Raw genomic sequence first — 288358 nt, 5'->3', positions numbered from 1 at the left:
GAATTGTTGACTTGCATGAAGCTGGAAAGGGTTACAAAAGTATCTCCAAAAGCCTTGATGTTCATGTGTCCACGGTAAGACAGACTGTCTACAAATGGAGAAAGTTTAGCACTGTTGCTACTCTCCCTAGGCGTGGTCGTCCTGTAAAAATGACTGCAAGAGCACAGCGCAGAATGCTGCATGAGGTAAAGAAGAATCCCAGAGTGTCAGCTAAAGACCTACAGAAATCTCTGACACATCTACAATAAGGAAAACATTAAACAAGAATGGAGTACATGGGAGGATACCACGGAGGAAGCCATTGCTGTCCAAAAAGAATATTGCAGCATGCTTGAAGTTTGCAAAAGAGCACCTGGATGTTCCACAGCACTACTGGCAAAATATACTGTTGACAGATGAAACCAAGATTGAGTTGTTTGGGAAGAACACACAACACTATGTGTGGAGAAAAAAAGGCACAGCACACCAACATCAAAACCTCATCCCCACTGTAAAACATGGCGGAGGGAGCATCATGGTTTGGGGCTGCTTTGCTGCCTCAGGGCCTGGACGGATTGTTGTCATTGATGGGAAAATGAGTTCCAGAGTTTATCAAGACATTTTGCAGGAAAACGTACGACCATCTGTCCCCCAACTGAAGCTCCGCAGAGGATGGGTGATGCAACAGGACAATGGCCCAAAGCATACAAGTAATTCAACAAAACAATGGCTGCAACAGCACAGAATACGCCTTCTGGAGTGGCCCAGTCAGAGTCCTGACCTCAACCTGATTGAAATGCTGTGGCATGACCTTAAGAGAGCGATTCACACCAGACATCCCAAGAATATTGCTACACTGAAACAGTTTTGTGAAGAGGAGTGGTCCACAATTACTCCAGATCGTTGTGCAGGTCTGATCTGCAACTACAGGAAACGTTTGGTTGAGGTTATTGCTGCCAAAGGAGGGTCAACCAGTTATTAAGTCCAAATGTTCACATACTTTTTCCTCCCTGCACTGTGAATGTTTACATGTTATGTGCAATTAAAACATGGCAACATCTAATGTTTGTGTAGTATTAAGTTCAGAAGACTGTGTTCTTCTATTGTTGTGACTTAGATGACGTTCAGAGCACATTTTATGCCCAATTCATGCAAAACTCCACGTAATCCCAAGGGGTTCACATACTTTTTCTTGCAACTGTATATGTGGGCAATTTTTATTCAAGCGTGCCACTATTTAGACATTTGTACAATCTTGGACCTGGCGCACGTGACACTGTATGACTTAATGTTTGCCCACCATTAGAAGTGGGTGGATGCAGGGCGAAATATTCTAATGGTGGGCATACCACACACTTTTCCTGGCAGAGATTTCTTCTCTTTTTTTCATTCAGTCCACAGGCTGCATACAAAAAAAAAAAAGAACATAGCATATATACACAACAAGGATCAGTGACGTTGTCATGTTTCACATGACTGTCATATGCCTTTAAGTATTTTCTATATTTTGTTTCTGCTCCTCCCTTTCCTTTGGTTTAGTTAATGTTGTATAGATAGCCCTCCCCCTTTCCCAGTAAGGCATTGCAGCAAGCCTCATGGCATGGAGCAGGAAACATTATGATCTTTTGACCTATCGAATGTTCATTGTTGTAAGATTCTCTCAGTTTATGGAATAAACTTCACAAGATCTACAAGATGTCTTATCGATTGAGTCACTGACTGTGGCATCCAACTGAGGTTGAAGTTATCGCTATCTCATCACAACTGTAAGTTATGGAGATCACACTAGCAATGCTTAGATTGGAGAGACAGAACAGTCAAAAAATCAGTGGAATGCTTCATAGGAACCTGGCTAGTCAAAGGCTCAGTGAACTGTCTTCATAAGAATCCTTGCTAGCTAGAATACACAGTGAGATGTTACATGGATACTGGATATAACAGCTATAGAGAGTGCAGCCACCTCTACACAAGTCTGTACATGCCTCCTAGTATATCCCAGCATAACACTCATCAGTGTCAGGACAAATTATTGATGTGAATGTTTTACAACTGCAAGTTTACACACTGCATCTGTATGCATTACCACATAGCTTGCCTGTGAACTTATAAGTAAGAAAAAGAAAACCTTTCTGCAGCCATTGAGCTCACCCACAAGAAAAGTGATACATTTCTCTGTAAACTTTCTATCAACCCCTCTCTTTGCTAACATGTTTCAGGAAAGTAATATATAGTGTGGGGAAACTAATACACAACCACAATCAGAGCTTCATCCAGAGCAGGACTTAGATAAAAGAAAAACGCTTAAGAAATCCAACCTGAAAAGTGCAAGAAAATCTTAATGCTGACAAGTAAGAATTGCTGTCTAATATTAATGACTTATTTTCTAATACTGTTAAATGCATGTCTGCTCTCTCCCAACAATCTCATGAGCAAATACAACTAGAGGGCACTATCCAGAAATTGAATATTGCTTATGAGAATTATCAAAGAATGTGTGTTAAATATATTGCTCTGTTAAATTGGTACCACACTCAAGGGTCATTAGAAGAATTAAGGAGTTTTGAGGAGCTCAATCTTGAAAGAGAAAATTTAGTGGTGCGGACAAAGACAGAAGTGAGAATAACACAGCTTCATGAATCCAGATCTTATCGCTCTGCATCTACTAGACGCTCCTCAAGATCTTCCAAATCCATACAATCAAGGTCTTCTACACTCAGTCAACAATTAATAAAAGCCCGTGCTGATGCTGAAGCTTCAAAAATTCAGGCAGCTTTCGCCAAAAGAAAGTAGAAATAGAAGCTCAGGCAGCATATAAGAACGCAGAAATAGAGGCTCAGGCCGTACATCAGGAAGCAGAAATGGAGGCTCAGGCCGCACATCAGAAAGCAGAAAGAGAGGCTCAGACTGCAGAAATAGAGGCTCAAGCCGCTTATAAGAAAGCAGAAATGGAGGCTCAGGCCGCACATCAGAAAGCAGAGAAAGAACCTGAAGCCCCATGCCAAAAGGCAGAAATTTAAGTTTTGGAAAACAATGTGAGCATGCCACAGCCATGGCAAGGTTAAGGGTCTTAGAACAAGCCGCTAGTGAAAACGAAAGAGACAACAGTTCCAGACACTCAGTTGTATCTTATGTCTCAGATTCTTCACACACCTCTTCAGAACGTCAACTCCCTGTCACAGCAGCCAAACTACTCCATCAAAGTCTCTTCTCTGCACCTACTGTACCTCAAGACCATTTGCCCTTATATCCTCCAATACATCAGACTGCAGCATCTCAGCTAGCCGCAGACACTGGTGTGTATTTAATAGACCGTGCATAATTTGGCACCAACAGAGTACCTTCTAGAAAACACACTACTCTATAAAACAACATGCCAATGGACATTAAGCCAGCTCCGGCATTGAATGCATTAGCAGCAACATACTGTATGTTCCCAAGTCACGCCATGTAAGTCCACCAAACGTCACAACCAACTCTGTTCCTCCTGCAGTCATGCACCCAAAATATGAAAACATGGACATGTCACAGTTTGCTAAATACATGCTCTCCAGAGAGCTTAAGACAGGCCTCACCAAGTTTGATGGCAATCCTGAAATTACAGAGGCTTGAAATCCATCTTTAAGGCCACAATGAGTGACCTAGACATCAATGCCAAAGAGGAATTAGATCTACTCATCAGATGGCTAAGTCCCCAGTCTGCTGAACGCATCAAGAGGCTTACAGCAGTTCATATTGACAACCCTGATGCAGGCCTTAATGCTGCTTGGGGCAGACTTGAACATACCTTTGGCAGCCCAGAGGCCATTGAAGATGCTTTATTCAAAAGGTTGCAAAGCTTCCAAAGGATTTCTGCTAGCGACAATCTAAAGTTTCAAGAACTCAGAAATGTTCTATTAGAGCTTCAACTTGCTAAGGCTGACATCAACTTACCTGGTCTCAGTTACCTTGACACCTCTCATGGCATCAAATCTATTGTTCTCAAGCTACCATATGGAATTCAAGAAAGATGGGCAGCGCTTGGATCAAAGTATAAGGAAGAACATAGAATTGCCTTTCCTCCTTTTTCCTACTTCTGCGAGTTCATCAAAAGAATTGCAGATACTAAGAATGACCCAAGTTTCTCATATGGGGACTGTTACTCTCTTAGCACACTCTCTCCAAGACCTAGGAACACACGTATGTCGCACAGAGACCATAGAGGTCCAGCGTTAGTGAAAAGGAATAATTTTCTACCTGCACCTGCTACAGTTCTTGAAAAGACTGATCAAAACAAGAGAATTGAGGACCCACATCGTCAGTGTCCACTACATAACAAACCACGTCCACTTAAATGTATCTGCTTCAGAAAGAAAACCCTCCAAGCACGTAAGGAACTTTTGAAGAAATTTGGGGTTTGCTGGAGTTGGACAGTGATGACCATGTGCAAGCTCTTCATCAATATTCGCACAACTCGTCTACGCTCACAAACAATTTTCCTGAGGCAAAGCAAGGCGGGCAGCGCCCAGATCAAGCAGCACCTACCACCCCAGTGTTCTCTACATGTACAGAGGTCTGTGGAGAAGGATTCTGCGAGAAATCCTGTGCAAAGATATGCTTGGCCTGTGTATACCCCAAAGGTCAACCTGAAAAGGATGATCAGAGTAACAGATCTCTTGCAAGAACAGTTTTTTGAACTGTTGAACATAACTGGAGATGCTCTGCCTTATACGCTAAGCACTTGTTCCGGCACTACAGAAGTCTTAGGTAGGGGAGCCAGTGGTCTTGTAGTTGCACCTCTGAATGACAATGTGGAAATTTCTTTGCCCACTATCACTGAGTGCAACCAGATTCCAAGCATCGAAGAGGAGATCCCCCACTCCTGAAGCTGCTTTTCACCATTCTCAATTAAAGCACATAGCCAACCAAATACCAGCCTTCGATGAAAGTGCCAATATCCTGCTGTTACTTGGTCGAGACATCCTAAGGGTGCACAAAGTTCGTCATCAAATCAACGGTCCACACAATGCAAAAATGGAAGGAGAAGAATGTTGGTATCTACCATGGTTTGGTGTCTACCATCCTCGCAAGCCTGATCAAATTAGGGTGGTCTTTGACTCAAGTGCTTGTCATGAAGGTGTCTCCCTCAATGCCAATCTTATCACTGGGCCTAATCTGAACAACAATCTCATAGGAGTTTTACTTCGCTTTAGACAAGAGCCAATTGCTGTTATGGCTGACATTCAGCAAATGTTCCACTGTTTCATCGTCCGTGAAGACAACAGAAACTTCCTCAGGTTCCCATGGTACTGCAATAATGATGTCAACGATGAAGTCATAGACTATCGAATGAAGGTACATGTTTTCGGTAACAGTCCTTCTGCAGTAGCAATTTCTGGACTGAGGAAAACAACTCAAGAGGGTGAGAAAGAACTAGGATCTGACCTTTCTGTTACACAACGCAGTCTTGGATTGCTTTGGAATGTTAAACAAGACACATTCACATTTCAAGCATCAGCCTGTGACAAGCCCTTCATTTGTCTACAGTAAAGAGCATTTATGATCCATTAGGATTCTAGGATGCTAATCCTAGTGGCTAATTAGCTGCAGAATTGCTTTTACAAGCAGCAGGATGATGCCCCCCCTCCCCTGCTGCCTTCCATGGCCTTCTCGAGCAGTCCCGTGCCATCGGGGGAACCTGAGAATGCAGCCGGTGTTTCTGCCAGCTGACCATAGAGCTGATTGGAGACCAGAATGGTGGCAATCATCTCTATAGTCTAAGAAATCAAAAGCTACGAGCAGTTCATCAGTTCAGTTTCGCAGGATATAAACAGCTCCATTTGTAAACTGGGAAAGCATCTGGTCACACCGATCTTGGTTTGATTAGATAATGTAAGGGCAGAGGAGATATCTACAGTCTGATAGTCCCCAGATTTCTCAAAAAAGAATATATGACAATGCCCATTGAAGTTATAGGAGATATTTGCATTTCCTGTGATAGCATTAAAAGTGATCAAATAAAAAAAATTAAAGGGACAGTGTAAAAATAATTTAAAAAATCAAAATAACTTAAAAAAAAACACTGCCCCCCCCCCCGTGTGCAGAAGCATTGACCCTGTGTCGGTAGGTAAACACCGGTTGCACCATGCATGTGAGGTATAGCCGTGAACGTCAGATCAAGGGCAATTCTAACACTAGACCTCCTCTGTAAACCTAAAATGGTAGTTTGTAAAGGCTTTTAAAACATTGCCTATGGATATTAAAAACGTATGCAGTTTGTCGCCATTGCACGGGGCATGCACAGTTTTAAATAATTTCATGTTTGGTATCTATTTATTCATAATTAATAATTGGCCAATATATTATGTTTTTGTGCATTAAAAGTAAAAAATTTTTTTTTAAATTTGCGTTTGAAAAAAAGCTGCGCGAGTGCTATGTGACATAAAAATTGTAGCACCCACCATTTTATTCACTAGGATGTCTGCTTTAAAAAAAAAAATATTGTTTGGGGGTTTAATGAATTTCCTAGCAAAAAATACAGATTTTTTTCATGTGAACAAAAAGTGTCAGAAAAGGCTTGCTCTTCAGGTGGTTAGAAGAGTGAGGGATGTGTGGCATAAACTTCTAATGCTGGGCATAAAATGCCCCCACCTCCCAAAATGACCATTTTTGGAAAGTAGATACCCCAAACTTTTTGCTGAGAGGCATGTTGAAATAATAGAAGAGTTAATTTTTTGACCACAAGTTTTTGAAAAATGACAAAAATGTTTTTTTTTTTTTTTTACTCATAATTGTCACTTAAATGATTTACGACTCACACATGCCATGGGTATATGTGGAATTACTCCCCAAAATACATTCTGCTACTTCTCCCGAGTATGGGGGTACCACATGTGAGAGACGTTTTGGCAGTCCAGCCAAGTACAGGAGCCCAAAATCCAATAAGCACGTTCAGGCTTTAAAGGGCTTTATTCCTCATTACACTTCCTGACTACCTATCACAGTTTCAGTGGCCCTGAAATGCCAGCATAGCACCAAACCACCCCAAATAGCCCATTTTTGGAAAGTAGACACCCCAAGGAATTTGATAAGAAGCACGGTGAGTATTTTGCAGATCTCGTTTGTTGCCACAAGTTTTTGGAAAATGAAGAAAAAAAACAAAAACATATTTTTTTCTTTTCTTTTTTTTTATTTCAAAACCTTGTGAGAAAAAATGAGATCTGCAAAATACTCACTATGCCTCTTTTTAAATTTCTTGGGGTGTCTATTTTCCAAAAAAGGGATCATTTTTTTGGGGGGGGGGGGGGTTGGTGCTATCCTGGCATTTCAGGGCCTTTGAAACTGTGATAGGTAGTGAGGAAGTGAAATGAGGAAGTTACGTACCTTCAGGCTTTCAAAGTGGTCATTGGATTTCAGGCTCCTGTATGTGGCCAGGCTCCCAAAAAGTCTCACACATGTGGTATCCCCATACTCGGTAGAAGTAGCAGAATGTATTTTGGGGTGTAATTCCACATATACCCATGGCTTGTGTGAGAAATATATCATTTAAATTAAACTTTGTGTAAAAAAAAAATGTTTTTGTCATTTTCCAGAAACTTGTGGAAAAATATAAATCTTCCATGGACTCAATATGCCTCTCAGCAGATAGCTTAGGGTGTCTATTTTCCAAAAAGGGGTCATTTGGGGGTGTTTGAACTATCCTGGTGTTTTAGCACCTCAAGAAATGTGATGGACAGTCAGAAAGTAAAAGCTGTGTGAATTCCATTATCTATACCATAGCTTGTAGACACTATCACTTTCAAGCAATCAATATACACTTATTGGGATTTTTTTAACCAAAAACATGTAGCAGAATACATTTTGGTATAAATTTATGACAAAATTTTAGTTTTTTTGGATATTTTTTATGACCGAAATGAGAAAATATTTTTTTTTTTTTTTTTTTAAATTTTCTTCAAAATTTTTCTGCTTATAGCACCAAAAATAAAAAGTGCACAGGGGATCAAATACCACCAAAAGAAAGCTCTATTTGTGTGAAAAAAAGAACATAAATTTCATTTATGTACCATATTTCATGACAGCGCAATTGTCCGTTAAACTAGCGCAGCACTGTATAGCAAAAAAAGTGAACGCTATAACTTTCACACAAAGCAATCAATATACACTTATTGGGATTTTTTTTTACCAAAAACATGTAGCAGAATACATTTTGGCCTAAATTTATAACTAACTTTGAATTCACTATATATTTTTTATAGCCGATAGTAAAAAATATCGCACAGGTGATCAAATACCACTGAAAGAAAGGTCTATTTGTGAGAAAAAAAGGACATACATTTTGTTTGGGTACAGCATTGCATGACCGCGCAATTGTCAGTTTAATTAGTGTAGCGTAGCAAAAAGTTGCCTGGTCATTAAGGGGGGTAAATCCTCTGGAGGGCAAGTGGTTAACAATTGTTCCAAAATAAAATAATAAACATGTAAGACTTACCTGCTCTGCGTAGTAGTTTGCCACAGAGCAGCCCAGATCCTTAGTTTCGTTGCTCCCCCGCCAGCATTCCTTGGCTCCTCTCTCCTGTCAAGTGCCCCCAGAACAAGCACCTTGTTCTTGTGTGAGCCCAAAAAGACCCACTCATGAGCCAATGATCCTATAGATCAGAGCTTTTCAAGCCCATCAGGGAGTAAGGATGGGGCTCAAGTAAGCATTAGTGTGCCTGGGGGAGGGGGGACCTTGTGTTCTCATTATTCTTTGCTCTCATTATACAGGAGTGGTCCTGCTTGTGGTTCAGGCTGGAAGAAAGCCACATTCAAAGTGGATATTTTGGTCACCAGGCAAAAACTGTCATCAAGGACCTACATAAACACCCTGGCATGCCAGAGGTGGTTTGGAAGTAGCACAGCAACTTTTCCATCCCATTCCTTTATGCTGCTTTGGGGGGTGCATAATTGCTTCTCGTTCCTGAATGAACTTGCAAGGGATATTGGAGTCTCCATATTTTCCAGATGTGGTTGAGCCGTGTGCTGGTGAAGAACGGAGCATTGTTTTGGTTTTACAACCAACTGGGAGCTTGCAGACTCCCTCCAAGTCATGTGTTCAAATCAGGCCTTGTATTTGCCTGTGATTTTTCAAAAAGACTGTTTTTTTCCTGAAAAAGTGTCATGTCCTCTTGATTCTATTTCCTAGACTTAAGCTGGCCAGATACTATGCAATCTGATTAATGAAAACTTGGTGCAGTTTCCTCAACCTGTAGCTAAAGTCTATAATAGGAGGACCTACTGGAACAATGCAATCATTTAGAATGGGCCAGGCCCATACAGTACATAATCGAGGTTTGCTATGAAGGAAAATTCACCTTTGGATACCTGAGCTCATGTGGTTTGTGTAAAAATAATTCTGGCAATTGCAACGTATTGGCTAATGCAACTCAACATAGCTCAGGCATAAATAAAAGTGTACCTTGTCCATAGAATAGCCACTGGGAGGTCCTATCTGGGCACACAGATCTGGTCCATGCATAATTGGGTATATTCTGGCAAATGAGAATTCGGGATGCTTTATAATACCAAAGGGTTACTTCATGCTTGCTTCAGGGGAAACTAATAATTGTTGTATTTTCAGGAAAAAATGTGTCCGATTCCTAGACACATTGAGGTACATGGCAGAGGTTCAAGATATCCCATAGAAGAAGTTATTGTTCTTCCTAACTATACAGGTGGCACAGACACAAGCATGCACCAGTCAGCTCTTCTACTCTCTCCACTTTCTAGTCAGTAGCCAAAATTTTAATTGATTGATCAATATTCCTGGCACTGACAGAGCCCTGGAAATTGACCCTAGGCCCAATTAAACTAACACCATATCTTTGGAGTGTTGGCAGAAACACACCCGAACAGAGAAAGCCAAGAGTGCTAACCACTATAAGAGATAGAGTTTGAGCTAGAATGCACAATAGTAACATGATTAACCACCTCCCGCCCGCCATATAGTACAATGACGGGCGCAAGGTGGTTCTCTCGTTCTGGGAGGACGTCATATGACGTCGTCCCATTCTAACCACGCTGTCAGGGATGCGGGTATGACCAGAAGTGTGTGGACTGACACAGGGAAAAGCAGGTTTCAGATATAGTAAATAATATAATTTATTGAGACTAACAATACAAACGCAGTGCAAAACTAAACAGAACACAGTGCAAACAAACTGAACCAAACCTCCAACAGATAACAAATATACGATACAAGAGTAGTCAGGCAGGCCGGGTCATAGCAAACGGGCAAACGGAGTACCAGGAGCAGGCGGGAGAGTGGTCAGGACTAGCCGAGGTCAGTACAGGCAGAGTTCAGGCAGCGTCAGGACAGGCAGAAACAGGATCAGGAAACCAGGGCCAAGCAAACAGTACAACAAGGCACTGACTGCAGGTCTGGCCATCCCTTAAATACACCACCTGCAATCAGCCCCAGGTGATGGCTAATTGCCGAAGTGAGCCTCTGGTTGTTGAGAGCACCCGCTGGCCAGCCCTGGTACTGCAGCCCACAAGGCAGGTGAGTCCCACCACTATTGGCAAGTCCATTCCTGACACACGCATGTGTGGTGATCGGCGGTGAGCTGTGTCCCTCGGACACAGCAGATCACCGATCAACGGAAAGATGCCGAAGATGTCGGCTTGGTCATGTGATCAGCTGTGTCCAATCACAGCTGATCACATGTAAATAGGGAAATGCCAGTTATCGGCATTTCTCTCCTCACGAGCTGTCACTCTGACAGCTCGAGAGGAGAGGAGAGCCGGTAATCGGTATCCCTCATAGGGGACATCTACACTGATCATCAGGGCACTGATGATCAGTGTGCCCTGATGATCAGTGTAGCCCCAGCAGTGCCACCTGTCAGTGTCCATCAGTGCCAGCTGTCAGTGCTCATCCATGCCACCAGCCAGTGCCCACCCGTGCTACATCAATGCCACATATCAGTGCCTACCAGTGCACATCAATCCCACATATCAGTGCCCATCTGAGCTGCCTTTCAGTGTCACCCATCAATGCCAGTCAGTGCCACCTATCAATGCCAGTCAGTGCCACCTATCAGTGCCGCCTATCAGTGCCAGTCAGTGCCGCTTATCAGTGTGAATCAGTGCCGCCTATCAGTGCCCGTCAGTGCTGCCTATCAGTGCCGCCTAACAGTGCCAGTCAGTGCCAGTTAGTGCTGCCTATCAGTGCCATATATGAGTGCTGCCTTTCAGTGCCCATCAGTGATGCCTCTCAATGCCCATCAGTGTAATCTACTAGTGCCTCCTCATCAGTGCCCATCAGTGCCACCTATCAGTTTCCATTAGTGCAGCCTATCAGTGCCCATCACTGCAGCCTCATTAGCGCACATCAGTGAAGGAGAAAAATCACTTATTTACAAAATTTTATAACAAAACTAAGAAAAAACTTTTTTATTTCAAAATTTTCAGTGGTTTTTGGTTTGTTTAAGAAAAAATAAAAAACCAAGAGATGATTAAATACCACCAAAACAAATCTCTATCTGTCTCAAAAAAATGATAGAAATTTCATATGGGTACAGTGTTGCATGACCGCGCAATTGTCATTCAAAGTGTGACAGAGCTGAAAGCTGAAAATTGGCCTGGGCAGGAAGGGGGTATAAGTGCCCTGTAGGCTAGTGGTTAAAGAGAATGAAGATTTATCATTAGATTGGTAAATTAGAACTAGACATTAAAATTATTTTGGATATAAGTTTGAAAATGTTTGACATTCAAAAATAGGATGTATGACTTTGTATTCATTAGGAAATGCATTAGTTGGGTGATCAATTTTCGAGAAAAAAAAAGCAAGAAAATTACTAGAGGCCACAATAATAGCAGTGCATACATATGAAATATAAAAAGCCATTATTTTCTCATCTAGCATACAAATAAACATGAACAGGACAAAGCCCACGCTTGTGCACCACCTAGGCACCATATCTGGCATTGCTTCTACAATTGTGTCTACTCTGGTCAGGGATTTACAAAGAGAATTCAGTGTACCCAAAGATGTTTTTCCATTGACAACTGCTCTTGATTGATTTAATTGGGTCCGGCTGAATGTTTAGCGTCTGCTGTTGGACGTTATTCTTAGTAAATCAGGGCCCCGGAGTCACCGGGTAAAGTGAACAACAATAGAAGTTACATCAATATCAGACCATGTACCTGTCACAATGAAGTTATTATGGGGAAGAGAGTAAAATAAGATAAACATGTGGAAATTAAATGAGATGCTCCTCCAGGATCACGAGACTGAACTGAGAATAAAAAAAGAAATAGAACAATACTTTGAAATAAATGAGACTGAGGGAGTCATAACTGCTATGGTGTGGGAAGCACATAAGGCATATATAAGGGGAATTTTGATAGCTATTGGAGTAGAAAAAAAGAAAGAATGGCAAAAGAAAATGAATACGTTAATACGGGAACTATGTGGATTAAAACAATCACATAAAAAGAGAACAGTAAAAGATACACAACAGAAAATAATAAAAAAAAGAGATGAATTAAGTAACTTAATGGAGCAAGAAACGAGAAGAATGATGGCATGATGGCAAGAGAAAGATATCAATGGGGGAATAGACCTAGTAAATATTAAATGAGAGCACTGAGAAATAAGAAATCAAGGAATTTTATAGTGAAAATTAAAGATGATGGTGAAATGGTGTACTCAACCATTGATATCGCTAATGCATTTAAAAAATATTATAGGAAGTTATATGAAGTAAACCTGAAAAATCTAAACGGGGGGAAGAAGAAAGAACTAGAAAAAGACGGATGTATCTAAAAGAGGCGGGATTACCGAGATTGGGAGAGGAACATTTAGCACTTTTAGAAAAACCAATAGCACAGGAGGAAATCCAGTAGGTACTGAAGGGTACAGTTGCAGGGAGGAGACCTGGGCCAGAGAGGTATACTGTGAGATATTACAAGAAATTCAAAGAACAATTAGTCCCTAAACTGAGTATATATAGGAGTCATTGCAAGCACATATTACAATCATAAGAAAGTGGAAAAATAGGACCAAATGTGCTAGCTACATGCCTATATCATTGTTAAATATTGATACGAAAGTATATGCAAAAGTTCTGGCAACTAGGCTGAAAGACAATGGAATATCAGAATAGATTCATTTAGATCAAGTGGGATTTGTCTCTGGGAGGGAGGGAGGGAAGAGATAATGGGCTAAGATCATTATTCCTCATACAAAAAAGTAAGAGAGAAAACCCCCCCGTATTGATCTTATCGATAGATGCTGAGAAGGCCTTCAATAGGGTAGATTGGGGCTTTATGATGTAAACATTCTAGGTTTTGGGAATTGGCCCCAAAATGAGAGCGTGGATAGCTTTATAGCCAACCTTCAGCAGCAGTAAAGGTCAATGGCTCCTTATCAGAGTATTTTTAAATGTCTAATGGGACAAGACAGGGGTGTTTGCTTTCACCCCTGCTGTTTGTCTTATCTTTAGAGCCTCTCTTTGCAACAGTACGAAACAGTCTGGATGTAAAAGGGATACAGATAGGAGAGCTACAGTAGAACATAAAGTTGCAACATATGCTGATGATATGCTATTTTATGTGGTAAACCCTAGGCTGACACTTTCCAATCTAATGAGAATAATTAAATATTATGGAGAGTTACCAAATTTAAAAATCAACCTGTCAAAATTAGAGATTTTACATGTTAATGTTCTGATAATTGAAAAAAAAAAGGTTTTACAGAGATAACTAAAATACCTGGGAATAAAATTAACCTCTAAGAATCTATATAAAAGAAACTACATCCCACTAATAAATGAGATAAAGGATGAATTGAGGAGAATCTCGGTAGGACCACTCTCCTGGATAGGATGGATAAATTTGGTAAAAATTATAATTGTCCTGAAAAGCCTATATAAATTATGAAATCAGTGAAGGAGAAAAATTACTCATTTAAAAAATGCTACCCAGCTTCCGGGAACCTATTTTAAAGTAATTAAAAAAATTATATTGAGGTATATTTGGGGAAATAAAAAATAGAGAATAAGTTATGAAGTGTTGTGCAGAGATAAAGAAAATGGGGGTTTAAATGCACTGGACTTTAATCACTTGTCTACCAGGCACTTTCACCCCCTTCCTGCCCAGGCCAATTTTCAGCTTTCAGAGCTGTCGCACTTTGAATGACAATTCCATGGTCATGCAACACTGTACCGATATGAAATTTTTATCATTTTTTTTAGACAAATAGAGCTTTCTTTTGGTGGTATTTAATCACCACTGGATTTTTTGCCAAAAACAACTGAAAACTTTGAAAAAGTGTTTTTCTTAGTTTCTGTTAAAAAATTTGTAAATGAGTACTTTTTCTCCTTCACTGATGTGCGGTATTGAGACTGCAGTGATGAGCACTGATAGGTGGCACTGATGGGCACTGATGAGGAGGCACTGGTAGGTGGCACTGATGGGCATTGACAGACATCACTGGTGTGCATTGACAGACATCACTGATGGGCACTGAAAGGCAGTGCTCATATATGGCACTGATAAGCAGCACTGATAGGCAGCACTGACTGGCACTGTTAGGCGGCACTGCCTGGCACTGTTAGGCGGCACTGACTGACACTGATAGGCGGCACTGATTGGCAGTGCTGATAGGTGGCACTGACTGGCACTGATAGGTGGCGCTAATATTTGGCACTGAAAGGCAGGTCAGATGGGCACTGATATGTGGCATTGATGTGCATTGGTAGGCACTGATATGTGGCATTGGTGTGGCTCTGATGGGCACTGACAGGTGGCATTGATGGGCACTGACAGGTGGCATTGATGGACACTGACAGGTGGCACTGATGAGGCTACAATGATCATCAGGGCACTGATCATCAGTGCCCTGATAATCAGTGTAGATGTCCCCTTTGAGGAATGCCGATTACTGGCTCTTCTCTCCTCGCGAGCTGTCAACGTGACAGCTCGTGAGGAGAGAGATGCTGATAACCCGCATTTCCTTATTTACATGCGATCAGCTGTGATTGGACACAGCTGATCACATGACAGAGCCAAAGTAATCAGCTCTTTCTGCTGATCGGTGATCCGCTGTGTCCCAGGGACACAGCACACCACCGATCGCTGCGCCCCCGGGAGCGTGCACATGTGGTTAGAGTGGTTGGACGTCATATGACGTCCTCCCAGAACGAGAGAACCACCACCAGTCCATCATTTCCTTATATGGTGGGCGGGAGGCGGTTAAGAGATATTACTACTCTGTATTATTGTCACATATTTTTCATTGGACATATAATGCTCAGGGGAAAAGTTGGGTTAATATAGAAAACACAACACACATGAGACACAACTTGACAGGATTGTTTGGTTGCCTCATCAGTATCGTAAGTTGGCTGAAAGCACAAACATTTATACACGAAATGTAATTAGGGTTTGGGAGATAATTCACAAACAAATGGGATGGGAGTTTAATTCAATGTTAATACCGCTGGTGGGAACATATTTCTTCTGTCCAGGGAATTTCTGGTAAATGGATAAGAAAAGGGAATACATAGTTAAAAGATATACTTATTATTATACAGTATTTATATAGCACTAAAAGGTTTGCTCAGCGCTGTACATTATAGTGGGGGACAGAACATGAGACAATACAGTAACAAAACAAAACACGAGGGATTCAAGGGCCCTGCTCTTTCCAGCTTATAATGAAAAAAGGAGAAATATGCTCCTTTTCAGGAGTTAAAAAAACAAGAAGGAGGTGTTTTTTCATGTTAGATGAGAGGCGATATTTTCAATTAAGACACTTTTGTTGCAATACTCCCAAAGCCGCTAAAGACAATGGAGGATTTAAATCCTTTTGAACAACTGTTTAGTACAAGTAAGATATGAAAACATGGTACTTCACATATTTTTAAAATCCTTACTGCAATAGCAGGATCTACTTCCCCGCCGCACATGGAAAAATGGGAAAGAGAACTTGAAATATCATTTAACGAGCAGCAAAAAAAGAAAATATTTAGATTAACGCATGGGGCTATAGACATGGAGGTGGTGGAAATGAACTATAAATGTTTAACTAGGTGGCACACATGCAAGAAGCAGAGAAATCACCTGTTTGGAGGGGATGTGGGATTAAGGGTACAATGGCACATATATGATGGGAATGCCCTAAAATACAGGAGATTTTAGGGACTAATATCTTGAAAGATCCAGGCATATGCTTATTTCATAAAACTGAGATTACAGTAGAAAAATATAAGAATTTGATGATATTCCATATAATAATTGCAGCAAAGGGAATGATATCCAAATTTTGGCAGGTACTGGAGGCAACAAAAATAAAAGATTGGATAAGTAGGGTAGACTATATTTATAGGGTGTAGGAACTCTACCACATTGAAGAAGATAAAATGGAGAGATTTAAAAAAATGGGAAAAATGAAAAGATCAAATAAATATGTTGAATTGGTAGGAATAGAGAATGACGAGAAGAGATCACATGTATAAAATAGCTGGGAAATGACAGACAGGAGGAAAGGAAGGAGGAGAAGGAAGTCCTGAGAGTAATAAGGGGAGAGGAGGAACTGGGAGATAAAGGGAAAATAAATGGGAGCTGATAGAGGCAGGGGTAGATGGGGGGGGGGGGTAGGGATTGGGGGGGGAGGGTTTTGAGGGAAATATGAAAAGGAAAATGTTTTTTTCTGTAGAGTTGAGTATTGTGATCATTTATTTTTGTAATGTTGAAACGCTGAAATTAATAAAATACTTTGGCATGAATTAGTGCGGAGACTGCAAGCCAGGCCTTCTATATCTAGCAGTACATCTGTGAATTCATGATACCATCAATGAAATGCAGCTCCCTGACACCAGAAGCACTCATGCACAGAAGGACATTGCCACCACCATGTTTCACTGTAGGCACCATGCATTTTTCTTTGTACTCCACACCTTTGCAAACACCATACAGTTTTTAAGCCATCGGTTCCAAAAACATGTATCTTGGTCTCATCACTCCAAAGTACAGGGTGCCAGTATTTGTCTTTTTCAGCATGGGCCCTGGCAAATTCTAGGCAGGGTTTTTAGTGCATGGGCTTTAGGAGAGGCTTCCTTCGTGGACGACACCCATGCATGTCATTCCTCTGCACTGTACGCCACATTGTGTCATGGTAAACAATCATCCCAGTTTAGCTTTCTACTTCTTTAGCCAGCTGCAGTTCACTTTAGCTAACTTGCATGGTGATTTTCTTCAACCCTTCTCCTCAGAAGACGCTTCTTTCGAGGTATTAACTTCCATCGATGGCCTGCATTTCTCTCTGAGATGGTTGCAGTTTCATCTTTGTTACATTTTTGTATCTCCTTGTAGCCTTCACCTTTGTTGTGTAAAGAAATGACTTTCTTTCTCAGGCATTTCTCTTCAATGTGGTGCCATTGCTGACAGCATGAAATGGGAAGGGGTTTTCTGTAACACCCTTATATTTATTTATTTATTGTTTATTAATATTTTATTGAGTTTTACATTTTATCTCTTCCATCAATTAAAATTCCAACGTAACTTATTCCATTATTTTCACCCAACATACAAAAAAAATTACAAACTCCCCTTTCCCCCCTCCCTATTCCCCCCTTTACCTTCTCCTCCCACCTCCCTTCCCCCACCTTTCAGTATCTTTTCTCTCTCTTTTTGGAGTCCTAGGGTATACATGTATTTTTTCTTCTAAACAATTTCATTTAATTTACCTTCTTAAATTCCACCCACTTTTTCCATTTCTTACAAAAACACTCCACTTTATCCTTGTCTATATAGTATAGTTCTTCCATCCTGTATATCTGGTCTACCTTTTTAATCCAATCCGATATTTTTGGTGCTTCTTGTTTTCTCCAGAATTTAGTAATCAAACCCTTTGCTGCATTAATATAGTGCAATAATCCAGAATTTTTATACCTTTCAACCATTAACTCTGTTCCATGTAAGAGACATACCCCAGGTTTAAAATTTTATCCCAGTTATTTCTTGTGTCAACTGAAGAACTTCTTCCCAATATTTTTTAATTTTGTGACATTCCCACCAAATGTGACCTACTGTGCCCTGTTCCCTACAACCCCTCCAACATAAAGGTGATTTATCCCTATTTTGTTTGTGTACTACATTTGGTGTCATGTACCACCTCGCCAAACATTTATAATTCATCTCTACCTCTTTCATACTCACATTACCGTGTGTTAACTTGTAAAACTTTTTTTGTTTATCCTCCTCTATTTTTATTCCTAATTCCCTCTCCCATCTCTCTATATATGCCGGTACCATTTTTGTTGTTAACTTAGTAAGAATTTTGTATATTTTTGAAGTTCCATGTTTCCCATCTCCCCGTGTACTAAACAAATTTTCAAATGGGTTCCACTGTTCTTTCTTCCTTAAGGGCCTAGGAAGTTTTCCTATAAAATGTTTTATTTGTAAATATCGCCACTCATCTACTTTAATAAACAACTCCCTCTTCCTGTTTAATTCTACTAAGGGGCATATTTCCTCGCCATTCATTAGGTCTCTTAATTGGGCATCTCCTTTCCTTATCCATCTCCCTGCAATCTTTTCATTCCCTGGTGGAAAACAATCCGTGTTCACAACAGGCATCAACATAGAGTTAACCTCTTGCCACCCAGCCACTGCATATAAACGGTTGCAGGGTGGCACAGCTGTGCAAAAGCACGTTTTAAAACGTGCTCCGTGCTCCCGAGGTTTTCGCGGGCAGGGGGCGCACGCGCACGCTCCAGCCGACCCGCGGGTGTCACGATTTGATCCCGGAGGGATCAATCATTCGATTTCAGCCTGTGATGTCCAGCTGAAATCGGATGATCGGTCCCTGTCCTATTCTGTCCTGTGTTGACAGTTACACAGGACAGGATATGATGTCATTCTTCTCTGCCTGGGCACATTCCATTCCAGACAGAGAAGAAGACAGAAGAAATGTGAGTAAAACAGCACATACCCACTGTTAGAACACACCTAGGACACATTTAACCCCCTGATCGCCCCCCCCCCCAGTTAACCCCTTCACTGCCCTGTCACCAGTGTCATTGATCAGTGAACAGATTTTTACTGATCACTGTATCAGTGTCCCTGGCGACTTCAAATAGTGTTAGCGCCCCTCCCAGATAGCGCCAGATTGCCCGCTAGTACACCAGTAATCCTGTTTAACCCCTTGATAGCCCCCCCCCTGTTAACCCCTTCACTGCCCTGTCACCTGGGTCATTGATCAGTGAACAGATTTTTACTGATCACTGTATCAGTGTCCCTGGCAACTTCCAATAGTGTTAGTGCCCCTCCCAGATAGCGCCAGTTTGCCTGCTAGTACACCAGTAATCCCATTTAACCCCTTGATCGCCCCGCCCCCAGTTAACGCCTTCACTGCCCTGTCACCAGTGTCATTGATTACAGTGAACAGATTTTTACTGATCACTGTATTAGTGTCACTGGTGACTTCTGATAGTGTTAGCGTGAGTTAGCGCCCCTCCCAGATAGCGTCAGATTGCCCACTAGTACACAAGTAATCACATTTGACCCCTTGATTGCCAGGAACACGCTCACTTGCACGCTAAACCTCCATTACTAGTATAGTGTCTGATTGGATCAATATCTTTGATCAGATCAGCGCTATACCAGCGTTCACATTGCTATAGTATCCCCAAAAACGCAGTGTTAGCTGGATCAGCCCCGACACCTGTCAGCACCTGCGTTTAGCCCCTACGCCCCCCCCTTCTCCCCCAGCAAGTGCAGTGTCAGTAGATAACTGTCACTTGATACATTACACACAAAACGCAGTGTTCACAGAATCAGGCCTGATCTCTGTTAGCACTTGTCGGTAAATTTTTTTGTAGCGGTTCAAGCAGTCCCTGACAGCCAGGCCCTCCTTTTCCCGTGAGTCGCACTAGGTACATGTAAATTTAGTGGCCAAAATGTCCAACCAAAGGTACTCTAGTGAAGAGGCCTATAGGATTCTGGGCATGTCAAGTGAGAGCGAAGGGGAAGACTCACTGGCAGAATCGGGCTCAGAATACGAACCTATAGACAGCAGCGGCACCCTGACAGATAGCTCAGACGACGAGGAAGAGGTCCCTGCTAAGATCAGGTGTACCCGACCCCATTCCCAGGTTGCTGAGGTGGTACAAATGCATGATGACTCTCATATGCAGCAGAGTGTAAGTACTAGTGCCGCACTACCTTTTGGTGAACTGGCGAGCACCAGAGGCCTAGTACATCCTGGTCTTATACATACCAGCACTGCAGTATCACTTGGTGACGTGGTGAGTCCCATAAGTGCAGTACAAGCTGGTGCGGTGGCAAGCACAAGTAGTGTCCCGCGGCCACCAAGAATTCGCAGACAGGCCCGTAGAGCCCCTAGTATCCTTCCGGATGTGCTTGCAAATCCCGATTGGCAGCCCACAAATTCTGCAGCACCCGTACTTCCCCCCCTTCACTGCCCAACCCGGAATTCAGGTGGAAACAGCAAATTTAAATACTCCCCTTGATTTTTTTGAGCTGTTTTTCACAGATGATCTTTATGCATTGATTGTGGATCAAAGCAATTTATATGCACGACAATTTATCGCCGCCAACCCAAATTCAAACCTTACCAGACCATTCGCATGGAAACCGAATTTAAAGTTTTTTTGGGCCTAACCCTCAACATGGGCATTAATAAAAAAAATCAATTGCGATTGTATTGGTCCACAGATCTGCTTGTTCATATGTCCGTGTTCTCTACTGCCAGGCATAGATATGAGACGATAATGTGTTTTATGCACTTCTACGACAACACACTCAGTCGTCCTCGGGGTGACCCTGAATTTGACCGGCTCCACAAAATTCGTAAATCACTTTAACCAAAAATTTGCAGATATGTATACTCCCCATAAAAACATCTACATCGATGAGTCCCTCATTCAATTTTCTGGCCGCCTTGTAATCAAACAATTTCTCCCCAGCAAGCGTGCCAGATATGGGGTCAAGATGTATAAGACCTGTGAGAGGGCAACAGGCTATACATGAAAGTTTTGGATTTATGAGGGAAAAGATAGTCACGTGGAGCCCCCCGGATGCCCAGACTACATGGGGAGCAGTGGCAAGATAGTTTGGGACTTGGTGACATCCTTTTTCCATATGGGGTATCACTTATACGTGGACAATTTTTATTCAAGCGTGCCACTATTTAGACATTTGTTCAATCTGGGAATTTGCGCATGTGGCACTGTGCAACCTAATTGCCGGGGCTTCCCCCAACGGTTGTAAATACCCGTCTTAGAAAGGGGGACAAAGCCTGCTTGAGAAACGAAGAATTGCTCGCAGTGAAGTGGAAGGACAAACGGGATGTTTACCTCCTGTCTTCCATTCACGCAGATACGACCGTCCAAATTGCCACGGCAGCTGGTGTTGTTGGGAAGCCCCTCTGTGTCCACGATTATAACCTTAACATGGGAGGGGTGGACTTCAACGACCAGATGATGAAGCCGTACTTAGTTTCCCGAAAAGCCAGACGCTGGTACAAAAAAGTGTCTGTTTATTTATTTCAATTGGCTGTATATAACGCTTTTTTTTTTTTTTTTTTTAACATTCTAATTTATTTTCTCTTTCCAAAGTTATTTTTCAATCCCTCCCACCACCTCCCCCCACCCTATCCCCATCTCCCTTCCCTGCCTTTTCTCTGCATCTTCTTATAATAGCAAGTAGATTAAAATTCTCTTTATTCTTTCCTGTACTTCATGTATAATCTGGCTTTTTCCCAATTCTCCCATTTCCCATAGTAGACCTCCATCTTATCTTTTTGAATATGGAAGAGTTTTTCCATCTTTCTGATCTGCTCCACTCTTTCTATCCAGTCCTCCTCCCTCGGCACCTCCACTTTCCGCCAGAACTTGGGTATTAGACCTTTTGCAGCATTTAGATAGTACCATATCCCTGATTTTTTATATTTATTCACTTTTATATCCATATTGTGCAAGATACATACTTCTGGATCCAGCCCTATGTCTATTTCAGTTATCTTTCCTATCAAATGGGTTATTGTCTTTAAAAATACCTGGATTTTTGGGCATCCCCACCATATATGGTATACCGTACCTATTTCTCCACATCCCCTCTAACACAGCGGGGAATTCTCTCCACACATCCTATTTTCTACATTTGGTGTAATGTGCCATCTTGTCAAACACTTATAGTTCATTTCTACTTCTCTCATAGAAACGTTTTCGTGAATTAATCTATATATTCTACTCTGTTTTTCCTCATCTATCAGAACTCCCATATCAGTTTCCCATTTTACTATGTATGTTGGCTTTGTGTTTGTGTCCAGTTCAGTGAGTATCCTATAAACTTTAGCAATCCCGTGTTTCCCTTCACCTTGTGTCCCCAATACCTTTTCAAACAAGTTCCAATTATTTCTTGTCCTTAAAGGTTTTGAGAGACTTCCTACAAAACATCTCAATTGAAAATACCGCCACTCATCTAATTTAGTGAAAATCTCACCCTTTTTTTTTTCTAATTCCTTAAATGAGCCTAATTTACCCTCCACCAAAATATCTCTTAATTGAACCTCATCTTTTTTAAACCACCTACCCCCTATTTCTTCTCTGCCTGGGGGAAAAAACTCTGTGTTACTCAGTGGCATTAATGTTCAATTAAAAGCCCATTTCATACTTTTGTGTAAGTTATCTCAAATCCTTAAAACATTCAAAGTGTATGTATTTACATTATCATTTAAACTCCTGTACTGTGTTGGCACCCATATCACTCTACCTAAGTTTGTTCCGCTGAGTTTGTTTTCAATTCTCACCCAACTTTTCTTATAGTTATACACCCAATCTATAGTTCTTGCCAGTATTACTGCTTTATAATATCTTTTGAGGTCTGGGAGCCCTAATCCACCTCTCTCTTTCCTCCTACTCAGCAACTCATATGATACTCTTGGCTTTTTATTCCTCCATATGTATCTTGTTATCAGTTTCTTAATTACTTTGAAAAAGGTTTCTGGGAGTTTAATTGGTATCATTTGATATCTATATAGAACCTTTGGTACTATTACCATTTTTACCAGATTTATATGCCCTATCCATGTCGGGCCTCCTCCTTCCAATATTTTTAATTCCTCTCTAATCTCGTTTATCAATGAGATATAGTTTAGTTTATATAAGTGTTTATATGAAGCTGTGAGTTTTACTCCTAAGTATGTTATATCTCTATCTTTCCATTTAAAGGGAAATTCCTTTTGTATCTTCTCTTTTTCATTTTTTAAAATATTTATATTTAAAATCTCCGTTTTTGTTGGATTAATCTTTAAATTTGACAATTCCCCATATTCCTTTAAAAAAATCCGATCAATCCCGCAGAATCCCGGAACCATCTGGAGTGAAGATTAAGGCAGCTACGGTTGCTTTTTCTAAAAACGTACAAAAGAATTCTTCCCCTAGAAAGAACAGAGATGAGAATCCAACTTCCAACTACGGGGTGCCCACATACAATAGATTTGGACCCCTAATGGGATCCCCATATAAACATCATAATGAGGGAAAGGTTTTTCCAAGAGGAGGGTTTGTGGGACCGCCATGGAGAGGGGGGAACCAAAGGGGAGCCTACAATTGGAGAGGGAGAGGGGGTCAGTATTACCCAAACAGAGGGGGGAGGGGTGGATGGAATCCACCTCCAAACTATCAGAATTATCAAAACTACCAGGACCCAAATTATCAGGATCCCTATTGGGAAGGAAGAAATACAGGGGATGTAGAGGAGGTAAAAGGAAAAAGGAAAAGGTCAATGTAAACAAAGGTATTTTTAATTTAAGTGATTATATTTTAAAAGAGGAAGAATTGAGGGTCTTAGCATTGGGTTTGAAGTATGCACCCGATAAAAAATTAAATAAATTGGAGACATATATAGATCTTCATAGATTTATTAGGAAATTAAATTTAAAAAAATATTGGAGTAAAAATTCCAAATCAAATGTTATTGATCCTCATAAGGGTGGAATAATGAGCAATGATGGGAATGAAGGGGTTTATAAGCACACCAATTTGAGGAACAAGTCTGTGTTCAACCCTAAAGTAGGAAACAATTGTTGTATTGATACATTCAAAAAGATGGTGGAATATGATTTGGAGGTATTATCCGTTCCAAATAAGAGGATGAAGCATGATTTAATTAGAGGAATCCAACAATTAGAAAAAAATAATAATATTGTAATAAGATCAGCAGACAAAGGGGGAGGGGTAGTGGTGTTGAATAGGAAGGATTATTATGAAGAATTGAATAGATTGGTAGGTGATGAAAATACCTATGAGAAATTGAGGGGTAATCCTATAAAAAGCTATAAGAATAAATTAATGAAATTAGTGAAAAGAGGTGAAAAAGAAGGTTTTTTAAATAAAAAAGAAGCGAGATATTTGGTACCAAAAGCACCTGTTACACCTGTTATATATCAACTACCCAAGATCCATAAAAGTTTATCAAAACCACCTGGAAGACCCATTGTCAATGGGATTGACTCATTGTTTTCGAGACTAGGGGAATACGTGGACGAATTCCTACAACCCCTGGTATCAGGGTTTCCATCTTATTTGAAGGATAGTGGGGATTTGATCTCAGTTTTGAAAAAAATAAGGATTAAAGAGAACTGTGTTTTGGCCAGTGTTGATGTTAATGCATTATATACCAACATTAGACATGAGGACGCTTTAAGAGCAGTGAGGTGGGCATTGAAGAAAAAATCGGGTTTAAAAGGTAATCAAATTGAGTTTTTACTAGATTGTCTTGACCTAGCAATGTCAAATAACTATTTTTGGCATTCCAACAGTTATTATAGGCAGTGTACTGGAGTCGCGATGGGAGCGAAGTATGCTCCATCAGTAGCCAACCTTTTTATGAGTATGTGGGAAGATAAGGCTATATTTGAAAAGATGAATGAGAAATTATTACTTTTCAGAAGGTTTATAGATGACATCGTGATAATCTGGAAGGGAACGAGGAATGGTTTAGAGGAATACATCCGTGGAATGGAGTGTAATCCTTATAATATCACTTTCACTAACCATATCGGTATGGAATCTATAGATTTTCTGGATTTAGTCATCTATAGACAGGGGGACTATCTTCACACAAAAACATATTTTAAACAAGTGGACAGGAATGCGTACATCCCAATCCACAGCTGTCACCATAGAAACTGGCTGAGGTCCATTCCTAAAAGTCAATTGATTAGACTTAAACGGAATTGTGATGACAATAAGATATTTCAAGAGCAAGCAAACATGTTGTTGGAAAGGTTTAGAGAAAAAGGCTATGAAGAAAATATTCTAACAGGTGCAATGGATCAAGTGAGGAGGATGAATAGAGATGAATTACTAACAAATAGCAGGAAAAAGAAGAAAATAGGTGAACTGGCTTTTATTACGGGTTACTCTAATCAACATAAGGTTATTGAAAACATCATAAGGAAACACTGGTCGATTCTGAAGAGGGATGAGGTTCTCCATGATTTATTACCTGGGAAGCCTTCATTCATTTATAGAAAACCACCCACATTGAGGATGAAGCTAGCAAAAAATATTCCAGATATTCCTAAGAAAAAGGCAACTTTTTTGGACACTGTGGGGTTCTACAAATGTAATAGGTGTATGGCATGTAGAAATATGAAAGGAGATACCAAGAGGAGATATGATTCGTTTCATTCTTGCTCTACAGGTTCCTCTTATAAAATAAACAATTTTATATCTTGTGACAGTTCCTTTGTTACATATTTGTTGGAATGCTCTTGTCACCTTCAATACGTAGGTAGAACTTCCAGGAAACTGTCGGTGAGATTAGGTGAACACATTAGAAATATTAAAAAAGGATATAAATACCACAGTTTGTCCTATCATTTTAGAATGTGTCATAATAGGGATCCATCGTGTTTGAAATTCTGCGGGATTGATCGGATTTTTTCCCATTGGAGGGGAGGAGATATGGAAAGGAGTATCTCGCAGAATGAAACAAAATGGATATTTCAATTGGGATCTTTGCACCCTAAGGGGTTGAATTCGGACATAGACATTAATTGTTTTTTGTCTAATTGGTAAGAGCATAGTTTATTTTCAATACATATCCTCAGGTGTGTCTTATTATTAGTAAAAGATTTTTGATTTTATTTTATATGTATTTGTATTTAATAAAAATTATAAAACTATTTATATTTTAATATTTTTTAGTATTTTCATTTTCATTTTTATTTTTATTTTTATTTTATTTTATTTTTATTTTTATTTTAATTTTATTTTTATTTTCATTTTTATATTATTTTTATTTTTATTTTTATTTTAATTTTAATTTTATTTTTAGTTTTATATTTATTTTTATTTTAATTTAATTTACAATTATATTGCCATCTATTAATGGTGATATTCATTGCTCATTTATTAAAGAATGTTTGTTATAATAGGTATTGTTTAAGATTGTATTGTTTTTTTCCCACTGGTGACATGTACCACTATGCATGTCGCTTCTGGGAGATAAGTAAACAGTGTTAAAAAGGATTGTATATTGTGTAAACAGATGCCTCAGTTGTAAAGGACTCTCACGTCACATAAACAGGAGGAGTAGTCTTTTGATAATCTCGGGGAGGAGTTTTTGACCAATCGGAATGGAGGGGAGGGTCCCTGTTGGGTATGTAAGGGAGCTTGAGACAGGAAATGAACGTCTTGAGAACGCCCGATGGGAGGGGCGAAACGCGTTGACGCATTTCCGGTCACTACCCCGTACGTCTGACGTCACTTCCGGTGAGTGGAGCGCACGCTGAGCGGTGCGTTCCAGCGGCCATCTTTTGGGATCTGTATATGTGTGGTCTCTGTGGAGCTTCTGCTGTAACCTGGAGCTGTGATGTGAGATTCTGTGAGAGGTTGCCTTACATCTACTGTTCATCTGGAAAGAAGCTGGTCTTAATAAATATGCCTTTTTAAGTGATTATAATGTGAGTGGCCTTAATCCTTGATTTCACTTATGAATGGTGTTTTGCAATATTACACTATCTGAGTTTTTTTCTCCCTGGTTGGATGGTGGAGTTGATGGTGGAGTCTATGCTGGAGGTGAGGATTCCTATAGAGTGGATACCAAAGAGGGTTTAGGATCCCATAAATTCCTAAAAGGCGTTTCATTCACCTTAATCTGGTGAGTGCATTTGATGTTGGTTTTCACGGGTGGAAGGTGGAAGTTTCTTTATAATAGAAGAAAAATTTGAAAATTTCTGTTTGCACAAACTATTTTTGAATTTTATGTTTATTAATTTTGATGGACTTCACTATTTATTTAATTTTTTATATATGTTTGCACTTTGTATATTGATTTGATGTAGAGGTCTATGTTTGCGCTGTTCACTTATATATATTTTTTACAATTTGTGTTGATCACATTGCACAGCAGCAGGATAGAACCTATAGTAGGGTGTTTCACTAGGCGCAGGAAGAATTTTTTAGTTTTTTGTTTTCAGAGGTTATAATATTTATATTTCGTCTGTTTACCTGATCCTGCAGCCATGGATTTATTCAGTTTTGTGTCTTTAAAAAGGGTGGATGTAGAAGACATTTTTTCACAGAATATAGAGAACACTGATTTGTCTAAGGATTTTAGAACATTAAAAAATTCTTTGGACAAACAGGTGAGAGCGTGGTGGGATGTAGTGACACTTGAAAAATATATTAAAGAAGGAATTACCCCAAGGAGGCTCAGATGGGAAGTTGCTCCCAGTGATGGTCTTGTGGGTAAAGAGTTGGATGATGAGTGGTTTTCATTTTTCAACCATGTTGAGAAAAAACTTATGGAATTAATTGTGCAAAGAAGAAAAAGGAAACTAAAAATTTTGGAAGATATAATTTACAATTTAAAGGAGAAAATGGCCCCTTTCAGTGAATCAATGGATTTTAAAGAAAAGGCGAAACAAACTCAAGAATATATTAACAAAGTAGATGAGGATACTAAAAAGAAGAAAATTAAGAAATATGGCAGAGATATACAGGATTATAAATCCCATAATGTTTACAAATGGCAGGATGTTAATAGTAAGGGAACTGATGACTCTAGAAATTCTTCAGTTGAGGGGGATAGCAGAGATTCAGGTTCTAATTTGGAACCATCTGGAGTGAAGATTAAGGCAGCTACGGTTGCTTTTTCTAAAAACGTACAAAAGAATTCTTCCCCTAGAAAGAACAGAGATGAGAATCCAACTTCCAACTACGGGGTGCCCACATACAATAGATTTGGACCCCTAATGGGATCCCCATATAAACATCATAATGAGGGAAAGGTTTTTCCAAGAGGAGGGTTTGTGGGACCGCCATGGAGAGGGGGGAACCAAAGGGGAGCCTACAATTGGAGAGGGAGAGGGGGTCAGTATTACCCAAACAGAGGGGGGAGGGGTGGATGGAATCCACCTCCAAACTATCAGAATTATCAAAACTACCAGGACCCAAATTATCAGGATCCCTATTGGGAAGGAAGAAATACAGGGGATGTAGAGGAGGTAAAAGGAAAAAGGAAAAGGTCAATGTAAACAAAGGTATTTTTAATTTAAGTGATTATATTTTAAAAGAGGAAGAATTGAGGGTCTTAGCATTGGGTTTGAAGTATGCACCCGATAAAAAATTAAATAAATTGGAGACATATATAGATCTTCATAGATTTATTAGGAAATTAAATTTAAAAAAATATTGGAGTAAAAATTCCAAATCAAATGTTATTGATCCTCATAAGGGTGGAATAATGAGCAATGATGGGAATGAAGGGGTTTATAAGCACACCAATTTGAGGAACAAGTCTGTGTTCAACCCTAAAGTAGGAAACAATTGTTGTATTGATACATTCAAAAAGATGGTGGAATATGATTTGGAGGTATTATCCGTTCCAAATAAGAGGATGAAGCATGATTTAATTAGAGGAATCCAACAATTAGAAAAAAATAATAATATTGTAATAAGATCAGCAGACAAAGGGGGAGGGGTAGTGGTGTTGAATAGGAAGGATTATTATGAAGAATTGAATAGATTGGTAGGTGATGAAAATACCTATGAGAAATTGAGGGGTAATCCTATAAAAAGCTATAAGAATAAATTAATGAAATTAGTGAAAAGAGGTGAAAAAGAAGGTTTTTTAAATAAAAAAGAAGCGAGATATTTGGTACCAAAAGCACCTGTTACACCTGTTATATATCAACTACCCAAGATCCATAAAAGTTTATCAAAACCACCTGGAAGACCCATTGTCAATGGGATTGACTCATTGTTTTCGAGACTAGGGGAATACGTGGACGAATTCCTACAACCCCTGGTATCAGGGTTTCCATCTTATTTGAAGGATAGTGGGGATTTGATCTCAGTTTTGAAAAAAATAAGGATTAAAGAGAACTGTGTTTTGGCCAGTGTTGATGTTAATGCATTATATACCAACATTAGACATGAGGACGCTTTAAGAGCAGTGAGGTGGGCATTGAAGAAAAAATCGGGTTTAAAAGGTAATCAAATTGAGTTTTTACTAGATTGTCTTGACCTAGCAATGTCAAATAACTATTTTTGGCATTCCAACAGTTATTATAGGCAGTGTACTGGAGTCGCGATGGGAGCGAAGTATGCTCCATCAGTAGCCAACCTTTTTATGAGTATGTGGGAAGATAAGGCTATATTTGAAAAGATGAATGAGAAATTATTACTTTTCAGAAGGTTTATAGATGACATCGTGATAATCTGGAAGGGAACGAGGAATGGTTTAGAGGAATACATCCGTGGAATGGAGTGTAATCCTTATAATATCACTTTCACTAACCATATCGGTATGGAATCTATAGATTTTCTGGATTTAGTCATCTATAGACAGGGGGACTATCTTCACACAAAAACATATTTTAAACAAGTGGACAGGAATGCGTACATCCCAATCCACAGCTGTCACCATAGAAACTGGCTGAGGTCCATTCCTAAAAGTCAATTGATTAGACTTAAACGGAATTGTGATGACAATAAGATATTTCAAGAGCAAGCAAACATGTTGGAAAGGTTTAGAGAAAAAGGCTATGAAGAAAATATTCTAACAGGTGCAATGGATCAAGTGAGGAGGATGAATAGAGATGAATTACTAACAAATAGCAGGAAAAAGAAGAAAATAGGTGAACTGGCTTTTATTACGGGTTACTCTAATCAACATAAGGTTATTGAAAACATCATAAGGAAACACTGGTCGATTCTGAAGAGGGATGAGGTTCTCCATGATTTATTACCTGGGAAGCCTTCATTCATTTATAGAAAACCACCCACATTGAGGATGAAGCTAGCAAAAAATATTCCAGATATTCCTAAGAAAAAGGCAACTTTTTTGGACACTGTGGGGTTCTACAAATGTAATAGGTGTATGGCATGTAGAAATATGAAAGGAGATACCAAGAGGAGATATGATTCGTTTCATTCTTGCTCTACGGGTTCCTCTTATAAAATAAACAATTTTATATCTTGTGACAGTTCCTTTGTTACATATTTGTTGGAATGCTCTTGTCACCTTCAATACGTAGGTAGAACTTCCAGGAAACTGTCGGTGAGATTAGGTGAACACATTAGAAATATTAAAAAAGGATATAAATACCACAGTTTGTCCTATCATTTTAGAATGTGTCATAATAGGGATCCATCGTGTTTGAAATTCTGCGGGATTGATCGGATTTTTTCCCATTGGAGGGGAGGAGATATGGTAAGGAGTATCTCGCAGAATGAAACAAAATGGATATTTCAATTGGGATCTTTGCACCCTAAGGGGTTGAATTCGGACATAGACATTAATTGTTTTTTGTCTAATTGGTAAGAGCATAGTTTATTTTCAATACATATCCTCAGGTGTGTCTTATTATTAGTAAAAGATTTTTGATTTTATTTTATATGTATTTGTATTTAATAAAAATTATAAAACTATTTATATTTTAATATTTTTTAGTATTTTCATTTTCATTTTTATTTTTATTTTTATTTTATTTTATTTTTATTTTTATTTTTATTTTCATTTTTATATTATTTTTATTTTTATTTTTATTTTAATTTTAATTTTATTTTTAGTTTTATATTTATTTTTATTTTAATTTAATTTACAATTATATTGCCATCTATTAATGGTGATATTCATTGCTCATTTATTAAAGAATGTTTGTTATAATAGGTATTGTTTAAGATTGTATTGTTTTTTTTCCCACTGGTGACATGTACCACTATGCATGTCGCTTCTGGGAGATAAGTAAACAGTGTTAAAAAGGATTGTATATTGTGTAAACAGATGCCTCAGTTGTAAAGGACTCTCACGTCACATAAACAGGAGGAGTAGTCTTTTGATAATCTCGGGGAGGAGTTTTTGACCAATCGGAATGGAGGGGAGGGTCCCTGTTGGGTATGTAAGGGAGCTTGAGACAGGAAATGAACGTCTTGAGAACGCCCGATGGGAGGGGCGAAACGCGTTGACGCATTTCCGGTCACTACCCCGTACGTCTGACGTCACTTCCGGTGAGTGGAGCGCACGCTGAGCGGTGCGTTCCAGCGGCCATCTTTTGGGATCTGTATATGTGTGGTCTCTGTGGAGCTTCTGCTGTAACCTGGAGCTGTGATGTGAGATTCTGTGAGAGGTTGCCTTACATCTACTGTTCATCTGGAAAGAAGCTGGTCTTAATAAATATGCCTTTTTAAGTGATTATAATGTGAGTGGCCTTAATCCTTGATTTCACTTATGAATGGTCTTATGCTCCATGTCATCTATCTGGATTCCTTTTACATCTCTATTCAGCCTTATCGTTGACAACAGTGGTTCTAATGATATAACATACAGCAATGGGGACAATGGGCATCCCTGTCTTGTTCCATTTGACATCTCAATGGGTATCGACCTCTCCCCATTTACCACAATGACCGCAGAGGGGTATCTATACAACTTTCCTATCCACTCTCTCATTCTAGGCCCAATTCCCAGAGCTTCAAGGGTGTCCATCATGAATCTCCAGTCTACTCTGTCGAACGCTTTCTCCGCATCGATCGAGAGTAGCACTACCGGTTCTTTTCCCTTTTTACTTTTTTGGACAAGCATCAGTGATCGTAACCCATTATCTTTGCCCTCCCTCCCTTGGACAAAGCCCACTTGGTCCTCATGTATCCAATCAGGCATTAGTTCCTTCAATCTGTTTGCTAAGACCTTTGCGTATAACTTTGTGTCAGTATTCAATAATGAAATAGGTCTATAGCTCGAACACTGAGAGGCGTCTTTTCCTTCTTTTTGAATGAGCACCACATGAGCTTGTAGCGATTCTCTTCTTATTTCCATCTCTCCACCTAGAGCATTCATATAGTTTCTAAGTTTTGGTACTAATATTTCACTATATTTTTTATAATATCTCACCGTATAACCGTCTGGTCCTGGGCTTTTCCCTGATGCTGTATTTTTTAAAGCTATTTTTATTTCTTCCTGTGAAATTTCTGCATCTAGGGAGTTCAGTTGTTCTTCCCTTAATTTTAGTAACCCAGCCATCTCCAAGTATTTCTTTCTTTTTTGATCCTTCTCACTTTCTATATTTTTTAATCCTTCCGGGGGGGCTTATATTGTTATTCTGTTCTTATGTATTTGCTCTAATTTACTTATTTCTTCTAAAAGCCCACTCATTTTTTCTCTTCTTTCTTTTTTCTTTTTTGCCCCAATCGCTATCAATACTCCTCTTATATATGCTTTATGAGATTCCCAATCTGTGGCCATTGATACCTCACCTGTCTCGTTCTCCTTAAAAAAACGTTCGATCTCCTCACCTATTTTCTGAGTAATATCCTTTTCTAATAAGAGTGTCTCATTCAATTTCCATCCCAGCCCTCCTATTGTCCTCCTACCCCATTCCATTTTCATAATAACTGGGGCATGGTCTGATAGAGACATTGTCTCTATCTCTACTTGAGTCAGATGTTCGATTAATTGATGTTCTATAAGTATATGATCTAAACTTGAGTACCTCTTATGCATGTTTGAGAAAAAGGTGTAGTCCCTATCTTGCATATGTGTGATTCTCCAGGCATCTACCAGTTGACATGCGTGTAATTCTTTTTTCAGTAATTTCAGGGCCCTACATCCCTCCCTCTGTGTATGGGAAGTAGCATCTTTTTGTGGGTCCATGCAAAAGTTAAAATCTCCTGCCAGAATCAGATGACCTTTTTTAAAATCCATCAGCTTCCTGAACACTTTTTTCAAATACGCCTCCGGTCTTATATTAGGACAATAGATATTAGCCAGTGTACACTCAATCTCCTGTAACTTGCCCTTTAAAAACAAAAATCTTCCCTCTGGGTCTGTTTTTCTATCTTCCAACTTGAACCTAATATTCTTTGCCAACCCTATTGCTACACCTTTTGCTCTTTTAACCGGTGAATCTGCATAATACCATGTTGGATGGTATCTAGATTTTAACTTAACATTTGATTCTATCTCAAAATGTGTCTCCTGTAAAAATATCACTGAAGCTGCCCTATAATGTAGTTCTTTAAATAATCTAAATCTTTTCCCAGGGCAGTCCAGCCCATTTACATTATATGTTATAAACTGTATCTCTTCCATCTTCCTTGGATCTCCCCTTTTTTCCTCCATCTATATATATTTTTTTCTCTCTTTTCTCCCTTCTTTTCTTTTTACCTTCCTTCCTCTCTCTCGCTTTTATATCTTCTTTTATCCTGCAGAGAATTATCCTCCCATCCCCCTCCCCCCTCCCTCCTATTTTTCCACCCCCCCCCCTCTTTTTAGGCCTACTATTTGCCTACCAATCATTTGTGGAAATATAATCCACTTTTAATCCTTAGGGCTAAAACTCCGACCATGGACAACTTTCCCCTTCCCCAACATCCTACCAAAATATCTCAAAAACAATGGTTTGAGGACGGTAAGGAGAAGGCAGAGAGAGAAAGAAGAGGAGAGAGAGAAAAAAAATCTATTTGTCTCCCTCCTCCCCTCCCCCCGCCTCTTCCCCCCAACAAATTGCCAGTCCTTTTTTCTTTTCGTTCTAATTTCCCAGTGTTCTTCTTCCCAACCAGGAATCTCCATTCTTTGTAGTTTAAGTCTATCACAAAAGTTTTTCAAATCTTCTGGGAACCTGAGATATGCTGTAACTCCATTTTTCCAACCTATTAGGCACTCAGGAATCCCCCATCTATATTGCACATTCTGTTCTTTCAATCTTTCCAATAAAGGTCTCAGGGTTCTCCTTCTCCACAGAGTCTCTGGTGACAAATCCGCATATATCTGTATATCTTTTCCTTCATACTTAATTACTGATTTTCCCTTAATCCTCTTCCAAATTTTTTCTTTATCTAGAAACTCACAAAATTTAACAAGTATATCTCTTGGCCTTTCCTTTCCCGGATTTCCTTGGAGTTTTCCTTGCCTAAAAATTCCTTCTATTTTAGTCTTTTCCATATCAGTGCTGTCCATTATAGAGTTTAATATTTTACAGACCACCTCTTGCAAATTTTCTCCTTTTGAGTTCTCTGGGACCCCTCGTATCCTAATATTTCTCCTCCTGTCCCTATTTTCTTGTATCTCAGCCTTATAGAGCAATTGTTCTTGGACTTTCCCTATATTGATTATTTCTTTTTCTAATTCAGAAATAGTCTGGGACTGATTTTTAACTTTTTCCTCCGTTTCTTCCACTCTCACCAAAAGGTGTCCCAGGTCATTTCGAATATTTACAATTTCTTGTTTTATTGTTTTCTCCAGTTCTTTGAACATTTCTGCCATTTCTTTTTTGTTTGGTATTTGTAGGTCTTTCTCCATCTCTATATTACCTGATGTTTGTTGGCTACTAGTGTCGAGGCCTAGTGATAGTCTAGGGCTACTTTCCAGGCTAAGGTCTGCTTCACCTTTTTCAATTTTACCCTGAGGTCTTTCTGGGGTTACATTTCCCTGGGAGGTATATTTTTTGATAGTACCGGTCTGAGTCCCTTTAAGCCCACTTCCTTTTGCATTTTTATTTTTCATTCTTCTATGGCTCTTATTCTTCTTTATAGGTTCAGGGTTAGGGAGAGACAGCTATTAATATACAAGTCACAACCCTATCCACTTGCTTGGTTTTCAAACTTTTCTTTCAGCTTTCCTCTTCTCCTTTTCACTCCTTTACATTCCCCAATCGGGGAGTCCCCTCTTTTCTCTCATACCCTGCTTCTCCTAGCAGCTCAAAACAGAGTACAATATATATCAAGTTTCGGCCAGAGTCACTCACCCTCCTCGTATCTCTCTTCCTCTCGTGACCCGGCTAGAAGCTCTCTTCATCTGTCTTTCAGCTGGGCAGTGTATTCATCTAGGGAACTCCCCAGGGTATCCTCTACCTTTCTCTCTCCAATCCTCGGCGCCTCTCCTCTCTCTCAAGCAGGGCTCCGAGTAGTGGACCGGCAAGCAGGGCTCCGGGTAGTGGACCGGTAAGTAGGGCTCCAGGTAGTGGACCGGCAATCAGGGCCCCGGGTAATGGACCGGCAAACAGAGCTCCGGGTAGCAGACCGGCAAGCAGGGCTCCGGGCAGTGGACCGGCAAGCAGGGCTCCGGGCAGTGAACCGGCAAGTAGGGCTCCGGGTAGCAAACCGGCAAGCAGGGCTCCGGGTATTGGACCGGCAAGCAGGGCTCCGGGTAAAGAACCGGTAAGCAGGGCAGCTCCTCTCTCCCACCACAGGACGCCGGCCGGCTTCCTGGTTTCCCAGCAGTGCTTAGCGGCTGACCACATGGTCACGCTGCTCCTCCTTGTCTCCCAGCAGCCGAACACGCCGTCACCGCTGGGCACCACAGCCAAACCCCGTCTCCCAGATCACCTCTCCCGCAGGACCCCTCCGTCTATCCAAGGGGAACCATCAGGATGCAGTAGGTTTTTTCTTCGCGGGGCTTCCGCATTACATACAGGGGTTTGGGGAGGTCGGATCGCGGAGCTTCGTCCGGGAGCTCCTACATCGGGCTCTCCTCAGCCGCCATGGTTAGACTCCACCCTCTCCAATTTTGCAAGTCTTCAATAATGCCTGCCATGCAGCCTGTTGGCAACAGTACCTGAAAGACTCACATTATAAAAAAGTGCAGACTTCTCCCTGCTCGCTATATTTTTTTTTTACATAACTCGGACAACCCCTTTAAGTTTTTTTTGGCATTTTATATCTTAAATGCACTTATGTGAACTAATTAATAGTAATTTGGACTTTAAATTTGGTTAAAAACCCATAATATAAAAAAAATACCAAAAATTAAAAAAAATTTGATAAATTTGAAGACAATTTAGCATTTTGTGGAAAAACATGACGTCTAGGAGTTTTTTCAATATTTTATTTGTTTTCAGCACACCAAAATACATGGAAATTAGATGAAAATAATCAAACAGCTTTTTAGTCGCAGACCTGTGTAATCATTGCCAAATGGGTGAGAAAATAGAAATTAATAAACTGCTGAAGTCTATAAAATATATTAAAATATACTATTGTCCATAGGTGCAGCAATCCTAAGTGCAGTTTAAACTGAAGGTACAAGACAAGTGAAGGGGTCCACCTCCTCTGCCAGATGAAAACTCACCAGAAAGCTACTGGTTAATAGCATGTATGCATATCACATCTGTAGATCCTGAGGCAGCCAGGGATTCTAATGCGAACTGCTCCGCTCCAGAAAGAAGGATAGGGCCCTTCCCTAGGGAAAATAGCTCACCACAGGAGCCCAGAAATTGGTACATAGTGTAGTATTTTATTTGAGCAAGATAAAACATCCACGTGGAATCAAACATGTAAAAAGGTATAAAGGAAATACCAAGATGGCCACCGCTCCATCCTTCGACCCTATCCTTCTTTCTGGAACAGAGCAGTTTCCATTAGAATCCCTGGCTGCTTTTTTTTTTAAATGCTGTGCGGGATTCTACCAGATACTTGGATGTGGTAAGATACCGCTTAGTGAATTGTGCCGTTGTGTGACTTAGCCCAAAGGGCACTCCTCCCTCACACACTCTCTTACTCTCTTTTTCTTTGCAATCACAGCTCTTGGCCCCCAAAAGGGGCATAGTGCAAACCAGCAATATCTAATAAATCATTAGTCCAGGACCTTATCTTGTACCATCGTTTGACATTCAAATAAGACCCAGCCTTGAAGAAGCATGAACATTGCCAAGGCCACATTCTAATTCACATACTAGGGATCATTTAGACAGAAGCCAAAGGTGAGGCCAGCATGTCTGTGTGAGGGCAGCTGCCCAGAGATAACATGCAACTTCATTGCCATGGCTGGGATTCAATCCGACGACCCTAATGCTCTGAGGCAGCAGTGCTAACCACTTAACCACTGTGCTGTCACACACATCCGGTCTGCATTTCTGTAGTGTGAATCAACCCTAAGTCCCTGGGCAAGGTCAGTGTGGAACAAATGTTGTGCTACAGTATGTTGCCAATGCAGATGTGTGTTGGTAATATGTATCCCAATACAAAGGATTGCAATACTAATATTGTCCTATTATCCTCCAAAATGTGCTATGTGTACCAAAATCATAGTGAAAAAAGGTGTAAAAAAAGAGAGGTTGACACCACTATTCCAAAGTGAAACAAACAAACATTGACAGGGGCGAACACATTTTGGGGGATAATATTGCAAATATTTGGGAATGCGATACATATACCCAACAAGTCTCATTTAGTAACACAGCATAACATTTGTATTCCTTTTCATTTTAAGTTTGAGTTTTCCAACAGCGCTGGTTTGGTGTGTAGTGCATGTGGACAACTGAGGGAGTTTTGCTTTTTTAGATGTTGTTAAAAAAGTGCCGTGGGACCACCATTTTGGTAATATCTCTCAAAATTCAAAGTCCATGAGCATGCTAAGTTAAGCAAGGCACAAGCTCAGAAATGGCAAATTCCGTGGGCATGCTCAGTGTAACAAGAAATGTGTCTGAAATGGCTAAGTCGCTGGACATGCTCAGTGTAAAAAGATATATGCCAGATAGGTTGAGATCCCTGTGCATGATCAATGCAAAGGACAGTACAGACAGAAGTATATATACTGGTGAAAATATATGCTTCCAAAAATGTACTAGCATTAATTAAATGTGTCACAAAGAAAATTAATGTATTAGTAACCCCAAAACACTGCTAACAAATGATTAATAATGGGAACTACAAGTTATGAGATTATCATTGTGGAGATTTATCTTTGTCGCCAAATTTCAACAGTTACAATCAGGGAGGTATACAAGGATATATATTTAAGGCACATATAATAAATATTATTTAGATCTTCGAAATATGATATATCAAATGCACAAAATTTTGAGCAAAATATACAGAAATATGAATAAATGTCATGTAAAACCGTCACAGAAAATCATTATAAAGGATAAGAAACAAAAATAGAATCAATAGAACTAAAAAAAACAAATTTAGAATACATAAAGATATGCCTAGCTAAAAATAGTGCTGTTTCTGAAACTCAGTTGACAGTCGTGATTGCCATCTTCCAGAGGACTCCACACAGAGATTTACTTTAAGACACAGTCTAAAAGAAAAGTGCGAGCGCTAGACGGCAAAATTGTGTTCTGCGCATTTCTATCAGTGCATAGACGTTTCTTGACTATCACTAATTCCCTAAAAAAAACAATTTTTTACCCACTGAAAAATTTTTTGGAAAAGGAATATATTCTTTAAAGTGAAGTCCAGATATTTTAGAAATCAAATTTCAATCTGAACATGTTTCTACAGCAATTTTTCGTTCCTTTAGACATGCTTCTAGGACGTCTGCTTTTTTAGATGGATTATTTTATTATGTCCGTTAGTAAATTTGCCTTCGCTTCTATTTAATAGACGTTTTCTTTAGTAAATGTCTATGTGGTCTAAAAGTAGACAGATTTAATTGAAAAGTAGACTTTCATCTACGGGCGTGCACCTAGACGCCGTCTATTCACTTTAATAAGTCAGGGCCATAATATCTCTAAAGAGCCCAAACAAGTTGTATTAACCCCCAAAATGAAACAAAAATGCAATAAAAACTTTTATATATATATATATATTATATAATATGAAATTACAGTAAATACATTCTATATTTATAATAAAATATAAGGGAATAGAGGAGCGCATGCACGCAGTGGAAGATGGCGGCCACTTGACTCTGCTGCTCCGCCGCACACTGGCCGACAGCCACTGATATCTTCAGTGGGGGGGGGGGGGGACCCAGCCTCCTGAGACCACCTTCCGCTAGCTCCTGGAGCCTGTGGCCTTACCACTATGGTGCCGGTGCATCTCCAGGAGGTCCGATCCTCAGGTCGGGCCAAATCCAATATGGCCACCACGCATCTCAGCAGTCAGCCTCAGACACATGGCATGCTGTGGCCCAGAATGCTGCTTCTTTGAACTTCTCTTCTTCCAGCCAGGGTGAGCGTGATCCTCCACTTTCCCCTTCTGTGGATGAATGTCCGGGTGAAGGGTCTCTATGTTCCACTAGCTCTTTGCTGGATAGGGCCATGGGTGAAATTGTCACCAGCCAGGGTCATAATATCGCTAGCCCTGAGTTACAGGCCCTCTCCTCTCAACTTTCTCAGCAACCTCAGCCGGAATATTCAGGTGATCCCATTATCTTGGCAAGGTTTTAATTGTTGCTGGATCAAGGCCTAGAGAAGGCGGGTAGACTTATTACCACTGAGCTTAAGCAAGAATTCAAAGACCTTGGTGATCGTATCAATACCATTGAAACTAAGCTGGACTCCACGGTATCCAGAACTAATCAGAATACTGATCAGATTTCCCAATTACACATACAATTAGAGGAAGCTCTAGCAAACATCGACGACTTGGAGAACAGGTCTCGCAGATATAACTTTCGACTTCGCAGTCTTCCGGAGTCATGTACTAACACTCATGAGGCGGTCCTGGAGCTCATTCATTTCTTGCTTCGTGATGTGCAGGACTCTCAGCTTGAGCTGGATATGGCCCACTGAGCTCTGATGGCCCCCCGTCCCACTGGGCCTCCTAGGGACATCATTTTAAAACCTCAATATTTTGGGATTAATGAATGAGTCATGCTTAAAGCCTGAGAAGATCCCAATATTCAAATTGGTGGACATGAGGTCAAGATTTTTGCTGACATTTCACAGGCCACAGTACAGAAACGACATGCCTATAAACCATTGTTCACAGGCCACAGTACAGAAACGACATGCCTATAAACCATTGTTGAAACCACTCCAAGATCAGAACATTAAGTATCGTTGGATTCTAATAATATAAATCTAGTGGTGTAGCGCTACTACATAAATAAGAATAACAACCACATATAATAATGCAATAATAATATTAATATGTATATATTAAATATTAATAATACTAATGCATGAACTGTGACAAATCCAAAGTGATCTGATCCTCTCTGGGATCTAAAAGTGAATACCTTCAAGTGACAAAAAAAAACGTGAAACCAAGTGGTCCGAATTGGACCCAATATAGTGAAAAACAAAACAAATTGCAAACAGACAACCCAAATCCATAATTGGGATCAGTGGCTTAAAATTAGCCAAATGAAAGACTAACCAGGTGACACATAAAAGTGAATCCCTTAAAAGGGATATACCTCCTATATAAAGTGACATGTGCTCAGTGATATCATCAAAAAAAAACCCAAGTACAGATATAAAACAAATGTAGGAAAAAACACAATCCTCACCCTATTAATTACCACATAAAAACAGACCAAAATGACTAAAAATAATTGTATAGTGAAATATACATAAATGAATATAAAAATTATTTTAGACCAAAAGTGCAAATATGCCAGGTGATCCAATATTTTTCAAAACCATGCAGGTGATATGGTGGATGTGCGTTATAGCCACTGGTAATAAAATCCTAAATGGCTGGATTGCCTCCTCACCTCCGTACTGCGACTTAATGGGCCTATACGCCTGTGGGATCACAAAAGGATCCTCCACGGTCAGATTCCCCTCTGTGGATGGTATGCTTCCAAACAGTAGAAACCCCTTCAGTGGTATGCGTTATACATCTCAGGTCCCCTCCAGATATGCATAACTGTAATACAGCCAGCTCACATATGGATCATAATAATGACATAAAAGAGAGATCCTCCATAGTGTAATACCATTTATTGCATAAAGACATAGCAACGCCAATTGCCCACTCACTTGATATCAGAAAGAAACAAGCAGTCAAACCACATGCTATGGGTGTAATTTGCATGGGTTTCAGCTGTAGCAAGATGGCGTCCACGCCGGAAATATGTCATCACGTTCCTATGCGTTGCGTCCCGATTATCACGGGACTTCCTCAGGGTATCTTGAAGTCACGTGATAATTGGGATTCAACGCCTAGGAATGTGGTGACGTATTTCCGGCGTGGACGCCATCTTGGGTACCCTGAGGAGGTCACGTGATAATCGGGACGCAACACGTAGGAACGTGGTGACAAATTTCCGGCGTGGACACTGTTTCTCTGTCAGTGGCACTGTTTGAAAGAGATTTGGCGTAGGCCGAGTGCGTGAGTACTGCACCCCATTCTGTCTCCACTTCTGTCTCTTTAATTGTGGCTGACGTGGACCCAGACCTTTCCACGATTTGTGGACTGTATTTAGCTTTAGTTTGGTGGTCTTTGCGGCCTGTCCGTATTTGTCCTCCAAATATCATGTATCATGATGTTTTGGAATTCGTTTTTGTCTTGTTTGTCTCTATCCTTGGTTGTTCATTTCTTTGTGTCTTTTCGCCTTACTGTTCTAATATGCTTTTCTTCTAGTGTTTCTCTTTTCCTTGCCACCCACGCGGCCTTTTCTTGGATGGGCTCCTGGATTGGTGTCGGGTGATTGGGTTTCCGGGGTAAGTCAGCTCTTTTGGGACTTTTCTCATGACCACCGATAATGCACCGAAACCCCTTGTGGTTCTTTCTCATAATGTTCGGGGTCTGAACTCGCCAGTGAAATGTATAAAAGCTTTTCAATATTATTGCTTGTTGAGCGCGGATATAGTTACAGTGTGTTACAGGAGACCCATTTTCCCATCGCATTCCAGCCCCCATTTTGCATGGCCAATACCCCCTGTTCTTTCTAGCTAATGTGCCGGACAAGACGCGGGGTGTTGCAATTTTAATTTCTAAAGGACTCTCTTTCTCGGCCCTGAATGTAATTCGTGATCCTCACAGTAGATGCCTTCTGGTGACGGGTGAGATTGAATGGGAACAGGTAACTTTTCTTATGTATTATGCACCCAATACTGACCAGTTGGCTTTTTCTGGTCCCTTCTCCAGATGCTGTCTCAGCGTTTTGTGGGGACTGTGGTCTTGGGGGGTGATTCAAATGTGGCTTTGGATTCAGTCCTGGATAAGATGAGAGCCCCAGGGGCCCACCTTTTACATTTATCTAAAATGGGGACCAAATTGGGGAAGTTGCTTCATCAGTTTGATCTGGTTAATGTTTGGTGGGAACTCCATGCCTCTAGTCGTGATTTTACCTATTATTCTAGTGTTCATTTGACCTATTCTAGGATAGATCACATATGTTTTCCTGTCAAAGTGTGCCGTTGTTTAATTCCTCCAAAATTTTGGAAGTGGCGTGGTCTGATCACTTGCCGGTTATGTCTATTCGCAAAGTTGCTTCGGTTTATTCTTGGCGCCTTAATGAATTGCTCCTCAGTAATCCCTCTGTTTGCCTTGTTGTTGAGATGCACTTTAAAGAGTACTTCACCATTAACGATGCGGTACATACCTCTTCTCAAATTAATTGGGCCGCCCATAAAGCTTCTACGTGGGGTATATTCATTCAGCTAGCTGCCAGATTTAAGAAGGCCTCAGATGCTCTGATACGCCAAAAGGAATCTGAACTAACTGCTCTTCTTAACCTCCCTAGCGGTATTCCTGAGTGTAGCTCGGGGTAAAGTTTCAGTACCAAAAGCGGTAACCCCGAGCTACACTCGGGCTTACCATGCGGCGCTGCTCAGTGATTCCTGGATCACTTACCTTGTCCTGCACTCCCGCGATGTCCCTCCTGCAGTGTTGCCCGGCAATGTAATCCGGCGGATGCCGGCATCTGTCATCTGGGTTCCGTCCCTTGCAAGCGTCGGGACGTAGGGGGGACGGAACGGCGGGAAATTTGAAAATGACAAAATGTGACATTCACGAAAATCAATAAAATAACATAGTAAAACATTACTGTATCAAACCATTTCATACATTTTGTCCCTAGTGCTTTGTCCTGTGCCCTGCCTGCATTTTTACTGTTCTTTCTGCCTGGAAACTGAGAAATGTCCATTAAGTCCAAAAAGCATCCCTTTAGGTCAAAAGCGGTTTTAGATCAGCTAGAGAACAGCGATAGTAAATCAGAACCACTTGCAGAATTGAGTGATAATGATTCGTGGGGGAATTCCTCATCAGACACTGAAAACGATTTTGAGACTTTGCTCAGTGATGTGCGAAGTTAGCGCTATATTTCAAATTTCAGTGTTTTTGGTTTGATTATATTATTGAATTAAATTTATTATTAATATATTATTATTTTTATGATTATTAAATTATAATTTATTATTTTGTGTTTCAAGTTTTATCCTACCCGGGATGTTTACTAGACTCTTGTTCGGACAGATTTCAGTGAGTTATTCCTAAAAATTACAGGCCTACAATAAAAAAAATACATATTTCCATGCAAAAAAATGTACCGCTTTGAGCACAGAAATATGGACATAATCAGACCGCTAGGAAGGTTAAAGAATATAAGCAAAATCTTCATTTAGACCTCCTGGATAAAATAGCAGCCATGCGTCTTAAATTGAACATATGCCTTACCACTAGAGCGGAGAAGCAACTTAGGTGGTCTCAAGCAAAATTTTATCAATATTCTGACCATCCTAGGAAGCTTCTGGCGCAGAATCTGACTCCTAGACCGCAATTTATGTCTATCTCTAAGATTAGTATGGCAGATGGTTCCCTGACTCAGAATCCAGTAACAGTGCCTAGGGAATTCCACGCATATTATCAGAATTTATATACCCAATCACATACCGCGTTGACGGCTGAGTTTGAAGATTTTGTGGATCGTCTCCCCTTACCTACTCTTTTGGAGTCTCATAGGGAGGCTTTGAAGGGGGACATTACATCGGCTGAAGTTCTTAGGGCCATTAAGGAAGTGAAATCGGTCATGTAAAGCCCCGGGGCTGGATGGCTTTACAGCCTTATATTACAAAAAATGTGCTCATCTTCTGGTCCCACATTTAGTGACTTATTTAAATTCTCTATGGCAGGGGGAGCCGATGGACAAGGATTCCAATATAGCTTTTATGTCTTATTTCCAAACCTAATAAGGACCACAGTGATGTCACTAATTATAAGCCAATTTCCCTAATTAATACGGACCTGAAACTTTTAGCAAAAATCTATGCTACGAGACTGAACGGCTTTATAGCTCATTACAGTTGTGCTCAAACGTTTACATAACCTGGCAGAAATTATGAAATATTGGCATTGATATTAAAAATATGACTGATCATGCCAAAAAATGCACTTTTATTGAAGGATGATGATCATATTAAGCCATTTCTTATCAAATGGTTGTTTGGCTCTTTTTTAAATCATAATAATTTACAGAAATCACCCAAATGGCCATGATCCAAAGTTTACATACCCTGGAATGTTTGGCTTTGGTATAGACACACAAGGTGACACACGGGTTAAAATGCCAATTAGAGGTTAATGTCCCACATCGGTGGTTTTTTAAATTGCAATTAGTGTCAGTGTATAAATAGCCAATGAGTTTGTTAGCTCTTATGTGGAAGCACTGACTAGGCTAGATACTGAGCCATGGGGATCAGAAAAAAACTGTCAAAAGTCCTGCCTAACAAGGTAATGGAACTTTATAAAGATGGAAAAGGACATAAAAAAGATGCGGGCCTGTATCCACATATCAGCAGCATAGTACCACATGGACTTTGTACCGCCAGGTGCCAAGCAGTGCGAACTCCGTGTGTAGGCTCATGTATATCTTACAAGCCATTACCGACCTGAACTGTATCTGGATGGATGTGTTTTAATAAAGATCGTATCGGGCCCATTCAGATACAGACTGACACTGTTTAATCTAGGGGATGCTTGTACAGAGAATGGACATACTAGTAGGAGCTGATAGGATGGGAAGCCTGCTCTCCACAGAGAGCTCACCATGGGAAAGGGGGAGGGGAGAACTGGTTTCCAGTATTGATAAAAGGAAAGGCTATGCTCCAATCAGGATGTACATTCTGTGTATAGACACTCCCCATTGCATTGTTCTGTGGGAGGGGATTGACCTGACCCCCCCCCCTGCGTGGGGGGGCGTGTGTGTATTTGTAATAAAACCAGAGGCTGAGAATGAAAACACGCTCTATGTGAATTCCAACAGCAACCTGAGAGTGTCGTGTGATCATTCCTAGGTAACTGGAGCTCCATTTTCCCCACATCTCGAGATAGCTAAACCAGTTGGAGGCGCAGGAATCGTGGAGTTTAGCTGCAGTCGTGGTAAGCGAGATTCGCACAGCTTTATGGGGGATTGCTGCGCATCCAACTGCGAGTACTCACGGTAAGGAGAAATTCGTTAAAAGCGAATTTCCAAGACACCTGGCACCTCTCCGCTTTGTTTTGGGGGTGTGGGCAAGTTGGCACGACATTCCATATCTGGTGGGCGTGTCCTAAGGTCAAAAGATGTTGGATTCATGTTCACTCCCTGATCTTTACAGTGACAATGATTAATGTTGCTAGGAACCTTAGAGTTGCTCTGCTTTATGAACCTATTTTAGGTGTCTCCAGGTCTGTTCAGAGCTTACTATATTTTATGTTTTTAGCAGCTAAAATTGTGATTGCTACAGCATGGAAGTTTCCGGTGGTTGATTTGGCATTGATGAAACGTAAACTTTCTTGGATTATGGACAATGAGAAATTGGTCAGCATCCTGTGGGATACTTCTGCTAGATTTGAATGGGTTTGGAGCTCGTGGATTGATTACCTGCAAACTGGGTTTTAATGTTGACAGATGCTCTGTTCTGTGGGGCTGGTCATGTGGGTGGCTTCTGTTCTGTTCTGATCTTTTCTATTCTCTTCTATTTCTCTTTCTGCCCTTCCCCCTTTTTTTTCTCCTCTTTTCCTTTACCTAGTTGTTTTTCCCCCTTTTTTTATTTCTTTAATTGATGATTGATCATTTGGCCCTCTGCTGGATTACTGCTGTGTTGCAGGCTATAACCATTTTATGTGGTGTGATGTTTTTTTTTCTATATGGGCTATAAGGAAATTGTAGTTTGTTTGTTTTGACACCTGGGCTTGCCTGGCAACCCCATTCTTTTGACCCCTTTAGTCTGATGGTTTCCCGCTATGCAGACATCTATTGGTCTGATAGATTGAAATGCTATACTGTGTTTCCATCTGTATTTTCTATGCAATGATATAAGATGTGTTTGTAGCTATACACTTTGCCTGCGTTGTGAGTTATATTGTGCCTTGGAAGGGCCTACAAGGATTGTTGTATAACTGTTTCTTTGTTCTGTTTTTTATAACAATAAAAATATTGAAACAGAAAATATAAGAGTGTCTGCTCATATTCTTACTTCAAGAGGTACTAATATGGAGAATAAAAGCTTTATTCTCCTTACATTAGTACCCCAATTATGGAGTAACACAGAAGCAGATCAGCTCTGATTTGTGGGGCACGGTTGCCATGGTAATCCCGCAGCAAAATCCTAGGCTTGGCTAAATTTTACTGCGCATGCGCAAGTTTACAGACTGGGAGAAGAAGAAAGGGAGGAAGTCCAGCGCTCATCTGACACAGAAGACAATAGTTAGCACTAGAGATGAGCGAATCGAACCAGGCGAAGTGGAATTCGTTTCGAATTTCAGGAAAAATTCAATTCGTGCCGAATCCGAATATTAGCCAACTTCGGGTGCACGAATCGGATTTTTCCCGATCAGCCGGCAAAAGTGTCCCTGCAGAGAGCTCCGCTATTTCTGACAGTTCCTTCACATGTACAGCGGTTGAAACATTGTATCTTTTTGCTGTACTGGAATCCTCCTCCTCCTCCTCCTCCTCCTCCTCCTCCTCCTCCTCCTCCTCCTCCTCCTCCTCCTCCTCCTCCTCCTCCTCCTCCTCCTCCTCCTCCTCCTCCTCCTCCTCCTCCTCCTCCTCCTCCTCCTCCTCCTCCTCCTCCTCCTCCTCCTCCTCCTCCTCCTCCTCCTCCTCCTCCTCCTCCTCCTCCTCCTCCTCCTCCTCCTCCTCCTCCTCCTCCTCCTCCTCCTCCTCCTCCTCCTCCTCCTCCTCCTCCTCCTCCTCCTCCTCCTCCTCCTCCTCCTCCTCCTCCCTCCTCCTCCTCCTCCTCCTCCTCCTCCTCCTCCTCCTCCTCCTCCTCCTCCTCCTCCTCCTCCTCCTCCTCCTCCTCCTCCTCCTCCTCCTCCTCCTCCTCCTCCTCCTCCTCCTCCTCCTCCTCCTCCTCCTCCTCCTCCTCCTCCTCCTCCTCCTCCTCCTCCTCCTCCTCCTCCTCCTCCTCCTCCTCCTCCTCCTCCTCCTCCTCCTCCTCCTCCTCCTCCTCCTCCTCCTCCTCCTCCTCCTCCTCCTCCTCCTCCTCCTCCTCCTCCTCCTCCTCCTCCTCCTCCTCCTCCTCGCAGCAGGTGTACATACAGACCCAGGAATTCAACACAGGGACGGTGGGAACCCCTAATGGGCAGAGCAGGTGTACAGACCCGGGAACTCAGCACAGGGACGGTGGGAACTCCTAATGGGCAGAGCAGGTGTACAGACCCGGGAACTCAGCACAGGGACGGTGGGAACTTCTCATAATGGGCGCAGCAGGTGTGCAGACCCGGGAACCTCAGCACAGGGACGGTGGGAACTTCTCATAATGGGCGCAGCAGGTGTGCAGACCCGGGAACCTCAGCACAGGGACGGTGGGAACTTCTCATAATGGGCGCAGCAGGTGTTAGGGGGTTTAACTCTCCAGCATCCATTAGAGACTGATATAGTAATATAGTTCATTCTTCTTTTCATTCTTCTTCTTTTCATTCTTCTTCTTTTCATTCTTCTTCTTTTCATTCTTCTTCTTCTTCTTCTTTTCATTCTTCTTCTTTTCATTCTTCTTCTTCTTCTTCTTTTCATTCTTCTTCTTTTCATTCTTCTTCTTCTTCTTCTTTTCATTCTTCTTCTTTTCATTCTTCTTCTTCTTCTTCTTTTCATTCTTCTTCTTTTCATTCTTCTTCTTCTTCTTCTTTTCATTCTCTTCTTTTCATTCTTCTTCTTCTTCTTCTTTTCATTCTTCTTCTTTTCATTCTTCTTCTTCTTCTTCTTTTCATTCTTCTTCTTTTCATTCTTCTTCTTCTTCTTCTTTTCATTCTTCTTCTTTTCATTCTTCTTCTTTTCATTCTTCTTCTTTTCATTCTTCTTCTTTTCATTCTTCTTCTTCTTCTTCTTTTCATTCTTCTTCTTTTCATTCTTCGTCGTGCCCCGTGACTGCCCAAATGAGTGAAGTGTGCGGTGATTCTAAGATCGACGGCACTCATCTGCATGTCATACTGACTGACAGTATTATTTCTCTTCCCCAGCAGACTCCAAGGGCATTTAAATTAAAGGTACAGTGTTCTGCACTAATATAAAGGCTCTCTGAAGCCTAGAAACCCTTTAAATAAGTTAAATTCGCGGCAGATAAATTCGCATCGAATCGAATTTCTCCCGCAAATTCGGCGAATCAGCCGAATCGAATTTTTGAATAATTCGCTCATCTCTAGTTAGCACGGCAGCATCTGCACCTGGAAAGGAGAGTATGAATAAACACAGAAACTAAAGTAAGAAACATGCTATGGGGCTTGAATTTGCTGCACACTTGTTTTACAATGATTTACTGTAACGCCTTAGAAATTCAGCTGAGGAAGGTTGGAGTTTACTACCACTTTAAAGTTGTGGCTAGGCAGTTTCTTTGCTCTTCTTTTGTCTTCTCTTGTCAGATACTCCCTCTGCTGTTTCCAGGTAGAGTTTCAGTTATCAGCTCTTACTGGGCAGATCAACTAGTCTCCAGTCAACTTTGATTGTCCCAGGATATTTCTTATATTAAAGTATTAAAAAAAAAAATATTTTAGTTATGTAGGAAATTTCTAAGACAATTTGACTTTTGTTTTTAACCTTTTCTATTTCAGGTGGTTTGGAAATTATTTCTGGTTAGGGATGCTTATGGGGTCTGCAATTCCATGTTTTAACTTTAAACATCTAATTACGTGCGTAAAACATGTTTTAACTTTAAACATCTAATTACGTGCGTAAAACAAATGCAACTTTGTCACATGAACGTATGTTTGAATTGAACACTGGTACATGTCACCTCAATTCACATTTTGGTAAATCAGACAGGTTCTTTCATACAGCACACAGCACAGTTCTATTGCAAGTGGGGATGGACATTCTTTACAAATGAAATAAATATGCTCAGCTTGCATTACTTAGTGGATGCTTCCATTTGTGCTGTTGTTCTGTTAGACATTGTTTAGAAATGGATAAATGCCCAGAAGACCATTAATGTAAATATTTTATAACATGATAGCACTTCGTAAATATTTTACTGAAATCAGAAAGCACCATCACTAATCACCAGATCTTTCCTGTGTTCCCTGCCACTATCAGTACATAAAATTACATGCATTAAATATGAAAATGGAACTTTTAAATTTTAAGAGCCACTCGATCTTTCAGAAGAACGTGCATTCACTACATGACAGGGTCAAAAGAGAAAAATTGATTCCCACTGGTCACACCAAAGTCAGAACCTAGATATCCATATTTGTTTTTTGACAAAAATGGTATAAAACTCTTCTCCTGTGCTTTCTGAAATAAGACACAGCACTTGCCAAACATTAGAAAGAGCCTATCCACAAATTATATTTTGTACAAAAGAACTTTTCATAGACAGTCATCTTATGAAAATGTCTTTATCATTATTTTATTATGCAAAAATACTAATAAAAAACACATGCAAACTTTTACTTAAAATCATTTATTTTTTCATACCACTTTATTACAGTAGGTACATCTGTTCAGTTACTTGGTAACACAAATTGCTAATCAGTCAATCACATGGCAGCAACTCAATGCATTTAGGAATCTAGACCTAGTGAAGACAACTTGCTGAAGTTCAAACCGAGCATCAGAATGGGGAAGAAAGGGGATTTAAGTGACTTTGAATGTGGCATGGTTGTTGGTGCCAGATGGGCTGGTCTGAGCATTTAAAAAAATTCTGATCTACTTGGATTTTTAAGCACAACTATCTCTATGGTTTACAGAGAATGGTCAGAAAAAGAGAAAATATCCAATGAGCGCCAGTTGTGTGGAGGAAAATGCCTTGTTGATGTCAGAGGTCAGAGGAGAATAGGCAGACTGGTTGGAGATGATAGAATTGCAACAGTAACTCAAATAACCACTCGTTACAGCCAAGGTATGGAGAATGCCATCTCTGAATTCACAACACGTTGAACTTTGAAGCAGATGGGCCACAGCAGCAGAAGACCACGCACGGTGCCACTCCTGTCAGCTAAAAACAGGAAACAGAGGTTACAATTCACACAGGCTCAACAAAATTGGACAATAGAAAACTGGAAAACATTGCCTGGTCTGATGAGTCTTGATTTCAGCTGTGACATTCAGAAGGTAGAGCCAGAATTTGACGTAAACAACATGCTTGAGGTGATTGTAGCCGTATTAGTGCATTTGCGACAGAAACAATTGAGTACTGTCCGTGATACTTTTTTTATTTGCACTAACAAACAATTTTGAGGACAAGCTTTCGGGGTATGTCCCCTTCTTCAAAGTCCAAACAGTACTATTACAAATCACAAAGTTTAAGCAGAATGTTAGAAGGGATTGAGAAGAAAGAAAAAAAGGCTACAGATAAGATACACCAAGAGCGAGGGGGGAGGGGGGGGATACTACGCTCACACAGAGGGGGTCAAGCTTCAGCTAATAGATAGTCAAAAAAGCTGTCGGATAATGGTTGAGGAATCCCATGTCCAAGTTAAGGCCGTTATCTTTTGTGTCAAATAGAATTATCATTCTTAGTTCAACTGTTTTTCTTTCCTGGATAGATTTACTAAGGCTCAAAGAATATTTCCACAATAATGAAAGGAATCCTAGGACAATGGAGTGCTACACAAAGAAAAAGAACAGCTGCTTCACACCTCCACAAGGACCCAACCCCAAACTGGACACCTATATTGATAGCTTCAGATTGCGAGCTACATCCCTGATATCCACCCAGCAAAAGAAAATTCTGTACAATCTTTCACCACTAGAGCGAAGGGCTATACACGATTTGCACAACAATCAGGCCATCACCATCAAAGAAGCAGTTGTTGTGATGGATACAAACAAATACATACAAGAAGGCCAGAGGCAGTTGGAAAATGCCATTTACTATAAAAAACTGGATTATGATCTGACCCAGGACTTTACAAAGCAATTAAAAGGTCTCATTAAAATACTTCCAGCCCACGTACATTCAGAACTTATAAATGTGATTCCGAATCATCCAGAAATCAGGGACTTCTACATGCTGCCCAAAGTCCACAAGCCAGGAAATCCAGGCAGACCCATCATAACAGGTATGAATACACTCACCGAACAAATCTCAGGCTTAGTAGAAAATTTTTTAAAACCGTTAGTCATAAATACTGCTAGTTTCCTGCAAGACATAACTGACTTTCTGAACAAGATCAACAACATACAGCAATTATCAACTAATACACTTCTAGTGACTATGGATGTAGTATCCCTGTATAGTAATATCCCTCGCAAGGATGGATTAGCTGCATGTCACAGATCTTTATCATCCTCACCAAACAACAAATACACTTCTGAGGATGTTACACAGCTCATTGAATTCATACTTACACACAACTACTTTGCTTTCAATAAAGACATCTATCTTCAATGTATGGGCAGTAAAATGGCACCCCAATATGCAAATTTATTTATGGCTGACCTGGAGGAACAATTCCTGAACAGCATGGAACAAAAACCATACTTTCGCTATATTGATGATATTTTCATCATATGGACAGAAGGTGAAGAATATCTAAAACAATTTTACTCATTGATGAACACTTTTCATCCATCAATCAAACTAAAAATGGAATACTCAAACACACACGTCAACTTCCTAGACACCACAGTATACATCAGGGATGATACGCTTCACACCTCAATATACAGGAAACCCACTGACAGATGCAACTACCTCCACAGTTCCAGCTTCCACCACAACACACGAAACGTGCCATCATACACAGTCAGGCCAGTAGATACCACCGAGTATGTTCTGACCCAAGAGATAAACATCTCGGGACACTAGCAGACGCCTTCCATAAGAAGGGTTACAAGGACAAAACTATCAACACCAGCATAAACACAGCCTTGAGAACCCGAAGGGAAAATCTACTTCAGTACAAAGAGAAAAAAAAACAAACAACCGTGTACCTCTAGTAACCACATACAACCCAGCACTAGAAGGAATAAGAAAAATAATCAAAGATTTACAACCCATCATAACAGAGGATGGAACTCTGAAAGTAGTATTCCAGCAACCCCCAATATTGGCTTTCAGACAACCCCCCAACCTCAGAAATAAACCAATCAGTAGGAAACTTCCTTCTGATTATGATGTCACAAATAATGGAAGCAAACCCTGCAATAAGAAACGCTGCAAGCTGTGCAACCAAATCAATCCATCAAAAAGTGTCAGACACTCAAAAGGAATCTTCAATATTTCCGGATCATACACAGCTGCACCTCCAGTAATGTTGTATACCTTATCCAGTGCAGAAAATGCAGCAAAGGATCTTATGTTGGCGAAACAGGACAGAAGTTGCAAACAAGGATGAATTTGCACAGACATACCATCAAGGAACATAAAGAAGATGACCTCTGCACACCTGTAGGACACCATTTCACACAACCAGGCCACAATATGGAAGACCTCAATATTTTAGTTCTGAAAGGAAAATTCAAATCCATCCAGTAAAGAAAAACATTTGAACTAAGAATGATAATTCTATTTGACACAAAAGATAACGGCCTTAACTTGGACATGGGATTCCTCAACCATTATCCGACAGCTTTATGACTATTAGCTAAAGCTTGACCCCCTCTGTGTGAGTGTAGTATCCCTCCCCCCCCTCGCTTTTCATGTATCTTATCTGTAGCCTTTTTTTTTTTTTTTTTCTCAATCCCTTCTAACATTCTGCTTAAACTTTGTGATTTGTAATAGTACTGTTTGGACTTTGAAGAAGGGGACATACCCCGAAAGCTTGTCCTCAAAATTGTATGTTAGTGCAAATAAAAAAAGTATCACGGACAGTACGTAAACAACATGAAAGCATGGATCCATCCTGCCTTCTATCAATGGTTCATGTGGATGTGCAGGCAACAAATCTGCAGTAACTGTGTGATTCTATCATGTCAAGGTGTTTCCAACACCTTGTTGAATCTATGCCACAAAGAATTAAGGCAATTCTGAAGGCAGGCAAAAGGGGGTTCAACCTGGTACTAGCAAGGTGTACCTAATAAAGTGGCTGGTAAGTGCATATACAGTACAGTAGAAGCTGATAATCCCACTGCCCACGCTTCCTTTGAGCAAAGCAAGTTGGTCTGTATTATATAAATCCCACCCATTGTAAAAAACACTGCACAGCAGAAGCAGCACCGCAGACAGTGAAAAAATAAGTTAAAGTGTTACTAAAACCACAACAGTAAAATCAGTCTGTATATGCAGTAAAGCATGCTTGTTATACTCACTGTGAAACCTATAGGTCTAATCCTCTGCATTGTGTAAAAAGGATGTTTAATCCTGTCTTCTCTGATCCTCCCCTTCTATCTGCTGATAGAACGGAGTCTTGGGGCAAGCTGCACCTACTCAGTTTGGTGTGCATTGCTAGAGAGTTTTTTTTTTCTTCGGAGGGTGCATGTGATTGGCACAGGCCAATCAGTGCTTTCCATACAGAGGGTCAGGGGTTATTCAACCTCATAGGACAATCAGGGGAGAATGAAAACTCTTCCTACAAGCTTTAATTAGTGCTTTGTTGGATCTATTCTAACTGCTGATGAAAAAAAGGTATTTAGGTATTCGGCAGTTTATATTTACTAAAATAATTGCATTTCCATGTTATGTATACTGTGGGAGACCAGATATAGTGAATGCAGGGTTATGGGCTTAGTAACACTTTAAGATCAGATCCTGTGACAGACAATGGAAAAAATACAAAATTATTTGCAATTTTCTAAAGACTGGTACATTGAGCTCATTTCATGAACCCTTTTTTATTTTTGTAAACTTTTGTGAAACCAATCATCTTATATTGTATATTTAGATTTGCACACACCTTAATTGCACATTTCATGCATTCTGTCTGCTCGTGGTTTGTAAATAATATTTGGTTTTATTTATTGTCAATTGTACATTAGTTATATTCATACAGTAGTTCTAATGCTGAGTGTTATAAGCATTGGTTATTTTCATAGTAGCCAGTCACTGATTTAGCACTCTATCTTTAGCATGCATTTTTGATATTTGAACACTATATTTATAGCAACACATGCCTGGCAATGTGACAGACCAGCCCATAAATATGACAGAGCCTGGCCAGCAAGGGAGTCAGTGGAAGATGGAGTACTGAGAGGTGCTGCTGGGAGAGGGCCCCGGAGAAGGGGGGTCTTGCTGGAGGAAGGAAGAGGAGAACTGAAAGTGGGAGCTCCACTGCCCTGCCCTGCAGTCCACTGGAAAGGACAATAGGTAAAAGGTAGATTTTAGAGGTTCCAAAATAAGTTACTGTATCACCCAATATATGGCTTCCATCCAGTAGCCAAAAAACATGCAGACAAAAAGGGGGTTTGTGAAAAGAAATTCACAGAAAAGCGGCTACATTATGAACAGAATGTGATACTCAGAAAAATTTCCAAAAAATTATGCTTTATTTCACATTAATGATTGACATATGGGCAATCGCCCTGGTTTACCATCACCTCAGTATGAGACAATACACACAGACCTAAAACCATTAAAATCACACCAAGACCGGTCTAGGTATATGTGCTACAGAGGCTATGACCACAATAGTCTAAAGCACTGGCAGCACTGGCACATAGGTAACACTTCCTAAAGGAGGTATATTCAAAAATTATACCATAGGTATGCAATATCACATGCTATATATATATAAGCATATATCATTACCATATAGGTTACACCCCATAAAGGGGATTTTCCAAAAATTATACCAAGGGTATATCATATCACATGCATGCAAAGCGACGGACACAGTAATCGTCAAAAGAGAGGCATGACCCTGAGCCTATAAAAGGCAATATGGGTAAAACATAATATATATGCAGTACAACCCTATACCGGCACATGTGGTTGGGGCCCATTAATCTGTAATAAACGTGAATAGTTGTAAGGATTCTTATAATTGAAAGAGTCCCTGTTGTTGTCTTGATGGAAAAATAGATGCAAATAGCAGAAGTCTGCTTTAAATGGTTTCTTCACCACGGCATGTGGACTACAAACCACTTTAGTGTCGGAAACAAGATAAGGCCCAGTAGGTCTTCCGCCTGTTGCAATATATGTACTATGCCTTGTTTCTATGTAAAACACCATAATGTCCCCATCCTGTAATAAGACAACGATATAAGGATAGTCACTGTAAGAGCTTTCACTCTATAGTAGATATATATTATCATATAGATCGCAAGGAACCTTTTTCAAATGTCCTGTAACAGTCCACTCACCACCTGTGCAATGGGTAGTAGAAAAAAGAAGAAAAATCCTTCATAGGTACTGCCGTATTGATCCAGGGAACCACCGCTTACATCAGCCGACATTTCGCGGGTTCCGACCTCTTCATGGCGCCTGTACAGCCTTTGCATGACTCATGGCATGTGAAAATGGCTACCTCCTTATAGGTCGGCGTGCGTATCACCAGTGCGCATGACCGGAAGTGACGTATCTGACGTATGACGTCAACGCGTTTTGCCGATGGGCGTATCTCACTCAGCTTCGTCAGGACCAATGAGATTCCTGCATTTCAGCTTCCAATTTATAGTGGGTTTATGCAAATAATTAACTTGCAGCTATTCTCAATGGGAGAAAGGGGCTAATTACTTAGCACAACAGCTGGTCATTGTTTAAATTAAAAGAACAGGCAACTGGATATATCAAAGAGAGGAAAAGCTTGGCAATTCTATCAATGCAAAAGGAGATAAAAAATAATAAATAAAAAATTACCACACATTCACCAGAAGATGGCAATATTAATGAAAGAATCTCCAGACCTGGTCATTAAGTCAAAGGTATCTAAAATCGCAATAATAATTACCACAAAACCACCACAAGATGGCGATATTGATTAAAGAATCCCAATACAGGGTTATTCTGCCAAAGATACCTAAAACTCAAAATAACCATTTATTAGCATACAGCTATTTTCAATAGAGAGGAGGCTAATTAGCTTAATAGTTAGTCCTTTTCCACTTCTAGATTTGTATTCAAATATAGACCAACAGGCCATTGAACACCTCCCCAAAGAGAAAGGCTTATCTTAATACTTTAACATGTTATTTAACCATTAATGGAGATAAAGAATTACCACAGATTAGCCATAAAATGGCAATATGAAGCAAAGAATCCATATAAACCTATTTATCCAGAAATACCTGGAGATCACATTCAACATTTAACCCCTTTGAGTACAATGTATCAAGTTTATATATCCAATATTTTTCCTTTCTTAGTAATTCCCTATCAAAATCACCTCTCCTTTGGGGAAAATGCAATGCATAGAAATCTTTCACTTTTGTACCATCCAATTTACCTCCATGATGCTTAGCATAATGTTGGGCAAGATTACTTTCAGGATCATTGGATCTGATATCTCTAAAGTGTTCACCTATTCGTACTTTAAGTTGTCTTTTAGTCTTGCCAATATACATCTTTTTACAGGAACAAGTCAATATGTATAATACTCTTACTGTAGAGCAATTTATAAGACTTTGAATTTTGTAGTGAGTGCTATTTCTTGAGTCATAGAAAGAATCTGTACGATCCACATATTTACAGATTTGACATTTTCCACATTTATACATCCCTTTAGTGCGTGATTTTAACCATGTTTGTTTTAGCGGTTGATAGTCAGAATGAATAAGGAGGTCACCAAGATTTGGTGCTCTTCTTGCTACCATTTGGGGGCGCTCACCTACAATCTTACTCAATTTGGGGCATTGGGTTAAAATCTTCCAATGTTTTTCTAATATTTGTTTCACAGCTTGCCATTGAGCTCCAAATTGGGTTATCATTCTAACAGGTTGCTCACTTACTTTAACCTTCTCATCCTTTTTAGGAGATAATAAATCCTTACGGTCAGTTTGATATGCCCGTCTCCGAGCTTTTCTAATTTGAGAGTGAGAATATCCCCGTTCTCTAAACCTTTTATATAGGTCCTGCGCTTCCATCCTAAAATCTTTGATATTCGAACAGTTTCTCCGACATCTCAGGAACTGTCCCACTGGGATTCCCGAAATCAGTGAACGTGGATGATAACTTCTGGCCTCTAATAAGGTATTAGCTGCAGTAGGTTTTCTAAACGTTTTTGTAAGGAGTCTCCCGTCCTCAAGTCTAATTTCCAGGTCAAGAAAGGAATTGCACCTTTCATCAAACACATATGTAAGTCCAATATTGAAAGAGTTTTGATTTAACTCCTCCATAAAAAGTTTTAATTCCTCTGATGTTCCTCTCCATACAAGGAAGACATCATCAATATATCTCAACCAAATCTGGACATTTGCAAGAAACCCTGCTGACCTGAAGACGACCTGCTCCTCCCAAAAACCTAAATGCAGACATGCATAGGCCGGAGCCCATGGTGCCCCCATACTTGTACCTCTGATCTGTTGATAAAAGGTATTGTTAAATTGGAAAAAATTATGTCATAATGCAAAATCCAGCAACTCGCTAATAAATTCATTCTGTCCCCCTAGAGTAGGGTATGTTTTATCAAGAAAGTAAAAAGCCGATCTCAAACCAAATGTCGGCTGATGTAAGCGGTGGTTCCCTGGATCGATACGGCAGTGCCTATGAAGGATTTTTCTTCTTTTTTCTACTACCCATTGCACAGGTGGTGAGTGGACTGTTACAGGACATTTGAAAAAGGTTCCTTGCGATCTATATGATAATATATATCTACTATAGAGTGAAAGCTCTTACAGTGACTATCCTTATATCGTTGTCTTATTACAGGATGGGGACATTATGGTGTTTTACATAGAAACAAGGCATAGTACATATATTGCAACAGGCGGAAGACCTACTGGGCCTTATCTTGTTTCCGACACTAAAGTGGTTTGTAGTCCACATGCCGTGGTGAAGAAACCATTTAAAGCAGACTTCTGCTATTTGCATCTATTTTTCCATCAAGACAACAACAGGGACTCTTTCAATTATAAGAATCCTTACAACTATTCACGTTTATTACAGATTAATGGGCCCCAACCACATGTGCCGGTATAGGGTTGTACTGCATATATATTATGTTTTACCCATATTGCCTTTTATAGGCTCAGGGTCATGCCTCTCTTTTGACGATTACTGTGTCCGTCGCTTTGCATGCATGTGATATGATATACCCTTGGTATAATTTTTGGAAAATCCCCTTTATGGGGTGTAACCTATATGGTAATGATATATGCTTATATATATATATATAGCATGTGATATTGCATACCTATGGTAAAATTTTTGAATATACCTCCTTTAGGAAGTGTTACCTATGTGCCAGTGCTTTAGACTATTGTGGTCATAGCCTCTGTAGCACATATACCTAGATCGGTCTTGGTGTGATTTTAATGGTTTTAGGTCTGTGTGTATTGTCTCATACTGAGGTGATGGTAAACCAGGGCGATTGCCCATATGTCAATCATTAATGTGAAATAAAGCATAATTTTTTGGAAATTTTTCTGAGTATCGCATTCTGTTCATAATGTAGCCGCTTTTCTGTGAATTTCTTTTCACAAACCCCCTTTTTGTCCACTGGAAAGGACAGCCTGAAAAGCTTGGAGAGGAACCAGCCCAGCTACATAGCCCTGAAAGTAGTTCTATCCAGAGCTGCAGGACAAGGACAGTGTGAGTACCACTACAAGTACACCTTGTAGTGATGTTTGGACTATTTATTAAAGAAAATTATATTACCCAAAAGAAAATCCTAAAAGCTGACTGTTATGGGTTAAAATAGGTTATCAACTTCAGGTGACCCTCCAGGAAGCCACCATAAACAATGAGTGGAAAAGATGTCTTTAAAATACAATGAAATTAAACACCACCTGGAGGTTTGCAGATTCTCAAACACAAGGTACCATAAATTGACAATTGTGGGATAGAGCAATATGGATTACAAGACTCTCTTCTCAACTGCATCCCACTAGGAAACCTCAGAAATCGCAATTCTGGGAGTGGTGAGACTGTGTCAAATAATGTAATTTTCTTTTATATTTAAAACTTATTAGGATTTATTTTATTGTGTGGTTAGGATAGTGTACTAAGGTCATCTGGACAATAATTAATATAACTGTTTGGGTATTGATACTGATATCATATATAGAGATGAGCGAATCGAAGTAGGCGAAGTGGAATTCGAGTCGAATATTGGAAAATCGAAATGTTTCCTAAAATGGCGGCGGACATGTGCGGCGACGGAGTGGGGATGTCTGGGAAGGCGCACAGACAAGGCGCGCTGACCCATAATGCATTCCTTAATGACATGTGATCGCATTAGCCAATCAGCAGCCAGCCAGCCAGCACTGTGTAATGGTCGAGCTATAAATAGCGGCCATTTTAGAATTCTTCATTTGCCTCCAGTCATTCAAGAGAGGCAGACCGCTCTGTATTAGGGACAGAGTTAGGGCCACAGAAACGTTACTTGGGGACAGAGAAACGTTACTTAGGGACAGAGAAGCATTACTCAGGGACACAGAATTGTTAATGAGGGCCACAGAATCGTTACTTAGGGCCAAAGAAACGCTAGTTAGGGCCACAGAATTGTTACTCAGGGACAGACAGAATTGTTACTGAGTGCCAGAGAATTGTTACTTAGGGCCACAGAAACGTTAGTTAGGGCCACAGAATTGTTACTCAGGGACAGACACAGAATTGTTACTGAGGGCCACAGAACTGTTACTTTGGGCCACAGAAACGTTATTAGGGCCACAGAATTGTTACTCAGGGACAGACAGAATTGTTACTGAGTGCCAGAGAATTGTTACTTAGGGCCACAGAAACGTTAGTTAGGGCCACAGAATTGTTACTCAGGGACAGACACAGAATTGTTACTGAGGGCCACAGAACTGTTACTTAGGGCCACAGAAACGTTAGTTAGGGCCACAGAATTGTTACTCAGGGACAGACACAGAATTGTTACTGAGGGCCAAAGAACTGTTACTTAGGGCCACAGAAACGTTAGTTAGGGCCACAGAATTGTTACTCAGGGACAGACACAGAATTGTTACTGAGGGCCACAGAATTGTTACTTAGGGCCACAGAAACGTTACTCAGGGACACAGAATTGTTACTGAGGGCCACAGAAACGTTAGTTAGGGCCACAGAATTGTTACTCAGGGACAGACAGAATTGTTACTGAGTGCAAGAGAATTGTTACTTAGGGCCACATAAACGTTAGTTAGGGCCACAGAAACGTTAGTTAGGGCCACAGAAACGTTACTCAGGGACAGACACAGAATTGTTACTGAGGGCCACAGAATTGTTACTGAGGGCCACAGAACCGTTACTTAGGGCCACATAATTGTTACTCAGGGACAGACACAGAATTGTTACTGAGGGACACAGAATTGTTACTGAGGGCCACAACCGTTACTTAGGGCCACAGAATTGTTACTCAGGGACACAGAATTGTTACTGAGGGCCACAGAACCGTTACTTAGGGCCACAGAATTGTTACTCAGGGACACAGAATTGTTACTGAGGGCCACAGAACTGTTACTTAGGGCCATAGAATTGTTACTCGGACAGACACAGAATTGTTACTCAGGGACACAGAATTGTTACTGAGGGCCACAGAACCGTTACTTAGGGCCACAGAAACGTTACTCAGGGACACAGAATTGTTACTGAGGGCCACATAACCGTTACTTAGGGCCACATAATTGTTACTCAGGGACAGGCACAGAATTGTTACTGAGGGACACAGAATTGTTACTGAGGGCCACAACCGTTACTTAGGGCCACAGAATTGTTACTCAGGGACACAGAATTGTTACTGAGGGCCACAGAACTGTTACTTAGGGCCACAGAATTGTTACTCGGACAGACACAGAATTGTTTCTTGAGGGACACAGAATTGTTACTGAGGGCCACAGAACCGTTAATCAGGAACACAGAAATGTTACTGAGGGCCACAGAACCGTTACTTAGGGCCACGTAAACGTTAATCAGGGACAGACACAGAATTGTTACTGAGGGACACAGAATTGTTACTGAGGGCCACAGAACCGTTACTTAGGGCCATAGAATTGTTACTCGGACAGACACAGAATTGTTTCTTGAGGAACACAGAATTGTTACTGAGGGCCACAGAACCGTTACTTAGGGCCACAGAATTGTTACTCAGGTACAGACACATAATTGTTACTGAGGGACACAGAATTGTTACTGAGGGCCACAGAACTGTTACTTAGGGCCACAGAATTGTTACTCAGGGACACAGAATTGTTACTGAGGGCCACAGAACTGTTACTTAGGGCCACAGAATTGTTACTTGGACAGACACAGAATTGTTACTCAGGGACACAGAATTGTTACTGAGGGCCACAGAACCGTTACTTAGGGCCACAGAATTGTTACTCAGGGACAGACACAGAATTGTTACTCAGGGACACAGAATTGTTACTCAGGGACACAGAATCGTTGAATTAAAGAGTATGTCAGACAACATGCAGAGGAGTGGCAGAGGAGGCAATGTTTTAGGAGCGAGCAGACGTGGCAGCAGAGGAAGGGGTCGAGGCAGCACTATTCACAGCCAGAGGCCAGTGCTCCCGGTGTCATCCAGCGGTCGTGTCTCCACCGACAACCCTGCCGTCATCGATTGGTTGGCTCGGTCGTCTTCCTCTTCCCAGGTCACCTCTGACACCTACAGCCAACGGTCGGTGGGTACGTCAGACACAACCGTTAGTTGGCATGGCCCGGGACCAAGCCCACTAAAATCACGTGTCCTCTACCTGCCCCTGTCCTTTGGTGTTCCCTCACCAAGCAAAGTATCGCATGCTGTGGGCTCAGCCCCACTGTACAGTGAGGAAGAGCTAACAGAGGGCGGTCAGGAACGGGGGAGACATCCGCCTTTTCAGCAGCCAGGCGAAGAAGTAGTGGCGAGGAGAGTGGCTCAGTAGCCGGTCTAGAGACAGGTCTGTCTCCTGACCCAGACGCAGCCGAGGGGGCTAGTAGTGAGGCGGAGACCCTACTTGATGATGAGGAGGTTGATCGCACTTGGCAGCCTCGTCGTCATCAGGCAATTTCTTCCGCATCATCAGGAGAAGAGGGTGGCAGCTTGGCAGCGAGCTAAACAGTCGGTGGGTTGCCCAGGAGGCAGCAGGGTGCAGCAGTGTCAGTGGAGCCAAACGGCCACGGAGTAAAGCACCAGCTCCACTGCAGCCTACCACCACGGCCAGTAGTGGTGCCGGTGTGCACGGAGGAAGCAGCAGTCAGCCAGTGAGGAGTATCGGGGGCAAAGTTTCCTACTCGGCGGTGTGGCAATTTTTCGTCAAGCCGCCCGAGGAAGTAAACGTAGCCGTATGTCGACTATGTGGCCAGAAAGTCAAGCGTGGCCAGGGGGCCCATGTTGGGACTTCAGCGTTGCGGCAGCATATGCAGCGTCGCCATTTGGTGGCCTGGGAAAACCGTGATAAAGATACGGCGGTTCTGCCCGCCCCAGCCCCCGCTCCATCACCCGCTCCGTTACTTGCTCCATCACCCGACGTCAATCGCCCTCCATCAGCCAGTCAAGGCTCCAACACCTCTGCTGAGGGGAGTTGTCGCTCGTTGGCATCTTCCGCTCGTTCAGATGCTCCTTCTCCTGCTACTCCTCTTCACGGATTCCGTCAGCAGTCTTTCTTGGAATCCGTTTCCAAGAGACAACAGTTTGCGAGCACGCACCCGACGGTGCAAAAGCTGAACGTCCTCCTGCCCAAGTTGCTGGTGCTGCAGTCCCTCCCTTTCCAAGTGGTGGACTCAGCACCTTTCCGAGAAATGATGGCTTGTGCCGCGCCGCGGTGGAGAGTGCCAAGCCGTCATTTCTTCTCCAAAAAGGCAGTGCCAGCCCTGCATTTACATGTAGAAGACATGGTGGGCCAGTCTTTGAGCATGTCGGTCTCTGCCAAAGTGCACGGCAGCGCAGACGCGTGGAGCTGTAACTACGGTCAGGGACAGTACATGTCATTTACGGCCCACTGGGTGAACGTGGTGCCGTCACAGCCGCACCAGCAACTTGGACAGGTCACACCGCTTTTGCCTCCACGTTTGCACGTCCTTGGTCCAAAAAGATGTCCGCCTCTACCACCTCTTCTTCCGCCGTGTCCTCAGCCGCCACCCCCGTGCCAAGTCCCATTACCCGACCGGCATATCACATGTGCAGGGCGCAACGGTGTCACGCTGTTCTGCAGCTGGTATGCCTTGGCGAACGTAGTCACACAGGGGAGGAACTTCTCAGTGTAATGAACAGAGAAATCGACAGATGGCTGTCTCCGCGCAAACTGAAAATCGGAACCATGTTGACCGACAACGGAAAGAACATGGTGTCTGCTCTGCGTCAAGGAAGGTTGTGCCATGCGCCATGCATGGCTCACGTGTTCAATCTGGTTGTCAAGCGGTTCCTAAAATCCACCATCCCACTGCAAGACATCCTTAAAATGTCACGTAAACTTTGCATGCATTTCAGCTATTCCTACACCGCAAAGCACACCCTCCTTGAGCTGCAGCGGCAGAACGGAATTCCACATCATCGCCTGATCTGCGACGTTGCAACAAGGTGGAATTCAACCCTACACATGTTAGACTGCCTTTACGAACAGCGAAAGGCCATCACCGATTTCCTGATGTTACAAGCGGATAAAAGGTACTCCCCTGTGTAACTTCGATGTCAGCCATTGGCAGCTCATGCGTGACACCTGCCGCTTGCTCAGGCCCTTTGAGGAGGCCACGCTATTCGTGAGTCGGCAGGACTATGGGATGAACGACGTCATTCCTCTGTTGCACGTCCTTGAACAAATGCTGTTAACAATGGCTGGTCAGGGTGCGGTAGACGTGGCGCACAGATCTCAACGCCACATGACCCCTGTGGGGGCAGGACAGGAAGAAGAGGAGGAGGTAGAGGAGGACATTTGTGCTCAGGAATTATTGAGTGAAATGGGTGGTTTTTCCACTCAGCGGACAGGAGTGGAGGAGCAGGAGCATCTGGTAGAGGAGGAGGAGGAGGAGACAGAGGACCCAGACGCACCGTGGCAGTATGCTGTGGAGATGGAGGCAGGGAGTCCCTCGCATTCCTTGGCACAAATGGCCCATAGCATGCTCGGTTGCTTGCGTAGCGACAGCCGAATAATAACCATCAGACAGAGGGATGACTTTTGGCTGTCCACCTTGTTGGACCCTCGCTACCGTTCAAAAATGGTGGCCTTTTTCACACCTGCTGAGAGGGAGGCCAAAATAACGTACTATAAAAACCACCTATGTAGTCAGTTGGTCTCTGCCTTTGTGCGCCAACGTCCATCCTCAGACACTGTGGGCCCTGTGCGCTCGCGTTCCGCTGCCATGGCAGCAGGGGAGGGGTGGGGTGGTAGGAGCAGTGGCAGCTCCACCAGCAGCGGCTGCCTCAGTCTGCAGTCGATGATGAGTAGCTTTCTTCACCAGCGCAGTGAGGAAACTACTAACCAGCCACAGCAGCAGCAGCAGCAGCAGCAGCATCAGGTGGACCTGGAGCAGGACCTCAAAGAACAGGCTTGGGCCTACTTGGACAGCACCCTGCCAACCGAGGTAGACAATCCCCTTGACTACTGGGCAACGAAACTTGACCTTTGGCCCCAACTAGCTGAATTTGCCCTTGAAAGGCTGTCATGCCCGGCCAGTAGCGTGGCATCGGAGCGCGTGTTTAGTGCGGCAGGAGGTATTGTAACTCCGCGGAGGACACGACTGTCCACCCAAAGTGTGGAGAGACTCACGTTTGTGAAAATGAATCAGGCGTGGATTAGTCTGGATTTCAAACCACCAGTTCCTGACACAACTGACTAAATCCGCCATGAATCATGCCTCAAACATGTGCCACTTTCAGGTCTCCTCACACACTGCTGGTGTGTTCCATTTTTTGTCATAGGGTGCTGGCAGATTACGGGCCTCCCATAGCTGCTGCCAGGCCCCTAATCTGCCATGGGCCCCTATACCGCCTCCTCATGCTGCTGCCAGGTCCACAGTCTCTTATGCCATGTGCCACTTTCAGGTCTCCTCACACTGCTGGTGTGTTCAATTTTTTGACATAGGGTGCTGGCAGATTACGGGCCTCCCATAGCTGCTGCCAGGCCCCTAATCTGCAATGGGCCCCTATACCGCCTCCTCATGCTGCTGCCAAGTCCAGAGTCTGTCATGGGTCCCTGTACGGCCTCCCATTGCTGCTGTCTCCATCGCCACACTCTGCCATGTGCCACTTTCAGGTCTCCTCACACTGCTGGTGTGTTGAATTTTTTGACATAGGGTGCTGGCAGATTACGGGCCTCCCATAGCTGCTGCCAGGCCCCTAATCTGCCATGGGCCCCTATATACCGCCTCCTCATGCTGCTGCCAGGTCCAGAGTCTCTCATGGGTCCCTGTACGGCCTCCCATTGCTGCTGTCTCCATCGCCACACTCTGCCATGTGCCACTTTCAGGTCTCCTCACACACTGCTGGTGTGTTGAATTTTTTGACATAGGGTGCTGGCAGATTACGGGCCTCCCATAGCTGCTGCCAGGCCCCTAATCTTCCATGGGCCCCTATATACCGCCTCCTCATGCTGCTTCCAGGTCCAGAGTCTCTCATGGGTCCCTGTACGGCCTCCCATTGCTGCTGTCTCCATCGCCACACTCTGCCATGTGCCACTTTCAGATCTCCTCACACACTGCTGGTGTGTTGAATTTTTTGACATAGGGTGCTGGCAGATTACGGGCCTCCCATAGCTGCTGCCAGGCCCCTAATCTGCCATGGGCCCCTATACCGCCTCCTCATGCTGCTGCCAAGTCCAGAGTCTGTCATGGGTCCCTGTACGGCCTCCCATTGCTGCTGTCTCCATCGCCACACTCTGCCATGTGCCACTTTCAGGTCTCCTCACACTGCTGGTGTGTTGAATTTTTTGACATAGGGTGCTGGCAGATTACGAGCCTCCCATAGCTGCTGCCAGGCCCCTGATCTGCCATGGGCCCCTATACCGCCTCCTCATGCTGCTGCCAGGTCCACAGTCTCTCATGCCATGTGCCACTTTCAGGTCTCCTCACACTGCTGGTGTGTTCCATTTTTTGTCATAGGGTGCTGACAGATTACACTGTTCAACAGGTAAAAAGTTTTGGGCATAAAATTAGCTAATCTTACATAATTTTGGGGTGCTGAAAACGAAAATGACCCTAAAAAATGTTGATTGGCTCTAGTTTCCATGATATATTCACCCATCTAATGACGTAAGCCATTCAAAATTATGATGCAACTTCAGCTGCATATTGCGCAATTGATACTGGTGACCAATAATTGCATGTATACTGAGATGATGCAATATTAGCCTTTAATTGCATCACTTCACTGCATAAAAGCTGCAGTATCTGTAGCTGATTGTAGTTCGACAGCGTCTTTACATTTCGTTTTATGCTTATATAGGCTACTCAGTAATGCCTCAAATTTGTGTGAATAAAGCAGATAATTTCTGCTATATCTGCGGTGACATAACTTTTATCTCACAAAAAAGGAGGATAACAGGAATGATTAAGAAAGCCTACAACTTGTATTTTGGCTGCAAGATAGGAGACCAGGACAAGAGCTGGACACCACATATATGCTGCAATTCTTGTGGGACGGCACTGGAGCAATGGTTGAATGGAAAAAAGGCATCTATGCCTTTCGCTGTGCCAATGATTTGGAGAGAGCCAACAGATCATGTTAGTAATTGTTACTTTTGTATGGTGCCTCCAATTGTAAAAGGGCTAAATAAGAAGAAAAAGTTATCTGTGCACTATCCAAATATTCCATCGGCAATACGTCCAGTTCCTCATGGAGAGGGGCTACCAATTCCTAAAGCACCAGAATCCTTTGTGGTTGAGTCAAGTGAGGAAGAACCTGAAGCGTGTAGTCACGTGCAGTTGTAAGAGATAGCCCTTTCCTCGAATACAAGAGAAAAGCCAAGAGAAGCAAAACAAACACAAACTGAAGACAAAACTAGTGAGAATCCTAAGTATTAAAATTATTCAACTTAGCTTATGGCTATAATTTTTCTTGGTAATCCTATGCAATATATTATGCCATTTAGGCTTTGTTATGTAGTCAATATCACTTGCTTTATATTTGTGGAAAGACATCTATCTATATAATTATTGTGCATTATGTAGTCATTACGCCTATAGTAGAAAACCTTCCGTTTACAGAAAAACTAGAGCCAATTGACAAATTTCATTGTTATATTTGAACTCAGAATGTGAAATTCATTAAGAAATGGATCCTTTTGTTTCCAAAACTGGCAAAAAATAAAAATTTGTTGAACAGTGTTACGGGCCTCCCATTGCTGCTGCCAGGCCTGTAATCTGCCATGGGCCCCCGTACCGCCTGGTCACGTTGCTGCTGGGTCCACAGTGTGACATGGGTCCCTGTACCGCCTCCCATTGCTCCCACTCTGCCATGTGCCACTTTGAGGTCTCCTCACACTCCTGCTGGTTTCCATTTTGTCATAGGTTGCTGTATGGCCTCCCAATGCTGCTGCCTCCACCGCCACACTGTGGCTCCAAACACTGGTTTTGGCCCCGTGACTGGCCAAATGAGTGAAGTGTGCGGTGATTCTAAGATCGACGGCACTCATCTGCATGTCATACTGACTGACAGTATTATTTCTCTTCCCCAGCAGACTCCAAGGGCATTTAAATTAAAGGTACAGTGTTCTGCACTAATATTAAGTCTCTCTGAAGCCTAGAAACACCCTTTTTTAAGTTAAATTCACAGCGAATATATTCGACTCGAATCGAATATTGTCCACGAATTCGCCGAATCAGTCGAATCGAATTTTTGAATACTTCGCTCATCTCTAATCATATACTGTATACTAACTTATTTGTAGTGTTTGCTGTGCTAATTACGGCCGCGGGAAATTGGAAATAATATCTGAAGCACTATAAGTTGATACTAACCCCTTTAAAAATTTGTTTTACATTATTTGATAGACATATATTGTGTTTTTATACCACAGAGGTTAACGTAATATATCTTTGATTGTGTGTGCGAATATATTAATCACTAGTAATTTTCATTTGTATTAATATATATATATAAATATTTGTACATAAATAAATGTATTTATCAAAAAGGCAAATTGTGTATATGGTAAAGAAATCACATTGGTGAAAATAACTCAAGGAATATTATAACGTGGTGTTCGAATTATTCAGGTGTCCAAATTATTGGATTAATAAATATTTGCCGTATTTTAACGGCTGGAGGCACTGAAAAATATTGTTTAAGGGATTGGACACCACCCTACGTACTTAGAATAAATTATTGCATAAACCACCACAACCTCCAGGGCCTAGAAGGGAGAAATCTGCTGGATTCAAGTTCTGACAAGTCTTAAAGGATAGTTCATAGCTGGACTCAGACTGTCAGGGTTCTGGCTGGACCACAGTCAGTCATTCACCTGCCATTGTAGTATTTTTTGGAGAAGGAAGTTGTCTTCAAATTGTTATTCGGCATTTCAATTGGGCATCCCAAAGCCCCTTTACTTGTCCAAGTTACATTCCTTAATAAATCTAAAAACAATGCTCATGGACGGTTTCTTCTGGATGCAAGTAGAAAATGCATGTTGCGGGGGAAAGGGGAGGGGGTCGCATGTGCACAGCTGGTGATGGCAGCCGTCTGGCATCACAGCTCCGCCGTACATCAGCCAATATACGCTGAAATCAGGGGAGGACCCAGCCACCCAAAACCGACCCCTGTCAGCCCATGATCCCCATGGCAAAGGGGAAAAAAATAACGGCACCAGCACATCTCCAGGAGAATCTAGCCCCGTACCAGGCTGACTCCAATAAGGCCACCGCAACTCCACTCTTGGCTTCTGACACGTGGCAGGCTAAAGCCCAGGGAGCTACATCACTGGACCTCTCCATATGAGGATGACTATCCAGGCAGAGACTCCCCCCCTCGACCAGCTCCTCACTTCCCAGCTGCCTCAGCCTGAGTACTCTGGTGATCCTGCCATACTAGTGAGGTTTTTCGCATTGCTGGAACAGGGTCTGGAGAAGGCGAGCAAACGCATCACCATTGAGCTTAAGCAAGAATTCATATCAATACCATAGAAACTAAGCTGGATGCTATGGTCTCTGGGACCAGAACACCGACCAGATTTCTCAATTACACGTTAAATTGGAAGAGGGCCTGTCAAAAATCAACAACCTGGAAAATAGGTCCCAGAGATATAACTTTAGAATTTGAGGCCTTCCTGAGTCCTATACAGACACTGATGCGATCCTTACTCCGTGATGAACAGGTTCATAAACTCAAGCTGGATCGGCCCCTTGCCCAAATGGACCACCAAGGGACATCATCGTGAAGCCTCACTTTTATGGAATCATGGAGCAGATCATGATAAAAGCCAGAGAAAACCCTAATATTCAGATAGGAGGCCACGATATCCAAATCTTTGCTGACATATCACAGGCCACAGTTTGGTGGTTATTGCGACATGACCGCATGACTGACCTCCCTACACTGTTGTTCATGATAATCCGTTGTTTATCATATTGTTTTTCTCTTTCCCCTGTTTGCAGGTTTTCCTTTCCCTCCATACACCTCTGAATCAATTCTCCACTTTCTTTTCGTCTTCCTCTACCACCCACGCGACATGCGCTCTCCATTGGGATTTGCTTCCGGATTGCCTCCTGGTTCCAGGCTCTCTGGGGTAAGTCAGTTCTTTTGACCTTTCTCATGGCTTCTGATAACACAACACACCTAAACCAATCATGGTCCTTGCAACGGATCGCAAGATTGCCGCCACCAACATGCGACAATCTCACGACTGCAACGTCCAATATGTCACGATCGCGGCGTCAGACCCCAGACCTTCTCACCAAACTCGTGACTGAAGGACTGACCGATCCAAACCGTGATGTGACGTGCGTAACAATGCCACAAACAGCTGCACCCTGCACAACGATTTTCCAGCTAATGGACTACAATCTGTGCCTGCAGCCTGAATGCGCTTGTTACTGGGTCAGGTTAATCACACAATTAACCATTCACTGCCACCACCTCCTTTTTGTACCGAGAAAAGAGGAAACTCGGGGTTCAGCTACAACACTATAATGATTGAAATAATTGTCTGTATAAAACGGTCCGCAAGCCGGTTATACAGAGGTTAAAACAAACAGTAGCATTCTCTTAAAAGGCGGGGATTCGTAAATTGCAATTAAAAGCTATAGAAACAGTTCAACACTTTCAGAAAGGAAGATTTATTACTAAAAGGTCAAACGGGTGCAATAAAAATATTTACAGAAAAAAAAGATGTAACTAAGATATACATATATATATATATATATATATATATACACACACACACACACACACACACACACACACACACACAAAGAACCATAGCACAGCAAAGAGATAACAGGGAGAAGTTAAAGGGTTAAGTTACTTGCCATTTAAGCCTTTGATGTAAGCAGATCCAAGTTGCAGAGCGAAAGGGTCTCCCCAGGTGGTATATTGATGTTAAGAATGGGAGAAGACTAACTTACTTTTTAGGCCTGCTAGCCTGTTTTTTAAAGTCCCCCAGCAGGGGGGTGGCTCTGAGTAACTGACCAATACTCTGTTTAGGGAGGGATTGGCAGGCGGAGCCCAAAATTAGAACCAGCATCTTTCATAATTCATATTCTGGCCTATAACTGTCAGGGCAGGAGCTGTGGATTGGACAGGCAGGCATAATGGCAGGGTCACGCAACAACTGACGACAACCACTACCCACAGACTGGAGTCCCTCAAGGCGCGGAGTCTAAGCCCCAGGCTGCCCTTCACCAGGGCCCCTGATGGTGGGGATGGACTTGACACAGCCAGGAACCAGGTCGCGGCCCCCGAGAAACCTCAGCTGCGGTAATGGCCGCCGCCAATGGCGTATAGCTTGTAGGAACCAAATAAGAGCGATAGCGTAGTCAGACAGGCCGGGTCGATAACAGCGGGACAGACAGTACAGAACGGTAGACAAGAATACATGGGTCACAATCCGGGTTCAGCAACGGGAGGTCAGATAAAGGAATAAGGCTGAGAGTAGTATTAGACAAAGCCGAGTCAGTTTCCAGGAGAGCCACAAGAGTAGAATAAGAGCTTGCAACAACACTAACAAACAGGACACGAATGCAAAGAGCATGTGCAGACAACCGGCTTAAATGTGCTCAACCACACCCCACTGGGGGATGGACCGCAGAGGCCTGAAAGCATAAAAGGCTCCCACCATGCTTTGCAGAAACCCAAGATGGATACCAGCACATGGAGCAGCATAACCTCTGGGAAAAGGTAGGACCTTGACAATAACTTCCCAGCTGCACAAGCGACAATCTCTCCGCGGGTATTTTATTATGCAGATAAGTCTAAGGATCATGTAGATATGAATTATGAAATTGTACGTTACACGGTGTACGAGTTCTATGTTTTGGCTCCCCTGATGATCTGAGGTGGACGAGTGACCAATCAAAATCTTTGCGCATTGGCCATCTGACGATGTGCCCGGTTTTTATGTAAGTCTTCCATATTTCAAGATATGAAACATAGGGTAAAAACTGATTTTACCAGAAGTTATTTGATCCTGCCACCTACGCTGAGCTAGGTTTTATGAGGTTACAATTCTTTAAATTTCTGGGAGAGCTGCCTTATCTCTGTTACGAGGTGAGAAATTACACAGGTTCTTGGGCAGAGAGGCTCTGTCTCTCTTGGGGGGCTTTGTAGCTCTGGGCCCCCTGCTGCTCTAGCCTGCCAGTGACCCACAACCAGATGTCGCTGTGGCTGAACAGAGAGGAAAGGGGGAGGATGCAGGAAAATATATTTCAATATGGTTAGTCCCTTCGCCAAGATGGAGGTTAAAACCAAAATCGTTGAACCGCGTCCATCTCTAATGCGCGCTTTTGCTACACCTCAACCTCAGGTGGTTGCATGGGAGTAAACTACAAGTTTCCTCCTGATGCAACCGACCTCTGCCCAGAGGTTCACTGTGGGTCGACCTGGTACCGCTGCACTGCGGGAGAACCAAGGTCCGTCTGAACAGGAATCTGTTCTCCCCGGGAACACTGCTGTGCCGACCAAGTGGGTGGTCACAGGTGGGCACCAGTCGGCTGTGGCTGTCCAAATATTGTGGCCACTGCCGGGGTGCCCACCTGTTCACAAAGCACTTCGGCTGAGGGGTGTTACCTGCTAACATATTAATATGTAGCTTCTTGTCGAGGTAAAGAAGGAGATTCCCCTCTCCCACCTTCTTCCTTAGGCCTAGGACTACATCTGGCCTGAAAGTAGTAGCGCCTGTGCGCACCGGAACCGGACAGGCGAATTCTGGAATTCGCCTCCCAGTGGTGTCCACAGGTACCCTCGTCCAAGATGAACAGTCCTTGTTACCTGCTAGCCTCCAGGACACCAGTTCCTCCAGTTTCCTATCTGCTAGGTCAGTCACAGGTCCAGCTGAGCCATGATAGTTGCACCCAGGCATCTTACCATAGCCAGCTGCACCCACGACTGATGTAACCTGCTTTTTGGCCTGGGGAGCAGACCAGGCCACATTTGACTCAGCCTCCCCATGCCCAGACCTCTTTGGGTCTCTTCCTACCGGTGTGTTCCAAAACTGAACCACTGACCTGCCCCTCTGACAGTTACCCTTCTCGACTGTCAGACTAGGCACGGGCAGTTGGTTCCTGACTAGTGACAGGGGCCCGAGTTGCTCTTCCCAGACAGGGCCGAACACCGCAAGGCCCCTAAAGTGGGCAACTGCACCCAGTTCCACTCCGCATCGTAGGCCATTCCTGACCCCTGGCGAGGAGGTTGGTGCATTCTCAACCCTAACTAGCTTTCCCATGGATTCAGGCAAGCTACATGGGGTAGCGGAGGCTGGCTCATTCTGAGCTTGCTGGGTTAGAGATGGTGGCCCATACCCCTTGCGCAGGTCCATGATGGTTAAACAGCGGGTACCTTCCGGATGCTCAATTACCTCATGGCTCCTGAGCATGGGGCAGGCCACAACCACAGGACCGGCGCTCAGTTTTCCAAGGTCCTCAGAAAGCCTGCTCATAGGTTTGTCTGCCTGTTGACACACCATGACAGATGAGATCAAATAACAGGCGTCCAGGCTCCAGCCCCCAGTGAGTAGGCCAGTCTTCCTGTCAGGTTTTTGTTTACTCTTCCCAGCAGGGGGGTTCACATCTTGTCAGAGGCTAAAATTCCTGTGTGAATGGCTTTCCAGAGCTGCCTTACTCGTGGGACTACAAGTCACAGCTAGCTTACCTCTGAAGCTCCTTTGTGAATTGCTTTTCAGGGCTGCCTGATCCATGGAACTACAAGTCCCAGCCAACTGTGGTTTACCTTTCTTAGCAGGGCAACTCACAGCTAGCTGACCTCTGAAGTTCCTTTGGGAATCGCTTTTCAGTGCCGCCTGATGCGTGGAACTACAAGTCCCAGCAGGCTGTTGTGTACCCTCCTTAGCAGGGCAACTCACAGCTAGCTGACCTCTGTAGTTCCTTTGGGAATCGCTTTTCAGTGCTGCCTGATGCGTGGAACTACAAGTCCCAGCCAGCTGCCCAGTCCTAGGCAAGGCCAACGGTTGGGCACTTATCAAGGCATAATCTTTTGAGCCTGGGCAAGGGACAGGCCTATCCAGACCCTCCCTTTGCTCAGCCCCCAGAGATTGTACTTCTGCCCCCTTCACAGCACTGTGGGTGACCCCCAACACTGAAAATGCATCATTTGTTTCATTATGAATATCATAATCATTGTTAGCACTACCAATATTCTCATCAATATTAATGACATTATCAATGACATTACTGACATTACCATCCACGTTGCTGACATGATTATTCCCATTGTCATCATAACCATTATCAACAGTCATGTTTATAATATCAATGACACATGAGTTCAATACCTCCCCAGGCAAAGGGATTTCTTCTCGTTCTCCAGCTAATGGAGAATCCTGTAGCCCCACTCCATTCCCAGCCCCCTCCCTCTGTCCATCCACAGGTGGCCCAGACATTACCCCAATATCTGCCCACAGTACCTTGGCATGTCCAGAGAGTTCCAGGGGGCCCTTCTGGGTATTCTCGGCAGGGGCATAATACGAAACAAGAGTGCCTAGGTCAGCACCCAACAAAACAGGTGTGGGAATTTCCTCGGAGACCCCCACCTCCCTCATCCCCCTTCCCACACCCCAATCTAGGAATACCTTTGCACAGGGTATGCGTGAACGGGTCCCCCCAACTCCTGTGAGGGTAAGGAACTTTCCTGGGATGAGGTTCCTTGGCTCAATCAGCTCTGGCCGGATCAAGGTGACTTCTGCCCTGGTGTCCCGGAAACCAGTTACAGACCGGTTGCCCACCGTGACTGGCTGCAAGTTGGCGGGAGTTACCCACATCTTCCTGCGGACAAACAGCACGGAAGAAGAGTTGCTGGCTGGCTGGCCAGAGGATGTTGTCTGCTTCCGCTCAGGACACTGCATCCTGAGATGTCCGGCTTTCCCACACGTGAAACATCTGCGGGTGTCAGGCAGGAATGGCTTAGCCCCAGGAGCTGCAGGTGTGGGCGGAGGAGAAGCTTGACTCACCGATTTAGGAGAGGTTGCTAGGGGCAATTTCCCCCCTTTCCAGCCATTCGGAGGAGCCTTGTGACGGTCAGGCACCCGTGTGTGGACGTAGGTATCTTTCAGATCTGCTGCAGCTTTAGTAGATGCTGGCTCCCTCTCCAAGACAAACTGTCTGACGTCTGCCGGGCAAATGTGCAAAAGTTGATCTCGTATCATGAGATCTTCCAAAGACTCATAGGAGTCAGCTTTCAGTCCCTTAGACAACTGTCGGAATGTGGTGCGTAAGCGACTTGCCACATCCGTGTAAGAGTCCCCAGGTCCCTTCTGTGTGGACCTGAACCACTTGCGGTACACTTCTGAGGTCATCTGGTACTTCCGGATGATGGCATCTTTTGAGGCTTCATAGTCGTTGTCCTGCCCCTCTGGCATTTCAACAAGCGCATCCAGGGCCTTGCCTCGTAGCCCTGGGGTCAGGTACCGAGCACATTGTGTTTGGGGCACATGGTACTGATGGCATGTTTTTTCAAATGACAGTAAATACGTGTCAATGTCACTATCTTTGTCTATCACTGGAAACTTGGCCGCGCCCACGGCCAGAGTGGCGTCCCTGTGCTCTAGGGACCTGAGGTTCTGACCTGGTCGCTGTGGCTGGAGCCTTGCCATCTCCAGCTCGTGCCGACGATCAGCCTCCCTCTGGCGTTCTGCAACTTCTCTGTCAGCCTGGCGTTCTGCAACTTCTCTGTCAGCCACTGCTTGGCGTTCAATGAACCGCAGGTATGCCTCCAGATCTGTCTCCATGAGGCGTTTTAGGGCTTCCTGCATCTGAGGAGAGTCTCTGCTGGTTACAGGCACTCCAGCGCTGGCCCGCTCAGGCGGTGGTGTGACGATAACATTTGGTGACCTTCCAGTGTCAGTCGCTGTATGCCCATCCTGTGAGGCCATGTCTGTGCCACTGAAGATGTGGGTAGCAGGAACCCCTTCAGGTTCAAGTTCCCCCGAGTTCTGATCTCCTCAGATATCATACTCCACTAGATCACTAATCAAATCGTCACGATTTTTACGACCGACGTCCAATCCTCGTGAGGTACATTCTGCCTTCAAGTCACCTTTGCTCATTTTCTCATATTCTGCTACACCAGGCATAATTGCAAGCAAAGATAGAATAGATAGTAGGAAAAGGATCTCTCTCTCTCTCTCTCTCTCTCTCTCTCTCTCTCTCTCTCTCTCTCTCTCTCTCTCTCTCTCTCTCTCTCTCTCTCTCTCTCTCTCTCTCTCTCTCTCTCTCTCTCTCTCTCTCTCTCTCTCTCTCTCTCTCTCTCTCTCTCTCTCTCTCTCTCTCTCTCTCTCTCTCTCTATATATATATATATATATATATATATATATATATATATATATATATATATATATAACAAATATGCACCGCATGTTTCTAAGGACAGTTTCCACAAAGGTTCCAATCCTTAAGTGCAGAACCAATTGTTTAACACTGCACTGAAGCTCTTAATGCAATTATCCCACATACGCTGCCAGCCAATATGTCACAGATCGCAAGATCGCCACCACCAACATGCGACAATCTCACGATCGCGACGTCCAATATGTCACGATCGCGGCGTCAGACCCTAGATCTTCTCACCAAACTCGTGATCGAAGGACTGGCCGATCCAAACCGCGATGTGACGTGCGTAACAATGCCACAAACAGCTGCACCCTGCACAACGATTTTCCAGCTAATGGACTACAATCTGTGCCTGCAGCCTGAATGCGCTTGTTACTGGGTCAGGTTAATCACGCAATTAACCATTCACTGCCACCACCTCCTTTTTGTACAGAGAAAAGAGGAAACTCGGGGTTCAGCTACAACACTATAATGATTGAAATAATTGGCTGTATAAAACGGTCCACAGGCCGGTTATACAGAGGTAAAACAAACAGTAGCGTTCTCTTAAAAGGCAGGGATTCGTAAATTGCAATTAAAAGCTATAGAAACAGCTCAACACTTTCAGAAAGGAAGATTTATTACTAAAAGGTCAAACGGGTGCAATAAAAATATTTACAGAAAAAAAAGATGTAACTAAGATATATATATATATATATATATATATATATATATATATATACACACACACACATACACACACAAAGAACCATAGCACAGCAAAGAGATAACAGGGAGAAGTTAAAGGGTTAAGTTACTTGCCATTTAAGCTTTTGATGTAAGCAGATCCAAGTTGCAGAGCGAAAGGGAAGACTTTAACTTACTTTTTAGGCCTGCTAGCCTGTTTTTTAAAGTCCCCCAGCAGGGGGGTGGCTCTGAGTAACTGACCAATACTCTGTTTAGGGAGGGATTGGCAGGCGGAGCCCAAAATTAGAACCAGCATCTTTCATAATTCATATTCTGGCCTATAACTGTCAGGGCAGGAGCTGTGGAATGGACAGGCAGGCCTAATGGCAGGGTCACACAACGACTGACGACAACCACCACCCACAGACTGGAGTCCCTCAGGGCGCGGAGTCTAAGCCCCAGGCTGCCCTTCACCAGGGCCCCTGATGGTGGGGATGGACTTGACGCAGCCAGGAAGCAGGTCGTGACCCCCGAGAAACCCCAGCTGCGGTAATGGCCGCCACCAATGGCGTATAGCTTGTAGGAACCAAATAAGAGCGATAGCGTAGTCAGACAGGCCGGGTCGATAACAGCGGGACAGACAGTACAGAACGGTAGACAAGAATACATGGGTCACAATCCGGGTTCAGCAACGGGAGGTCAGATAAAGGGATAAGGCTGAGAGTAGTATTAGACAAAGCCGAGTCAGTTTCCAGGAGAGCCACAAGAGTAGAATAAGAGCTTGCAACAACACTAACAAACAGGACACGAATGCAAAGAGCATGTGCAGACAACCGGCTTAAATGTGCTCAACCACACTCCACTGGGGGATGGACCGCAGAGGCCTGAAAGCATAAAAGGCTCCCACCATGCTTTGCAGAAACCCAAGATGGATACCAGCACATGGAGCAGCATAACCTCTGGGAAAAGGTAGGACCTTGACAATAACTTCCCAGCTGCACAAGCGACAATCTCTCCGCGGGTATTTTATTATGCAGATAAGTCTAAGGATCATGTAGATATGAATTATGAAATTGTACGTTACACGGTGTACGAGTTCTATGTTTTGGCTCCCCTGATGATCTGAGGTGGACGAGTGACCAATCAAAATCTTTGTCTGCACATTGGCCATCTGACGATGTGCCCGGTTTTTATGTAAGTCTTCCATATTTCAAGATATGAAACATGGGGTAAAAACTGATTTTACCAGAAGTTATTTGATCCTGCCACCTACGCTGAGCTAGGTTTTATGAGGTTACAATTCTTTAAATTTCTGGGAGAGCTGCCTTATCTCTGTTACGAGGTGAGAAATTACACAGGTTCTTGGGCAGAGAGGCTCTGTCTCTCTTGGGGGGCTTTGTAGCTCTGGGCCCCCTGCTGCTCTAGCCTACCAGTGACCCACAACCAGATGTCGCTGTGGCTGAACAGAGAGGAAAGGGGGGAGGATGTAGGAAAATATATTTCAAGATGGTTAGTCCCTTCGCCAAGATGGCGGTTGAAACCAAAATGGTTGAACCGCGTCCATCTCTGATGCGCGCTTTTGCTACAGTCCTCTCCCATAATACGAAGTAGGAAGCAGCAGTTGAACACATCCCCCTGATCATGTCCTCTCTGCTTTTTCACAGGTAAATGCTACTGTCTCATCTCCACCTTAAACTGTCTCCCTGCATGCATTGACATTCTGCAAACTTAAGGAAAATGCTACTGACCATCTCCACCTTAAACTGTCTCCCTGCAGCACATTGACTTTCTGCACACTAAGGCTCATGTACACAGGGCGTTTGAAGAACTCTTCTGATTGGTGGAAACTGACTGCTAGAAAAAGTAGGTTAAAAATGTCAGTTTAGCCACATTTACCTACCACGTTTATGCGCATTTAGCCACATTTATGCACATTTGCTCCAAGACATTTTGGCGAGCCAGAGAATTCTAACGCAAATTCTGCGATAGCTAACCGAGTACGAGGGGTAATGAGCTATCATGAACTAGCAAAAAGTATGCCGGCACATTTCAGGTCTCTCTACAGTTAAGAGGATCGCTTTTTGCGCGTTCGTGTGGCTAGTTTCGCTCTCTGTTAGCTGAATTCCGCTTAGCAAGGACCTAAACAAATTCCAATAAGTGTATATTGATTGCTTTGTGTGGAAGTTATAGCGTCTACAAACTATGGTATAAATACTGCAATTTACGCCATTTTTCTGCTATACAGCGCTGCGCTAGTTTAATGGACAATTGTGCGGTCATGCAATACGGTACATAAATGAAATTTACATCCTTTTTTCCCCACAAATTGAGCTTTCTTTTGGTGGTATTTGATCGCCTGTGCGGTTTTTATTTTTTGCACTATAAAAAAAAAAAGGCTGACAATTTTAAGGAAAAAAAAAACAATATGTTGGACTTTTTGCTATAAAACATGTCCAGTAAAAAAAAAAATGTAAAAATCAAATTTAGTCATAAATTTCTGCCAAAATGCATTCTGCGACATGTCTTTGCTAAAAAAAAAATCCCAATACTGGTTTACGTGAAAGTTATAGCGTTTACAAATGGCGGGAAAGATACTGGAATTTTTCATTTTTATTTATACTAATAATGGCGCCGATCAGCGACTTTTGGCGGCAATCAGCGACATATGGCGGTGACCAGTGACTTATGGCAGGACTGCGGGACAGCGGCGGACATTTTGACACTGGGGGGGGGGGGGACTGACTTGGGGTCACTGACATCCCCAGTGACACCAATACAGTGATCAGTGAAAAAAAAACACTGAAACTGTACTAATATCACTGGGGAGGAAGGGGTTAACATTTTTAGAATTTGCAGTGTAAGGGGAGTGTTTTACTAGGGGGCGGGGGTGTGTACTGGACGGGGGGAGGGAGGGGGAAGCTGATCGAGGGAGAGAAACTCTGCAGCTTCTCACAAGCTGTCAGAGAACTGACACAGAACAGGGCTGTGTGTAAACAATGCAGCCCTGCTCTGTGTCAACAATCACCGGCAATCGCGGGAAAACGGCCGGTAAAAACCGGCCGTGACCCGTCGGCTGACACCCACTGCTGACACCCGCGGGATGCCCCCTACCTGTTTTGAAGGCAGCCGTTTTAAAACATGCTTTTGCCTACGAGTGCCGCCCTGCCACCGTTTATATGCGGTGGCTGGGCGGCAAGTGGTTAAAAACCTCCGCCAGGAGAGGTGCCAAATGAGATTTAAAGGTCTTAAAAAACTCTGCTGTTAAGCCGTCTGGCCCCAGTGTCCAAAGACAACCTGCCGGGACATAAAAAGGAAAGGCATAATCTTTGTGTAGCACTGCCCCTTGGGACAAGCTGGAATATATTATGGGTCCTGCGCTCAATAGATCCAACCCTAAGCAAACCCAATCCCTCTGGCACAACTGGTAATGAATAGCAAATACACCACCAAGACACAGGGTTAAATGAAACAAGAACAATTTTATGGAGAATGAAATGCAGTGTAGAGGGGGTGGGGTTCCCCTTTCAAACTTCAAAACTTACTTTTCTTCTTTGTGCAATGCAGTAAATTTGGTCTGCCACTAGAGGGCTTCACAGCCAAGAGTCTCCGGATGGCAGAGCCGCACTTTAAGCAGAATACAACTGATATCAAACAAATAAACTTACTTATGCTCTATCAATGAAACGTATTACCCACACCGGTGTATGATTCTGCTTCTGAGGGGCGTTAGCCAAAAAGCATCTCAGAGTCAGAACAGAATGCAATAAAGAGGTACCTCTAATAAAGCTACTAAGCCAGATTCCCCCACTTCAGTCCTTGTAATGGTGGAGCTCTAGTTGGTGCACGTTTAGTCCTTACAATGAAGTAAATAGCAGCTGAAGGCTTCTTTGGAGTTTCAGCTGGTGTGGGTTACATCAGATTTCACTAGGTTTCTGGGCTGAGAGGATCCAACCTCAGTGTCTAGAAGCAACACAAAGCACCCCAAGACCAGGAGCAGTCGCCGGATGTAATCTCCCAGTATGTGTCAGTCCCCGGGGCAGACAGTCTCAATTACACTGGTGGTGAGGGACAAAGCAGGCAGGGGGATCTGCGGCTTGCACAGGGCCCCGGATGTGTGAGATCCCAGCAGTGGGGTGCTGATGTCCCAGTCTATATGCAAAGTGTAAATGGTGTGTCTTACTCTCTCCCAGTGGGACAGCTCACCAGACTCCGAACACACAGCAGAGTCCCTCTATCCGTGCTGAGTGCTGTAGTGCCTCCTCCTCTCCTTGGATGGGCTTCACGTGTCCCTGTCTTTCTCCCGCCTTGTGTGTCTCCCCGTTCTCCCCTTCTCTTCCTGCCCCCTCCCCTTCCCAGCGTACTTTGCTGAGAGCTCTTTGCTGTGAAGTGGATGAGTCATGAGCTTGGCAGAATGCCCAGGTTTTACAATAGGGGAGGGAGAGGAAGGACCGACTGCAGAACGTGTGATTCCTTCTGAATCCTCTCGTACAAGGAGCCTGCTACATTTGTGAAAAGGCATTTCCTGTCCCACTTAGATTGGGGACCATATATATTAAGACGTAATTCCTGCCCCTTCACAAGGATGTCTAGGACCATACACCTTCCAATCTCCACCTCAAGGACCCGCTGACACGTTACCATGCCGGAAAAAAGTACCGCAACTTTGCTGTAATGCTCAGCCGCAAGAAACCAAAAAGATGGGCCACACCTCCACTCTCTTTTTGGCAGATGTAAATTGGCCAGGCAATTAAGCCGGGTCTCTTGCAAAAACAAAACATCAGCACCAATCTTACTGAGCAAAAATAAGGCTGTACTACGAGCACTTACAGATTTAATGCTGGCAACATTAATGGTTGCCACCTTTATCGGAGCGGGAACTGCCATTGAGATGGCCGTTTCTTAACCTTAGTTCTCCCAACCTTTGCAAGGGACCTTGTCCTCTTGAGGGAACCCCCTGCATCCTCATTTTCCATAGGGGACAAGGACTCGCCTCCATCCCCCTCTTCTCCAGAAAGCAGATCAAATTTGTTCTCCAGAGCTATGTCCTCCACCTCCAAAGAGGAACAGGAGGAGGCAGAAGAGAGGGCCACCCTACTCTTGCACAAACCCCCTACAACTGTCCACCCTCCTTCCTTACCTTCCACCCCTGGCTCCTCAGTCCCAGAGACCAGCTGACCTTCCCCCCCTTACCCCCAGAAGCCCCTAAACCCTTAGTAAGGCCCCTCCACCACCACCAGGGGGGATCCATAGGGATTTTACTGACTCCAGCCCCTTTTGCAGCCTCACTGATTTTGGACTTAACTGTAGGGGAGGACACACGAGGGAGGGAAGATGACACCGAGGAAGACACAGTGACAGAGGAATGCTTTACAACAGGAGAAGGAACAGACACATCAGGCAACACACTAGAGGCCTTTGAGGCTGGGACATCCACCACATCTGGTCCCCAGAGACCTGCACCTCACCCGCCTCCTCAGCTTCTATCCTGGCCAGCTTTTCCACAATATCTGGGATGTTGTGCAATGCCTCTGGACAACGATTGTATGAATGTCCAAGTTCCAGACACAGGTTGCACCTTATCATGTTACAATCTCTTGCAACATTCCCTATTCCCTGACACAGGGAACACTTGCTTGCACTGCAAGAGGACGCATAATGGCTTTTGCTGCCGCATCTATAACAGACTTTAGGCTGCCAAGCGTAAAAAATGATGAGTCTGTCCCTGCCTATATAGGCTGATGATGGTATATGCTTGACTTGGTTCTCCTCCACCTTTAATTTTATTACTGCTGCCCACCCTCCTGTCCAGATCCCCCTCTCATCTAATTGCTTTCTAAGGGAGCTCATTACCTCCCCATACCTCCTAAGCCACACCATGATGCTGCTGGGATGGACTCGTTCCTCACCAGAATTGTTATATTTTTTAAGAGAGGTTGCCTGGAAATCACCTTTGGGGCGAGACCCTCCCACCTGGGGGTTCCCTTCCACTCCTGCTCGTATCTCTGCCAAAATACATCCAAGCTTTTAGGCTTTACAAAACACACATCAAATTCACCAGTCCCCACTAGTGCAATGAAGACAAAGAGCTCTGAGGCACTGAACCCCATATCTAAAATGCGGTCCACCACCTCTTTCCTGCTTGGGGGGGACAGCCACCTTAACTGAACGACATTTTGTCTCTTCGCACCCTGAACTGACCCCCCCACCTACACCTCAGGCTGTCTCACTACCCCCTGACCCCCCCTCAGGGCTGCTGAATAACTCAGAACCTGTCTGGTGACAGGAGCTTGCCCAGAAACACAAACAGAAACAGGGACATGACAGGGGGGAGGGGCCGCGACGGGAGCGGGGGCCCAAACGGGAGCAGACACAGAGGCTGGATCCAGAGCAGGGACAGGGAATGGGTCAAGAGCAGGGACAGAGGATGGCTCTAAAGCCGGGGTGGAGATCACACCAGAGACCGGGACAGGAGGCTTACCAATGGTCGGGTCAGGAGCCGGGATGGATGCTGGGTCAGAAGCTGGCACAGCTCCTTTTGTAGGAGCCGGTACAGAAGCCGGTACGGAAGCCGCGACGGAAGCCGGTACGGAAGCCGCGACGGGAGCCAGACCGGAAGTCAGGGGAACAGTGTTTGGGGCGGGCCCCCTCTCAATACCAGCCCCGCCAGACACAACCAGGGGAGCCAGCTAAGCAACCGGCCCCGACACTACACCCCCAGGGACAACAGAGAACTGCACACTAACAGACACAATACCATCCACATGGTCCTTACTCACTGTCCCCACAGCTTGCAGCTTCAACACAGCGTGGCTCCCCTCCCCCAGACGAGCTGCTTTCTCCTGCTCGCTGGTCAGTCTCTGCAACTTTACATACATCCCACTTTCCTTCTTCTTGGGCATTGGGCACTTGTCTGCCTCCGGATCATCTCATCTGATGAGAAGGCAAACTGTCTCCCTTCCAAGGGAGATTCCAACTCAGTAATAAACTCCATTACCCCAGCTGCTTCACTCTGCTCCACTTGGGACCCCCAGTCCAGCTTCTGCTGCTGGGGTGGGCTGATTTCGGCTCCTCAACCATGGGAGATGACACGGATTCTCCTGCATGCCTCCCTGGAGATGCAGAGATCCCTCCAGCAGGATCAGATGATTCCTCTGATGAAAGCACCCTTTCCGTCTGCCTTCTCACTGCCGCAAATTACTTCTCTCTTGCTTGCCTAAATCACTCTTCATTGATGGATTTCTCCCTCATTACTCCACTTGTGGCTTTAAGTGTTGCCACCAGGTCTCCTTTCTGCCGAACCACCTTCTCCACAGCATCCAATTAAGGCTTCATGGCCTGCCTTTTGGAGCTCCAAACTCTGTCATAAGAGGCCTTCAGGCGCCTCAAGTCCTTCATCTGTGTCAGTTTCTCTTCCTCTTGAGCAATCCTTTTAATATGCATAGCCACATGGTTATTGTACTCAGAATAAGGTTCCCCAGGTTTAGAGCCTTTTCCCAAGTCCTCAATAGTTGTTCCAGGACCGGTACTAGCAGCCCTATGGGTCCTTCCGCCACCTGGATCACGGCCAGGCTCAGACATGGTTTGCTTGGGCTCTGGCCCAAAATTTAGGCCCAGGCCCCACTGAGGCCTCCACGAGGCTCAGAGGGCTCTCTCGCACCACCTGCAGCTTTAAGCTCCACCCAGGATAGCTGGAAATATTTTTATTCAAAAATAGATCTGGCAACCAGCAAACATTTTTTTTACAAAAGTATAAAAAATAAATAACATAAACTTCCTACCGGAAATAAACAAAGGAAAAACTGGATAAGTCTCCAGGACATAATACCAACAATAACAGAAAAGGACCTGGTCTTTATGACCATAACACCCAGACATGTAATTTGTACTCTACAGAGGGCAGTTTTGCTTATCCAGCTTCCATGGCCTACTATTTTAAGAAAGCAAAAACAGTGAAAAACAGCAAAAAGAGACCTTAACAGCCTTACATTTTACCTATGTATATATACAGTATATGTCTACCATGGCACAACTTTAAACCCCTTGCAGGGGGAACCACACTTAAGTGCAAAGGTCTTTATGGCCTACCAGCATACATAAATAACATCCCTTATGAGGGGAAACCTCACACACTTTAAATTATTCGCCTATATGGCTTTAACAAAACTAGAAAACTTAGTATACTACCCAACAAAGGCTGAGAAACCCAGACCTTCAGGTATCTAAGGGGGTTAAAAAAAAAAAAGAGGAGAAAAGCAGGACAGCAACCACACCAAGAGATCAACAGACTGCCGCTACAGACCTTATATTCCTCCACACCTTTATCCAGACCCTTCGCCGCAGCCTGTCTTTCTCAAGACCCCAAATTTTCTCAACCTCACCAAGGATGTCAAACACCACCACCTGAACAGGAAGGACCTTCTGCCGCAAGGAGACCTGACACCGCGCATTCCAGGTGTAGTAACGGACAACTAGACAGACTAGAAACAGTGGCCCTGATTTACTAAGACTTGAGTCTACCAGCAGACTCTGAACATTCAGGCAGACTCAATGAAATCAATCAAGACCTGTCAGTCTTCTGAGAGACGTCTAGCAATCTCCTTGACGAACGTCTACTTTACTATTAGTAAATGTGGAATCACGTCATTTTTAGGTGCAATACCGGATGTGTTCGCTAGATGGCGCACAAGCGCGGGCTTTGTACTGTTTGCGGTTTCCTGTTTGCATAAGAGAATACTTAGAATGTAACATAAAAAGTAGACCTATATTATCATTTTTTTTTTTTGCTGTTTCTCCAAAATGATCAGACAACTAATGCATTTACTAATGAATGTCATACATTCTATTTTCAAATGTTAAACATTTTCACACTTATATCTCAAATAATTTGGAATGTCTAGTTCTAAGTTCCCAATATAATGATATAGCTTCCTTCTCTTTAATCATGTAACTATTCTATGTTAAGGTATTAATGCGCATGGGTTATACACATCACACATCTGGGGGTGCAGCGGTATGCTGGCAGCTATGGGTTAGTCATCCAGCTCCATCCATCCATCAGGGTGGGTGCCAAAATGGTAAGGAGAGGAATTAGCTCAGCCACAGGAGCCAGAAAGGGGCTTAATAGTGTAATACACACTGTCAGGGCTCCCAGGTGTGACCAGAGGTGTGTGGCTGACGCAGGGAAACGCAGACCTCAGATATGTTATAAACAATATAATTTATTAACACTAACAATACAAACATAAACGCAGTGCAATACTAAAACATAATACAGTGCAACCAAACCAAACCAAGCCAACCACCCACAGATAACAGTACATACAAGCAAGCGTCGTCAGGCAGGCCGGGTCAATATCAATAGGGCAGGTAGGTACAGGGGGAGCAAGCGGAGATTGGTCGGGGTCACAGGCCAGGTTCAGCAGGTAGCAAGCAGCGTAGTACAGAGGGTCAGGCAGAGGGATGGTCAGGGTCACAAGCCAGGGATCAGAACAGGTAGCAAGCAGCGTGGTACAGAGGGTCAGGCAGAGGGATGGTCAGACAAGCCAGGGATCAGAGCAGGGTCAGCAGAGAATCAGACAGGAACAGAGAACAGGATACAGGGCCCAAGAGAAACACAACACCAAGGCAGAGTCTGTGGGTCTGGCCATCCCTTAAATACCCCAGCATAATCAGTTCCAGGTGTTAGCTGGCTGCAAAGTTGAGTCTCTGATTGCTGGGAGCATCCGCTGGCCAGCCCTGGTACTGCAGATCAAAAGGCAGGTGAGTCCCACCATTGCTGGCCAGTCCATTCCTGACACACACGTCCCAAGGGTGGTTTACCTTTCACGAGTTCATGCACTACTGTTCGTCACAGATAAACCACACATGCCATTCATAGGCACTCTCTGAGTTGGTACTCTGACACGAAGGACATTCCATTATTCAGGAATGATTATATGAACTTTTTTTTAGCACCATTTACCAGTTTACATCATCATTAATGGGCAGCACAGTGGCTTTATGGTTAGCACATCTGCCTTGCAGTAAATGGGTCATGGGTGTCAGGCACCGCCCGGCGGAATCTCTAGTGATCCACAGAACGGGATTCCCCAGGACGCGGAGTCTAAGTCCCAGTATGCCTTTTCACCAGAGCCCCTGATGGTGAGGATGGACTTGGTGCAAGACTGAAACCAGGTCACTACCCCCGAGTGGCACCCAACTGTGGTAGAGGGGTCCCGCCGAGGGTACGTGCCGGAGGGTGAGCCTGCTGTGAAGAGGCTGACAAGTCCAGGTCCCAAGCGGGATGGATGGATGACAGTCAGGGATGAGTGTAGTCAGGCTAGCCGGGTCAGTAATGGTGGAGGCAGGGAGGTACTAAACACTAGACAGAGAGCAGCTGGGTCACGAGCCAAGGTTCAGCAACAGGAGGTCCAATAGTAATATAACAGGCAGGAGAGTAGTCAGGGACGAGCCGGGGGTCAGAGCAGGAGAAGGTCAACACAAATCAGGACAAGCAGGATCGGCAACAGGAACACACTTCAGAACACGGATACAGGAACTAGACCTTGCGGCAACCTAGTCACCGTCTGGCCAGTTTAAATATTGCACCCTGCACCGTCATTGGTGCAATTGCGCTGCCAACTCCCAGGTCCTAGTGCCTGCACATTAGTGCACCTAGGCAATCTGCGTATGTGCAGACCTGTGCGCCGCTGCGAGACCCGCAGTCCCTGACATGGCCCAACCCCCTTCGGGCAGCCTCCGGATGCCCAGCCGACCCCTCCTAGATGGCTGGTTCTGAAAGAATTCTCGAACGAGTCTTGGGGCGTGAACATTTTGGGCTGGCTCCCACATACTCAGCCCCGTACCCCTTCCATTTGACCAAGAACTGAGTTTGGCCTCTCCTCTTCCTACAACCTAAGATTGCCTCTACCTCAAACTCCTCTTCTCCGTCGATGTCTATCGCGGTTTAGACCTCCGATCCGGAAAGGGGTCTGGTGTCGCCGGCTTCAATAGTGACACATGGAAGACCGGAGAAAATTCTAAAGGATTCGGGGAACGTGAGTTCGTACGCCACCTCATTGACTTTACCTTTTACCCGAAACGGACCCAGGAATTTAGGTGCCAGTTTCTTTGATGGACAGGACATTTTAAGATTTGTTGTGGCTAACCAGACCTGGTCCCCCGGGTGCAAGCTTAATTCTCCCCTTCTCCTATTAAAGGCCCTCTTATTGTCCTCCTGGGCTTTGGCCATCGCCTCTTGCAGCACCTTGCTATTAGAGGATAAAAAAACGTAACATGTCCTGCGTGGCTGGGTCCGTGACTTCCGTAATCAGATCCGGTAAGAATATGGGGTGGAATCCATAATTTGCAAAAAAAGGAGCCTGCTTTGTAGCGGAATGACTCGCGTTGTTATACCCAAATTCTGCTAGTGGCAGGAGGGTCAACCAGTCATCTTGGGGGAAGGTGGTATAACACCTGAGGTACTGCTCCAAGGTCTGATTCGTTCGCTCCGTCTGGCCATTGGTTTGTGGGTGATATGCCGAGGAAAACGACAGCTTAATCCCGAGCGTTTCACATAGAGCCTTCCAAAATCTAGATGTGAACTGAGCCCCCCTGTCTGACACGATATCCTTAGGAATCCCATGGAGTCTCACTACCTCCCTGATAAAAACCTGTGCTGTTTCAGAGGCCGTAGGGGTGTCCTTTAAGGGTACAAAATGGGCCATTTTGGACAAACGGTCCACGATCACAAAGATCGCCGTATGGTCCTGAGAGGGTGGAAGTTCCACAATAAAATCGATGGAGATCATACTTCATGGTCTGTCAGGAATTGGTAATGGGCATAATAGGCCCCAGGCCTTGCTCCTAGTAGGCTTATTCCTTTGGCAAACGGTGCAAGTCTTAACATATGACTCGCAATCCTTGGCCATATTGGGCCACCAAAATGTACGCTGCAACAGTTCCAGGGTCTTGCATACCCCAAAATGCCCTGCTAACGGGTGGTCATGGCAATATCCAAGTACCACAGTACGGGCTTCCTCGGGAACCACAATCTGATTCTCTTTCCAAAGAAGCCCCTCCCTATTCGATAAGGGGATACCGGGTGGACCTGGCATACCTACGGATGCGGTCTGCAGTCTAGAGCGGAGCTCGGATTGTAGGGCCAGAAAATTTTCCAAGGACAGAATGGTGTCAGGTTTGGGAGTCTCGTCAGGGTCCCCAAACATGCGTGAGAGTGCACCGGCTTTAGTATTTTTTGACCCTGGCCTATAGGTGATGTGAAAGACAAATCGCGAAAAGAAGAGTGCCCACCTGGCCTGACGTGGTCTTAGGCGCTTGGCTGTCTTCAAATATTCTAGATTCTTGTGGTCGGTAAATATTAATATTGGGTGTAAGGCCCCCTCTAGTAAATACCTCCATTCCTCTAGTGCTACCTTAATCGCCAGAAGCTCCCGGTCCCCGATATCATAATTCCTTTCTGCAGAAGTCAGTTTCCTAGAGAAAAAGGCCACCGGGTGCATGAGCTCCTTAATGCCCTTCCTCTGCAACAGAATTGCCCCAACTGCATTCTCAGACGCATCTACCTCCAGGATATAGGGTAATGATGGGTCAGGATGGCTCAGAATAGGGGCTTCAGTGAACAACTTCTTTAAAGACGTGAAGGCTTCCTGCGCCTCTTGCGTCCACTGAAAACGGACCCCCTGTCTGGTCAACTGGGTAATCGGGGAAACCAGGCCTGAAAAGTTCTTGATAAACTTCCTATAGAAGTTTGCGAAGCCAATGAAGCATTGGACCGCCTTTTTGTCAGTAGGTACTGGCCAATCCAAAATAGCCGAGACCTTTTGAGGATCCATGGCTATTCCCGTGGTGGAGATGGTCAGACCCAAAAAAAGAGATACTATGCTGTTCAAAACAGCACTTGTCTGCCTTGGCGTATAGGCCGTGTTGGCGAAGCCGCTCCAACACGCACCTCACGTGACCTCTATGGACCTCCAATGACGGGGAAAAGATCAGGATGTCGTCCAGACGACAACAAAGATGTCCAGATAGTCCCTGAACACGTCGTTTATGAAGTGCTGGAAGGTGGCGGGCACATTACAAAGGCCGAAGGGCATGACCAAATATTCAAAATGTTCGAACCTGGTACAGAATGCTGTTTTCCATTCGTCCCCCTCTCTGATACGAACTAGATTGTATGCACCCCTCAAATCCAGCTTAGTAAAGATGGAAGCTGACTTCAATCTTTGTAAAAGTTCAGGGACCAGGGGTAGCGGGTAACGATTCTTGACAGTCACTTTATTCAAGTCTACACAGGGTCGTAAGGATTTATCTTTCTTCTCCATGAAGAAAATGCCAGCCCCAGCTGCTGATGTGGAGGGCCGAATAAACCCCTTGCGGAGACTCTCATCTATATATTCCTTTAGAGCCCCTAACTCCCGTTCGGACAAAGGGAATATCCGCCCAAATGGTATTTCCGAACCTGGGAGAAGATCAATCGGGCAGTCATATGTTCGGTGTGGGGGCAGGACATCTGTCCCCCGCTTGCTAAACACGTCCAAGTAGCTTTGGTAGGCCGAAGGAATGATTTGGGCCAGTCCTGCATCTGCATCCAGACATAGCAAGGCCTGCGGCGCCGGGGGGTGTCCTATAGAGGCAATGCTGCTGGCAATAGGGTGACTGGAAGTGAATTGATCCCGCCCTCCAATCAATCTGTGGGTCGTGGGCTTGTAACCAAGGAAGTCCCAGGATAACCGGAAACAGAGGGGATGCAATGGCATCCCGGCGGAGGAATTCCTGGTGATGGTTTGCCACTGTAGTGCAAATAGGTGGGGTTTCACGGTCCACCATCCCTGACCTGATACGGGACCCATCAGCTAAAAATATATTTAAACCCACCTCTTTTGTCTACAAGGGGATCTGCTGCTGAGCTGCAAAGTCCAGATCTATAAAGCAGCTACATGCTCCAGAGTCCACAACTGCCATGGTTACCACAGTTTTCCCCGGCAGCTGAAGTGAAATGGGTACTGCTAAATAACTGATGTTGCTTCTATTTTTAGAAGTAACCGTAGAAAACACAGCAGAACACTTACCCATCTTGGCTGGACAGGTATGCACTATATGGCCGGCTTCCCCACAATAGAGGCAAAGGCAGTTTACCTGACACCTCTGACGTTCCTCAAGCGTAAGTGGAGGCTGAATTCTTCCTGATAACCCGAATCCTGATGTATCCGCCACCTCCTGATTCCGGTTGACATGTAGGGACTTAGGCTGAACTGCAGCATGAGGGGATATCCAGGTCAGTCTCTGATCTTGGTTGGACCTTTCCCGCCTGCGCTCCTGCAACCGGCAGTCAGTCTGAATGGATAAGGATATCAGGCCCTCAAGAGTATCAGGTATGTCTACTCGGGCCAGCTCGTCCTTCAATGTTTCAGCTAAACCCATGCGGAACTAGTGATGCAGGGCTGCCTCATTCCATTGGGTGTCACTACCTCAACGCCTGAATTCGGCTGTGTAGTCCTCTACTGTTCGGTGACCTTGCCTCAGTGTATGTAGGGTCATCTCAGCCGTCGCGGCCTGCTGTGGGTCATCATACAAAAGTGCCATCGCTTTAAAAAATGACGTTACCGTTTCTAACTGTGAGTCTCGGGTTTCTAGTAGTCGGTGGGCCCAATTTTGGGGTTCATCCTGTAATAAGGAAATAATGAACCTGACCCTCACGGTTTCTGACAAAAACGAGGCTGGAGGTCGAAGTATAACTGACTGGAATTACGGAAACTGAATTTACCTCAATCCCCGTTAAAACGCTCCGGTATGGGGACACGGGGTTCCGGTGCAGGTATCAAAAATAGTACTCCCCCGGAGGGGTCTCCAGACTGCCTGGTAGGTGTGGCTAAAGTCTGTATGTGGTCACCCAATTCGGTATAACCCTCCTGCAGGGCCCTAACCCCCTTTGTGAGGGTTACCAAATGTTGACATATGTCATCCAGAGGGGAAGTTCCCCTTCCAGGCTCAGTCATGGCCGCAAGGTACTGTCAGGCACCACCCGGCGGAATCTCTAGTGATCCATAGAATGGGATTCCCCAGGACGCAGAATCTAAGTCCCAGGCTGCCTTTTCAGCAGAGCCCCTGATGGTGGGGATGGACTTGGTGCAAGACTGAAACCAGGTCGCGACCTCTGAGTGCACCCAACTGTGGTAGAGGGGTCCCGCCGAGGGTACGTGCCGGGGGGTGAGCCTGCTGTGAAGAGGCTGACAAATCCAGATCCCGAGCAGGATGGATGGATGACAGTCAGGGATGAGCGTAGTCAGACTAGCCAGGTCGGTAACAGTGGAGGCAGGGAGGTACTAAACACTAGACAGAGAGCAGCTGGGTCACGAGCCAAGGTTCAGCAACGGGAGGTCCAATAGTAATATAACAACAGGCAGAAGAGTAGTCAGGGACGAGCCAGGGGTCAGAGCAGGAGAAGGTCAACACAAATCAGGACAAGCAGGATCAGCAACAGGCACACACTTCAGAACACGGGTACAGGAACTAAACCTTGCGGCAACCTAGTCACCGTCTGGCCAGTTTAAATAGTGCGCCCTGCACCGTCATTGGTGCAATTGCCAACGCCGACGCCCAGGTCCTAGTGCCTGCACATTAGTGCACCTAGGCAATCTGCGTATGTGCAGACCTGTGCGCTGCTGCGAGACCCGCAGTCTCTGACAATGGGTTCGATTCCTGACCATGGCACCACCAGCATGGAGTTTGCATGTTCTCCCTGTGCTTGCATGGGTTTCCTCCGAGTACTCCAGTTTCCTCCCACACTCCAAAGACATGCTGGTAGGTGTATTGATTCCTGTCCAAATTGGCCCTAGTGTATGAATGTGAGTTAGGGACCTTAGATTGTACACCCCTTGAGGGTTAGGGACTGATGTGAATATACAATATATGTGTATATATTTAATAAATTGACAGCACTATAAAAGTACCTAAAATAAATTATTGCACTTTTTGGATTTTACATGCGTTGATGATTGATAACATGCATTTACAGCACTGCACTGTTATTTTAACATATTTCTATTCTGGGACTGTTGCCAATACCCTGAGTGCTAGCTGCTACCTTCATATCTATACCTATATTTATATTGATCTTGTGTAATACCATTTTAGTAGTCTATATAATTTTACCAGCGCTCGCTTTATCATTATTTTTAAACAATATAACTATTCTACATTGCAGCTCAAATTCTGTCTCCTACAGTGGCTTAGTGGTTAGAACTCAGAACTTACAGCACATGGGTCATGAGTTCTAATCCCAGTCATGACTGCATCTCAGTTTGCATGCTTTCTCTGCACAGGTGTGTTTCTGGTAACACTCCAAAGCCATGCTGTTAGATTAATTGGGCCTAGTATATGTAAAAAAACAAAAAATTGGTTGTTCAATCAGCTGACATTACCACCAACAGCAAAAAATCGTCTGATTTTGTCCCGTCTACGACCGGCATTTTTACTTCTGTCCCTTGCAGAGAGCTCCGCTATTATATTTTACATGAAAAGTATTGTGGTTGCAACATTGTATCCATTTTGGATAAAGATGTTTTTATTCGGATACAAATAGATACATTGTTGCAACCGCAAGACTTTTCATGTAAAATATAATAGCGGTCTGGAATTATTCTTCTTCTTCTTCCCAACTTTACCAATAGAAAAAAAAAATGTGCCAAAACCCTAATTAAACGGCCGACCAATTAACCGACTAACGGTGCAAAAATTGGCCGGTTTTTGTTTTTCGGCCGATTTTCGACCCATCTATGGCCTGCATTAGATTGTAAGCTCCTTGACATTTGTGAATGCCCAAAATATGGAGATCAATTTTCAGGGTTCTGTCAGTGCCAGGAATATAGATCAATTAATTAAGATTTTGGCTACTGACTAGAAAGTGGAAAGGGAGTGAATCTTACCTGCGTCCTTTTCTTCTGACAAGTTTGAAATTTTCAATTTTCCTTCTGTTTATATTTCATTACAACTTTATTTTCTCTAAGGCTGCGTTCACACTAGCTTTGTCAGCAGGCATCAGACAGGCATTTGGGAAGCGTTTTTTACGCTTCTCAAACGCCTATGAAAATTCTGCACATGGCAGCACACAGCGCTGTTCACATTGAAGCATTAGCATTGCATCACGGCAAAACTGGCGCCTCCTGTCGAATCAGGAGTAGTTGAAGCCTCCGTTTCAAGTCTATGGTGCCGCTCCTCAAATGCCTGGCAGACATTTGCGGTGTGGTTGCGAGGCATTTTCGGAGTGTCAAAACCATTTAACTTCATTACAGGCATTTGTGGTGCAGTTTTAACGGTTGGTAAATGCTTATCACATGCCTCAAAACCACACATAGGGCGTTTGGAGAGCATTTGAGGAGCGTAAAAAACACTTCCCACACACCTGTCAAACGCTATAAGGGCGTTTGGCAAGAGTTAGAAATAAAGTCAAGTGTGAACGAGCTCTAATGCAGGCCATAGATGGGGAGAAAACCGGCCGATTTTTCTTTAAAAAAAAAAAAAAGAAGAAAAATCGGTCGTTGAATAGTCCGACGTTACCAGGAACGGTAAAAAAAAAAAAAAAAAAAACGGCCGATTTTCATCCCATCTACAGCCAGCAAAAAGTGTCTCTGCAGAGAGCTCCGCTATTTCTTTGACAGTTCTTTGACATTTATAGCGGCTGCAACATTGTATCTATTTGTATCCATTTTGGATACAGATGTTTTTATTCGGAAACAAATAGATACATTGTTGCAGCCGCTATAAATGTCAAAGAAATGTCAAAGAAATAGCAGAGCTCTCTGCAGGGACACTTTTTGCCGGACTGGAATTCTTCTTCTTCTTCATTATTTTCTTCTTCTTCATCCTCTTCTTCATCTTCTTCTTCTTCATCCTCTTCTTCATCTTGTTCATCCTCTTGCAGGTCACTGCTCATGCGCAGATTTTTTATCGTTAAAAAGATTGGCCAATTTGCCCATCATTGCCGCGAATATCGGCCGATCGGCAAAATCGGCTGATTTTTTTCAAACTTTAAAAAAAATCTGCCAAAATACAGAAAAACGGCTGACCTATTAACCCACTAACGATCCGAAAATTGGCCGATTTTATTTTCATCTATGGCCTGCATTAAACCTCTCTTCTTATACAACGTGACCCCCTCCCCACCTGTCATCACCTGTTCCATCTGCAAATCTATGTATCCCCGCCCCAATCTTTTTATTTAACTATTTATTTATTGGTCTTGTTAATGTGTCTCATTTCCTATCACCTACAGCTCAGATCTAGCATTATTATATGATTCCTGATTGTATCTCACCACTACTCTGATTGAATTCACAATTCCTGGTCAGTCCCATTCCCTGACCTAGAATAACCTTTAGGGCCAGTTCACACTACATGTATTTCAGTTGCTTTTTTTGCATCCAAAACACACAGAAAGAAGGTTATATGGTTGTCAATGTCATAGTTTACATCAGCGCTTGCAGTTCCAGTGTGTTGCAGGTGCTGCCAAAAAAGTCAAACAGGCTGCATTGTTTATGCATAGAACTGTACTGGAACACGGTAAAATGCCCTGGAACGCACTAAAATGCACATATCCCTAATTAAATTTTAGAAAAAGAGGGGAGAAAAAAATTAACTGGAATGCATAAAAAATGCACTGGAACACGTCAAAAAGGCATTCAAACTGCACTGGAACACACCAAAAATACGTCCAAAATGCACTGGAACACACAAAAAACACATCCAAAATGCAGTCGAACACATCAAAAACGCATCCAAAATGCTCTGGAACACGCTAAACATGCATCAAAAAAGAGCATGCAAAAACGCATCTGGAACACATCTAGACTGTTTCTATGGTGTGAACTGGGCCTTCGGACTTGTTCACACCATTTGTGGTGCAGAAACGCATGCAAGAGCACGCATTGTCCAGCACAGCAAAGAAATGCAATGCCCTCTGCATATGTGCGCAGGTATCATGATGAAAACTTAATTGCACCTCCATATGTCTAGTAAACACAGATGCATTCACAGCCACCAAAACGCATGGCAACACACTACTGTGCGGTTAGGTGCAACACACTTTTACAATAACATGCCTGCAGTATTTTTGCATGTTCCCACACATTAGGCAGCCCATTAAAATTAATGAGCTGAAGAAAAAAAAAGTAAAAAATGCCCATTCACACAGGTCCTCTGGCCTGTACAGCATGAATGAGTGGGTTGTTCATGTGGCTGGAGCCACCTATTACACTATGGGGACACAGCAGCTATATGAACACAGGTTGTCATCTGACAGGTGTGAAGGCGTGGGGAAGTGGCCCTGAATGCTCACTGTCTGTGTTCAGGGCTGTACACTGCACCCATATGCTTGGCAAATTATAACCTGCAGCATTTCCATTGAGTAACATAGGTTGCCTGCAAACGGCAATAGCCACAAAAACAAACCACTGATTCCCACACTACAGGCCACAGCACCCATGTGAATGAGCCCCAAGACCTCAATTACACACAACTTTATTTATGAACTCAGTACAGTTTTATCATTTAGATTTCACAGGAATATGGTTGGGATTATGTCAATTAATCATGTTTTTAGTGTATTTTTACCATAAATATAATTTGGATATTTTCTCTGGCGGTGGGGGGCTGTCAGGTATGCTGTACGGGGCCCCGTGATATCTAACAGTGGCCCTGGCTGTATGCTTGTGTCTGTGCCACCTGTATAGTTAGGAAGAACCTTGAACCTCTGCTATCTACCTCAATGGATCTAGGAATTGGACATGTTTTCAACTGAAAATACAATTATTAGTAATGCTTCCCCGGCAAATAAGGATCAGCTCCTTGGTGGAGAACAGCGATCTCGCCATGTCCAGATGTGGTCTGGAATTCCACAAAAGAACAATTCACAAAACTAAAAAATAGACTTGCAAATTACCACTAAACTCTCCTAACTACACTCCCATCCACTCACACTCCCCACTACCACTTCCAGTGTGTGTGCAAACGTCCTTCCGCCAACGTCATGACGTATTTCCGCTATGACAGCTGCTCTAGCGCCTCCAACAGCCGTCTTGGCATTTATTTGTGCACCATAGGAATTTTACATGCGGCTCCATTGTGTATATAACATTTGCAAATATATGTTTGCAGTTCTATTGTGGATTTGGCATTGGTGAATGTATGCTTGCAGCTCTACTGTGTATATGACATTGGCAAATATATACTTGCCGGTAAAGGCCCAAAGTCAACAAATTGGGGGCCCAATTTATTACTGTTAATAGGATTGTAGAAAAATAGTTAGCTGAACATTGAACACGACCTATTCATTGGTACATAACATGGTCTTCGTGCAATTAGGGGCTTTTGGTTTGTTAGTTTGGACATACTTGCATATGTGCGCTCTAACAAGGAAGATTTGGGCATATTAAATAGGTAGCAAAAATAAGTGTTAGGGGTGCTAGTACATTTATTTCAGATACTTATATAGCGCTGTCAATCTACACAGCGCTTTACATATATATGTGGTAAATTCACATCAGTCCCTAACCCTCAAGGGGTGTACTAAGGGCCCTAACTTACATTCATACATATACTAGGGCCAATTTTGACAGGATCCAATTAACCTACCAGCATGTCTTTAGAGTGTGGGAGGAAACCAGAGTACCTGGAGGAAACACAGGCACAGGGAGAACATACAAATTCCAGGCAGGAGGTGCCATGGTTGGGATTTGAACCAACGACCCTAGTACTGCCAGGTGGAAGTACTAACCATTTAACCACTGTGCTACATTCAACTAGAACATGAAATAATCCCCAAAAATACATAGTCCAAATGTTTATTGATCAAATACACATTCCACATTTATTTGGACAGCAACAACAAGTAGGTACATTCAATATCTTGGTGAAAAAAAAGCAGGATTGATTTTGCTAAAATAGAACGGTCCTGCTCATAAGAGCTTACGATCTAAAAGACTATACTTCTAATGAACTGTGCTTTCACAGGTTACAGCAGGAAACAAATGGTTAATATAAATCACTTCAGCTTATCCACAAAACAAGCTGCAGATCAAAATATCAATATAAAAACGCATACATGCCAAAATAACACCTCCCACCTCCCCAAATCCCCCACACATACATTTATCATCATGTTTGTCTGAAAACTGCATTTCATTCTAAATAAAGCAAACTTGGAAGAGCAGAGCAATGGACATGTGTTAGGATTACAACACAAAGATAATAAACACACAAACACAACTTAGAAGGAAGAACATGCAAAACATTTACAGCCCACATCAAAACACAGCATACTTCCGGTTCCGGCGCCGCATGAGGTAGGGAAGGCATCCCACGGCCCTGGAGCACTTTGCATAATAATACTGCCTCCTGCACCGGAGGACTTACCTGATCGGCACGGGAGTGCCCCCCTGCCTCCCCGCTCCTGACCATCCATGGAGCGGTACTTACGGCCAGGATCCAGCTCCCTGCTCACAGAGGGACAGGTCTCCCATCTGTGCAGCCAAGATGGCCACCGCTGACCTCGCTGCTGATGGCAGCTCCACAGCATTTGCTACACAGCACAGCTGCCCCAGCTCTTCTGACCTGATGACCAGCATGGAGACAGAATGGGAGCCAGACCCAGATCCAGGGTCAGGACCAGGTAGGAGAGAGGCACAGCCGCCCCGCACTCTCCTGAAAGGGCATGCTGAGCACAGCAGTCCCACGGATCAGTATGAACAAATTGCACAGGCTGTTGCTTCTCTGCTGCTGCCCACCATTACACAAGCAGTAGACAGAGCAGTACATCAGGGCATAGAGCAGCTTAGAAGAGATTTGAGAGAAAACGCCAAACGCATAAACGAAGTTGAACATCGCCTCTCAGACTTAGAGGATGAGTTTCAAGCTATGCAAGTGCGGACTACACATGCCAAACGTGAGCAACTGACCATCCTAGAAAAATTGGATAACCTAGAAAACCGCTCGCGTAGGAATAATCTATGGGTTGTGGTCCTCCCAGAATCCTACAGTTCAGGTCAATTGTCTGACATCTGCTCTAAACGTATACCCGCACCCGGGAATCACAATGCACTGCCAGGTTGAAAGGGCACACCGAATAGGCGCTCCCTCAAATGATCGACGCACGCCGCGGTCTACAATTGTTAAGTACCTTAACTACGCTGACCGAGTAGCCATTCTTAGCTCGTTTCGTAACTCACGTTCCCTGGATGGTCACAAGCTTTTATTGTTTGCTGATTATTCGCCAGAAGTCTCCCGCAAACGCAAGTCGTTCCAACAAATTTGTGCTACATTATTTCAGAAAGGGGTTAAATTCACCCTTGCTTACCCCGCTACACTTCACTTTACTACGCCTGCAGGAGAACCCAAATCATTCCAGAGGAAGCCCTTCTATTCTTACAAAATAATTTACCAGATCTTATGGGTCCTTTACAATCACCACGAGATCTCGGCCCACGAGATCAACGCAGTCCAAGAAAGAACCCGCCCAAACGCCAACGCATTAATAACGTGTCAGCAAAGCAAAGACCACCCTGAAGGCCGCAACACACCCTACCGGCAAAATTATAAACTGGTATCCACCGCCTCATGTTCATACTTTTAGTTCAGTTACAATATCATCGTGTAATCACGCTGCTCAATCCTGCTCTCTATGGATTCATGGGCTCTCTTTCGCTTTTATTTACAATGGTTTATTTGTATTATGCAGGCAATGTTTTATGATATATTTGGCTGCTGCGCTGCCATAGATGACAGGGTGAGTTGATCCCTCTTTCCACTAATTTCACTAATGGCCTATGCCGCAATAGGGGGCTCTGTCTCCCTTTCTACTATCTGATAAGATGACTCCTCGGTACAGGATCCACACCTAATCATTTCCGGTAACGCAGGCTAAAGAAAGAAGATCACATGCGGAATAATGTGAAGTCCGACTTAACTATGCAGTTTATTGCTTTGTTCAGTTTTTTGATCGATCCGTGTTGGCTTGGTCTGATTTTTGTATGTTTCCCCCCCCCTCTTCTATTCTCTTCTCTTTGCTATATCTGTTTCTTGCCCGGGAACCCCACAACGCCCCTTCTTCTCACACAGAGCCGAGGGGGAGCAGACCATGAGACTGAGATCGCGGATCTGCTGTTCAACAGGGATGATACTGATACTTTTCTAATCACCCTTGCATTGATATTTCTATGCTTCGTGTGATTTCTTGGAATGTTAAGGGCCTGAGATCGCCTCATAAACGCATGGCCATCCTACGTCATCTAAAACGCATGAACACTTGTGATGGATTTGGTAAAATGCCTATTCTGTTTTCTGTTCAAAATATACATTTTATACATATTTACTTTTATACTTTTTTATATTTCTAAATATATATGTTTTGTCTGCTGGGCTTTGCAGTCCTCCTTAACTTGTTTTGCTCAGAGCGATGCTCTCAACCCCTCCCTTCGCACTGAGACAATTTCACTTAGGCTTTGGGAATGTGATGGGGGGTGAAAAGATAACGGGATGAGAAGCAAGCATCAAGTTTCTACATTTCTCCTATATTTCAACCAAGCAAAATGTGCCTTTGAGAATGTGACTGTATATACGTAATAGTGACGTATACTCTATTGTTTTCTATGTATAAAAGGTTAAGCACCGCCCTGCAATAAACAGAGATGAGATGATGTGAAAGTGGTTGTACTGGACAGTTGTCCATGTAATTATTTTCCGGCGTGCACGCAATCCATATCTCAAAATTAGGAGCAGCAGCAGAAATCCTACCCTGAGCCCAATTGTGGTTCTCACAACCTTTTTAGCTGGCTGCCCAACGAGGGGCCCCAGGTTCTGATCGATGGAAGGCAGCGAGAGAGACTGAGCGGCTGGCCAGGACAGACCAAAAGGGATTTACGCACCCCTGAGAGTACGGTAGGTACTTCTTATACTTACCACTGAACGATTTGTTTCTGTCCAGCCTTGGCGCCAGTTTTGTCGGCTTCCAGAGGTCATCAAGAGTGGCAGGTAAATTTTATTGCTCGCCTGGGGCTGTTTAACGAACCTGCCACTGGATTTCTGCTGACTGTGTATTTGTTCAGTGTCTGTCGTCCTGTGCGACTGTGATAACTCAGTAGACTGATAGGTAAGTTGCAATGAGTGTCCTGACCAGGTGAGCTGTGGGTCCCTGGAAGACGGAACCTTGCAATATGTTGCAATGAGTGTCCTGACCAGGTGAGCTGTGGGCCCCTGGAAGATGGAACCTTGCAACAAGCGTCTACGGACGGTGACTCGGGGTTGACGGTGTGAGACCCCTGAGGGTTTAGTTCAGCTGCTGAGGCTTCACGAAGCGAGGGGCGGCAGGTGTAATGTCCTGTTCTGAGTGTATTTGTGGATTACCGTTTGTTCTGAGATAAGACAGAAAGCAGCGGAGGAGGGATATTAATCTAATAGTTGCCCGCGCTGCCTCTGAAACCGTTAGCTGAGACTACGGTGAAAGAACAGACAGAGGGAGAAGTTGGGTGACCCAGAGAGACGGGGGAAGATGGGTCAGAAGATAATCAAGCTACAGAAAGGATTATTAGTATGTGATATTGTAAAGAGGAGAGAAGGAAGTGAAGCAGTTAAAAAGTTATCTAAAGTAGCGAAAGTTTGTAAGCTGAAGGTCAGCGTTGCCTGGCATAAATCATTGTAGGAACAGAGAGGAATGTAATGTGATGAAGGTTTGCTGAACGTGACAAAAGTTTGGTACAAAACTGGAAAAGTGTTGCATAAAGAAGGATAGTTGAAAGAAATTCAAGAAAATGGCAATTGTATAATTTATGTGTATCACAAAATTGAAACAGGAAGTGTGCTAAAACCACCGCCCTATGATGATAGAATTCAGAACAAAGGAGGCCAAGAATAGCCCTGCCCTTCATCTAACGCCCACTTTATGCCCACCACCCCAGCCCTGCCCAGTACACTTCCTGCTAGCAGCCATCTTGCTACACCTGTGTTGTCACTTCCTGCCCTGCCCAGTACACTTCCTGCTAGCAGCCATCTTGCTACACCTGTGTTGTCACTTCCTGCCCAGCCCAGTGCACTTCCGTCCGGCAGCCATCTTGGTACACCCGGAAGGCCTAAACAAGGAGTTTATCCAGTTCTCCCTGTTCTAAACCAGGATGGTTCCTACCACACTCCCGTTTTCCCCAATATGGAAGCATCACCTTCACAGGCCGGATACATGAATGACAATGTATTCAAGCTGAATGATCAACAACCGCAAGCAGGAAGGTTGCCGATAGGTATGACTCCCAAACCTATGCCAGATGTCCAATTGAATGACGATGCATCTGAATGGAGTGATCGACAGCTGCAAGCGACAAGGGCGCCAATAGATTTGACTCCCAAACCCACGCACAGTGGAGTGCAAACTAAACAGGAACAGTACACAAGACAACACCGACATTCAAGATTACCGGAAGGGGCACCGGTAATGTATGTCGCTTTTACCCCATCACAAGCAGCGGCCTTAGTGACGAGTCTGCCTGACCCAGAGAAACAGCCAATGCCCTTTTACCGCAGGGTAGTGCAGATACAAGAAACTTACTCAGCTGCTTGGAAAGACCTGCTCAGTCTATGCCAAATTAAAGCAGGACATGTTTTCTGGCCGGTTATGCAGACGGCCTTTAATGATGCCTGCCTGACAAGTGTTATTTCCTATTCTTCAGGCGTGGAGTTTTGTGCCCAGCTCCATGACTGAGCAAAGGAGAAATTGGCGGATCAGACTACCATGATTCAAGACATCACCCAAGATAAAGGAGAGTCTGTGGAGAAGTATTATGCCAGACTCATACAGGCCTTTGATGATCTGGGCTTCTCTCAATATGAAAAGCCACATACAAACATGCTCTCAACTGCTTTTGTCTCAGGGCTCAAAGAGGATATTAGGAAAGGTCTGATGGTGGCCCACCCTGAATACCGCTCTATGAAGATGTCTGACTTACTGTTGGTGGCCAGAGGCATAGAAAATCAAAAAGGAAAAAACCAGCGCCCCTCATGGTGGTCAATGACGAAGATCCCACCTACACTCGTCCACCACCATTGCCCAATATCAGGGAAAGGATCACCTGTTATAACTGTGAAAAACGGGAACATTTTAGAAGAGAATGCAGAGCCCCAAGATATCCCAGACAAGACAGAGACCCCCGGGAAGGGAAATGCGAATATCAACCACCACGCCCCAACTCTCGTTAGGAAATGGGCAAACCCGTGTCACCCCTTATGGCAGTATTTTCAAACAAGACTGGGGGACCGTGTAGCTGTAATCCAGGATATTCCCCAACCTAAAGCAGCTAAACAACTGCATGCCTTTCTTGGACTTATATCCTACTGCAGGGCATGGATCCCTGATGCATCGGTCCGTATGCAACCACTCTATGATGCTCTCAAGTCTGTGCCATTTACCTTGTCAAGCAAGACCCTGGACAATTTTATTCTGCTGAAGCAAGCAATATCCACCGCTCCTGCCTTGGGACTTCCAGATCTTGAGAAACCTTTCAAACTGTTTATGTCAGAAAAGCAAGGTCACGCCACGGAGGTCCTAGCTCAAGAACATGGAGGGCAAACCAGACCCATTGGGTACTATTCTTGTCATTTGGACCCCGTAGCTAGGGGTGGTCCTTCATGTGTAAAGAGCCGTCTTCGCTGCTCAAGCACTGTTGGACAAAACTTCAGACCTTGTTTTAGCACACCCCTTACTTCTTCTGGCACCGCATGACATTGCCGCCATCCTGAATCAGGTACAACCCCGACACCTGTCCACAGCCAGACATCTATGGTTGCAAATCTCCCTCCTCATTCCTGACAATGTGACCCTCCAAAAGGTGTCTTACCCTCAACCCAGCCACTCTTCTGCCATTTTTTGAGGGGGGAGAAGGTGAAGGTGAAGAAGGAGACCCCTGCACTACTCCACATGACTGCCTTGAAATGATGCGCATGGAAACCACACATCTCCCTACAGTGAGTGAAATTCCTCTGGAAAACCCTGATTACACACTTTTTGTGGATGGCTCCAGATATGCAGATGAAAGAGGAAAGTACCACACAGGTTATGCTGTGACCTTGGAATTTGAAATTCTACAAGCAGGAGCATTATCACCAACTTTATCTGCCCAGGAAGCAGAACTTCAAGCCCTCACTACAGCGTGTAAGATGGAAGAAGGTAAAAGAGCCAATATTTACACAGACTCAAGGTACGCCTTTGGAGTAGCTTATGACTTCAGTATCATCTGGAAAGCCAGAGGCTGGAACACCGGTAAAACACGGCCCAGCCATCAAGGATTTAATGGATGCACTGCTCCTGCCTGACCAAGTAGCTGTCTTGAAGGTTAAAGCACATGGTAAACTGAATTCTCAAGAGGCCAGAGGGAACCACTTGGCGGATATAGCTGCCAAAGAAGCAGTGAAAAACCAACGAAAAATGTCTGAGGTGGCTGAAGAGGAGAGTGAGACCTCAGTACAGATACTTTTGGCGGTGCATGTGCCATCTGACAAGCAATACCTGATTTTTATGTAAATGGCCGCTTATACAGAAGAAAGGCTGGAATGGATTGATAAAGGAGCAGAATACGATGGAGAATTGTATTCGATGAAAGGAAAAACTTGTTTACCAAAACATATGTATCCAGCAGTTGTCCAATGGGCGCATGGACATGCACATCTCTCTAAGAACTTAATGAACTCACTGATCAGCAAGTATTACTGGGCTCCAGGGATAACCACCTTAACCAGAAATTACTGCGCCTCGTGTGTAGTATGTGCAAAATGCAATCCGGGGAGGACGGAAAAGACACCGCAGAAACATCTGGCAAAACGTCTCTATCCATTCCAGAGGATACAGATTGATCATATACAGATGCCAAAAAGTGGACGATATGAATATGCCCTAGTGGTGGTGGACATGTTTTCTGGTTGGCCGGAAGCCTATGCTGTTACAAACATGACAGCCAAGACCACGGCTAAGAAACTACTGAGTGAGGTAGTCTGTAGATTTAGGATCCCAGAGGTGATAGAGAGTGATCAGGGTCCAGCCTTCACAGCAACCCTTATAAAAGATTTGGACAGCACTGGGGGTCGAGTTGGCCCTACACACCCCATATCACCCTCAAAGCAGTTGGAAGGTAGAAAGGATGAATGGGACTCTAAAAAACAGGATACTAAAGATGGCCCAAGAGACTAACATGAGTTGGCCAGACAGTTTGCCTATTGCTCTGTTTAGTGTCAGACACCCCCCCCCCCCGGGGGAAACATGCCCTGTCCCCTTATGAAATTTTGTTTGGTTCAGCCCCTAGACTTGGCTGTTACTTTCCGCAACAGTTGCAATTACAATCTGATGTGTTAACTGATTATGTGACTGTATTATCACGTGAATTAACCCGTATCCATGTCCAAGTGTTTTCTCCATTCCAGATTCTGAGTCAGATACAGGAACTCACAGCCTATTACCCGGAGATTGGATATTCGTAAAGATATTTATGAGGAAACATTCCTTTGAGCCAAGATATGATGGTCCATTCCAAGTTCTGCTGACCACAGCCCCTTCTGACAAGGTGGCCGGGAAGAACACTTGGATACACGCCTCCCACTGCAAGAAAGTCCCAAACCCTGAGGAAAAGGCGTCATCTACACCATGACAACTATGTTGTATATCCTTTTTCTTATGAGTCTGACAGAGGCTCAACAGGTGGATATCACCGAAATAGGTGACACCACTATATTTTGGTACAATTTATCCAATATTCATGTAGTTATTTTCACCTTTGATTTCTGTAGTATAGATCCCATGTGGTGCTATGACCGTAATCTATATGATCTTGACATAATGAGCATGTTCCGATAGTAGTGACCAGATATATATATGTGTCACGGATAATTACTGGGAACCAAAAGATTAGAACCAGATTGGAAGGGATTTGGACTGGTGAGTGTGCCCTTGCAAAGGCCATTATGCCTCTCCACATCCTAGCAGAAAATACCCCTGACACACACACTGACTCAGCATCTAGGCACAGGAGGAAGCGGACAGCTCCCTCCGGACGTTTTGACCCACATGTGTATATAGATGCCATTGGAGTCCCAAGGGGGGGTGCCTAATAAATTTAAAGCCAAAGACCAAGTAAAGCAGGCTTCGAATTTCTGATCCCCATAATAACTGTTAATAAAAATGTAGATTAGATAAATTACATATATTACAACTAGAGATGAGCGAATTTCTCAAAAATTCGATTCGGCTGATTCGGCGAATTCCAGTATGAAATTCGATTCGATGCGAATTAATTCGCTACGAAGTTAACTTATTAAAAGGGTTTCTAGGCTTCAGAGAGCCTTTAAATTAGTGCAGAACACTGTACCTTTAATTTAAATGCCCTTGGAGATGAGGAAGGAGAAGGAGAAGGATGAGGAGAAGGAGAAGGATGAGAAGAAGGAGAAGGAGAAGGATGAGAAGAAGGAGAAGGATGAGAAGAAGGAGAAGGAGAAGGATGAGAAGAAGGAGAAGGATGAGAAGAAGGAGAAGGAGAAGGATGAGAAGATGGAGAAGGAGAAGGATGAGAAGAAGGAGAAGGATGAGAAGAAGGAGAAGGAGAAGGATGAGAAGAAGGAGAAGGATGAGAAGAAGGAGAAGGATGAGAAGAAGGAGAAGGAGAAGGATGAGAAGAAGGAGAAGGAGAAGGATGAGAAGAAGGAGAAGGATGAGAAGAAGGATGAGAAGAAGGAGAAGGATGAGAAGAAGGATGAGAAGAAGGAGAAGGATGAGAAGAAGGAGAAGGAGAAGGATGAGAAGAAGGAGAAGGAGAAGGATGAGAAGAAGGAGAAGGATAAGGATGAGAAGAAGGAGAAGGATAAGGATGAGAAGAAGGAGAAGGAGAAGGATGAGAAGAAGGAGAAGGAGAAGGATGAGAAGAAGGAGAAGGAGAAGGATGAGAAGAAGGAGAAGGAGAAGGATGAGAAGAAGGAGAAGGAGAAGGAGAAGGATGAGAAGGAGAAGGAGAAGGATGAGAAGAAGGAGAAGGATGAGAAGAAAGAGAAGGAGAAGGAGAAGGATGAGAAGAAGGAGAAGGAGAAGGATGAGAAGATGGAGAAGGAGAAGGATGAGAAGAAGGAGAAGGATGAGAAGAAGGAGAAGGATGAGAAGAAGGATGAGAAGAAGGATGAGAAGAAGGACAGTTCTGTGACAGTTTCTGTCTATTTCTGACAGTTCTGGGACATTCACTCCATACAGCGGTTTCAACCGCTGTATGGAGGGAATGTCATAGAACTGTCAGAAATAGACTATTTCTGACAGTTCTGGGACATTCACTCCATACAGCGGTTGAAACATTGTATCTATATTTTTCCATAAATGACATTCTGCAGATACACTTAGAGGAGCGCTGCAGATACACTTTTTGCCGGCTTGGAATTATTCTTATTTTCATCCTACTTCTTCTTCTTCTTCTTCTTCATCCTCATCCTCTTCTTCTTCTTATGAGGATGAGGATGAAGAAGATGAAGAAGAAGTAGGATGAAAATAAGATTAATTCCAAGCTGGCAAAAAGTGTATCTGCAGCGCTCCTCTAAGTGTATTTGCAGAATGTCATTTATGGAAAAAAATAGATACAATGTTTCAACCGCTGTATGGAGTGAATGTCCCAGAACTGTCATAAATAGACTATTTATGACAGTTCTGGGACATTCACTCCATACAGCGGTTTCAACCGCTGTATGGAGGGAATGTCATAGAACTGTCAGAAATAGACTATTTCTAACAGTTCTGGGACATTCCTTCCATACAGCGGTTGAAACATTGTATCTATTTGTTTCCATAAATGGATCCATTTATGGAAACAAATAGATACAATGTTTCAACCGCTGTATGGAAGGAATGTCCCAGAACTGTCAGAAATAGTCTATTTCTGACAGTTCTGGGACATTCCCTCCATACAGCGGTTTCCGGCAAAAAGTGTATGTGCAGAGTTCCTCTATTCTGCAGATACACTTAGAGGAGCTCTGCAGATACACTTAGAGGAGCTCTGCACATACACTTTTTGCCGGCTTGGAATTATTCTTATTTTCATCCTACTTCTTCTTCATCCTCATCCTCTTCTTCTTCTTCTGAGGATGAGGATGAAGAAGAAGAAGAAGAAGAAGTAGGATGAAAATAAGATTAATTCCAAGCCGGCAAAAAGTGTATGTGCAGAGCTCCTCTAAGTGTATGTGCAGAGCTCCTCTAAGTGTATCTGCAGAATAGAGGAACTCTGCACATACACTTTTTGCCGGCTTGGAATTATTCTTATTTTCATCCTACTTCTTCTTCTTCTTCTTCTTCTTCATCCTCATCCTCAGAAGAAGAGGATGAGGATGAGGATGAAGAAGAAGAAGAAGAAGTAGGATGAAAATAAGAATAATTCCAAGCCGGCAAAAAGTGTATGTGCAGAGTTCCTCTATTTCTGACAGTTCTCTGACAGCTTCTTCACATGTACAGCGGTTGAAACATCTGTATCCTAAATGGAAACTAATAGATACAATGTTTCAACCGCTAAACATGTGTTCCTTCTGTCAGAGAACTGTCAGAAATAGCGGAGCTCACTGCAGGGACACTTTTGCCGGCTGATCGGGAAATATTCGATTCGCGCACCCGAAGTAGGCAAAATTTCGGATTCGACGCGAATCGAATATTTCCTGAAATTCGACTCGAATTCCGGTTCGCCTGGTTCGATTCGCTCATCTCTAATTACAACCAACAGAGGTTTGTGAATTACACCAGGGATGCCCTCCAAGGAATCGTTGACCAGTTAGCCCCTACATACTACATGACATTCCAGAATAAGATGGCACTGGACATGATTTTAGCTGAAAAAGGAGGTGTCTGTAAAATGATAGAAGGAACTGGAACATGTTGTACATATATTCCTGACAATACTGGCCCGAATGGTAAGGTTACTCTGGCTATAAAGAAATTAGAAGATCTGTCAGTGGAGCTGAAGAAGAACTCAGGTATCTCAGACCCCTGGGATCAATGTTTTAGCTGGATGAGTGGGTGGCAAAAAGTGCTCGCCCAAATAGGGGTAACGGTATTAATAATTCTAGTTCTTTTAGCTCTGATTGTATGTTGTATTCTATCATTTGTAAAGAAGTTAATAAGCAAGGTTGTAGACAACAGCACACCTGCATTTCTCCATCAAGAAGAGGAGGACCCTTTTGTGATGGAAGAGGATAAACCTTTCACTCCTCTACAGTCCCTCCCCACCAACAGCAATTTCACAATTTTGTAGGGATAGCATCTGACTTCCTTATGTACAAAGTCTGTGGCAAGGGAGGTGATGAAATAGTCATCACTTGTCTAACGTACAGCATAAAAGAGTTCCAAGGTACATAAGGACAGATGAGCTAGGCTTTATAGGGACAGAGTAAAATAGTCATTTTAAGGGGGGACTGTGATGGATTTGGTAAAATGCCTATTCTGTTTTCTGTTCAAAATATACATTTTATACATATTTACTTTTATACTTTTTTATATTTCTAAATATATATGTTTTGTCTGCTGGGCTTTGCAGTCCTCCTTAACTTGTTTTGCTCAGAGCGATGCTCTCAACCCCTCCCTTCGCACTGAGACAATTTCACTTAGGCTTTGGGAATGTGATGGGGGGTGAAAAGATAACGGGATGAGAAGCAAGCATCAAGTTTCTACATTTCTCCTATATTTCAACCAAGCAAAATGTGCCTTTGAGAATGTGACTGTATATACGTAATAGTGACGTATACTCTATTGTTTTCTATGTATAAAAGGTTAAGCACCGCCCTGCAATAAACAGAGATGAGATGATGTGAAAGTGGTTGTACTGGACAGTTGTCCATGTAATTATTTTCCGGCGTGCACGCAATCCATATCTCAAAATTAGGAGCAGCAGCAGAAATCCTACCCTGAGCCCAATTGTGGTTCTCACAACCTTTTTACACTGACATCGCGTTCCTCCAGGAAACCCACCTAACTCAAACGGACTTTATGCGTATGAAAAAATTATGGGTGGGACAAGTGCTGGGGTCGCCATCTCCCTCTGGTAAAGCAGGTGTACTCATCCTTCTCCATAAACGCCTCACACCCGACATTGTCACATTAGATACAGATGAGGAGGGCCGATACGTTGCTGCCCATGTCATGCTAGATTCCTCTTCTTTAGTATTGGCCAATATATACACACCAAACTCTTTGCCCAAGCCCTTCTTTCAAGATCTGTCCTCGAAATTGTCAAATTTTGTGCATCTCCCTGTATTGTTGGGAGGAGATTTTAACCAATGTATGAACATGTGGGAGGATAAACAAAAACCTTTCACATTTAATTGTCCAGCTAACCCCGCTTCCCCATCAACACACACGCTGTTAAACAGCTTCACAGAGTCGTTACAGCTCATGGGTGTGTGGCGACTAACACAACCAGAGGGAAGGGACTTCACCTTATTCTCACCCGTACATCATACCCTATCCAGAATTGATTATTTCTTTGTTAACCAAATGCTCCTACAAAACATTAAGGATTCTGAAATACATGACATAGTGATCTCTGATCACTCCCCGATTTCCATCTCCATACAACACTCAAAAAATAAAAACCGCACAAGCACCTGGCGTTTCCTCTCCTTTCTGGCACACAATCAGGACCTGCTCCGAGTGTTGAAGGGTACTTGGAGCGAGTTCTGTGAGACGAATGCGGAACATCAAACAAACCCTAATCTCTTTTGGGAGACGGGCAAAGCGGTTTTACGTGGCAGAATCATAGCATTCACTTCAACCTACAAGAAAAACCTTCTCCGAAACTACTCAGCAGCTAGCCTCCAATTAAGACAAGCACAGCAAAATTTAGCGCAGCTCAATTTCCACGAAAATAGGACTGCATGGGCAGAGCCCAAGCATGCATTTGATACATGGGCAGCGGCCCAAGAGGCCGTATACCAATCTCATACCGATCTGCAATTTCATAAATTTGGCAATAAGTCGGGCAAGTTATTAGCACGATTGTGTAGAAAGCCATTTACACCTACTCTTTTACATCTTTGAGAGACGCGCAGGGAATACTGAAATTCGATCCCCTAGATATTATATCTGTTTTAGAGAACTTTTACCGTACTCTCTATGGCCCGGATCCCATCAACATTACTAAAGCTACCTCCTTCTTAGATCTCGTCTCACTGCCGCAGTTAGACCCCACCTCACTTCACGCCTTAAATGCCCCTATTACTCTAGCGCAGTGTTTCTCAACTCCAGTCCTCATGGACCCCCAACAGGTCATGTTTTCAGGATTTCCATTATTTTGCACAGGTGATTTGATCAGTTTCACTGCCTTAGTAATTACCACAGCTGTTTCATCTGAGGGAAATCCTGAAAACATGACCTGTTGGGGGTCCATGAGGACTGGAGTTGAGAAACACTGCTCTAGCGGATGTATCTTTAGCTATTAAGTCACTTGCAAACGATAAAGCCCCGGGTCCCGATGGCTATACAGCCGAATTTTACAAGTTAATGGTTGAAACCCTTTCTCCTACATTACAATCGGTGTTTCAGAACATTCAGACAGGAGGAGACTATCTCCCCTCCGGCTCCCAAGCCTATATCAAATTGCCAAAAAAGATAAAGACCCTCTAGAACCTAGCTCGTATCGTCCTAAATCCCTGTTGAATCTTGATGCCAAACTCTTGTAAAAAATTATCGCCTCTCGCCTAGCAACAATTTTACCCTCTCTTATTCATCCTTCACAAGCAGGCTTTGTGCAGGGTCGCTCGGCAGCCTCGAATATTCGGAAGGTTATAGCCACTTTGCATCAAGCCTCGAATGACACGCTACTAGATGCGGCAATAATCTCATTGGACGCCGAAAAGGCTTTCGACAATGTTAGTTTTGAATGGCTTTTCTTAGCGCTAAGAAAGTTCGGATTTGAAGGCCCATTTATGCATCTAATTCAAACCATGTACTCGTCTCCAATAGCCCGAGTTTTAATAGCAGATCACGTATCTAACCCCATTCCGCTCCACAAAGGCACTAGACAGGGGTCCCCTCTATCCCCGTTACTTTTCAATTTGGCCCTAGAACCATTAGCACATTTTTTATTATTTCATTCTGATCTCCATGGCATTAATATCGAGCAAAAGGAGCTGAGACTCGCCTTGTTTGCAGATGATATTTTAGTTTTCACCTCGCACCCTTCCCTTGACTTACCCTATATCCAACAAATTTTCTCCTCTTTTCGCCTTTGCTCCGGACTTTCGCTCCCAAATATATCACCTATTTAGGTATAAAGATAGGGAAACTAGCTTCATCCTTATACACACTAAATTATACACCAACGATTGCCAAAATTATTGGGGAAGTGGATATGTGGAAGGACCTACCGCTCTCACTCCTGGGCAGATCGCACCTTTTTAAGATAGTCAGCTTTCCGAAACTTCTTTACCCACTCCAAACCATTCCTCTCTTGCTTAAACACAGCGACGTAACGAGGCTAAATCGGGCAATATCAACTTTTTTATGGAAAGGCAAACATCCCCGCATAGCACTTGATAAACTATTCCAACCAAGATGCGAGGGAGGCTCCGGTCTCCCGAATATTCACATCTATAATCTTTCCTGTTTACTTAGGATAGGCCTAGACTGGCTCACACAATCCTCCAATTACTCTAATTATCAATTGGAATCTGCACTAGTATATCCTCATGATCTCGCGGCCTTATTACATTCCAACGTTAACTCTTTGTCACCTCCATTAAAACATAACCCACTCATTCGCGACACCCTTATGGCATGGAGGGAAGTCAGGCACAAATTGGGGATATCCCCGTGGCTTTCACGCTTTCTCCCTATTCATCATAACCCCTCCTTTCCTCCTCCTCAATCTCACTATGCATATGATACTTGGCGAGTTAACCTAACTCTGGTACATCAATTATATGACATCTCTACGGGTTCCCCAAGATCTATTAACAGTATTCTGCAAACGTATGGACTTCCGACACACCATTTCTTCTACATGCTCCAAGTAAGGAACTTTGTCAACACAGTGGCACCCATTAAATCTACCAGATTTCAATCAACATTTATTGATGTCTTGGTGAACTCTCGGAAATACAACATTTCGAATATATATAGACCGCTGAATCTTCTATTTGCTAAACCTTTCGAGTCTTTTAATGGTGTAAAATCCTGGGTCAAAGAGAAATCTTTGAAAAACAAGGCGCTCACAGCTGACCAATTATTATTAGGATTCCAATCCACTTGTGCCTTCAATAGCAATGAATTCTGGCGTGAACAACAACTCAAGATTCTTCACCATGCCTATATGCCCTGTCTCTACTCCAAAAAAGATCCTGCTTTGTCTATTTGCCCTTTGTGTAAAATTCAAAAACCATCATTACAACACAGATTTTGGACCTGTCCTGCTATCTCTACATTTTGGAAGCAAGTTGTTCATTTTATATCCGTCATCACTGCTTTCCGAATACCCATCCACCCGCTACCATTAATTTTTGGATTTTTGGAACAGTCAATCATTGGCCTTTTTTCTTCACAAATGTCTTCTTTCAGAGATAACAAGTCTTGGATATCTACATGCCTTCTAATTGCAAGACGTGCCATTCTTCGCAAATGGGTCTCCGACTGCCCTCCAACTATGACAGACAACAAACAGGAGCTCAACTCTCTCCTCCGTTTGGACAGGCTTCATCTAATTACGTCACCGAATACCTCAAAAGGAATCCCACTATTTTAGAAAATGGAAGTCCTATATCGCAGGCTCCCTATCCATACAAGAGCAGGCTTTCTTTACTCAGACACGGACTCGTTACTATAGTACCATCCTCTGATTGGTCATGTGATTGGCTTATTTGTTTAATTGCATCTTCTCTTTGTCCTCTTTTCCCCTATATCTTGACCCCCTAATTGTTTTATTGACTCATGGTTGTCTACACACTTGACTTTGCTCACACACCATAGCCCCCAATTGGCCAGGTGGAGGATGACACTTCCTCCATGTCACATTTCTCATGGTGGAACCCGTACTATACTGGAACCCGTACTATACTGTGGTATAATATATACTATAGTATAATGTATACTAAGTAACTGATTAATCAATAATTATTTAACTAATTAATAATTACTACTCTCCAATTTCTCATTGCCACTCTCTAAACACGACTTACTGATATTTATCTTCTTGCTCTTTTCTACCTTTCTATCTTTTCTCGTGGTCTCATACCTATCTTTCTATCTTTCTATATTATTTCCACATCTTCCAGTAAAATCTTCTCTAATTCTATTTCTGTGTGTTTCCTGACTCCAGTTGACATACCATCTTCTTCTCATAATAATATCACCGCCACTGATTACTTCATTTTTTGCCGACTCCTCCCCCCCTCCCCTCTTCTATTCATCCCCTTTTGGTTTCTTAACTTCTTTCTACCACTAACACTACCATGTACTCCCACCATTCGATTCTAGATATTCTTCTTTGGGCTGTGTTTTGAACACAATACTGGTGGGACACTGCTGACATCTATGTACATCCCCATTGTTCAACACCATCCACTGGCAAATCACATCCTCACCAGATTACGTCCGGTATGCACACCATGCAAACTTCTCGCCTTCCACCTTCTCATATCTATTTTCCTTATTACTCGTGAATACAACAGGTATACCTTAGCATTGCATCTATGTCTTTTCCTACTTCCTAACTTTGCACTAAAGTCCTGTTGCGTTTTTTGCTACAATATTATATCCTAAACCAGATTTGTTGTAACAAGGGTGTCATAACTGTATCATCATTTATTTGTGGTTGTTAAAACCTAATAAATCTTCTTTAAAAAAAAAAAAAAAAAACCACAGCATGAGTGTGGCCTGGGGCAATTCACCACAATATCTCTTCCTCCCCAAACCACCACAGACAAGGACTTGCAGAAATATTGTGGCCTGTACAAGGCAAAAAAATTAGCAACTACTGCATCTCTTTATAGGCCACACCCACCACTGTCATTCATTTGGTCAGAGAAAGTGTTTGCACCTGATTAATTCTCTTCCCACCTGCGTTAACCCTTGGTATACAGGCCCCACAAATCAGAGTCAGAGAGAAAGCCACAGTGAAGTGTATCTGTGCAGCATACAACAGAACATTGAACAGGGATGTAAAAGGGAACCCTATTGGCAATATTTCTTGGCCCTATGGGCACAATTCACTCCAGATTATCGCATGAGTTAAGGCAGTCACATGACCACATCTCGCATGCAATACTGAAAATGTCAATTCACTTTTGCTAGTCTGCAGCATTTCCCATAAATCAGAAAAACATTCAGGAAATCAAACATAAAAAGGCCTTGCACCCCAGTCACATCAAAGCCGATTTAGAAATCATGCGACGTACAGTGAAGATGCCGATTTCCTTGCGATTTGCAAGACATCTGACACAGATATCTATGCAAATCACCACAAAAGTAGTACATGTGCTACTTTAGAATCAGTGTAGGAAACGCACCCATGTGACTGCTCTAATAGCAGACAATAGGGTGCGACTTGGCATACGATTTGCAAGTCGCATGTCATGCAAATTGTATGCCAAGTCGCATCCAGGGTACATGATTTCAGGTGCAATTTGGGAATTGAAATTGTACCTGATATCGGATCTAATGAATGTGGATGTGAGTGTCTTAACGTAAGCGCAATTGCAAGTGCAGCACAATTTCAAACGTCGTTCTTGTCTACCTTTTTCAGCATTTTGTAGCGATTTCATATATAGACTACAATAGAAACTGCAGTGCAAAACACAATTGAAAATTCAATAACTCATTGGTAAATCTACAGAAAATATGGTGAAATTGCCAACAAAAAGCACAATTTTAAATCGCATCTAGTGTGAACCAAGCAGGCAATTCAACAAAGGAAATAAATCTTTGAAGGCATGCGGTATCTGCATGCTCAGATTAGGGTCTGTTATGGATTTGGGGGGGGGACTCCATGCCATTATTTTATTTATTTTTTTTTAATCGTTTTCTCTCTTGCTCACTCTTCTCATGGTTTGACAAACTTTCCAAAAAGGGGGTGGAGTGCAAACCAGCATTATCAAATCAATCATTAGTCCAGGCCCTTATCTCATCCCATCATTTGACATTCACATAAGGTACAACTTTAAAAGTGTTTGAACAGACAAGGCCTCATTCTAATTCACATTCGAGGGATCATTTAGACAGAAAGCAAAGATGCTGCCACCAGCACATGTATGTTAGGGTAGTCACGGAGATCCTCCAAATTCATTGCCGTGGTTGGGATTCAAATCGATAACCCTAGCGTTGTGAGGCAGCAGTGCTAACCACTAATCCACGGAGCTGTTGAACACTAATCCTGCCTGTATTTCTGTGGTGTGAATCAATCCTAGGTCCCTGGGCAAGGTCAGTGTAACTAGCCAGATATCTCCAATGTGCCACAAATGTTGTGCTATGTTGCCTTGCCAATTCTGATGTGTGTTGGTTCTATGTATCCCAATACAGAGGACTGCAATACTAATACAGGCGTTTACAGGTTTACCAATGCCTCGGTTAACGGAATTTTTGGTTTACGTATGAAAATCCATGGAAAATAATGCCTCGGTTTACACAACTGTTAATAATTTTTTTTCGCAATACAAAGTGTATGTCAGCGCTGATTTGCAAATACCAGCCTTTTTTTTTTCTTCACTATAGTTCACAAGCTTAGAAGTCACTTTCCCCGAAGTTACAGAAAACTTTGTATCTTTTAATGAACTCCAAGTAAACATTGTTTCCTTTAGGAATATAAATTCCAAGAAAACTTTCTCTTTTAGCTTGGGGAAGTGACAAGTGAATTTCTGAGCTATAGTGAAGAAAAAAAAAAAGGGAGAATTACATTTAAAAACCAGCACCATAATAAATAAAAAATGGCATGGGGTCCCCGCTCCCATCCACACCAAGCCCTTCAGGTCTGGTATTTAACTTAAGGGGTAACTCCACACCAAAATGTAAACAAAAACGGCATGGGGTCCCCCCTCCCATCCACACCAAGCCCTTCGGGTCTGGTATGGATATTAAGGGGTAACTCCACGCCAAAATTAAATAAAAAACAGCGTGGGGTTCCCCCCAAAATCCATACCAGACCCTTATCCGAGCATGCAGCCCGGCAGGTCAGGAAAGGGGCGGACGAGCGAGCCCTCCTGAACCATACCAGGCCACATGCTCTCAACATGGGTGCTTTGGTACAGGGGGGCTCCCCCCCAAAGCACCTTGTCCCCATGTTGATGGGGACAAGGGCCTCTTCCGTTAGTGGGATAATTGGTTGGCCATTTTTCAGGATTTTGGCACATTTTGTTTATCGGTAAATTTGGAAAAAAATCGGCCGATTTTGCAGATCGGCCAATTTTCGCGGCAATGATTGGCAAAATCAGACAATTTTTTTCCAAATTTACCGATAAAAAAAAATGTGCCCAAATCCCAAAAAACGGCTGACCAATTAACCCACTAACGGCCCGAAAATCAGCCGATTTTTTTTTCCGGCTGAAAAATTGGCCGATTTTAGATCCATCTATGGCCTGCTTTAGATGGGTCTAAAATAGGCCAATTTTTTTTCGGGCTGTTAGTGTAACCCACTATTGGTCAGCCGTTTTTGGGGATTTTGGTACATTTTTTTTATTGGTAAATGTGGATAAAAATCGGCCGATTTTGCAGATCGCCCGATTTTCACGGCAATGATCGGCAAATCAGCCGATCTTTTACCGATAAAAAATCTGCGAATAAGCTGTGACCTTCAAAAGAAAGAAGAAAAAAGAAGAGAAGAAAAATAAAAAGAAAAAAAAGAAAAATGCATGCCATAGACGGGGCGAAAATCGGCCAATTTTATTTAAAAAAAAAAAAAAAAAAATCAGTTGTTCAGTCGGCTGACGTTACCACCGATTTTCGCCCGTCTATGGCTGGCAAATATAATAGTGAAGTAATTACTTCTGTCCCTGCAGAGAGCTGCGCTATTATATTTGACATTGAAAAGTATAGAGGTTGCAACATTGTATCTATTTGTATCCGAATAAAACATCTATATCTGAAATGGATACAAATAGATACTGTTGTAACCTCTATAATTTTAATATCAAATATAATAGCGCAGCTCTCTGCAGGGACAGAAGTAATTACTATTAATAATAAAAAAAACTGCATGGGGTCATCCGAGTGACACCGCCCCATGTCACATGCTTGATGTCCCCAGCTGGCCCCGCCCCTTACCTATATAAGAACTGTCACCCTGTCTCTCCACAGAGACTAACCAGCGTTACGCAGGAGACAGGGTGACAGTTCTTATATAGGTAAGGGGCGAGCTAAGCCGGGAACATCATCCGAGTGACCCCGCCCCATGTCACATGCTTGATGTCCCCGGCTGGCCCCGCCCCTTACCTATATAAGAACTGTCAGGCTGTCTCCTGCATAATGCTGGTTAGCTTCTGACGGGTGCGGAACTTTTTTTTTTCTTTTTTCGGGTCGCCGTCGTGACATCGTGATTGACGTTGGACCTTCTTCGGGGGACATTGTTTTATTAAAGGACTTGTCAAAGACCGTGTACTTTTTTTTTTACACTACACTTTTGCTTTTTTGTGAATTAGTAGCGGTACCATGTACCGCAGACTCATTCACGTAGGGGGGGGGGCAGGATCTGGGGGCCCCCTTGTTAAAGGGGGCTTCCAGATTCTGATAAGCCCCCCGCCCGCAGACCCCCACAACCACCGGCCAGGGTTGTGGGGAAGAGGCCCTTGTCCCCATCAACATGGGGACAAGGTGCTTTGGGGGGGAGCCCCCCTGCCCCAAAGCACCCCCCCATGTTGTGTGCATGTGGCCTGGTATGGTTCAGGAGGGGGCGCTCGCTCGTCCCCCCCCTTTCCTGACCTGCTGGGCTGCATGCACGGATAAGGGTCTGGTATGGATTTTGGGGGGGACTCCACGCTGTTTTTCATTTAATTTTGGCTTGGAGTTATCTCTTAACATCCATACCAGACCCAAAGGGCTTGGTATGGATGCGAGGGGGGACCCCAAGCCGTTTTTTTTTTTTTTTTTTTATAATTCCCAGCAATACTTTCATGTATACATAATACATTCAGCTGTCAGTGGGGAACTCCGCCGACAGCTGAAACATGAACACTGCATTGGTTTTCACTACTAAAATGCTGCATGAGTTGATAAAATAACTGATGCAGGATTTTAGGAGCGACAACCATGTGTTAATGTTTAAGCTGTCAGCGGGGTTCCCCACTGACAGCTGAATGTAAAATAATTTCCTTTATTAAATAAATAATAAAAAAAACAGCGTGGGGTCCCCCCTCCCATCCATACCAAGCCCTTCGGGTCTGGTATGGATATTAAGGGGTAACCCCACGCCAAAATTTAAAAAAAAACAGCGTGGAGTCTCCCCCAATATCCATACCAGACCCTTATCCGAGCATGCAGCCCGGCAGGTCAGGAAAGGGGGGGAGACGAGCGAGCACCCCACCCCTCCTGATCCATACCAGGCCAAATGCCCTCAACATGGGGGGATGCTTTAGGGCAGGGGGGGCTCCCCTCCCAAAGCACCTTGTTCCCATGTTGATGGGGACAAGGGCCTCTATCCCACAACCCTGGCTGTTGGTTGTGGGGGTCTGCGGGTGGGGGGCTTATCAGAATCTGGAAGCCCCCTTTAACAAGGGGGCCCCCAGATCCCGCCCCCCCCCCTACGTGAATGAGTCTGCGGTACATGGTACCACTACTAATTCACAAAAAAAGCAAAAGTGTAGTGTAAAAAAACACAGTACAGGGTCTTTGACAAGTCCTTTAATAAAATGTTCATTTAATAAAATGTCCCCCAAAGTAGATCCAACGTCAATCACGGCGACCCGAAAAAAGAAAAAAAAAAAGCTCCACTCTAGACAGAGGCTAGCTGCCTTATGCAGCGAGTCTCTCTCTGACAGTTCTTATATAGGTATGGGGTGGGGCCAGCCGGGGACATCATCTGAGTGACCCCACCCCATGTCACATGCTTGCTGTCCCCAGCTGTCCCCGCCCCTTACCTATATAAGAACTGTCAGACTGTCCCCTGCATAAAGCTGGTTAGCCTCAGTGGAGAGACAGGGTGACAGTTCTTAAATAGGTAAGGGGCGGGGCCAGCCGGGGACATCAAGCATGTGATCCCACCCAATGTGACATCAATGATGTCACATGGGGCGGGGTCACTCGGATTATGTCTCCGACTGGCCCCGCCCCTTACCTATATAAGAACTGTCAGAGAGAGACTCACTGCATAAGGCAGCTAGCCTCTGTCTAGAGCTGAGCCTATTTTTTTTTTTCGGGTCGCCATGATTGACGTTGGATCTACTGTGGGGGACATTGTTTTATTAAAGGACTTGTCAAAGACCGTGTACTGTGTTTTTTTACACTACACTTTTGCTTTTTTTGTGAATTAGTAGCGGTACCATGTACCGCAAACTCATTCACGTAGTGGGGGTGGGATCTGGGGGCCCCCTTGTCAAAGGGGGCTTCCAGATTCTGATAAGCCCCCCACCCGTAGACCCCCACAAACACTGGCCAGGGTTGTGGGGAAGAGGCCCTTGTCCCCATCAACATGGGGACAAGGTGCTTTGGGGGGGGAGCCCCCCCCCTGCCCCAAAGCACATGTTGAGGGCATGTGGCCTGGTATGGTTTGGGGGGCGCTCGCTCATCCCCCCCTTTCCTGACCTGCCGGGCTGCATGCTCGGATAAGGGTCTGGTATGGATATTGGGGGGGACTCCACGCTGTTTTTTTTTGTAATTTCGGCATGGAATTACCCCTCAATATCCATACCAGACCTGAAGGGCTTGGTGTGGATGAGAGGGGGGACCCCACGCTTTTTTTTTTTTTTTTATTGCGGACCTTTATTTTTACATTCAGCTGTCAAAATAAATATTATCTAGACCTTCGAAATAAGTAAAATCATTACAGAAATAAGAAATACAAGATAAGAAACAAAAATAGAATCACTAGAATTAAGTAAATCAAATTAGAACACATAAAGATATGCCTAGTGCTGTTTGTTAAACACAGTAGAAGCGACCGAGTTGTGGTTGTCAGAGGAATCCAGCCAGAGATTTACTATTGAACAGTGGCTAAAAAGCAAGCACCCACAGAGGAGGTCTAAAATGTGTTCTGCACATGCGCATTTACAGTCAGGTCCATAAATATTGGGACATCAACACAATTCTAACATTTTTGGCTCTATAAACCACCACAATGGATTTGAAATGAACAAACAAGATGTGCTTTAACTGCAGACTGTCAGCTTTAATTTGAGGGTATTTACATCCAAATCAGGTGAACGGTGTAGGAATTACAACAGTTTGCATATTTGCCTCCCACTTGTTGAGGGACCAAAAGTAATGGGACAGAATAATAATCGTAAATCATACTTTCACTTTTTAATACTTGGGTTACAAATCCTTTGCAGTCAATTACACCCTGAAGTGTGGAACGCATAGACATCACCAGACGCTGGGTTTCATCCCTGGTGATGCTCTGCCAGGCCTCTACTGCAACTGTCTTCAGTTCCTGCTTGTTCTTGGGGCATTTTCCCTTCAGTTTTGTCTTCAGAAAGTGAAATGCATGCCCAATCGGATTCAGGTCAGGTGATTGACTTGGCCATTGCAGAACATTCCACTTCTTTCCCTTAAAAAACTCTTTGGTTGCATTTGCAGTCTGCTTTGGGTCATTGTCCATCTGCACTGTGAAGCGTCCAATGAGTTGTGAAGCATTTGGCTGAATATGAGAAGATAATATTGCCCAAAACACTTCACAATTCATCCGGCTGCTTTTGTCAGCAGTCACATCATCAATAAATACAGGAAAAGCAGTTCCATTGGCAGCCATACATGCCCACGCCATGACACTACCACCACCATGCTTTACTGATGAGGTGGTATGCTTAGGATCATGAGCAGTTCCTTTCCTTCTCCATACTCTTCTCTTCCCATCACTCTGGTACAAGTTGATCTCGGTCTCATCTGTCCATAGGATGTTGTTCCAGAACTGTGAAGGCTTTTTTAGATGTCGTTTGGCAAACTCTAATCTGGCCTTCCTGTTTTTGAGGCTCACCAATGGTTTCCATCTTGTGGTGAACCCTCTGTATTCACTCTGGTGAAGTCTTCTCTTGATTGTTGACTTTGACACACATACACCTACCTCCTGGAGAGTGTTCTTGATCTGGCCAACTGTTGTGAAGGGTGTTTTCTTCACCAGGGAAAGAATTCTTCGCTCATCCACCACAGTTGTTTTCCGTGGTCTTCCGGGTCTTTTGGTGTTGCTGAGCTCACCGGTGCGTTCCTTCTTTTTAAGAATGTTCCAAACAGTTGTTTTGGCCACGCCTAATGTTTATGCTATCTCTCTGATGGGTTTGTTTTGTTTTTTCAGCCTAATGATGGCTTGCTTCACTGATAGTGACAGCTCTTTGGATCTCATCTTGAGAGTTGACAGCAACAGATTCCAAATGCAAATAGCACACTTGAAATGAACTCTGGACCTTTTATCTGCTCATCATAATTGGGATAATGAGGGAATAACACACACCTGGCCATGGAACAGCTGAGAAGCCAATTGTCCCATTACTTTTGGTCCCTTAACAAGCAGGAGGCACATATGCAAACTGTTGTAATTCCTACACCGTTCACCTGATTTGGATGTAAATACCCTCAAATTAAAGCTGACAGTCTGCAGTTAAAGCACATCTTGTTCATTTTATTTCAAATCTATTGTGGTGGTGTATAGAGCCCAAAATGTTAGAATTGTGTTGATGTCCCAATATTTATGGACCTGACTGTATATCGGCCAAATAAGCTGCACGAGCGTCTAGTTTTTCACTGTGTCGACTTGCTTAAAAAAAAACTTTTTAACACATTTAAGTTTTTTTTGGAAATGGCAGATATTGTTTAAAGTGAAGTCCTGATATTTGGCAAAGCAAATTTCAAAGTGAACATGTTTCTGCAGTGATTTTTCATGACATACCTCTTACTAAGTCTGCTTTTTGAGTCTGATTCCTGATCTGTGTCTTGTTAGTAAATTCGATTGGGCGTCTACTTGTTGACTCTGCTCAATAGTGAATCTCTTAGCGGGGTAAAAGTAGACGGTCGCTAGTAAAAATTAAATGTTCGCCCACGGAAATGCGCCTAGGCTCAATAGAAAATCAGGGCCCGTGTGTCCAAATCAAAACCAGCATGACTTTCTAATGCCTCATACACCCACTCTGCATAAGACATGCAGTATAGGAAGGGGACGCCCAGAGCCCTCCCCACCTCTTTATACACCTCTACATTGAAAGGACATTGAAGTAAGAAGTGGTCCATACTTTCCACTTCACCCCTACACTCCGTCCTCGGACAACCACGGTCATCCAAAGGACGGTACTTTAGATTTCCCCTTACGTAGAACGCAAGCCAGGCCTGGTCCCTAAATTTCAAGGGAATCCTCTTCATATTTAATAAACGTAGACCCTCCCTCATAATATAGCCTGGGCAATCCTTCAAGGCCAGCAGTGCATGAAACTCAGAGGCCACGATCCTCTCCCTCAGGAGTCTCCCAGGGAGTGACCTGACCTCCTCCGCAGTCACACACCACCGCCTAAGAATCTTCAAGCACGGGGCGACATAAGCCGGGAGCTTACAACGCTTGACCCGCAAGCTTCTCACTGGCCCACCTCTCTCCCAGCAGCACAGAAAAGGTCTAAACCAAATTTGAAAAAGGCCTACCCATGCAGGCGGGTTCTCTTTTAACATACTACCAATGTTATGTTTTATAAACATCAAAGAGAAGAAAACAATCGGGTTGACCATACCTAGGCCACCCTCCCGCCTGGATCGGTAAGTCACATCCTGCTTTACAAGGTTCAGTCTGTTTCCCCATAACAGCTGGAAGAAACAACTGTAAACTCTCGTATAGAGAGAGACTGGCAAGAGACAGACGAAACTGACGAACAAAAAAATGGGGACCAAGTAAGTTTTAATTAGGTCAACCCTTTCCCTTAGGGACAACCGCCATCCCTTCCAGCATCTCACTTTCACATCAGCATCTGACAACCTGGATTCCCAATTTGCTTTACTGTAATTGTCAGGTCCAAATTCGATGCCTAACACTTTGATCTTCTGATGGGGCTCTGGGAAGGCATCCAGAAGTACAAAGCCCTCACCCTCCCTGCCCATCCAGAAAACTTCACATTTATCATGATTATTCTTGGAGCCAGATGCCTCCGCATACTGCTCCATCACCTAGACCACCTCCTGCGCCTCACCAGTCCCAGAGATGAAGACCGACACATCATTAGTATCGGCCACGACCCTCAAAGGCGGCTCACCAGTAGTGCCCACCAGCACCCCGCCATCTAGCCTCCTGACAAAGGGGGTCGATAGAAAAGGCATAGAGTAAAGGGCTCAGCAGACACCCCTGGCGCACCCCAGAGCCGACCTCAGAGGGCCGCCCAACCCAACCATTGACCAACATGAAGCTCTCAGCCCCTTTGTACAATGTCTGCAACCAACCAATGAACCTCCCCTCCAGGCCGTACCTGTCAAGGAGATGCCAGAGGTACTTGTGGTCAACCCGATCAAAAGCCTTAGCTTGATCCAATGCCAGCAAGTACTTTCCACAACCGTCAGCCCTGCACCGCTCCAGAGCCTCCCGGACAGCTAATACCACTGAAAAGGTACTCCTGCCCTGAACCGAGCAGTGCTGCTGCTGTGAAAGTAGACCGTCTGCCACTGACAACAAGTGCCAGAAAAGGATCTTGGCCAGGATCTTTCTATTGACATTGAGCAGGCTAATAGGGCACCAATTCTCAATCATCGTGGAGTCCTTACCCTTTGACAACAAGATCACAGCTGACTTCCTCATGGAGGGAGGGAGCGAACCCTCATCCAGACAACAATTAAACACCTCCGCAAGGCGAGGTGCCAAGCGGGATTTAAAGGTCTTAAAAAACTCTGCTGTCAAAAAGTCTGGCCCTGGTGTCTTTTTAATGGCCAGACTGTCTATCGCTTTGGCAACCTCTTCAGCTGTGATCTCACTTGTCAAACTCGTAGGCGGAGTGTTATTCTCCAAACCTGGTGTAGAATCCAGGAAGCTCGACATCCCTGCCCAGTCAAGGTGCTTCTCCTTCAGAAGATCTTCAAAAAAATCCCTTGAGACCTCCAAGATCCCCGACCTGGATTTCGTCAAGGATCCCGTTCCATCTCTCAGACCGCTGATTGTTTTAACTGCTACACTCTGTTTGCAATTCTGATAAGGGACGGGTGAATGGTACTTCCCGTAGTCCCTCTCCAGAACCAAAGAGGCATGCCGATCATATTGATACTTCTTCAAGAGAAGCTTAACCTCCGAGATTGCCCCAGAATCTCCACCCTCTGAGACAAGGCGGTCAAGCTTCCTCCGTAACTGCTGATAGGCAATGTATTTCTCAAGTTATTTCCTCTTACCTAGGGCCTTGAAAAACCTGCTGATCCACACTTTGGTAAGCTCCCACCACTCCGACTTTCTGCCGCAGAAATCCAGGATGGTCTCCTGCGCCTGAAGAAAATCCTCAAAGGATCGTCTCACCTCTTCGTCCTCCAGCAGAGCCGAATTTGTGCTCCAGACACCCCTTCCTCTCAGTGGCGCATCTGAAGCATTCAAAGTCACAGTCAATAAAAGGTGGTCGGAAAACTCCACTCAGGTGCCGAGAAGGCAGAGTCCCCCTTTAAAAAAAACCTATCTATCCTACTCTCACTTCTACCTTTTCTATACGTGAACCCCGTGCTGTCCTGGCTGCACTTAATCAAGGCGTCCTCCAGACCTGCTTCTCTGACTATCACATTTAAGAAAACGCTGTCATATCCCAGCCTGTCATTGAAGCCTTTCCTGTCTTTGGACCTAGTGATGGTGTTAATATCACCTACAAAGACAACCTGCCGGGAAGTAAAAAGGAAAGGCTTAATCTTCGTAAAGAGGTATTTCCTTTCCCACTTGGACTGCGGGCCATACACGTTAATCAAATGCAGGTCCTGCCCTTTCGCAAGGACGTCCAGGACCAAACACCTTCCAATCTCCACCTCAAGGACCCGCCGGCACGTTACCATGCCTGAAAAAAGTACCGCAACTCCGCCGTAAGGCTCAGCCGCAAGAGACCAAAAAGAGGGGCCACTCCTCCACTCTCTTTTTGCCAGATGTAAATCAGCCAGGCAATTAAGCCAGGTCTCTTGCAAAAACAAAACATCAGCTCCAATCTTGCTGAGCAAAAATAAAGGCTGTACTACAAGCACTTACAGATTTAATGCTGGCAACATTAATGGTTGTCACCTTTATCAGAGTGGGAACTGCCATTAGGATTCTTGAGATGGCCATTTCTTAACCTTTGTTTTCCCACCCTTTACCGGAGGCCTGGATCTCTTTAGGGAACCCCCAGCATCCTCATCCTCCATCGGGGATAGGAACTCGCCTATGTCCCTATCCTCCCCCGACAGTCCCAAACCTGTTGGTCAAAGGCACCTCCTCCACGTTTAAGGAGGAGAGATGTGACGCAGGGGAGATCAAAGGCCTATTCCTACCTTCCTTCCCTACCACAGACCACCCATCCCCCTTATTCTTCATCCCTGACCCCTCAACCCCAGGACCTGAGCCTGAAAACTCTTGCTTACCTCCCGACACCCCATCCCCCTTCACCTGATCCCTATGGCGGCAAGGGAGCAAAACTGGGGAGGGAGACCCCAAGGGCCCCACAACTCCTGCTCCCTTAGCAGCCTCCTTGATTTTTGATTGACTGGAGGAGGGAGACACATGAGGGGGGGGGCAGATGACACCTGGGAAGAGACAGAAACAGGGAGATTACTAACAACAGGGGGAATGACAGACACATTGGGGGACGCACTGGGTGCCGCTGGAGCTGGCCCAGCACAACTGCTGGTTCAACAGAAGCCTGACCTGCTTCTACTTCCTTAGCCTCCTTAGCCTCCATTCTAGCCAGCTCTTCCATCACCCCTGGTAAATTATGCAGAGCCTCTGGGCAGTTGTTATAAGAGTGACCCAGCTCCTGACACAGGTTACGTCTAATCTGATTGCAGTCTTTGGCCACATGGGCAATCTCTTGGCATAATGAGCATTTCAGCACACTGCACCCAAAGGCAAAATGCCCTTTGCTTCCACATCTGTGGCATACTCTAGGCTGACCGGCATAAAAAATAACCAGTCTATCTTTACCAATGAAGGCTGATGATGGGATATAACTTACTGTGTTATGCAGCACTCGCAGCTTCACCACCGCTGTCCATCCCCCTGTCCATATACCCCTGTCATCAAGTTGTTTTCTCAGGGGACTCAGCACTTCCCCAAAATGACTCAACCACACTACGAGATCTGCCGCCGGTATGGACTCGTTCCTGACAAGTATTGTGATACTTTTTATTACTTGCTGCCTGGAGACCACTTTAGGCATCAGACCCTCCCACCTGGGGGTATCTTTCCACCCTCCCTCATACCTCTGCCAGAACAGATCAAGGCTCTCTGGCCTCACAAAGGAAACATCATATTCTCCTGTGCCAATCGGTGCAATGAAGGCGAATATGTCCCTGGCAGAGAAGCCCATATCCACTATGCGATCTATAACCTCCCTTCTAGTGGGGGGGACTTACACCCTCCCACTTTATTTGTACCACATTCCTTCTCTTTATCACAGAGCCTGCCTCCCCAATCCGTACTTCTGAGGTTTTCACTGCACTCTGCCCACCTCTCACAGCTGCAGAGTAACTTAACACTGGCTTGGGAGCTGTGACAGACGCAGGGACAGAAGGATCAGCTGAGCCGTGAGCTGGGATGGGTGCAGAAGCGGGACTGGGGGCGGGACCACGGGCGGGTAGGGGCGGAACTTGCAACGGGAGCCGTGAGCAAAGCAGAGGTGGGATCAGGGGTTGGTACACAGACTGCAGCCTGCACCGTTGTAGAGACAGGAACATGGGCATGAACACTGGCAAGAGCCGTGACCGGGGCGAGAACATGGGCGGGTACTGAGACGGGAGCCATGACTGCAGCAGGGGTGGGTATTGAGATGTTAGCCGCCATAGCAGAGGCGCGAACATGGGTGGAAACACCACCATGAGCCATGACCGCAGCAAAGGTGGGAACACCACCGGGAGCCATGACCGCAGCAGAGGTGGAAACATGGGCGGGAACACCACCGGGAGCCATAGCGGAGGTGGAAACATGAGCGGGAACACCACCGGGAGCCATAGCAGAGGTGGAAACATGAGCGGGAACACCACCGGGAGCCATGACCGCAGTAGAGGTGGAAACATGGGCGGGAAAACCACCGGGAGCCATGACTGCAGCAGAGGCGGGAACATGGGTTGGAACACCACCGGGAGCCATGACCGTAGCAGAGGTGGGAATACAAACAGGAGCCATGACCGTAGCAGAGGTGGAAATACAAACGGGAGCCATGACCATAGCAGAAGCAGGTACATGGCATCTGGGTCATCTAATACCACAATAGGCACAGCATTACTAGCAGACATGACAGAACCGTCCATAGCTTTACTTACAGTCCCCGGTGCTTCCTGCAGCTTTACCGCTCACCTCCCTCAAGCCGGCTGCCTTCTCTATCTCACTGGGCAAATGCTCCAGTAGAACAAAGGCAGCTCTCTCCCTTCTCCTGGGTCTCACCGGTTTGGGAACCACATCATCCTCCGGGTCAGTGTCTGCTGAGGAAAATGTGAACTGTCTCCCCTGCAGGGGGTACTCCAGTTCCTCAATGAACTCCATCACCCCCTCTGTAGCTTCACTCGGCACCTACGAAGCCCAATTCTGCACCGGCTGCTGGGGAGGGATAGATCCCTGCTCCTTCTCCACGTCACAGCCTCCATGGCTTCCTCTGCACACTGACACTCTGCGGCTGGGGCTGCTGCAGCATGATCGGAGGAATCCTCTGATGACAGGGTCTCTGCCCGGCCTCTCCCAGATGCAAAGGACTTTTCCCGGGCAAATTTAAATTGCTCCTCATTGACATACTGCTTTCTGAGGGCGCCATTCACTGCCTTGAGCATGGCCACGAGGTCTCCTTGCATCCGGACGGCCCGCTCCATTTCCTCCAGCTTTGGCTGCATGGCCTGACGCTTTGTGCTCCATACACGATCATAGGCAGCCTTAAAACTCTTAAACTCCATCTTCATTTGCTCCAGCTTCTCCCCCTCTCTCCCAATCCTTCTAATATGAGATGTAACTCTCGCCCTGTAAGCCACATAGTTTTCACCTGCTTTAGGGCCTTTTCTCAGGTCCTCCACTGGCATAGTATTAGGACCGGTACTAGGTGTCCCTGGGGGGTCACCTCCACCCAGATCACGGCCGGGCTCCTCCATGGTTCAAGGGCAAAAGCCCAAAAATTTAGTCCAAGGCCCAAATGAGGCATGTAAGAGCTTCCAGGAGCTCAAAACACACAGCACACACTGTCTGATACAGCAGCTCCGCCCACTTCCTCCACAGCAGGCTGCTGGGATAGCTGGAGGGACCTCAACCGTTAGTGTGCACCAGATTGTATATAAGATTCGTGTCTGCCTGTGTGTGTGGTCAGCCAGCTGGATTGGAGTCTCCCTCTAGTGGTGGCCAGAGGTAGTGCGGGCTGTGAAAGTATATCACGGCCGGTCTTATATACAGGGGAAACTCGAAAAATTAGAATATCGTGCAAAAGTTCATTTATTTCAGTAATGTAACTTAAAAGGTGAAACTAATATATAAGATAGACTCATTACATGCAAAGCAAGATAGTTCAAGCCATGATTTGTCATAATTGTGATGATTATGGCTTACGGCGCATGAAAACCCCAAATCCACAATCTCAGAAAATCAGAATATTGTGAAAAGGTGCAATATTCTAGGCTCAAAGTGTCCCACTCTAATCAGCTAATTAAGCCATAACACCTGCAAAGGGTTCCTGAGCCTTTAAATTGTCTCTCAGTCTGGTTCAGTAGGAATCACAATCGTGGGAAAGACTGCTGACCTGACAGTTGTGCAGAAAACCATCATTGAAACCCTTCATAAGGAGGGAAAGCCTCAAAAGGTAATTGCAAAAGAAGTTGGAATTTTTTTTATTAAAAAAAAATCTTGCAACCAACAACAAAGTCATTTTCTTACAAAAATATAAAATTATTATGTACAAATAAATAAATACAAAAATACCATACAGCTGGCCTAAACTAAACAAAGATCAACTAGAATACTATGATAATTCATCACAAAAACATAATCAAAGCAGAAGAGGTCTATCTATGAGGTCTATATAGTTTTTCTTTGAAGGATATTGCCTGGTATAGGTATACCAGGCAATATCCTTCAAAGAAAAACCTTTTCCAATTTGTTATAAGGACAAAGGAAACACAATTTTAAAAGCTTCATGGCCCATCAATTAGGGGATAAGGTCTTTACAGCTTTAGCCTGTATGGAAACCATTAATCATGTGGATAGATATTCCAGGAAAGAAACTAACAAAAATTCTTCATCAAAATCTAAGGGAGTGGAACACAAAGAGAAAGAAAAAAGAACAGCATTCTCACCCAGAGATCAACAGGCCGCGGCTACAGACCTAATATTCCTCCACGCCTCTATCCAGGCCCTTCGCCGCAGCCTGTCTTTCTCAAGACCCTGAATTTACCCAACCTCACCAAGAATGTCATACACCACCACCGAGACAGGAAGGATTTTCTGCCGAAGGGATACCGGACACCGTGCATTCCAGGTGTAGTAACGGACCACTAGACAAACTAGAAAAAGAGTGTCAAAATCAAATTCCACGTCTTTCAAATGCCTCATATACCCACTCTGCATAAGACATGCAGTGCAGGAAGGGGATGTCTAGAGCCCTCCCCACCTTTTTATATACCTCTATATTGAAAGGGCACTGAAGCAAGAAGTGGTCCATAGTCTCCACTTCACCCCCACACTCCGTCCTCGGACAACCACAGTCTAGTTCAAGTTCCCTCTCACATATAGCCTGCCATGGAATGCGAGGCAAGCCTGGTCCCTAAATTTTAAGGGAATCCTTTCCATATTTACCAATCTTAAACCCTCCCGCAGACTACGGCCTGGGCAATCCCTCAAGGCCAACGGTGCAGGAAAAGCGGTGGCCACGACCCTCTCCCTGAGAAATTTCCCAGGTAGTGATCTGACCTCCTCTGCCGTCACACACCATCGCCTAAGTATTTTCAAGCTCAGGGCAACATAAGCCGGGAGCTTACTGTGCTTGACTCTCAGGCTTCTCACCGGCCCGCCACTCTCCCAACAGTTTAGAAAGGGTTTAAACCAAACCTGAAACAAACCTACTCATGCAGGCGGCTTCTCTTTCAGCATATTACCAAAATTATGTTTTACAAACGTAACAGAGAAGAAAACAATCGGGTTGACCATCCCTAGGCTACTCCCGCTCCTGGACCGGTAGGTCACATTCCGCTTCACTAGGTTCAGTCTGTTCCCCCATAACAGCTGAAAGAAACAGCTGTAGATAGCCTGGATTCCCAATTCGATTTACCATAATCATCAGGGCCAAATGTGATGCCTAATACTTTGATCTTTGACTGGGGCTCTGGGAAGGCATCCGGAAGTGAGAAGTTCTCACCTTCCCTACCCATCCAGAAAACTTCACTTTTCTCACAATTGATCTTGGAGCCTGATGCCTCCGCATACTGCACCATCGCCGAGACCACCTCCTGCGCCTCATCAGTCCCAGAGATGAATACAGACACATCATCGGCATAGGCCACGACCCTCAAAGGCGGCTCACCAGTAGCGCTCACCGGCACCCCGCCCAACGCCCCGCCATCTAGCCTCCTGATGAAAGGGTCGATGGCAAAGGCATAGTGCAAGGGACTCAGCGGACACCTCTGGCGCACCCCAGAGCCAACCTCGAAAGGCTGCCCAACCCAACCATTAATCAACATGAAGCTTTCCGCCCCTCTGTACAATGTTTTTAACCAACCAATAAACCTCCCTTCCAGGCCATACCGGTCAAGGAGATGCCAGAGGTACTTATGGTCTACCCGATCAAAAGCCTTGGCCTGATCCAGTGCCAGCAAATACTTCCCACTGACATCAGCCCTGCATCGCTCCAGAACCCGGCTAACACCGCTGTGAATGTACTTCTGCCCTGAACCGAGCAGTGCTGATGCTGTGAAAATAACCCGTCTGCCACTGACGACAAGTGCCAGAAAAGGATCTTGGCCAGAATCTTTCTATCGACATTAAGAAGGCTGATGGGGCGCCAATTCCCAATCATCGAAGGGCCCTTACCTTTTGATGACAAGATCACAGCCGATTTCCTCATGGAGGGAGTAAACCCTCATCCAGACAGCTATTAAAGACCTCCTATCAGGGAACAAGAAGATCGCTGCAACGCATGAATTTACAACTGCACAGGATTCCGACAAGGCATACAGGCACTAGGACCCAGGCGCACCTGTCACCGAAGACGGCGCCGGGCAGGCACTAGGACCCAGGCGCGCCTGTCGGCACTGGGCAGGCTATTTAAAGAGCACCTCAGTGTTGATTCAGTGCTGACTGGTCTTTCAGCTCCCCCCCCCCCCCGTGTCCTGCTAGTTCCTGACATTCCCTTTGTTGCTTACCCAGCTTGTTCCTGACCCAACTCCGATTGCTCTCCTGCTCCTGGTTCCTGACTTCGGCTCTGCTCCTGACCTTGGCTTTCTCTTCTGATTTGGTACTGCGCTGCCCGACTGTTTATGACCCTGGCTTGTCTGACCCTGCTCCAGTCCTGTTCCTGGCTACCTATCCTGCTCTGCTGCACATCCGGCAATCCACAGTACCTGCCTGCTCTATTGCTACTGTGCCCTAAATCAGTGGATACTCAGTCTACCAAGGCCATCATCTGCAAGAGCCACAAGCAACAACTCCTGGCGCTCTTGTCCCCCTGGTCCCTAGACTCCACCTGTTCCAACCTCAGTGGAGTCAGGGCTAGGGACACAAGTGAGGCCGACCTCGTCAACTCAGTCTCCCATCAGGTACGTGACACAGGTACGTGACGTGGAGACAAGGCGAGGTGCCAAGCTGGACTTAAAAATCTTAAAGAATTCTGCTGTCAAACCGTTTGGCCCAGGCATCTTCTTAATGGCCAGACTATCTATGGCTTTGACAACCTCTTCAACTGTGAGCTTGCCCATCAAACTTGTGGGCGGAATGTTGTTTTCCAGACCTGGCGTAGACTCTAAAAAGCTCGACATCCTTGCCTGGTCGAGGTGCTTCTCCCCCAAAAGATCCTCAAAGAATGCCCTCAAGACCTCCAAGATCCCTGACCTGGATTTTGTCAGGGAACCCGTACTATCTCTCAGACCTGTGACCGTTTTAATTGCTACACCTTGCTTGCAGTTCTGGTAAGGGTCAGGCGAATGGTGCTTCCCATAATCCCTCTCCAGAACCAAGGAGGTATGCCAATCATACTGATATTTTCTGAGGAGAAGCTTAACCTTCGAGATTGCCCCAGAATCTCCACCCTCAGAGACAAGGCGATCGAGCTTCCTCCGTAACCATTGGTAGGCAATGTACTTATCAAACTGTTTTTTCTTACCTAGGGCCTTGAAAAACCTGCCAATCTGCACTTTAGTAAGCTCCCACCACCCCGACTTACTGCTGTAGAAGTCCAGGATGGTCTCCTGAGCTTGAAAAAAATCCTTGAAGGATCGTCTCACCTCCTCATCGTCCAGCAAAGTCGAATTCAGTCTCCAGACACCCCTCCCCTTCAGTGGTGCATCTGAAACATTTAAAGACACAGTCAGCAAAAGGTGGTCGGAAAACTCCACCGCCTGACACACGGGTGCCGAGAAGGCGGAGCCCCCCTTTAAAAAAACCTGTCTATTCTACTCTCGCTTCTACCTCGCCTAAAAGTGAATCCTGTGCTGTCTGGGCTGCGCTTAATGAAGGCATCCTCCAGACCTGCTTCCCTAACTATTGCATTTAGAAAAACACTGTCATACCTCAGTCTGTCATTGGAGCCCTTCCTGTCCTTAAGCCTAGTGACAGTATTAAAGTCTCCTCCAAAGACAACCTGCCGGGACATAAAAAGGAAAGGCTTAATCCTTGAAAAGAGGCATTTCCTATCCCACTTGGACTGGGGACCATAGATATTAATGAGCCTTAGCTCTTGCCCCTTCACAAGGACGTCTAAGACCATACATCTTCCAACCTCCATGCCAGTAAAAAGCACCGCAACTTCGCTGCAATGCTCGGCCGCAAGAGACCAGAAAGAGGGACCATTCCTTCACTCCCTCTTCGCCAGATGAATAACAGCAAGACTGCTGAACCTGATCTCTTGCAAAAATAAAACATCAGCAAAAATAAGGCCATACTCCCAGCACCTACAGACTTTAGGCTGGCAACATTAATGGTTGCCACCTTTATCGGAGAGGGAACTGCCATCAAGGTAATGGAGATGGTAATTTCTTACCTTAGTTTTCCTCAGCTTGGCTGAGGACTTAGCCCTCTTGCGAGACTCAACTACCTCCTCCTCTTCCATGGGAGAAGGGGTCCTACCGGACTCCCCATCCTCCCCCGAGAGGATCCCAAACTTATTTGTGGTGAACTCTTCCCCCTCCTCAAAGGAGGATATAGAGGAAGCAGGGGATAACACCACCTTACCCTTTCCTTTCCCCACTACCGACCACCCATCCCCTTTACCTCCCTCCCCTGATCCACCATCCCCAAGATCAAGAGCTGACAGCTCTCCCTTCCCTACAACCCCCTCAGGAATCACCACAACCCCCGTAGGGTCCTTGCGATGAGATGGGAGGAGCACTGGAGGTGGTACCACAGAAGGAGCCTTGGGCCCATTCTTAGCCCCCGCACCCCGGTTCCTCCAAGGAGGGGGGACAGGAACATTAGGAGTGGGGGTAGACAACACTGAAGGAGGTACCTGGGGAGACACCAAGACAGGGGAAGACTTCACAAGAGGGACAGGTACAGATACATAAGGGGTCACGGTAGATGTCACTGGTGCACCTGGGGCACCCAAGACAGTAGAATCCCCAGGAGGAGGGGAAGATGACTCCTCACCCCTTTCCTCAGCCTCCATCCTATCAAGTTCCTCCATCAGGCCAGGCAAATTATGGAGGGCCTCTGGACATTTGTTGTATGAATGTCCTAGTTGCAGGCATAAATTGCAACAAATTTGGTTGCACTCACGGGCAGTGTGCCCAATCCCCTGACAGAGCAAACACTTTATGAATTCACATGTGGCCGCAAAATGCCCTTTATTCCCACATTTATGGCAGACCTAGGGTTGCCCAGCTTAAAATACTACTAATCGGTCTTTCCCTAGGAAAGCCGATGTGGGTAGGTGTTTGATTTTTTTCCCAACACATGCAGCCTTACTGTGGCTGTCCATCCGCCTGTCCAGATCCCTCTGTCGTCCACAATTTTTTTAAGGGGGGCCAACACATCCCCAAATCTACTTAACCACACTGTGATGTCAGGAGGAATGGATTCATTCCTGATCAGTATGATGACACTTTTAACCAGCGATTGCCGGGAGACCAGTTTTGGGACTAGCCCCTCCCACCTGGAGGTCCCCTTACACTCCCTTTCATACCTTATCCAGAAGGTGTCTAACCCCTCAGCTCGCTGGAATGAAATGGTATACTCCCCTGTCCCTATGGGAGCAATAAAGGCAAAAATATCGGATGCCTTAAATCCCATCGCCAAGATTCTGTCCACCACCTCTCTTCTGATGGAGGGGGGCTCCTACCCTCCCACCTCAGCTGTACAACATTCCTCCTTTGTGCTTGGCTCCCTGATCCCCCACTCTGTAATTCAGGCTGAGTCACAGCACTCCATCCCCCTCTCAAAGCAGCCGAATAGCTAAGGGATTTACCTACGGGGGGGGGAGACAGGGTCTGATACACATACATTTTCCACAGCATTTCCAGTAACCATAGCATTTCCAGTAACCTTAGCATTTCCAGTAACCTTAGCATTTCCAGTAACCTTAGCATTTCCAGTAACCTTAGCATTTCCAGCAGCCATAGCATTTTTAGCAACTTTAGCATTTCCAGTAACCATAGCACTATCAGCAAACATAGCATTCTCAGTGACCACAGCATTCCCAGTGACCACCGCACTTCCAATAGCCACAGCACTATCAACAATTACCAGATCACCGGCTTTTTTACTTACAGTCCCGGACTGCTGATCTCCCCCCGGCTCTGCCGCCACTTCCTTTGGCAGCAGAAAGCTGGGGATCCATTCCAGCTTGACAAAGACAGACCTCTCCTTCATTCTCTGCATTGCCAGCTTGGAAACAATGCCCACCTCCTCCACCTCGGACTCCTCCGAGGTAAATGCAAATTTTCTCCCGCCGAGGGGAGACTCCAACTCGGAGATAAACTGCAAACCGTCAGCGCTGCTACCAGAAGCCGCCTCTGCCTCCCACTCCAGCTGCTGCTGTTGCCTCAGCTGCTGAGCAGGGATGGATCCTCGTTCCTCTATCACCCCGGTCTGCACGCTCCCTCCGGCTTGCTCCGTGACATGGCCCTCTGCAGTCATTGGCTGGCTCCGACTGCTCCCCAGAGGAAAGCTCCTCCCCAGGCTGTCCTCGCGGTGGCCACCGGGCGTTCCCGTGCCTGTCTGAAGCGCTCCTCGTTAGTGTATTTCTCCTTGAGGGCTCCACTGGCTTGCTTCAGGGATGTAATTAAGGCACTCTGCCGATGGACAGCCATCTCCATGTCATCCAGGTCTGGCCTCATGTGCTGTCTTTTGGTACTCCAGACACGCTCATAGCTGGATCTCATTTTCTTTAGCTCCAAACGCATTTTCACCAGCCTCTCTTCCTCCTTCCTTATCCTGGCCACATGAGCCATCACACGCCCTCGATAGGCAGCGTATGACTCACCCGGTTTAGGGGCATTTCCCAGCTCCTCTACTTCCATGGGACCGGTACTCCGTTCCCCAGGGGAGGGCCCCCTGTCCGGATCATGGTCGGGCTCGGCCACGATTTGGTGGGCCAAAGCCCAAAATTTAGCTCCAGGCCCAAATGAGGCCTCCAAGAGTATCAGAGCACTCACACACCTTGCAGTCAGGCTCAAAGTGTCCCACTCTAATCAGCTAATTAAGCCATAACACCTGCAAAGGGTTCCTGAGCCTTTAAATTGTCTCTCAGTCATGTTCAGTAGGAATCACAATCATGGGAAAGACTGCTGACCTGACAGTTGTGCAGAAAACCATCAATGACACCCTTCATAAGGAGAGAAAGCCTCAAAAGGTAATTGCAAAAGAAGTTGGAAATATTTTTATTGAAAAAAATATCTTGCAACCAGCAACATTTTATACAAAAGTAAAAAAATATAAATAACATAAACCACCTACTTGGTATCAGACAAAGAAAAATACTGGATAACTCTCCCATGACATATATAAACAATAAGACAGCCCTATATATCATCCATATTTATATATACCTTACACAGCACAGATTTACTTGCTCAAGTGTTTTATGCCTTTCTGGCCTGCCAACATATATAAACAACCTTTCCTTTGGGAGGAAAAAACCTCACTTATTGTAAATTAGCAGCCTATATACAATTTTAAAGAAAAAGCCTAATACTCTACCCAACAAAGGCTAAGTAACCTAGACCTTCAGGTGTACGTAGCCATTTAAAAAAAACAACCTTCCAACAAAATCTAAGGGAGTGAAAGAAGAGAAAAGACACAGGACATCAACCACACCAAGAGATCAACAGACTGCTGCTACAGGCCTGATGTTCCTCCACGCCTCTATCCAGACCCTTCGCCGCAGCCTGTCTTTCTCGAGACCCCGAAATTTCCCCACCTCACCAAGGATGTCACGCACCACCACCTGGACAGGAAGGACCTTCTGCCGCAAGGAGACCTGACACCGTGCATTCCAGGTGAAAAAACGGACAACTAGACAAACTAGAAAAAGTGTGTTTAAATCAAAGCCAGCATCACTTTCTAATGCCCCATATACCCACTCTGCATAAGACATGCAGTGCAGGAAAGGGATGCCTAGAGCCCTCCCCACCTCTTTGTACACCTCTACATTGAAGGGACATTGAAGCAAGAAATGGTCCATACTTTCCACTTCACCCCCACACTCCGTCCTCGGACAACCTCGGTCGTCCAGAGAATGGTGCTTCAAATTTCCCCTCACGTAAAGCCTACCGTGGAACGCAAGCCAGGCCTGGTCCCTAAATTTCAAGGGAATCCTTTCCATATTTAACAAGCGCAAACCCTCCCTCAGAATATGGCCTGGGGAATCCTTCAAGGCCAGCGGTGCATGAAAAGCAGAGGCCACAATCCTCTCCCTCAAGAGCCTCCCAGGGAGTGACCTAACCTCCTCTGCAGTCACACACCACCGCCTAAGAATCTTCAAGCACGGGGCAACATAAGTCGGGAGCTTACCGTGCTTGACCCGCAAGCTTCTCACTGGACCGCCTCTCTCCCAGCAGCCCAGAAAAGGTCTAAACCAAACTTGAAAAAGACTCACACATGTCGGCGGGTTCTCTTTCAACATATTACCAATGTTATGTTTTATAAACATCAAAGAGAAGAAAACAATCGGGTTGACCATACCTAGGCCACCCTCCCGCCGGGATCGGTAAGTCACATTCCGCTTCACAAGGTTCAGCCTGTCCCCCCATAACAGCTGGAAGAAACAACTGTAGACCCTCGTGTAGAGAGACTCTGGCAAGAGACAGACGAAACTGACGTACAAGTAGGTTTTAATTAGGTCGACCCTATCCCTTAAGGACAACCGCCAACCCTTCCAGCATCTCACTTTGACATCAGCATCTGACAACCTGGATTCCCAATTTGTTTTACTGTAATCATCAGGTCCAAATTCGATGCCTAACACTTTGATCTTCTGGCGGGGCTCTGGGAAGGCATCTGGAAGCTCGAAACCCTCACCTTCCCTACCCATCCAGAAAACTTCACATTTGCCATGATTAATCTTGGAGCCTGAAGCCTCCGCATACTGCTCCATCACCGAGACCACCTCCTGCGCCTCACTAGTCCCAGAGATGAAAACAGACACATCATCAGCATAAGCCACGACCCTCAGAGGTGACTCACCAGTAGCGCCCCTGGACACCCCGCCCAACACCCCGCCATCTAGCCTTCTGATGAAGGGGTCAATGGAAAAGACATAAAGCAAAGGGCTCAGCGGACACCCCTGGCGCACCCCCGAACCAACCTCAAAGGGCCGCCCAACCCAACCATTGACCAACATGAAGCTCTCAGCCCCTTTATACAATGTCTGCAACCATCCAATGAACCTCCCCTCCAGGCCATACCTGCCCAGGAGATGCCAGAGGTACTTGTGATCAACCCGGTCAAAAGCCTTAGCTTGATCCAGCGCCAGCAAATACTTCCCACAACCATCAGCCCTGCACCGCTCCAGAGCCTCCCGGACAGCTAACACCGCTGAGAAGGTGCTCCTGCCCTGGACCGAACAGTGCTGCTGCTGCGAAAGTAGACCGTCCGCCACTGACGACAAGCGCCAGAAAAGGATCTTAGCCAAAATCTTTCTATCGACATTGAGCAGGCTAATGGGGCGCCAATTCTCAATCATCGCTGAGTCCTTACCTTTTGACAGCAAGATCACAGCTGACTTCCTCATGGAGGGAGGGAGAGAACCCTCATCTAAACAGCAATTAAACACCTCCGCTAGGTGAGGTGCCAAGCGAGATTTAAAGGTCTTAAAAAACTCAGCTGTCAAACCGTCTGGCCCTGGTGTCTTCTTAATGGCCAAACTATCTATCGCTTTGGCGACCTCTTCAGTCGTGATCACACTTGTCAAACTTGCAGGCGGATTGTTATTTTCCAAACCTGGTGTAGTATCCAGGAAGCTTGACATCCCTGTCCGATCAAGGTGCCTCTCCTTCAGAAGATCTTCAAAAAAAGCCCTTGAGACCTCCAAGATCCCTGACCTGGATTTTGTTAAGGATCCCGTACTATCCCTCAGACCACTGATCGTTTTAACTGCTATGCTCTGTTTGCAGCTCTGGTAAGGGTCGGGCGAGTGATATTTCCCGTAGTCCCTCTTCAGAACCAAAGAGGCATGCCGATCGTACTGATACTTCTTCATGAGCAGCTTAACCTCTGAGATTGCCCCAGAATCTCCACCCTCAGAGACAAGGCGATCAAGCTTCCTCCGCAACTGCTGATAGGCAATGTATTTTTCAAGCTGTTTTCTTTTACCTAGGGCCTTGAAAAACCTACTGATCCGCACTTTGGTAAGCTCCCACCACTCCGACTTACTGCTGCAGAAATCCAGGATGGTCTCCTGAGCCTGAAGAAGATCCTCAAAGGATCGTCTCACCTCTTCGTCCTCCAGCAGAGCCGAATTCAACCTCCAGACACCTCTTCCCCTCAGCGGCGAATCTGAAGCATTCAAAGTCACAGTCAATAAAAGGTGATCAGAGAACTCCACCACCCGACACTCAGGCGCCGAGAAAGCGGAGTCCCCCTTTAAAAAAAACCTATCTATCCTACTCTCACTTCTACCTCTTCTATACGTGAACCCCGTGCTGTCTGGGCTGCACTTAATTAAGACGTCCACCAGACCTGCATCCCTGACTATCGTATTTAAAAAAACGCTATCATATCCCAGCCTGTCAGTGGAGCCTTTCCTGTCTTTGAGCCTAGTGATGGTGTTAAAATCACCTCCAAAGACAACCTGCCGGGACATAAAAAGGAATGGCTTAATCTTCGTGAAAAGGCATTTCCTATCCCATTTTGACTGGGGACCATATAGATTGATAAGGCGTAACTCCTGCCCCCTCACGAGGACGTCTAGGACCATACACCTTCCAATCTCCACCTCAATGACCCACCGACACGTTACCATGCCGGTAAAAAGCACCACAACTCCGCTGTAAGGCTCAGCCGCAAGAGACCAATAAGAGGGACCACATCTCCACTCCCTCTTGGCCAGGTGTAAATCAGCCAGGCTATCAAGCCTGGTCTCTTGCAAAAACAAAACATCAGCTCCAATCTTGCTGAGCAAAAATAAGGCTGTACTTCTTGCACTTACAGATTTAATGCTGGCAACATTAATGGTTGCCACCTTTATCGGAGCGGGAACTGCCATTAAGATAATTGAGATGGCCGTGTCTTAACCATTGTTTTCCCAACCTTAGCAGGGGATCTGACCCTCTTGAGGGAACCCCCTGCTTCCTCATCCTCCATAGGGGATACAATATCACCTTCATCCTCAGATAGCAAACTATATTTGTTCCCTAGGGAAACTTCCCCCACCTCAATAGAAGAGCAAGATGATGCAGATGATAGGATTGGCCTATTTTTACCACCCCTTCCTACCACTGACCATCCCTCTTCCTTAGCCTCATCCTCTCTCCCAGGTCCACCCACCCCAGAATCCAGACCTTGCTGGTTTTCCTCCCGCCCCCTCCCCATGGCCCTAGTGGCCCTTGCTGACCTCCTCTGCCTCTTAGGGAGCAGCACTAGAGGAGGGGCCATAACCTGATCTGCTATCCCAGCCCCTTTGGCAGCCTCATTAATTTTTGACACCTCTGATGAGGGAGACACATGAGGAGAGGCAGACAACACCTGGGGAGATACAATAACAGGGGAACACCTTACAGCAGGGGAAGAAACAGAAACAGGAGACTCAACTGACTCCCCTAACTCTGGAGGTACTGCCGCACTTTGCCCCTCAGGTCCCAAACTTTCTCTTACCTCCTCAGCATCTATCCTTGCCAGCTCCTCCATTACCTCAGGCATGTTGTGTAATGCCTCTGGGCACCGGCTATAAGAATGACCCAGCTGCAAACAGAGGTGCACCTGATGAGGCTGCAATTCTTGGATAGGTGACCAATCCCCTGGCATAGGGAACACTTTAGCACACTACATGTGGACGCAAAGTGTCCCCTATTTCCGCACCTATAGCAGACTTTGGGCTGGCCAGCATAGAAAATCACCAGCCTGTCTTTGCCAATGAAGGCTGACGATGGTATATGCTTTATCTGGTTATCTATAACCTGCAGCTTCACTACTGCTGACCACCCACCCGCCCATATCCCCCTGTCATCAAGCTGTTTCCTGAGTGGGCTCATCACCTCCCCAAACCGGCTCAGCCACACTATAATATCCGCAGCAGGGATGGATTCGTTTCTGACCAATATGGTCACGTTCTTTACTAGGGGCTGCCTGGACACCACTTTGGGGATAAGCCCCTCCCACCTGGGGGTATTCTTCCATTCATTTTCGTATCTTTGCCAGAACAGATACAAGCTTTCCGGTCTGACAAATGAGATATCAAACTCCCCTGTCCCCAAGGGAGCAATGAAGGCAAAAATCTCGAAGGCTTTGAATCCCATATCTAGGATCCTATCCACCACCTCATGTCTATTAGGCGGGGGAGCTTATGCCCTCCCATCTCAGCTGAACCACATTACGCCTCTTTATTGGAGATCCCAACACTCCTGTCTGCACCTCTGGTGCCCTCATTCCTCCCTGACCCCCCCCTCACAGCTGCAGAGTAACTCACTGCAGGTCTCACACGGGGAGCAGGGACAGGGGTGGGGCTAAGGGCAGGGGCGGGACCCTCCACAGGAGCCACAACAGAAGCTGAGGCATGGCTTGCTGGCACTGTGACCTGCCCTGACGTCAGAGCTGACACCGAGCCAGGAGCAGGGACTGCAGTCACACTAACAGCTGAGACTGGCATCAAGCTGGGGGGAGGGGCGGAGCCCTGAACACACATGGATCCAGGAGCAGGGACGGGAGCTTGGGTGGGGGCGGGGCCAAGAGCGGGGACAGGACCCTGCCCTGAAGCCATCATATCAGTAGGGGCGGGGATGTCAAGCAGTGAGTCCGGTCCTGACACCGGAGCTGAAACAGAGTCAGGAGCTCGGACTGTATCAACCTTGGAAGCAGACACTGGGCCATTAGCAGGGGCGGGGCCCTGCATGGGGCTATGAGTGGGGACAAAGGTATTGTCAGAGCCTGGAGCAGGGACGGAGACACAGATGGGGGCGGTGCCAGCAGCAGGGGCTGAAGCCTGAACAGGCGCCATGATTGGTGCATGGGTGGGAACTGAAGCCGGGTCAGAGGTGGGGATCACCCTGCTCTCCATGCCGTGCACATCTGACACAAGCAGGGGGGACACATCACAAGCAGGCTTTCCTGCAACCTTAAATTTACCACCAGCAGCCATTACTGACACTGAATGAGGGGTAGGGGTGGGGCCCCGCACAGTAACAGGGCCTGGAGCAGGGATGGAGACACAGATGGGGGCGGAGCTAACAGCAGAGGCCGAAGCCTGAACAGGCACCATGATTGGTGCATGGGCAGGAACTGAAGCTGGGTCAGAGGCGGGGATCACCCTGCTCTCCATGCCGTGCACATCTGACACAAACAGGGGGGACGCATCACTGACCGGCTCTCCTGTAACACTAGATATACCACCAGCAGCCATTACTGACACTGAATGGGGGGTAGGGGTGGGACCCCACACAGTAACAGAGCCTGGAGCAGGGATGGAGGCACAGACAGGGGCAGAGCTAACAGCAGGGGCTGAAGCCTGAACAGGCACCATAATTGGGACTGAAGCCGGGTCAGAAGTGGGGATCACCCTGCTCTCCACACTGTGCACGTCTGACACAGGCAGGGGAGACACATCACTGACAGGCTTTCCTGCTACACCAGCCTTACCATCAGCAGCCACACAGACATTCACATTGGCTGCAGCTGACACTCTCTCCCCCTCAATGTCCATGGCTTTACTCACAGTCCTGCTTTCAGCTGCACTCTGTAACTCTGCCTCCACACTCCCCACTCTCAGTCCTGCAGCTCTCTCCTGAGCTCTGGAAATCCTTTCCAGCCTCACAAACACAGCTCTTTCCTTCCCCTTTGGTATCACCGGTTTTGGGCACTTATCTTCATCCATCTCAGAATCTGTGTCCTCAGATGTGAAGGCAAACCGCCTGCCTTGCAGTGGGGACTCCATCTCTGTAATGAAATCCATCAGCCCGGCCTCTTCACTCTCCTCCATCTGTGTTCTCCAATCTGGCTGCTGCTGTGCAGTTGGGTCAGACACCAGCACCTCACTCACTGCCTCTCCAGAAGTGGATCCCTCCATTGGGCAGACTGTTGCAGCCGACGCCCCAGCTGTGGCGTCAGACGATTCCTCTGAAGACAGGACATCTCTGGCTTGGCCTCTTGCTGCAGCAAAAGTCTTCTCCCTTGCTTGTTTAAAGCGGTCTTCATTGCTGTATTTCTCTTTCAGCAGCCCACTTGCAGCCTTCAGGGTGGACACTCGCTCCTCCTGCAGACGGACTGCCTTCTCCAACCTCTCCAGCTCAGGCCTCATGGTCTGTCTCTTTGAGCTCCAGACCCTATTGTATGTTGATCTGTAACGCTTCAAATCCATTTTTAGCTGAGAAAGTTTTTCCTCCTCTCTAGCAATCCTTTTCACATGCGTGGCCACTCGTCCAGGATACACTGTATAGGACTCACCGGCCTTGGGGCCCTCTCCCAGGTCCTCAGTAGTTGTAAGCATGAGGCCGGTACTAGGGCCCTCGGGGGGACCCCCGCCTCCAGGGTCCTGCCTGGGAACACTCATCTCTCCTGGGCTGGGAGAGGAATCCAGTCCCTGGCTCCAAAACAAGGCCTCTGGAAGTCAGAGAGCAAGCCCACACACAACTCTCCACACCAAGCTCCTCCCAGGAAGTGGGCGTAAAGGAAGTTGGATGTTCCCAAAGTGCTGTATCAAAGCACATTAATAGAAAGTTATGTGGAAGGGAAAAGTGTGGAAGAAAAAGGTGCACAAGCAGCAGGGATGACCGCAGCCTGGAGAGGATTGTCAGGAAAAGGCCATTCAAAAGTGTTGGGGACTTTCACAAGGAGTGGACTGAGGCTGGAGTCAGTGCAACAAGAGCCACCACACACAGACAAATCCTGGACATGGGCTTCAAATGTCGTATTCCTCTTGTCAAGCCGCTCCTGAACAACAAACAATGTCAGAAGCATCTTACCTGGGCTAAAGAAAAACAGACCTGGTCTGTTACTCAGTGGTCCAAAGTCCTCTTTTCTGATGAGAGCAACTTTTGCATCTCATTTGGAAACCAAGGACCCAGAGTATGGAGGAAGAATGGAGAGGCACACACTGCAAGATGCTTGAAGTCCAGTGTGAAGTTTCCACAGTCTGTGTTGATGTCAGGGCAGGAGCTGTGGAATGGACAGGCAGGCCTAATGGCAGGGTCACGCACCAACTGACGACAACCACCACCCAGAGACCGGAGTCCCTCAGGGCGCAGAGTCTAAGTCCCAGGCTGCCCTTCACCAGGGCCCCTGATGGTGGGGATGGACTTGACGCAGCCAGGAACCAGGTCACGGCCCTGGAGACACCCCAGCTGCAGTAATGGCCACTGCCAATGGCGTATAGCTGGTAGGAACCAGAAGATAATAGCGTAGTCGGGCAGGCCGGGTCGATAACAACGGGACAGACAGTACAGAACGGTAGACAAGAATAACAGGTCACAAACCGGGTTCAGCAATGGGTGGTCAGATAAAGGGATAACGCAGAGAATAGTCTAGTCAAAAGCCGAGTCAGTTTCCAGGAGAGCCACGAGAGCAGAAACAGAGCTTGTTGCAACACAAACATACAAGACACGAATGCAAAGGGCACGTGCGGACAACAGGCTTATATGTGATCAACCACACCTCTCTGGGGGATGGACCGCAGAGGCCTGAAGGCATAAAAGACTCCCACCATGCTCTGCAGAAATCCAAGATGGATGCCAGCACATGGAGCAGCATAACCTCTGAGAAAAGGTAGGACCTTGACAGTTGATTTGGGGAGCCATGTCATCTGCTGGTGTTGGTCCACTGTGCTTCATTAAGTCCAGGGTCAACGCAGCCGTCTACCAGGAGATTTTGGAGCACTTCATGCTTCCTTCCGCAGACGAGCTTTATGGGGATGCTGACTTCATTTTCCAGCAGGACGTGGCACCTGCCCACACTGCCAAAAGTACCAAAACCTGATTCAAAGACTGTGGGATTACTGTGCTTGATTGGCCAGCAAACCCACCTGACCTGAACCCCATAGAGAATCTATGGGGCATTGCCAAGAGAAAGATGAGAGACATGAAACCGAACAATGCAGAAGAGCTGAAGGCCGCTATTGAAGCATCCTGATCTTCCATAACACCTCAGCAGTGCCACAGGCTGATAGCTTCCATCCCAAGCCGCATTGAGGCAGTAATTGCTGCAAAAGGGGCCCAAACCAAGTACATATGCATGCTTATACTTTTCAGAGGTCCGATATTGTTCTATGTACAATCCTTGTTTTATTGATTGCATGTAATATTCTAATTTTCTGAGATTGTGGATTTGGGGTTTTCATGAGCTGTAAGCCATAATCATCACAATTATGACAAATCTTGAATTATCTTGCTTTGCATGTAATGAGTCTATCTCATAGATTAGTTTCACCTTTTAAGTTGCATTACTGAAATTAATGAACTTTTGCACAATAATCTAATTTTTCAAGTTTCACCTGTACGTATATATATTCAAATTAAGTCCCCCTCTTCCCTCTTACCCCAAGTCACGGCCGCACGTGCGTGCCTCGGTTAACTAGTCGCTGTGGGCGTGTGCATGTGGGTTGGATACGTGACAGAGTGGCAGCAGCGTGCGGGATCTGCTTAGTACATTGGTGCATGGTTTATTCATTTAACCCGTGTACTAAAGGTTGGAAGCTTGGTAGAAGTGACTGACCTACAAAAGCTCACTCGGTACATAATTTTTGTTTTGTAGAAGACATACTTGGCTATTTGCTCCCCACCCCCTCTTTGTTTTTCTTTTTCTATCTTTTATTTTGGCAAAATGGCTGAGACAGTAATCAGCTACAAGAAGCAAAGTCGAGATGACCTGATGAATCTGTGCGAGTTCAGAGGCATCCCGACCACAAGGGACCAGACGAAGGAGAAGATGTTACGCGTCCTGGCTGAGAAAGACAAGGAGGAGCAAGCTTTGGTTATGGTCCCCTTAAGCGAGTTGCCCTACTTGGTGAAGTCACTCCGCATGGCCCACGTGGACAGCCGGTGGCCATTTTGGATTCTGTCATTGCCAGATGTGAGTTCATATCTCCTTATCTGATATACTATTCCATTGTTCTAATAAAGTACTACACTACTGGAGATTCTTTCCTCTGGCTTGGTTGTTACGAGCCCCCCCAAGGTGAATCCTTGTGACTCTGCATTTACTTTCACGAATGGTTCCCCCTGCTGTTTGGTGAGTGTGTTCCTGGAGCCTGGAGATGTATGCAGTGTGTTACCTGTCCTGCTGATGCTTGCCAGATGACCCCCAGTGTTCCATTTCCCAGATCCAGATGACCAGGAGTTGGTTTTGATTTACTCAAATGCGCATTAGATTGCGCTCTCTGGTTAGTGCAATCTACACTCATTTTACAGCCACTGGAGTCACGGAATTTCACCTTTATATTGCTATTGAACTTGAAATTATTTTATACCATTATATGCACTTTATGACGTCACGTCTGGATGTTTTTTCACATTACTGTTTTTAGCGCCTTAGAGCACACTTTTATACTATTTATTGCTTATGATAGCAGTAAGCAGCTGATTTATATATTTATTCATCATCATTTTATCCAGCGCTGCATATATATGTTATGATTTTATGAGAAGGCTTTACAGGTTTTACCTTTTATGCCAGCAGCTTTATCTACTTTACCCAGCACTCATTTAATGTTATTTGTTACAAGCAGCAGATGTATTTATTTCTTTCAGGTACTTATATAGCACTGTCAATTTATGCAGCGCTTTACATATATATATATTGTACATTCACATCAGTCCCTAACCCTCAAGGGGTGTACAATCTAAGGTCCCTATCTTTCATACATACACATACTAGGGTCAATTTAGACAGGAGCCAATTAACCTACCAGCACTTCTATGTGGCTAACAGAATAACTGTCAACAAGAGGACTACTGCACACAGCTGGAAAGGAGGAGAAGCAAGCGGATCCTCTTCTCAGGACATCCAGAGGACCAAGGCATCCAGACATTTAGGAGACACCCCAACAACTGTGGATACCCGGAGATGTTTTTTGTGCCACCAGATAGGTCATCTTAGTGTATCCTGCCCTGAGAAAAAGAAGGCTGCCCCACTACCTACCAAGACAACCTGCCCAGAGTCTGTTTTGTGTGCTTCCAGGAATGCCGGAGGGCTCTCCGATAACCTGCAGCCTGTCACTGTGGGTGGCAAAGTTACTACCAGCCTAAGGGACGGTGGAGTGGAGGTGACTTTAGTGCACCCAAAACTGGTGAGTCCTGAGGATCTTCTTCCTGGTAAGACCATAACTGTAAAGGGGGTTGGGGGCATCAACCCAGCCATCCTCATGGCCTGTGTTTTTCTAGACTGGGGAGCTGGGAGAGGAATGAAAGAAGTGGGTGTAACAGATGCCATTCCCACTAATGTATTATTGGGTACTGACCTGGGATGGTTGGTAGCCCATTATGAGCCATATCAAGCCCCCCTAGAACCTACATCACAACCTGAGGCCCCGGACTCATGTAAAATACTGTTTGAAGACTCCATGAACACTGGGGATTCTGGGGAGGGTCAGGGGGTGAATGACTGTGTACCAGGTCCTGGCTCTAGTGGCTCTCTGGAGTCAAGGTCTGGAGAAGAGTTTAAAGTCACAGAGGACTCTGCAACTGACAATGTGTCAAGGATCTGGATATGACCAGAGATGTGTGGACTGACACAGGGAATAGCAGGCTTCAGGAGTGATGTAATAATATAATTTATTAAGAGCAACACAAGTACACAAAAACGCACAGTGCAAACAAAAACCAAGCCTTCAACTAATATCTATATGTTCAGAAACACAGGTGTAGTCAGGGCTGGGGAGGTAGAGTAGTCAGGCAGGCTGGGTCATGAACAATTGGGCAGATCTAGTACAGAGGGGTAGGCAAATGGATAGTCAAAAAGGAGAGCTGGGTCGGTGCAGGCAGAGTTCAATCGTGGTCAAAATCGAGCAGGAGAATCAAGCAGGTAGATGACCGGGTACAGGACAACAAGGGCTCATGGGAAACAAACACAAAGGCAATGATTTCAGGCCTGGTTACTGCTTAAATACACCTCCTGCAATCAGCCTCAGGTGATGGCTTGATTGCAGGAGGTGAGATCCTGGCTGCTGAAAAGCACTCGCTGGTAAGAACTGGTACTGCAGCCCATAGAGCAGGTGAGCCCATCAGCACCACCAGCGGTGAGTCCTTTCCTGATGGGTGTGGTTGCAAGTTGGAGAGCTCTGCTGAGTTCCAGGAAGGCCTGAAAAGCCAGGGGCTTGATCGTCCCAGCCAGCCCAGGGAGGATGTCTGCTCCTGGGCCTGGCCCTGCAGGAGGAAGGCCCCCTGAGGGGCCTAGTACCGGTCCCAATCTCTCCACCATTGAGGACCTGGGAACAGCCCCAAAGATGGGGGAGAGCTATGGGGAATATAGAGACCGTATGGTGGTGCGAGTGAAGACCGTTGAGAAAGAAGCTAAGCTGACCAAGTTAAGCATGGAGCTTAAAAAACTCCAGTCAAGTTATGACAGAGTCTGGAGCACCAAACGCCAATCTATGAAGCCAGGTCTGGAGGCCCTGGAGCAGAAGGTTTCGCAACAGACAAAGTATGTGGCAGCCCTAAAAAAAAAGAGCGGTGTACTAAAGGAAAAGTTTGGGAATGACAGCCGCTTTAAAGCGGCAAGGAGCAGGTGCGTGGCAGCGGCGAGAGGCCCCGTGGGTGAAGCCTCTTCCATGGAGGAACTATTGCAAGAGCCGGTGATGAGAAGTGAGCCGATGCAGGGGCTGGTTGAGCCCGCGGCACCAAATTTGGAAATGGCGCCAGCAGTTATGAAGGACGCCGAGGAATCCGGAAGTTTGGGCTCCATCCCCCTTGGACAGCAAGGAGCGGATTGGGGCACCCAAGTGGAGGAGGAGGAGGCAGTTGGTGGATTGAACTTCGTGCCGGAGGTGGAGCAGGCACTCCGTCCAGACCACTTCCGATTCTCGTTAGAGTCTGACACGGAGGTGGAGGAGAAGACGCCAAAACCGGCAAAGCCAACTGTCAGAGGGAGGGCCGTGTACGTCAAACTCCCCAGCTCCCTAGAGAGCAGCTTGATGGAGAGGGTGGGAGAGCCCGCGGCTGAGAAGGACAGGCAGCGGGTCCCAGTGACATCAGTGGGTAATGTACTGCCGGAAAGTGAGGGCATGATGGACCCAGGTTTACAAGCAGGTGTGCCTGTTGTGCAGAGCTCCGCTGTGGAGCAAGAGAAGGGTGCCTCGGTCCTCCCCCGTCAGTCCGGTTTTGGTCCCGCTAGGCCCAGCCCCCCAGGGAAGTATTGTTGCGGAGGTGGTGGGTCCCGCCCCACCGGGGCCCCCTTCCCAGGGTCCCACCCACCGGAATGTTGTCGCTGGTGGTCCGGGTCCCCTGGGTAGTGCTTTAGTGGCTGGGCAAAGTTCCCCTTTATTGTTTCCCTCCTCTCAAAGTCCCGCTCCCTCGGGCGCAGACCCCTTGGACCCCGCCCCATTGGGTACTGGTTCTGCTGGTCCCGCCCCTCAGAGTGTTAATGCAGCAGCTGTGGGTTTCCCCATGGAGGGTCCCCTTCCCCTAGGGATAATATCTGCGGCTATGTTGGGTCCTTCTCCATCGGGCCCCCCTTTGCAGGGTACCGCCCCCCTGGATACTGCCCTGGTAGGTCCCGTCCCTTTGGGTGCTGGTGTAGGTGCTGTGACGGTGCAGGGTCATGCTCCTCAGGTTTCAGCCTCTGTCCTCCCTATCCCGCTTGGTCCAGTCTCTTCTGCTGCAGGTGTTAAGCCAGTTTTGAATTATTCAGCAGCAGTAAGAGGTGGGCAGGGGCCGGTGAGGTCATTGCTGGCGCAGGCAGGTAATCTGCCCACTTCAGCAGTAAGAAGAAATGTGGTACAGTTGAAATTGTCAGGGGAGGGGCCCCCTTTGAGTAGAAAGGAAGTGATCGATCGTGTCTTGGAGATGGGCTTCAAGGCAGCTGATATTTTTGCTTTTATAGCCCCAGTGGGGACTGGGGAATATGATGTCTCATTTGTGAGGCCAGAACAACTCAACTTGTTCTTGCAATGTTATGAGGCTACCTATGTTCATAATCCCAGGTGGATGGGGTTGTCCCCCAAGCTGATATCGCGGCAAAATGTAATTAAAAAAGTGACCATTCTTGTGCGGAATGAATCCATCCCACCGTCAGACATTGTAGTATGGTTGGGGAGGTTTGGGGACGTCCTAGGGGCCCTCAGCAAGGTGGTTGATGATAGGGGGATTTGGACAGGAGGATGGACAACAACCGTGCTGCAGCACATTCCCTCGTCTGCCTTCTTAGGGAGGGATAGAATTGTCATATTTTATGCTGGTCAGCCCCGGGTGTGCCACAGGTGTGGTGCAAAGGGGCACTTTGCAACCATATGTCCGGTAATAAAATGCTCTCTTTGTCAAGAGATCGGTCACTTGGCAAGAGATTGCAATGTTGTAAGGTGTAATCTCTGTGGGGTCTTAGGTCACACATATAACCAGTGCCCGGAGGCACTCCGCAACCTCCCGGTGGCAGAGATTACTGTAGAGCTAGACAGGATGGATGCCGAGGAGGCGGAGGTGGCACCAAGGACCAAGTCGGTCTGTGCAGCGGCCTTGGTGGAGCTAGGAGTTGCCTCGGTCGTCCCTCCTGTTGCAGTCTCCACAGTTGTGCCCACCCCAGCTAGTGTCCCGGTAGTGCTTCCTGTTGAGTCTCTCCCCCCTCCCAGTAAGGGGAAAAAACTGGCAGAGGCTGCCAGAGGGGCAGGGGTGATGGTTGGGAAATCTAGGCCATCGGTGCCTGCTCCCCCTGTCCTTCTCCGGTTGAGGAGGGAAAAACTTAGTAGGGAATCTCATGGGTCCCAGAGCTCTGTTCAGGGTGAGCAGGGTGGGGTTCAGGTGGAGGAGGGGTGGACGGTGGTGGGGAGGCACAGCAAGCCGGTCCTCTCGCCTGCGGGGTCTGTCTCCTCTTTAGAGGTGAAGGACTTGGCCCTTAACAACATGTTTGGGACTCTGTCAGCGGAGGAGGAGGTGTCTGAGGATCCTGTCTCCCCGATGGAGGATGAGGAGGTAGGGGGGTCTCTCAAGAGGTCAGGGGACCCTTCTAAAAAGGTCAAGAAAAGGGTTAAGATACGCCACTCTCAATTGTCTTAATGGCAGTTCCTGCTCCGATAAAGGTGGCAACTATTAATGTTGCCAGCATAAAGTCTGTGAGTGCTAGACAGTCAGCCTTATTTTTGCTCAGCGGTGTTGATGCTGATGTTTTGTTTTTGCAGGAGACCAGGTTGCCCAGCTTGGCTGACATACATCTGGCCAAGTGGGAGTGGAGGCGTGGGCCCTCCTATTGGTCTCTTGCGGCTGAGCCTTACAGCGGAGTTGCGGTGCTTTTTACCGGTATGGTAACGTGCCGGCGGATTATTGAGGTGGAGATTATTATTATTATTATTATTATTATTATACAGTATTTATAAAGCGCCAATAGTTCGCTCAACGCTGTACATTACAAAGGGGGACAGAACATGTGACAGAACAATACCAATACAATGCAAAACATGAGGGGATCAAGGGCCCTGCTCTTTCGAGCTTACAATCTAGGAGGGAGGGGATGGTGGCACAGGAGGAGATAGCTGTGGGGGATGGAGTGGTAGAAAGAGTGGAGAAGGTCGGCAAGTTAGCAGGGGGTGGGGTAGGCTTCCCTGAAGAGATGGGTTTTCAGGGTGCGCCTATAGGAGAGGAGAGTAGGTGATAATCTGATGGGTTGGGGCAGGGAGTTCCAGAGGATGGGTGACACCCTGGAGAAGTCCTGGAGGCGGGCATGGGAGGAGGAGACCAGGGAACTAGAGAGAAGGAGGTCTTGTGAGGAGCGGAGTGTGCGTGCTGGGCGGTACTTGGATATTAGGTCAGTGATGTAGTTCGGGGCAGTATGGTGGACAACTTTGTACGTTAGCGTTAGGATTTTGAATTTGAACCGTTGCGCAATCGGAAGCCAGTGGAGGGATTGGCAGAGGGGGGTGGCGGATACAGAGCGGTTGGAAAGGTGAACGAGTCTGGCAGCCGTATTCAGGATCGACTGAAGCGGGGATAGCCAGCGGCGAGGCAGGCCAGTGAGGAGGGAGTTGCAGTAGTCGAGTCGTGATATGATGAGGGAGTGGATGAGCTGTTTAGTGGTTTCTGGGGTTAGGAACGTGCGGATTTTGGCGATGTTGCGGAGGTGGAGTCTGCACGAGTTTGTTAAAGATTGGACTTGGGGTTAAGATTGGACGATGTCTGATCCTAGATGTCCTTGTGAGGGGGCAGGAACTGTGCCTAATCAACATTTATGGACCACAGTCCAAGTGGGACAGGAAATGCCTCTTCACAAAGATCAAGCCTTTCCTTTTTACATCTCGGCTGGTGGTCTTTGGAGGTGATTTTAACACCATCACTAGGCCCAAGGACAGGAGGGGCTTCAATGACAGGCTGGGATATGATAGCGTTTTTCTGAAAGCTATAGTCAGGGAAGCAGGTCTGGTGGACGCCTTGGTTAAGAGCAGCCCAGACAGCACTGGTTTCACGTTTAGGAGAGCTAATAGTCAGAGTAGGATAGACAGGTTTTTTTTGAAGGAGGATTCTGCCTTCTCAGCACCTGAGTGTTGGGCGGTGGAGTTTTCTGACCACCTTATGCTTACTGTGACTTTGAATGTTTCAGACACGCCACTGAGAGGGAAGGGCATCTGGAGGTTGAATTCGGCTCTGCTTGAAGACGAGGAGGTGAGACAATCTTTTGAGGAGTTCTTTCAGGCCCAGGAGACCGTGCTGGATTTCTGCAACAGTAAGTCGGAGTGGTGGGAGCTTACTAAGGTGCAGATTGGCAGGTTTTTCAAGGCCATAGGAAAAAGAAAGCAATTTAATAAGTACATCGCCAACCAACGGTTGCGGAGGAAGCTCGATCGCCTTGTTTCTAGCAGTGGAGATTCTGGGGCAATCTCGGAGGTCAAGCTTCTCCTCGGGGAGTACCAGTATGACCGGCGTGCCTCTTTGGTTCTGGGGAGGGATTATGGGAAGTACCACTCGCCCGACCCTTTTCAGAACTGCAAACAGGGTGCAGCAATTAAGACGGTCTCTGCCCTGAGGGATGGTATGGGGTCTCTGACGAGATCCAGGTCAGGGATTCTGGAAGTCTCTAGGTCCTTTTTATGTGGACTTGCTGAGTGAGAAGCACCTCGACCGGACAAGGATGTTAAGCTTTTTGGAGTCTACACCGGGGCTGGAAGGTAATGTCTCACCCGCAAGTTTGACTCGGGAAATTACTGCAGAAGAGGTGATCAAAGCCATTGACAGTCTGGCCATTAAAAAGACTCCTGGGCCAGATGGTTTGACAGCTGAGTTTTTTAAGACCTTTAAGTCCAGCTTGGCACCTCGCCTCGCGGAGGTTTACAATTGCTGTCTGGGTGAGGGGTCCCTCCCTCCCTCCCTCCCTCCATGAGGCAGTCTGCAGTGATTCTCCTGTCAAAGGGTAAGGATCCTTCGGCTATTGAGAACTGGCACCCCATTAGCCTTCTCAATGTCGAGAGAAAGGTTCTGGCTAAGATCTTGTTCTGGCGCTTGTCGTCAGTGGCAGATGGCTTGCTTTCTCATCAGCAGCATTGCTCGGTTCAGGGCAGAAGTACCTTCACAGTGGTGTTAGCTTTCCGGGAGGCTCTGGAACAATGTAAGGCTGAGGGATGGGGAAAGTTTCTGTTGGCTGTGGACCAGGCAAAGGCTTTTGACTGAGTCAATCAAGAGTACCTCTGGCATCTCCTGGACTGGTACGCTTTGGAGGGGAGGTTCATTGGCTGGCTGAAGACGTTATACAGGGAGGCTGAGAGCTTCATGTTGGTGAATGGTTGGGTTGGGCGGCCTTTTGTGGTCGGATCGGGGGTGCACCAGGGGTGCCCGCTGAGCCCTCTGCTGTATGTTTTCGCTATTGACCCCTTCGTCAGGAGGCTAGATGGTGGGGCGTTGGGGGGGTGCCGGTGGGTGCTGCTTGGGATCCGCCCTTGAGGGTCGTCGCCTATGCTGACGACGTTTCTGTCTTCATCTCCATGACTGGGGAGGCGCAGGAGGTGGTCTCGGTGATGGATCAGTATGCCGAGGCGTCTGGCTCCAAGGTCAATCAGGACAAATGTGAAGTTCTCTGGATGGGTGGGGAGGGTGAGAGCTTCTCACTTCCGGACACATTCCCAGTGCCTCAGCAGAGTGTGAAAATTTTAGGCATCAATTTTGGCCCTGCTGATTACAGCAAGTCAAATTGGGAGGCCAAGCTGTCCAATGCTGAGGTCAAGGTGAGATGCTGGAAGGGGTGGCGGCTCTCCTTGAGGGAAAGGGTTGACCTGATCAAAACTTTCTTGGTCCCTGTGTTTTTGTATGTCAGTTTTGTTTGCCTCTTGCCAGAGTCACTCTATATGAGGATTTACAGCTGTTTCTTCCAGATGTTATGGGGGAACAGGCTGAACCTTGTCAGGCGGGATGTAGCCTACTCATCCAGGCGGGAGGGTGGCCTAGGTATGGTCAACCCGATAGTTTTCTTCTCTTTTGATGTTCTTGAAACATAATTTTGATAACATGCTGTCAGAGAGACCACCTGCATGGGTAGGGCTGTTTCGGACTTGGTTTGGACCCTTTCTGAGCAGTTGGGATAGGGGCGGGCCAGTGAAAAGCCTGTGGGTCAAGCACGGTAAACTCCCGGCTTATGCGGCCCCATGCCTGAAGTTACTCCAGCGGTGGCATGTGACGGCGGAGGAGGTCAGATCCCTCCCTAGGAGGCTCCTGGGTGAGAGGATTGTGGTGACTGCTTTCCATGCGCCGTTGGCCTTGAAAGATCGCCCAGGCCATATCATGAGGGAGGGTTTGCGTTTGATAAATTTAGAACAGATTCCCTTGAAGTTTAGGGACCAGGCCTGGCTCGCTTTCCATGGCAGGCTTTATGTGAGGGGTAACTTGAAGTACCGTCCTCCGGATGACCGTGGTTGTCCGAGGTCGGAGTGTCAGGGTGAAGTGGAAACTATGGACCACTTCTTGCTTCAGTGCCCTTTTAACGTGGAAGTATATAAAGAGGTGGGTGGGGCTCTGGGTGTTTCTTTCCTACACTGCATGTCGTATGCAGAGTGGGTGTATGGAGCATTCGAAAGCCGCCAGGGTCTTGATTTGGACACCTTGTTTTTAGTCGGCTTAGTCCGTTATTACACGTGGAATGCACGGTGCCAGGTATCCCTTCGGCAGAAAGTCCTCCCCGTCCAGGTGGTGGTGTGTGGCATCCTTGGTGAGGTTGGGAAGATTCGGGGCCTTGAGAGAGGCAGGTGGCTGCGGAAGGCTTGGATGGAGGCGTGGAGGAACATCAATCTTGTAGCTGCTGCCTGTTGATCTCAGGTGGTGGCATCTGCCCCTAGTTTCTTCTTTTACACCCCCCCTCGATTTTGCAGGTATGGATCCTTTTTTGATGAAAGTCTGCAGATGCTGAAGGTCTGAGTTTCTTAATCCTTTTCTTGGGTATGTAATTGTTTGTTGTATAGCATGTTTAGGCCATAAAGGCCGTCTGAAGCAGTGAGATGGAAATTGATAGTCTTTTTTGGCATAAAGGCCTTTCATAAGTATATAATTTTATGCTGATGATGCGTTTTTTCTTGTATGCCTGGAGCATCAGGCTTTGTTGCTCCTCCTTTTGGCCATAAAGGCCTATATGTATATATGTTGTGTGTTTTTTTTTTTTTGTTATTAGGTATGGACTTTAAGGCCATAAAGGCCGTGGACTACTATGGTGCAGGCCGTAAATGGCTGTTTCATTTTGTACTGAGTTTTTCCCTTTCAGGAAGTTCTGGACTGTTTTGTACACGTGGTTTATGTTTGTATTTATTTATATTTTTTTACTTTTATAAGAAAAAGTTGTGGCTGTTTTGTATGCTACAATTGTACAATAAAATATCTCCTTTCCTGACGGTGGGTGTGGTTACACTGGCGTGTGCTCTGCTGAGCTCCAAGTGTAGGCCCAAAGCCAGGACCTAGAGTCCCAGCAATAATCCAGGAAGCATGCAGGATCCTGGGGGAGGCCCAGGTGGAAGTTCCGGAAAAAGTCTGTCTTAAGACTTTGGATGGTGTTAGCCATGGTGCGGCTCCGGTGGTGCCATCATTTGAAGACCTTGGTGGTGGCCCCAAGAAGGGAGAACCGATGTCGGTTTATCGTAAGATCACGGCCAGGCTGCTGTGTGTTGCAAAGGAGGAGGAGAAGTTGGCCAAATTGAGGATGGATCTCAGGAAGAAAAAGGTCGCTTGTGAAAAGGCTTGGAGTAGCAAAAGATCTCTACACAAGCCGGAGGTCAGCAGCTTGGAGGAGAAGGTAAAGAACCAAGTGTTGCTTGTCGCAGCTTTGAAGGAAACAAGTGGCAGCTTTAAAGAAAAATTTTCCAATGAATCAGGTTCATGGCAATGAGGAAAAATGCTGAGGCACCTGACGGTGAGGCGTGCTTGTCCCACTCAGGGGAATCCATGGATGTTGCTGAAGAAGATGTTGGCCAGCTTGCTGGAAAATTTTTACCGCAAGTGGAAGTGTCGGTGGTGTCAGCTCTGGAGGTGAGCGGATCTGGTTTACTTACACCTGGTCAAGCGGTTCAGGAATCGGAGACTGAGGATCGGGATGATTGTGTGGGGACCCTGCAGTTCATCCGTGAGTTGGAGTCCCCGTTGGGGGGAAGGAAATTCAAATTCAGTGAGGAATATTCAGATGAAGGGATGGATAGTACCCTGCGGAAGCCCAAGGAAAGGGTTAAAGAAAAAACTGTGTTCAGACTCCAGGCCGGCTGCAGAGGGAGGCATTTCCACACAGGTGTGTGATGAGCAGGGTGAGTCTGCTCCCTGTCTGCCTGCAGTGAAGGCTGTGAGCATGGCTCTAAAGACTGCTAAGGATGGTACTGTATCTATTGAATGTTTATCTAATGCTGGTGTTTCAGGTGCTAGTGGGGATACGGTCCCCGCACTGGTATCTGACCCCACCTCAGTAAGAGGGGATTCAGGTGTGTCAGCGGCTGTTGGCCATGCTGGATCTCTGGGTGGTGGGTTGGATGTGCTGCCTGGGAGTGCTAAGGCTGCTAAGTCGGGTATAGCTGCAGCAGGAGTTAGTGGTGGGGGTGTGGTTTTTTTCCATTGGCCAGGTGGCTGCCCTGGTTTCCCCCCTGCAGGTTCCCCAGTTTAGGTTACAGAGTCTGCTTCCATGTCTGTATCTCCTATTGTGTCTGATCCTACTGTGTCAGTTTTGTCTAGTGTGCCTTCCCCTGTGTAGGTGGGTCCCTCTTGTCTGTGTCATTAAGGGCTCTCTGTTGGTGGGAGCAGCCCGTGGGGCAGATGGTGGTAGGTGCAGCTTTAAGGTGTCAGAGTTCAAGCACCCCCTGGCTGTGGGTAGGGGTTCCAGGGCGGTGGGATGGAGGGGGGCTAGTATGAGTGGGAGGAGGGTGGTGGAAAGGATGGTGTCCTTGCAGGTTCAGGAGGTGAGCAAGGTGGCCCCTTCTGTTGGGGGTGCGGAGGGGTGGGTTCTGGCTGGGAGGAAAAAGGTTAGGAGGAATAAAGTGGTCCTCTCTCCGGCAGTGTCTTCCAGTTCTTTGGATCTGTCAGACATCTCTGTAGGAAATCGGTTTGGGACTCTGTCTGACCATGGTGAGGATTCTGTAGATTCCATGGAGCAGACAGAGGAGGTTGTAGTCATTACCCAGGATCCCCAGGATTTGCAGGGGTCCCAGGTGGTGGAATGTCGGGCTAAGGAATGCCCATCTTAATCGCCCTAATGGCAGTTCCTGCCCCAGTGAAAGTGGCAACCATTATTGTTGCCAGCTTGAAGTCTGTGAGTGCTCGTAATATAGCTTTATTTTTGCTCAGTGAAATTGACGCTGACATTTTATTTTTGCAAGAGACCTGGGTGAACAGCCTTGCTGATATCCACCTGGCAAAGAGGGAGTGGAGGCGTGGCCCCTCCTTCTGGTCTCTTGCGGCTGAGCATTACAGTGGGGTTGCGGTCCTTTTTACTGGTATGGTAACGTGCCGGCGGGTTATTGAAGTGGAGATTGGAAGGTGCATGGTCCTGGACGTCTCTGTGAAGGGGCAGGACCTGCATTTGATTAACGTGTATGGCCCGCAGTCTAAGTGGGAAAGGAAATACCTCTTTACGAAGATTAAGCCTTCCCTTTTTACGGCCCGGCAAGTTGTCTTAATGCAGTGGTTAGGGATGCAGGTCTGGTGGACGCACTGATTAAGTGCAGCCTGGACAGCACGGGGTACACGTATAGGCGTGGCAATAGTGAGAGCAGCATAGATAGGGTTTTTTTGAAGAGGGACTCTGCTTTTTCGGCACCTGAGTGTCGGACGGTGGAGTTTTCCGATCACCTTATGCTATCTGTGGTCTTGAGTGTTTCAGATGTGCCGCTGAAGGGGAGGGGCGTCTGTAAGATGAATCCGGCCTTACTGGAAGACGAGGATGTGAGACGTTCCTTTGAGGACTTTTTCCAGGCTCAGGTGACTCTTCTGGATTTCTGTAACAGTAAGTAAGGAGTGATGGGAGCTTACTAAGCAGCGAACCAGCGAGTTTTTCAAGGCCCTAGGGAAAAGGAAACAGCTTGACAGGTATGTCGCCTGCCAGCGGTTGCTGAGGAGGCTCGACCGCCTTGTCTCGTGTGGTGGAGATTCCGGGGCGATCTCAGAGGTGAAACTTCTTCTCAGGAAGCATCAGTATGACCGGCATGCTAACTTGGTTATGGAGAGGGACTACAGGAAGTACCACTCGCCCGACCCCTATCAGAACTGCAAGCATGGTGTAGCGATTAAGATGGTTTTAGGCTTGAGAGACAGTACGGGACCTCTGATGAAATCCAGATCGGGGATCTTGGAGGTCTCGAGGTCCTTTTATAAGGATCCTCTTGGGAAGAAGCATCTTGACCAAGCGAGGATGTTGGGTTTCTTGAATTCTACACCAGGTCTGGGGAGTGACGTTCCGCTTCCTAGTTTGACAGGCAAGATTACAGTGGCAGAGGTGGTCAAAGCCATAGAGAGTCTGGCTCCTAAAAAGACGCCTGGGCCGGACGGGTTGACAGCAGAATTTTATAAATTTTTTAAGTCTAGCTTGGCGCCTTACCTGGTGGAGGTTTATAATGGCTGTCTGGAGGAAGGCTCGCTTCCTCCCTCCATGAGGAAATCTGCTGTAATCCTGCTGTCAAAGGGTAAGGATCCTTCGATGATTGGGAACTGGCACCCCATCAGCCTTCTCAATGTGGATAGGAAGATCCTGGCTAAGATCCTTTTTTGGCGCTTGGCGACAGTCGCAGACACTTTGCTTTCCCGTCAGCAGCACTGCTCGGTTCAGGGCAGAAGTACATTCTCAGCGGTGTTAGCTGTCCGGGAGGCCATGGAGCGATGCGGGGCTGAAGGCTGGGGAAAGTACTTGCAGACATTGGATCAGGCTAAGGCCTTTGATCAGGTAGACCACGAGTAACTGTGGCTTCTCCTTGATAAATATGGCCTGGAGGGGAGGTTCATTGGCTGGTTTAAGACCTTGTATAGCGGGGTGGAGAGCTTTATGCTGGTGAATGGTTGGATTGGGCAGCCCTTCGAGGTTGCGTCAGGGATGTCCTCTGAGCCTTTACTCTGTTTTCGCAGTCTAACCCTTCGTAAGGAGGTTGGATGGCGGAGCATTGGGTGGGGTGTCGGTGGGCATCCTGGGGAGCCGCCTTTGAGGGTCATTGCCGATGACGTTTCTGTCTTTGTCTCCGGGGCTGAAGAGGCGCAAGTGGTAGTCTCGGGGATAGAGCAGTATTCTGAGGTGTCGGGGTCCAAGGTTAATCAGGACAAGTCTGAAGTTCTCTGGCTAGGTGGGGAGGGTGATCGCTTCTCACTTCCGGATACCTTCCCGGAGCCGCAGAAGGCAGTTAAAGTGTTAGGCATAGATTTTGGCTGTGCTGATTATGGCAAATCAAATTGGGAGGCCGGGTTGTCTGATGCCGAGATCAAGATGAAGTGCTGGAAGGGGTGGCGGCTCTCCTTGAGGGAAAGGGTGGATTTGATCAAGACTTACCTGATCCCCATTTTTTTGTATGTTAGTACTGTCTGCATCTTACCGGAATCTCTCTATACGAGGATTTACAGCCGTTTTTTCCAGCTATTATGGGTAAACAGGCTGAACCTTGTGAAGCAGGATGTGACATATCTATCCAGGCGGAAGGGTGGCCTAGGTATGGTCAACCCAGTGGTTTTTTTCTCTCTGGTGTTCATTAAACACAATTTTGGTCATCTGCTGGCAGAGAGACCACCTGCATGGCTAAGTCTCTTTCGGAACTGGTTTAGGCCTTTTCTGTGCTGTTGGGAAATTGGTGGGCCAGTGAAAAGCTTGAGGGTTAAGCATGGTAAGCTTCTGACTTACGTTACCCCGAGTCTGAAAATACTCAGGCGGTGGTGTGTGTCGGCAGAGGACATCAGGTCCCTCCCCAGGAGGTCCTTGGGCGAGAGGATTGTGTCCACTGTCTTCCACGCACCGCTGACCTTGAGGGATTACCCAGGCCATACTATGCGGGAGGGCTTACTTTTAATAAATTCTGAGCGGATTCCCTTCAAGTTTAGGGACTAGACCTGGCTTGCCTTTCATGGTAGACTGTACGTGAAGGGGAACCCGAAGTACTGCTCTCTCGACGATCGTGGTTGTCCAAGGGCGGAGTGTCAGGGTGAAGTGGAAACTATGGACCACTTCTTGCTTCGGTGCCCCTTCAATGTGGAAATCTATAAAGAGGTGGGGAGGGCCCTTGATGTCCCCTTCCTGCACTGCTTGTCTTATACAGAGTGGGTGTATGGGGCATTGCAAGACCACCAGGGTTTTGATTTGGACACTGTTTTTAGTCAGCCTAGTTGTCATTTCACGTGGTATGCACGGTGCCAGGTGTCCCTGCGACAGAAAGTCCTTCCTGTCCCAGTGGTGGTGTGTGGCATCCTTGGTGAGGTGGGTAAAGTTTGGGGTCTTGAGAGAGACAGGTGGAGGCGAGAGGCCTGGATAGAGGTGTGGAGGGGTATCAGGCCTGTTGTCACTGCTTGTTGACCTCTGGGTGCTGGGGCTATCCTTTGTTTCTCCTCTGACACTCCCTAGGTTTGTTGGAAGCTGCTTTTTGAAGAAAGGCCATATGGACCTGAAGATCTATGTTCCTTAGTCTCTGTTATGTAACGTTTGTATCTATGCTATGTTTCACTGTTTTTTTTCTGATGAGGCCATGAAGGCCCTTTGTGCTTGTAAAGTCTATTATTTAAGGTATGCAAGTCCTTTATTGACGACATAGGTCTAAGTATATATTTACCTTATGGACTTTTTGTTGGACTTTGAGTTTGATTTCTGCAGTTACATGTGAGTAATGTAATTTTACATATATTTATTGCTTTTTCTACCTTTTGTACTTTTTTAGAAAACATTTTTTGTGTTTGTTGGTTGATATATCATCAATAAACAAAATTTCCTTTCCTGACACCATGTGGAGAGGTTGTGTGCAAAGCTGCTCTGCTGAGCTCCAAGAAGGCCCGAGAAGCCTGGGGCTAAAGTGCCCTGCTCAAGCCCAGGGAGGATGGCAGATCCTGGGCCTGAGTCCAGTGGTGGGAGACCCCCCAGAGGGGCCTAGTACCGGTCCTGGCTTCCCATCCGTAGAGGACCTGGGAACAGCCCCTAGGAAAGGGGAGGATTATGGTGCATACCGTGACCGGGTGGCTGCCCAGATCAAGACAATTGAGAAGGAGAAAGCAAAGCTGGGAAAGCTGAGCTTGGAGCTCAAAAAGTTCCGCTCATTGTATGACAGGGTCTGGAGTACCAAGCGCCAGACAATGAAGCCAGACCTGGAGGCGTTGGAGAAGCGGGTGTCCCTCCAGGAGAAATACGTGGCGGCCCTGAAGAGGAAGAGTGGTGTGTTTCGGGAGAAGTTCCAGAATGATGCCCGTTTTTAAGGCTGCAAGGAGCAGGAGCGTGGCTGCGGCAAAGGGCCCGGTGGAGGAGGTCTCCTTCATGGAGGAGCTATCAGATGCTCTGGTGGTGAAAGAAGGTGAGCCAGTGCAGGGGCAGGGTGAGCCCGCTGAATCTTCCCTGCAAATGGCGGCTCCTGTTAAGGGAGACGCCGTTGACACGGGAGTTTTGGATTCCCTCCCCCTCGAGCAGAGGTCTGCTGATTGGGGAATGCAGGTGGAGGAGGCGGAGTCGGCTGGAGTGCTTTGTTTTGCGGCGGAAGTGGAGCCGGGATTGCGTGAGGACAACTTCCGGTTCACATCGGAAGATTCGGAGGAGGAAGTGGATGACGTGATGCCGCGCAAGCCAGCAAAGCCGGTCTTAAAGGAGTGGACGGCGTATGTCAAGTTGCAGCGCATTCTCAGCTTTATGGAGCGTGAACTATTGGCAAAGGCGGGAGATCCGCTGGCTGGGGACACTGTGCGGGACTCTGTTGCATCTGGTGGCGCGCCCATGGACTCTGGGGCGGCTGGTAATGTATCAGCAGGCATGTCTGGTGTGCAGGCCCCTCCCGCAGACCAGGGGGTGGGTGTGTTTCCTCTGTTCCGTCGGTCCTGGTCTCATCTGGTCCCGCCCATTTGGGGACTGGGGTTGTCCCCGGTGAGTTGTCCATCCCTCCGGGTCCCCTTGCTGGTGCTCTAGTCCCTCCAGGTCAGGTCCTGTCAGGTCCCCCCTCTGTCAGTGCGGGTCTCCAGCCTCAGAACCCTTCTGGTTCTGCTTTACCTGGGTCTGCCTCTGTTGCGGCCCCGTTTCCGTTGCCTCTGCAGTGGGTACCCCAGTGGTCCAGCCTGCCTTAAATTATTCTGCAGCAGTGAGAGGGGGTCAGGGGCAGGTTAGGCCACCCCAAACATGTGCTGGGAACCTGCCTACCTCGGCCACATGGAGAAACGTGGTCCAATAAAAATGGACTGGGGAGGGTCCCCCTTTAAGCCGTAGGGAGGTCATTGACAGGGTCTTAGAGATAGGGTTCAGGGCTGTGGACATTTATGTCTTTATTGCCTCTATAGGAACGGGGGAGTATGACGTATCCTTTATGAGGCCTGAATTGCTGGACCTTTTCTGGCAAAAATTTGAGGCAACATATCTCCGCAGCCCTAGGTGGGTTGGCCCTACCCCCAAACTCATATCCCGCCAAAATGTGATCAAAAAGGTCACAATAATGGCCCTGAGGCTCTCCATAATTTTGCCTGAAGGTGAGTTGGTGGCGGAGCTGGACAGGATTGAGGCCGAGGAGGCTGCAATAGCGGCAGAAAAGGCCAGTTTGGCCTCTGCAGCAGCTTCAGTGGAGGTAGGGGAAGTTTCTGTTGCCCCTTCTGTGTCTGTCCCCCCTGTTGAGTCTGCCCTGGTCCAGTCCCCCGTAGTCTCCCCTGCTGTGCCTGTCCCCCTTCCCAGGAGAGGATAGAAGTTGGTGGAAGCTGCCAAAGGGGCTGGGGTGGAGGAGGTTAAGTCTGGGCCTACTGTGCCTGTCCCCCCGGTTCTCCTTCTTCTTCGGCGGGATAAAGTCCCCAGGGCACCCAGGGTCCCGCCTAGGGTGGGCAGGGTGATTTCTAGGTGGAGGAGGGGTGGTCGGTGGTGGGGAGGCGTAACAGGCCGGTCCTCTCTCCTGCAGGGTCTATCTCCTCTCTGGAGGTGGGAGAGGTGGCCCTTGGTAACATGTTTGGGTCTCTGTCGGGGGAGGAGGAGGAGGTATCTGTGGATCCTGTTTCCTCGATGGAGAATGAGGAGGCAGGAGGGTCTCTAAAGAAGTCAGGAGACCCTTCAAAAAAAGTCAAGAGGGTTAAGAAACTCCACTCTCAATTATCTTAATGGCAGTTACCGCTCCGATAAAGGTGGCAAATATTACTGTTGCCAGCATAAAGTCTGTGAGTGCTAGAGAGCCTTATTTTTGATCAGTGGTATGGATGCTGATATTTTCTTTTTGCAGGAGACCAGGTTGTCCAGCCTGGCGGATATACATCTGGCCAAGCGGGAGTGGAGGCGTGGGCCATCCTACTGGTCTCTTGCGGCTCAGCCTTTCAGTGGAGTCGCGGTGCTTTTTACCGGTATTGTAACGTGCCGGCGGATTATTGAGGTGGAGATTGGAAAATGTTTGATCTTGGATGTCCTTGTGAGGGGGCAGGAACTGCGCCTAATCAATATATATGGACCGCAGTCCAAGTGGGACAAAGTGCCTCTTCACAAGGATCAAGCCTTTCTTTTTTACGTCCCGGCTGGTGGTCTTTGGAGGTGACTTTAATACCATAACTAGGCCCAAAAGGACAGGAGGGGCTTCAATGACAAGCTGGGATATGACGGCGTTTTTATAAATGCCATAGTCAGGGAAGCAGGTCTGGTGGATGCCTTAGTTAAGAGCAGCCCAGACAGCACTGGTTTCACGTTTAGGAGAGGTAATAGAGTAGGATAGACAGGTTTTTTTTGAAGGAGGACTCTGCCTTCTCGGCACCCGACTGTCGGGCGGTGGAGTTTTCTGACCACCTTATGCTTACTGTGACTTTAAATGTTTCAGACACGCCACTGAGAGGGAAGGGCATCTGGAGGTTTTATTTGTCTCTGCTGGAGGATGAGGAGGCGAGACAATCCTTCGAGGAGTTTTTTCGGGCTCAGGAGACTGTGCTGGATCTCTGCGACAGTAAGTCGGAGTGGTGGGAACTTACCAAGGTGCAGATTGGCAGGTTTTTCAAGGCCATAGGTAAAAGGAGGCAGTTTGATAAGTACATCGCCTACCAACGGTTGCGGAGGAAGCTCGACTGCCTTGTTTCTGGTAGTGGGTATTCTGGGGCAATCTCGGAGGCCAGGCTTCTCCTCCGGAAGTACCAGTATGACCGGCGTACCTCTTTGGTTCTGGAGAGGGATTATAGGAAGTACCACTCGCCCGACCCTTTCCAGAATTGCAAACAGAGTGCAGCGATTAAGACGGTCTCTGCCCTAAGGGATAGTACGGGGTCCCTGACAAGATCCAGGTCAGGGATCCTGGAGGTCTCTAGGTCTTTTTATGAGGACTTGCTGGGTGAGAAGTGCCTCGACCGGACAAGGATGTTGAGCTTTTTGGAGTCTACACCAGGTCTGGACGGTAATGTTCCGCCTGCGAGTTTGACTGGGGAGATTACTGCAGAAGAGGTGGTCAAAGCCATTGATAGTCTGGCCATTAAGAAGACTCCTGGGCCAGACGGCCTGACAGCCGAGTTTTTTTAAAACCTTTAAGTCCAGCTTGGCGCCTCGCCTCGCCTCACGGAGGTTTACAACTGCTGTCTGGACAAGGGGTCCCTCCCTCCATGAGGCAGTCTGCAGTGATTCTGTCGGGGATCGCGGCGTCCTGTCGGCCGGCGCATGCGCACTGGCGACGGCTCACGCCGGGACACAGGCACTAGGTCCCGGCGAGCCGTGGATGACAGGATGCCGCGCATGCGGAGTGGAACCCGCGGGCGCGCCTCGGGCGGCCAATGACAGCCCGGGGGCGCGTCCCGAGCGGCCAATGACAGTGCAGGGCACAATATTTAAAGATGCCCTGCACTGTCAGTAATTGCCGCAAGGTCTATCTGAGTTCCTGAGTCCTGTACCTGTGTTTTTGACCCTGATTGACCCTGACTACGCTGCCTACTCCTGTGTTGACCCGGATTGTCCTGACTACTCTGCCTTCTCCCATCCTGACCCTCGGCTTGTTTTGACCCCTCTACGGACTGACTTATCCTGCTGACCCTGCGTGTGACCCGACTACTCTCCGCCTGCCGATTCTGAACCTCGCCTACCCCACGGGACCCCCGCTCGTGATCCACCCTGCTAGGTCCTGCCGTCCTCCTCACATCTGGCTCTCCCGGTACCAATACATCCCCGGAGGTTGCCCCTGCCACTGGTGGGCCTGCTCGGAGGTCGTGACCTGGTCCCGGTCTGTTTCAAGTCCATCCCCACCATCAGGGGCCCTGGTGAAAGCACAGACCGGGACTTAGACTCCACGCTTTGGGTAGGTCTGTCAAGTGGGCTGCCAGGGGCACCACCTGGCGGGTTCTAACAGTACCTTGCGGCCATGACAGAGCCAGGAAGAGGACCGGTGTCCCTAGAGGATATATGCCAGCACCTGGCGACTCTGACCCAGGCCTTCCAGAATTTTCACAGCCGCTGCACCCGGCTTGAGGACCGCATGGAGTCATTTGCCACCCAGACTCCCCCTGCTCCAAGTTCCGCAACAGCGGAATCACCCGCTGCTCCAGCATCCGGAGCAGTTGCGGCACCCCTAGCTCCCGAACCCCGCGTTCCCCTGCCGGAACGATTCCGTGGAGACCGAAGCCGTTTTCGGGCCTTCCGGAACGCGTGCACTTTATTTTTTGACCTGCAGCCCCGCACGTTTTCCGTCGAGACCGTCAAGGTGGGGTTTATAATCTCTCTCCTTCAGGATGAGCCCCAGGATTGGGCTCACCGCCTGATGGAGAAGCGTGACCCCCATCTCGATTCCGTGACTGAGTTCTTTCAGGCCATGGCCGTCCTATATGACGACCCCCAGCGGGCTGCCTCTGCAGAGGCTACTCTATACTCTCTGCGGCAAGGCCGCCGGGCGGCCGAAGAGTATGCGTCTGATTTCAGGCGTTGGATGGGAGATACCAGATGGAACGATGCGGCATTATGTCACCAGTTCCGCATTGGGCTGTCTGAGTCTCTAAAAGACGAATTAGCACGAGTAGGACTACCGGACTCTCTTGAGAAACTGATAGAGTTGGCCATCCAAATTGACCGCAGACAGAGAGAGCATCGCCTGGAAAGGAGTAACCAGGGTCAAAGGGTGGCATGGATCCCACCGAGAGAAGCAGCTCCAACCCCAGGGAGCCATGCTCGGAGCACGGAAGCAGGGGACACCTCAGAACCCATGCAACTGGGACTGGCCCGTTCCACTTTATCGGCCGAGGAACGTCAGAGGAGACGATCGCAGAACCTATGTCTGTACTGTGGGGAAGCTGGTCACCAGGTGCGCTCCTGTCCTGCAAAAATGAGTAAGTCCGCTTCCTGTTTTCCTTTACCTACAGAAAGGGGTGACCTATCTAGTTACCTGGCAATACCTGTGTCGTTACAGCTTCCCGGAGGAACCCTGTCGGTGACCGCAATCATTGATTCGGGAGCATGTAGTTGTTTCATTGATCTTACTTTTGCTCACCGGCAAAAGATTCCCCTCCAGACCAAAGAAAGGGGGTTTAACATCTTCCTGGCAGACGGGTCTAGCATAAAGTCGGGAGTGGTGGATCAGGAGACTCCCCCTATTTTTACCACGATGGCTGACCATCATCAGGAGTTCCTCCGTCTGGATGCCATCGCATCCCCCCTTTTCCCAATCATTCTGGGGCTTCCTTGGCTGCGGGCCCATAACCCCCGGGTTGATTGGGAGAAGGGAACGGTTCAGTTTCGGTCACCATACTGCCGGGATCACTGCCACGTCCCAGGGCCCGTGCCTCCCCGGTTTCTCCTATGCATGGATGGTGATACGGATCTGTCTCAGGTTATCCCTCCGGCCTACCACGATTTCTTAGATGTGTTCAGTAAGCGAGGAGCAGACATTCTTCCCCCACACCGTTCCTACGATTGCCCCATAGACCTCCTACCCGGATCTGAGATTTCATTCGGTCGCATTTTTCCTTTATCGGAACTAGAATCAGGGGTTTTGAGGGAGTATATTGATGACAATCTGCGGAAGGGATTTATTCGCCCGTCCACGTCCCCGGCCGGGGCTGGGTTGTTTTTTGTAGAAAAAAAAGACAAATCGTTACGGCCCTGTATTGACTACCGAGACCTGAATAAAATCACAGTAAAAAATCGCTATCCGTTACCCCTAGTCCCTGAGCTCCTCCAGAGGTTAGGGTCAGCAGCGATTTTTACTAAATTAGACTTGCGGGGGGCATATAACCTTGTACGTATCAGGGAGGGGGATGAATGGAAGACAGCTTTTCGTACGAGATTCGGTCACTTCGAATATTTGGTGATGCCGTTCGGGCTCTGTAACGCACCGGCCACCTTCCAACACTTTATTAACGATGTCTTTCGTGATTTCCTCGATGTCTTCGTGGTTGTCTACCTAGATGACATCCTGATATTTTCACCCTCACTGGAGGCTCATAGGGAGCATGTGGCAAGGGTCCTAACACGTTTACGCCAACACGGGCTTTACGCCAAGGCAGAAAAATGCTGTTTTGAACAGTGTGAAATAACGTTCTTGGGACTGGTCCTCTCTCCCGCGGGGGTCGCGATGGATCCCCAGAAAGTCACGGCGATCTTAGATTGGCCAACACCCACCGATAAGAGGGGGGTACAGCGTTTCATTGGATTCGCAAACTTTTATAGAAAGTTTGTCAGGAACTTCTCAGGGCTGGTCTCCCCAATCACGCAACTGACTAAACAAGGGACTCGTTTTAAATGGACCCCTGAAGCCCAGACCGCGTTCGACACGCTCAAGAAATTGTTTACTTCTGCTCCCATTCTCTGCCATCCAGATTCTTCTCTTCCATATGTTTTGGAAGTGGACGCCTCCGAAAACGCGGTAGGAGCGATTCTTTCCCAAAGGAGTGGTACCAAGGAGTTACTGCATCCCGTGGCGTTTTTCTCCAGGAAGTTGACTCCGGCGGAGCGCAATTACGATATTGGAGATCGGGAACTCCTGGCCATCAAGTCCGCTCTAGAAGAATGGAGGTATCTCCTGGAAGGAGCCACACACCCAATCCTAATATTCACGGATCACAAGAACCTCGAGTATTTAAGGACGGCGAAACGACTGAGACCACGCCAGGCGAGATGGGCTCTTTTCTTCTCTCGGTTTACCTTTCATATAACGTACCGACCTGGGTCTAAAAATACAAAACCAGACGCTCTGTCCCGCATGTTTGAGGACCCCGACGATACAGTGTTACCTGACACAATTTTGCCATCCGGAAGCTTCCTCGTCCTGCAAACGGAACTTCGCTCCAGACTGATTGACGCTTCCGTTGGACTGCCAGTCCCGCCTGGGTCGCCTCTCCAGAACCGCGATGGTCTGCTTTGGAAGGAAAATCGGATCGTGGTGCCAGAAGGAGTTCAAACTTTCGTCCTGGGGCACTGCCACGACCATCCAATGGCAGGGCACTTTGGGGTGGCGAAGACCCTGGAGCTACTACGGCGCTCATTCTGGTGGCCAAACATGGTCAAAGACTGCGAGCGCTACGTCCAGACCTGTCCCACCTGCCAAAGGAACAAGCCCTCCAGAAGCAAGGCCTGGGGATTGTTGCGTCCATTGCCGATACCCAAACGGGCCTGGCAAATGATTGCCATGGATTTTGTAGTCGAACTCCCACCGTCTCAAGGCTACACTGCTATAATGGTGATCGTGGATCGCTTTTCAAAGATGGCTCATTTCGTGCCCTTGGAAAGAACCCCGTCGGCACCGGAGACGGCACGGATATTCATCAAGGAAGTAGTAAGGCTACATGGGATACCCGAAGACATAGTATCGGATCGGGGAGTCCAGTTCACATCTAGATTCTGGAAAGCCTTGTGTGCAGCATTAGGAATCAAACTGTCACTGTCATCTGCTTACCATCCACAGACCAACGGGCAAACAGAAAGGACCAATCAAACATTGGAACAGTACCTCAGATGCTACACCTCCTATCTCCAGGACGACTGGCTAACACTGTTGCCTTCTGCAGAGTTCGCCTATAACAACTCGAGCCACTCAGCGACGGGACAATCACCGTTTTTTACCAATTTCGGATATCATCCTACGTTTCTCCCCGACCTAACGCCCGAAAGTCCGGTACCCGCATCTCAAGATGTCTTGCATTTCTTTTCTGTCAATAACAAAATGATTCAGGAGGCCATCACTAAAGCCCAAGAAGATAGTAAAAAGGCGTTCGACAGGAAGAGAAGAGGAGAGCTGTTGCTCCAGCCGGGGGATCAGGTTTGGTTGGCTACGACCAACTTGAAAATGCTGTGTCCTTCCAGGAAGTTAGGACCGAAGTACCTCGGACCGTTTCCAATTAAACGGGTGATCAATGAAGTGGCCTACAAACTTGAGCTCCCGGAGTCTTTCAAAATACACCCGGTGTTCCATGTCTCTCTCCTGAAACCGTCCAGACCGGATTCCTTCCCGGATCGCCAATCCAGACCTCCTGAGGCAGTCGCCATAGGTGACCAGGAGGAATATGAGGTAGAAACTATTCTCAGTTGCCGAAAGAGGGGGGGCCAGACGCAGTTCCTGATAAAATGGAAGGGTTATGGCCCTGAGGAGAATTCTTGGGTACCCATCCAGAATGTTCACGCCCCCAGGCTCATCCGGGAATTTTTTCGTGGCCACCCGCGGTGGAGAGATCAGTGGGGCTCCCGGAGGGTGCCCATAGGGGGGGGGCAATGTCAGGGATCGCGGCGTCCTGTCGGCCGGCGCATGCGCACTGGCGACGGCTCACGCCGGGACACAGGCACTAGGTCCCGGCGAGCCGTGGATGACAGGATGCCGCGCATGCGCAGTGGAACCCGCGGGCGCGCCTCGGGCGGCCAATGACAGCCCGGGGGCGCGTCCCGAGCGGCCAATGACAGTGCAGGGCGCAATATTTAAAGATGCCCTGCACTGTCAGTAATTGCCGCAAGGTCTATCTGAGTTCCTGAGTCCTGTACCTGTGTTTTTGACCCTGATTGACCCTGAGTACGCTGCCTACTCCTGTGTTGACCCGGATTGTCCTGACTACTCTGCCTTCTCCCATCCTGACCCTCGGCTTGTTTTGACCCCTCTACGGACTGACTTATCCTGCTGACCCTGCGTGTGACCCGACTACTCTCCGCCTGCCGATTCTGTACCTCGCCTACCCCACGGGACCCCCGCTCGTGATCCACCCTGCTAGGTCCTGCCGTCCTCCTCACATCTGGCTCTCCCGGTACCAATACATCCCCGGAGGTTGCCCCTGCCACTGGTGGGCCTGCTCGGAGGTCGTGACCTGGTCCTGGTCTGTTTCAAGTCCATCCCCACCATCAGGGGCCCTGGTGAAAGCACAGACCGGGACTTAGACTCCACGCTTTGGGTAGGTCTGTCAAGTGGGCTGCCAGGGGCACCACCTGGCGGGTTCTAACAGATTCTCTTGTCAAAGGGTAAGGATCCTTCGGCCATTGAGAATTGGCGCCCCATTAGCCTTCTCAATGTCGATAGAAAGGTTCTGGCTAAGATCTTGTTCTGGCGCCTGTCGTCAATGGCGGATGGCTTGCTTTCGCGTCAGCAGCATTGCTCGGTCCAGGGTAGGAGTACCTTCACAGCGGTGTTAGCTGTCCGTGAGGCCCTGGAATGGTGTAAGGCTGAAGGATGAAGTTTCTGCTGGCAGTGGACCAGGCTAAGGCCTTTGACCAAGTCAATCATGAGTACCTCTGGCATCTCCTGGACCGGTATGATTTGGAGGGGAGGTTCATTGGCTGGCTGAAGACGCTGTATAGGGAGGCTAACAGCTTCATGTTGGTGAATGGCTGGGTTGGGCGATCCTTTGGGGTTGGATCCGGGGTGCGCCAGGGTGCTCGCTGAGCCCTTTGCTCTATGCCTTTGCCATCGACCCCTTCGTCAGGAGCCTAGATGGTGGGGCGGTGAGTGGGGTGCCGGTGGGGTCTGCTGGGGATCCGCCTGAGGGTCGTGGCTTATGCTGATGACGTTTCTGTTTTCATCTCTGGGTCGGAGGAGGCGCAGGAGGTGGTATCAGTGATGGATCAGTATGCCGAGGCATCTGGCTCCAAGGTCAACCAGGACAAATGCGAAGTTCTCTAGATGGGGAGGGAGGGTGAGAGCTTCTCACTCCTGGACACCTTCCCGGAGCCTCAGCAGAGTATAAAGGTTTTAGGCATCAATTTCAGCCCTGCTGATTATAGCAAATCAAATTGGGAGGCCAAACTGTCTGGTGCTGAGGTCAAGGTGAGATGCTGGAAGGGGTGGCGGCTCTCCTTGAGGGAAAGGGTTGATTTGATCAAGACTTTCCTGGTCCCCGTGTTTTTGTATGTCAGTTTCGTTTGCCTCTTGCCAGAATCGCTCTATACGAGGATCTACAGCTGCTTCTTCCAGATGTTATGGGGGAACAGGCTGAACCTTGTCAAGAGGGATGTGACCTACTCATCCAGGCGGGAGGGTGGCCTAGGTATGGTCAACCCGGTGGTTTTTTTTCTCTCTGATATTCTTGAAACATAATTTTGGTAACATGCTGGCAGAGAGACCACCTGCATGGGTAGGACTGTTTTGGACCTGGTTTAGACCCTTTCTGGACAGTTGAGAGAGTGGCGGGCCAGTGAAAAGCCTGCAGGTCAAGCACGGTAAGCTCCCGGCTTATGTGGCACCATGCCTGAAGTTACTCTGGTGGTGGCATGTGATGGTGGAGGAGGTCAGATCCCTCCCTAGTAGACTCCTGCGTGAGAGGATTGTGGTGACCGCCTTCCGCGCTCTGTTGGCCTTGAAAGATTGCCCAGGCCATATCATAAGGGAGGGCTTACGTTTAATAAATCTGGAGCAGATTCCCTTGAAATTTAGGGACCAGGCCTGGCTCGCTTTCCATGGCAGGCTTTACGTGAGGGGTAACTTAAAGTACCGCCCTCCGGATGACCGTGGTTGTCCGAGGTCGAAGTGTCAGGGTGAAGTGGAAACTATGGACCACTTCTTGCTTCGGTGCCCCTTTAACGTGGAAGTGTACAAAGAGGTGGGTGGGGCTCTAGGTGTTTCTTTCCTGCACTGCATGACTTATGCAGAGTGGGTGTATGGAGCATTCGAAAGCCGCCAGGGTTTTGATTTGGACACCTTGTTCTTAGTCACTTTAGTGGTCTGATACTACACGTGGAACGCACGGTGCCAGGTATAACTTTGGCAGAAAGTCCTCCCCGTCCAGGTGGTGGTGCGTGATATCCTTGGTGAGTTTGGAAAGATTCAGGGTCCGGAGAAAGACAGGTGGCGGCGAAAGGCCTGAATGGAGGTGTGGAGGAACATCAGGCCTGTAGCTGCTGCCTGTTGATCTCGGGTGGTGGGGTCTGTCCCTATTTTCTTCTCCTTTCACCCCCCCTAGATTTTGTAGTTGTGGATCCTTTTTGATGGAAGGCTGCAGGCACTGAAGATCTGGTTTCTTATGCAGGCCATAGATGGGTCGAAAATCGGCCGATTTTCGGATCCTTAGTGGGCTAATTGTTCGGGGAGGAGGAGTTCCAGTCCGGCAAAAAATGTCCCTGCAGAGAGCTCCGCTATTTCTTTGACAGTTCCTTGACATTTATAGCGGTTGCAACAATGTATCTATTTGTTTCCGAATAAAAACATCTGTATCCTAAATGGATACAAATACATTGTTGCAACCGCTATAAATGTCAAGGAACTGTCAGAAATAGCGAAGCTCTCTGCAGGGACACTTTTTGCCAGCTGTAGACAGGATGAAAATCTGCCGATTTTTTTTTTTTTACCATTGCTGGTAACGTCGGCTGCTTGAACGACTGATTTTTCGTTTTTTTTTAAAGAAAAATTGGCCGATTTTCGACCCATCTATGGCCTGCATTAGTCTTCTTCATGGGTATGTATTCTTTTTCTGATGTGGTGTGTTTGGGTCATAAAGGCCCCTGAAGCAGTAGAATGGAAATTGTTTATTTCTTGCTAAGTTTATTGCTGTTTCCTGGCCATAAAGGCCTGAAGGGAACAGGTATTTGTTTTTTGTTTCAAGTGATGGACTTTTGTGTTGTAAGCCATAAAGGCCTTTTTTTTCCAGATATGGACTCTTATGTTTAGGCCATGAAAGGCCTTGGACTGCCTTATTAAGGGCCGTGAAGGCTGTATCCATTATGTTGCGTTTTTTCTTTTAAGGAAATTCCCAGACTTTTGAGTTTGTGCATGAGGGAAAGGCTTATGTTTGTATTTATTTGTTCATATTTATATATTTTGTATTTTTGTAAAAAATTGGATTGGTGGTTTGTATGACTTAAATACAAATATAAAATCTCCTTTCCTGACACAATGCCTTATGTAATGACATTTGCAAGGCAGACCTTCCCTCTGCTGCAGTGGCGACTCAGGGTGCCCACCAGTTGGCCCCGGATCAGTCATTGCCCACTGCTACAGAGGAACTGTCTGTGGAAGGGCCCAATCTAGCTGGGTTGGACCCTTTTGAACCTGGCCCAGAGGGCCTAAGGTCTCCTCAGACTGTTGTCCACCTGGCACCTGTGGCAGATAGCTCTGAGTCCCCTGAGGCTGTAAAAATTGATGGTAGCACAGAGGATCTCAGGGGTCTGGCTGAAGGACCGCCAGCGATGAATGGCAGGATGAGGTTGTATGGGCAAAAGGAATTTGGTTTTGTACCCATATGTAAAGAAACAGAATGTTCTTCTGAAGTTCCAGGTGAAAAGGCACATTGTGTTTTAGTAAGTCTTGGTAAAGACCAGTATTTTGTGCCTCTATCCCCTTGTGGGATGAAGGTTTCTTTTGTCTGCTCCCGTCACCACAGATACCAGTAATGCCATTTTGGATCCTAGGCTGTGGAGCACAGAGGAGGGACCACAGGGAGAGTCTGACTCGACTCCCTCAGGAGCTGTGGCTGATGGCACTGTGTTTCCAGAGGCTGTTATATTTGATACCAGCCCAGAGGAACTCAGGTGTGCCGACAGACGCTCTGCTGAGGACGGAGTAAAACTGTGACGTGGGTCAGAATACAACCCCTAGTGAAATCCTTTCTCCTGTAACTTTCCCCTCTGTCACCACAGTTGCAGGTGCTGCCAGTGCAGACTCATTTCTGAGTGTTGCAGAGGGAAGTCTGCAGGATGTTGGGGAAAATTCAGAACAATCAGTGTCGTCCACCTCAGCAGTTGCAGCTGACATCACTGAGCACTTCCAGGCTGATAGGTCTGATGTTGGTGTTGTGCTGACAGATGTTCTGCTGAGGAGGACAGAGTAGAAGGGTGTGGCACGGGTCAGAGGATGACCCCTGGTGGAATAAAGACTTTTGTGGATTTATCCTTTCGATTTTAGGGTTCTACTTCAGAATTCTATTTTAGGACTCTATTTCAGCCCTGATCTGTGGGTTATGTAGTTTGTGGGTCAGAAAGAGAAGGATAGAGTCTCCATACTGCGTGAGGTTTGGATACAGGACCTATAGTAAGTGTTATGGTCAACGGTGCGTGGTCAGAAGAACAGCGTACCTTGATTAAAAAGTTGATTGGAGAGGGGATTGAAAGTTGATTGAAAGAAGTGCAGAAAATGATAGGCTGCTCAGCTAAAATGATCGCAAATGCTTTAAAATGGCAACCAAAAACTGAAAGACATGGAAGAAAGCGAAAAACTACCATTCGAACGGATAGAATAGCCAAAATGGCAAGGACTTAGCCAACAATCAACTCCAGGAAGATCAAAGAAGGTCTAAAGTTACCTGTGAGTACTGTTACAATTAGAAGACGCCTATGTGAAGCCAAGCTATCTGCAAGAAGCCCCCGCAAAGTCCCACTGTTGAAAACAAGACATGTGCTGAAGAGGTTACAATTTGCCAAAGAGCACATTGACTGGCCTAAAGAGAAATGGCACAACATTTTGTGGACTGATGAAAGTAAAATTGTTCTTTTTGGGTCTAGTGGCCGGAGACAGTTTGTCAGATGACCCCCAAACACTGAATTCAAGCCACAGTACACTGTGAAGACAGTGAAGCATGGTTGTGCAAGAATCATGATATGGGGATGTTGCTCATACTACGGTGTTGGGCCTATTTATCGCATACCAGGGATCATGGATCAGTTTCTATACATCAGAATACTTGAAGAGGTCTTTCTGCCTTATGCTAAAGACAAAATGCCCTTGAAATGGGTGGAACAACAAGACAACGACCCCAAACACACCAGTAAACGTGCAACATCTTGGTTCCAGACCAACATGATTGATGTTATGGAGTGGCAAGCCCAATCCCCGGATCTTAATCCAATAGAAAACGTTTGGGGTGACATCAAAAATGCAGCTTCTGAGGCAAAACCAAGAAATAGAGAAGAACTGTGGAATGTAGTCCAATCATCTTGGGCTGGAATACCTGTTCACAGGTGCCAGAAGTTGGTTGACTCCATGCAACACAGATGTACAGCAGTTCTCAGAAACAGTGGTTATACAACTAAATATTAATTGATTCAAAGCAAAATCTTCAAACATTTTTCAGTTTATATAGTGAATGTTTGAGTTTGTAAAGAAGAATACAAACACTGCTATTTTTTTGAACAGTTTAATATTCACTTTTCTTCAATTTGGAACAACACAAATTTTATATAATTTTCTTCATGTTTTGATTTGGTATAGAATGTGTAGTGTACCCAATGCATTTGTGCGTATGGAAATAAAAGCTATTAGAAGGATTTTGAGCTTTATTCACTTTTTTCAACACACTATTATTTTGAACACAACTGTATGTGTGGCTGACAGCATGTCTGAGGAGTTCTCCCTGCTGGTGCCATCTTGGATGGATCGATGAGGTGGCTTCATAAAGCAGTCCTACAGTTTCCTGGGTCTATGGAGCTGCTTTTTTTCCTGCACATGTCCAAGGGGTTCTCCGGAGTCAGTACCTCCAGTTTGGAGGCAATTGAAGCGGTCACTGATGCTCTATAGTTGCCGTTGTGCCACAGCTGGAGAGGAGCAGAAAAGCTAGATGGCAATCGCGGGCTGCAGCCAGACCATGCCCCATATATCCATTTTTTATTTTACTGTAGATATGTAACAGATTTGCCGATGTCCCTGTCCCCTATATGTACAGTAGGTCATACAACTTCTGCATGCACTGCATTCCCTTGAACTCATGATCATCCCGAGACTTAAATTTTTGTGTGATTCACTGTTGTGCTGCCCAGTCTATAGAGGGAACTCTAGCTTGTGTTTTGCAGTCCATCTGAGACCTCTATGGTGGATATGCTTGTACCAGCTAGACTATGCAACTCCAGTTTGTTGGGGCATCTTGCAGACACCCTGTAATGTGAGGTTAGCCTTTATGTGTTATATTTTCACCATTTTGAGTTTATATTGCTATTTTTCTTTACTGCTGGATTATATCTCTTTCTGCTTATGTATACATTGGATTGGATATGCACTGTACCTGAAACTTTTCTGATGGAATGCTATCATACTTATATTTTTAGTCTGTACACTGAATATTATGCCTGTGAAGTACTAATAAAACTTTGTATGAGGAAACAAAAAATAATACAAGTTGCCTTTAAAAGTTTTTTTTTATTTTTTTTATTGCCTGTATTAATGTCTACCTAACTAAAAACAGTAAATATATGTAGTTAAAACTGATCATATTTTCTACCTTGTAATTGGAGTCCAAATATTTTTGTATGATTTTATTGTTTTCAAATCATGAAAAATAAAGCTTGGCAATCCCCTACAGTGGTATAATAGGTATAACATTTATGCAGAATGGATTACAGGCCATGTAGACCCAGTAAACAAAAATAGTTCAAACTGTTATAAATACAAGACTCTTATACAAAACGTTTGTGTGTGTGTAGAGTATATTATACTTTATTGGTATATAGCTGTTTTTAAATTGAAAGATGCAGTCTTTATTTTCATTTTATAACATGATTAATGGCACATGCATACTGGCTTTATAGTTTTGTCATCAAACTTTTCAAACCCTTTATTGCATATTAAAAAAGCCTACATTCATCTCTGTGGTGATCCTTCAGCAAGCATAAACTGAGATTCTGCATTACATACAACCTGAAGTGCATTGCAGCATTAAATCCATAATATTAATCCATTATATAGTGGGGTCAATATAAAGTTTTTAATACAGATTGTTGAGCATGCGCTAATACACATCATTGTTAAAACGTTGGGTAGCATTAGGCTGCAGCTCTAAAGATGCAACTATGATGTCTGTGCACAAACCTAAATATGACAGCCAGACATATAATGAAAAGCTTGCACAGGTGGTTCATGTTACAACTAGGCTTAAATGGACAGAAATTAATTACCTGTAATTAAAATTACAATAAAAACTAGAAAAGCTACAATTTTTGGGGAAATTGTGTGAAGTGTTCTTGCCTCCACTAGTAGTCTACAACTGGAGTGGGCGGAGTAACTGGGTGGAGTGGCTTGAGTAACTGTTGTGTGGCTGAAGTAACTGTGAAAAGGTTGGACTGGGCAGAGTAACTTTATGGAGTGGGCAGAGTAACTGTGTGGAGTGTTTGGAGTGAGTAAAGATAGTAAACATTACACTAACCAATTGATCAAATTTAAAAAGTGCACATAGCAAGCTTGATAGAGTGAGAAATGCATTTCAACTTTTAATTATTTATATAGCACATTTAAAGGCAATGTTGTTGCCCAAAGTGCTTCACACTTACATTAAAACATGCATTTATAAAAATATTAGCAGCATTATCCCCTCAAATACTCTCTACTGTAGAAAACTTATTTCCAAACCTTTAACCAGAAGCCGGCCAAACTGTCACAAGTTCAAAATTAAATTTTAAATAGGGCAGAGAAGAGCAGTTAAAAACAAAACTGCTCCAAATTGCTCACTTCACTGGCGTCTTCAAATGGTCATAATTTTAAAAACTATACATCCTACAGCAAAGAGCTTTATATTGTGAATCACAAGACCCAGACCTACATTTTGATGCATAGTATGTCTCTGAAATATTAAAAATGAAGGCACAGTCGCAGTTTAGAAATTGCCCTTCAAATTTGAGGTGGCTAGAGGGGAGTTTCAATGAATGTCAATGGGCGGCGTGAGTTGCAACAAATGGTCGTATTGTGAAAACTATCAGGACTATGGCTTAGCTGTGGACATTTTTAGTGGCAGCAGGGATAGCTGAACGTTTTGATATAAGATTTGTGTAGGTGGGCTTGAAAATGAGGGAGTGATGGCAGTTTAGAAATCATGTCCTGATTTTTTCAGCTCAAACTCTAGCTTTTGTCAGCTCCCACTCTAGCTTTGAACATTCCGCCATTCATTCCTATGGGACCAATTTCACCACAAAAACGCCGATATTTCGTGAACCATTCGGCGAAACGTTCCACAAAGTAATAGCACACCAATCGGGAACAATCCACACGTTGCGGTATATTACGGTAGTGTAAAAACTGTGGGATGAGTTAGGGTGGTAAATTTGGCTATAATAATAAGAATATATATGTGAGATAACAGTAAGTGGTCTTGCCATGCAAGAACACTTACCGTATTTTTTGCTCCATAAGACGCACTTTTTTCCCCCCAAAAAAGGGGGGAAAATGTCAGTGCGTCTTATGGAGCGAATATAAAGCGGCCGGTCCGGTATTTCTGCCGCCACCATGTCAGAATACCGGGCCGGCCGCTCAGCTGTTCTCTCCTGCAGGGCCTTACCTGTTCCTCGCTCCAGCGCTGCACAGTCTTCCCGCGCTGGCTTCTGTGACAGCCGGGTGCCCACTGTGCATGTGCTGCGCTTTGTGAATGATCCGGTGTCTTCTGGGACACATGACAGGTCCCAGAAGGCGCCAGGCCATTCAAAAAGCGCAGCGCTTCTCGCGCATGCGCAGTGGGCACCCGGCTGTCACAGAAGCTGGCCCGGGAAGAAGAGGGAAGGACAACTCCGCGGAAGTGGGAGCGGGTACCTGTCAAATTCAGGAACCCACTCCCCCTCCCTCCCCAAAGGTCAGCAGTCTCTGGTCATTCCCTGCACTGTCTGCAGTCTCTGGTCATTCCCTGCACTGTCCGCAGTCTCTGGTCATGCCCTGCACTGTCCGCAGTCTCTGGTCATCTCCTGCACTGTGTCCGCAGTATCTGGTCATCCCCTGCACTGTGTCCGCAGTCTCTGGTCATCCCCTGTACTGTGTCCGCAGTCTCTGGTCATGCCCTGCACTGTGTCCACAGTCTCTGGTCATGCGCTGCACTGTCCGCAGTCTCTGATCATGCCCTGCACTGTGTCCGCAGTCTCTGGTCATCTCCTGCGCTGTGTCCGCAGTCTCTGGTAATCTCCTGCGCTGTGTCCGCAGTCTCTGGTCATCCCCTGCACTGTCCGCAGTCTCTGGTCATGCGCTGCACTGTCCGCAGTCTCTGGTCATGCCCTGCACTGTCCGCAGTCTCTGGTCATTCCCTGCACTGTCCGCAGTCTCTGGTCATTCCCTGCACTGTCTGCAGTCTCTGGTCATTCCCTGCACTGTCTGCAGTCTCTGGTCATTCCCTGCACTGTCTGCAGTCTCTGGTCATTCCCTGCACTGTCCGCAGTCTCTGGTCATTCCATGCACTGTCCGCAGTCTCTGGTCATGCCCTGCACTGTCCGCAGTCTTTGGTCATTCCCTACACTGTGTCCGCAATCTCTGGTCATCTCCTGCACTGTGTCCGCAGTCTCTGGTCATCTCCTGTACTGTGTCCGCAGTCTCTGGTCATGCCCTGCACTGTCCGCAGTCTCTGGTCATGCGCTGCACTGTCCGCAGTCTCTGGTCATTCCCTACACTGTGTCCGCAGTCTCTGGTCATCTCCTGCACTGTGTCCGCAGTCTCTGGTCATCTCCTGCACTGTGTCCGCAGTCTCTGGTCATCTCCTGTACTGTGTCCGCAGTCTCTGGTCATTCCCTGTACTGTGTACGCAGTCTTTGGTCATCCCATGTACTGTGTCCACAGTCTCTGGTCATCTCCTGTACTGTGCCCGCAGTCTCTGGTCATCTCCTGCACTGTGTCCGCAGTCTCTGGTCATCTCCTGTACTGTGTCCGCAGTCTCTGGTCATTCCCTGTACTGTGTACGCAGTCTTTGGTCATCCCATGTACTGTGTCCGCAGTCTCTGGTCATCTCCTGTACTGTGTCCGCAGTCTCTGGTCATCTCCTGCACTGTGTCCGCAGTCTCTGGTCATTCCCTGTACTGTGTCCGCAGTCTCTGGTCATCTCCTGTATTGTGTCCGCAGTCTCTGGTCATCCCCTGTACTGTGTCTGCAGTCCATTGGTTCAGAATATTTTTTTTTCTTGTTTTTCGCCTCTAAAACCTAGGTGCGTCTTATGGTCAGGTGCGTCTTATGGAGCGAAAAATACGGTAATTAACCCAACTACTCCCTCCATGTCAACATGCATAGAGATTATGAAATTATAAAGAGATTACAAAATAGATGTAAGCAGAATGACATTTAACTTTCTAAAGCACTATGTATCATAAATGCTATCTTTTTAAAAATAAAATACTGTTTTCTTATTGTTTGCATCTCAGTGCTGCTGATCTCCAGCCTCAGCTGAAAATCATTGCATCCCACTTTCTAACAATGACAATAACAATTGTAGACCATGCCTGTGTAATGTGCAACTGGATGGTTGCTTGTAGTATCCATCAGGTGTGCATGTGACAGGGTGACAATAATAATGCAATTGGTAGACAGGTATCACCCAATAACAGAAATGATCGGAACAGGGAACAGTAGGTATTCTTTAAAGGAAAGCTGCAGATTTAATATATTTGAAAACATTTAAAATAAAATTACCATATAACAATTTAGTGATTGGGTTTAGACTTACTTTACATCACTAAGCAGAAAAAGTGCAATAACTAGGGGCATTTCTCTGGACTATATCAGTAAAATATAGAACTAAATTCCATGCACAATTGCGGCTTGTGCCATCTTATAAATAAAACCATACATACAGTATATACAGTGGGACAAAAAAGTATTTAGTCAGCCACCAATTGTGCAAGTTCTCCCACTTAAAAAGATGAGAGAGGCCTGTAATTGGCATCATAGGTGGACCTCAACTATGAGAGACAAAATGAGAAAAAAAAAATCCAGACAATCACATTGACTGATTTGGAAAGAATTTATTTGCTAATTATGGTGGAAAATAAGTATTTGGTCAATATCAAAAGTTTATTTCAATACTTTGTTATATATCTTTTGTTGGCAATGACAGAGGTCAAACGTTTCCTGTAAGTCTTCACAAGGTTGGCACACACTGTTGCTGGAATGTTGGCCCACTCCTCCATGCAGATCTCCTCTAGAGCAGTGATGTTTTGGGGCTGTTGCTGGGTAACACGGACTTTCAACTCCCTCCAAAGGTTTTCTATGGGGTTGAGATCTGGACTGGCAAGGCCTGGAGTGGCCTTGCCAGTTCAGATCTCAACCCCATAGAAAACCTTTGGAGGGAGTTGAAAGTCCGTGTTACCCAGCGACAGCCCCAAAACATTCCCTGTGTCAGTTCACGCATCTCTGGTCTTACCGGGAGCCCTGACAGACGGAGTGGCTTCATAAGCATTTCAAGGTCCTGGAGTGGACCTTGAAATGCTTATGAAGCCACTCCGTCTGTCAGGGCTCCCGGTAAGACCAGAGATGCGTGAACTGACACAGGGAAACGCAGGCTCAAGTATGGTGTAACAATATAATTTATTCAAGGTTATACACAAATATAAACACACTATATTACAAAACCAAACCTCCAACTGATAATGGAATGTACACAGACAAGAGCAGTCAGAGCTGGTGAGGTGGAGTGGTCAGGCGGGCCGGGTCAGGAGCCATCGGGCAGACAAGACACAAAGGAGTAGGCAGAGCGAAGTCAGACGGGCCGGGTCAGGAACAATCAGGCAGACAAGGTACCAAAGGAGCAGGCTGGAGAGTGGTCAGGAATAGCCGAGGTCAGGACAGGTGGAGTTCTTTCAGAGTCAGGATCAAACCAGGATGCAGGTACAGGGGCTCATGGGAAACATACACCAAGGCACTGACTGCAGGTCTGGCCATTCCTTAAATACACCTCCTGCAATCAGCCTCAGGTGATGGCTGATTGCAGGAGTAAGCTTCTGGTTGCTGAGAGCACCCGCTGGCCAGCCCTGGTACTGCAGCCCACAAGGCAGGTGAGTCCCACCACCATTGGTGAGTCCATTCCTGACAGTACCCCCCCTCAAGGAGCAGCCTCAGGACGCTCCAAACAGTCCTTAGTGGGCAAAATGTTCCACCGCCTGGGTCAGGTAACTGGCTGGATATCAGGGGCTGGCACATCAGGCTCGGCAGCGGACGGAGGCACATCAGGCTGGGCAGAGGCACATCAGGCGGAGCAGCGGGCACTGGCCATCAGGCAGAGCAGCGGGCACCGGGCCATCAGGCGAGGCAGCGGGCTTTAAGTCACCTGGTACGACAGCGGGCACCTAGTAACCTGGCACGACAGCCGGCACAGAGTCATCTGGCACAACAGCAGGCACCGAGTCACCAAGCTCAACAGCGGTCACCGAGTCATCTAGCACGACAGCGGGCACCGAGTCACCTGGTACGACAGCGGGCACCGAGTCACCTGGCAGAACAGCGGGCACCGAGTCACCTGGTACGACAGCGGGCACCGAGTCACCTGGCACGACAGCGGGCACCAAGTCATCTGGCACAACAGCGGGCATGAGTCACCAAGCTCGACAGCGGGCACCGAGTCACCTGGCACGACAGCGGGCACCGAGTCACCTGGCACGACAGCGGGCACCGAGTCACCAAGCTCGACAGCGGGCACCGAGTCACCTGGCACGACAGCGGGCACCGAGTCACCTGGCATGACAGCGGCACCGAGTCACCTGGCAGAACAGTGGGCACCGAGTCACCAAGCTACATTTGTATGAAAGATTTGTCTTCTTTAATTTGTGCCGGACTACTGTAATTGAAAGTCCCATTGTATGTGCTAGACAATGGTAAAAGGCAGGCCATAAATGATGAGATTTTTTTTCCTGCAACCATGAGTTGCGAGAAAGAAAATAGCTTGATTCCCCCACCAACACAGTCAGAGTTGATAGGGAAATCCCTCCCGCAGAGCTATTGTGTTCTTTTGGCAAGGGGGCACCGGGTGCCATGCCTATTGGTGATGATTGCTACTGGCTATATCCGCTGGCATTAATCGCAGGTAAAAATTGCACAGTCATGCAACACGGTACCCAAATGAAATGTATGTACTTTTTTTCACTCAAATAGAGCTTTCTTTTGTTGATATGTGATCACCACTTGGTTTTTTTACTTTTTAGTTATATAAATGAAAAAAACAACAATTTTGAAAAAAAATATTTTTGTTTTACTTTGTCATAAAACATATCCAATAAAAAAATAAAATTTCTTCAAAAATTTAGATCAAAATGTGTTCTGCTACATCTTTTGTGAAAAAAATCCCAATAAACATATCTTAATCGGTTTGCATGAAATTTATAGTGTCTACAAATGATGGTATATACTGGAATTTGTATTTATTAATTTGTTACTGTACTAGTAATAGCTGTGATCAGTGACTTACAGTGGGACTGATTGTGCATCGGGAAATCTGACATTGACATCTCCAGTGACACTAATACAGTGAGCAGTACTAATAATATGCACAGTCAAAGTACTAATGAAGCTGGCTGAGAAGGCGTTAACATCTAGGGGCAATCAATGGGTTAACTGTGTGCCTAACAAGTGTAAAGTGTGCTACGTTTACTAATCAGTGTGACTGCTTTATCTCCTTGCTTCGCTGTGCTCTGTAGAGAGCCCTGTGTTGTTTACTAACACAGGACTCTATCCTGTCATTCACTCAGCGGGTCCCAGCCAGTAATCATTGGCTGGGACCCATTGATCAGCTTGTGCTGTAGTGAATGAAAACAGAGCCAGGGGGTGCCAGTGGGCGCGGCACCCCCTACCTGGAAAAGCCAAATTATGTACATGCATGTAATCCGGCGCAACAGGGCTGCTCTGCTTCAGTAAATCTGTGGTAGGTGGTCCCTAAATACTTAAAGATAAAAAATACTGTCATGTTTTTCTGCTATATGGGGCTCTGTTAGAGATTTCCTCTCGCTACCTGTCCTGCTGGCAGTGGTTTTCCCAGAGAGGAAATGAGGGAAAATCTACAGCAGTAACACAGACATAAATATAAATAGGTAATTTAAAAGAGAAATCAGGCCCAGCAAAATGATTTACCTTTTATTTTTTAAAACTATTGAAGAAAATCTTCTTTTGATTTGCAGATGGTGTTGTGCTTTCGATGGCAATGAAAGGCTGCATTACGAAAAATGGTTGTAAAATGGGATTTGGAGTTATACCTGGGACTAAGGATAGATATTAATGACTAGTCAACACAACTGCAAGCCAAGCCTGTGTCTTTGTTAGAACAATGATGTATGTGTAAAATGTCATCAGCTTTGCTTTAGGAACACTGCCAGCTGAAAACAGCCCTGAGATATATCAAACAATAGTTGTGCTAAGAACCTGCTAATAAAATGTTTAATTCCCCATAAGTATCACTTTACATTTATCATTATTACCTACATATGCTATACTTACTACACAGAATACACTGCACCATGCCAGTACCTCAGTGATGTAGCATGATCCTTCAAACCCTACAGCAGCCATTCTCAACCCCATTTACTCCAAAGGAACCCTTGCAGTAATTTTAGGGTCTCAAGGAACCCCTGGTTGACCGTGGTTGTCCGAGGTCGGAGTGTCAGGCGGAAGTGGAAACTATGGACCACTTCTTACTTCAGTGCCCTTTCAATGTAGAGGTGTACAAAGAGGTGGGTGGAGCTCTGGGTGTCCCTTTCCTACACCGCATGTCTTACGCGGAGTGGGTGTATGGAGCATTTGAAAGCCGCTGGGTTTTGATTTGGACACTCTGTTTCTAGTTAGTTTAGTAGTCCGTTATTACACCTGGAATGCACGGTGTCAGGTTTCCATTCGGCAGAAAGTCCTTTCGGTCCAGGTGGTGGTGAATGGCATCCTTGGTGAGGTTGGGAAAATTCGGGGTCTTGAGAAAGACAGGGGGCGGCAAAAGGCCTGGATGGAGGCGTGGAGGAATATCAGGCCCATAGCTGCAGCCTGTTGATCTCGCGTGGTGGTACCTGTCCCTGTTTCCTCCTTTTCACCTCCCTAGATTTTGGTAGGCTTGGCTTTTTTATGAAAGGCTGCATTCACTGAAGATTTGAGTTTCTTAGTCTTTTCTTGGGTGTAGATAAGGTTATAAGTTTCTTGTGTTATGCCTAGCAGTCCAGAGTGGGTAGGACTCTAGGCTAAATGGTTGGTCTTAGTGTTAGTATAAATAATATGTATTGGTTAGGCCATAAAGGCCTTTTTTCATGCAAGTACAGTTAAGTGTGTGGAATTTAGCTAAAAATTGATGTATCTAATCATGTCGTTTGGCCGTAAAGGCCGATGCTTTCTCTTTACAGAGATGATGGGCCATAAAGGCCACTAATAGAAACACAGTATTGTGTGTAGTGTTGGCTAAGGGGGTCATAAAGGCCTCCTTTGCCTATATTATACTTTTTTCTTGGCAGGTAAGCCATAATGTTTTCTTTGCAGGTTGTGGACATTTTTTTAGTGCAAGCCCTAGTGGCTAAAATGCCTTTTGCCTATAAGTCTTGCTGTTCTTTGTGATGAAGTATTCTGTGTATAATTGGACTGGAAAGTTTTGAGTTATTTATTGTATGTTTTTTACTTTTGTATAAAATAATTTTGCTTGCTGGTTGCAAGTTCACCTAATAAAAATATCTCCATTCCTGATGGGTGTGGTCGCATAGTGAAGAGCTCTGCAATACTTCCAGAAGGCCTGAAAAGCCGGGGGCTTGATTGTCCCAGCCAGCCCAGGGAGGATGTCTGCTCCTGGGCCTGGCCCTGCCGGAGGAAGGCCCTGCCGGAGGAAGGCCCCCTGAGGAACCTAGTACCGATCCCTGCTTTCCACCTATAGAGGACCTGGGAACGGCCCCCAAGAAGGGGGAAGGTCAAGCGGAGTACAGAGACCGTATGGTCGCCCGGATTAAGACTGTGGAGAAGGAGGAGGCCGAATTGGCCAAATTAAGTCTGGAACTTAAAAAGCTGCGTACCAGTTATGATCGTGTGTGGAGCACCAAGAGACAGGCGATGAAGCCTAGCCTGGAGGCCTTACAGCAGAGGGTCTCTCTGCAAACAAAGTATGTGGCAGCACTTAAAAAAAAAAGTGAAGCTCTGAAAGAGAAATATGCTAATGACAGCCGCTTTAAAGCAGCAAGGAACAGGAGTGTTGCGGCAGCAAGAGGTCCCGTGGATATGGTCTCCTCTATGGAGGAGTCATCTGATGAGCCGGTGACGGGAGGTGAGCCAGTGATGGAAGGTGAACCGGTGACCCGGGGTGAGCCACTTTGGGGGCTGACTGAGCCCGCTACAGCTTCTCTGCAAATGGCGGCTGCTGATATCGGAGACGCCGTTGACACGAGTGCTTCAGAGTCTCTCCCCCCCGGGCAGCGTTGTGCGGATTGGGGATCGAGAGTGGAGAAGGCGGAGTCAGCAGGTGAATTGCACTTCGTTCCAGAAGTGGAGCTGAGCCTGAAGAGCGGGAACTTCCGGTTTACATCGGAAGAATCCGGAAGTGAGGAGGAAAAGGATACTATGCGGAAACCGCCTAAGCTGGTCCTGAAAGAGCGGGCGGTGTTTGTCCAACTTAAGCGCATCCCTTGTTCCCAGGGGAGCTCCGTCCTAGTGAAGGATGGTGTACCAGTAGTTGGGGACGTGGTGCAGGACTCTGGAAGTGTGGACAGCTTGGGGGCTAAGGACTCTGTCGGTGGTAAGAAGTCTGTGAGTGATTCTATGGTGAAAGCTTCCCCGGCAGGACAAGGGGTGGGAGGTTCAGCCCCTTCAGTTCCGGTGGGCTTCGCCCCTCCGAAGGTGGGGGCTACCATGAAGGGAGATGCTGCTGTGTCTGGTTTTCCTGCTGAGACTTTAGCTACATTGGTGCAGGTGCCTGTAGGTCAGGGGGTGCAGTCAGTATCGCCAGGTCCTCATGTCCAGGTTCCTGCACAGTCGGGTTCTGCTGGGGATGGGCTGAATGCCCAGGTCCAGGTTTCTGGGGGTCCTGTGTCCTTAGGGTCCTCTACTGGCAGCCCTCTTTCATCTGGTCCTGGTGCCTCAGGACCGGCCCTTCCTTGTTCAGCTCCCCTTGGGGTGGGTGCCCCTGCTCCCGCTTTGCCCATCAGTTATTCGGCAGCACTAAGGGGTGGGCAGGGGTCCTTTCGACCAGCGGTGGCTCAGGCTGGTAACCTGCCAACTACCGCGGTTAGGAGGAACGTGGTACAGTTAAAATAGTCAGGGGAGGGACCCCCTCTGAGCAGGAAGGAGGTGATTGAACGGGTGCTGGAGATGGGTTTTAAACCTACTGACAACTTTGCCTTTATTGCCCCGGTAGGCACCGGGGAATATGATGTCTCCTTTGTAAGGCCAGAACAATTAGACCTGTTCTGGCAACGGTATGAATCTATATATGTCCGGAGTCCCAGGTGGGTGGGGTTGTCCCCCAAACTTATCTCACGACAAAATGTTATTAAGAGAGTCACGATCCTCGTGAGAAATGAGTCCATCCCGTCATCCAACATTGTGTTGTTGGGGAGGTTTGGGGACCCTCAGCAAGGTGGTTGATGAGAGGGGGATCTGGACAGGAGGTTGGACAACCACTGTCCGCCTAAGAGTTGAAGGTAACGTGCTGCAGCACATTCCCTCGTCCGCTTTCTTGGGAAGGGACAGGATTGTGGTGTTTAATGCTGGCCAGCCTCGGGTCTGTCACAGGTGTGGCGCAAAGAGGCACTTTGCGGCCACGTGCCCAGTCATAAGATGCTCCCTCTGCCAGGAAATCGGGTACCAGGCGAGGGACTGCAATATTGTGTGGTGCAACCTCTGAGGGTCCTTGGCCACACATATAGTCAGTGTCCGGAGGCACTCCACAACCTCCCTGTGGCAGAAATTGTAGCTGAGCTAGATCGGATGGATGCCGAGGAGGCAGAGGTAGCAGCAGAGAGGGCCAAATTGGCTTCTGTAGTGGCCTCGGTGGGGGAGGGGGAGGCTTCTGTGGTCCTTCCTGTGATGGTCCCCCCTGTGGTAGTCCCTTCTGTTGAGTCCCCTTCTGTTAGTACCCCAGTAGTCTTGCCTGTTGGGTCTGTTCCCCCTCCTGGTAAAGGGAAAATGTTAGTGGAAGCTGCTAGAGGGGCTGGGGTGGTGAGTACAGAGTCTGGACCATCAGTGTCTGCTCCCCCGGTCCTCCTACGTTTAAGGAGGGAAAAGATCATTAGGGAGTCTCAAGGGTCCCAAGGCTCTGTTCAGGGTGAGCAGGGTGCGGCCCAGGGAGAGGAGGGGTGGTCGGTGGTGGGTAGGTGTAAACCGGTCCTCTCGTCTGCAGGGTCTGTCTCCTCTTTGGAGGTGGGAGACATCACCCTTGATAATATGTTTGGGCCTCTTTCTGGGGAGGATGGGGTGTCTGAGGATCCTATCTCCCCGATGGAGGATGAGGAGGCAGGGGGGTCTCTTAAAAGGTCTGGAGACCCTTCTAAAAAGGTCAAGAAAAAGGTTAAGAAACGCCACTCTCAATTGTCTTAATGGCGGTTCCCGCTCCGCTAAAGGTGACAACCATTAATGTTGCCAGCCTAAAATCTGTAAGTGCTAGAGAGTCAGCCATATTTTTGCTCAGTGGTATTGATGCTGATGTTTTCTTTTTGCAGGAGACCAGGTTGTTCAGCTTTGCTGATATCCATCTGGCCAAGCGGGAGCGGAGACGTGGGCCTTCCTACTGGTCTCTTGCAGCTGAGCCTTACAGCGGAGTTGCGGTACTTTTTACCGGTATGGTAACGTGCCGGCGGATCATTGAGGTGGAGATTGGACGATGTCTGATCCTAGATGTCCTTGTGAGGGGGCAGGAACTGCGCTTGATTAACATTTATGGACCACAGCCCAAGTGGAAATGCCTCTTCACAAAGATCAAGCCTTTCCTTTTTACGTCTTGGCTGGTGGTCTTTGGAGGTGATTTTAACACCATCACTAGGCCCAAGGACAGGAGGGGCTTCAATGACAGGCTGGGATATTATAGCATTTTTCTGAATGCTATAGTCAGGGAAGCAGGTCTGGTGGACGCCTTGGTTAAGTGCAGCCCAGACAGCACGTGTTTCACGTTTAGGAGAGGTAATAGTCAGAGTATGATAGACAGGTTTTTTTTGAAGGAGGACTCTGCCTTCTGAGTGTCGGGCGTTGGAGTTCTCTGATCACCTTATGCTTACTGTGGCTTTGAATGTTTCAGACACACCACAGAGAGGGAAAGGCATCTGGAGACTGAATTCGGCCCTGCTGGAAGATGAAGAGGTGAGACAATCCTTCAGGGAGTTCTTTCAGGCCAAGGAGACCGTGCTGGATTTTTTCAACAGTAAGTCGGAGTGATGGGAGCTTACCAAGGTGCGGATTGGCAGGTTTTTCAAGGCCATAGGTAAGAAGGAGCAATTTAATAAGTATATCGCCTACCAACGGTTGCGGAGGAAGCTCGACCGCCTTGTTTCTACCGGTGGAGATTCTGGGGCAATCTCGGAGGTTAAGCTCCTCCTCAGGGAGTACCAGTATGATTGGCGTGCCTCTTTGGTTCTGGAGAGGGATTATGGGAAGTACCACTTGCCTGACCCTTTCCAGAATTGCAAACAGGGTGCAGCGGTTAAGACGGTCTCTGCCCTAAGGGATGGTACAGGGTCCCTGACGAGATCCAGGTCTGGGATTCTGGAAGTCTCAAGGTCCTTTTATGCGGACTTACTGAGTGAGAAGCGACTCGACCGGACAAGGATGTCGAGTTTTTTGGAGTCTACACCAGGCCTGGAGGGTAATATCTCGCCTACAGGTTTGACTGGAGAAATTACTGTAGAAGAGGTGGTCAAAGCTATTGACAGTCTGGCCATTAAAAAGACTTCTGGGCCAGATGGATTGACAGCTGAGTTTTTTAAGACCTTTAAGTCCGGCTTGGCGCCTCGTCTTGCGGAGGTTTATAACTGCTGTCTGAGTGAGGGATCTCTCCCACTCTCCATGAGACAGTCTGCGGAGAACTGGCGCCCCATTAGCCTTCTCAATGTCGATAGAAAGGTTCTGTCCAAGATCTTGTTCTGGCGCTTGTCGTCAGTGGCAGATGGTTTGCTTTCTCGCCAGCAGCATTGCTCGGTCCAGGGCAGGAGTACCTTCACAGCGGTGTTAGCTGTCCGGGAGGCTCTGGAGCGATGTAAGGCTGAGGGATGGGGAAAGTTTCTGCTGGCAGTGGACCAGGCAAAAGCCTTTGACCGTGTTGATCACGAGTACCTCTGGCGTCTCCTGGACCAGTACGGTTTGGAGGGGAGGTTCATTGGCTGGCTAAAGAAGTTGTACAGGGAGGCTGAGAGCTTCATGTTGGTGAATGGTTGGGTTGGGCGACCCTTTGGGTATGGATGCCCGCTGAGCCCTCTGCTCTACGCTTTCGCTATCGACCCCTTCGTTAGGAGGCTAGATGGTGGGGCGTTGAGTGGGGTGCCGGTGGGTGCTACTGGAGGTCCGCCTCTGAGGGTTGTAGCCTACGCTGACGATGTTTCTGTTTTCATCTCCGGGACCGGGGAGGCGCAGGAGGTGGTCTCGGTGATGGAGCAGTATGCTGAGGCGTCTGGTTCAAAGGTCAATCAAGACAAATGTGAAGTTCTCTGGACGGGTAGGGAAGGTGAGAGCTTCTCACTTCCAGACACCTTCCCAGTGCCTCAGCAAAATGTGAAAATTTTAGGCATCAATTTTGGCCCGGCTGATTACGGCAAGTTAAATTGGGAGGCCAAACTGTCTGATGCTGAGGTCAAGGTGAGATGCTGGAAGGGGTGGCGGTTCTCCTTGAGGGAAAGGGTTGACCTGATCAAGACTTTCCTGGTCCCTGCGTTTTTGTATGTCAGTTTGTCTGCCTCTTGCCAGAGTCGCTCTATGCAAGGATTTACAGCTGTTTCTTCCAGATGTTATGGGGGAACAGGCTGAACCTTGTCAGGCGAGATGTAACTTACTTATCCAGGCGGGAGGGTGGCCTAGGTATGGTCAACCCGATAGTGTTTTTCTCTCTGATGTTCTTGAAACATAATCTTGGTAATATGCTGGCAGAGAGACCGCCTGCATGGGTAGGGCTGTTCCAGATCTGGTTTAGGCCCTTTCTGAGCAGTTGGGAGAGTGATGGGCCAGTGAGAAGCCTGCGGGTCAAGCATGGTAAGCTCCTGGCTTATGTGGCCCCGTGCTTGAAGTTACTCCGGCGGTGGCAAGTGACGGCGGAGGAGGTCAGATCCCTCCCTAGGAGACTCTTGGGTGAGAGGATTGTGGCAACTGCTTTCCATGCGCCTTTGGCCTTGAAGGATTGCCCGGGCCATATTATGAGGGAGGGTTTGCGTTTGATTAATCTGGAGCGGATTCCCTTGAAGTTTAGGGACCTGGCCTGGCTCGTCTTCCATGGCAGGCTCTACGTGAGGGGTAACTTGAAGTACCGTCCTCTGGATGACCGTGGTTGTCTGAGGTCGGAGTATCGGGGTGAAGTGGAAACTATGGACCACTTCCTGCTTCAGTGCCCCTTTAACGTGGAGGTATATAAAGAGGTGGGTGGGGCTCTGGGTGTCTCCTTTCTCCACTGCATGTCTTATGCAGAGTGGGTGTATGGAGCATTTGAAAGCCGCCAGGGTTTTGATTTGGACACCTTGTTTCTAGTCAGCGTAGTGGTACGTTACTACACTTGGAATGCACGGTGTCAGGTTTCCATTTGGCAAAAAGTCCTCCCCGTCCAGGTGGTGGTGCGTGACATCCTTGGTGAGGTAGGGAAAATTCGGGGTCTTGAGAGAGGCAGGCGGCGGCGAAAGGCCTGGATGGAGGTGTGGAGGAACATCAGGCCCGTAGCTGCAATCTGCTGATCTCGGGTGGTGGCATCTGTCCCTAGTTTCCTTCTTTTTACTCCCCTAGATTTTGCTGGTATGGATTCTTTTGAAGAGAGGCTGCAGATGCTGAAGGTCTACGTTTCTTAGTCCTTTTTCTTGAATATGTGTTTGTTCTGTTAAGTATAGTATGTCTCAGCATTAGAGGCTGTCTGAAGTGGTAGTATGGAAATTGAGGGTGTAACCTTACCTTTTGGCTACAAAAGCCTCTTATATACACAAGTTCCTATTTGGGTGATCTGTATGCCTGGAGCATCCTGTTGGTCACTTCTTCTTGGCCAAAATGGCCATGAAATATTGTTTTTCTTTTCCAGAGTATGGACTATTTTTGGTTTCTGAGCCATAAAGGCTATGCGGAATTTTATGTTGAGTTCTTTTCCAGGGACTTCTGGACTCTCTTGTTTTTGCATCAAGTTGATGTTTATATTTATTTATTTATTCATTTATTTGAATTTTTATAGAAAAGCTTTTTTGGTTTGCTGGTATGTATGACCTCAAACTTAAATATTTCCATTCCTGACAGTACCCCCCCTCAAGGAGCGGCCTCAGGATGCTCCAAACAATCCTTAGTGGGCAAAATGTTCCACCGCCCGGGTCAGGTAACTGGCTGGATATCCTACTGCCAGAGTCAACCGGCTGGCTGGGTTTCCTGCTGTTAGACTTCTCCTTGTGTAGGAGAACCCGGGAAGGCAGGTTATTGGACACAGGATCTCCCGGAGCAGGCTGGGAATCAGTTACTGGCCAGTTTAGCTGGACATCAGGGGCTGGCACATCAGGCTGGGCAGCGGACTGAGGCACATCAGGCTGGGCAGCGGACGGAGGCACATCAGGCTGGGCAGCAGATGGAGGCACATCAGGCTGGGCAGCGGACGGAGGCACATCAGACTGGGCAGCAGACAGAGGCACATCAGGCTGGGCACCGGGCCATCAGGCAGAGCAGCGAGCTCCAGGCAATCTAGCAGAACAGTGGGCACCAAGTCATCTGGCACAACAGCGGGCACCGAGTCATCTGGCACAACAGCGGGCACCGAGTCATCTGGCACAACAGCGGGCACCGAGTCATCTGGCACAACAGCGGGCACCGAGTCACCAAGCTCAACAGCGGGCACCGAGTCATCTGGCACGACAGCGGGCACTGAGTCACCTGGCACGACAGCGGGCACCGAGTCACCTGGCAGAACAGCGGGCACCGAGTCATCTGGCACGACAGCGGGCACCGAGTCATCTGGCACGACAGCGGGCACCGAGTCACCTGGCAGAACAGCGGGCACCGAGTCACCAAGCTCGACAGCGGGCATTGAGTCACCTGGCACGACAGCGGGCACCAAGTCATCTGGCACGACAGCGGGCACCGAGTCATCTGGCATGACAGCGGGCACCGAGTCACCTGGCAGAACAGCGGGCACCGAGTCATCTGGCACGACAGCGGGCACCGAGTCATCTGGCACGACAGCGGGCACCGAGTCACCTGGCAGAACAGCGGGCACCGAGTCACCAAGCTCGACAGCGGGCATTGAGTCACCTGGCACGACAGCGGGCACCAAGTCATCTGGCATGACAGCGGCACGAGTCATCTGGCACGACAGCGGGCACCGAGTCATCTGGCAGAACAGCAGGCACCGAGTCACCAAGCTCAACAGCGGGCACCGAGTCATCTGGCACGACAGCGGGCACCGAGTTATCTGGCACGACAGCGGGCACCGAGTCACCAAGCTCGACAGCGGGCACTGAGTCATCTGGCACGACAGCGGGCACCGAGTCACTAAGCTCGACAGCGGGCACCGAGTCACCAAGCTCGACAGCGGGCACCAAATCATGATAGAACAGCAGGCACCGAGGCACCAGGCCGGACCACGGGCACTGAGGCACCAGGCCAGACCAGGTCATCAGGCTGGATCACGCACACCGGGTCATCAGGCACGACAGCGGGCACCGAGTCATCTGGCAGAACAGCGGGCACCGAGTCATCTGGCACGACAGCGGGCACCAAGTCATCTGGCATGACAGCGGGCACCGAGTCACCTGGCAAAACAACGGGCGCTGAGTCATCTGGCACAACAGCAGGCACCGAGTCACCAAGCTCGACAGCGGGCACCGAGTCACCTGGCACGACAGCGGGCACCGAGTCATCTGGCAGAACAGCAGGCACCGAGTCATCTGGCATGACAGCGGGCACCGAGTCACCTGGCACGACAGCGGGCACCGAGTCACCTGGCAGAACACCTTGCACCGAGTCACCTGGCAGAATAGCGGGCACCGAGTCACCAAGCTCGACAGCGGGCACTGAGTCACCTGGCACGACAGCGGGCACCGAGTCATCTGGCACAACAGCGCGCACTGAGTCATCTGGCAGAACAGCGGGCACCGAGTCACCAAGCTCGACAGCGGGCACTGAGTCATCTGGCACGACAGCGGGCACTGAGTCACCAAGCTCGACAGCGGGCACTGAGTAACCTGGCACGACAGTGGGCACCGAGTCACCTGGCACGACAGCGGGCACCGAGTCATCTGGCAGAACAGCGGGCACCGAGTCATCTGGCAGAACAGCGGGCACCGAGTCACCAAGCTCGACAGTGGGCACTGAGTCATCTGGCACGACAGCGGGCACCGAGTCATCTGGCACGACAGCGGGCACCGAGTCATCTGGCACGACAGCGGGCACCGAGTCACTAAGCTCATCAGCGGGCACCGAGTCACCAATCTCGACAATGGGCACCAAGTCACCAAGCTCGACAGCGGGCACCGAGTCATCTGGTAGAACAGCAGGCACCGGGTCATCAGGCCGGATCGGGTCATCAGGCCGGATCGCGAACACCGGGTCATCAGGCTGGATCGGGTCATCAGGCCGGATCGGGTCATCAGCCTGGATCACAAACACAGGGTTATCAGGCTGGATCGGGTCATCAGGCCGGACCGGTTCATCAGGCCGGATCGGTTCATCAGGTCGGATCGGGTCATCAGGCTGGGTAGCGTACACTGAGTCATCAGGCATCAGGCTGAACGGAAGGCAGGTTCACAGACGGCAGGCTGAAAGGTTTGGATACTGGCAGGATGGTACTGGTTGGAAAGAATTTTCACTTCTTCTTGGGTTTAGTTACTGGGGCACTGCAAGTAAATGCAGGTCTGTAATTGGATGGAGTAGCTGGAGACAGAGAAGAGCTGGAGGGTGGAACAGAGGAGGGAATAGTTGCTACAGCGGCCTTAGGAGGGAGGAGGAGGGAATAGCTGCTGCAGCGAGTGAGAACAGGGTACTGACATGTGGTAGATAGCAGGGTATATTGTCACTGGGGGTGCTGTCGGGAATGCAGGAATAGAGCTTTGAGCAGAGGAATGATTAGAAGCAGGACTGGTTTGTTGCAAGCTGCCTGAGGCTGGGTGTAACAAGTCTGACCAGGACTGTAGTATTGGTTGAACAAAACTCTGCTTACACATAGCCTGTCTGACCAAAGACTGCACTGTGTTTATACACTCTACTAGCACATGTGGTGAACATGCTGAATAATGTTCCCAGAAGCAATCCGGATCATCCTCCAACAAACATACCAGTGATTCTATTTGATCCACACTGAATGGTGGAAGAAAGTCATTCCTACTTTCAAGGGTACTAGATGAAGCCAACTCAACACAAGCCTGAATCAATGGTTGCACCTCAGAGAACTCTGTGCCCTGATCTACTAGGGAATGAGCGACCCGTATGCACTCTAGCAGCTGATCCCTGGTATACTCCTGCAGAGTCTGATAGGCATATTCTCTGTGATCTAAGACTAGCAAATACAAGTATATAACCTCCTCAGGATGCATCCTTCCCAACAACAAGCCAAGATGGCTTCCCTGTGCAGCCACTTCTGGTCAGGAATGGCCTTGGTGTAATGTCAGGGCTCCCGGTAAGACCAGAGATGCGTGAACTGACACAGGGAAACGCAGGCTCAAGTATGGTGTAACAATATAATTTATTCAAGGTTATACACAAATATAAATGCACAATATTACAAAACCAAACCTCCAACTGATAACGGAATGTACACAGACAAGAGCAGTCAGGGCTGGTGAGGTGGAGTGGTCAGGTGGGCCGGGTCAGGAACCATCTGGCAGACAAGACACAAAGGAGTAGGCAGAGCGACGTCAGACAGGCCGGGTCAGGAACAATCAGGCAGACAAGGTACCAAAGGAGCAGACTGGAGAGTGGTCAGGAATAGCCGAGGTCAGGACAGGTGGAGTTCTTTCAGAGTCAGGATCAAAGCGGAATCAGCCAGGAAGCAGGTACAGGGGCTCATTGGAAACATACACCAAGGCACTGACTGCAGGTCTGGCCATTCCTTAAATACACCTCCTGCAATCAGCCTCAGGTGATGGCTGATTGCAGGAGTGAACTTCTGGTTGCTGAGAGCACCTGCTGGCCAGCCCTGGTACTGCAGCCCACAAGGCAGGTGAGTCCCACCACCATTGGCGAGTCCATTCCTAACACCGTCGTTGCCCGGGCGGTATGTTTGGGATCATTGTCATGTTGGAAGACCCAGCCACGTTTCATCTTCAATGCCCTTGCTGATGGAAGGAGGTTTGCACTCAAAATCTCACGATACATGGCCCATTCATTCTGTCCTGTACATGAATCAGTCGTCCTGGTCCCTTTGCGGAGAAACAGCCCCAAAGCATGATGTTGCCACCCCCATGCTTCACAGTAGGTATGATGTTCTTTGGATACAACTCAGCATTCTCTCGACTCCAAACACCACGAGTTGTGTTTCTACCAAACAGTTCTATTTTGGTTTCATCTGACCATATGACATTCTCCCAATCCTCTTCTGGATCATCCAAATGCTCTTTAGCAAACTTCAGACAGGCCCGGACATGTACTGGCTTAAGCAGGGGGACACGTCTGGCACTGCAGGATCTGAGTCCCTGGCGGTGTAATGTGTTACTGATGGTAGCCTTTGTTACGTTGGTCCCAGCTCTCTGCAGGTCATTTACTAGGTCCCCCCGTGTGGTCCCGGGATTTTTGCTCACCGTTCTTGTGATCATTTTGACCCCACGGGGTGAGATCTTGCGTGGAGCCCCAGATCGAGGGAGATTATCAGTGGTCTTGTATGTCTTCCATTTTCTAATTATTGCTCCCACAGTTGATTTGTTCACACCAAGCTGCTTGCCTATTGCAGATTCAGTCTTCCCAGCCTGGTGCAGGTCTACAATTTTGTTTCTGGTGTCCTTCGACAGCTCTTTGGTCTTCACCAGTGGAGTTTGGAGTGTGACTGTTTGAGGTTTTGATAAATCCTTTTTTGTGATACACATAAATCCCCAAAAATTATCTTTACACTCAATAGATGATATAGATATATAAAAAAATCATATATGAAAATTATGTATAAATAAACCCAAAAATGTCCAAAATCCCAAACAAAATATTTTCTTTCAATCCAGTGATGCAAAAATTGGTGCTAAGACTCCAAGATTACCTCAAAGAAAAATAGAAAAAAGAAAATACATAGTGCATTACCCTTTTCAAAAATTATATATATATACCTCACTCCGTGCACAACACAAAAACACACTCAAACTCATTTTTGTGCAAAATAAATCCACTATATATCTCAATCCAAAATTAAATAAATAAATAAAGTAAAATAAGTGAACCCAAAACGTGAAAAAACGTGATCACTCCACTCACAAGTGAAATAGTGATGCTAGGTACTAGTACCCTCTAAACTTCAGCCAAAAAAGTGATGCTAGGTACTTTTACCCTCTTGCAGTATTTTAAAGCATGAAGTGACATAGGGGATCCGTATTTCTCAATCCATCATATCTTTAGATTTTCTCCCAACTCCTCATAGAAGCATAAAACAGGCTCTTTAGGCAGAATCAATAAAATAGGATAAATTTTAATAGCAACTCACATTAAAAACAGGGATATCCAGCTTCCTATAATCCTCTTTCAAGTTTCAGGTTGGAAACCACATGTTTCCAACCAAAAAAATGGCCGCGGCGACACTTCCGGTTAGCGTGCGTGCGTGATGGCGTCACTCCTCTAACGCGTTTCGTCACTTCCGGACTTCATCTGAAGGGATCCCTTCAGATGAAGTCCGGAAGTGACGAAACGCGTTAGGGAGTGACACCATCACGCACGCTAACCGGAAGTGTCGCCGCGGCCATTTTTTTGGTTGGAAACATGTGGTTTCCAACCTGAAACTTGAAAGAGGATTATAGGAAGCTGGATATCCCTGTTTTTAATGTGAGTTGCTATTAAAATTTATCCTATTTTATTGATTCTGCCTAAAGAGCCTGTTTTATGCTTCTATGAGGAGTTGGGAGAAAATCTAAAGATATGATGGATTGAGAAATACGGATCCCCTATGTCACTTCATGCTTTAAAATACTGCAAGAGGGTAAAAGTACCTAGCATCACTTTTTTGGCTGAAGTTTAGAGGGTACTAGTACCTAGCATCACTATTTCACTTGTGAGTGGAGTGATCACGTTTTTTCACGTTTTGGGTTCACTTATTTTACTTTATTTATTTATTTAATTTTGGATTGAGATATATAGTGGATTTATTTTGCACAAAAATGAGTTTGAGTGTGTTTTTGTGTTGTGCACGGAGTGAGGTATATATATATAATTTTTGAAAAGGGTAATGCACTATGTATTTTCTTTTTTCTATTTTTCTTTGAGGTAATCTTGGAGTCTTAGCACCAATTTTTGCATCACTGGATTGAAAGAAAATATTTTGTTTGGGATTTTGGACATTTTTGGGTTTATTTATACATAATTTTCATATATGATTTTTTTATATATCTATATCATCTATTGAGTGTAAAGATAATTTTTGGGGATTTATGTGTATCACAAAAAAGGATATATTAGATTGTATACTTTCTAGGGAGAAAGTTGTGATTTTGTGTGTAGGGTTTCAACATAGGAGCTTATTGATTGATTGTTTGAGGTTTTGGACAGGTGTCTTTTATACTGATAACAAGTTCAAACAGGTGCCATTGATACAGGTAATGAGTGCAGGACAGAGGAGCCTCTTAAAGAAGAAGGTACAGGTCTGTGAGAGCCAGAAATCTTGCTTGTTTGTAGGTGACCAAATACTTATTTTCCACCATATTTTGCAAATAAATTCTTTCCAAATCAGCCAATTTGATTGTCTGGATTTTTTTTCTCATTTTGTCTCTCATAGTTGAGGTCTACCTATGATGCCAATTACAGGCCTCTCTCATCTTTTTAAGTGGGAGAACTTGCACAATTGGGTGACTAAATACTTTTTTGCCCCACTGTATTTCTCAGTTCAGACAGACTGAATTGTTTGAAATGGGTAGGAACATGTGTAATGTGCATAGAACTAGGTTCGGGGAAATATAATCAGCATTAGAAACAGCTATGCAAAACTAATAAGCTATTTTTGGCAACTGTGCTAGTGAAATGTGGCTGCCAATTTGGTATGACCCATGCTGTAGGCCTCACACATTAACAAACACTCTTTGTAACATAGTTTATTTCAAATGTGATAAAACACAAATTAATTGTGAAGAGAACACATGCCTTTATTGATATTTAGTCTACAATGCACTCATACTATTGTACTGAAAGTTTGCTCAGTTTTATATTTTGGGGGAAGCAGCAGGATCATTTTGTGCACAGATTTTGCTGGTAGTATGCACAGAGAATCTGGTGCAACAGTGCGTAATTAGCAATCAGCTTCTAGGTTTTATTGTCAAAGCTTAAGGTGTTACTAAACCCAAGACAGTAAAATCAGCCTGTATATGCAGTAAAGCATGCTGGTTATAATCACTGTGGAAGGGGTTAATCTTCTGCATGGTGTAAAAAGGCAGTTTGATCCTTTCTTCTCTGTTGTTCCCCTTCTTCAAGCGACCACCTCTTATCCCCTGATAAGACAGACTAAACCGTAGGCATTTGCACATGCTCAGTTCAGTGTGTATTGCTAGAGGGTTTTTTTTCTTGGAAGAGTGGAGCTCAGGGCCAATCAGCACTGGTCAGACAGAGGTCAGGAGTTTTGCATTCTCCTAGAGCAAAAAGAAAACTCCTCCTACAAGCTTTAGCTAGTGCTGAGCTGGACACTGATAGAAGCAACAAGACTGCTCTAAGGTAAAAACGCATTTAGCAGTTTATAATTACTAAAATAATTGCATTTACTTGTTCTGCGTACTGTGGCAGATCAGATATAGTGAATGCAGGGTCCTGGGTTTAGTAACAATAATGAACAAGTTAGAAGCTAATTGGTTACTATGCACAGCTATACCAGATTCTATATACACACATATACACACAGTGAAGAAAATAAGTATTTGATCCTCTGCTGATTTTGAATGCTTGCACACTCACAAAGTAATGATCAGTCTAAAAATTGAATGGTAGGTGTATTGTAAGAGACTGCTTCTAATCACAGCTTGTTACCTGTATGAAAGATACCTGGTAGCCAGAAATCCTGCTGAATGATAGGGGATCAAATATTTATTTCCCACATGAACATGTTAGAACAATTTGTTAGACATGCATTTCTTTTGAATTTTTGTTGCTATTCTGTCTCTCAGTGTTACAATACACCTACCATGACTTTTAGACTGATAACACTGTTCAACAAATTTTTATTTTTTGCCAGTTTTGGAAACAAAAGGATCCATTTCTTAATGAATTTCACATTCTGAGTTCAAATATAACAATGAAATTTGTCAATTGGCTCTAGTTTTTCTGTAAACGGAAAGTTTTCTACTATAGGCGTAATGACTACATAATGCACAATAATTATATAGATAGATGTCTTTCCACAAATATAAAGCAAGTGATATTGACTACATAACAAAGCCTAAATGGCATAATATATTGCATAGGATTACCAAGAAAAATTATAGCCATAAGCTAAGTTGAATCATTTTAATACTTAGGATTCTCACTAGTTTTGTCTTCAGTTTGTGTCGGTTTTGCTTCTCTTGGCTTTTCTCTTGTATTCGAGGAAAGGGCTATCTCTTACAACTGCACGTGACTACACGCTTCAGGTTCTTCGTCACTTGACTCAACCACGAAGGATTCTGGTGCTTTAGGAATTGGTAGCCCCTCTCCATGAGGAACTGGACGTATTGCCGATGGAATATTTGGATAGTGCACAGATAACTTTTTCTTCTTATTTAGCCCTTTTACAATTGGAGGCACCATACAAAAGCAACAATTACTAACATGATCTGTTGGCTCTCTCCAAATCATTGGCACAGCGAAAGGCAATAGATGCCTTTTTTCCATTCAACCATTGCTCCAGTGCCGTCCCACAAGAATTGGAGCATATATGTGGTGCCCAGCTCTTGTCCTGGTCTCCTATCCTGCAGCCAAAATACAAGTTGTAGGCTTTCTTAATCATTCCTGTTATCCTCCTTTTTTGTGAGATAAAAGTTATTTCACCGCAGATATAGCAGAAATTATCTGCTTTATTCACACAAGTTCGAGGCATTACTGAGTAGCCTATATAAGCATAAAACGAAATGTAAAGACGCTGTCGAACTACAATCAGCTACAGATACTGCAGCTTTTATGCAGTGAAGTGATGCAATTAAAGGCTAATATTGCATCATCTCAGTATACATGCAATTTTCTATTGGTCACCAGTATCAATTGCGCAATATGCAGCTGAAGTTGCATCATAATTTTGAATGGCTTACGTCATTAGATGGGTGAATATATCATGGAAACTAGAGCCAATCAACATTTTTTAGGGTCATTTTCGTTTTCAGCACCCCAAAATTATGTAAGATTAGCTAATTTTATGCCCAAAACTTTTTACCTGTTGAACAGTGTAATTTCTTTGTGAGTGGGCAAACATTCAAAATCAGCAGGGGATCAAATACTTATTTCCTTCACTGTATATACATACACACACACTTTGAAAGTGGCAGGGGTGCAATGATTCTAACCCTTAAAGTAGAACTAAAGTTTAAACTTATTTTTAATTTAATTTTTTAGAGTAAGGGAGTGTAATAAACCCTGCTAGTTTTTACTATGGGGGGCGGGGATGCAAAACCAGTCACCGTGCACAAGGAAAGAGAAGCAGTGACCAGACTGTATTGCAGGAAACCCCTACAAAGAGGCCCAGTTCAAGTATTGTTTCATGCTGGATTACTGGACAGATGTGGAAGAACAGCTCCAAGATTCAAGTAAGAATATGGAATTTAGATATTACTTAGATAATATTAGTTTTGCATGGAAAGAATAAAATGGAATTGGCCTGAAGAGTAAAAACAAGAAAGAAAATACTTACCTTCGCACAGAATGCTGCTCCATGTTGCCTTCTGTGAAGATGTCTAGAAGCCTTGAAACTTGGCCATTTGAAAGGGGAGGTTCACTGTTCAGATATAACATTCTTTCCATCTATTACATCTTATTTATCCACCCCCTCACAACTTTTAATAAAATGGATTTCAGGTCTATCTTAAGACTAGTTTGCAGATTGTGTCCTATTAGTGGCCTTCTATGAGTGGTCTAACCTTTTTGCCTGAGCAGGCTGATTACACTTCTTACAGAAGACAAGGTAACAACATATGCATATAGAACCTCATGTGCAGCCTCTGTGTTAACAAGCCACATTAAAAAAACAAACAAAAACAACAAAACTTTGTTTAGAATAAAATATGAATCCAATAGGAAATTAACCTGCTACATTTTACCTGTGGCAGCAGACCACTACTTTTTTGGCTTGTTCATGCCTTTCCTTAGCAATCAGAGCACCAAAGACAAGAAATCCTGTCATCCTCTGTGCTAATATCCCACACTCTGCTCAGACAGTAAAGGAGATGGCCACTCTTGACTTCCTCTTCTTTCATGCTGCCAATTTTTGTCCACTCCTAGGCTCACATGAGAATTAAGGAGACTTCCGTTGAAATGCACACATTCAGGACTGGGAAGAAGGCCTGCAGCTTTGGAAGTCAGTAAAGAGAAAATTTAATGAATATTAATTAGTTCATGGAATGGCCATGGTTTGGTAGCAATGCCAAATGGTACAGGAATAAGCTATACACTACACGTACATCTTTGGCATAGGTTAAGATTCAAAAAGCTGATGCGGTTTCTTTTTTTTTTTTACAATTATATTTCTTTAAAATTTTTAGTTCTCCGGGCGAACTATCCTGGCCATGCACCGCTTGAATTTTGGCCAATTCCTGCTGAACTGGGTGAATTTTGAGCTGTGGTGGCTCTGTTGGCAGCACCTGGCTCAACAAAAGTTGATTTTTGGAGCTAGGTAGAGAAGGGTTGCCTGTTTTGTGTATTTAGCAGCAGTGGGTCCCACAGGCTGCTGACTACAAAAGCCAACAGGGGTGAATCCTTCATCTACACTGTTAAGAGTGGATGATGGAATCAATTGTTTTCTCTCGTTTAGCCTTTGCAGCTGAATGAGAGGTATAGAAAAGTGGCTAGCTTACCAAAGTGAAGTACTGCTGATATTAACATTTTAGCGTATAATCCTCTGGTGTTCATGATATGTTAGGCTAGGTTCACACCTATGCACTTTGCAATTGATCCATTTCTGCAGTGCATTTTGCGTTTTTTGCACATGCATTTTTGCCACGTTTTGTGGTTTATTCTACATTTTTTATTGTTGATAGGCAGATTAATACACAAAACGCACCAAAAACACGGCAAAAACGCACTACATGCTTTTCCATTGACGTCTATAGAACCAAAAATGCAATGTTTTGTGTTTAAAAAAGTCACTGACCCTTTCCAAAAAACGCATCGGGTGAAAATGCTGAGATGTAAATTCAGACATAACTTAGCTGTTGGATACCTATTCAGTAAGGAAGAGAGTGTTAAAAATTATATGAGAGGGTGAAAGGAAGAAAAAAAAAGACAGATGAAGGAATGGGACTTCGTGAGAATGGTAGAAAAGGTAGGAAAGAACTAGCATGGCTGAACATGGATCATACATGTGGACCCAGGTACTACAGAGAAAGCAAATGTAAATGTGGGTGCACATTTCAAATCCAGGGTTTCAATGTTTTAAATTTTTTTTTTTAATCTTTAATACTTTGTTTCTTCTTTATTACAAAATCAACTATTAGCTGTTTAACTGACAGGAAATCTATAACACATTTTCCAACATTTGACATTAAGCCTTTCCATGTCACAACAAATGAGTATTCCTGTATTCCTGACCATAACCAATTGTTTTTATTCATTCCCATATGTGAAAAGAAACCAAGCATGAGCACTAGAGTTCTCTGTAGATCAAAATTTGCTGAGCATACAGATATGTTTAGACAGATCTGGTTAAAGCTTATTTTCATCTAACTAGTTCAGCACACAGTACATGGGTACTATGTAGTCCATGGCTGCAGCAGCAGCTGTGATTTGTTTTATGCATTGTGCAGTCAGCTCAGGCCTATTCTGTAAAAGTAATATCTTGGTGGTCAGAGTTGCTTGATCACTTTCACTGTGTTTGGGAGTGCAGTCCCCTTCCCCCTTCTAACATTCCAACCCCAAACTCTCCTCCACGGAACCCTGTAACACAACAGATAATGTCCTCAATCTCCCCTGTGCAGTATGAACCCTTAAGTGAGCACTTGCGGTTTTACAGCTGTGAGAATCCCACCTAGAAAACTGGATAAAGAGCAGATTCAGCACTCTCTGTGCTTAGCCATGTGACCTCTCAAACCTGTTCTCCCACCTATAGACCAGAGTATTACATTTCTGCTATGGACCTGTTTATTCAGCAATAACTTTGTCATTGCTTAACCATTTGAAGCCCTCCTGTACAAAATCATGTATATATACACACACACATAATTTTGCACATCTGCCATAGGGGACACGTGGCGGTGGCAGCTTGCTTCTGCTATGAACACTCACAGCAGAAGCTGATCTGCGAGTGCCAGTGAACGGATGTTCGCCAGCACCCACCGCTCGCCGGGCAGGAGAAAGAAAAGACAGTTCTGACAGTTGAAGTGAAAGATTGTGTGTCCCTGCAAAGCTTGGAACACGATCCTTCACTTCCCCTAGTAACAGCACCACCTAATGTACACGAAGCACATAGCTAGACACACATTTAACCCTTTGACACCCTATATGCTATCCCCTTCCCAACCGGTGTCATTAGTAGATCAAATATTTAGCACTGTATTAGTGTCACTGGTTCCCACATAGTGTTAGTGTAAAAATGTCCACCGCAATAACGCAGTCCTGCTAGAAGTCACTGATTGCCACCATTACTAGTATAAATAAATAAAAACAATTCCATTATATTATTTCCAATATAAGTGCAGTGCAACCCAATAGTATCCCTACTTCTCAGACAGTGCATATAACATCTGCATAAAAATATATTGCATATATACACAAAATAATAAAGTAAAGTCCAAAAATAAAGAAGAAATCCAAAGAAACCCCCATGGATTATTTGGTGAGATGGATAACTTGTGAATGTATATACACTACACTATGATGCCAAAAGTATTGGGAAACCCCTCCAAATTATTGTATTCAGGTGTTCCAATCACCTCCATGGCGACAGCTGTATAAAATCAAACACACAGGCATGCAGACTGCTTCTACAAACATTTGTGAAAGAGTGGGTCGCTCTCAGGAGCTCAATGAATTCAAGTGTGGTACTTCAGCACAACAAATAATTCCTCAAATTCCTGTGTATACCAGTGCTGCTGACACTTTTTCACACACAAAAGATATGTCATATAATAGTGCAGCGCATATATCTCTATAACCTCATATATGAATTAAAGCATCCAGACCATTTGATTATGCAACAACGGTGAATACAGGTGTGGGTGTGCTGCTGTTAGATCTCCAACGGCATCTTTCGAAAATCTAACAGCAGCACACCCACACCTCAGTTCTGGTACCATACAGTTTAACGGACGCATTTCTGTTTACATATGCGGAGGATTTGTGGGATAAAGAGGAGCCGGTACTGTTTGCAGCAGAGTGAGGAGGAAAGTGGAGTCATCTATGCAGTATACCTACCAGGATTAAAAGGGAAAGACCGTATTTGACCTATGCAATTTGGGTCATAAAAGGAGGTGAGAGTATATATGTATGTCTCTGGTGAAGGAGCACCTATAGGAATATATGTGGATATAAGCAATAAAGAGCACCTGTTTGTGAACAAACTATAAAGGCATGGATCAAGCACACATTATGGACTTTTATGCGCGGCACTATTATATGACATATCTTTTGTGTGGTACCATGATAGGCAGCCATCTGAGCAGTATGTTCTTCTGTGAAATTTCCTTGCTGCTAAATATACCACAGTCAACTGTTAGTGGTATTATAACAAAGTGGAAGCAGCTAGGAACAACAGCAACTCATCCATGAAGTGGCAGGCCACGTAAAATGACAAGAGTGGGGTCACAGCATGTTGAAAGTCACAGTGCACAGAAGTCGCCAACTGACTGTAGAGTATTGACTCTACAGTCAGTTGGCGACTTCTGTGCACTGTGAGTTTCAACATGCTGTGACCCCACTCTTGTCGTGGCCTACCACTTCATGGATGAGTTGCTGTTTGGAGCTAAAAACCTCCAAACTTCATGTGGCCTTCAGTTTAGCACAACAGTGCGTAGAGTGCTTCATGGAATGGGTTTCCATGGCTGAGCAGCTGCATCCAAGCCTTACATCACCAAGTACAATGCAAAGCATCAGATGCAATGGTGGAAAAGCACACTGCCGGACTAGAGCAGTGGAAACATGTTCTCTGGAGTGACAAATCAAGCTTCTGTCTGGCAATCCGATAGACATGTCTGGGTTTAGTTGTTGCCATGAGAACAGTACTTGCCTGACTGCATTGTGCCAAGTGTAAAGTTAGGTGGAGGGGGGATTATGGTGTGGGGTTGTGTCATGGTCCCCCCTCCCCTGCTCCCTCTCTTCTCCCCCCCTTCGGATCTCTGCACATTCCCTTCCCCATTGCATGCCCCTGCGCCCGCACGTAGCCCACATAAAGTGGTGTGCTGGGCGCCAGGGAGCTGCCTCCTGCTGGGAGTCCCCACACCTATGCTCGGCTGAGCGCCGAGGAGTCTGCCGACCCACTGTGCATGCATGTGGATTCTTCACATGCAGACTGCCTGGATGTTGCCGCGTGCCCCCCTCCCCTTGTCTTGGAGGGCACAGGACAGCTCTGATGTTTCCGTGCTCTGCACCCGCTGGAGACAAAGGCTACGCTCCCTTTCTGTGGCCGGATTGAGGGGCGGGGCTTGTTGCCACAGCTACCCGACACCAGGGTGGCCATTACCTGGCAACCTGGGAGCATCCTGCTCTGAAGATAAAAGACCGGAGCAGGACCTGGGCAGGGGTATCTTCCCCTGCTCGCAACCCATTGTCTGCCAGTCTGCCTTCTGCTGTGTGCCCCCGGACTAACCCATTGCCTGCCAGAGCCTGCCTTGTGCTGTGTGCCCCCTGAACCCATTGCCTGCCAGTCTGCCTTCTGCTGTGTACCCCCTGGACTTAACCATTGTCCTGCACTACCTAGCGCTCATATACCTTTTGTCATTGTTTTAACCCATTGCCTGCCAGAGCCTTCCTTCTGCTGTGTGCCACTGGACTTAAACCAAAAATATGTAGCAGAATCAGGGTGGATTTGATTTAAATCAAACTGATTTAAATCACGATTTAAATCACTAGTCAGTAAGGCTTGATTTAAATCATAGTTTTCTACTAATTCTTGCTGGTATAAGTTTAATATGCAAGTAGATGAAGATTTTTAGAATAACAACTTTTCATATTAGTTTTTTTTATCCCCAGTTTAATAGGTTAATCATTCATATTTGGACAACTTTTCTGTTGTACTTAGGAAGGAGAAAAATAATCATTACTTTAATAATACCAATTTAAATAGATTTATTCAACTGAAACAATAACATTACAACATATGTTATTTGCTTAAACAAACATCCATGTTTGTTAACTAATTTGGCTAAACAAAATATATATATTTTAAGAAACTTAGACTGTCAGCCCCTTCCTTCTCACACTTAGTTTCACTTCTTGTGCAGATCTATTCCACTCCAAACAATCAGAAAAATATTGTTTCTATTCTATTCACTGAACTTCTTGAAACTTAGCACTGAATGGGTTGATTCTGTATTCATAGGTTTGTAGAAGTTAGGATTAAGGTCTTTTTCTTAACTCTGTTCATGTTATAACATTTTTGCTGTGAAGAAGAGGCATGTGATCTCCGCTGAGTCGAATTCAGTTTTGAGAACTGCAAAAGTAAACCAAGCATCTGTGATAATATCTTGTAGGCAGAGAAACTGCCCAATAATCTTACAAAAACCTCTGGAAGAGCATGACATTGTGAATGGATTAATGGAATTTATTTACCAAAAAAATTAAACATATACAGCCTTATTCTACATAATTAAAAAAACTAATCTTTATTTTATGATGGAATAACCTTTGGATGGTAATATATTTTCCTCAAAAAGCATTTTATTTAAAAAAATCAGATTTAAATCAGATTTAAATTGAAAAAATCCGATTTAAATAAAAAAAATCCGATTTAAATAAAAATAATTTTTTTAAAAAAATCATTGATTTTTATCCACCCTGAGCTGAATACATTTTGGCCTAAATTTTGAAGAATGTTTTGGTTTTTTTTTTTATATTGGGTATGTTTTATAGTAGAAAATAAATATTGTTTTTTTCAAAATTGTCAGTCTTTTTGTTTATAAAAAACCTTTTTGTTTATAAAAAAAAGTAAAAACCACAGAGGTGATCAAACACCACCAAAAGAAAGGTCTATTTGCGGGGAAAAAAGGATATAAAATTTATGTACAGTGTTGCCTGTGCAATTGTCAGTTAAAGTAAGGCAACGCCATATATAAAAAAAATGGTCTGGTCAGGAAGAGGGCAAGTGGTTAGTGAAACAAGGTTTTACAAATATTGTTTTTATTTTTTCCAGGACAAACAAGGCTCTCTTTTTATGATATTGGCTTGCAACAATGATTTTTTTTTAGCAAGCCTTAAACAGTAAAACACAGAAAAGCAAAGCAAAAAGCACTTTATATACTTGTTATTGCACATACAAAGTGTGAATTTTATTCTGTAATTTGTATCTTTAAATAACACTAATTTTATGGTTCTGGTACAAAAGCATTGTATAGTCATTTTCAAATTAAAGTTAATTTTTATTTTTTCAATTTTTGAACTTTTTTAAATGGAAAATTTGTAAATGTATGTTAAATATGTAAAAATATTAACAAACTAACCAAAAACCTTTAAATATTATAAGTTAATAAACAGAAAATGAAAAAAATCAGCAGGAAAATAATTGTTGAAGGGAGGAGAATAGGGTGTTAATTAGGGCTAATTAAAGTAAACTAAGGGTTAACAAGATGAATATTTTATTAACCACTTGCCTATGAATAATAACTTTCAAATGAATAATCTTTATACACATATTTAGGCCAAAATGTACTCTGCTATGTCTTTGGAGAAAATAATCCAAAATAACCCAAATCAGTGTTTATTATTTAGTTGGTAGAAAAGTTATAGAGTCCACAAACTATGATAAATATCTAAAAATTGATAAATCCTGATGTACTGATGGCTGGTTATTTTCTTGAGGCCCAAAAACACCAGGACAGTACAAATACCCCCAAAATTACCACTTTTTTGGAAAGTAGACAGTGTGAGGCATTTAATAAGAGGTATGGTGAGTTTTATTTTATTTTAATTTTTTGTCATAATTTTGTGGGAAAAAAATGAAAAGATTTCTACTTTTTTGTTTTTAATATACTGTCACTAGTGCAGTACAACTTCATCATATAGCTGGCATGGCAGTGATCAGGGACACTGACTGGCGACAGTATGTTAAAAAAAAATGTAAATTACTTTAATACTTTATTTTTTCCTCTACTCCTGTGACCAGAGCAATACAATATTGCCATAGTAACATTGTACTACTCTGGACAAGTGCTCAGGATTTTTTTTTTTCCTTACTTGTTATGATTGCTTATACCAACAAATTACATTGGTATAAGCCAGGGCCAGTTTACAGTCTTTCAAACTTTAGGAGGGCTGGACTGTGGCCAGTGGGAGTAGAAAATGCCCCAGCATCAGTGGGACTCCACAATGTCTCAAACTTGGTGGTCAGTAGGTTTTTCAAAATTAGACAGCGCATGTGGTCAGGAGGAGTAATAGTGCCCCATCATTGGTGTCAGTGGGAGGAATAGTGTCCCATCATTGGTGTCAGAAGGAAGGACGATGCTTCATTGTTGGTGTCAGTGGGAGGAACAGTGCCCCATCATTGGAGTCAGTGATTGGAATAGTGCCTCATGGGGCAGACAAAAGCAAGCAAAGGGCCACATCCGGTCCTCGGGCCGCAGTTTGGAGACCACTGGTATAAGCAAGCATTTTTACTGAATGAAACTGATTCATTCAGTAGTTGTTTGTTGTGATCAGCAATAGCTGATCACATGCTACAGATTGGCTGTGGTTAGCCCAGTCTGTACATGTGATCAATCACAGCTTGCAGCACAGTTGTAAGCAATGAATGGCATGTAAGGAAGTTTACATTGTCATGGTTTACAAAGGTCATGTGATTTGCTGAGATTGGTCACAGAGATCACATGACAATGGCAGTAGGCTGGTGTAGTGATCTGTCATTAGCCATGTCCTGTGGACACAGCCAGTGACAGATCGCGCCAGAGCCTGCAGCCTGTGGGGCATGTGAGAGACGCAATCCTGGGAGGACGTCATATGGTTCCCACTTGGCCGTCATTGTACAATAGGCTTGACGGGAAGGAGTTAAAGTTTATCTTCTTGGTTTTTTTTTTTAGCTTGTCAGGTTGCTTTAACTGATATCCTTTACAGATCAAAGTTCATTCCTTTGAACGAATGAACGGAAAGATACAAAAGAAACATTGTTACATTGTATTTTTTTTCTATAAACCAGTCTAAGCAAGTGTTATTTATACACACCATTTCAGACTGCTGAAGGTGCCAAAACCTCTGAGTATACAATGATCCCGACTTTGCTGAATCAAAGCCGACAATTACTGTATACTTGGGGAGGTCCCAGAATCAGGACAGAGAAATGTGCTACACATGCCCTGTGTATTTCAACATTTAGTCAACTTTAGTCAGAGACACACAGTTTGTTTATCAACAAATGCCCCTTATCTGCATAGGCAGTACTTTGGTGAAGGTGAACCATCCCTTTAAGGATAATTCTAAACTGATGAGCTGTACAGGCAATAAGAGAATCAACTTAAATGTTCGAGATTTCACAGATGCACACAGTTTTGGGATTTGACACATATGGTATTTATTTACTTGACACAACCTCAAGTTTTATTTTGTACAAAAAAAAATTTTAATTATTGTATTTTCCTGAAAATATAGACTGTAATCTAGACAGATATTCTATGATAATAATGCAAACAATTGCTCTAGATTGGAAGAGTTTAAAACAACATCAGATCAAATTATCTTAGCCCTGCATAAACACTTACCTGAGTCTCGATCCAGCGCTGATGCAGCTCTTCTCTCCTCTTCCTGTATTCACTGGAGGCTCTGGTGGTAGCAGGAGCCATTGCCTCCTGCTGCCAAGAGAGAGTGGGGGACAGGGAAAAACGGCACTGTGTGCAAGCCTGCATGTGTGCCCCCATAGCACACAACTTCCTATGGAGGCACATTCAGAAGGAAAAGGATCAGACAGTGCCGACAGGTGACCCTAGAAGTGCAGGTAAGGGACGGATCTGTGCAATATCCTTACACAAAGTAGGCAAGCATAACATTTTTTATTTTGTGGATAAAAACCTGGGCCTTTAATAAATATCACTTTACCAGTCACTAACAAGTAGTTTTGTTTTGATCTCGGATTTACGTGTCAAGTATAGAATATTTTATTCGAATACCATCTTTGCACTGCATTTCAGCAACAGTCTAAATAAATTTAAAACAAGGTTATGCATAGCTACATGCAATGACAAGATAGAGCACTGAAGTTTAATTGAAGGTTAACCAGCCTTTGCATATACACTAAATTGCCAAAAGTACTGGGACACCCCTCCAAATCATTGGATTCAGGTGTTCCAATCACCTCCATGACCACAGGTGTATAAAATCAAGCACCTAGGCATGCAGACTGCTTCTACAAACATTTGTGAAAGAATGGGTCGCTCACTGAATTCAAGCGTGGTACCGTGATAGGTTGCCACCTGTGCAGTAAGTCCATCCATGAAATTTCCTGGCTACTAAATATTCTACGGTCAACTGTTCGTCATATTATAACAAATTGGAAGCAACTGGGAACAACAGCAACTCAGCCACCAAGTGGTAGGCCATGTAAAATGATAAAGCGGGGTCAGTGCATGCTGAAGCGCACAGTACGAAAAAATCACCAACTCTCTGCAGAATCAATAGCTAAAGACCTCCAGACTTCGTGTGGCCTTCAGATTAGCACAACAGTGCATAGACAGCTTCATGAAATGGGTTTCCATGGCCAAGCAGCTGCATCCAAGCCTTACATCACCAATTGCAATGCAAAGCAACGAATGCAGTGGTGTAAAACCACGCCACCACTGTACTCTAGAGTAGTGGAGATGTGTTCTCTGGAGTGACATATCAAGCTCATCTGTCTGGCAATCTAATGGATGTGTCTGGGTTTGGCAGTTGCCAGGAGAACAGTACTTGCCTGACTGCATTGTGCCAAGTATAAAGTTTGGTGGAGAGGTGATTATGGTGTGGGATTGCTTTCCAGGGGCTGGGCCTGGCCCCTTAGTTCCAGTGAAGGGAATTCTTCAGGCGTCAACATACCAAGACATTTTGGACAATTTCATGCTTCCAACTTTGTGGGAACTGTTTGAGGATGGCCCCTTCCTGTTCCAATGCACAAGTGCGCAAAGCAAGGTCCATAAAGACATGGCTGAGCAAGTTTGGGATGGAAGAAATTGATTAGCCTGAAGAGAGTCCTGACCTCAACCTGATAGAACACCTTTGGGATGAATTATGAGTGGAGACTGCGAGCCAGGCCTTCTCGGCTGACATCATTGCCTGACCTCACAAATGTGCTTCTGGAAGAATGGTCAAACATTCGCATAGGCACACTTCTAAACCTTGTGGACAGCATTCCCAGAAGAGTTGAAGCTGCTAGAGCTGGAAAGGGTGGGACAACGCAATATTGAACTCTACTGACTGAGACTGGGATGCCATTAAAGTTCATGTGCGTGTAAAGGCAGGCATCCCAATACTTTTGGCAATATAGTGTATGTTCACCTATTTATATGAATTTCAAGAATTTTAAATTATGTATAGTCATCAAAGTCTATTTGTAAAGAAACATTAGGCTTACCACAGTGAACATAGTAAAGAGTTAACATTGCTGTCAGGTTTTGATTTTTGTCTGTGACCCCATTTAGGTGATTTTTCCTCAAGTGCTGTCTCTTTAATTTACTTAAGCAAAAAACAAAAACAGGAGAAGCAGTTTCACCAGAACAGGAAAGTACAGATAGCAATAACAATATTGTTAAAAGATCATTCCTGTCTCCACAGGAAGTGAGAGTAAATCTCCCTAAACAGCAATAAGAAACTGACGGAGGTCCTAACCCTTGTCCATTCAATCCCAAACAAAAAAGATTGGCTGGAGCAGAAATGTAATTTGATATTAAAGCCCAAATTAAACTAGAACCTGTGTCATTTCTTTTTCCTGTCCCTCACTTCCTGTGTGGTCAACCAGAGACTAGAAGTAAATAGACATGTCTCCAATGAGAACACAGTTATATAAAGCTGGCAGTTGTTGTAATACTTACTGGCTATTAAAAACATTCTATCTGAAGCTCTTTTATTACACACAGGGGTCTGTACAGCATGCAAGACCTATTTGTTTATGTTTTTGGAGCTGGGTGCAGATAGCCTATGTTATTGAATGGAGATGCAGCAACTGTATGGACCCACCAACATCGGAGTTTGACAGACATGCAGGTACGGGCAGGAGGGCCAGAGCTACACACTGTCCCTACATGCCTGTCAAACTCATAGGTTGCCTGCATGCAGCTCCAAAACAAAAACATGGCTCTCGTGAGTTGTACAGGCCTTGAGGCCAGTGTGAATGAGCCCTAAATTGTATCTATTCATCCTAGCAGTCAGATATTATGCTGGCCATGCACGTTAGAATAAACAATGATCAGTTAAAAAAAGGTAATATTTTATCTAATTATTTGGTTGAAATTAACTGTCTTCTGCTAGGGCTAGTTATTCATTTAAAAAAAATAAATTGTTTTAAGCACATTACCCGCTAATGCAACCATTTTGAAGCATATGAGTCATTCACCATAAAAATCATTTTACATTTTACTGTGTGTATAACCAGCATTATAATATTTAACCATCTTTTGATGTTGAAAAAGGTTTAAGGGCTGGTTCACACCACAATTTCTGTGTTCCAGATTAATTTTTGCATATGTGTTTATATGATTCTTGGAATTCGTTTTCAACACTTTCAAGTAAGTTTGTTTCCTTTTTTTTTTTTTTTTGACATTTGAAAAAACACAGGACATTGTGCATCCCGGTGCATTTACATGTATTTTGCTGCCTTCCAGATGTATTCCATACAGTAAAAATGCAGCAGTTCTACTTTTGTTGACTGCATCAATGTGAACTAGGACCATTAAAATACATAGAAAACACTGGACATGCATTTTTGGTGGAGATCAAAAATTCACTGGACTGCATTTGGTGTGAACCAGCCCTGATAGAAGACAATAAAGTGATATCGGATTACATTGGGATACGTGTAATGTAAAATATTAGCGGTATTCTCTACATATACCAGAATTACAGAAATTACATTATCATCATGGAAGTACATCTGTGCCGTTTTCATATCACGTTTGATAGTTACCTGATGCCTCTCTTTAAAAAGCCAAGATGTCAATCTATGTCACAACACATGTTTGTTTTGCATCTTACCTGTCTTCTTTTCTGTAACATCTTCTACTCTCAATGGACAGGATTCACTTTGAGTGCTCGTACAATGTAAGGAGTCCTCCGATTTAGCTGTAGATGGGAAGTCCAGCTGAGTAGGCTTAGGGACATGTTTCTTTTTCTTTTTTGGAAGCTTTTGTTTTGCCATAGCAAGAGAATAATACATTCCAAAATTATTCACAATAACTGGAACCGGCATGGCAATAACGAGTACTCCAGCTAGAGCACACAAGGCACCCACCAGCATACCAGACCATGTCTGTGGATACATGTCTCCATATCCAAGTGTAGTCATAGTTACTACAGCCCACCAGAACCCTATTGGGATGTTCTTGAAGTGCGTGTGATTGCTTCCACTTGGGTCTGATGGTTTTGCACCTATTCTTTCTGCATAATAGATCATAGTTGCAAATATTAGAACCCCTAAAGCTAAAAAGATGATTAGAAGAAGAAATTCATTGGTGCTAGCTCGCAGGGTATGTCCAAGAACTCGTAGCCCAACAAAATGTCTAGTCAGTTTGAAGATGCGCAATATCCTGACAAAGCGTACTACACGCAGGAATCCTAGGGCATCCCTCGCAGCCTTGGATGACAGCCCACTAAGACCTATCTCCAGGTAAAATGGAAGTATGGCTACAAAGTCTATGATGTTTAGCATGTTCTTAATAAAAATCAGTTTATCTGGACAGCAGGCAATTCGAACCAGGAACTCCAATGTAAACCAGAAAACACAGACACCCTCTATATATGTTAGAATGGGCTCTGTTTCCACTTCTTTCATCACAAGGGTTTCTGTCACATTTCCCACTATGACAACCTCTGTTACATTTATGTCCACAATAAAAGCTTCATGAGTTTCCAAACAGAAAGTAGTAATAGACAGCAGGATGAAGAAGAGTGAAGTAACAGCCACTAGCTGCAAAAGGCAAATATACATTTCCATTTTAATTCACTGAAAAACACAAACTATTTCTATGAGATTTCTGTGTGTAACAAGAATTTTATCACTTATATTTAAATGAACCCAATTATTCTGACGTTTGTGTTACAGAAATGTCTTCACATTTATAAAAACAGCATAACAAATCTAATAGTTTCATTGCACATTATAGATGACAAGCATACTAGATCTGGGGGGGGGGGGGTCAGTAAAATGGACACAGGAAATGTACAGCTTTATATTGATGGTATGCACACATGCCAGCTGCCTAAATCACTCTATACTGAAAACTGAATAAATAGTGGGTTGGGCAAATTTCCCATTTAAACTGCATCTAAACTCTTAACCTCTTGCCGTCCGCCTGCTGTTTATAAACGGCAGGGCGGTGGCAGTCCAGGGTCGGGTTGCCATCCATAAACGGCACCCGCCTTTTCTAGCTGTGCGCGCTCCCTGGGAGCGCGCACCACCGCGATCCGGTGCCCGCTGTGTCCTCCGGACACAGTGAAACACCGATCGTCGGACGGGACCTCTGTACGAGGTCCCGATCATGTGATCACTGATTGGCGAATCAGTGATCACATGCAAAGTAGTAAGCAAGATGTCACTTGTGACATCATTGCTTACTACGTGTGAAATCTGTGAATGATCACAGAGGTCACATGGTACAAGGCTATTCACAACAGCCTTGTACCATGTGACAAGCTGTGACCACTCACAGCTCACTCAGTAATTCTCAATGACTGCAGGAATGCAGACAGAGAGAAAGAGAAATGATTGCTTTTACATCCTATATGGGTGTAAAAGCAATCAGTGTAAAAAAAAAAAAAAATCTTCATCACCCTCCACAAGTAGTACAGTGTCACCATGGTGACAGTGTACTGCTAGGGTGACAGTATGTAAAAAAAAAAAATAAAAATAAAAAATAATAATATAAAAAAATAAAATAAAATGTAAAAAAAATGTTTAAAAATTATAATTTTTGGTTATAAACTAATTTGGATTTTTTTTTTTTACTAAAAAAATAACGGAATACATTTTGGCTAAGATTTATGATGAAATATTATTTATTTGCAAAATTTTATTTAAAAAAACACTTTTTTTCAAAATTTTTGAACATTTTCATTTACATAGTAAAAAAAATAAAAATCCCAGCGGTGAATAAATACCACCAAAATAAAGCTTTATCTGTCTCAAAAAAATGGTAAAAAATTCATATGGGTACAGTATTGCATGACCGCGCAATTGTCATTCAAAGTGTGATAGCGCTGAAAGCTAAAAATTGCCCTGGACAGGAAGGGGTAAAAGTGTCCGGACAGGAAGTGGTTAAAAACTAGATACATTAGCTTCAAATTGAAATATAGGTTCCATGAAATGCCTGCACATGCTATCACATATACACTTCAGTGTGTCCCTAAATCCTGTAATTGAGTGCTGTAATATGGAAATATGGACTTGGGAAGAAGAAATGAGAGTTGTTAAACCTCTGCTATCTCATGCAAGTCTTTCTGCTTGTTCAGTATGACAGACTGCATATTAACTGTTCAAAAAAGGTTGGGTTTACTATTGCAATGGCAACATGGTGTCCATATGTCAAGCCCTGCATTAGGATACCAGGATTACTATATGGACATAGTATGTGCTCAGGCCGAGGTTAGTTTCTCAGTTGGTACAGTTGTGCTCAAAAGTTTGCACACCCTGTCAGAAATCGTGAAATTTTAGCACTGATACTGAAAATATGACTGATCGTGCCTAAAAAACTGCCTTTTATTTAAGAATAGTGATCATATGACACCATTTATTATCACATAGTTATTTGGCTTCTTTTTAGATCAGAATGATAACAGAAATCACCCAAATCCAAATAGTCCTGATGAAAAGTTTATATACCCTGCAATGTTTGACCTTGGTGCAGACACACAAGGTGACACACACAGGTTAAAATGGCAATTAAAGGTTAATTTCCCACAGCTGTGGCTTTTTAAATTGCAACTACTGTCTGTGGAGAGAAAAGGAAAATGATACAAAAAGATATCCAAAGCCTTGAACATGCCAGTCACTGTTCAATCACTTATTACGAATTAGAAAATTCGGGAATCTCTTGATACCAATCCAAGATCAGGTAGATCAAGAAACATTGCAGCCACAACAACTGTCAAAAGAATGGTTTGGGATACAAATAAAAACCCACAGGTAACCTCAGGAGAAATATAGAATGCTCTGGAAAAAGATGGCATGGTTGTTTCAAGAAGCAAAATACAACGATACTTGAACAAAAATGAGCTTCATGGTCAAGGTGGCAGAATGAAGGCTTTACTGCACCAATACCACAAAAAAGCCAGGTTAGAATATGCCTAACACCTTGACACACCTCACACCTTTTGGCACACTAATCTGGAGTGACAAGACCAAAATCGAGCTCTATGGTCACAACCATAAGCGCTATTGTTGAAGAGGGGTCAACAAAGCCTATAAGGACAAGAATACCATCCCCACTGTGAAGCATGGTGGCCGGTCTCTAATGTTTTGGGGGTGTGCAAGCTCTAAAAGGCACAGGGAATCTTGTGAAAATTGATGGCAAGATGAATACAACATGTTATCCAGGGTGGATAAAAAAAATTGATAGATACTATCTAAAGATAGTTTTCTATTTAACCATTTCTATACCAGGCACTTTTACCCCCTTCCTGCCCAGGCCATTTTTCAGGTCTCAGCGCTCTCACACTTTGAATGACAATTGCGCGGTCATACAACATTGTACCCAAACTAAAATTTTATCATTTTTTTTCACACAACTAGAGCTTTCTTTTGGTGGTATTTAACCACATGCCGCCCAGCCACTGTATAAATACGGCGGCAGGGCGGCATGGCTGGGCAAAAGCACGTTTTAAAACGTGTGTTTTGTAAACAGGTAGGGGGCGCGTGTGAGGCGCGCCGCCGCCCTACCTGTCCCGCCGATCACAGCCGCGGATGTCGTTACCGGCTATGTCCTGGCGATCGGCGGCAATCGCTGACAGAGAGCACAGCTGCAGTAGCTGTGCTTTCTGTCAGTTCCCTGACAGCTCCAGGACAAGCTGATCGGGACAGAAGAGTTTCTCTGCAGTACACCCCCCGCCCCCTAGTAAAACACTCCCCTCACACAGTTAACCCTTTCCCTGAAAAATAAACTTAACCCCTTCCTCCCCATTGCCATTAGTACAGCGTCAGTGTATTTTTTTTTTCACTGATCACTGTATTGGTGTCACTGGGGAAGTCAGTGACCCCAAGTCAGTACCCCCCAATGTCAGAATGTCCGCCGCAGTCCCGCCATAAGTCACTGATCGCCGCCATAAGTCGCTGATCGCCGCCATTATTAGTATAAAAAAAAATAAAAATCCCAGTATCTTTCCCGCCTTTTGTAAATGCTATAACTTTCACGTAAATCAATTAATTTACATGTATTGGGTTTTTTTTTTTTGGCAAAGACAAGTCGCAGAATGCATTTTGGCAGAAACTTATGACTAAATTTGATTTTTAAATTTTTTTTTAGTGGACAGTATAGCAAAAAGTCCAAAATATTGTTTTTTTCCTCAAAATTGTCAGCTTTTTTTTTTATAGCGCAAAAAATAAAAACCGCACAGGCGATCAAATACCACCGAAAGAAAGCTCAATTTTGGAAAAAAAAAAGGATGTAAATTTCATTTATGTACCGTATTGCATGACCGCGCAATTGTCCATTAAACTAGCGCAGCGCTGTATAGCAAAAAAATGGCGTAAATTGCAGTATCTATACCATAGTTTGTAGACGCTATAACTTTCACACAAAGCAATCAATATACACTTATTAGGATTTTTTTTACCAAAAACATGTAGCAGAATACATTTTGGCCTAAATTTATAACCAACTTTGAGTTAACTATATATTTTTTATAGCTGAAAGTAAAAAATATTGTTTTTCTTCATAATTTTTTTTTTTTTTTTTATGTTTATAGCGTGAAAAATAAAAAGCGCACAGGTGATCAAATACCACCGAAAGAAAGCTCTATTTGTGTGAAAAAAAGGACGTAAATTTTGTTTGGGTGCAGCATTGCATGACCACGCAGTTATCAGTTGAATTAATGCAGCGCCGAGTAGCGAAAAGAGGTCTGGTCATTAACGGGGGTAAATCCTTTGGAGGTCAAGTAGTTAATCACCACTGGGGTTTTTATTTTTTGCTAAATTAACAAAAAAGACCGAAAATTTTGAAAAAAAAAAAACACGTTTTTCTTTGTTTCGGGTATAAAAGTTTGCAAGTAAATAATTGTTCTTCAGAAATTTAGGCCGAGATGTATTCTGCTACATGTCTTTGGTGAAAATAACCCAAATTAGGATGTATTTTTTAGTTTGTAGGAAAGTTATAGAGTTCACAAACTATGGTATAGATCTGAAAATTGATCAATCCTGAAGTACTGACGGCCAATCTAATTTCTTGAGGTCCAAGAATGTCAGAACAGTACAGATATCCCCCAAATGACCCTTTTTGATAAGTAGACAGTCCAACGTACTTCATAAGAGGCATGGAGAGATTTATGAAGTTGTATTTTTTTGGTCATAATTTTTTGGAAAATTAAAAAATTAAAAAAAATTATTTTCACTTTTTTTTTTTTTACATACTGTCACCAGTGCAGTACAGCATCATCATAACTGGCATGGCGGTGATCAGGAACACTGACTGGTAACAGTATGAAAAAAATAAATAAATATTTATTTTTTTTATTATTTTTTATTACATTTTCTTTCTTTTTTTTAAGATTTTTTTTTTATATTTCACTATGACTAAAGTAGTACAATGTAACATTGTACTACTTTGGGAAAGTGATCAGTATTTTTTTTTTTTTTTTACACAATTTGCTTATAGCAAAGAATTACTTTGCTATAAGCAAGCATTTACCTGAATGACATCGATTTATTCAGGGCTTTTTTTTTTTGTGCTTAGCTGTGATTTGGCCACGGCTAATCACATGACACAGCTGGGCTGTGATTGGCCCAGCTTGTGCATGTGATTGCTGTGACCATTCACAGCTAGACGCACTAGTATAAAATAGATGGCATGAATGAAGCCATCCATTGTATACTACTGTCATGTGACCTGCTGTGATTGGTCACAGCAGGTCACATGGTACACGGCAACGGGGCTGGTACTCAGATCTGTCATTGGCCGTGTCCGAGGTACACGGCTGGTGAAAGATCATGCCGCTGTGCGGCTCTGCAGCCGCAGGTAAAGGTTAACGTACATTAACCACTAGGGGACCACCTGCAGTACATATACTGCTACAAGGCGGCCTCTTTGCGCAAGATCATGTATATAAGCGTGATCCTGCATTTCTGTGCCCTACCTGCGGCACCGATCGCAGCAACAGGTGTCAATCACCAGGTCCCAGCCGGTGATTACCCACCAGAGCCCGGCGATTGCCAGCAAACACTCACGGGGAGGAAGGCTGCATTGCTTTCAATGCAGCTCTTCTCCCTGTCAGTTTTCAACACACTGTTCCGCATCGCTGGACACAGCCTTCCAGAACAGCATATAACAGAGAAGCACCCCCGCTCCCTAGTAAAACACTCCCCTCACACAGATAACCCTTTCATTGCCTACCAATGTTAACCCCTTCCTCCCCAGTGCCATTAGTGCAGTGTCAGTGTTTTTTTAGCACTGATCACTGTATTGGTGTCACTAGGGATGTCAGTGACCCCAAGTCAGTTCCCCCCCAGTGTCAGAATGTCCGCCTCAGTCCCGCAATAAGTCGTTGATCGCCGCTATAAGTCGCTGATCGCCACTATTATTAGTATTAAAAAAAATCCAGTATCTATACTGCCACATAAACCAATTAATTTACACATATTGGGATTTTTTTTAGCAAAGACATGGAGCAGAATACATTTTGGCCTAAATATTTTATAGCGCAAAAAATTAAAAACTCACAGGCGATCAAATACCACCAAAAGAAAGCCCAATTCATGGGGAAAAAAGGACATCAATTTTATTTTGGTGCAGCGTTGCATGACCACTTATATAACAGCTTCCTGACTGCCCTATAGCAGAAATACTGCTACAGGGCGGCACGGGTGTGCAAAATCACTATATATTATACACATATACACACACATACTCGTGGCTTACGCTCCCGTGGTTTTCACGCCCCTCCCAGATAGCGTCAGATTGCCCGTCAGTACACCACTAATCACATTTAACCCTTGATTGCCAGGGACACGCTTATACACAATAAACCTCCATTGCTAGTATAGTGTCTGAACGGATCAATATCTTTGATCAGATCAGCACTATACCAGCGTTCACATTAGTATAGCGTCCCCAAAAACACAGCGTTAGTGGGATTAGCCCCGGCACCTGCCAGCACCTGTGTTTAGCTCCTACACTTACTCCCCCCCTTCTCCCCTAGCAAGTGCAGTGTCAGTAGGTCACTGTTACTTGATACAGTACATTGCACACAAAACCGCAGTGTTGGCAGAATCAGGCCTGATCTCTGTTAGCACTTGCCGGTAAATTTTAATGACTCTCATATGCAGCAGAGTGCCAGTGCCACGCTACCTTTTGGTGAACTGGCAAGCACCATACCAGCACTGCAGCATGACTTGGTGACATGGTGAGTCCCATAAGTGCAGTACAAGCTAGTGCAGTGGCAAGCACAAGTATTGTCCTGCAACCACCAAGAATTTGCACACAGGCCCATAGAGCCCCTAGTATCCTACCGGATGTGTTTGCAAATCCCGATTGGCAGCCCACAAATTTTGCAGCACCCGTACTTCCCCCATTCACTATCCAACCTAGCATTCAGGTGGAAACAGCAAATTTAACTACTCCCTTTGATTTTTTGGAGCGGTTTTTCACGGAAGATCTGTATGCATTGATTGTGGATCAAAGCATTTTATATGCACAACAATTTATTGCCGCCAACCCAAATTCAAACCTTGCCAGACCATTTGCATGGAAATTCATTACGGTTTCCGAATTTAAATTTTTTTGGGACCTAACCTCAACATGGGCATTACTAAAAAAAATGAATTGCGGTTGTATTGGTCCACAGACCCGATTCATCATATGCCCATGTTCTCTGCTGCCATGGCCAGGCATAGATATGAGAGTATAATGTGTTTTATGCATTTCAACGACAATACACTCTGTTGTCCTCGGGGGTGACCATGAATTTGACCAGCTCCACAAAATTCAGCCCTTTAAACAAAAATTTGCAGATGTCTATACTCCCCAGCAAAAAATCTGCGTTGATGAGTCCCTCATTAATTTTTCTGGCCGCCTTGCATTCAAACAATTTCTCCCCAGCAAGCATGCCAGATATGGGGGTCAAGATGTAGAAGACCTGTGAGAAGGCAACAGGCTATACTTATACGTTTTGGATTTACGAGGTAAAATATAGTCACGTGGAGCCTCCGGATGCCAAGACTACATGGGGAGCAGTGGCAAAATAGTTTGGGACTTAGTGTCATCCTTTTTCCATATGGAGTACCACTTATACGTGCACAATGTTTATTCAAGCGTGCCACTATTTAGACATTTGTACAATCTTGGAACTGGTGCATGTGGCATCTTGTGACCTAATGTGTGCCCACCATTAGAAGTTGGTAGATGCACGGCGGTATATTCTAATGGTAGGCATACCACACACTTTTTCTGTCAGAGATTTCTTCTTTTTTTTCCCATTCAGCCCACAGGCTGCATACAAGAAAAAAAAAAGAACATAGAATATATACCCAACATGGACCAGTGACGTACTGGTACATCCCTGGACTTTGAATGGTTATACCAGGATGATGTCCACAGCTGCATGCATCATCCTGGTATCATTTTCTTTTTCTTCAGCTGGAGATCGGCTTTCATGTAAAAGCAATCCTAATGGCTAATTAGCTGCAGGATTGCTTTAACAAGCAGCGGGAGATGATGCTCCCCTCTCCCGGAGCCTTCCACAGCTTTCTCGGGCAGTCCCATGCCATCGGGGGAACCTGAGAATGCAGCCGGTGTTTCTGCAAGCTGATCATAGAGCTGATTGGAGACCAGAATGGTGCCAATCATCTCTATAGCCTAACTTAATTTCCTAGCAAAAAATACAGATTTTTTTCATGTGAACAAAAAGTGTCAGAAAAGGCTTGGTCTTCAGGTGGTTTGAAGAGTGAGTGATGTGTGGCATAAACTTCTAATGCTGGGCATAAAATGCCCCCACCCCCCAAAACGACCCCTTTTTGGAAAGTAGACACCCCAAACTATATGCTGAGAGGCATGTTGAGTCAATAGAATTTTTTTTTTTTTTTTACCACAAGTTTCTGGAAAATGACAAAGAAAAAAAAAAAATATATTTTTTTTTTTACACAAAATTGTCACTTAAATGATCTATTGCTCACACATGCCATGGGTGTATGTGGAATTACTCCCCAAAATACATTCTGCTACGTCTCCAAAGTATGGGGGTATCACATGTGAGAGACGTTTTGGTAGTCTAGCCAAGTAAAGGACCCCAAAATCCAATAAGCACCTTCAGGCTTTTAAAGGGCTTTATTTCCTCATTACACTTCCTGACTACCTATCACAGTTTTGGAGGCCCTGAAATGCCAGGATAGCACCAACCCCCCCCCCCCAAATTACCACTTTTCGGAAAGTAGACACCCCAAGGAACTTGATAAGAAGCATTATGAGTATTTTGCAGATCTCGTTTGTTGCCACAAGTTTTTGGAAAATGAAAAAAAAAACATTTTTTCTTTTCTTATATTTCAAAACCTTGTGAGAAAAAATGAGATCTGAAAAATACTCATCATGCCTCTTTTTAAATTCCTTGGGGTGTCCACTTTCCAAAAAGGGGTCATTTGGGGGGGAGTCGATGCTAGCCCGGCATTTTAGGGCCTTCGAAACTGTGATAGGTAGTGAGGAAGTGAAATGAGGAAGTTACGCACCTTCAGGCTTTCAAAGTGGTCATTGGATTTCAGGCTCCTTGTCAGGAATGGAGATTTTTTATTTATGTATTAATGGCATACATAAACCAACCCCATCAATTTTAAATATAAAAGTACAAAAACATAAATAAATAAATAAATACAAAACTCAACCAAAGAACTGAAAAGTCCCAAAAAGTCCCTGGGGGAAGAAAAACAAACCAACAATAAACTTAGCCTTTATGGCTATAACTTAAAGTCCATCTCCTGAAAAGGAATCACATAACTATATACTTATATACAAGCAAATAAAAAGTCCCAATCCTGAAAGGGAACACTTAAACTTATATACACTATATACAATATGTACATAAGGGCCTTTATGGCCAAGACCCCTGCAAAGGAAGGCACAGGAGAAATCCCCCAAAGGAGCCTTTATGGCCCAGCACAGACACATAAACAATTTCCATACTAACTGCTGCTTGCGGCCTTTATGGCCCAAACCATGCAGACCATCAACCGACTAACATAGCAGAATACATACACTGCAGGAGAAGGACTAAGGAACCCGCAGACCTTCCACGTCTGACCCCTACAACCTACCAGAAAAGGCTACCAAAAAAAATCCGAAACGCAAAATCTAGGGAGTGAACAGAGACTGAAACCAGGGACAGATCCCACCACCCGAGATCAACAGACCGCAGCAACAGGCTTGATGTTCCTCCACGCCTCCATCCAAGCTCTGCGTCGCAGCCTGTCTTTCTCAAGACCCTGAATTTTCCCCACCTCACCAAGGATGTCACTCGCCACCACCTGAACAGGGAGGACCTTCTGCCGAATGGAGACCTGACACCGTGCCATCCAAGTGTAATAACGGACAACTAAGCTGACTAAAAACAGGGTGTCCAAATTAAAACCCATGCGACTCTCGAATGCTCCGTACACCCACTCCGCATACGACATGCGATGGAGGAAAGGAACACCCAGAGCCCCTCCCACCTGTTTATACACCTCTACGTTAAAGGGGCACTGAAGCAAGAAGTGGTCCATAGTCTCCACTTCACCCCCACACTCCGACCTCGGACAACCACAGTCATCCGTAGGACGGTACTTCAGGTTACCCCTCACGTAGAGCCTGCCGTGGAAGGCGAGCTAGGCCTGGTCCCGCAACTTCAGGGGGATCCGCTCCAGATTTATCAACCGCAAACCCTCCCTCATAACATGGCCCGGGCAATCTCTCAAGGCCAGCGGCGCATGGAAAGCAGATGCCACAATCCTCTCACCCAGGAGCCTCCTGGGGAGGGACCGGACCTCCTCCGCAGTCACATGCCACCGCCGCAGTAACTTCAGGCACGGGGCCACATAAGCCGGGAGCTTACAATGCTTGACCCGCAGGCTTCTCACTGGCCCGCCACTCTCCCAACTGTGCAGAAAGGGTCCAAACCAGATCCAGAACAGTCCTACCCATGCAGACGGTCTCTCTGCCAGCATGTTACCAAAGTTATGTTTCAAGAACATCAGAGAGAAAAAGACCACCGGGTTGACCATACCTAGGCCACCCTCCCGCCTGGATGAGTAAGTCACGTCCCTCTTGACAAGGTTCAGCCGATTCCCCCATAACATCTGGAAGAAACAGCTATAGATCCTCGTATAGAGCGATTCTGGCAAGAGGCAAACGAAGCTGACGTACAAAAAGACTGGGAGCAGGAAAGTCTTGATCAAATCAACCCTTTCCCTCAAGGGGAGCCGCCACCCCTTCCAGCATCTCACTTTGACCTCGGCATCCGACAGCTTGGATTCCCAGTTTTGCTTGCTGTGATCAGCAGAGTCAAAATTGATGCCCAACACTTTGATGTTCGGCTGAGGCACCGGGAAGGTGTCTGGGAGTGAGAAGCTCTCACCCTCCCTACCCATCCAGAGAACTTCACATTTGTTCTGATTGACCTTGGAACCTGATGCCTCGGCATACTGATCCATTACTGAAACCACCTCCTGCGCCTCCTCTGGTCCAGAAATGAAAACAGAAACGTCATCAGCATAAGCCACAACTCTCAAAGGTGGATCTCCAGTGGCACCCACCGGCACCCCACTCACCGCCCCACCATCTAGCCTCCTGACGAAGGGGTCGATGGCAAAGGCATAGAGCAAGGGACTCAGCGGGCACCCCTGGCGCACCCCAGATCCAACCTCAAAGGGCTGCCCAACCCAACCATTCACCAACATGAAGCTCTCCGCCCCTTGGTACAATGTCTTCAACCAGCCGATGAACCTCCCCTCCAAACCACACCGGTCCAGGAGATGCCAGAGGTACTTGTGATCAACTCGATCAAAGGCCTTTGCCTGATCCACCGCCAGCAAGTACTTTCCCCATCCTTCAGCCTTACATCGCTTCAGAGCCTCCCGGACAGCTAACACCGCTGTAAAGGTACTCCTGCCCTGGACCGAGCAATGCTGCTGGCGAGAAAGCAAACTGTCTGCCACTGACGACAAGCGCCAGAACAAGATCTTCGCCAGAACCTTTCTATCGACATTGAGGAGGCTGATGGGGCGCCAGCTCTCAATAGCCGAAGGATCCTTACCCTTTCACAGGAGAATAACTGCAGACTGTCTCATGGAAGGAGGGAGAGATCCCTCATCCAGACAGCTGTTATACACTTCCGCGAGACGAGGTGCCAGGCGGGATTTAAAAGCCTTAAAAAATTCGGCTGTCAGACCGTCTGGCCCAGGAGTCTTTTTAATGGCCAGACTATCAATCGCTCTGGACACCTCTTCTGCAGTAATCTCCCCAGTCAAACTCGCCAGAGGGACATCACTGTCCAGACCAGGCGTGGATTCCAAAAAGCTCGACATCCCTGTCCGGTCAAGGTGCTTCTCACTCAGTAAATCCGTATAAAAGGACCTGGAGACCTCCAAAATCCCTGACCTGGATTTAGTCAGGGACCCTGTACTATCCCTCAGAGCAGAGATCGTCTTAACTGCTGCACTCTGTTTGCAATTCTGGAAAGGGTCGGGTGAGTGGTATTTCCCATAATCCCTCTCCAGAACCAAAGAGGCACGCCGATCATACTGGAGTTTCCTAAGGAGAAGCTTCACCTCCGAGATTGCCCCCGAATCTCCACCGCTAGAAACAAGGCGGTCGAGCTTCCTCCGCAACCGCTGGTAGGCGTTATACTGTTTAAACTGCTGTCTCTTACCAACGGCCTTGAAAAACCTGCTGATCCGCACTTTGGTGAGCTCCCACCACTCAGACTTACTGCCGCAGAAATCCAGCACCGTCTCCTGCGCCTGAAAGAACTCCTCGAAAGATCGTTTCACCTCCTCGTCCTCCAGCAGAGACAAATTCATCCTCCAGATGCCCTTTCCTCTCAGCGGCGTGTCTGAAATATTCAAGGTGACAGATAGCATAAGGTGATCGGAAAACTCCACCGCCCGACACAGGTGCCGAGAAGGCAGAGTTCTCCTTCAAAAAAAACCTGTCTATCCTACTCTGGCTATTACCTCTCCTATAGGCGAAACCCGTGCCGTCTGGGACACTTTGAATCCAAGCGTCAACCAGACCTGCCTCCCTGACTATAGCATTTAGAAAATTGCTATCATATCCCAGCCTGTCAGTGAAGCCTCTCCTGTCCTTGGGCCTAGTAATGGTGTTAAAATCACCTCCAAAGACTACCAGCCGGGATGTAAAGAGGTAAGGTTTAATCCTCGCAAAGAGGTTCTTCCTGTTCCACTTGGACTGTGGGCCATAGATATTAATGAGATGGAGCTCATGCCCCCTTACGAGAACATCCAGAATCAGACATCTTCCGATCTCTACCTCAATTATCCGCCGACACGTTACCATGCCGGTAAAAAGCACCGCAACTCCGCTGTAAGGCTCAGCCGCAAGAGACCAGTAGGAGGGCCCACGCCTCCACTCACGCTTGGCCAGATGGACATCAGCCAAGGTGGGCAACCTGGTCTCCTGCAAAAAGAAAATATCAGCTTCCATCCCACTGATCAAAAATAAGGCTGTTTCTCTAGCACTTACAGACTTCAGGCTGGCAACATTAATAGTTGCCACCTTTATCAGAGCGGGAACTGCCATTAAGATAATTGAGAGGGACGTTTCTTAATCCTCCTCTTGACTTTCTTGGCAGGGTTCCTCACTCTCTTAAGAGACCCCCCAGCATCCTCGTCCTCCATCGGGGAAGCGGGATCACCTGACCCCTCCTCCTCCCCCGACAAAGCCCCAAACCTATTCCCCAGGGCCACATCCCCCACCTCTAAAGAGGACACCGACCCCGCTGAGGACAAAACTGGCTTACTCCGCCTACCCACCAGGGACCACCCCTCCTCCACCTGAGCCCCTACTGGAGCAGAACCTTGGGACTCCTGGGACTCCCTACCAGGCTTTCCACTCTGCCGCAGCGGCAAGAGAACGGGGGGAGCAGACACTGAGGGACTAGACCTAGCCTCAACCATCCCGGCCCCTTTAGCAGTCTCCCTCAGCTGTTTCTTAATCCTGGGAGGAGGAACCAGCACACAAGGGGGAACAACAGGGGACTTCAAAGGGGTAGATGAAACAGGGGGGACAGAGACAGGAGGGGCCACAGAAAACTCCCCTTCCCTCACAAGGGCCGCCACAGCAACCGAAGCCGCTCTCTCCAATGCCGCCTCCGCCTCTTCAGCATCTATCCGATCCAACTCTGCTTCAAGCTCCCCCACCGAAAGGTTGTGGAGGGCCTCCGGGCACTGGTTGTATGAATGCCCAAGCTCCCCGCAGATTGCATCGGATGACATTGCAGTCCCTGGCCAGGTGTCCTATTTCCTGACACAGGGAACATCTAATGACGGGGCAGGTGGCCACAAAATACCCCTTGCCCCCACACCGGTGGCAGACCCTCGGCTGACCCGCATAAAAAATTATCAGGCGGTCCTTCCCTAGAAAAGTCAGTAGGATCGGCCCTTGTTCGGGCCGATCCTACTGACCCCTGACCTCCCCTAACTGCAGCGGAGTAACTGAGCCCCGATCTAGCCCCAGGGGCACTCAACACCAAGGGGGCATGACCAGGGGAAGCTGCCACACCAGCAGCAGCAACTGAAGGGGCAGACGCAGATGAGCCATGACCTGGGGGAGCCCGGGGCTGGGGATCACCCATACCAGCAGGAGAACCCACCTGAGCCTGACCCGCAGGAGCCTGGACCTGAGAACCTGGAGCCCCCTGAGGAGAAACCGGGGGACCTGCTGGTTGCACACCAGAGGCCACCATGCCCCCCAAAGGGGCGGGGCCTAGTGGGACCACCACCGGAGGGGAAACACCCTTAGCCAGGACTGTAGGGCTAACCTGCACCTCAGACAATTTTGCAGGCATTATACCCGCTACCCCAGTGTCCAGAACCATCTCACCAACACAATCAGCAGAGTCCTTCTCCTCCTCCCTTCCAGTGGCTCCCCTGCCTTTGCCAACACGTCCTTGGGGATGCGTTGCAGCATGACAAAGGCAGCATGCTCTTTCACCACCGGCTTAGCCGGCTTGCGGGGGGATGACATCACTTTCAGCTTCTTCCTCTGAGTCCTCGGACGTAAACCTGAAGTCGGCTCCACGCAGCTCTGCAACCGCCTCTGCCAGGAACTGCAATCCGCCCGCCATCTCCGCCTCCTCCACCTGGGTCCCCCAATCCACAGGCAGCTGCCCAGGGAGAGGGACTCTGATGATCCTGCAACCATGCTGTCTTCCATTTTAGGCGCCATTTCCTCTGAGGGTGCTGCGGGCTCAGCCTGCCCCTGCTCACCTTCCACCAGCGACTGCCCCGACAATTCCTCCACCGAGGAGGCCTCCTCCACCGGACCCCGCATCACCGCAACACTGCGGCTTCTGGCAGCCTTAAATCTCGCTTCATTCAGATACTTCTCACTTAGGACGCTGCAGCGCCGCCACATACCTCCCCTGCTGTGACACACGTAGTTCCAGCGCCTCCAGGCCCGGTTTCATGGCCTGCCGCTTTGTAGACCATACACGGTCATAGGATGACCGGAGCTTCTTTAGCTCCAGAGTCAGCTTCTGGAGCTTGGCTTCCTCCTTCTCTACTGACCTGGCCCAAGCGGCCACACAGTCTCGGTAGGTAGAATAAGCTTCCCCCTTCCTAGGGGCCGTTCCCAGGTCCTCCACTGGTGGAAAAGAGAGGCCGGTACTAAGCCCCTCCAGGGCCTTCTCCTCGCTGGACCCAGGCCCAGGATCCGCCATCCTACCTGGGCTGGGCAGGGCACTTTAGCCCCAGGCTTCTCAGGCCTTTCTGGAGCTCAGCAGACAAGTGCAACACACCCTCTCTCAGGAATGGACTTGCCAATAATGGTGGGACTCACCTGCCTTGTGGGCTGCAGTACCAGGGCTGGCCAGCGGGTGCTCTCAGCAATCAGAGACTCAACCCTGCAGTCAGCCAAACACCTGAAGCTGATCCCGGAGGTGTATTTAAGGGATGGCCAGACCTGCAGTCTGGGCCTTGGAGTGTGTTTTTCCATGGGCCCCTGTATCTTGTTACCTGCATTCCTGTTCCTGCCTGACTGACTTGTTGCCGACCCAGCCTGATCCTGACCTCTGCTGACTTCTCCTGTTTGATCCCTGGCTTGTGACCCCGACCATTCTCTGCCTGACCCCCTGTACCTACCTGCCCGTTAGTTGCTGTACCTGGCTCGTGACCTGACTACTCTCTGCCTGCTCCTCCTGTTCCTACGTGCCCGATTGTTATTGACCCGGCCTGCCTGACTACGCTTGCATTGTATGTATTGTTATCTGTGGGTGGTTTGGTTTGGTTCATTTGCACTGTGTTTATGTTTTAGTATTGCACTGCGTTTTCTATTGTTAGTATTAATAAATTATATTGTTTATAACATATCTGAAGCCTGCGTTTCCCTGCGTCAGTTCACATACTTCTGGTTATACCCGGAGCCCTGACATTACACCAAGGCCAATCCTGACCAGAAGTGGCTGCACAGGGAAGCCATCTTGGCTTATTGTTGCTGGGAAGGATGGATCTTGATGAGGTGGTGTATTTATCTCTGCTAGTGTTTGATGACAAAGACTATGCTTATCAGACTCTGAAGGAGTATACCCGGGATCAACTGTTAGAGTGTATAAGGATCGCTCATTGTCTAGTTGATCAGGGCACAGAGTTTTCTGAGGTGCAGCCATTGATCCAGGTTTGTGCTGAGTTGGCTCGGTCCTGTACCCCTGAAAGCAGGAATGACTTTTTTCCCCCATTTAGTGTGGATCAAGTGGAATCACTGGTATGGTTGTTGGAGGATGATCCAGATTGTTTCCATGAGCACTATGCAGCTTGTCCATCACATGTGCTCATGGATTGCATAAACGCAGTGCAGTCTTTGGTCAGACAGGCTATGTGTAAGCTGAGTTTTGTTCAACCAGTACTGCAGACATGGACAGATTTGTTACACCCAGCCTCAGTCGGCTTGCAATATCATTCCTCTGCTCAAGGCACTCTTCCTGCATCCCCGACAGCACCCCCAGTGACTGCCCAGTATACTCTAACTACCACATACCAGTCCCCTGCTCCCACTCGCTGCACCTATCCTTTCTTTGGCTCTGTGGAGAGGTCCTCTGTGGCGGCTGCTCCCTCCTCTGTTCCATCTTCCAGCTCTTCTCTGTCCTCAGCTGCTCCATTCGTTTGCAGACCTGCGTTTACTTGCAGTGCTCCAGTAGTTAAAACCAGAAAAAAGCGAAAATTCTTTCCAACCAGTACCATCCTGCCAGTATCCAAACCGGTGAGCCTGCTGTCTGAGAACCTGCCTTCCGTGGTTCAGCCTGGTGCCTCGGCACCCGCACTTCAGCCTGATGTCTCTACCCAGCCTGATGTCTGTACCCAGTCTGATGAACTGATCCAGCCTGATGATCCTATCACGCCTGATGACCCAGTGCCCGCTGTCATACCTGGTGACCTGATGCCCGCTGTCGAGCCAGACGATCCAATGCCTGATGACCCAGTGCCCGCTGTCATGCCTGGTGACCCGATGCCCGCTGTCGAGCCAGACGATCCGGTACCTGATGACCCGGTGCCCGCTGTCATACCTGGTGACCCGATGCCCGCTGTCGAGCCAGACGATCCAATGCCTGATGACCCAGTGCCCGCTGTCATGCCTGGTGACCCGATGCCCGCTGTCGAGCCAGACGATCCAATGCCAGATGACCCAGTGCCCGCTGTCATGCCTGGTGACCCGATGCCCGCTGTCGAGCCAGACGATCCAATGCCTGATGACCCAGTGCCCGCTGTCATGCCTGGTGACCCGATGCCCGCTGTCGAGCCAGACGATCCAATGCCTGATGACCCAGTGCCCGCTGTCATGCCTGGTGACCCGATGCCCGCTGTCGAGCCAGACGATCCAATGCCTGATGACCCGGTGCCCGCTGTCATGCCTGGTGACCCGATGCCCGCTGTCGAGCCAGACGATCCAACGCCAGATGACCCAGTGCCGCTGTCGATCCAGACGATCCGGTACCTGATGACCCGGTGCCCGCTGTCATGCCTGGTGACCCGATGCCCGCTGTCGAGCCAGACAATCCAATGCCTGATAACCCAGTGTCCGCTGTCATGCCTGGTGACCCGATGCCCGCTGTCGAGCCAGACGATCCAGCGCCAGATGACCCGGTGCCTGCTGTCGAGCCAGACGATCCGGTACCTGATGACCCAGTGCCCGCGGTCGTGCCTGGTGACTCGGTGCCCACTGCCTTGCCAGATGACGCGGTGCCCGCTGGCGAGCCAAATGACCTGATGCCTGGTGACCCGATGCCTGCTGTCGTGCCTGATGACCCGGTGCCCGCCGCTCCGCCTGGGGGCCCGATGCCAGTCGCTCCGCCTGGGGGCCCGGTGCCCGTCGCTCCGCCTGGGGGCCCGGTGCCCGCCGCCCCTCCTGGGGGCCCGGTGCCTGTTGCTCCGCCTGGTGATCCGGTGCCTGCTGCTGTGCCTGCTGCTCCGCCTGGTGATCCGGCGCCTGCTGCTCCGCCTGGTGGCCCGGAGTCCAGCCCGATGTGCCTCTGCCCGGAGTCCAGCCGGATGTGCCTCTGCCCGGAGTCCAGCCGGATGTGCCTCTGCCCGGAGTCCAGCCCGATGTGCCTCTGCCCGGAGTCCAGCCCGATGTGCCTCTGCCCGGAGTCCAGCCCGATGTGCCTCTGCCCGGAGTCCAGCCCGATGTGCCTCTGCCCGGAGTCCAGCCCGATGTGCCTCTGCCCGGAGTCCAGCCCGATGTGCCAGTCTTTGATATCCCGCCAGTTACCAGACACGGGTGGTGGAACATTTTGCCCAGCTAGGACTGTTTGGAGCGTCCTGAGGCCGCTCCTTGAGGGGGGGGTACTGTCAGGAATGGACTTGCCAATAATGGTGGGACTCACCTGCCTTGTGGGCTGCAGTACCAGGGCTGGCCAGCGGGTGCTCTCAGCAATCAGAGACTCAACCCTGCAGTCAGCCAAACACCTGAAGCTGATTCCGGAGGTGTATTTAAGGGATGGCCAGACCTGCAGTCTGGGCCTTGGTGTGTGTTTTTCTATGGGCCCCTGTATCTTGTTACCTGCATTCCTGTTCCTGTTCCTGCCTGACTGACTTGTTGCCGACCCAGCCTGATCCTGACCTCTGCTGACTTCTCCTGTTTGATCCCTGGCTTGTGACCCCGACCATTCTCTGCCTGACCCCCTGTACCTACCTGCCCGTTAGTTGCTGTACCCGGCTCGTGACCTGACTACTCTCTGCCTGCTCCTCCTGTTCCTACGTGCCCGATTGTTATTGACCCGGCCTGCCTGACTACGCTTGCATTGTATGTATTGTTATCTGTGGGTGGTTTGGTTTGGTTCGTTTGCACTGTGATAGCTTAGGGCAGCGGTTCTCAACCTGGGGGTCGCGACCCCTTTGGGGGTCGAACGACCATTTCACAGGGGTCGCCTAAGACCATCAGAAAACACATATTTCCGATGGTCTTAGGAACCGAGACACCGCTCCTGTCTCAGGCGATCTGTGGGCGGGATGATATGCTGCCCCCGAAACCTGGCCACACCTCCGGGATCACTCAACAGGCCAGAGAGAGGCCAGAGAAGGACATAGCTGACACCCACAATTGGGCACTATTCCTCCCACTGACACCAATGATGGGGCACTATTCCTCCCACTGACACCAATGATGGGGCACTATTCCTCCCACTGATACCAATGATGGGGCACTATTCCTCCCACTGACACCAATGATGGGGCACTATTCCTCCCACTGACACCAATGATGAGGCACTATTCCTCCCAATGACACCCACAATGGGGCACTATTCCTCCCACTGACACCCACGATGGGGCACTATTCCTCCCACTGACACCCACGATGGGGCACTATTCCTCCCACTGACACCCACGGTGGGGCACTATTCCTCCCACTGACACCCACGGTGGGGCACTATTCCTCCCACTGACACCCACGATGGGGCACTATTCCTCCCACTGACGCCAATGATTGGGCACTATTCCTCCCACTGCCGCCAATGATTGGGCACTATTCCTCTCACTGACGCCAATAATTGGGCACTATTCCTCCCACTGACGCCAATGATGGGGCACTATTCCTCCCACTGACGCCAATGATGGGGCACTATTCCTCCCACTGACGCCAATGATTGGGCACTATTCCTTCCACTGATGCCAATGATTGTACACTATTCCTCCCACTGACGCCAATGATGGGGCACTATTCCTCCCACTGACACCAATGATGGGGCACTATTCCTCCCACTGACACCAATGATGGGGCACTATTCCTCCCACTGACACCAATGATGGGGCACTATTCCTCCCACTGACACCAATGATGGAGCACTATTCCTCCCACTGACACCAATGATGGAGCACTATTCCTCCCACTGACACCAATGATGGGGCACTATTCCTTCCACTGACACCAATGATGGGGCACTATTCCTCCCACTGATACCAATGATGGGGCACTATTCCTCCCACTGATACCAATGATGGGGCACTATTCCTCCCACTGATACCAATGATGCGACACTATTCCTCCCACTAATGCCAATGATGGGGCACTATTCCTCCCACTGATACCAATGATGGGGCACTATTCCTCCCACTGACACCAACGATGGGGCACTATTCCTCCCACTGACACCAACGATGGGACACTATTCCTCCCACTGACACCAATGATAGGGCACTATTCCTTCCACTGACACCAATGATGGGGCACTATTCCTCCCACTGATACCAATGATGGGGCACTATTCCTCCCACTGACACCAATGATGGGGCACTATTCCTTCCATTGACACCAATGATGGGGCACTATTCCTCCCACTGATACCAATGATGGGGCACTATTCCTCCCACTGATACCAATGATGGGGCACTATTCCTCCCACTGATACCAATGATGGGACACTATTCCTCCCACTAATGCCAATGATGGGACACTATTCCTCCCACTGATACCAATGATGGGGCACTATTCCTCCCACTGACACCAACGATGGGGCACTATTCCTCCCACTGACACCAACGATGGGACACTATTTCTCCCACTGACACCAACGATGGGGCACTATTCATCCCACTGATACCAACGATGGGACACTATTCATCCCACTGACATCAATGATGGGGCACTAGTCCTCCCACTGCAAAATTACAGTTATGAGGTAGCAACGAAAATAATTTTATGGTTGGGGGTCACCACAACATGAGGAACTGTATTAAGGGGTCGCGACATTAGAAAGGTTGAGAACCACTGGCTTAGGGTGTCTACTTTCCGAAAAAGGGGTCATTTGGGGATGTTTGTACTATCCTGGTATTTTAGCACCTCAAGAAATGTGATGGGCAGTCAGAAAGTAAAAGCTGTGTAAATTCTATTATGTATACCATGGTTTGCCAACGCTATAACTTTCACAAAAAGCAATAAATATACACTTATTGGGATTTTTTTTTTAACCAAAAACATGTAGCAGAATACATTTTGGCCTAAATTTATGACAAAATTTTAGTTTTTTTGGATATGTATGACAGAAATGAGAAATCTTTGTTTATAGCGCCAACAATAAAAAGCACACAGGTGATCAAATACCACCGAAAGAAAGCTCTATTTGTGTGAAAAAAAGAACATAAATTTCAGTTATGTACCGCATTGCATGACCGCGCAACTGTCCGTTAAACTAGTGCAGCACTGTATAGCAAAAAAATGGCGTAAATTGCAGTATCTATACCATAGTTTGTAGACTATAACTTTCACACAAAGCAATCAATATACACTTATTGGGATTTTTTTACCAAAAACATGTAGAGAATACATTTTGGCCTAAATTTATAACTAACTTTGAGTTTACTATATATTTTTTATAGCCGAAAGTAAAAAATATAATTTTTCTTCAAAATTTTCGGTCTTTTTTTGTTTATAGCGTGAAAAATAAAAAGCGCACAAGTGATCAAATACCACCGAAAAAAGGTTTTATTTGTGTGAAAAAAAGGACGTAAATTTTGTTTGGGTACAGCATTGCATGACTGCGCAATTATCAGTTGAATTAGTGCAGCGCCGAGTAACAAAAAGAGGCCTGGTCATTAAGGGGGGTAAATCCTCTAGAGGGCAAGTGGTTAATAATTTAGTTTATTCAGCATGAAATGGAGTTTACTTATGTAGCATGAGGCTGTATATTCTGCAATATTTACGTTTTCGGTAAACTCATTTAATGAATCCAAGCTCTGCAAGCTGAGATAACATGAACTTCTAAAAAGGAAACCTTCATTTGGTTTGCAAATATTAAAGATTCTAACTACTAGCAAGAATGAGTCGGATTCTTTACATTTAAAGAGCACCTGTAATTTTAGATCCATCACGTCCCTCACCTTGTTGTGTCACTGCTGCTGCATCACCAGCCATCCCATTAAAGTGAATGGGACCGTCGGTGAGTCAGCAGCAGGTCATAGGAGGAGCAAAACCGGGAGAGAGATGACAGTTGCTCTTTAAAAATTATGATTTAAATCAAGCCTTTTCACTAGTGATTTAAATCATGATTTAAATCAAATCCACCCTGATGTTTATCAGAAAATACTGGCAGACAATTTGCATTCTTCTAGCACGATAATGACCCCAAGCACAAGGCCAAGTTGACCCTTCAGTGGTTACAGAAGAAAAAGGTGAAAGTTCTGGAGTGGCCATCACAGTTTCTTGACCTTAATATCATCAATCCACATTGGGGAGATCTCAAACATGCGGTTCATGCAAGACGACCAAAGACTTTGCATGACCTGGAAGCATTTTACCAAAACGAATGGGCAGCTACACCACCTGCAAAAATTTGGAGCCTTATAGATAACTATTACAACTATATGCTATCATTGATGCTAAAAAGGGATAATACACAGTAGTAGGAACGAAGGGTATGCAGACTTTTGAACAGGGGTCATTTAATTTGTTTACATGTTGCCATGTTTTGTTTTGTTTGCCGTCACCTACAGTTGAATATGAATCGCATAAGAAAAAAGAAAAAAAGAAAAAAAAAAGTGTTTTGCCAGCTCACTCAGGTTTTCTTTAAAAATGGTACATACTGTATATTACCAGTTCTCCAAGGGTATGCAAACTTTTGAACACAACTGTATATACTGTATACTAACACTACTCATCCCTTTCTCTGATGGGTCAAATAAGCTAGTCATCACTAATGCCAGTACTTTACAGTACTTTTGGTTTTAATCAAATTCTAGTACTTAGAATAGAACCATTTAAAGTGAAACTAAACTGTAATTAACACCACTCATTTACCAGATTAAAAAGAAATTACATTAAACAAGGGAATTACATGGAAACCACTATTCATTCTCTTTAAAGTGAACCTATGCTCCATTTTAAATACTCTTCTCTAATTTAGTTTTACAGAGGTCTTCCTTTTCCCTGACTTCATTGCTAAAACCTGTCAACTGCATTTCTACTGTCCAATCAGACTATCTCAGTGGCCAGTACACACACACTCACGGGGCAGCGGAATGTCAGTTGGCAAAGATTGGTAATGAGGTCTGGGACAGTCAGACCCTAGTAACAAAAAAAGGAAGGCAGAGGATAAAGAACGTATCACCAGTATTACCTGTGGTCTCTCTGCAGCAGATATTTTCCTTTGAACATTGGGAAAAAAGATGAACATTATTGCGCAAGTCAGTGTCCCAGCATATCTATACCATCCAATTTTGCTAAATATTTTTGGAATGTACATAGACAAATAAGGATTATTTTTCTTTTCATGTTATTGAGCATGTGGATGGTTCTTTGACATGAAGCATTTTGGATTTTTAAGCGTGAGATTACAATACCCTTTGCTCTTAAAGCTGAACTCTAGGTATGGTTTTTATTATTTATTTATTATAGGTACTTGTATAGCACTGTCAATTTACGCAGCACTTTACATATATATTGTACATTCATATCAGTCCCTGCCCACAAGGGGCATACAGTCTAAGGTCCCTAACTTACTGTAACGGACATGTAAAATTTATTGTAACGGACATGTAAGATTTGAGTGGAAATATGGTATCATAAATAAATACTGTATAATAATCATAGCCATAACAGGTTGAGTAGATTAGATTAGGCCAGGCCCTTCCATTGCAAAGGTGTGTTCAGGAACAGTCTGGTCATTAAGGATGGATATTGAGCCCCAGGGCAGTAGGGAAATGAATAGACTGGTACGAACAATGGTCATCAATTGATCTGGGATACAGATGTGTATGTATACACAATTACTCAATAGGCCTTACAGACTCAATCATCATTTAGCATCAATTAGCGTTAATTAGTCAAAAGCCAGGTTCCTGGATGTGACACCTTTTGTGTGTCAATCAGGTTATCACTTTCTGGGAAAACAGGTTTGGAGCCAAGGACAGCAGACAGACTGTCTGCCTTATGTGGAAAGCTCTATAAGTACATCATACCTCAAAGAAGTACGTTTCATCTCTCATAAAAGCTAAAATATTAGTTGCAGAGAGGTGAACATACTCCCTTCTTGTAGGCCATTCTGTACGCTGCATTCGCATATGAAAATCATATTTGTGGCTTGGGGAGGAAGCCAGGAAAATGCATGAAACGGTTAAGTGGCATTGCATTGCGACGGTCGGATAGTGTGCTTTCTTGTAGGTTCTGCCGGGCTGCGGTCCATGAGACCAAGGATTGCCCGAGGTCCAAAACCTGCAACCTTTGTGGAAGGTCAGAGCACGTCTACAAGGACTGCCCCGAGAGAAGCAGAACGTATGCGGGGGCCCTGAGCAAGGGCACCGCTAAACCATCGCCACCGAAACCCCAGAAGGACCAAGGTAAGAGGAACCCCCCACCCCCTTCCCCCACCCCAGCCCCCCCTACCCCTCCGGTGTCGGAGGCCGCCCCCCCACCCCTCCCCCCCGGACCCTGGCCCCCCTGCCCCTTGCCCTCCTGCCCCTCCCCCCCGACCCTGCCCAACCCCTCCCGGGCCCGGTTCCGCCCCCCCTGACCTGTCCTCACAGGAGGATTTCCCGGCCCTTCCCCCTCCCACCCCCGCCAGCAGCTCTGCGGCGGGGAACCGGAAGCGGAAGAAGGAGCAGGACAGCCCGGCGGCGGAGGATCCCTCCTCCTCCACCAAAACGGCCTGCTGTCCTCCAGAATGCCGCAGGTCCTGACCCCGTGGGAGAGGACCTCGACACACTGGTCCTCAATGAGGTCCTCAACCAGATTGGACTGAGCCAGGACATCGGCCAGGCTGCAGAGGCCCCCCCCCCTCTCCAGGGGAGGTAAGTACAGCCCCTGCCAACTAACCCCTTCATCTCCTTCCCATGATGGCTGAGATCTCTATCTTTTCCATTAATGTGAGGAGCATCAAGGATGCGTCTAGGAGGCAGACGGTGCTGACCTTTCTTTCCTCGCAGCAGAGTGATGTCTACATGCTTCAGGAGTGCGCTCTTCCCCCTCTGAGGAGGTACACTCATTTGTCCTCCCAGTGGACCCACGGTCCCTCCTACTGGTCTGGGGGTGGCGACTGCAAGTCTGCAGGGGAGGCGGTTTTTGTCAGGGGGGGTCGTTTTACTGTTGACTCCGTCCATTAGCTCGTCTGTGGCCGCCTCTTGGTCATAGACGGCTCGTGGGCGGGAGAGCCAGTTAGGCTCATCAACGTGTACGCCTCCCCAGAGAAGAACGCGCGGCTGGAGCTTTTCCAGACCCTGCGGGCGCAACTCGTCACAACGAGAACAGTAGTGATCGGCGGTGATTTTAACTGTCCGATAGAGGAGGACGGGCGCAGCTCCAGCATGTATGCTAAACTCGATGCCACCTCGAAGCTGCTCCGGGAGGTGATTGCGGAGGCTTCCCTGCAGGACGCCGTGGGATCCGTGGGACGCGGCTTTGTGAACTACTCATGGAGCCGCCCCGATGGATCTGTGCGTTCCAGGATTGACTTTGTGCTCACCTCTAGGGCAGTCAGGCACCGTGGGTTCTCCATGGTCCCCTGCTTTTTCTCTGACCACAGGGCCATTCACTTTCGGGGTGACCTGGGAGAGGGCTTTGCCCCTAGCCCGGGCTCCTGGAAGCTGAATTGCACCCTGCTGGACAATGAGGAACTGCTGGAGGAGCTCAGGGAAACCTACGGTGCCTGGCAGGAGGAGAAGTCTTTCTTTCCCAAGGTAAGCGACTGGTGGGAGTTTGTGAAAGTCAAGCTGCGCAGCTTCTTTCAGGCCAGGGGACGCCAGCAAGAGTGTGCCAGGAGGGGGGAACTCAGGAGACTGCAGCGCCAGCTGCAGTCCCTGCAGAACCTTCATCACTGTGGCTGGGACATTAGGCAGGACCTGGAGGACACCAAGAAGAGCTTGAAAAAGCACTTTGAGGAAGAATCCAGGCACATTGTCTTCCGTGCCAAGGTGGAGCATCTAGAGAAAGGTGAGAAGTGTAACTCTTTCTTTTTCAGGAAACTCCACTCAGGGCACACACCCCTGTCGGAGCTGTGCGACAAGACCGGAACACTCCAGAAGGGGAAAGAGGCCGTGATGGAAGTGGTCAGCAACTACTACACCGACCTCTACTCCCCCAAAGAAACGAACGCGTCAACAGCCGACAGATTCTTGTCAGGTATCACTAACACCATTGATCCTGCAGGTTTGTCGGCCACCAATGCCCCCTTGACGTTGGAGGAGCTGCACTCTGCCGCTAAATCCTTCAGGCAGGGCAGGACCCCGGGCTGTGACGGTCTCCCAGCAGAGCTCAGAGCTGTGGGACCTCGTGGGCCCGGACCTGCTCGAGCTGTACGAGGAGATGGTGGTGGAGGGCAAGATGCCTCCTTCATTGAGGGAGGGAATGATCACGATCTTGTACAAGCGTAAGGGAGAGAGATGTGACTTGAAAAACTGGCGTCCCATCTCTCTCCTGAACGTGGACTACAAGATTCTCGCCAAAGTCCTGGCTAACAGGCTGAAGGCCGTCATCGGACAGATCATCCACCCGGATCAGACTTGCGGCATTCCTGGCCGCAGGATTGCGGACAGCCTAGCGCTCGTCCGGGACACGGTCCAATACATCAAGGACCGCTGTGTGCACGCGGCCCTGGTCAGTCTTGATCAGGAAAAGGCCTTTGACCATGTCTCCCATGGGTTTATGTGCAGAGCCCTGCGCAGGTTTGGTCTTGGGGAAATGTTTTGTTCATATGTTGACATCATGTACAATGACATTTGTAGTACGGTGCAGGTGAACGGCTGGAAAACTGACCCCTTCCCGGTCCTCTCCGGGGTCAGACAAGGCTGCCCTCTTTCACCTCTGCTTTTTGTTTGCTGTATAGAGCTCTTCGCCGAATGCATCAGACGGAATCCAGAGATCGGGGGAATCACCGCACCGGGACCAGACAGAAGGGAAGTGAAGTGCTCGCTCTACATGGACGACGTGACGGTGTTCTGTGCCAACCAGCGCTCCATCGACCTGCTCGTCCAGACCTGCGAGGACTTCGGCCAAGCTTCGGGGGCAAAAGTCAACTGCGGGAAGTCGGAAGTCATGCTCTTCGGAAAGTGGTTCCTGCCTTCTTCTGCATCCATGCCCTTTGGCATCAAGACAGACTTCATGAAAATCCTGGGAGTTTGGTTTGGTGCCGAGGGTGCAGCCCTGAAGTCTTGGGAGGAGAGACTGTCAAAGATGCGACAAAAGTTTGGACTTTGGAGCCTCAGAGACCTCACCATCGAAGGGAAGACACTGGTACTCCGCAGCGAGATTCTCCCTGTGTTGCAGTACCTCGCCCAGGCTTGGCCCCCATGGGTCAACACCTGTAAGGCCATCACCAGGGCGGTGTTTCACTTCATCTGGGGCTCCAAGATGGACAGAGTGAAGCGGGCAGTCATGTTCAAGGAACCCCTCAAGGGCGGTAAGGGCGTGCCCGACATCGCCACCCAACTGAGGGTGTTCTTTGCCTGCAACTGCATCCGCAGAACTTTGCCCAAAAGGATTATGGACTCTGGCGGGAACGCAATGTCACGCTTCTTCCTGTTGCCTCTCTGGAGGTCCCTCGGATGGGACAATTGGAACAGTTCCATCCCCTACAACTGGGACACCCCTTGGTACTACCTGGATACCTTCAAGTTTATCAAGGAGCAGGGGCTACAGAGAGTCAAGCCTGACTTGTGGAAGCCAAAGATCATCTACAAGCTCATCAGAGCAAGCGACATTTTGGAGTCGGTTCCAGGCCTGCCTTCAGACACCTGCAAGGTGGTCTGGAGGAATGTTTCTGCAAACATCCTCACCAACAGGCACAAGGACCTGGCATGGATGGCAATCCAAGGGGGGTTGCCTCTCAGGACATTTATGCAGGCCAGGAACCTGAGCAGATACAGACACTGCCCCTTCTGCATCATCCACGAGGAAACGGCTCATCACGTTTTCTGGGAGTGCTCTTTTTCTCAGGACCTGTTGAGGGCCCTGGAACCTGAACTCAAGGACTTTGTGCCACAGACAGCCATCACACACTTTGGGGTGTTGAATGGACTTTTCTGTGGAACTTTTTCTCTGGAGGACATTGACAGCGCCTGGAGGGTGCTGTGTTGTTTTAAGGACGCTTTATGGTGCGCCAGGAAGCGCCTCATCCACCAGCGGGAGAGGATGTCCATTGAGGACTGCCGAAGACTGATCCTCAGTCTGCTCAGAGACTATACCTTGATGGACTTTAAGGAGGAAGAGGACGTCTGAAGATCTCCCCTTCCCCCTACTCCCCCTTGCGTGTCTTTGTCCCTTCAATAAAGCTTCGGGCCTGTGTCCCCTTCTTTTTCCCCTTCCCCCCCACACACCCGATGCTTGTTGTAAAGTGTAACATCCGTATTTTGCATGACTCTGTATCGGTAGGAAATGTTCTTTGTCTTAGGATGCTATGGTCTCGGGGTAAGCGGCGTTATGCATGAGGTGTTGGTCTGGGGATTCGTCTGCCACACACATCACGTCAGGCATCATACCGCTGAGTGAATGTATTTATTGAATGTATTTATCGTATGCTTGGAACTATATTGCAATGTGGTGCGCTGCGTCGCAGTATAGGGTGAGCTGTACCCCGATAACGAGTATCATTTTTTTTATACTTATGTAATAAAGTATCTTTTTCAATCAAAAATTGCTGATTTTCTGGCTTGCTCCAGCCACAGGGTAAAGTGTTATTCTGTCTTTTTATTCCCTTTTATTTTATAGTAATTAGTCATTTGTGTGTCTTCTTATATCTTTTGTATTTTCTGTAACTTTTTATATTTTGTACATATTTTATGGGAAATGAAATCTTAAAATTAATAAATGAACTTCTGTGTATTTAAGCACGTACTCATGTCTTCGGAGAGACTAGATCGGAAAGATTAGATTGTATTGTATTTTAGTGCCTTAAAACGCTCGGTTAAGATCATTGCCAATCTGTATGCAATTGCTCTGTGTGTGTGCAGATTGTAAAAGGTAACAGATTGGCCAGACGGAGATCTGTGTGTGTGTGGGGTGTCTCAACAGACCATTCTGCGGATAAACTGTTGAGTGGTGGCAGGCTACCTTTTGTGGTGTGTCTGGTGTGGGGGTGTGTGGACAGTGGAAGGGTTATCAACACCGGGGTTCAAGCTAGGATAGCTGGAGGGACCTTAGAAGGGTGTGTGATTACTAAGCTGGTCTTCAACTCTAATCAGGGCACCAGGTTGTATCTGCCAGTGTGTGGTCGACCAGCTGGATTGGAGTCTCCATCTGGTGGTGGCCAGAAGTAGTGCAGGCTGTGAAAAGGTATCACAGCTGATCTTATATACGGTTTTAGATATTTAAGTGTAAATCCCCTTTATTCCCCCTCTTTACAACCGTGCGTGCCTCGGTTAGCTAGTCGCTGTGGGCACGGCGTGTGGGGGACGCGTGACAGGGTGAATCCTTGACACTTACATTCATACATACACATACTAGGGCCAATTTAGACAGGATCCAATTAACATACCAGCATGTCTCTTGGAGTATGGGAGGAAACAGGAGACCTGGAGGAACCAACACAGGCCCGTGGAGAACATGCAAACTCCAGGCAGGTGGTGCCGTGTTTGGAATTCGAATCAACGACCCTACTACTGCCAGGAGGAAGTGCTAACCATTTAGCCACTGTGCTGCCCCATATTTATTGCATAGTTACACTGCTCCAGCTTTGACCAATGTAAGTATACTGTACACACTCCATACCTGTGGGACCATTGTGGAAGCAGAGAATCACAAGTGGTTGTGATACTACAGTGATAACTGATCTTCTGGCATAGGCATAGGAATGCTGAGGGGCTGTCCTTCTGTAAGGAGAACACACACAGGTTCGCTTGCTCTGCAGGGCCACCATTTACAGAATGCCTTGTATTTTTTCAGTGAATACGAGACATTCTCTGATTGCACAAGGTTGAGAGGTGGGGCAGTGACATCCCAATCTCCATCTCTTGTGGCCATGCTGAGTGAGCAACACCGTATTCACTATGCAGAAGGGCAGCCACTTCCACAGCAATCTCACAGGTATGAAATATGTATATTTACATTGGTCCAAGCTTATAACTATGCAATAAAAGAGTTCAGCTTCAATTATGTGTGACATCTACCTACAAATTCGAATTTTGACATTTCCCCATGTCTCGTAAAAGGGTTTTATATTCAGGTTTTACAGTCATCCTTGCCTTGCCTACCTAATTTGGGCTTATAGTACATAAGGATAGTTGGATCCATCTATACTTGGCTATGACTTCTTTATTATCCTGTATTCGAAATAAAGAAATAAACTTGCATTGTGGCAATTTCAAAAGTGATAGCTCTTCATGGCTTGTTATTGTGACACTTGGGAGAAGTCTGTTGCTATTCACTGCCAGCAGGTGGTACTGCTTAATCTGTAAATACATAAAAAGCTTATCATATACCTTGAAATGAGGGATCTTCTTTCTCATTTTAGAGCACCCAGCAAAAGAACAGTGAGCAGCACAGTAGTGACCAAATCTTACTCCAGATCTCCTATGACTAGCCTTTGATCTCACATTGCAAATATACAGCAACAAGGCTGTAGACATTCCGGTCTCTGGCACACTTACATACCAGGGATGTGGAAATGTTTTAAAAAACTACTTGTCCAAGGCACTAAATCGGGGAGGAGAGGGGTGGGAAGAGGTGGAGCAAAACATAATCTCTCTCCTCTCCTGTCTATGCGGGGAGGGAGGGGGGAAGTGTAGTGTCAGACACTGAGTTTGCACAGCTGAAGCCTGTACGCCCCGGAGTTTATCAATCACTAAATGTAAGGAAAAACAACCTGCCCGGCGCCCGGAACTACATGTCCCAGGCATCGGGGTGATAGGATTTGCACATCCCTGTATACCAGATTCCTAAAAACCTTCACGTTTTCAGTTCAGGTTCAGTTTAGGCAACACCCATTACATTTATAAACAGACTAATTCCTGTGAAATGTCAAATCATACTTAGTGTATTAAACAAGTAGGAAGAGATTGGCAGTACTGGGGACTGGCAGTATCACCAGCCAGCTCAGCTCCACCCACTGCAAGACTGATTTGATTTTTCATCTGCTATACAAAAATCATGTGGATTGAATATGTAGATGAAAGATAGAAGTAAAGCGCCAACTTTCTCTGCACTGAAGCTGATACAAAGAATTTGTAAAACTGCAGTAGATAAAAGTGAAATATTGGGAATTTGTAAAGAGAGCTAGCTGAACTTAATTACACAATCTTGGCAGAGCTGATGCTTAGGTTGGTTCAGTATTTCATGATCCACAATTTGGAGATACAGGCTCATTGAATTGGTAGATATGTATATATTTAAGCGTTCTCTGAACTTCCGTTTATTAGGGGATCGTATTATTGGGTGAGCAAAAGGTGCAGGGTGTTGGAAGAATAGACTGTTTAGAGTTCTAATGTGCACTTGTTGCTAGTTTGTTCATTCGTTAAGAAAAAAAAAATTCTACTAGGATTCATTTTCACATATTTGTTTTACAGTTTTTGAGAGGCAAAGCATGGAGTTTGTAAGGGAAAATGGAACAGCCATTTTAGATATAAATATGAAATACATTGGTAATGAATCATATGGCCTAACAACCTATTTATTTTTCCTTGTTTCTGTATGAGAAAAAAAAAAAGTTCCACACCTCATGCCCACTCCTGTTGGCTTAACATCTGGTACCTCGCTTTTGCTGCCAGTTCCACAGCAATCTCACAACCTATTGACCTCCCTGCCTTTTTTAAGATTGTTGTCACAGCCTTTGAGGACCTGTCAAACTTGATGGACATTTACATGTGGACAAATAATCACATCTCCAGAAGTTTCTCCAAAAACACAGATGGCTCTTGACAGAAAGATCAGATAGCCAGGTACCACCCACTGGAAAAGCATATAAATTGTATTAGAGGGCCCTAGTTAGACAGAGAATTTACTTTTGAATCCAACACCATGTATTGTTCTGCTCTCCCTGAATGGAGGTCTCGCTACATGCTTGTATAATAAACATCTACTTTTCAATCTGGCTTCAGCAGTCAAAACGTTACTGAAATCCATGAGTTTTGGGTTTCCTCGTCAAGTTCAGTTTCAGAAAAGTCCACGTTAATTTAAAAAAACTGCATTTGGTATCTTGCTGTGATGTGAGATCCCTACAATTTACAGCCTCATCTCTCAGGAAAAAAGTCATAACAAGATAGTGAGGTCACTTAGGTTTCTGAATTTTACATTCCAGAAATTGCAGCTGGAAGATTAACAACCTAAGGTAGCAAAGTGTGAAACAAATGAGAAGTGCATGAGCTTACAGCTGAACTCCCAAGAAAACTAAAAACCCGCTCTTGCAGTGGGGCTGTGCTAGTTTTGCAAGGGTTCACTGCTATTTATGTATAGGGAGATTGGGTAAAGCACTTTTACTTATCTCATCCTACTCTTTTGCAGGTTCCTAAATGCTGCTAGACCAGTCCCTTGCAGCCTCTTTTCTCCTATGCTCCATCAGTCTAGAGTCCTCTGCCACCATCAAGACCGATACAGGGACCATAGTCCTGCACTGGTTGTGAGGATACTGAAGGACAGTTCACTGCCTGTGTCCCTACAGCCTCTACGTCCCAACTGACATCAATGGGACTGCCTTAACAGGGATGCACAGAACACCTCTGCATCCCCATTTGAGTAAAGGCCCTCTGCTGGCATACACTTTAGTACACCCCATGTGACTGAAGCCTAGCTGCTCCTTTGTGAAGTTACACTTATATTGTACTTTGGCCTACTCCCAGCCCCTAAGTCCACTGGTGGCCATACAAGGAACAATTTTATATACAGTCATATTTTCAATTTACTGTCCGAAAGAAAAATATGATCGGAAGATCGAAAAAAATCTTGCCTACACTTATAGCAGAACGAAAGTTCTACTAACCCAGGCATCATGCAGGCAGGCTCTTTATTACAGAAGAGACATGCAATGTCTCTTCTGCAATAAGATGCACATAGTTGTCTGCTTGAGGTATGCTCCTGCATGTAAACTGCGCTGCCCATGCACGTTGACCAAATTTCTGTGTGGCAGGAAGACCAACTCTTGCGCATGTGCAAAAGTTATGTCATTTCACATCGACATACAGCAGAAGATGTCAGCAAGGGATAGCATTGTTCACTGTTAAGGTAAGTTTGGTTCTAGTTTAATTATCCCACACGCTTTAAGTGTCCTATTGGGGAAATTTACCTTCATGTTCTGTCCCATAGCCAAAACAGAAAGTGAGAGGAAACCCCTGCAAATTAAAGAGATACTAAAGGTTTTTTTTTCTTTAAAATAAATGTTATACTTTTGTTGTAATGTAATATTTACCTATTTAGCTTCCTTTTATTGGATTTTCCTACCAGACCAGATTATTTTGGATGAAATCAATTGGTTTTGCGCAAAATCAATTGATGGCACAGTGTGCATCTTTTCAATATTTCATAGATACAATCATATTGCCCAATTCTGTGAAAAATCACTAACTCGGATCGTTACATGTATGGCGTAGCGTTAGCTTTAGTAGTTAAAGAGTAACTCCACTTTTGTTGAGAAAAAATATTCCCATTTGGGTGATTTATGTGCATTGCAGGAATTTTAAAAAACTTTGTTGCAGACGCCTACCTTTTGTTATTCTGAAGGAATAGCTGTTTGTCTGTGTCAATGTGCACAGTGAATGTGGATGGGAGTGACTTTATAATTATCAATCAGCTGCTGCATCTGCAGAGTTCTAATGAGGAAAGTGGCAGGGTCTGAATCCATTTAGACGGGATTAACGCTTTGGGAGTATCTCACAAAATTTTAAAGGTTTGTTTCAGAGGATGAAAGGATGCCTAAAATTGTATGTAATTATGTGTATTTGAATGTGCTATGATATCTTGAAAAACAAAGATTGGTATATCTCCATATCGCCAGCTTGGGTGGATCAGTTTAATACAGATTTTTGGTCACTGATTACTGATACATTAAATGATGGTGTGATCCCTAAGTTCACTTGGGAGTTTATTTACAATAGATTTCCTCGGGTGCCTTCTTTCTTCGCCCTCCCTAAAGTTCATAAACGATTATCCTCTCATCCAGGTCACCCAATTGTTTCTGGTAATTCAAGTCTTACTGAGAATGCAAGCAAATGGGTGGATCAATTCGTTTGGCCATTTGTTTTGAGTCTTCCATCGTGTGTTAAGAATACTGGGCACAATTCACTGAGTGGTATATTACCGCATCTGAGTATGCAGTAGGATACCACACAGCATTTAAAAAAAAAACATTTGAATTCACTAAAAAATGCTACTAAAATACTGCATGAGTTATTTTATCAAGTCATGCGGTATTTTGATAGTGAAAACCATGCATTAATGTTTCAGCTGTCAACGGGGTTCCCCCCTAGCTGAATGTAAACAAACGAATTGCAAGCAATTAAAAAAAAAATTAAAAACTGGCGTGGGTCCCCCTCCTCCATCCCAAGCCCTTCGGGTCTGGTATGAGTTTTTAGGGGAACCCCCATGCCAACATTTTAAAAAAAAGTGTGGTCCCCCAAAAATCCATACCAGACCCTTATCTGAGCATGAGGTGGCAGGTCAGGAAAGCGGGGGGACAAGAGAGCCCCCCCCCCTCCTGAACCATACCAGGCTACATGCCCACAACATGGGGGGGTGCTTTAGGGCAGGGTCACATCTTCCCCACAACCCTGGCCTGTGGTGGTTGTGGGGGTCTGCGAGTGGAGGGCTTATCGAAATCTGGAGGTCTCCTTTAGTGGTACCACTACTCATTCATAAAAAAAAAACTGTAGTGTGAAAAAAGACAGGAGACAGTCTTCGACAAGTCCTTTATTAAAAGAAGAAAAATAAAAAAATGTCCATGTATTCCATTGGCCCTAGTTCACACCAGTGCAGTCAGTTCCAGTCAGTTTCCGGTGCAGAAAAAAAAGTAGAACCAAAAACGTATCCGGAATGCATCCAGGGTGCGTTTTTATGGTGTGAACTGTCTGTGAAAGTTTACTGGGGAATGTCTATTTCATTGTGCTCAGTATGTTAGGCTTCATGCACACAGGCATATTAAAGTGCTTGCAAATGTAATTTTTTTTTAATAACAGACAGGATTATAGCTAGGTATCAGTGAACTGCGCCACAGAATTAATAATCAATGCAGCAGTGATCTAAAATAAAGTAAAAACTTTCTTATTTATTACAGGTACTTATATAGCACCATCAATTTACACAGCGCTTTACATATATATTGTACATTCATATTAGTCCCTAACCCTCAAGGGGTATACAATCTAAGGTCCCCAACTTACATTCATACATGCACATATTAGGGTCAATTTAGACAAGAGCCAATTAACCTACCAGCATGTCTTTGGAGTATGGGAGGAAACCCAAGCAGGCACAGAGAGAACATGCAAACTCCAGGCAGGTGGTGCCGTGGCTGGGATTTGAACCAATGACCCTCATACAGTCAGGCAGAAGTGCTAACCATTTAGCCACTGTTCTTAGCATAGAAATACAAGTAGAAGCGCTAGCTCTGACTATCCACTGTGACACACAGTATATTAGGAACACACCGATATATCGGCAGACAAAATGTATTGGCCAAAAATGGTGTTATTGGCATTTTAATGGCCGCCCAAAACGTGCGATTTTACCATGTTTGGGGTGCGTTTTTCATAGGTCATGTAACTCAAGAAAACGCATCAATAACGCAACACGTGCATTTTGGATGCATTTTTGCTGCATTTCATTGTGTTTTACAGTGAATTTTACATTTTTTTGATGCATTTTGATTTTTAGATTTTTTTTTTTTTTTTGCCCAACTTCTTGCTGGGCAGATTAAAAAAGCAAAATGCATCAAAAACACATCAAACACATGAAAAACGTGTCAAAAACACACTACATGCATTTTCTGCAGTGTCTCCATTGAAGTCTATTGAACCAAAAATGCAACGTTGTGTGTTTAAAAAAGTCCCTGACCCTTTAAAAAAATGCAGCAGCTCAATAGAGTATAGAGTTGAACGTGTCCTATAGGAAACCATTTTACCTGGACTGTAGTGCATTCCTGCAAAAAGCACAAAGCACTGGTGTGAACCAAGCCTCAATGGGGAGGTGCGTTTTTTTAACTCGCCAAATATGCACCAAAAATGCGACAGGCAGGGTTTTTAACACCGCAAGGGAAGTGCAAAAGGAACAGTGTGAAGACATACTTTGAATTTAAAGGGATGCATTTTTTTTTTTTAGCTTTTCTTGCGCTTTTTTTTAAATGCAAAGCACTTCAAAAACTGATCAGTGTGAAAACAGCCTATTGGTCGAAAAGGTGCTGAAAATAAATTCAGATTTGTTTAACTCCATGCTATTAATTAAAAAGTCGACTATAATACACTTGAGGTGTTCTTTTTTTTTTGTCTTCGCTCCAGACCACTGACAAACGTACACAGTAAATGCCTTCCAGTTTCAGCCTCTCTTGGGTGGAAGACCCCCTGTGCTAGGTGCATGGCTCCTATATGGTGGGTGCCCTGGTGGTTCAGGCTGTTAGGATAGCGGCATAAAGGGCTGCTTTATGTAGGCTGGCGGAGAAGGAGGATTACCTTTGGAATGATCTATTTTTTTTTTTTATCTTAGCAGCATGCACTCACTGGGACGTCTTGTCCTACTGCTTCATTCGTGGTGTGGCCGGGGGGGCAGTACCACCAAAGACTCAGTGCTGGGCTGCTGATCGTCTTGTCAGCCCCTTGGGAGGTGTGGCCGGTCAGAGCGTCCTGTTGCTAAGCAACCAACAGGAAGTGTTCTATGGCGCAAGGACCCACTAGTGGCAGGAAATTTAAATGCAGCTTCTGCCCTAGCTCTGTGTTGTCAGCTAGGCTGAGCTGACACAGAGTGCTGCAATCTCCACTCTTCTTGGCTTCAAGTCTCCTACTGCCCTTGTAAGTTTCCATGCCCGTCTGCCACTCATGTTCTATAATTTGGCTCTTTGTTTCTCTTTAGTGGCATCTTGAGCTCCTCTTCACCGCCAGCCAGAGCACTGAAGCAGACTTCAGAAAGATAGGTCTTCTTTTTTGCTGTGGCTCCCCCCCAGTCATTCTAGTGTGTGTACATGGACATGCTGTTGGCGGTATACATGTATGCACATTCCAGAGGCTTGCTTTTTCTCTTCTGACTGGCAGAAGAACTAATTATGTGGATAGGTTTTTTTTTTTTAAACACTTCACCTCCAGAAGGTTTACCCCCCCCTTCATGACAGCCCATTTTGTTTGATACAGCGCTGCATTAATTTTACTGACAATTGCATGGTCATTCAATGCTGTACATAAATTAAATTTGTGTCATTTGTTTCTCCCCCCAAAATAGTGCTTTCTTTTGGTGGTATTTGATCACCTCTGGGTTTTTATTTTTGCGCTATAAATGAAAAAACACCAACATTTAAAAAAAGAAAACAATATTTTTCATTTTCTGCTATAAAACATGTCCAATAAAATATTAAAAAAAAATTAAATTAAATTCTTCATAAATTTAGAACAAAATGTATTCTGCTACATATTTTTGGTAAATGAAATCCCAATAAGCTTATATTGATTGGTTTGCTGAAATGTTATAGCGTTTGCAAATGACAGTACATATACTGGAATTTTGTTTTATACTAGTAATGGCAGTGATCAGCAACATACAGCAGGACTGCGATATTGCAGCAGACAGTCTGACACTGACACTTTGTTGCAACCAATGACACTATTACAGTGATCAGTGCTAAAAATATACACTGTCGTATTTAGCGCATTCCCACCGCCCTATAGCAGGTATACTGCTACAGGGCAGCAGGGGTGTGCAAAATCATGTGGGAGGGTACTGTTTGTAAACAAGACAGTTCTCCTCCCTGTCAGCTTAGGCACACTGCTTTGCATGGCTGTGCATAGCAAAGCAGTTTGCTTACAGTGAAGCACAAACACACAGCCCCTAGTAAAACATCACACAGCCCTTTGATCGCCCCACATGATAACCCCTTCCTGCCTAGTGTCATTACTGTATTGGTGTCAATGGGGATGTCAGTGACACCAAGTCAGTTCCCCCCAGTGTCAGAATTCCTGCCGCAGTCCCACTATAAGTAGCTGATCGCCGCCATTACTAGTAAAAATAAAAAATCCCAGTATATATACCGCCATTTTTAAACGCTATTACTTTCACGTAAACCAATTAATTGACACGTATTGGGATTTTAGCAAAGACATACAAAATACAGCAGAATACATTTTGGCCTAAATTTATGATGAAATTTGATTTTTAAACTGATTATTTACTGAATGTGTTTAACCACTTGCCTACTGGGACTATTATAAAATTTTGCAAACAGGTAATTTTTCTTCTTCACTCATGTGCGTTGATGAGGCTGCACTGATAGGCAGCACTGATGAGCGGCCTTGACTGGCGGCACTGACTGATGGCACTGACTGGAGGCACTGATGGGTGGCATTGATGAGTGGCACTGCTAGGCATGGTGAACGGCACTGTAGGGCACTGATCATCAAGAGTACTGATCATCAGTGCCCTGATGATCAGTGCCGATCTCCTCTGTGACAGCTGCCGGTTATCAGCAGTACTTTCCTCACCCATTACTGGCAACTGTATTTACTCCGTGATCTGCTGTCATTGGACACAGCTGATCCCATGGTAAAAGGCCGCTGTGATTGGCCTTTTACCTCATCAAGTGATCAGCTGTGTCCATAGGCAATTGTGGAGATCGGCGCGTGCATGCCCATGGGGGTGCGCAAGAGGGTGCATTCTGGGAGGATGTCATATGACGCTCCCCCAGACCTGGTTAACAGTGCTGTAGCCATCATTCGACTATAATAGTAAAAAGTCAAAAATAATGTTTTTTTCTCAAACTTGACGGTCTTTTTTTTCATAACGCAAAATATAAAAAAAACGCACAGGCAATCAAATACCACCAAAAGAAACCTCTATTTGTGGGAGAAAAAGGACATACATTTCATTTGTGTGCAGCGTTGCATGACCACACAATTGTCAGTTAAAGTAACAGCGCCTTAACGTAAAAAGTGGCCTGGTCAGGAAGGGGGGTAAATCCTCAAGATAGCAAGTGGTTAATAACACTGGCAAAGAAGGGGTTAAACATCTAGGGCAATCAAAGGATTAATTGTGTGCCTAGCCAGTGTTTATGTGTTTACTATGTGTTGTTTTTACCAGGCAATCTGCTAGATTTTTTTCCCTTGTTTACATAGGCAGAGCTGTGTTTTGTCTGTCTCCTCGGCGATCAACGGGTGTTGGCGCTCATCCATTTTGCACAGAACGTCTGCTCTGTAGCAGCAAATATACTATAAGGCAGACTTAAAGTGGTTAAAGAGTGCCTCCTGTCTTGGTCAGGAAGACCAAGAGAATAAAAGGCCATCAGCGGTACCGGTCAGACCACCCTTGCAAGCTGCGCAAGGAAGCCATCAGGAAGCCCAGGGGAGAAAGGCAACATGTTAATCCAAGCCCTCTCAAAAGACAGAGGCACGCCACTGGGGCAAAGGGTCACACTCCTCTTCTCAGTAAGTACAAGTACAGGGCTGTACAAAAATTAGGAATAGAGAATAAAGAAAAAGAAAAAGTTCCAGAGGGATCTTAACCACTTGCCTACCAGGCACTTATACCCCCTTCCTTACCAGGCCAATTTTCAGCTTTCAGCGCTGCCGCACTTTGATTGACAATTGCGCGGTCATGCAACATTGTACCCATATGAAATTTTGATCATTTTTTTCTCACAAATAGAGCTTTCTTTTGGTGGTATTTAATCGCCACTGGGCGCTTTACTTTTTGCGCTATAAATTAAAAAAAGTGCAAAAAATTTGAAAAAAAAAAAAAGTTTATTTGTTTCTTTTATAAAATTTTTCAAACAGGTATTTTTTCTCCTTCACTGATTTGCGTTGATGAGGCGGCACTGATGGGCACTGATAGGCGGCACTGATGGGCACTGATAGGCAGCACTAAAGGGCACTGATAGGCAGTACTAATGAGGTGGCACGGATAGGCGGCACTGATAGACAGCACTAATTAGGGGTCACGGATAGGCGGCACTGATAGGTGACACTGATGATGGGCACTGATAGACGGCACTGACTGGCATCACTTCTGGGCACTGACTGGCGGCACTGACTGGCGCAACCCCTGGGCACTGACTGGTGGCACTGACTGGCAGCACTGCTGGGCTGCACTGGTGGGTGGCACTGGTGGGCAGCACTGGTGGGTGGGCACAGGTGGGTGGCACTGGTGGGCACAGGTGGGTGGCACTGGTGGGCACAGGTGGGTGGGCACAGGTGGGTGGCACTGCTGGGCACATGTAGGTGGCACTTCTGGGCACAGGTAGGTGGCACTGCAGAGTGGCACAGGTGGGTGCACTGCTGAGCACAGGTGGGGGCACTGCTGGGCACAGGTGGGGGCACTGCTGGGAATGGGTGGGCGGGGCTAGTGGGCACACTGCTGGGCGGAACTTGCGGGTGTCACTGCTGGGCACCGATCATCAGGGCACTGATCATCAGTGCCCTGATGATCGGTGCCGATCCCCGCTCTGACAACTGCCGGTTCTCGGCAGTACTTTCCTCACGATCTGACAGCGTGAGGAAAGTGCAGCCGAGAACCGGCACTTGCATTACCCTGTGATCAGCGTGTCATTGGACACCGCTGATCACGTGGTAAAAGGCCGGTGGGATCGGCCTTTCACCACATCACGTGATCAGCTGTGTCCGTAGGACACAGCGATCACGGAGATCGCCGGGTGCGCGCCCCCTGGGGCGCGCAGGAGAGCGCGTTCTGGGAGGACGTCATATGACGTCCACTCAGAACTGGCCGGCCGCGGTGAAGCCGTCATTCGGCTATGCGCGGTCGGCAAGAGGTTAAAGACTACTCTAATCAAGAGGTTTTCGATTGGCAGAAACAGAGTGAACCTGTTTTGCAGAAAACCCCTATTCCCTCAAAAACGGGTTTTAAAAAACCGATGGCTAAATCCTCTAAATTTCATAAAGAACAATATTCAAACAGGTCTCAGCCCCTGCGAGATGATAATATAGGCTCCAGAGAGCTGTATAGGCATCCAAATGCCTATAACAGTGATACAAGGGATAGAATCCCTTCTGACTACTATACCCCTCCTAGAAATGGCAATTGGAAACCAACCCAATATAATAATTCTGACCATTCTCACCAATACCATCACCCCGATTATAACTCAGCTAGAGGAAATGGAGGGAATAGACATCCTCCCCTTAATTATCCTCCTCAAAAAAGGAAACAAACGAACTATCAAGGTAACAACCAGGGCTACCGGAAAAATCCTCAAAACTCTGCCCCCAAAAACTCACACCAACCTCAATATTCTAAACAGCCTTTTTTAGAGGAGGGCAACTCAAAAAAAAGGAGAGGTTTAGAAGAGGAAAGAGAGGGGGAAGGAGGACGAATAGATACTCCAAAAAAGAGGAAAATATAGTGGGCAAAGGAATCTTTAACCTGAGTAATATACATTTAACAGACAATGAATTACGCCTCCTTGACAAAGGACTGAAATATGCACCCCCCAAAAAATTGAACAAATTTGACACATATATCGATGTGCATAAATTTGCTAGACAGCTGTCCTTAAAACGGTATTTTTATAGTAATCCTATTATAAATAATGCTGCCCCTAGTGGTTCTAATGGTTTCGTACACTCAAATTTGCGAAACGCATCCACCTATAACCCACCACCCCAGACGCATTCCTTTGTGAATCTCTTCAGAGACAAGGTCCTAAAAGACCTGAGTAGTATCCCTATTAGGAACTCATATAAGGGAACAGGTGATAACGTGGCAATTAAATCCTTACTCGAAAGGAAGGACCTTGTCATTAGACCAGCGGACAAGGGGGGCGGTGTGGTGATCCTTGGTAAAGTCCAATACATTACGGAGGTGAAAAATATCTTGAGTGACAATACTACATATAGACCTTTACCATACGACCCAGTAATAGGGTACAAGAAGGAATTAAAAAAGATTATTAACAAAGGTTATGACTTAAACATATTGAATAAGAAAGAGAAAGCATACCTTTGCCCTACAGCACCTAAATTACCCATACTGTACATCTTGCCTAAAGTACATAAGGACCCAGTCCACCCTCCAGGCCGTCCAATCATTAGTGGGATTGGATCCCTTAGCTCTAAAATAGGGGAATATGTAGACCACTATCTTCAGCCATTGGTTGTACAAACCCCATCATATCTCCAGGATACAAAACAAGTACTGAATATCTGCAGCACTTTGAACACATTACCGAATACTTACCTAGTTACCGCTGATGTAGCTTCACTCTACACCAACATTAATCATGCGGATGGGATGGAAGCGGTTGATTTTTACCTAACGAACTATGGCAACCTACCCCCATTACAGAAATGTTTTATTTTAGAGCTACTAGCTTTTGCAATGGACCATAATTACTTTTGGTTTAACCGGTCCTACTATTTACAAATTAAAGGTGTCGCGATGGGGGCAAAGTTTGCCCCCAGTCTGGCGAACCTTTTCATGTCCCGCTGGGAAGAAGACATGATATATTCTAGAGACTGGCCAGAATTGGTTATGTACAAAAGGTATATAGATGATATCATCCTCCTATGGAATGGGGATGAGGAATCACTCATGAATTTCTTTACCAGCCTTAATAATAATAGATTGAACATCAATCTCACATTTTTATATAGTCAGTCTGAAATAAACTTTCTAGACCTTACACTCATTAATTATAATGGTACAATTGTAACAAAATCGTTTGTTAAAACCACCGATAGGAACAGCTACATTCCCACAAGTAGCTGTCATCATCCTAATTGGTTAACTAATGTTCCTAAAGGTCAACTTATGCGCATTTGACGAAATTGCACAGATTTGAATACTTATTTCAACCAAGCACTAATATTGAAAGAAAGGTTCTTAGAAAAGGGCTATAAGGAAGATACTCTGGATAAGACAATACAGATGGTTGCCCAACATGATAGGAATACCATGTTATCTAACAGACCAAGACGTACAGAAACAAGGGTCTGTCCTTTCATAACAACATTTTCTACACAATTCAGACAGATTGGAGGGATTATTAAAAAGAACTGGGAACTATTGAAACTAGATCCCATATTATCTAAATTTTTACCAGACAAACCCGAGATCATCTACCGAAAAGCGCCAGCAATTAGACATCGGATAGCCCCTAACGCAATAAACCCTCCGACTGGTACTACATTTTTTGAGGAATTAAAAGGGTTTTATCCCTGCAATAAGTGTGTCATTTGTAAATGCAACAGTACAAGGAAGGGCAGGATTAACAACTTTGACTCTTTTATTACTAGGAAAACATACACCATTAACCAATTTATCTCTTGTAATAGTAGGTTTGTGGTGTATCTTCTTCAATGCCCGTGTCATAAGCAGTACGTGGGACGTACGATTAGACGTCTCTGTGACCGGTTACGAGAGCATGTAGCCAATATAAGGAAGGGCTATAGAGAGCATTCACTCTCGAACCATTATAGGCTATTCCATAATTGCGACCCCTCTTCCCTCAAATTTGTGGGAATCGAGACAATATCGCCACACTGGAGGGGTCTGAATAAAACCAGGGCCGTATCACAAGCGGAAACAAAATGGGTGTATGAACTTGATACCCTACACTCTAAAGGGCATAATATTGAAATCGACATTAATTGCTATATAGCAAATAATTAGTATCTTATATATCCACTAATATGTTTTGCCATTTTACCATCTCTTTATGGTTGAATTACCTTCCGTCCTTTCGTCTATGGAATTATGAGTTGTACAGAGTTTATTTCATGACTGACTAATACTAGTCCTATATTTCGATTATGAACTACTCATTCGTTTAGGCTGTTCTATTCTATTGTAGGTTATCCTATTCCATTTTTAATTTTAATTTTAATATTAGTATCTATGCCATTATCTTAAATACTCCTGATTTAAGTTTTAAGAGCTAGCACCTAAGGAATTATTCCTTTTTATATACTGCTGGCGGTAATTTTGATTTCATAGAAATGTAATACTATACACGGGTCGGTGATTATTGCACCCTGAGCACCTTAGATATGCCAAGGATGAATTTATGCCATTTTTTACAATATTTAATATATGTGGTGAATATTATAAATCACCACATAGTAGCACATATATACTCTTTTTATTAATTGGAGGTGTGTTGCTTGCACAACCTACATTTATATCCCTGGTAATGAGTTGGTGTCTCTAAAGACAGAATCAAAAAATTGAGTATGATATTAGATACTTTAGACATTATCCCTAGCTGAGTTTTTTATCTATCTTTTTTTATCTATTTTTATGCTATCTTATTTAATTTAGTTTATTTGATTGTAAGCCATTCTATTCAACTTACCAATTTATAATTATAAGCTATTTATTTATTTCTTTTTATATGGAAATGGTATGTCACTCATATTTATATATTTGAATATGTTTAATGGTATACAAATTATTTTGCACCTGGACCATCTATATCTGCCATATATCAATGCCAATTTATCTTTTACCTTAAATTGGTGAAGTATTATCAATTAAGAGATGCACCTTAATTTGGCATGATAATGGCGTCTCTAGATTCGAATATACTGACCAATAACGGTGGAGAACTATTAATTTCCTTTGTTCTCTGACAGACCGTCAATTACTTGCATGTAATGAGGTTTTGGAGTATTGTCAATGTCTGTAACCTGGGCACTCGGAGCGCTTTTTTCATAATATGGGTTCATTCACATCATCCCCTTATTGTGTCACCTTAACTATGGTGAACTAATCAATGAGGCACCGTTGCCATATTATTGGGATAGACACTATAAGAATTTGCTGTTCTACTTCCCTGGGTACTCTGAGCCATATGCTTTAGGCTCAATCGCACTGTATATGCGTCCTGTCAGCATGGTTAGTTATGCCACTGCTGACAGTTCTATATATCTATGGCAAAATGGCGCTTCGATGTGCGCGCATGCGCAGTTGTATGGTCCTCCGGAAAATGGCGGCAATCTATTGCGCATGCGCGAATCCCGCATTCTCTCTACTTATTCATTTGGCGTCTGTCACAGAGCTGTCAGCATCCCCTCTGAAGATGTGCCTTAGCACGAAAGGCCTCAGGAGGAACTGACAGCCTGTGACGCCTCTTCATCACCCAGACCACGAGGAGGTCTGGGTGCTTACTTTTAAGGGTCAGTAATTTACTTCTTTATTTTGTATATGTGTTCTCTGGCACATTGCCAGTGACATTACTGACCTAGGTTTTAAATACTTTTATCAATAAATATTTGACATACTACACCATGAGTATTTTTCCACTTCTTACCCCCCACTGAGGGGTCGGCAGACACAGCTACATATCATCCAGAGGAGGAATACCTGTACCTGGAAGGAACGTGTGCCGTGATTGATCCATTAACCAGCAGATCGTTTGAGGACATCTCTCTCTGTGGGATATCTACACTCGTCTTGATTGGATATACATAAAAGCACATTTCCTATGTGCGGTCGGTGAGTGCACATTCTTGCCATTTCCCGGACCAGATTTCCAGCTGTATTCACATATTGCCTATTTTTGATCCTATGAACATTTATGTGTGTCTATAGATCGATTCTTGGTCGAACTTTTGAGGTCGAACTTTTTTTTACCTGTTATAAAGCGCTGCACTTTTGTTTATTTTACAAAAATTAGTGTGTGCCTCCTGTCTGAAAGCTGTGGCTCAGGATAAAGAGGCGGAATCTCGAGAGGTGAAGTCACATATTAAAGAGGCAGTGGCAGATGGCTTTTGAAGACTGTCAGGAAGTTTGCAGAAAGCTCCTAGAGAATATTCTTCCAATGAGTCACAGTCAATTTCTGTTTCTCACTTCAGCCATGAGTGAGATTACGTGAGCGAGTGAGTGGGATAGATTCTTCACCTGAAACGCATTCATTTGATTTTTCGCAAGTCTCACCATTTGTCAGAGCAGTCAAACAAGCTATTGACTGGGAAGAGGAAGAGACATCTCTGGCAAGGAAGCAGAGAAAGTATCTGGATTTAAAACAGGAGTTGCCTTCTTTCCCTTTAAACTTTGAAATCAAAGAGATAATTGAAGAACAGTGTGCAAGACCTGACCATAAACTAGCTACTCACAATAGCGGCTACGTTGTATCCTTTTAAAAGGATTCTGAGTTATGGGATACGCTCTCCAGAGATTGCCAAGACATGTCACACTGCCTCTTGAAGATTACGTATCTTTTAGAGATCCAATAGATAGAAGAGTCAATACAGACCTAAAGAGGATTTTTTCTCCGGCGAGAGCAGTATGTAGGCCAGCGGTGGCTTTGACATACGTGACGAAGGCTCCAAGGGTTCGGATTTCTGAGTTTGAGACGGTCTCCAATAGAGAAGTGTAGAGGAGGTCTGGTTCTACACTATTGCAACTGTTGTGACTTGAAGGGAAATGTATGTTCCTCGCCCTACATTCTGTTTATTTATATATTCCATTTTGTTTCTCTATTTTATATTTTGTCTAGATAATCAAATGTATAGTTGTGTGTGTGTCAGTTTCGTGCTATAGAACTGCAGCCACTCATCGTTTAAATCTAGCTTTGCTCAAGGCATGAAAAGTAACCAATTATTTCTTTGTACTAACAGCACCTGCTTCTGCAATGATATAGTTAAAAGTTAACCACTTCTGCTTTAAGGGAAAATACCACTGGTTTCTTGTAATTGATTCAAGATCTGTGCGATATGAATTGTTACAGATGTCACGTACATAGCCTTAACAAATTACTCAGTGAAATTCCATTCTATGTTCTCCTGTTACAAGTTACCATATATAAGGAGGAAATTGTGAATAAAGAATCAGATTGCTCTCTGGAAGACCTGGCGTGCATGTGTATTTTTCTTCCTCCCAGAGAGCAGCCTCATGGATCCAACAGGGGCCTAAACCTGCCAGTGGTCATTAAAGAAAAATCCCTTTCAGTTTGGGGATCGTATTCTCGGATTCATATTTCTAATATTTACCATGACTAGGCTCTGGCCAAGTTCTGATGCCCTCATACTTGGGAAGTATGTTTTAGAGAAAGGGTTTGTTTCAGATACTTGCCGGCAAAATGTATATGTACTTTGGGAAAGTACTTTAAGGACTTTGGATGTCCAGAATATTTATATGTACTTTGGTAAAGTATTTAAGGGACTTTGGATGTCCAGGAAATGAGAAAATATTGACACTGGTAGGATTGGGCTGCTGAAAACTCTGCTGCTTATCTCTTTCTGTCGCGTAAAGTATAAGATAATTTGTTGTGTGACACCGATGTCCAGGTGGTAAGTGTATGGACCGGTAGTTACGGATTAAATGTTTTGTAAATGACTTGCCCTGAATGTGTATGCAGACTACTTTTTAGTTATCATATTCCTGGAGGTTACCTTGTGAGTAAAGTAGAAAAAGAATATAAATATAGATTAGGCAAAAGACCTTTTCTTTGATCAAGGTAGTCCCAAGATACAGGTAGAGAAAGTAAATCTACATTGTTCAACAGACTTTCAGGAGGAACTCACAGTAGAAGTTAAAAGACAGGTTAGAAACAAAGGATATTATTCTATAGAGTGTCCTCTTCAGGGTACAGAGTAGGAAAAGTTGTGTATTCTCTCTCTCTCTCTGTCTTTCTATATTCTTTGTGATAAGAGTGATAATTGGTCACAGATCACTCGATCCGAGAAGGTACATGTGTGACTAGATTCACGTTTTGGGAAGACGCATCTGAGGGAAACTCAGTTGGCAGTCGAGCACTGTGAATCACTTTCACTTTTCTTCTTTTCTTTTCTTCTGAATCTGTAAAATCTTTTAGAATAGACAAATGGGGCAAAGTAAGAGTAAGAGTGTATTTTGTCCTGAACCAGGGGAGACGTACAAGGATTTTGTGGCTCGGGTCCGTGGGACTGATAATTACCTAGTAAATCCATGGGTGGATAATTTAGCAGGGTGGACTGAAGCAATGGGCAGCTCAAGTCCATTCCCAAGAACTGGAGATAATGACACTTTTCATATGAATATGATAAAAGGACTAGGGAACACCGAGGTTTTCCCATATTATCCGGGAGACCCACAGTGGGATAAGGAATACATGAGGGGAGGAGGAGAAAATTGGCTAAAATATGCAAAAGAATAACAGAGAATCCAAAGGATAGACAGGCACCCGGTCTACATGCCAGTAAGAAAAGCAGGAACAAGAGGACTATGGTGGCACCCAATATATATCCACCACCTTATGTTCCAGGTCCTGAAAGGGTACCCAAAATCTACCCATCCTTTTCGAAGGAAGATGTAGATTTTCTGACGGCGGTTGCCGCACAACAGCGAGTTCAGCCCACAGCCCCACCTCGGGCTCCGGCTTTACCAGTTGTCGAAGACCAACCCGGACCCCCACCTGAAGGGGCGCCAGGTATACAACACCCAATCCCTGACTCCACACAAGATGAGAAGGCACCTTCTGCCGAGGGAGCAGAAGGAACATCAGGGTCCCTATTAGTAGACTGGGCAAACAAAATGGGACTGGGAGAGCTCCTTAGTCCTGGACCGGCAGACAGAACTAGGTTAAAAACGGCAACACAGACCAAGCAATTCCCATTCCTCACAGTAGGAGACACGCTAATAATCAAGTGTTTAGAGGTAGAGGATATTGACCGCATCACAAAACACTGTCCCAAACCCACTACTACACCGGGGGGAACATTAGCATACCTGAAGAAAGCATGTAAAGGCAGAAATTTCACACAGGAGGATATCAGACTTTTTATTGATTCACTGGTTGGTACTACCTCCCAGTGGAACTGGGCAAATGTCTCAAGCATTAATACACCTACAGCCTTAGATACTACTACCGCCACTAACTATCCATTGAATACACAAGACGGCATAAATACTATATGGAAGGAGATAGAGGTAGAAATGACACGGGTATTTAAGGCTAAATCTTCATTACCCACGGCCGTAGCATGAAAACAGAAGAGTGGAGAGACAGTGCTTGAATTTTGGGTACGATTCAAACATATATAAATAACTTAAAGCCCCAATATATGTTGATGGTTAAGCAGCAAATATCAGAGTGGGCAACCTTGTCCATGGATGATATGCAAACTAAAATAACCGAAAAGGATGCCGCGGGATGTTTTGAAATTCCTAAGGAAAAGATGGTTCCAGTCCACTACCAAGGGGGATATCAGGGGAACAGAGGCAGAGGAAGGGGGAGAGGATACAACCCCAGAGGGAGAGGGCAAAGGTATTCAACCAGGGATAGTTCAAATTCCAGGGCAGGTTGTTTCAACTGTGGGGACCCAAATCACTGGAAAAGGGACTGCCCTTATGAAGACAGGAGGCAGAGCGACAGTCAATCACAAAAAGCCGTCCCCGTCCCCCCTACTCCTGTTACCAGGCCTCAGGTTAAATTCCCCATTGACTGGAACTCAAACGATCACCAATGAAGCTGCCCAGAAGGTGGGGACCCAGCGTTTCCCATGGTCTCTCTCCATTACAAAGAGCAACCTATGATCTCACTCTGTGTGAATGACAGATACATTCCTTTTTTGGCTGATAGCAACCTATCACCAAGGAATATTGGAGAGGGGAAATTGTGAACGCTGAACCTTCTATGGGAATTAATGGGATCCCCACTAAGACCTATAAAACACCACCCTTACCTATAACAGACCCAGCGGGGGAAGGCACCACTATATGGCACAGCTTCAGAATCATCACCGGTTGCCCAGTGAGTCTCTTGGGAAGAGATTTAATGGGAAAACTCAGAATAGGGCTAGCAGCCTCCTTGCAAGGAGGACTGATGGTAAAGTCAGAAAAAATGCAGCTATACACCCCAGATGAAATAAATCCAAATTTTTATGTAATGACGGAGGAGGTCCCCCTCCCAGAGAGCATTGACCCGCGGCTGTGGAGTAATGGCTCTCTGGATGTGGGACAGATAGACTGCACACCGTATAGAGTCACACTGAAACAGGGGACAAGCCCCATCTATCACAAATAATACCCTCTGTCTAAAGAGAAAGAGGAAGGAATGACACCCATCATTACACACTTCCTAGAGAGGGGAATTTTAAGGGAAATAATATCTCCCTACAATACGCCCATAAATCCAGTAAAAAAAAGTGATGGCAGTTATCGTTTTGTCCAGAACCTGCGGGCAATAAATAGCCTAGTGGTTCCCATCGCCCCCCGTGGTGCCTGATGTGCCATCTCTGCTCACGGCCATACCGTCTGATGCTGTGTGTTTTTCAGTATTTGACTTAGCAAATGCATTTTTTAGCGTCCCTGTTGACGCAGAGCACAGCCCAGGGCAGTGATGGCAAACCTTTTTGAGCCTGAGTGCCCAAACTGCAACACAAAACCAACTTTTTTATTTCAAAGTGCCAACACTGGAATTAATCACTTGCCTACAGGGCACTTCTACCCCCTTCCTGCCCAGGACAATTTTCAGCTTTCAGTGCTGTTGCACTTAACAATGACAATTGTGCGGTCATGCAACACTGTAACCATATGCAATTTTTATCATTTTTTCACACAAATAGAGCTTTTTTTGGTGGTATTTAATCACCACTGGGTGTTTTATTTTTTGCACTATAAATGAAAAAAGAGCAAAAAATTAAAAACATAAAAGGTTTCCTTTGCTTCTATTCTAAAATTTTGCAAACAGGTAATATTTCTTCTTTGATGTGCGTTGGTGAGGCTGCACTGATAGGCAGCACTGATGGGCATTGATGAGGCGGCACAGATAGGTAGCACTGATGAGGCGGCACTGGTGAGCATTGATGAGGAGGCACTGATGATGCACTAATATGCAGGAAATGATGGGCACTGATAAGCGGCACTGACTGATAGCACCAACTGGAGGCACTGACAGACGGCACTGACCGGCGGCACTGCTGGGCATCATTGATGGGTGGCGCTGATGGGCAGCACTAATGAGGTGTCACAGATAGGTGGCACTGATATGTGGCACTGATAGGCGACACTGATAATGGGTACTGATAGACAGCACTGATAGGTAGCACTGACTGACATCACTGCTGGGCACTGACTGGCGGCACTGCTGGGCACTGACTGGCACAACCACTGGGCACTGACTGGTGGCATTGACTGGCAGCACTGCTGGGCTGCACTGATGGGCACTGGTGGGTGGCACTGGTGGGCACAGGTGGGTGGCACTGGTGGGCACAGGTGGGTTGGCACAGGTGGGTGGCACTACTGGGCACAGGTAGGTGGCACTTCTGGGCACAGGTGGGCGGCACAGGTGGGCACAGGTGGGTGCATTGCTGGGCACAGGTGGGTGCACTGCTGGGCACAGGTGGGCGCACTGCTGGGCACAGGTGGGTGCATTGCTGGGCACAGGTGGGCGGAACTTGTGTGTGGCACTGCTGAGCACCGATCATCAGGGCACTGATGATCAGTGACCCTGATGATCGGTGCCGTTCCCTGCTCTGACAACTGCCGGTTTTCGGCAGTACTTTTCTCACGATCTGACAGCGCGAGGAAAGTGCAGCCGAGAACCGGCATTTGCATTTCCCGGTGATCAGCGTGTCATTGGACACGGCTGATCACGTGGTAAAAGGCTGCTGTGATTGACCTTTTACCACGTCACGTAATCAGCTGTGTCCGTAGGACAGCTGTGTCCGTAGCAGCGATCACGGAGATCGCCCGGTGCGCACCCCCGGGGGTGCGCAGGAGAGCGCGTTTTTCCTCTTCTTCCTGGCGTGCCCACTGAGATGGCTCTACGTGCCAGCTCTGGCACGCGTGCCATAGGTTCGCCATCACTGCCCTAGGGCATCCTACAACATTGCACACTACACATAATGTAGCTATTTTGCTGAAAAATATACACACTCAGCACATGTCCTCCCAGAGATTGAGCGGCTATGACAGGGGTGGGCAAACTTTTTGACTTGAGGGCCGCAATGGGTTCATATATTGGACCCGGGGGCCGGACCAAGAGTAGATGAATTATGTGTATGTGTCATCCATAGTAAGTATAGTAATATTCCCCCATAGTAAGCATAGTAATTAATCCCCCATATAGTAATTTATCCCCCATAGTAATTCATCCCCCATATAGTAATTCATCCCCCATATAGTAATTCATCCCCCCTATAGTAATTCATCCCCCATAGTAATTCATCCCCCCTATAGTAATTCATCCCCCCTATAGTAATTCATCCCCCATATAGTAATTCATCCCCCATAGTAATTCATCCCCCATATAGTAATTCATCCCCCATAGTAATTCAGCCCCCATATAGTAATTTATCCCCCATAGTAATTCATCCCCCATATAGTAATTCATCCCCCATAGTAATTCATCCCCCATATAGTAATTCATCCCCCATAGTAATTCATCCCCCATATAGTAATTCATCCCCCATAGTAATTCATCCCCCATATTAATTCATCCCCCATATTAATTCATCTCCCCTATAGTAATTCATCCCCCATAGCAATTCATCCCCCATATAGTAATTCATCCCCCCTATAGTAATTCATCCCCCATATAGTAATTCATCCCCCATGTTAATTCATCCCCCATATAGTAATTCATCCCCCATATAGTAATTCAACCCCCATATAGTAATTCATCCCCCGTAGTAATTCATCCCCCATATAGTAATTCATCCCCCATATAGTAATTCATCCCCCATAGTAATTCATCCCCCATATAGTAATTCATCCCCCATAGTAATTCATCCCCCATAGTAATTCATCCCCCATATAGTAATTCATCCCCCATAGTAATTCATCCCCCATATAGTAATACATCCCCCATAGTAATTCATCCCCCATAGTAATTCATCCCCATATAGTAATTCATCCCCCATAGTAATTCATCCCCCATATTAATTCATCCCCCATAGTAATTCATCCCCCATATAGTAATACATCCCCCATAGTAATTCATCCCCCATAGTAATTCATCCCCATATAGTAATTCATCCCCCATAGTAATTCATCCCCCATATAGTAATTCATCCCCCATAGTAATTCATCCCCCATATAGTAATTCATCCCCCATATAGTAATTCATTCCCCATATTAATTCATCCCCCATATTAAGTCCCCAAGTCCCCCCTGTGTCAATTCACTTACCTTTGCTCCGCGCGTTCCTCTCGCCGTGTCCCGCGCCGTTCCGGTGTAGCATGAAAATCTGTCTCCTATGAGGATCTGTCCCCCTCGACGTATCTGCGCATGTGCCAGTTTCAGGCATTAGCAGCCAATCGGCGATCTCCGGCACATGCGCAGATACGTCGAGGGGGACAGATCCTCATAGGAGACAGATTTTCATGCTACACCGGAACGGCGCGGGACACGGCGAGAGGAACGCGCGGAGCAAAGGTAAGTGAATTGACACAGGGGGGACTTGGGGACTTCAGGGCGGACTGTGAGAGGAGCCTAGCTCCGCGGGCCGGATTAAAAGGTCCGCCGGGCCGTATATGGCCCGCGGGCCGTAGTTTGCCCATTGCTGGGCTATGAGGTCATTTTGCTGTCCAATCCTAATCTCACTATTAAATATGCATTAGCCACCTCAGGTCCTGCTCCCATTATTAATGCTCTGTTAGGCTTAAAAGGGGAGGAAGATGAGCCAGTTCCCCGACATGATTCTATTGATCTGATTCACCAGGATACCTCTCCTCGCCCTGACTTGTCCTCTGCCGCGCAGATGCCCAAGATGATTTTGTAGATGGGTCCTGCTCCAGACCCAATGACACCACCTATCATGCAGGTTACGCGGTATGAAAACTGCCTGGTGAAATCATAGAGGGCAAAGCAATTCCCTATCAGTCTGCCCAAGCTGCAGAACTCATAGCACTTACAAGAGCTTGTCAGCTCTTTGCAGGAAAGAATGTAAACATTTACACTGACTCCAAATATGGGTTTGGCGTAGCACATGACTTTGGGGTAATTTGGTCTACGAGAGGATTTGTAGCTGCTGATGGGAAGAGCATTTCACATTCCACGCTAGTAAAGGACCTCCTCCATGCTATCCAACTGCCAAATAAGTTAGCAATCATTCATTGCAAAGCACACACGGGAGAACAAACTGACATTGCAAAAGGAAATGCACTTGCAGATCTAGCGGCAAAACAAGCAGCCAGCACACAAACAGCTGAAATACAAATGCCTATGTTGACCCCAGAGATCACACTTCTGGACAGTACCTTGTTGAGTCTCCAAACATATGCATCAGAACAAGATCTTAATGATTGGGCGGGGGAGGATTTAGAAAAAGGTGAGAAAGGCCTCTTTCTCAAAGAGGGGAAGCCATGCATCCCTGCAGCTAGTGCTCCCCTATTCATAGAACAATATCACGGAATAGGTCATAGGGGCTGGCAAAACACCTGTGAAGTTTTATTACAAGACTTCTACATTGCAGGTCTCCCCAAATTAGTGAAGGCTTTTGTATCCAGATGCATTGTTTGTATCCGTAATAATCCAAACATACCAAATAAGCCTAAGCATGAGCATCTACAATACCCTACCACTCCTTTCACACACCTTCAAATTGATTTCACACACATGCCAAAGATAGGAAGAAGCAAGAATATCTTTTGGTGATTTTAGATGTGTTTTCTAGGTGGGTAGAAGCTTTCAAGACTACAAAGGAAGATGCCCAGACAGTTGTCCGTATCCTCACACAGGAAATGATTCCTAGATGGGGGTGCCCTCTACAGATCAATTCAGACAATGGTCCTGCTTTCACCTCAAACGTTTGTCAGGGACTAGTGAGAGCCCTAAAAATCGAGTGGAAATTCCACATTCCCTATCACCCACAGAGTTCAGGGATTGTAGAAAGAATGAACAGGACTGTAAAAGATAAACCGAGGAAAGCAACTGGGGGTACTTTTGTCGGCTGGACAAAGCTACTTCCAATTGTATTAGCAGAAATCAGGATGACACTGAATAAAATGACGGGATATTCTCCGTTTGAAGTATTGATGGGGAGACGGTTCCCCACCCCGTGGGCTAGAACACCACTATTGCTAGAATCAGGAGATCTAGAGCAGATTAGGGAAGAGTATGTCCGTAAATTGATTGAAACTTTGGATATGGTTGAAAGAAATGTTGCTCGCACCTCTCCTTCTGATTCACAGGTACCAACGCACCCATTCCAGGTCGGGGATCACATGGTGGTTAAACAACTAGCCGAGAACAGAAAATCCGGATACCCATTCGGACCAGAGACCAGAGTGATCGCAGTGACTAGGACTGCTGTCCTAGTAGAAGGTCAGCAAGCCTGGATCCATGCCAGCCGAGTGAAAAGGATCAGAGGAGCTGGTCAGGAAGCTCACGACAAGGAGGTGAAGCAGGTGACAAATCCTCGAAGAGTGAGTCGGTTACAAAGTCTCTGAAGATAAACAAGATGAGCATTCTACTAGCCAAACTAGCAAACTATGGCTTCTGCTGGGATTGATTACATTTTTAGTGTTTACCCCAATATGGATAGTGACTAACTGCATATACTCTCCAGAAGACCTGGGCGCTGTTCAGGTCATATATGGCTATAAGGAGTACCACAGTTATCTAGCCAAATACATAAAGAAGCAAAAGAACTATGTTATAAAAGAGGGGATAAAAATCATATACGTAAATAATGATTTAAGAGGGGATTGAAGGGAAATGTATGTTCCTCGTCCTACATTCTGTTTATTTATATATTCCATTTTGTTTCTCTATTTTATATTTTGTCTAGATAATCAAATGTATAGTTGTGTGTGTGTCAGTTACATGCTATAGAACTGCAGCCACTCATCCTTTTTAAATCTAGCTTTGCTTAAGGCATGAAAAGTAACAAATTATTTCTTTGTACTAACAGCACCTGCTTCTGCTATGATATAGTTAAAAGTTAACCACTTCTGCTTTAAGGGAAAATACTATTGGTTTCTTGTAATTGATTCAAGATCTGTGCGATATGAATTGTGCCAGATGTCACGTACATAGCCTTAACAAATTACTCAGTGAAATTCCATTCTATGTTCTCCTGTTACAACTTACCATATATAAAGGAGGAAATTGTGAATAAAGAATCAGATTGCCCTCTGGAAGACCTGGCGTGCATGTGTATTTTTCTTCCTCCCAGAGAGCAGCCTCATGGATCCAACAGGGGCCTAAACCTGCCAGTGGTCATTAAAGAAAAATCCCTTTCATGACTGGCAGCTGATTTTATTGCAGAGGGGGCAGTAGATCAAGTTCACATGATGGTCAGACTCATGGCCCATTCGGTGCCTTGTGGCCTAAGCACTAGTTGGTGAATAATTCATCCAAATAAGGTCTTTGCTCTATTCCCTTCCTGGGAAAATTGCTTTTTGAGAAGACCCTTGAGGAAGCCATTCACAGGGTTTTGGTAGGAAAGTCGAGGTTGTTACCCCAGGAAAGAAGACCGTGTCAATATTTTCGGGCAAATCAGAGAGAAATAGATCTTTTCAAGGAAGCAAAGTCTTATATACCAGGAAAAGGGATATTTTAGACCCTCTTAAAAGTCCAGACCATCTTCCTTCATGAAAGGAACCAAACCCAAAACAGGACAGCGTTCCAAGAATTTCTGAGGGTGCGCCTTGTCAAGCACCTTGTGTGGGAGCAAGGTTGACCCATTTTGGAGGTGTTTCAGACTAATAGCTTTTGGATATTATTCGCAGAGGATATTGGATCGAATTTACCAAAAGACCGCCAAAAGGTGCACTTCGTGGAGACCAGGTTGTCCTCGTCTCAAGAAAAGGTCAGTTGTGTTCACAAGTATGCAAACGAATTGGCCGCCTCAGGGGCTATTGTTCCAGTTCCATCTCTGGAAAGGGGCTCAGGGTATACTCCCCTTTTTTTCTTGTACCAAAAGATTCAGGAGGATTCAGACCAGTATTAGACCTCAAATTTGTGAATTCCTTCGTAAGGCCTCCTGCTTTCAGAATGGAGACGCGAGAAATGATCATTTCAGTAGTGAGAAAGAACGATTGGTTGGCATCTGTAGACCTGGCGGATGCCTACCTTCATGTACCTGTGGATCTGAGTCATCACTCTTTTCTAAGATTTTCAGTAGAGGGAACTCACTTTCAGTTCCATTGCCTCCCATTTGAATTATGTAAGGCTCTAAGAACATTCTTAAAAGTTCTGTCCGTGGTAATCCCAATTTTGAGAACGAAGGGAATTCAAGTTTGCCACTATTTGGATGATACTCTCATCCTGGGGGCCATGATAGTGGAGAAGCATGTTTCCCTAAACTGCACTACTCTCTGTTTGGTCGGTTAGTCAACAGTTGCAAAAGTTACCTAGAACCTCCTCCTCAGGATTTGGAATATTTAGGAGTCCTCCTTAGAACGGTCTGGCTTGGGTCTTCCTCCCTCAAAGAAAGATCTTAGATATCCAGAGTTGCACGAGGTCAGTAATGCGACGGAAGAGCCTATCAGCAAGGGAATGTATGCAGTTCCTGGGACACTTGTCGTCAACTATTCTGGTCGTCCCATAGCCCAGATGGCATCGGAGGCGCTTCCAGTTTAACTTTCTCGAGCAGTGAGTCTGTCATTCCCTAGTACAGAGAATTCTGATTCCTGCTCCTACTGTTCAGTCTCCAAAAAGGTGGTTGAGGTCAGAGAACTTAGCCCGAGGAGTGCTACTTCAACCACCGGCTGAAGTGATTGTGACGATGGACGCCAGATATCTGGGTTGGGGGGCCCATTGCTTGGGCCACCAGGCGCAGGGTCGGTGGAGAGCGAGTCCTCCCACAACTTCCAACCCACTGGAATCTATGGCAATTGCGAGGACCCTTCATTCTTTTTGCCTGCTGCTGCGGGGAAGGTCTGTGAACAGACAACAAGACGGCGGTAGAATATCCGTCAGGGAGGCACCAAGAGTTTGAGTCTTTTGAGGGTGGCAGCGCAAATTTTTCTTCTGGGCCGAACATCATTTAATGTCCCGGCTAACCTGGCAGGCTCCCAGAACACTACAGCGGATTCATTGAGCAGGAAGTTCTTCAGCCACCACGATTGGTCACTCAACCTTCAATATCTACAGACAATCTTCAGCCAATCGGAGGTAGATTTGATGGCCTCAGCAGTGAACACCAGGCTTCCTTGGTGTCATCTTGTGTTATTGAGATCAGCAAGGTCTCAATAGGTCAAGACGTCCTGTGGAACACTTGGGGCTTTCGCCTAGTGTATGTGTTTCTGCCCATTCCTCTAATTCTACGGGTGCTACTGAAGATTCAATGAGAGAAGGTCAAAGCTACAACAATCCTTCCATTCTGGCCAAGAAGGACTTGATTCCTGTTAGTTTGGAGAATGAGACTAGGGGATCCTATTCACCTGTCACATTGACAGGATTTGTTGATGCAGAACAGAAGATGTCATCCTCCATGCATCAGTGAACTGAACCTCACGGACAGGGAGTTGAGAGGGGACAATTGAAAGAAATGTGTATTTTAGGTAATTGACACCTTGTTACAATCTAGAACGCAATCTACAAACTACACGTACTGACGTGTCTGGAACATGTTTCAGGAATTTGCCGTGAAAAATGGTTGGAATTCTCTCACTCCTTCTAATGTATTAGATTTTCTCCAGAAGGGGGCTGGATAAGGGTCTGGCCTACAAGTCTTTGAAGGTTCAGGTATTTGTTTTGACAGCCTTGGCACAGAAAAGGTGGACTTTGCATCCACTGGTGATTAAATCTGTCCTTTAGTGAAGATGTCCCCAACTGGGACTTGTCATAAGTCCTGAAGGCCTTGTTGCTAGCTCCTTTTGACCTTCCGGCCTCCTGCTCAATATATTCCAATATTCCTAGTAGCTGTGGCATCAAAAAAATGGTATCAGAATTATGAGCCTTTTCGGTCAAGGAGCCAAAATGTTTAATCCTTGAAGACAGTGTGGATCTTAGGCCAGTACCGTCTTTTTTCTGAAGGTTTCCACGTCCTTCCACTTCAGTTGGGAATCTGTGTTTACAACCTTTACTTTACTTCTGAAGAGACAGAAGAAGAATGTAGAAGTTTGGTTGCCTCTCTTTTAACCTACTCAGAGCGGACTAAGGATGTCCAGAAAGTTGACAATCTCTTCACCTATCCTTCAGAACCGAGAAGGGGAAAGGCCTTGCACCCCCCAAGGATCATATCAGTATACACTGTGAAGACAATTCAGCTGGTTTATACAGTCTTGAATTTGCCTCCTCCAGAGGAAGTTAGGGCACCTTCTACTAGAGCAGTGTTTCTCAACTCCAGTCCTCATGGACCCCCAACAGGTCATGTTTTCAGGATTTCCATTATTTTACACAGGTGATTTGATCAGTTTCACTGCCATAGTAATTACCACAGCTGTTTCATCTGAGGGAAATCCTGAAAACATGACCTGTTGGGGGTCCATGAGGACTGGAGTCGAGAAACACTGTACTAGAGGCATGGCGGTTTCTTGGGCTTCTTATGCAAAGGTCTCGGCTGAGGTGGTGTGCAAGGTGGCAAGTTCGAGCACTATTACTACTTTCATGCACCATTATAGGATGAATGTATACTGGGGTGTTCCGAATGCTTTGGGGCCTCAGTCATTTCTGCAGTTGTGAATCATTAAATATTTTTATTGTCATTGGCATGGTTTCTGGTCCTAGTCTCGTTTGTTCCCTCCCATTGTTTACTTTGTCATTGCTTGCTCCCTTAGTTGGCTGACATGAGGAACTGCAGGAATGTGGAAAATTGTTATCATACGTAACAGAATTTTCTTTTCCTGGATCCTCCTCACATCAACCTGACTCTCCCACCATTCGTCAAACATTTACTATATAAACTGAAAAATGTTTGAGGATTTTGCTTTCCTTTGAATCACTTAATTAATATTTAGTTGTATAACCACTGTTTCTGAGAACTGCTGTACATCTGTGTTGCATGGAGTCAACCAACTTCTGGCACCTGTGAACAGGTATTCCAGCCCAGGATGATTGGACTACATTCCACAGTTCTTCTCTATTTCTTAGTTTTGCCTCAGAAACTGCATTTTTGATGTCACCCCACAAGTTCTCTATTGGATTAAGATCCGGGGATTTGGCTTGCCACTCCATAACGTCAATCTTGTTGGTCTGGAACCAAGATGTTGCACGTTTACTGGTGTGTTTGGGGTCGTTGTCTTGTTGGAACACCGATTTCAAGGGCATTTCCTCTTCAGCATAAGGCCGCATGACCTCTTTAAGTATCTGATGTATTCAAACTGATCCATGATCCCTGGTATGCGATAAATAGGCCCAACACCGTAGTATGAGAAACATCCCCATATCATGATGCTTGTGCAACCATGCTTCACTGTCTTCACAGTGTACTGTGGCTTGAATTCAGTGTTTGGGGGTTGTCTGACAAACTGTCTCCGGCCACTAGACCCAAAAAGAACAATCTTACTTTCATCAGTCCACAAAATGTTGCGCCATTTCTCTTTAGGCCAGTCAATGTGCTCTTTGGCAAATTGGAACCTCTTCAGCACATGTCTTTTTTTCAACAGGGGACTTTGCGGGGGCTTCTTGCAGATAGCTTGGCGTCTTCTAATTGTAACAGTACTCACAGGTAACTTTAGACCTTCTTTGATTTTCCTGGAGCTGATTGTTGGCTGAGTCCTTGCCATTTTGGCTATTCTTCTATCCATTCGAATGGTAGTTTTTCGCTTTCTTCCACGTCTTTCAAATTTTGGTTGCCATTTTAAAGCATTTGCGATCATTTTAGCTGAGCAGCCTATCATTTTCTGCACTTCTTTATATGTTTCCCCCTCTCCAATCAACTTTTTAATCAAGGTACGCTGTTCTTCTGAACAATGTTTGGAACGACCCATTTTCCCCAGAATTTCAGAGAGAAATGCACTGTAACCAGCATGTACATTTGCTGCCTTCCTTCCTTAAATAAGGGCAATAATTGCCACCTGTTCATTCAAAGAATGAATGACCTCACTAATAGAACTCCACACTGCTATTATTTTGAACATGCCCCTTTCAATTAGTGATTCAATTACACAGAATCAGCAGCATGCATGTCACGACTGTTGGGTCTGTTGGATTTCTATTACTCTACTACACCTGCTAGTAAATTATTTGCCATGTAGAAATATAATTTCTATCAAAAACAATGATTGATTAGGTTAGTGATGTCTGACTGCTATTATTTTGAACACAACTGTACATACATACACACACACACACACACACACAGTTGTGCTCAAAAGTTTGTGCTCAACAGTTTGCATACCCTGGCAGAAATTGTGAAATTTTGGCATAGATATTGAAAATATGACTGATCATGCCAAAAATATGCTCTTTTATTGAAGGATGATGATCATATGAAGCCATTTATTATCAAATAGTTGCTTGGTCCTATTTAAATCATAATGATAACAGAAATCACCCAAATTGCCATGATCATAAGTTTACATACCCTGGAATGTTTGGCCTTTGTACAGACACACAAGGTGACACACATGAGTTAAAATACCAATTAGAGGTTAATGTCCCACATCTGTGGCTTTTTAAATTGCAATTAGTGTCAGTGTATAAATAGTCAATGAGTTTGTTAGCTCTTACGTGGAAGCACTGACTAGGCTAGATACTGAGCCATGGGGATCAAAAAAGAACTGTCAAAAGTCCTGCGTAACAAGGTAATGGAACTTTATAAAGATGGAAAAGGACATAAAAAGATGTCCAAAGCCTTGAACATGCCAATCAATACTGTTAAGTGGAAGAAGTGGAAAGTTCGGGGATCTCTTGATACCAATGAAAGTACAGGTAGACCAAGAAAGATTGCAGCCAAAACCGCCAGAAGAATTGTTCGGATACAAAGGGAAACCCATAGGTAACCACAAGAAAAATACAGCCAGCTCTGGAAAAAGACAGTGTGGTTGTTTTGAAGGAGCACAATATGATGACACTTGAACAAAAATTAGCTGCATGGTTGAGGTGCCAGAAAGAAGCCTTACTGAATTGTTATTAGTAAGTGCATATATGTGGGGGGCCTTGAAAAAAAAAATTTTTTTTTTTTGGGGGGGGGGGGGGGTTATATGCTTGGGTGTAACTTTCGTTTAGAAAAAAAAATTTTTTTACTTAACTTTTTTATGTGATGATTTTCTGGTGACAGGTTCTCTTTTTGAGACATCCAGGGTCTATAAGACCCTGCATGTCTCCCCTATACTACACTGAATGTAAAGCAGTGCACATCGCACCGCATTACATTGTTTCCCGTCCTTGATGGCTAGGAATCTGTCAATGGGGACCCAGAAGTGACATCACATCACTTCCGGGTCAGGACAAGAAGGGGAGGGGAGCGGATGTGTCCGCTCTCCTCCTTCCCCTATACCGGCATCCCGCCTCCACCCACTGAACCAGTCCCGGGCCCACAGATGGGCAAGTGGAGCCCGGGACATATAACGGGCGGGGGAGGGGAGGCGGCTGGCACTGTGGACTGTGTGGAAGCAATCGGGCGGTAACTCTGCCGCCCGAATGCTTCCACCTGACAGGTTAGCCCTGTTGCTTTCCTGTAGCAGGGCTAAAGGTAAATAAAAAACTACTTGCCTGGCGCCCGAAACCCCATGTCCCAGGCATCAGGCGATATAAAAGAACATCCCTGATATATATTGTTTTTTTTTTTTCTTTTGATCATGGTTGATAATCAGAACTGGCGCTACTACTTTCATTTGTATGCTAACAAACATGTTTATACTTACCTGTAATTACAGTACACAGAGCGGCCCTGAGCCTCCTTTTCTCAGGTCCCTTGACGGCACTTCTGGCTCCTCCTTTCTGACAAGCACCTCCATAGGAAGCTGCTTCCTATGAAACACTTGTTTGGGCTTGCTCCCGAGCCCCAGGGCCTGCGACTATAGACAAAGACAGCAGGGCTTGGCCCAAACCCCCCTATTCCCTCGTCACTGGCTTTGACATTGGCTCTGCTGCCCCAGCAAAGCCTGTGAGACTGGGGATTGAGGGGAGAGAAAAGCTGTATACAGGTACTCAGGTAAACATGAGGGGAGATTCTTTACACTAAGGTAAAAAATGTTTAGACTTTATAACCACTTTAACCACTTGCCTACTGAGCACTTTTACCCCCTTCCTGCCCAGGCCAATTTTCAGCTTTCGGTGCTATCACATTTTGAATGATAATTGCTTGGCCATGCAACACCCAAAAAATTTTTTTATTATTTTGTTTGAGACAGACAGAGCTTTCTTTTGGTGGTATTTAATTGCCACTGGGTTTTTTATTTTTTGCTAAACAAACTAAAAAAACTGAACATTTTGGAAAAAAAAAAAGTTTTAGTTTCTGTTAAAAAAAATGTTGTACCCAAGTAATTTCTCTCCTTCACTGATGTGCGTTAATCAGGCTGCAGTGATGGTCACTGATAGGCGGCAATGATGGGCATTGATCGGTGGCACTGATCGGCACTGATAGGCATCACTGATGGGCACTGAAATGGGCACTCATATGGCATTGATAGGTGGCACTGATAGGAACTATTAGGTAGCACTGAAAGGCAGCTCTGATGGGCACTGACATTTGGCATTAATGGGAACTGACAGGCAGCAATTATGGGCACTGAAAGAATGCCCTGATTATCAGTGTAGATGTCCCCTCTGAGAAATGCTGCTTACCGGTTCTCCTCTCCTCACATGCTGTCAGCATGAGGAAAGGAGAGCCGATAACCAGCATTTTCTATTTACATGTGATCAGCTGTGACTGGACACAGCTGATCACATGAAAGAGCAGCTCTTTACTGCAATCGGTGATCCGCTGTGTCCCAGGGACACCGCACATAACCGATCGCCACGCACACCCGTCATTTCCTTATATGGCGGGCTGAAGGTGGTTAAAGTCCTCTACACTGGATCTTTTTGGAAGGAGCTAGCATAAAAAAAAAATTTAATTTTGGTGTGTAATTACAAGTGTCTGTGTTTACATGCATATGGAGTGTATGTGCGTAAACTCATTCTAATTGCTAGAATACTAATTTTGTCTAGCCACTAGAATGACTATACCTGCATGAGCGTGCATTTATATGCGTTTAAGCATGTTAACACGCACATGTGCATAAATTTTGCCAGTATACTCCTCTCCGAACACAGGTTTAGAGCACTTTTTATTATGCCCCTGAATGCAGGTACAAAATACAAATCTAAACACCATGATGTGCATGCACACTTTGGCTGAAACTCAGAGGCATATATAAATAATGCCTCTAAGGACTTGTTCACACAAGCAGCCAGTGGCAGTAAAAGCAAGCAGCTGACACAGTTTCATTGCGACACCAAACAGCCCCCTAAATAAAACCGCTCAAGGCTGTACCCCTAGTTATATGGTATGTCATATTTGGCAGGCGGTAATGCCACCGGAATGCGCCTCAAATGCTGTGCAAGCAGTGGGTCACGATTTTGAGAGTTAAAGCAGGCGATGGGGAGGTAACATATCACCTTCTCACCACTTGCCAAATGTGCTCTGAAAATCAATCCACTGTGGATTACAGAACAAGCTCTAAAACCAGACATTTTTCTGCCCCGGTGCATAAGGCCTTATATTGGAAATAAACCTAACATTTTAAAAACTGTGAGCAGACAGCCCTTTCTTGCAGAAGAGATATGCTATGTCTATTTTTCAATAAGACACACTTAAAGGATAAGTTCACCTTTGAGAACATGTTACATGTTCCATCCGTTTTTAGGGTGGAACATCTAACATGAAAGAAAACACTGTGTCTAAAACATAAGTCCAGAGTGCAGGCGTGAACGAGATCTCAAATGATCTTCTGGTATCCAAAAGACACAGATTGTGGATAAGGTGAGACAATTAAAGTGTAGACTGCGCACTCACCATATACGCAACCTTTTTGCGCATTTGTATGATATAATAAGGACATCAGACTTCAGACATCTCATCAAAAAGGTCTGGTCAGATCTGGTCAATGCCTCCTTCGCTATCCCACGGTTTGCACTTAGCCTTCCCAAATGGTAACCACTCTGCGGATGTACCTGGCTCCCACAGGAGCTCAGAAAGAAACAACAGAGGAGGCCAGTAGTGCAATATTGCCTTAGGATGTTTATTCCACACAATGGGTATGTATACAGCAAGAAAGCAAATAAAATAGATTACTGACCGATTGCAAGCTGCTGCCGGGACCCCTTGTGGTGCCGGCGGTAAGGCGTCAAAACAGCTACAGCCCGACCCCTTTAGGGTTCAAGGGGTCAGGGGTCTGACACAAGGGGTCCCAGACCTTTTTGATGAGATGTCTGAAGTCTGATGTCCTTATTATATCATACAAATGCACAAAAAGGTTGCGTATCTGGGGAGTGCGCAATCTACACTTTAATTGTCTCACCTTATCCACAATCTGTGTCTTTTGGATACCAGAAGATCATTTGAGATCTCAATCACGCCTGCACTCTGGACTTATCTTTTAGACACAGTGTTTTCTTTCACGTTTATATTGGTCACATATTCTAGTGGCACATACATAGATGCACAGTGTCACTTTATATATTTGTGTGCACTTTCTTACATGTTTATATATGTATTTATTTATTGGTTTTAACAGCGCTGCACGTTTATGTTTTTTATCTGTTTTAGAGGTCTTATATGGTGCCTTTTGTGTACAGCTGCTGTAATCTGGGAATTGATAGACTGGAAGGCGCTCACTTACTTTATATGTTTTTGGAACATCTAACATGTTCCCACTGCCGCAGCAGCTGCCCTCTCTCCCTGTGATAGCAGTATGGAGAGAAGTTCTCCATACCAGCTGTCACTTTTTGACAACAGCGTGGCCATGCAGGGCTACGCCCACATAGATGCATCATTCATTCACAGAGTTCTGTTTATTGAATGAACTAAAAGTACTGACATCCTTTGTGGATGTCAGCTTGTAGTTCTCAATGAACTACCATAGCGCTGTGGTATTTCATTGAGTATTCCTGTCAGTGTAAAACTGTCTGCCCATATGAGCTACGAGCACACAGATTACACTGACAGTCTACTGGAGACCTGCATGGCACCAGCGATCTGCTGATCGCTGATGCAATGCTTTTATAGGCTCAAAAAAGAAGAAGTAAATGCACATTTTTTTTACCTGCAAAAAAATTGGTATTTATTTAAATGAACTAACCGTCTCTGCTTGCGGTTTTCTAATGAATGAACACTGAGCTGTGCATTCCCAGCTCATCGTGCATTCCCGCCACACTCCAGTTTTGTCGGAATGACTAACTCCCGTGTTCATGTGTGGGATGATATCAACCCCAGCTGGCCAATCAAGAGGCTGAAAACCCAGAACCTGGAAGTAGCCTGGGGAGAAGATATAACCATAGCATCGCTGGTAGTTGAAGGTAAGTATTTTGCTAAGTTTATTTCCACTTTAAAGCTAAAAAATGCTGACAATTTAATATTACTTTAAGGACCAGTTCACACCACATGCAGTCCACTGCGTTTTTTTCTGCATCAAAAAATGCATTGATAGTAGGTTACATGGTTTCCAAAGGCAAAGTTCACACCAGTCCAGCCAATTCCAGTTTCAGAAAAAAAAAAAGTAGAACATGCTGCATGTTTCAGCACTAAACTGTACTGGAACGTAATAAAACGCATCAGAACGCACGTGTCCTTATTTAAGTTGAAGAAAAAGGACAAAAATGAACCAGAACGCATCAAAAACGTGCATAAAGAAACACATCTGGACTGCGTTTCAATGGTGTGAATTGGACCTTAACCACTTCCTGACCACCCTATCGCAGAAATACTGCTACAGGATGGCACGGGTGCACAAAATCACGCTTATATACGCAATTTTGCATTTCCGGGTAGGGGGTGTGCGCACCCTATCTGAGCCGCCATTCGTGGCCGCGGCTGTCAATCACTGGGTCCTGGCCGGTGATTACTCGCCGGCGCCTGGTGATTGCCGAGCATCTCCAACGGGGAGGAGAACTGTTTGTAAACAAAACAGTTCTCCTCCCTGTCAGCTCGGCCACACTGTTTTGGATGCTGGACATGCACTATACAATTTTCTTGAGAATATTGCGTTAGATTTACCAAAAACCATATAATATGAAGTCAAACCTAAACAACATTTTCAATTGTATTCAATTAGGCAGGCCCTTGCACTACATAGTTAAAGGTAAATCTAAAGGAAATTTGGCAGAAACTGGACAGAAATTTGTAAGAAAATTGTATAGTGTATGGCCAGCCTTAGAGCTGATATGAGGCAGCTACACCATCACAGCAATGCCACGGCATAGAGGTGAGTATGAATCCCCAAAGGGGAATGGTAAAAATGCAGTTCAGCTGCCTATATTTGCCACCTCCTGGCAGTAGGTGTAAACAGGCCTAAAGCTAAGCTTCAGCTTTCACAACAGGGAGATTTCACAAGTAGAGATTCACTTGAATCTAACAAATGAAAAGTGAGGGTAGTGTCAATGCCAGTCGTCATATGTGGAAGTTGTCTGGCCAGGACCACTCACCCGAGCAGCTTTGGACGAGTAAGGATCCTCAAAGAGAGCCCACGTACGAGTCTTCCAGCGAACACTGGACCTGGCTGTCGTCTCTTCTATGCACAATAACTCTGGAGTTGAATTTTTCTCATCATCCTCATCCTCGGGCCCAACGTTTTCAAAAATATCCAGAGCCTCTTCCGCTTCCCGATGCTGGCGGTATGTCATCCAACAACACGGCTCCACATCTGTTTCATCGATGCCCCAAAACGCCAACTCCTCCTCAAAGAGCGGTCCGCAGATATCGGCCGGGCAGTGCAGCTTGCCTGTGCGGTAGTAATTGAGAACATAGGAGAAGATGCCAGGGTGCCTGTCGAAGAAATACTCATTGTGCTGCGTGTCGAAATCCAAGTGACTGGAGGTGTCGGGGTCAGCCAGCCATGCCAAGCGAGTCCCAGGCAGTGTCCTGAGCGTACTCCTGTAGGTCTCATGCCTGGTGCCTCCAACATTGATGGTGATCTTCCCCGAGTCATCGCCCTTTGCCATCTCTTCCTTCAGACATGTTTTGGAGGGTGGTTTGTTCCCAGACTTTCGTCCCCGGTAAGATGACACACACACCGAACTAATCATAGATTTCCTCGGCTACAACGCCCTCTCGATGGCTCTGGGAAGAGATGATAGAGAGCCCCAAGCGTCCTTCCAACAGGTGCGAGAGAGGAAGAGACAGACGGCCGGAGCTGAGTGCAGGAAGAGGGAGTGACTGATGATGAGGATGAATCTTCCTCTGCAAGTGGCGAATTGGCTCAGCAATCAGGGACATCTAAGAAAAAAAAACGAGCGCTGCGAAAGGCACCTCCTTGTGCAGGTGATAGAAAAGCCAGACCCTCAACTTACAAGTCAATGGCAGAAAGTCAGTGGTGTGTGTTTATAGCTTCTGTGCAACAAGCAGGAGATCGCGCCGCTCTATTAGGCACTTTAATACTTCCCACACAAACGTGTAAACCTGTTTCCTCCCAGGCAGTGCGTAGGCCTTTCTATTCACAAGTACTGCACATTATCGAACTTCCCTACATCCCAACACACGATGCTGCTGGCTATTACTTGGGCTGTACACACTGAATATGGAGTGCTGTGATCAAAGTCAGCTACAGCGCTACTGGTGAGGAGCAGATGTTCAACAGCAGCCACGATTCCTGGGTCGCCCTGTCAATGTCAACCTTTGCCAGTAATGGAGAGTTGTCATTCAGACAGACATGGCTTACTCAGTTCACAATCTAGCAGGTGGAGGCAGTCCTTCTCTCTATAGACCTTTCTGTCTGTGACAATGCTTCTATCAGCCAGAGAATCTCTTTCCTGTCTTATATAGCAGCTCGTTCCCTTGGCAATGGAAGGACCAGAGCAATACTGCAAGGGCAAGCAATATGTGCAAATCAATACATTCATGTCATAATAGACTGACAGGTCTTCAGGTGTGAAGCTTTTAAAGAGGAAACTGGTTAAAAGATGATCCTTGAAGGGCAAGAATACAATTGGAGTGGAGTGGTAAAGCATAAAAGAGGGATAGCACAGGCTTCCATTAAGTTTCATAAAAATTAACTGCGGTTGTAAATTTGTTTTTAAACTCTTGGTCAGTGTATGGTACAGGAGTGTGGAAATTTTTGAAAAACTACTTGTCCAGAGAATAAAGGTGAGAATACACGATTAGAAAATCGACCGATCGGTCATCCAACGACCAAGAGGCGTTCATTGGTCAAAATCATGGCACACATTAACCAACCTAAGAAAATTGTTCGTCGGGCAATACGTAGTGTTGACATCTTCCGTACAAGTGGAAGTGATGTGGTGTGCGTGTGACCTTGTAGCCACGCCCTTCCGGCCAGAATGAGCGATATACACAATTAACAGCAATAAGTATAATATCGTTTATTACATTACCTATATACATAAATAGTGATACATAAAAATATAATCTGCATCATTCTGATTTCATTATCTCATTAGGCCAATCTACTTTTAACATGTGGATTTTTTGTTCGTGTTTACAAAGTTTCCTTGGACATAAACATCCGGGTCATCTTCTGTTTCTACTCATGCGTGATAGCGCTTGATAGATTTTTTTGCTGTCCAGTGCATTTTTTTTTTCTGAATCAAAAATGCATGCACAGTATTTTCCATGTAGTCCAATGGCCCTAGATCACATTAGTGCAGTCAGTTTCCAGTGCAGAAAAAGAAATAGATTCATGCTTAATTTTTTTTAACCAAAACTATATTTAAATCTGAGGTGCTTTAAAAAATGTCTGGGGCTTTTAAAAATAAAAGGGGCTTTTAAAAATAAAAGGGGCTTTATGCTTAACCTCTTGCCGACCAGCCACAGTACTTATACTGCATCACGGCGGCATTGCTGCACAAAATCACGTGTATATACGTAATTTTGCAATTCTGAGTAGGGGGCGCGTGACCACCCTACCCGCTTCGCCGATCGCGGTCGTGAGTGTTAATCACCAGGTCCTGAGCCGGAGCTCAGTGATTACCGGCAAACACCGATAGGGAGGAGGGCTGCATTGTTTACAATGCAGCTCTCCTCCCTGTCAGTTTGGGCACACTGCTCGGGATGGCTGAACACAGCCGTCCCAATCAGTGTGCGTACAGTGAAGCACACACCCCCCAACCCTAGTAAAACACTCCCATCACACAGTTAACCCTTTGATTGACTGCAAATGTTAACCCCTTCCTGCCCAGTGCCATTAGTACAGTGTCAATGCTTTTTTTTTGTGCACTGATCACTGTATTGGTGTCACTGGGTATGTCAGTGACCCCAAGTCAGTTCCCCCCCAGTGTCAGAATGTCCGCCGCAGTCCTGCCATAAGTTGTTGATCGCCGCCATAAGTTGCTCATCGCTGCCATAAGTCGCTGATTGCTGCCATTATTAGTATTTAAAAAAAAAAAATCCCAGTGTATATATACCTCCATTTGTAGACGCTATAACTTTCACGTAAACCAATTAATTTACACGTATTGGGATTTTGTTTTAGCAAAGACGTGTCATAGAATACATTTTGACCTAAATTTATGAATAAATTTGATTTTTAAATTTTTTTACTGGACATATTTTTATAGCAAAAAGTCAAAAATATTGTGTTTTTCTCAAAATTGTCAGTCCTTTTTTTTATAGCAAAAAAATAAAAACGCACAGGCGAATAAATACCACCAAAAGAAAGCTCAATTCGTGGGGAAAAAAGGACAATTTCATTTGGG

General features: G+C 45.5%; 1 protein-coding gene across 1 annotated transcript; it reads right to left on the bottom strand.

Moving 5' to 3' along the window:
- Positions 1-49959: 49959 nt before the first annotated feature.
- KCNC4 (potassium voltage-gated channel subfamily C member 4) lies at positions 49960-286048 on the bottom strand. Its single transcript, XM_089657077.1, has 3 exons — positions 285134-286048; positions 216786-217716; positions 49960-50512 (listed from the first exon to the last, which is right to left on the bottom strand). The coding sequence occupies exons 1-3, from the start codon at positions 285731-285733 to the stop codon at positions 50406-50408; spliced, it is 1638 nt and encodes a 545-aa protein (XP_089513203.1). The 5' UTR covers positions 285734-286048; the 3' UTR covers positions 49960-50405.
- Positions 286049-288358: the final 2310 nt, after the last annotated feature.

Source organism: Staurois parvus, unplaced genomic scaffold (genome assembly GCF_062004578.1).
Source record: "Staurois parvus isolate SC_StPar_1 unplaced genomic scaffold, SC_StPar_1.0 ptg000961l, whole genome shotgun sequence".
NCBI lineage: Eukaryota > Metazoa > Chordata > Amphibia > Anura > Ranidae > Staurois > Staurois parvus.
This window is presented reverse-complemented; position numbering and strand designations above follow the sequence as displayed.

Coding starts and splice junctions, on each gene's coding strand:
- KCNC4 (XM_089657077.1), bottom strand. CDS start 285,733: ATGATTAGTTCGGTGTGTGTGTCATCTTACCGGGGACGAAAGTCTGGG. Junction 217,717..285,133: donor ACTCGTCCAAAGCTGCTCGG/GTGAGTGGTCCT, acceptor TGCCTTTTGCAG/CTAGTGGCTGTTACTTCACT. Junction 50,513..216,785: donor TGTTACAGAAAAGAAGACAG/GTAAGATGCAAA, acceptor TCCTGTTTTTAG/CTGACAGGAGTGGCACCGTG.